A 283,740-nucleotide genomic window follows, 5' to 3' on the forward strand; every position below is an offset into this window, starting at 1 on the left:
AAATAATAGTATTTCACATATAATCAAAATTTCAGGCTTAAGTCTTGGCTTCATGAAGCACAGATGTGCTTTAAAACACATTCCTGATGTTTTATTAGGAAAAGGTTACATTTTAATACACTGAGTGTAACTGCAGAGGACCAAGAGTGCCCACTTTAATATAAATCACTCTGTTATTGCAACATGGAGAGGATCCTGAATGAGAAAATCCTTATGGAACCTTTTATACATTGAATTAGTGCTCCGGTTATAATCCACCATGCTTAACCTTCAGTTGTTTCTTTTGATTGATTCAGCCCAGTTTGTGTATCTTGCAAATATATAGGATCAAGAAAAAGGTAAGATAAAGCACATCAACCAGACTAAGAGCAGAATGTGAGACAGGAGGAGGGAGCATCAAGGAGGCAGGGTGGGTATAGTGGTGGCTGCTGGCGCTCTCTGCAGTACAGATCTGCTGAGAGCACCAGAGCAGAGCTCCTCCACAGATCACAGCCGCAGGGTTCCCACTGCAGTTTAGAGGGAAACCTTACACCGAAATATTATACGAGAGGACAACAGTCAGAACAACTAAGAGGACAGAAGGTAAAGGAAAGTGGAGGACAAGAAAAGAAGTGATGAAACAAACTGACAGAGGAGGTAAGAAGCACTGCACGAGGTTTTCTGCTCTTTCTTGGACCGACAGAACTTCCAGGGGAGCGAAGCGCTCCGTGTTCTACTTTTAGAGTCCATTTAATTATTTATCTTCTCACTTATTTTCGTCTGTGAAAAGCAACTTTGCTTTTTAAAAAGTTTAACGTAAAGGTCTGAAGCCAGAGAAAAAGGAAATGTTGAACATTTTCTTGTTGTTTGGCTACTGCTTGTGTATATTTGTGTGTTTTTCTTTTGAGTGTTTCTGCATGCCTTTCTGAATGAGAGAGTGGAACACGCCTGAGTGCTTTAGGTACTAATGTGTGACAGCACATTGTAAGTAAAATTCAATGTCCTGCACATAAGCTGTGGAACAAAGGCTTAATCGTATCCCTTTTCTTCACAAGGAGCCGCTTGAAGGACCTCATGATGTCACATGAAGCAGATTCGTTTTTGTGATAAGGATCACGGGCAACATTAAAGAAGTTCAAACATTCCTTGAGATATATTGAAGAAAGTCTACCCATCTGCCACTGCATCTACCTCAGGATGGCTGGCTGTACCAGCCGCTGCAGACAGGGGGTGCTCAAATTAATCCAGTCCCTGCAGAGATTGGTCTCAGGAACCCTCACAAAAGGTACTTTGTACTGATGCACTCACATATTCTGAGCCTCTTGAGTGTTAGCTAACTTAGATACAGTGAGCTTATGGGTACTCCTGTGTATGCATGTGAATTCAGTTCAATTCCTTTTTCTTTATGTGGCAGCACATCACAAGATAGTTTATTATTGTCTTTGAACAGTTAGGCCAAACTTTACTTGATATAGAAAAATAATTATTCCCTATCACCAAGCACTTGGCAAAAAGTGGATGGATGTTGGACATTTTCCACCGCCACTCTCTCTCGCCCCCTACAAAACAATGCTTTGATCAACTTAATGTTGTCTTCCTGCAGTTGATCTAAAATAATTTGTCTATTTTCTAATATCCTGTTTGTTGTACTTTATATCAGTGATAGATTTCAGCTGCATTCTAATAGCACTCAGTTTTGCTTTAATTAAAGAAGCTCAAAGACTCTTTGAGATACATTGAAGAAAACCCACCCATCTGCCCCTGCCTCTACCTTTCTCAAGTATAATTTATACTTCTGTGTTAAACGTAATGTAGAGCCTATAACATAGCTTATAAAAGCGACAGATGCTGTTGCCGCGGTGTGCCCCATTTGCAATTTCACCACCAAAACATCAGTTGGCGATGGTGTTGATCCATTCTCTCCAGTCAATTTAAGAAATGGTGGCAGAAGAAGAATTATCCAGAAATGAGCGGGACAAGATAACCTTTATTAGTCCCACACGTGGGAAATTTGTTAGTGACAAAGTGACAGTGCAGATCACATTGCAGGTGTAATCGATGCAATATGTAGTGACATTCCTGAGGAGGGGCACATCAGCTTACAGAGTAGGTTACGGTGTAGGTTATGGTGCAGGGTTTCAGAAAGGATTGTGGTTATAGCGTACCTACGAAACATAATTCAGTAGCCACATGTAAAACACAACAGGAAATAGCTTGCTTCAGACTTATTTGTACTACTGGAAATACTTCATGTGGGTTGTGAAGAAGCCGCCTGAATAGACTGCTCAGGAGACAGCACAACTTGGATGCCGCTGTGTGTAGCCCACAGATCAGTTGTTTGTGACACTGTCCCCTGGTGACAGGAAACAGCTACAGCATGTAGCTGACAGTCTGCAATTCTTTCCCGTAGAATCTGCAAAACCCTAAGACCAACACAAACCCATGTTTGAGCCATTTGGCTAAGCCTGGTGGGGTTTGGTTTTGTTTTGTTGCATACAACCACAGGTTTCCTAAATCTTTCACACTGCATAGCCAAATACCTACCTAAATGTGGTGCCATAGTCCTAACAAGGCTCAGGCCTGCAGTGCGTATGTGAAAGTGGTTGTAGGCTCAAGTGTTGGAATAAGAAGGCCTATAGGAGAAAAGAAGAGCAGTGAGAAACAGCAAGCAATCAATACTGGGCAGGTTGGTGAGGCCAGTAGCTGCAGATCCAAAACTTGCAGCCAAGAAGCCAGAGATACTTGCAGAAAGGTGCAAAAAGAAAATGCAGTAAAGAGAAAACACAGAATTGAAATGCAATGATGGCATAAATGAGTGCCTGAAAGTTCATATTAAGACTGTAATAGGATTGTTTTTGTGACATAGATTTAATTTGAATTCCACCATTGAGCCATTGTGTGGTCTATTTAGCAAGAGGCACATGTTCTGTCACTGTGTCTTTTGCTTTGCTACAGTTGCAGGAAAGAGTTTACGAATCCCTTGTACTTTTTTTTTGTTTAAATTTCTGCGTCAATATGACCTAAGCATAAAAGCTGTAAAAGCTGATAAACCAAACCAAGTTAAGGAAATAAAGCAAACATTTTGAATGTTGCTATTTATTCACACAGCTTTATGTAACTGTCTGGAACATGGGAACTGATACACTAGAAATGTAACTTACACATTTAGCCCTACATGTCATATATTTCTTCATTCTTTTTAAATCATTCTTCAATCTTTGATCTATGTATGACGTGTTGCTAAATTACATTTTTGTAAAGTGTCTTGCAAAAAAAACTAAATGATACTAATTTAGTGTTACTTATAGGTTGCATGAAAATGCTGTGTTTTTTACTGTGTTAGCTTACTGTGCTGAAGCATAAACGTCACCACAGTACTGCATGTGTTTACAGTTGGTATTGGCTTAGGTAAATCAAAATTTTGAATTTGAGGAAGTCAACATTTTGAGATTGCAAACCCAAAATTTTGGGATAATAACAAAAAAAAAATGTATTTATTTTTTTTTTGGACCTCAAATTAATTGAGGACCACCTACAAAAAAAAATTGACCTTCCATGAATTATGTGACTTATCTTTAGCTAATATGATCACCGGGTGCCCTAGGGTTTCCCCCACCTGCCAAATTCCATTTTAATCCCTGAACTAATTCCTGAGCAGTTGTTGATGCTCAGCAGGCTAGAAAAGGTTACAGAGCCAGTTCTAAAGTGACTCCATTAATCCACAATAAGAGACTGTGTACAAGTGGAGGAAAATTAAGACCATTATAACCCACCACAGGAGAGGTTAATTAACATATACCAATTCAAGAAAATGATTTAATTTCACCACTGATGGAATCATGTTAATAAGAATTGTACAATTTCACACTTTCAACTGTGGAAAACTGTCAGTATTTCATTTGGACATATCTGCATACTTTTAATTTTTATCTACATCTAGTAAGCTTTGCTATAGAGACTCACATGTGCAGAAAAACACAAGTAAAAAAAAAAACCCAGGAAATTCTCCTTCTTGTATGACATGCATACTTTGGGTGGCTTTGAGTTGAATGAATAGGTCATTTAACTCTCATCTGCACATAACTCACAGGCAGAGGCTGTGGTGTACTCTAAACTTCTTGTATTCATCATGCTTTAGTGCTTGTTTGCTTTTTCTGTCCCTCTCTCATCTCATAGTTAAAAAGTTACTTTTCACCTAAGCTGCAAAAATCAAATGCTGAGTCACGAAGTCAGAGTGCAGCTGCGAGTCTGTCACGACTAAAAAAACACACACAGTACTGCTCTCACTTTCAGAAGAACCTGTGGTCTGATATAAATTTAAAATTCACCCTACGCACATGTATGGAGCATAAAATATTTGTGCAGGTGCAGGCAGCGCTTCATTTTAACACTTGCTGTGGGCCACAAATTCCAAATTTATGTATTTTTACCACTTTTTGACTTTTCCATCTAGAAGTATTTGGATACTCTTACTATGTACCTCTAAATTATTTGCAGCCATAAGCACTCTGAGAAATTGATTTTTCACAGGGCAAAGAAAGGAACTTGCAAACTGAGAAACACATCAGAAACTGTCAACAAACTGACAATGACAGCATGATGCCTGAACTGTACGTTTTTACACATAAACAGCTACTATCTTGCATAATGAAGGATGAGTCTGTTGACACATTTCCCACAGCTTGTGTTACCAATGTAAATATGCATTTACAGGAGCAACAAGTTCAATGTTTTGCATATTAAGCAGGAATCCAGCCAGGCTTATCTTACAAAGTACTTACTCTGTTACATGTGCAGTGTTTGTCCAGTGTTTTTTCATCTGTGATGTTTAAAAAAAGAAGAAAAAATAGTATGTAAATCCTTTGTAACCTATGTGATATTAACTGGTGTTTTAGTCAGCCGCTGAGCTATTCTAGAAATAATCCAACCTACTCATGGCAGTGAGTAGGCTGACTATCTAGGTCATGCAACACAATTGCATACCGTAGCTATTTGACTGAAACAATCCCAAACCTACTTTTTTATGGTTAGGAACTAATCCTTTACCAAAGGAATGAAGGATTACAGTTTATAGCAGACTAAATGGGGAAACGGTTATCAAGATGATATCTGGTTCTCTCATTATTTGTAGATGTTAGTTATATTTTTCTTTGTATTCTTAAAGATGCGTAATTGATCAAATGTAATGTAAATTATGTTGAGCATCCACTTGCTTGATACTGTGCATCTGGACATTTGTTGTGTCTGCCGAAAATGTTCTATTGTGCTTCGCTGACCTTTACTGACTTAAAGTTAAGATGCGTGTGCATTGGGCAGCACAAGGGCCGAGTCTTCATTTAGCTTCATAATTAAATGTCACAGAGTTAATTAAGAGCCACTAGTCAAAATACATTCAAGTGGTCTAAACTGGGATTTAATAAATCTATGATTTTACGCCACAGTGGGATTTTTAAACCATTGGAATTTTTACATTTATACAATGTTAGTTTCTCATTTCCATAGCTCAAGATGAGCAGGCACAACTATCCATACATACATGCATACAGCCATCCATACATACATTTTTTTCCATCTATCCAATTCAAGGTCAAAGGAGGAATGATAACAAAACCTCATTTAAAGCATCATTGGAATTAATTTGATTTTAATGCTTACATGGAGAGGGTTGATCTTGCAATGTGCGGTTACAGCATGAAGAAACAAAGCCTTGTCTAGCTTTGAGCCCTTCCTCTGCACAGTTTGATTATAATCAGATTTCACAACGGCGCTTGCTTCCAGATTGTGGCAGAGGAAGACCACATTCTAAAGTATGCATGGATGAAGACATGGAAACATGCGCACATGTTCACATAAACATTCACACACAAGCAAGCTATTTAGGCTTTTTTAAAACAGTTATATGCTTTGTTGTTTTTTGCATTTTTCCTTGCATACAATATAGACTAAAATAAACTGTCTTATCTTTACTCTTATGCCTTAAGTCTTATTAAGTTCAGCAGCATGCATATTCATCCTCAGACCTTTAAACATTGCAAACCGAGTGAGGATACAGTAGTTATGATATGCCTCAGGGCCGTAGCTGACTTACTGTTATTCCTGTCCCTAACATTACATTACAAATTCCTTTATGCTCTTTACATAGTGCTTCCCTTGTAAAAATAGTTTCCATGTGAAGATACAGAGGAGTAGCGCTATAACTTATTACAGCAAGCTTCAGTGTTTTGACAGTTGCTCTGACCTTGCATTCACGTTAGTGCACGTTTGAAAATGGCTGTCCTCCCTGTTGTTATAAAAAGAGACAGCGACCTCTCACAGCACATTTTAAAAGCAAGATGGCAGAGTGCAGCCTCAAACATTCAGCTAGAGGCAACTTTTTCGAGTTTTACACCACGTGAGACATCAGCTAAAAGGCCTCAGACAAAGGGAGGGACTTGTGAGGTATATTTTGAGTGAGGTATATATATTTTGCTCTGACGTACTGATGTTGTAGTGCAACATCCAGGGAATCTGAATGTCAAACCTAATGGGAAATCTGATGCTGTGCATTACCTGCTAAAGTAAAGAAAAACCTCTTTTTAAACTGACGGGACTTTGACAGAATGACTGGACGACAAGGAAACTGGAAACTGGAACACACAGATTTAATTTTATTAAGGACAACTTTTAACAAATACTACTTCAATGTTTTTTGTGATGTGTTGTTTAACCACAACAGCAGACATACAGTGTAGCTTTAGGCAAAAATGTCTGTGTTTTTAACCTTGAATGTATTTAAAAGAATTTCACAATTAAAACAATATCATTTCTAAAATACCACAAGACCACTCCCAAATCTGAATGGTAAAAACAATAGATTCAACACTACCCTATCAATCTGCATGAAAATATATATCCTCTATTTCAAGATAAAAATTGTGGCATTGTTGCTTAAAGCAGGTGTCTGAAATGTTCCTGCTGTTTTTGTAAACAAGCAAAGTTTTGTACCTACACAACAAAACCTACGACACAATCTCTTTTAGATCGCTTGGAAGAATTAAAACTTCCATCCTTTGCGCATGATCCATCTCTATCAAGTTTCCTGAAATTCAGTTAGTGTGTAGATGTAGGCTGTAGGTGGGTTTGTGGTTGCTCATCTTTTTTTTAAGACGGAATAGACTCCACCCATTCCACAGCCTTAGGTAGGAAGCTGAAATGGATGGATAGATGGAAGCATGGATGGATCATTTGCAACCAGCTTCTTCCCTGTAAGCATGTTTTCAATGAGGTCTGTTGTTGTAATTGTTCGCCAACACTCACACAGTAAACTACAGAGTTTATAGTTTACTATAGCCACAGCTTACTATGGATCTAGCAGACTATACCCATAAAATTAAATTTCCCATTATATTCAAAATCATGCAGTAAAGATTATCTTTATCCCAACTTCAACATCTACTTTTAAAATTTAGTTCACATCATGCAATCGTGCAAATTGACAATCATCTTTGTTTAGATATGGGAAACTACACAGCTGGGGAAACACATAAAAGATGCATGGTTCAACAAACAAAATAGCTTTATACTATCTTTTGTGTGGACCAAGGTCTTGAAAACAGGAAGAGTGCAGGTAAAGACAGAAACCTTCCTACCCGACCTCAGGCTGCACCTGTCTCTCACTATTACATGTGTCCTCTAAGAGCATAACCTTGCAGCAGTGGTTCTGTCACCACACACTGCAGAGATAGATTCAAATCTATGGCTCAAGCTCTTCTAACATAGCATCTATTTTGTTCAAAACTGCATAAGAATTATCTGGCATTAAGCTCCAGTTTTATAACCGTTTTCCTTAACAAAATCTTTCTCCTCTGATTCTCTTTCCCTTTTTTTGTGGCTGTAGAATCAGTGGATTGGAGCTGACAGTGTGTGTCTCTGCTTTTAATTTTTTACATCACCTCACTACATACTTTTATGTAACCGTCTTCTTCTAGATTTATTTTTATCTCTTGCTCTTTCCTCCTCTGTGGGTGTGTACGTCGTTCGCCCCCCCCCCGCCATTACTCCTGTCCAGCCACGTTGTTTTACTACTTGGTATTTATATACAGAATCTCCTATGGTTAGATGGCTATTCGATCCAGCGAACAGTAGGTTATGTTTGCTCAGCGACACTTCTGTGGAATTCATCTTTCATGTTCATATTTAGTAGTTCCCTGAGGATTTTTCCACATGGTGCATTCGATCAGGAGCAAAACTTGTTTTGAAAGGCGAAATGAGCTGCCGCTTGCATCAGGAACTATTACGCTCTGCTGCCATCTGTCGTTTAACAAGTAACACCACAGCATTAGAAACTTGAGCTCATGTGTTAGATTTCTCTGCTGAGAAAACTTAACCCTCTAATGCACTTTGTATCATATCTGATACATGAGTTTCTGAGACCTCTGTCTCATCAACATGATCAATACTGCCATGATTTCAAAATGTTATGGACAAAATTCTTGTTTTGTCTAAAATTAACATTGTTGTTAACAAAAAGTTGCCAAAAATCTCCAATGTATCAAATGCAATATAAAAAAATATATAATAAATATATAATAAAAATATTTCACACAACATGATATAGCAAAATGATTTTTGTGAATTTTGTTATAAGGGTTATTAAATATCTCAGTTCCAAAAAATCAGAATTTTCTGGCTATTTTTCCATGGGTTTTGTGTTGCAGGGTTAAAAACACTTTGTAAGAACATTCACACTAAATTTGTGACTGTCTGTTTTTAAGATGCTTGGTGCATTTTCGTTTTTTTTATTATTATTATCTAGCCTCTTGAAATAAAGCATCATTTTGCACTCACAGATAACTTAATACACATTTCAAAGTGGCAAAAAGGAGAGCTGTGGGTACTTTGTTTCATCATTCTCAATTGCTCGCCTAAAGATTCAAAAGCTAACAAATACAGGTAAATTAAAAAGATGTGATGGAAGCCAAAGCAGCTTCATTAATGGTGAATGCATAATATTAAACACGATTAATAAAAATGCATTCAAATTTAGTACATATGATAAATAGTCTTCATCAATAATTGTATCATGCATTTTAGTTTATTAGTTACAATCTGATCTTTGTTATCACATCTGATAACAAACAATAACAATTACATCTAGATGACACTGGCATACTTAACATTTCATTCACTATATTATGAATTTGTTAACAATTTTCAAATGTTACTGAGATTTGTTATATAGCATTCATTACCGATAAGTGACTCCAGTCTCAGGGTTTGGATTACAATTAGCATTATTTTGTCAGAGATACACATAAAGTGTCCTTTAGCAGCGAGGCTGAGCCACAGCTTTCTAATAAGACACGGTCTTCAAGCTTGGTTTTTCTTAAAACTTTAAAAGTTAAAGCTTAAATGTGTATTCTTATATTAATAAATAGTTATTATAATAAAAACAAGCTTTAATCATCAGTCAGACCTTCAAAATGATACCATCCAATTAATCTTTACATGATGCATTAAACCAGTGATTTCCATGGTGTAGGCTGATGGCATCTGGTGGGCCATGAAGGTACTGCAGGTGTACAGGTCCGTCCATCCATCCATCCATTTCATTTTACTTTACAACAAATGCATTTCTAATTCTTAAGTTTTATAAGAGTCCTACATTTAGAAGATTTTATATGTAATTTTTAAAGTATCTCCTTTTAAACATTTGTATTATTCTATATAAAAAATAAACATACTTACTTTGAAATCGTATGAGACGGCTTCCTGAGATTATTCTATTAAAACGCTCCTTATGGAATCCTAAAGAATCATTGTAATTCAGTCTATTATATTAATAATGGTATTAATAATAAGTAGTATGTAGTTGTTTTAACAGTAAAATATATATTACACATTTATGTTTAGTTTATTTGGTTTTGTGTTTCATAAGAAACAAAAGTAATTAATATACACAAATTTACATTTAGGGAAAGTGAAAAGCACCACAAACTGGAATGTCCCCCTTTTTTACGGAAAGCTGTTGTACTAGTTTCAAAAGCTGTTGTGTAATAATTCCCATCTCAGTAGTAGCTCTAAAAAGGACACAACTGAATGTCAGGTTAAAGAAAGAAGCTGAGACGAAATAATTCAAAGATGCAAGTTCTTGCATAGTCAGACTAGAAAGCCACACGAGGTCTGAAACTGCTGTCTCAGCCCACTGGAGGGAAAGTGATTCCCATCCAAACATCATTTGGTTCACTTGATTTACATGGCAATTGCAGGACTTTTTAAGGTTGAAATAACTGTTAGAGGAAGTAGTAAGAGGAGTTTAATGATGACGATGAGCTGCTTTTTGTACATGGATTTGGGGCATGCATTCATACAGAATACCAAAAGCAGAGGGAGCAATGAAACACTTTGGGAAATAAAAGGACACATGGCAGTGGAAAGAACAGGCTTTCATGTGCACTATCATTATTTGCATTCAAATTACAGGATTTTTTGTGAATGTGTTATTTTAACTAGCCACCCAACACACAATCCACCAAATCCCTACAGCACGTCTGATAGTTGATGAATCCTCAAGAGGACTGGCCCATGTTGGGCTGCAATGTGTATGTGTGTGGCAGTCAAGGGCAGAGCCCCTGGCAGGTCAGACCCCAGCTGCTGAAAGTGGTTGTTGGGACATGGAACATCACCTCACCGTAGGGTAAGGAGCTTGAGCTCTTGCAGTTCAGAGGCACTGGCGAGATATAGTGGAATGCAACTCAATGCCCAGGTTAGTTCTGGATGTCAGGCTGGACTCTATTCCAATCTTAGAGACCAGAGGCAGGGGTGTGTATACTTATCTCTTGGGTTTGCTGTATGTATGCTGGGTTTTTCATAAGGGAACCGTGTAATTTTCAAAAAGCATAAAGGGATTTTTGACTGGGACCAGGAGCAACTAAATCTAAACACACAGTATAGGCAGTTATAGTGCACAAATGTGCCTCGTGCTTTGCTCAGGGCATACTGGCATATGACCAAAAGAGCAAACAGTTGTTTCAGCTGTGTTTCAGAACCAAAGATAACACCTTTCTCATCTCGCATTTTTATTAAAAAAACAAAAAAAAACAAAACACTAACCAAAGTAGAAACAGAAAACAAAATTACTGATAAAATCATAAATAATGGCTGATTAGTGTACAAGGTCCAAGTGTGTCCTTCCCATTGGTTGTAGAAGAGGTTGTATGTAAATTAGAGAAAAGATTCTGAAGAGATTATGAAGCCAGACTGCAATGCAGTGTCCTTGAATGTCTGTCATAGTGCAGGGTGATATGGTGCACTAAGACTGTTCCAGATGGCAAACATCTGTCACAGGGATTACACCGGGTTACTTAGTAATCAGAATACTTAATTTCCCATCGCAAGTGTGTGAGTGTGACTGTCTGTATGTCAGGCAGGTTATTTTTGGTGAAGATTATAAACGAGTTTGAAACATCTGTGACACAGTTTACAAATTCTTTATGCTTCCTGATTAATCCAAGAAGGAAAAATAATGACTACTGCATTGAAGAAGGCAGAGAAATCATTACATGAAAGTCACTATACAAAGTGACTATATTTGAATGGATGAAAAATGTAGGACAGATTCTTTATATAAAACATGGCATTAGCCACCATGATGGTACTTAATGTTTTGCAGAATGCCTCTCGTTCAGCTCTCACCATCTTGGCTTTCTTGATTTCAGACATCAAGTAAGCAGTAGATCTTGTTAACCCCCAGCCCCATTCATTGTACAGTCGCTTATCTTATTGACTATATAGTGATGATCATCTATTTTCCTCGAAATTAGATCATAGTTTACAAAACACACATCACTGTGTATTCTCTAAAAGCTGGGGCTACTAATCTGGTTACTGGGGTTGTAAAGTAAGCAGTAGGGTCGTTTTCTCATTGACCGGCATGCAATCAGACTTATTTTTGGAACCAAAGTAGTTGCCCCTTTCTAACCTTAAGAAAAATGTACCTTAAATTTGCTTCACTTTTCAGATCCAAAGGCTACATCCATCTAACTTCAGAGATCACCTAAGTTGAGAGAAGTTTAAATTATTTTAGATGCATGACTTCATCTTTAATTATTTAGTCCATGTTAAGTTCTTTTTCTCAGCACTACCCAGGGAATCACAGGTCAGCATAGGCCATACATGCTCTCACACGCACAGAAACTCAACTGCACAGCTGATCTAGTGTCAGGCTCCAGAGTTTTGGTGTGTAGGTTGTAAATAATAATCTATACTCCCATGCAGTGTGGATTTGGTCATCATCATTATTATTATCATTTTTGCTCATGGATCTTGTTTTTACTACTCAGCACAGAACATATAGATGTCAACTTTCAAGAAACAAGAAAGCTGAAACAGCGCTGAAAAAATGTCTCTCCATGAATTTTTTAAAGTGTGAGAGGGTTTTCTGAACCTCGCGTGCACAAACACACACACACACACACACAAAGAAGGAGCGAGACAAAGGCAATAAATTTTTGGGTCTGCCGCCAGTAGAATATTTGATTGGATGGAATATCATTCACATTCTTTCTGTGTTCTTTTCAATGTTTTTACAAGCAGCTTACAAAGACTGAGCTAACTGCCCCTCAAGTAGCTTCCATAAACTTAGACCATTTGAATTCTCCTGCATAAATCCACAGTGAAATCTAAATTTTATGTTTTACGCATTAGCTATTTTTTGTTGCTTGTGTTGTTTGTGCTGCAATCCAGCAACCCTGTCTTATTTTCTGACTTTGGAGGAAAACAAGCATCACTCACCCCCACAGCTTTCCATCCCACGTTACACACAGTCCACTCTGCAAAGATTCATTGGCACCATTGAATACAAATGTTCTTGTTTGTAGCACATTTGATTTGTTGTTTTTTTTTAATATTTCTTCAAAATCTCACAATTAACTTTAATTCTTTCTAGATAGAGAAAAAGATGTGCTCCTTTATCCTGTGGTGAGTTAACATAGGCATGCACAAATGCCATCCCAAGTGGGCAGTCTTACATATAGCTACATCCTCATTATGGTACACACTTCAGGGAGCAAATTGCTCATTTGGAGTAGTAACCACTGGGTTGAGAAAATACACGTGTCTGCTTTAAATGAATGTTCTTCACCTGCCCCCCCGTTCACATGTCAGTAAGCGTTATTAGTGACTACACCACTCTACAATAACACAAGGGCATGAGGAGGCAGGGAGCTCGAAAGAGTGGGGGGGGTAAAGGCTGACAGATGAGTAGAGTGAGGCACAGAACAGAGGGAGTGGCGCAAAGAGGCAGGAGCAGCTTGTGCATGTGAGTGTGTGTGTGTGTGTGTGTTTGGAGACAGGGATCAGAAATTCAAGAGAGTCAGCTCAAAGAGGAGAAGCGTCCCCCGGTGCCAGATCTGGACCCAGTGAAAGGACTTGACGGGGGCAAAAAAAAAAAAATCCTGTAAGGTACAGAGCCGTGGAGGGAGACAGCGACAGGACGACAGGCTGACAAAATCGTGAAGTAAATAGAGGGACTATTACTCTCTGGGTTGTTTTGGCCGGCCTGGTTTCCACGGTGACAACATGGGTGCAGTGGTGGGCACTTTGACCATGCAAACCAAACAGAACAGGAGACCATCTAGAGGTACGTCGATGTTAGTCACAAAGAGAAGAGATGGAGATGAGACAAAAAGAGCAACAGAAAGCTAGACCAAACTGACAGTAACACTAAGATCGTAATGTTTGTACACCAGCTGCCAATCATGATATGTGTTTGTTTTAGCTATTTTCTTTGCTTATCCAATGCAAAGAGACTTTATGTTTTCACCCTGCTTTTGCCAAGTGATTTAATTAATTGAACTATGAAGTTAAAGGGAAAAAATAAGTGGATAATGAATCTTGAAAATGTTACATAGGTTTAATGAAGAGCCAGTAGTGCTGATTCTGTTTTCTCAAACAGAAATGTATAATATTTACTTCTAGAAGTGGCAGCAGTATTGTGGAGGGTGAAGCATCTCTCACTCACGTTCAGTGACGAGGTATAGTACTTGTACGGAGATAATGATTTAGAGACAACAGGAGGGCATGTAGTAAGATGTCCTTGAAAATAACAACAGCGCAAAATCACTGCTCTGTCTCTGCAATTATGCCTGTGTGTGTTTGGTGCATGCCCATCGAACGCGCCAGTGAGTGAGCGAAACAGAAACACGGAGGGAGCGGGGTTTTGGGCATTTGAATTAACACGCAGCTCACATATCATACCTCTCCCTGGCCTTATGCTTGAAAAGCCTGTTGTCATGGAGACTGGGTTGTAGGGGCATAAAGGGAGAGTGTGAGCGCACACTCCACCAGGGTGAATGATGAATTTATGGCAGCGCGAGATCGAGATTAGAACCATGAAAAGGCAGCAAAATAACGACTTTTTAAAAAGACATTGATGAAATGCCCCACAGTACGAGGGTAATGCTTTAAATGCAGATAAGATGAAACCGTTTGTCTGTTTTTTGATAAGAGCCTTTAAATAACCTTTCAGCAAAGCAGGTCATCTAGGGATTTTTTGTTAGCTCTAAGTAAGTGGTCTGTTAAAAAACATGTTGTGGTGCCAGCTGTGAGGAGGTATGTAAGATAGAACAGATAAAGTCTGATCCTGTAGGGGATAAACAGGTACCACAGCCACACAAGAAATGAGACTCAGAGGTAAGCTACAAGTAGGATACAAAATATAGCTATATCTAGCAATACTGCTCATCGCTGAGCATGCGTAAATGCTATATATACAAAATCATGTAACTTCTTTTGAGAGGAAGAGGGCTTGTTATTTTCATCTCTCTAATGCCCTAATATAACTGGTCTATATTTAACCAGTATGGCCAGTTTGTGCTATACCTGGTTTGTCTTGAAAAAGGTCCTGTATAAATTTTCAACAAAACTTTGAGGGGGGGGGCTGTCCACACAACACGGTAGGGGAAACAGTTCACCTCACTCTTCCTGCAGCATTCAGCACTTCCAAAGCCCAGTTTGTTTGGTTTTGCTTTGCTTGTACAAAGCAAAACCAAACAGCCTGCTGTGGATTTTGTGAGGAATCACGTAGGGGACTGTGATTTTGACCCGGCACAGTGACTTCTTCAACTTTTGTCCTCATGGTTACAGACACCAGAAGGCTGCTGGATTAAAGAAACCAGATATAATCTGATAAGTAGAAGGCTTTAAATAAACTGGTAGGATGATTATATTTGGAACAAGGCTAGCCGTTTCCACCTGTTTGGGCGGTCGGCTGCTTGCGTGAATTAAAGAGGATGAATGAAGAACAAAGGGAAGAAGAAAGCAAGATCACGCCAAAGTCAAAGCATGCAGAACTGTATATATAAAGTGGCTGCCTTGATCTTGGTGTTTCCAAATCGGATGTGATGAGAAGGCAGATCTGAGGCACACTGCACACTCATATGGTAGCAACTTCCTAATCACAATATAACATCAACCTAAAGGACACACTTTACAAGATGATGTGATAGATCATGTTAGATTCAACTATGACTTGAAACTAGTGATTGAGACCATAAAGTTATCAGGAAAACCAAGAGCCATTTTCCCATAGACTTCTACACGACCTTCATTTTCATTACTGCCGCAGTGTTTGCCACTGACTGTGTAACAAAGCTGGTACACGCACTTTCAATTATCAGCACCGTTTCAGCGTCTCACACCTTCTTCCATTACATGCTAATGAGTAATCACATGCACAGTAGTCGTTGCACCATTTATAACAAGACTCACTGCAAAAGTCTGCAGCATTTCTTTGCCTGAGTCTTACTCTGGCAATCAGATCATTCTGTTATATGATATGATATATTCAACAGGTTTTTGAAACCCTCAGGCAACATATTCTTTTGCTGACTGTGCTTCTGAGCCCAGTTCAGCTCTCGTTTCTTCTCGACGTCCACCATTATTCTGTGCTTTCCTATTTTGCCCTTTGCTGTTCTCCTTCTTGTCTCTTGTTTTTCTTCACGCTCTGCCACCTCTTCCTTCCTCTCCTCCCAGTCCTCATTGTCTCAGCTTTCTCTAATCAACACCTCTGCCTTTTCATCACCCTCATTCCATTTCATCTGTTTCTAATCACACTGTCACATTAACAGGAAATAGAAATCAGCCCACAGGAAAAATTAGTCCACATAGGTGGAGTCTTAACAGCACCTTTGTCTTTCTGTTTTCATGTAACTGAGAGACTTTTAGTCACAGGAAAAATATATGTACAAATTGTGTTTGACACCTTTAAAAAAAAAAATCAGTTCATCCAGTATACCCACCACTCCTCACATTTATTATGGCTATCTATCTCCATGACAACATGAGTCAGTGGGTTGGAACTGGAGCTCAGAGGAAGATGGAAGGGAGATTGAGAGAAAGTAACGCATTATATGTTTGCATGGTAATGGACAGCATGCTATCTCGCCATTGGCAAATAGGCCATGTAAAAGTGACAGATTGGGGTAAGAGGCAACATGTGTGTCTCTAGTGAACATTTTATTGCTATAGTTTCCCAAGCATGTGGAAAATATCATTGAAATGACTACTCCCTTCAGTTTTTATAGCTGTGTCAACCATCCTGTCCAGATGTAAGCAGTATTTAAACCTTTAGTGCATGGTTTTAATAAATGAAACACAGGAGAAAATACAAGAGAATAAAGTTAGCGTCACGATATTAAACAGAAAGCTGACAAGTGCAACTAGCTGGCTAAAATGTTAGATTTAGCTTTAACAAGGGACTCTTTTAGTACCTTGTATCTACAAAGCTATTAGAAAACTAATGTTAGCTATCTATTAGAAATAGTAAACATTGCAACAGATGGGTGAACCTTCAGGGACATCCATTTTTAAGTCTTGAGATGAGCATTTTTGGTCTCACCATCTTGTTGTTTGAAACTGGAAGTGACAAGCAAGGGATGGATCTCACTGTGAAAGTGCACACTGATTGGCCAACAGCTTTTCAATCTTCCTCTACCAATGAACATACCATGAATAATTCTCCTTTCTGACACTAGAGAATAAAGAAGATAAAAACTACATAAAAGACTTTTAGCTAACAACAGTAGCAAGCCACTGTTGTTAGCTAAAGCACTTACATGCATAGTGATGTTACAGCTTTCTGAAAGTTTGTTACCTCATTTTACAGAAATGTAGTGGACTAAAACTGACATCCATCCATCGTCTTCATTTATTTAATTCAGGGTTGTGAGGGAGCTTGGAGCCTATCCTAGCCGTCCAAGGACAAAAGGCAGGGTACACCATGGTCAGGTTCTCAGTCTGTCACCGAACTAACACAGACAGAAAGACAATCGTTCTCACTAACACCTATGGGAAATTTAGAAGCACCAATTAACCTGACCCCACTAACTGGATGTCTTTGGATTATGGGAGAAGCCAGAGAGTACTCAGAGGGAAGCCACACAAACAAAGGGATAAAATGCAATCAGCACACAGAAAGGCCCTGGCTAAATGGTTGATTGGAACCAGAACCTTTTTGCTATCAGGGAACAGCACTAACTAACACATTGCATATCCAACTACTAACCAGGCCTGACGCTGCTTAGCTTATGGTATGGACATAAGCTGGAAATTTGGCATTATCGACTTATTTGACATATTCATTCAGTATATGACTGTTAGGATCCCACAGTTTCACTACATTTCCTAGTCACAGGAGTTTCCTAGGAGTTTATTTCTCCTTAAAGTCACAGTTTTTCAGTTTAGAAATTCATAAAAACCTATTCTGGGTTCTATAATCAGTCTGTAGTCCATTTCACACAGAAACTTTAAGTAAGTTATTTTTCACTAGCAGACAGAATTGACAAGGATCGTCTCTCCCACTCAAAAGTCAGTGAAGAGCCGGTAATTGCTTCCCCCCCGGTGTAGGTGGGACTTAAATGAAGACTGCACCTGTTACAATTTACTGTTAGAGAATGTGGCTGCAGGCAGTTCTATAGCTGTGCCTCTTCTCCTGTTTCATGTATAAAATTTAAATTACAATGGCCTCTGGCATAATGATGTATGTTACTTGATACAGTTTCATTGTTGAGGATTAATCCTGACACCACTCATGAATGGGCTGAAATGAATGAGTCATCACTACCATCCAAAAAAAAAGAAGAAGAACAATGTAGTCATATTAATCTCCTTTTCTTGGTGTCTAATCGTCTGAACTGAGTCTGAATCCATTAGGAAGCTTATTTGTTCTCACATGTGTCATTTTCAAGTTAATAACATAGGTGATTGAGAAATTCTGGGAACTGATAGTGTGCTTTCTCCACACTTTTGTGTCAAAACAATTCATTCAAGAACATATCATCTAATAATAACTGCAGTCTCAACAATGCATTTCAAGCCGCAGACCACCCTTTGTAAATAGGCCATCCCTATACCTCACACCAGGCTTCACACTTCAGATTTAATTCCTTCACCGGGGCCCACAAAAGCCACTGGGTGTTTTCTTCTGGATATTTGTTCATGTTTGTAAAGTCGCTGCTGGATGTTGGGATGTCAACGTTGCCCTGTAGCGTGAGATAGTCACAGTGACAAACACTTGCCCACAGCAGCATCTCTTCAGATCATTAACCACCATCCATCTCCACAGGACTGGGCACTGAGCACCATGTTGCCATTAATAAAATGCTTCAGCTCCCAAGGGGAAACCTAATTTGTCAAGTAGATGAAGTTCTCCTCAAATCCTTCCTTTGTTGTCTCTTTTTCCCTCATCCTCCCTTATTTTTCTTCTGCTTCACTCTCAAAAGCACTTTTTTATTCTCTTTGATCCCACAACATTCGTTGCCGACTTACCATTTTCAAGCTTCGCTGAGTCATCTCTTTCCTGTATTTAATAGCCATCCTATTTCTAAATCCTGAGTGGAATATACTGTTAAACACACAGTGTGTACATTTTGAGGCTCACATACATCTTCTTTTTTAAAACAAAATTCCTCTCCCTTACTCTTCCCCATAGATAAAACAGATGATGAGCTTGAGATGACAATGGTGTGCCACAGACCAGAAGGACTTGAGCAACTCGAAGCCCAAACAAACTTCACCAAACAGGAACTGCAGATCCTCTATCGTGGTTTTAAAAATGTAAGCACACACCAAGATATTGTTATTTTTAAAAATGCAGTCATACTAAAATACACTTTATTGCCAAAACTCTGTTCTATTCTATTCTAAGTATTCACACACCTGTCCAAAACACTGAGGCATTGAAGTGTTCCAATCACTTCCATGGCCACAGGTGTATAGCATCAAGCACATAAGCATGCAGATGGCTTCTAAAAATATTTGTGAAAGAATGAGCCGCACTCAGGAGGTCTGTTACTGTGCAAAAAGTCCAATTGTGAAATTTCCTTGCTACTAAATATTCCACTGTTAACTGCTAGTGGTACTATGACAAAATGGAAGAGATTGGGAATGACAGCAACTCATCAAGTGGTAATCCTCATAAAATTAGAGAGTGGGGTCAGCAAGGCTGAGGTGCATATGAGCAGAGGTCGCCAACTTTCTGTGGAATCAACTGCTCATGTGCTTCATGTGGCCTTTGCTCAAGAATAGTGCACAAAGCGCTTCATGTTCTTTGGACTGAGAAATCATGCTTCTCCAATCCAATGGACAATACTGGGTTTGGCAGCTGCCAGGAGCGCAGTACTTGTCTGACTGCATTGTGCCAAGTGTAAAGTTTGATGGAGGGGGGATTATGGTGTGGGGTTGTTTTTCAGGAGTGGGGCTCGGCCTTTTAGTTCCAGTGAAAGAAACTCAGTGTTGTGGGAACAGTTTGGGGATGACCTTTTCTGTTTCAACATAACTGCGCACCAGTGTGCAAAGCAAGGTCCATAAAGACATGATTGAGCGGGTTTGTTGTGGAAGAAGACTGGCCTGCATCTCAACCTAATCTCAACCTGCCAGAACAACTTTGGGATGAATTAGAGCAAAGAATACAAGCCAGGCCTCCTCATCCAACATCAGTGTCTGTCCTCACAATTGCACTTCTGGAAGAATGGTCAAACATTCCCATAAACACACTCCTAAGTCTTGTTGAAAACCCTTCCCGAAGAGTTTAAGTTGCTATTGCTACATAATATTAAATGCCATGGATTAAAAATGAGATGTCAATTATGTTCATATGCATGTGAAGGCAGACCAGTGAACACTTTTGGCAATATGGTGCATGTGTGCATCACAGAATCAGACAACAAAATTTTCATTGAGTACAATAACTGTAGTCTCATTTCTCCCACAGGAATGTCCAAGTGGAGTTGTGAATGAGGAGACATTTAAACACATTTATGCACAGTTCTTTCCTCATGGAGGTAAAGTACACAGTTTTTAATCTTTTTTTGTTGCACTATGAAGCTTTTCTTTTTTTACAGTTTTCTTCTGTGTGTGTTACAGATGCAAGCATGTATGCGCATTATCTGTTCAGTGCCTTTGACACTGCAAACAATGGTTCCATAAAGTTTAAGGTACAAAAAATGGACAAAATGTTAGTTATTTCTTTAATTTTCTGCTCATTTTTTTAGTTTATGCTTTCCCTCTTCCCTGATGTATTTTGGACAGGATTTTGTAATGGGACTATCTATTCTGCTGAGGGGAACGCTAAGGGAAAAGCTGGAGTGGACGTTTCACCTGTATGACATCAACAGAGATGGATACATAAACAGAGAGGTGACACTGTGTTACCAAAGTTTTAACTGGGTTTTATTTGTTATCTCAAATCTATATCTAAGCATGACATGAATCTCCTGTTCTTGCAGGAAATGACTGAGATTGTGAGGGCCATATATGACATGATGGGCAAGTACACCTACCCTGCACTGAAGGGAGACGTTCCACAGCAGCATGTGGATGCCTTTTTTCAGGTTCATTTCAAATTCTAATTCAAATTTTATTTGTCACACACACAACCATACACAGTACGACCTGTGGTGAAATGCTTATTGCTCTGCAATGCCCGACCATTAAATGACAGTAAGAACTGACAGTAAGATTTACAGATTTACAGATTACTACAAAATTTACAGATTTTAATATAGAAATTTACAATAAAAGAATGTAAATAATGATTTAGGGAAAAGAAATATGAATAAAAAGAAATTCTAAATTATAAGAAGTGTGCATATAAACAGAGTGTGTGCGGTGATGCGACATGTGTGAGAGAGTCCAGTCCTACACCTGGTTCAGGGCCCGAATAGCCTGGGGAAGAAGCTCCTCCTCATTCTCTCTCATTTGGTCTTAAGGGAGCGGAAGCGCTTCCCAGACCTCAACAGTGAAAAGAGTCCAATGTTGGGATGGGAGAGGTCCATCATAATCTTCCTGGCTTTAGTCTTGCACCGCTTGGTGTAGATGGACAGCAGGTCAGGAAGCTCTGATCGAATGACGTGTTTGGCTGAGCGCACCACTCTTTGCAGATCTTGTCTGTCAGATATTTCCCGTCAGGACGCTCTGGTTGGTGCAGAAGTAGAAGTTCTTAAGCACCCTCATTTCAAATACAGCGCAGTATTAGCACAGTGACATCACTCGTGGAACATTTTACAGCCTCCATTTTAGATCTATGGTTATTGGCACCATCACTTCTTTAAATCCAGAAGTCACCATACGTGCAAAGTTAACATGAGCAGGCATAGTCAGAAAGGTGCATCCATGAACTGTACAGGTACAGCGAAGTTCATTAAAGGAACACTTTTTAATCAAAGTTAATAATAACTTATATGAGACAGCCACAAAATGTAAGTATTTTACAGGTAGAGACCACTGACATTATTACTAGTTTTGCATTTGGCTAGGGTCAGTGTCACTGGTACCATGAGTTTTTAGATGGTAACAGGTATGAATCTGACAGAGGTTGCACAGGTAGTCCTTCTACTTCATGATAGCACATCAATACATGCCATTTCCAGAAGGTTTTCTGTCTCATCAAAGTCTCAAGAGGATGCACAAGATTCCAAGAGATCTGATGTATTTTCAGTTTTTCTTTTCTTTTTCTTTCTTTTTCAGTTTTTCTTTTTCTTTTTTTGAGCATGGTAGACTCATCAAAACTAGATTACAGACATCTTGGGCAGGCTTTACCACACAACAAGCCATACTATTTGTTTAAATTGAACTCGACTGGGATCAACTCCCTTTATGTAGTTTTTTCACACTTTCAACTTAACTACATTTATAAACTAGGTTTTATAAACCTTATGAGGTTTATAAACCCTAGTGTTTACGCATTATGAAGGAAAGCAGGCTTTTAATGTCTCTTGTCATAACCCTGTAACTTCCCAAGAAACCTTTGTTGGTTTATAGCAGCTTTGTAGTCATTATTAGGTTGTTTCATTAGCGTTAGGATGCAAGGCAATGCCATCAGAACAGAATGAACAAAATAAAAATAACTGTTTCTCTACAGAAAATGGATAAGAACAAAGATGGCGTGGTGACTTTGGAGGAGTTCATTGTAGCCTGCCAAGAGGTCAGTATTCTTCTTCATGTGTTTTTGTCAAATGAATAGTTAAAGAATTAAAATATAATACTCACTCATACACACTCATTAAACCTGACCCAACAAGAAAAAAAGCAACTAGTTTCTTACTTCAGCTTGTTATTCTAGTCGTGAAACCACCACTACACTTGACTCAAACAGCCTCTCCTCCTCATTCATAAAGTGGTCTACGAACCCTAACATTACGGCTAACAGGTGGATTTTCCCGTTTCAGTGCAGCTAGCTAACAATGAAAAGCCACTTACTGTTTGAAAGACAGAGAGTGAATGTGAACAGTATATCCTGTGTTATTTAAGCATAAAACTAAAGTGACCCTTTTAGATTGCGTTTTAGTTTTTGTTTCTTTGTTTTCCATTGAGTTATTGGTTATTTTACTAGTCAGCTAAAATAATTATTGTAAGTCTATCAGCAGCAACCAACTAACGCAGTGACATTATGTTATGTACGGGTGCAAGATGGCACTATACATGTTCTAAAAACTTTAAACACTTATTTTTTTAAATCCAGCTTCACAGACATTGTTAAATCTGGCCCTTTTTTAGAGAAGGACTCAGTAGTGTATATTAGCCTGAATACATGCAGTGTTAAAAGTGTAAATAGGCCCACATAATTTCACCATTACTTAATTTTTTTATGTCAAAAGTCGCACACAAGAAAAACCACAATCCATCAGATGATTTCATTTCACAGACGGAGGTATTCAAAATAATTCCATACACTCTTTGTCTCAACAGGATGAAACTATGATGAGATCCATGCAGCTGTTTGAAAACGTCATGTAGAACAAGCGGAGAGGGTGGAGACAACCACATGGAAAAATGAGAGGGCTGAATGTGAGTGTGTGTGGATGCATATGTGCAGTACATCCAGTCTCTCCTCCTCCTCCTCCTGTTTTATCCAGCTGTGGTCAGGATATAGGCTGAATCCCCCACAATGACTTGTATGAAGGGACTGGACTGGGATGCTCTTTAGTGCTCCTGACGAGTTTCGTCACACAACACAAAGTGACTGATGTGACAGACATGGATTTTAACACATTCGTCTCTGTTCTGTCATGAAGACGAAGATTGGCCTGTTAAAGATAAAGCTGCTCATCCATTATGAGGCTGCTCCTGACCAGTGAAGGGCGATGTGCTCAAGAAGCTGAACATTTTATTTTATTTTTTGCCAAGAAGCAGTTGGGGTTTGTTTATTTATTTGCTTTTTTTTGGTTGTTTTTTTGCCAAAGTATGATTGCATGCTTGTTTTATTTCCAAATTTTTTGACAGATTTGACCATAAGTAAATCTATACTTGTGTCTCATGCATCTTGTGGTTGACAGATATGAGATATTGCAAATGTTGTACGTTGGTTTCACTGATGCGGTGACCCTTGTAAATTTGTGATGACCTGGATGTCGCTTGTGTGCTGAGTCTGTGTTATGCTCGTCTGTCCAAAACTTACAGTACAAGTCAAATAATTTTAAAGCAGCACATTTCCTGGGTCTTACATGGTGTGTGTGTGTGTTTATCTTTTCTTTTCTTTTTTAGTGAAAAAGAAACCGATTCATTCTTTTTTCATATTTTCATCTGCTGCTTTCCTGCTTGTGGTCAAATTGGTGTATTGTCAAAAATGTTTTTTAAAAAAAAAGATTGAAAAAAAAAACATGAATACGTTTTAGACATAATTATGAAATACCCGCAAATCAAAGATGTTGAAGAAGAGGCTTATTAGATGTTTATTTGCACAGATGACAGGTAATCGAGGTGTGAGTCTCAGATGGAAACAGCGATGCTACAGAAGAAGTTTTGTCCAAAAGACATCACTGTGTCAGAAAAGGCGAGACGTTTGCTGCTGGTCCATTCCAGCAAAGAACTGAGAAAGCTTCTGATAATCTTGCAGGGAAAACCCGCTGAATGTCAGCTTTGGAATGTGATATGACACTGAGGACAGCTCCACTTGTAATAATGAACATTTGGCACTGTGTCCTCCATCCAAACGAGGACAGTGATGTCACACTGACGTACATGGTACACAGAAAATAGGTTTTTTCTGCAGCAGTAGCCCGCTGAAGGTTTCCTGTGAGTCGTGGTGTGTTTAAATGCGCCACCATAATAGAAAACTCGCAAGACTATTGTAGTTTAGGCACTAAAATATTCATTGCTGGTTTTTTTCGCAGTCATTAGAGAGGCTCTTTTGCTGCACCGTGCGACCGTGTGACATCGCAGCCTCAGGTCTCGGAGATCTTATTTTGGAATCAGATTATTAAATCTCACCAACAGGTTCATTCTAAGCCATATGAATAAATGTGTCAATTCTTAAATTTGACTGGTGTGCCTTTTTGTATGCTTTTAAAAAAAAATGTAATGATCATTAGAGCAGAAACCTACATAAATGAGTGAAGAACACAAAAACACAGTGCAGGCTCTAAGGAGTCACTGAAAAATTTAATGAGTATGAAAACTGTGTGAATCATATGCCATGACATTTGCAAGTCCTCAGACTTGAACCTGTTTTGGTCATGTTAAGTTAATTAGATTTTTCTCTCTTCTTACCCGTCTGTATTGATTTAGCTCAACTATTCAAACTGGGGTAAAAATCTGAAAAAAAAAAACATTTTTGGTGAAGAAATTGCCCATCTATCAACTATTTGCTGCTAACTTCTTGGCATTTATATTATAAGTACAGTTCTGTGCAAAATTTTAGATCTTAATCTTTCTTCATGGTGATCAAATTCTTACAGTACTTTTCTGCATTCCTAATTTCATCAGTTATGACAAGATCCCAATATCTAGCAACATCGAGCCCAAAACATGACAAAGCTGCCTCCATGTTTTACATATGGCTGTAGAGAGTCACTGTTGGGTCTCCTGACGTCTTCCACAAATGAAATTTCAGGTTTGTATCAATCACTCCATAAGACCTGTTGCCACAGATTTTCAGTCAAGCTCTTCTGTAACTTGGCACACCTCAGACTCTTATCCCTGTTTCACTTCCCTGAGAGTGGCTTTTCAACAGCAACCCTTCTACTGAGATCATTTCTGATGAAGCATCAGCAAACAGCAAGTAGATCAACTGATCAACTGGTTAAATGCATCTCTCAGGTCCTGTGTCAGGTCTTTGTTGGATTTCTTTTTCTACTTTCAAATAGTGTCCATGTGCAGTAGATAGTTTTTTGCTACTTCTTTGGTCCTTCACTTTATGTCTTGAAGGACACACTGCACACTATATGGCAGGTTTTTTTTGGCTAATAGCTGTTTAGAAATTACCTTGTGATGAAAAAAAAATTATGCCTATCAAACTGTGTTACCTTTGGCATTTCTCATAGACTGACCCAACAGGCTACTATGACAGGCAACTAGTAACAAGGTGCCTAAAGAGACAATTTAAAATTGGTTCTTTAAATTGGTTCAAGCTTCATCCCTAGAGTTAGGTGTCCTAACTCAGTCATTCTTGAATGACTGATAGATCAGTGTTGAGTGGCTTAAAAAATAACTTTGAAATTAATTTGTTATTGTAGGGTCTTTACATTACATTACACCTTGTTGCTGTGATTTGGCGTTATATAAATAAAATTGGAAAAAAAAAAAGTCAATGTCCAGAATGAAACTTCTTCAGAAGAAGATACCCAGAAAAAAAATACAAGAAGGTCTGTCAAAAGGTCTGGCTACCTGGAAGTGAACTATAAAGAAATAAGGAAAGGCTCAAGACGTTTTCACTCTGCTGACACCTAGAGGCAGATTTTCAGCTACAGAACAACATAATAGGTTTGATGCGATCGTAAAATTAAAGGTTTATGTAAAGAAAACATCTTAAATGACTGTAGTATGCATGGGAAAAGAAATGAAGGACTATAATGTTGAGCCATATCTCAAAATGACCGTAATTCCTAACAGTCAATGCGCTTTTGCGCTTTTCCAACACAAACGATGGAGCTAGCTGCATGATGCCCTGTGCATCCTGTAGGTGGCAATGTGGGCTGATTTTCTTTACTCCGTGCCTCATTGAGAATAGAAGAAGAGCGGGAGCGCTGTAGCACGTTAGTTAGTGGCTGCTGGTACCATTTGGTTAATCTTCTACAGCATATAAAGAGTTTGTCAGCGTCCTCATCTCCAACATGAACGGGCTGGATGAACCAATGGCACCACAAAACTTTCTTTACGGTGAGAGCACCACTTTGTTTTATGTGTGGCTTGAGGTTGTTTTATATTCTGTGTTCTCGTGTTTTTTGGCGTTAGCAGCAGATACATTACATGTAGCATGCTTAGCTGCACGTGCCTTCTTCCAGACGAAGACAGTGGACCTGTTTGTATTTAAAACATTTAAAATGTCTTGTGTTGTTAGTTGTTATGAGTCGTGGCAGGAGGTTGAATGAGTCCTGCTGAGCTGCTGTGCTTCAGACCACTTTGCCACACACGTGCTTGATTATCAACATGGCGGCCCCCGTGATTTATTAACTGAGTTGATATCCGATCAGTTTCTTTAAAGAGTTAGCGCTGCTGTTCTATTGAAACACCTGCTTTTTTAGATGAACTGTCCCCCTGACGCTCTTCTTCGAGCTGAAAGTTTTCTGCTGGCCGGGGAAATTGGTCTCAACGTGGCTTCAAACACACGCGGACCGCGTTGACCTCCTCCTCCTGCGACTGCATTTTAAGCCACCTCAGATCTCAAAGAGTGTTTCTATTCTTCATCTGTCCTTCTGCCCTCTTTACTCACTAAAATTTAACCTCTTCTTTTAGGATGGATACTTCAGACACCGTTTAAACAGCAGATACGTTCACAGTGTACTGGTTTAATGAATTGAAAATAGAGAAGTTGCAAATTCTGAGGTGATTTAAAAGAGCAAGAGCTAAACATTTTTTTCACACACAGAAACCAAGCCAAATCCTTCCAAATCGTCTTAATCTGATAATAGATTGTTCCAGATTGGTGATGATTATCCAAAGCTCTGCAATTGGCTTTTAACCCAGGTTAATTGAAATGCCATAGCTGTAGAGGATGCATATTGGAATATTAACATGGCACGTGTCTTTGCTAGGTGTTTCAGAACTTTAGCATAAGTTTTGAAGTGATTTTCAGTTCTCCCCCTTTCTTCATTTGAGGGGAATTCCTGCTGTTGCCATGTGACAACGTTCACCCCTTGTTCTGTAGGGCTCCCTCTTGTGTGCATCTTGAATGTAGCGCTTTACACCTAAGTGGTTCTACTCATTTTCTACATTTGTATTCTTTTAAAATAAATCATTTTATTGAAATCTCTTAATCAGGGTGTGTGCTGGAAGCTGGAAAGGAAGTGGTCTTCAATCCTGACGACGATGACTTGGAGCATCAGCTGGATCTGAGGATGGTAGGTGTCTTTGATGCAGTTTGTTCATCCCTGTATACTTGAAGCTCTTACCATCGGGCACACAGAATGTAGAAAATGTAGTGCAAAGCGTACAGAAAATTCTCATATTTCATTGTGTCCCACACACTGAGCACATTACTTGTGTTTTGTGAAGAGAATGATGCAGCCAAGTGGTACTGTGAATACCAAATCGTTGGTTAACAATTTCAGTTTGAAATTTCTCACCACCAAAACGTCAAATGTTCTGTTGTGTCTTTAGGTGTGTGTGGACCCCAGCACAAAAGATGAACTTCATATGGTGGAGGTAGAAGGGCAGGACGCAGAGGGTCAGAAGGTCAAGGCAGTTCTGGTTTCACTTAAGCCCTCTACTTTGCCAAGTGTAAGTAAACTTTCTGCTTGAAAACACACCTGGGCGAGCAAATGATTTCATGCTTTAGTCTTCCTTAGCCTCACATGTAGGGGCTTCTGTGCTGCTACCTCAGGAAAAACTGCTCTGTATAGTTTTGCAGCAGCTGTCTTATATGTGTGTTTTGTTGCAGGCGTGTCTTGGTGGTTACACAATCACACCCCCAGCAGTTTTCCGCCTGAAGGCAGGTTCTGGTCCGATCCATATCAGTGGACAGCACCTTGTCAGTGAGTATTCAGAATTCTGAGACTGTGGTGATAACCCTCAAACAATCAAGACCCCTCGTATGAGTAATTTTTGATTATAAATTCCTTGTAAATTGTCCCCGCAGTGATGGATGCAGATCAGTCTTTTGATGAAGATGATGAGGATGACGATGAAGAGGAGGAAGATGTCAAAACATCAAAGAAAAGGCCTGCTGCTTCCCCTGCTGCAAAGTCTCAGGTTTGTTTGGTTTTTTAAATCGGTGTTAGTATAAAGTGTAAACTTGTCGCTGTAAATCACATGACTGACTTTTAATCTCCTTCACAGAAAAAGATGAAAATGGAGGTGGAGGAAGATGATGATGACGACGATGATGATGATGAAGACGATGATGATGATGATGAAGACGACGATGATGAGTGAGTGTCTGACCACACAAATGCAGTGAAGTCCTTAAGTTGACGTCCTCATGCGAACAGATGGTAGCTTTGCATCTTTCCTCCTCCTGCCTTTTAAAGAGCTGATGACTGTCGGGAGATCAGTTGTTAAAGATGGCCAGCTCTGGGCAAAGTGTTATTTTATATTTGGGTCACTGCACTGCTGGGAAAAGAACGTACTTCTGCTCATCTTGCCGCCAGCATGTGTAGCTGGCTTTAGTTGAAAATGGCCCTTGTTTGTTTTTTTTTTCCCCGACCAACTGAAATAGTGAAAATGAAATTCATGGCGAAGGTCAGATGGCTTTTGAACACCTGTCCTATCATGTTTTATAAGAGCTTATTTAATAATTAATTAATAATAATTATTTATTAAATAATGCTTAATGGAGCTTTCTTCATAACATGATAAAAGCAAAACTTGTAGGAAACATCTAAAAACTGGTTATATTATTTGTAGCCACAAGTGTGCAGTTAATAGTTACTGTCATTATGAAACTAGGGAAAAGGTTTTCTGGTCCATGTCAGACTTTGCATAACCCATGTCCATGCTACAGAGGTAGCCCCTCGTTTAGAAATAAGGTCCTCGATTTGTTTTGACTCGTCTTTCTGTTTGCCATCATTTCAGTTTATTTTGAAAAATCTCAACAGGATCTTTAGCTTTATTGTGAAAGGTTTATTAAAATAAACAACCAGATGGCGGGGCCACACGCTGGGTTTACTGTCTTTGTTGCTACTGACAACGCGAAAAACAGTCGCTTGTTCATCTGTAGTGTGATTATTTTAAATATAAAAGAAAGAACTTTAAGAAATTAATATAGCCACTACAGTGACCATCAAAACAATGAGAAAAATATTGCCGTAAACAGTTTATTTTACGACACCACGAAATAAACGATAGCATAATATGAAACGATAGATGTTTTCATCATGTTGTCATCTAATATATATCGTTATATCGAACAGCCCTACTCCTCCCTCAAGTAAATGGGAACAGTGCCCTTTGACTTCTGTGCATCTTTAAGTTGAATTTCTGTACTAGAATGGTGAGGACAGTTTGGAGCGCTGTTGCTTTTGGTCAGACTTTGGCATTGCTGCAGGCAAGAGGTCAATTTTATATTTAAAAAAAAAAAAGCCATTCATAAAAGCTGAAGCAGTAGTGGTACTGCTGACACAGAGGGCTGTAGTAGTTAAAAGGGACTTAATGGGTTTAATGCATCACATAAAAAAATTAAGTTGTACTTGAACTACTGTTGCTTTAATCTTTCTCATTTCTTCAGGGATGATGATGAGGATGATGAGGACGACGAGGAGAGCACGGAAGAAGAAACGCCCGTCAAGGCAAGCGGATATCTTTATCACAGGGCTTTAAATTGAAGCTTGATTTGCACACGCACACTCTGAAACTGACAGCTGCCCATTTGTTACAGGCCAAGGCAGCTCCGGCCAAACCTGCAGCATCCAAGCAGACGCCATCCAAATCCAAAGCACCTGCACAGAATGGCAAGAGTTCAAAACCAAACACTCCAGCCAAAAACCAGGTAACAATGGTTTACATGAGCAAGATTTCTTAATGAATGACGAGCAAAGGCAAATATAATATTTAAAGATTAAATTCAACACTTCTAATGTCTAGGCTTTTTATTCATTTTCATTTGTTTATTGCCCTATTTAGGAAAAGACACCTAAAGGAAAAGGTGACAAGTCTCCCAAAACCCCACCAACTCCCAAAGGACCTTTAAGTATGCCAGAGATCAAAGCCAAGATGATGGAGGCAGTGAAAAAGGTTGGTTCTTGGATTTCCTTTGAAGCGGTTTTATTACCATTATTCTGTTTGGCATGATTAAAGCTGTAAATTGATTATATTTGGGTTTTGTCATTACAGGGAGTAACATTACCTAAAGCCCAGCCCAAGTTTGAGAACTTTGTGAAGCATGGTCACAAGGTGACAGATCCCAAGGTATACAACAAATCTCTATTGCCTGCTATTATAACATTCCTGCTTTCTTAGATTATTGTGGAAATGTAGCTACTGACTGTAAATTTGATTTAAATGGAGGCGCCATTTATTTGTCATACCACTAGGGGGCATCAATGTCCAAATATTCCAATCATAACTAAGGAGGAAGTAGTGTCGCAGTAAATGTGCTACACAAGAGGCCATGTTGCTTTTTGGCACATTTTAAATGCCTATGAACCTGCTCTGGTTTTGACAACATTTTAAGTCAGCTGTTTATTTTTATTTTTTATTCTCAGGTCATTGCAGAGCTGTGGAAGTGGAGGCAGGCATTGACGGAATAACAGACGTTGCAGTTTTATCTATTTTTATAACTTGTTTATGCCCTTAGCACCTCTTAAACCCTCTGAAGCCAAACTGAGTGCCTCACACTTGTCCTTAAATCGCTCTTTACGTATAGTCCACTTCAATTTGCCCTCCTGGATGAAGAGATTGGAGAGGTAGTGATGGCCGGTGGCTGTGCAGTGCTGGTGCATGGTCTAGCCACCTCCATCACCCTCTTGTAAGAGCACAGGGTTTGGTTTGTTTTTGTTTAATAAATAAATCCTTGCATTGTTATAAACTTATGATTCTTGGCACCAGAGAGTGGAGGATGTTATGTTTTTTTTCTTTTTCTATCCCCCCAACTTTGGTAAATTTGATATACTCTTATTAAGAAACAGTTGAAATAACCCATCATTACACAATTAAAAGTGCATACAAGCTCCAACTTTACTTAATCCATTTTCAATGGGGAACTAATACTGACAATGCTCAGTGAAGTTCATGTTTGGTTTAGTGTAATTAAGAACAGGTAAATTTGTCACCTTTTTCTAGAACATTGTCGTTTGTTTATTATAATGTGAGATTTGTTGCATCATAATCCTGTGACAGCGATTTCTTTCCCTTCAAAATGTGTTGGAGATGTATTTTTACCGTCCAAGGGGAAAACGATTCAGCCAATCGGTTTGGGCAATGAACCTAGAAGTGGAGTAACAACACATTTCAGCTCTGTGAAACTGTTTGCTCTGTGTTGCCATGCCAACTGACAGCCCAGAGGCCAAAGGTTACATGCTCAGTAACTGTATGTGTGAGTTAATTTGCAAATGAGTTGTGTAATGTTTCATAGAAATTTCTACTAGTATCAAGTTTGAAGAAGATGCAGTTTGACCAGCTGAGGGTATTCTGTTCTCGGTGCATGAGGCCTGTTAAAACACAAGACCATTCCATGCTGTCAAGTTTTTATGACTTTTCAACAGACTGTCCCTCAATTGATAAAATAATAAATGTGTATCTTTCTGTTATTATTCTTTATTTAAAATTAGGTTGTGCTAACACCTTTTCTGAGTTATTACAACATTCCTCTTGGTGTTTTATGGACAGAAGGGATGAGACTGCATGTGACCTTTGAACAAATAACTTTTTATAAGCGTTTTGTCATCTGACAAAGGAACCATTTTACAGAAATGCAGATGGGCTATAAAGTTCTCTTGGTAATGCTGTTAAATGCCAAGGCCACTTTAGTGTACACTGGCCACGTTTCTAAGCAAGATCCTTCTGATTGTGTTTTATCAAGCCACTCCGGTGTCAGCACATTTTACTCAAATATTTAGATGTGCTGCAGCAACCTGCGAATGGCTTACCATGTGAATGATTGTGCAGCTTGAAAAGGAACATTCAACCCCACATTAAGTTTACATATTTTACTGGTTATCTAGATTCTTCATATGAGCTGCCTGTTATGGGAGATGTTAAGCATCTGCCTTCCTTTGATTATAATGGAAATGGTACAGGATGTGTTTTTAAAGGGAAAAAAAAAATGCAGTTTCATGCAGTAAGTACCTCTTTGCTGAACCACACCTGCCAACTCACACTGCAGAGGGAAGTGTGACAATGGGCTCGTGGTCATGCTTTAAACACTGATGGCTTCCCTCTCTTCTGGTGTGTGGATGTAGTTCAGTAGAAGTACGGTTAATATATAAAACTTTATAACAAGGTTTATGGGGGGTTTATTTTTTTCTACATTTTGAGTCCCACAAGGTTGATCCTGATGTATTAAAGGGTACACATCGCTATGCCTAAACAATGCAGGTGGATAAATAGCTCTGTGAGGTGAACTGTTCCTATAACACAAGAAGCCTTGTGCAAGAGACCCTGTTTATTTAATAAGTATTATGTATCAGTGTGGCTTTCTATTACGTGTATAGTAAAAGTTCCTTCAATTCGGCAAGGTACGTTTCTGATTATCAGTGTTATCTGGCTGATTAGAATAGGGGATGTATTTTGTTCAGAATTTAGACAAATGTTTTCCAACTTTGAAAACAAAATGGATTCCACATGAACACCACTATTATATATAACAATAAACCAAAAGCAATTGAAACATCTTATGGGACAATACAACAGATGTTTCTTTTTTTGAAGTTGTGGGACACTGGCAGAGAGGCGTTAGAAGGTTTGACCCTTCTAAGCAAAACCAGTATCATAAGTAGTTTTATGATCTGGGCCAGAGGGAGGAAAGAGTAATGATTAGAGAATGGCAGGCAGAATGAGAAAAGGAGATCTAGAGCAAGACACTACAGCCTCATAGACGGCGAGGATCTCAACCTCTGACGGCATAATGACAAAGTGAGGGATGGGGAGAGTAAAAATACAAGGAACAGGGAATTCTCTGCTGTAGTTATAAGGGTATCGGGGTGGGGGACATAGTGTTACAGTTTAAAATCTATCATTAAGCAGTCAGGCACACACAAACTAAGTATTTAAATTGACAGAATGCTGTATTCATCTATAGCCTACACATCAACATGTGCAGCTTCTTTCCAACTACAGGCAGCTTTATATATACAGATACACACACATATATATATATATATATATATATACACACACACACACATACACCACTAGGTGGCAATAAAGGCAAAGCAAAGCAGCCAGCAAAACTCATCCAGCTGAAGGAAGATGGCTTCCCTTTAGAGGGAGAACTGTGTGGCCTTCATGGTTTCAGACTCCTCAATAGGAAATTTATCTGCAACTGGAGTCTGATGTGTCTGCACTGCAATACTGCTAAATGCTAGAACCATGCATGTGTAACGCAAAGGGGTTCCGATATCTTACAGCACAAGCTGGCTTCTGCGCACCATTACATGAAGTACAACACATGTGCATTCTAATCAAATATAAACCTGTCCACACTAACACAGCTCTTTTCTCTCCCCCCTGTACTTTCATTGTCTTCATTTTGAGATGGCACAAATCTAAAAGCCAGAAATTCTTTCCATTTTTAATGTACAACACAAATTTACAATAAAAAAAAAAAAAAAAATCTTTTTAAAAACTGAAAATTTATTGTATGCAACAGATATTGTGACAAAACACAAAACAACAGTAATCAAGACAGAAAAAGTCAAAAACAAGGTCACAACATTTCTCAGCAAAACACTAGAAATTTTGAAAAATCTGTATTTGTAGTTCCAAATTCACTCCTGCAAATGATTAAAAAACAAAACAAACAAACAAACAAACAAAAACAAAAACAAAACTACAGCTATAATAGTTTGTGGTTGTATGATTTGTCGTGTTTACACAGGGGAAACAAAATGTGTAATATTGGTAGCACAGAGCTTCTCATCTTGGATGGCAGACTAAATATTATGCATTCAGTCCTTACAAATGTTTTTTTTTTTTTTTTTTTTTTTTTGAAAACAGGAGTGGGGGGGGGGGGTTTGTTGTCCAATTGTTGACATTGTTGGCAACTTGACCCACTATGCTCCCTCATGTGTTATGGCACTCTCTGATGGCAGCAGCAAGATAACACAGCTGCCACATGCCAATGAGAAGAATTTAGTTTGGAGGGGGAAAGAAAAAAAAAAAAGAAAGAAAAAGATTTGCTTACAACTGGCGCGCCCCAAAGCTCTTCAGACACCAAAGCACATTGCAGAGGTTCACTGAACCAAACCCGTAACTGATCTAAAGGGTCTACTGCCAGTGTCACAGTACCGCATTTTGGCAGAATGAGGGAGGACTGACATAGTACGTGGGTGGTGGTGTGGTGTACATTATATAAGCACGCAAGCAGTAGGTACAGATCCAGACAAAACAAAGCCAATAATCTTGGTCTCAGGAGTAAACAGCCATCATTTAAAATATTTTACTGGATTTAATAAAATAGAGTAACATCACAGGTTAGTACTGGTGAAACTAAAATACAAAATAAAAAGTGAGGTCTCCACCTCCTGCGATACATCTTTGCAATGCTTCAATCTCTGAGTTGGACAAGTGTAAATGTTAAAGTGTTCCTTCAGCCTCAAACCAGGAACGTTCCTGTTCATACGTAATCCTTGTTGCTACCAGTGGATCTGGGGTTGGAGATGGGATACTTTGGTCCACTTGGACGCCCTTTGCTTTTTGGACAGCTTGCTGCCAGAATGCCACCTCCCACAACGGTCAGGAACGCACCAGCCCAGGCAATGAAGATGGCAGAACCGAACTCATACCTAGAAAAAAAAAGTTAGTCAGTCAAACAGATGAACTATGCCAAGATGACTCGATATTCAGAGTACACAAAGGTCAGTTTGAGATCGTAATGTACATACTTAGTGTTGACAGGGGTGAAGGGATTGTAGAAGGCCCGGATGATGTCATTCGCATACCAAGAGCAGGCAACAATGGCACACAAAGCTGTGGCAGAATAAACAACATTATTCAAACTGTTAACCTTTTAAAAAAAAAAAAAAAAAAAAAAAAAATTAAAGACAACCAAGTCGGATCGCTCTTTACCTCCAATCAAGATAATAATTCCACCACCCATTGCAGTGCGGGACTTGCGCACTTTGTCATCTCCGCCACAGTTGGTACACTTCATTCCCATGCAAGCGACACCCAGACCAGCCAGCGTTACAATAATGCTCACAATCATGAGGGCGCGGGTTGCCTGAAGGGCACCTGGTTTAAAAAAAACAAACAAAAAAAAAAACACAAGGGCCAGGGTTAAACCATCAGTTAATGTGACAAACATGAAGCACTCTGTAATATGTTACATGGAATACAAGGGTGTGGTGACAGGGTGTAGGATTTACTACCGTGAATCTAAGCGGTAAAAAGAAAGCAAAACAGCAGCATTTTCCTGCAGCAATTTTTTGGTAACTATACTAAGCTGTCACTTATATTTGCAGACTTATGTGTTTAGATTTTCTATGTGGAAGAAGATGGTGGAAACACAGACACAAACACACAGAGAGACCGGTCTCTTGTGTCTCACTGCCACTCCCTATAACAACGACACACAGAAACTGGCTCTACCCGGAAGTCTAACAAAGCTCGAGGGGGAGGGGTTGGGGGGTTGGGGGGTTGGGAGCCTGGCAGTACATGCGTGAAAGTCTGAAACAGGTCTAACCAGGTTTCAGGTTTCATTCTCAGGAAGACGCTCCCAACCTCAGGCACTAACAGATCGCTTTTTAAGCAGGTGCACACTTTGTTTAAAAAACAAAACAGAACAAAAAAAAAACAAACAAACAAAAAACCACCATCTGACAGAATCTGGGTTTCACTAAAAATCAGACAACGAGCTCGGAAACGACTTGTTCGCACTTGTTCTGAATTCGTGTTTCTCCTTCCCCAGTTTTGGTATCCATTGTTGGTAAAGAAATTTTAAGCACCCATTTCTGAACGACAGGCCATTGTTTACTCACTTGCTCCATATCTAACCACCAGGTTTAATCACACAGTGTTTATCAGAGTTGGATTGGATTCATGTTTGAAGAGGTGATACGGCACTGCCGCAGATATTTTAATCAAATGTTTTGACAAATAACACAAAAAAATAAACTGATACAGATGGGTTTGTGTTTGTTCATCGAAAGAAACGGTCTATGAACCATCAAGTGAATTAGCTATTCACAACTACAAGTTATGTGATCTGTCCCACAGTGACTTTCAGGCAGTTTGACCCCAGGGCACAGCTTCGATCAGCTGAATTTGAAGCACGGGAAATAAAGCTGCCATGCTACTATTAACCTATTTTTGCCACTGATTTATAATAGGAGATAAGAGCCATAAAGATGGTTGGAATACAACAGGAAGAACACTTTGGTCAACAAGAATGACCTAGACTTTACAGCTCCATGACCCAACTACATTTTTTTTGTTTTCCCCCTGGAATATAGTCGAAAAGGAGCTGCCATTTGGTGTTTGTTAGAAACATTTGTTGCTCTGCTCTATAGAGAAGGGTTTTGCATATGGCCTTCAGACATAGATGAGTAAATGGTGTCAAATAAACTCCCACACGGAAAGGTGAGCTCCACATGTGGGTGGGTGGGGGTGCTCTATCATACAATGGCTTATAGGTAATCATTGCCAAGGTGTGCACAGACATTCCCGTGTGTAAAATAGAAGATGAGTTTAAACATTTGGCCCGTTAAAAGCCTTTATGAACCCGAGCTGCTCTGCGCAGGTGTTGCCTTCCTCGGTGGTTTAAACAGGAAAATTAAAGAACGAGTGATTAAACCGGTTAGACCAGTTCTAGGAAACCAAGAACCAACCTACAGACTGCGCCAAAAAGTTGACAGAAAGATTTAAAGTAGGCACAATCTGCAAGTCACTTCCTACCAGACATTAAAATTTCCTCTTCTATCTTAAGAACAATGACAGTACAACAAGTTACCGTAGTATTCACAGTAAGCCGGAGCCTGCCGTTAAACTTTTAAACTATTTGGCCCATTACAGAGAGAAATTATGTGGACGCTCGTACTTATTTAAAAGCCATCAACTGTGTTACTTACTGTTGAGCTGCAGGATGGAGTCGTACACTTTACACTGCATTTGACCTGTGCTCTGGAACGCACAGGACATCCACAGTCCTTCGTACATGGAGATCGCAGTGATGATGTTGTCCCCGACGTAGGCAGACATCTTCCACTGGGGCATAATTGTACCAACTACTAGTCCAATCATGCCCAGAAGAGCCAGGGCGAATCCCAGAATCTGAAGACCCGAGTTAGCCATTTCTACTTCTTCTCCGACTTGACTTTGAAAACACAAAGGACGCTGTTCACCTGTTCAGGTACTCCTCAAGACACAGACTTCTCTCTTCTTTAAAAAACAAGTCTGCTTCCTTGCGAGAAAAAAACTGGCTCCTCTTTTGCTATCTAGGCACGTTTTCCTTAGCTTTAAAAAAAAATAAAGTTAGCAAACAACAGCTATATGATTTCTCGACGATTCCTCGCGCACCTGCTTGGCTGCCGCACCTTGAATGGAGAGGGAATAGCGGGAGCGAGCTTTTTTAGGCGGTTTCACAGGTGGGCGGGGACGCGCACGTAGTTTCGTCTGCCGTAGCACCGGACACCTGAAGTTTCATGATGTAAGTGTTTCCTGAACCGGACCACTGCGATGCCACGCATATGCCCATAAATAGTTTATAACAAACTGTACACATTACATATATGTATATTACAACTTCCTGTCCCGCTTACAGGGAATTGTTTTACTGCTGTAAAATAGTGAGGTCTTTTAAATTGAACTGTTTCGACAGTCAAAATGAAGATTCTGGATAAATAGTTTTGTATTATTTATAATAAATTAACAATCATAAATTAACAAATAATAAAAACATAATTTTATGTTCAGCTATATATATATTAAGATATTTTTAAGAAAGCTTGACATGGTGAGAATGTGATAAACAACACAGTTCCGCAATTCTTACCACAGAAAGACGCTGAGTAAATAAAACCAATCAACAGTAACAAACACAACATTTTGCAGCACTTTCACCACTTTGTGAACCAGTATTAAAATATTGCTATCCACTGAGCTGTACAGACAGCATCTGGTGGAGACAGATTTTTCTGACCAGGAAGAGTCTGCAGCTTCGGCCTTCTATAACGGGGCCATTCTGTTAAGCATTCATATTACTCTTTGCTGTATAAATAGTATTATAAGAATACAAACTGTCTTTCTTTTTTTATTAGCCAAAATAAATTTCCAAAGTGGGAAGTGACAGTAACATGCCTGGAAGTAATGTGGGAAATGAAGTTTCATACAAATACCACAGTAACAATAATAAAAAGTTTATAAGTTTTGTGTGTGAGTGTTTTTGTTTGTTTATTTGTTTTTGAGACACATGGGTAAAACAGTATGATCACAAGCCATGTTAAAATTTACCTTCAAGACTATGAACTTACCTCAGTACTGTAATATTTAGCGTGAGTCTAAAAAAAATCATACTTGTACCTTGGAATGTTATTTTTTAGTCTCAATATTCGCATATTTAATGGAAATGCCAACCTGTGAGTTTATACAATAGTCAGACCTTGTTATAGCAATATACTTTATATTACTGTTTGGGTTGTTAAAGGGTTTTAAATCTTTTTATCCAGTACATGTGACTGCTTAGTTGGGCATAATATGCTCGAGTTACAGCAAATGTGAAATTGCTTACTATACATTACATGTGGCTTATTTATTGTAGGTCAGCAGAGAAATCTAGTAGTGGTTAAATGTGTGCCCATGTGATTAGACTACAACAACAGCTATATGAGTGATGTGCACTGATGGATAGTTTTATGACAAAACATTGCATTAGCATGTAAGTATGATCAGATTCCCCCTGATCAATAGATCATTTGGAACATCTCACTTCTTACTGTTTATTACCTGTAAACGTTCATTTTCAGTTTTTCCTGTAAATAATTATTTAATTTTTTACATTCTGTCTTTGTGTATTTATATTCACTACATATGAATATTGCCAAAACCATTGCCACCATCTGTGTTACATAAGTATTTTCCTAGATTCCTTTAACAAGCACGTGTCTTACTGCTGGAATTATAGATAGAAAAAAAGTGAAGATCTGGGGAGTAATTCAGGAAGCTTAGACTGAGAGTGTTACTCACCCTGAGGGTGAGTAACACCAACCGTGTGCCTTTACCAATTCACAACAACAACATGAGTGTAGATGAGGAAATGCTGGAGGTTTTAATGCGAGTTATCAGTCAGAAAGTCTATAGACATCCAGTACTTTGATTTGTGTCATCTTCTTTTTTTTCAATAACTGGATTTTCATATTATTTAAATATGTACCTTACTGAGAAATCTGAATTTTGATTACACATAGAAAGAATGAAAAATAGGGCTCTCTTTCTCTTTTGACTTTTTTCTGTTTGCCAACAGTGTGGTAACAGTGGGCGCCAACTCACTCAGCAGTCAAACAGGTTTTGTTAAGGATCTGCTAGAGTTGATGGAAAGCATAAAATTGTACATTCAAATGCAATTTCCACATACAAGTAAATCTGACAAGCCCAGGCACTTGGACTTCTTATTCCTGCTTTTACGCCGGTGTGTAACATCTTAACAAAAAAGTAAATTGTAGGGCAGATGTGTTATACTATGAAACCGAGACTTTTCACTTTAAATCTGATGTCACCACTGTGAGTCATCATACAGAAAGTAAACGATAAATATTTTTGACTTTGTCTCTTGAGTTTTGGTCAGTCACATGACTCATTCGACACGGATGGCAGCAAACGGAACAACTAAAATGTTTTTATTTTGCTTCACAGGGCGTGTCCTTTCATCGGAAGTTTCGGGAGGATTGCCGGTAGATCTCTTATCTGTTGTTGGACAGGTATGTTAAACTTTCAATTTATCCATTACATTTTAGTTAACCCGCTCTAAACGTAGCCACGTGCCCCACATTCTGTGACTGTGAACTACGTTATCGGGGGGGGGGGGCGTACATGATTAAAGCCATCACCTGACAAGCTCCCCTCCCCCACAACTCCATCTCTAACAACAGGCCATTTCCTCCTGTCGTTGGAAGATTTGAAAAGGAGAAGCTGGATGGAAGCCAGGGGTTTGAATAGGTTAGCTAATAAAAGAAAAACAAGCAAAGGGAGGGTGTGTTGCTTAAAAACATTTAAATAGGTACTATTTTTTTAAAGCGGAAAAGTGAGTACATAACAACAGCTGAGGGACTATATATAAGGAGTTTGGTAATTATTGGCAAATTGCACCAACCAGACAAGCAATCTGTCAAGTCAGTGGAAGCAGCTAGTTTTTATATATCCCAGTATGACACATCATTTGCCTACGATGCTCTTACAAGATTTAAAAAACAAAAACCACACATACTCAAAAACGAAAGCAAAACTGTGCAAGGGAACTTCATCTGATTCAAACTGATTTTATTTCTGTGGAACATTTCACAAAAGCTCAGTGTCGAGCATGTTAAAAACACAATATTGAACGGATGATAGAAATAATAGGTTCATGTCTTTTAATCTGTATTTGCTCTACACGCTGAATTCTATGAATTACAGTGTCGATGGCCTTCAGACCTTTGGCTATACTTTAAAAAAAAATTAATCTCCAATACCAAAAAGCAAGCAAGCAAACAAACAAAATGCTAATTGGCTGAATGACCATAAAACTGACTAAAATCGATCTTGGCACTGCAGTCAAGCTTTTACCAACGTAGTGCTTACCACTCTTCTTCAGCTGCTTGTTTTCACAGCTCACTCCAAACAGTTTAACACGGTTAACTGAAGTTAAAGCAGTAGGTGTAGATTTCAGACACCGGACACCGTGTTATACACCCCGATTCGACTGCTCCCTTCAGCTGAACGTCTTTTTTATTCATTTGTGTTCATGAGAACATGAAATTAGCAAAAGGCTTAATTAGAAAAAAAACTACTATAACATGTATTCAGCTGTTGCAATGCTTCTATCTCTAGGGTATGTGACTGGGCTGAAACACAATCCTAGCCTATGGGGAGCATTGTGTCAGGAGTTGCATCTTGTTTAAAAATTCAAATATACAGAACCATCTACTGCAACAGACAGCAGTCCACTTTTTTGAGAAACAAAGGAGCAACCCAAAAAATGTTTTTAATGCATTTGTCGCCGTCATAACATGAAATCAAAGAAGCCCTATATAGAAAAAAAATGCTATAACATTGCAGTCAGCAGTTGAACAGACTCTCATCTGCTGTGCACTCAAATGAAAAAAGAGGACAATATTTTCAAAAAGAGAATATTGTGCACTTCCACCCCTCAACTCCTCAATAGCACAGCTGAAATGTGCTTCAGTCCTAAAAATCATCAGAAACACTGCTGAATAAAAACCCTGAACATGTAAAATCTTGTGGTTTATACATCAATTCATTAACAGGTGACTCAATGTGCATTTAAGCAGATTACTTCCTCAAGCCAAGGACACAGAAGTACCATGATATCACACAATAGTCATTATCTCTCACTCTGAAACAGGAAAGAGGACCACAGACTATTGATAGACGTGGCAGGATCAACAGGGCTATATACTCTCTACTCACAATGAGCCAAATGTTGCAAAACTGATCGGACAGCGCAAATAGATATTGACCGAAACCGCACCACCAAAGCAGCTCAAGAGATGGTAAAGTGTGGGATGTGATATTCTTTAATGGTCAAGTCAGTCACCTGATCTCAATCCAACAGATGATTTTGAGTTATTAAATACTAAAGTGAGATCTGCAGCACCCACAATGAAGCAGTAATTCAAGGCAGCTGCAGTAAAGTGAAGAAGTCTCAAGTGAATATTTGGTTATGATTTAAAAGAAATTCACATCTGTAAAATTATGTTAGGTTGTGGGGACTATGTATAAAAATAGCTGTACTTCCTAAACAGTTGATCCAATTTTTTTTTTTTTATCAATCACACCTTTATTGTTTGGTTTATAATCCACATTACTGACTTCAGAATACACACAAACTAACCAAACAAGTTTTTGTAGTTTAGTTCGTTTTATAGAGCAACGTAAGGAAATAACTCACTGGAACTCTTTAAAATGAAACAAATACCTTGGAAATTTTAACATAGTTTCAAAAATACTCTAATCACAGATTTTATAGTTTGCATGAAACCTCAGCATATCACGTAGGACTTTTCCTCATACAGTAATGACTCACCTGAGGTCTTTTTCCCAGAATTGTTCTTTATGATTCTTGGAAGCAGGATAAAGGACATAAGGTTACACAGGGGTGAAACAAACAGACATGTGAAGTGAAATGCTGCCATCTAATGGTTAAAGCAAATAGAACACAAAGCAGTTCTATACACAGCCATTTTAGCTCACTCTTTTACTAAAGCACCCATGAGTATATGATGCTGTTCATACATTTAGAGGAGCTTGAATATTTAAGCACACAGTGTATGTTAGGACTTCTTATATTCATCATTTAAAGTCATGGGGTCACATATATACAGGTAAAACAAATGGATGCTGTTTGGCCAATTTTAATCTTGATGATCACAAACTGCGTTTTGTAAGCCTACTTCTTATTTGCTATTTTCTAGCAAACATTATGGAAAAAAATGAAAGAGCCAGCAGTCATTCCTGTTCCATAAAGCGATGGAGAAATCAGCTATGATCTTAAACAAATGGAATGGCCCCTGCTTTTGCCTTCAGAACTGCCTAAATTTTTCATGGCATAGATTCAACAAGGTGCTGGAAACATTCCTGAGAGATATACAGCTTCGACAGTGAGTATCCTATTCCACCACATCTCAAAAGTGCGCAATTGGTGGCTGTGGAGGCCATTTGAGTACAGTGAAATCACTGTCCTGCTCAAGAAGCAGTTTGAGATGATTTGAGCTTTGTGACATACTTGAAGCAGCCATCAGAAGATTGGTGCGTTGTGGTCATAATAGTACACAGGTAGGCTGTGGAGTTCAAATGATGCTCAAGCCGTAGTAAGGGGCCCAAAGAGAGGAAAGAAAATATCACCCACTCCATTACCCCACTGCCCCCACAATGGATCCATGCTTTTATGTTGTTTATGTCAAATTCTGACCATACAATTACAGTGTCACAACAGAAATACAGACTCAACGCAACGTTTTTAAAAAATCTTCTATTGTCCAGTTTTGCATTGCAGACTCAGTTTCCTGCTCTAAGCTGACCGGAGTAGTCTTCTGCTGCTATAACCAATCTGCTTCTTCACAGATGGTCTTCTGAATAGCTTGGCTGTAATGAATGGGTGTGGTGGGCGTGGTCTGCGGTGCCGTGCGGACGCACCTGCATGGCAGCCGCAAACACGCCCGCCTGTTAAAACACTGGGACCTCTGTCACCTCGCGCAGCTCCTCCGTAAATGCCGCCGCTCCCGGCTGGAGCAGCCCCTCGCGCGGCTCCTCTTCCTCCGGCTGGCGCAGACCTTCGCGCGCCTCGTCCGCCGCCTCAAATTCGAGCGGCTCCTCCACCACTCCCGGCAGGAGCAGCCCTCCACCCGGCTGTTCCTCCTCCTCCGGCAGGCGCGGACCCCCCGCGCCCCTCGTCCACCACCTCCGGCTGCCGAGGTGCCCCACGATGGTTAACTGAGTTACTGTTACCTACTTTTCAGCTTGAAGCAGTCTTGCCATGTCCTCTGACCTCTAGCAACAACAAGACATTTTCACCCAGAGAACTGCTGCTTACTGGATAGTTTCTGACCATTCTCTATAAACCATAAAGATGGTTGTGTTGGACAATCTCAGTAGATCAGCAATTTCTGAAATGCTCAGACCAATCCATACTATGTTCAAAATCACTGAAATCACCCTTTTGTCCCTTCTGATGATCAGCTTTAACTTCTGCAGTTCATCTTGACCACATCTCAACGCCTAAATTTACACAGTATATTAAATGTTAGCCAACTATCTAAATTTGGCTGTATTTCGACAGCAGCTGTAAAAGGCTTTACTCGTACCTTTAGAAAATGTTTTTCATCGCCCTCTTACATCTCGGGCATTGGACAACACTTGAGAAGAATGAAGCAGGAACACAGGCACTGTGTCTCACTGACATAACTCAACATCTCTGAATATTACTTACTGATATGATTTATATTTAGTTTCTTTCCTCTAAGCAAACTTTTACTAAAATGTTAAATGTTAATTTTCTTTAGAATCTGTTTTTATGACATCTTTTGCTTCATACTTAGAAGTGATGCTAAATAGTAAAGCATGATTTTCATATGCATTCCCATAACATACATGCAATTCTTGCAAATTTTTCTGTCATTCCTCTGCAACCGTTTGATGCTGTGCTATTGACAGTAAAATCAACGACAGACCATGCAAATTGCATGCAGTCGGGAGAACATTGGCACTCACTGGGAAAACATAATTAAACGCGGTGTAAGGTTGTGATTTTCCCACGTTTGTTCAAATTTAGCATGTAGATTCCTATAATAGAAACATACACATGCTGAGGGTAATTGGTTCCTCCAGCTATCGTGAGAACTATATTTGGTTTAATGCCTTAATCCTTATTTGTTGCATTAAGAAATATAAAGCTCCATTCAGTCTGAGCACAGACTGCTCCACTCTGTGTGGGTTTACTGAGAATAATCTTATATAAATGCGCGAGTCATGCTTCCATGAGATTTAAGATGCTCCCATAAAGCACAAGGAGGATCAGAGGAAGAAAGCGAGCTGTCTGACCCTGACTGAGGTCACATCTCAAAGGGGAACTTGTTGTGACAGACCAGAGTGCACAATAATCTCCTCGATCAGATGCTGCTCAACTTCGGCTTGCTCCAGAATATAACTTGTAGTCTAATTATCAAAGTCTGCGAGGCATTAATTTACCACAGTTATCGCTGACAGATTGTAATATGTAATTGACTGCTGGGTCGTGAACGAGAGACGTAATTGCAGCTATTCATCCGTCTGATATGTTTTGGTTAAATAATCTTGGTTCTTTGAAAAGACAGATTGCTTCTTAGTAGATCAGACAGATGTTAGTTTGTTAATTCCCCATCAGAAAAAAAAATATGTATGATATGTATGTTTGTTTTTCTTGTTTGCTCAGTTCTTTGGATTTATACTGACAGATTTGACAGCAGGGATGCTGAGGCAAAGAGGAGAAAATCAAGGGGGGGTAAAAAAAAAAAACCAGACATTTTTTTCTTAATATATATCAGGCTGCAGAAACGACAGACATGCCAAAGAGCTGCAAATAACTGACAGACTTTGTTTTGATTTTTTTGTGCTTATTGTCTGAGACATTTGGAGAGTCCAATGCTGAGCAAGGAAGAGCCACACAAGAAGACTGGCAGCTGCTGTCTTGAGCTTTCAGATCTAAAACATCAGATTCTTTCACTTCGATATCCTCCATGAAAACTCCTTGAATTTAAATGTAGATTATGGCTGTGGAACCCACGTACAACAAGACTGTCAATTGGGCAAAGGGGCAATTTGAAGGGAAATTGAAGAAACAGTGAAATCTGAGTTGTTCTTCCAGCAAATGCTTTTGCTTCCGACCTCAGACGTTGAGCTGGAGATATGAGGCACATTCTTTAAGGGGTCTGGCAACCTATGCTGTGTTCAGTATGAACAACTGGTCTCCACATATACACACAAAGAAGGAAGAGGGCACAACAATGCTTTTTTGAACTTGTAAGGCTGGAAAGGTGCAATGCCAAGAGGCAGCTCTACAATCCATACCAGTACAGTGTTTTGTCTTCGGGACGCACCTCTGATCACAGACCAGGACCAGAGTTTCTGTCTGGCTTCACACTGTCAACTATCAGTAAAGGTAAAGGTGAACCTGGATTTATAACCTTTACAGAAAAAGACACATTTGTCAGCACAGTATTCTCATGGGTGATCCACATACAGGCGGACTGCACTGACCCTGTCAGAACATCAATAATACGGAACGGCAAAGCACTCTAAGAAATATAATTTGCGCTCAAGAAGTTCAAAGGGACGGTGAGGGCCTCGAGAGCAAACGCCACATCTGAAGAGGTTCAAATCAAGATAAGTAAGTGTCCATGCTCCATTTCGTGATATAACAAACCACTATGCTGCTCCTTTTTTTCTATTAAAACTCACATGAAAGCTGGAATAGCTGCTAAGTGCACTTTAGCTGTATAACATTTCATATTTGGCATTAATAGGAGGCTGGAAAGGAATTTGTTTCGCAGCACACTATTCTTCAAACACTCTACTTAGTTGTAAAGCCAATCTGGTTGCTGGCCTTTTTCAACTGGTCACCATGAAGGAGCTGGCTCCATTCCACCAGCCAGTGTAAGGGTGATCTGTAAAGAGCAATTACAGGGTTGGATTATTTTCCTTCTGGCTCACCAGAATGCCTTTTCGGCTTGTGGAGTGAAATGAGAAGACATTTGCTCCTTCTGAATGACAGCTGCAATGGCTGCCAGCAACCAAATACTGGGCTAACTGAATAACGCCTTCTGTTGATTGTTATACTAAAGTAATTTAGGCCTTACCTAAAAGTGAAAGTGTTTCAGTGGAGGGGCACTTCTAGGTTAATTCATATTAATGGAATAAGCTGTTTCCAAATGTCATCAACCCTTTTCACATTTGCAAACCTCAATTCAGTGGGATAAACATGTTACCTTCTAAAGCAATCAAATTAGTTGGATGACCTATTGTAGGGTCTAAGAATACACTCAAAAAAGTGAAATTGGGTGGTTTTTACATTTACAAGAGTCTGACATGTAATTTGAACAAAAGGATTTTATGTTTCTACGGTAATTAAATCACGTATGATCTGCATGAAATTCAACAACTTAAAACTAGTTCAATTTATTCTTGTTGAACTGAATAAAAAACTGTTTAATATCTTAAACAATGACATCTAAGGTAAAGTTTAAGGCCACAGATTGCAAGGACTGGAAGTGCATCGTTGACCAAGCTGGAATCCCTACGGAACCCACAGTGGCGTATTGGCTTCATGGACAGCCTACCTTGCTGACCGCTAACTAGGGACAAAAAAAAGAAAGATTCTTGTTGCGATGACGTGATACAGTAAGAGTAGTAAGAGTGGTTTGTTGCCTGGATATCACAAAATCATGGACAGGAAAATCACAGGGGTTATATAAGGCAGAAAAGCATACATACACCGCGTGTATGCTATTGCTATTTATTGTGGTTTAACTTGTCAAGGACAAAAACATAAAGAAAATTCTGTATCAAATTCATAGCTTTCCAACTTTTTTTTAAAATATGGAGTGGCAGCTTGGTGGCATGGTGATTAGCACTGTTATATCAGTGCAAGAAGGTTCTGAGTTCAAATCCACCAACTGGCCAGGACCTTTCTGTGTGGAGTCTGCATGTTCTCCCTGTTGCATCTCTCTGGGTACATGCAGTTACCCTCCAAGACAAGCAGAAAAAGATAGACAGAGTGATGGCATTTCCTAAATCTATTAAATTGGAGGGGAAAAGAAGATGCGTATGACAAGCTTTATGTTAACCAAACTCTGATTTGTTGGACACTCCAAAAAATAACTCTTTAAATGAACTTAAAATACTCATGGGAAGGATTTTCATGTTAATAAATGCCCCTCTAGTAGCATTATGTACTTTTGTTGGACTATAATTTGCATGTGTCAGATCAGCTCAATTGAATTAAGTTGGATTCAACTGCAGTAAATATGTTGATTCATCATTAATTAATTAAGTTGGTCCCACTCAAGTACATTAAGTTGGAATAACAGAACTGCATGATGCTAAAATAAAGCAATTTAATCACATGGAAATCCTTTCCATTATTTTTTAATGTTCACTCAAATAGTTCTTTTTTGAGTGTAATTCAGAGTGAATAATCAGAGATTTCAATCTAATCCACCCGTTTTAGCATGGAGCCTTTAGTTATCAAACACAAGGCAAAGGCTAAGTCTTTAAAGAAGTTAAAAAAACATTTTTGGCAAAGCAGATAAGTCCAACAAATCATCAAGCTTAAAGTGGCATTATTCAGTACAGACACTGGAAAATCACACTGCCACTCCTTAGACCTGTACACAAAGCAAACTGGTAGTAGAGTTCTTTTATATTAAAGTTTTTCAATTCATACAGTACAAACCCTCCCTTTATTAAGCAGACTCAGCACAGAGCATCATGTACCCCAATTTCACGTGTGGAGAATACATTTATAGTCCACGTCAATGTAATGGCATCCATCCTGTTCAAGTCATGTTTAGAGTGACATGAATCCTGTAATTTCCTGTCATTCATATCAATAGGCTCTGTTTACAATGTCCACTGGCTTTTTGTAAGTGTGCTACTGGAAAACACACTGAGCACCACTGAAAAACATGAAAAACTACTTTGTGAAAAATAACTTTTGTTTTTCCAGTTAAATTCACTATTTGGTCCCGCGTTCTTCCTCTTCTTGTGCAACCTCTGTCCTCTCCCTCCCTCTCTCTCCACCCTCCTCATTCAACTAGAAACTAGAAAATGACAAAAATATAACCTTACAATAATTATTATAAGAGCAAGTGGGGCGTCCACAATCGACAACAGGACAGCACGCTGCTTAGTTATGTGAAATCATCATCGATGAATGTGAGTAAAACAGAAGCTACAGCTTTATCATTTTTGGTAAATTTACATGTTACAGTGAATAAAAGACATAAACTGATCCATTTCAGTTCATAGCAACATTCAAACTGAATACAGGCCGCTGCTGGACATGGACAGGTAACATCATTTTGACTTGCTGTCACCAGGATCTGGAGCTGTATTGTAAACAAACACTGACGCTCAATTCGATCAGAATAGGAATAGAAATGTTTTAACAGACAGAAATAATAACACATTAGCTCCTTGGCTGGCAACTCATGAGATACCAGCAGACTAGTGGATCAGAAGGTTACTATTAGCTAATAATCTCTAGTGATATAAGTAGCTTAAATCACTAGAGATTATTAGCTGACTAGCTAGTTAGCTAGCTAACATAGCTAATGTCCCCACATTATCAAAACAGTTTACACTTTTGCTGTATTTCAGTTAAAGTGTGTTTTAAATCTACATCACTGATGTGTGTCATGAAATTACATCTTCATCTTCTTTCTCCTGCAGCAACCATTAATGGCAAGCCATTCTTCTGTGTGAGTGCACTGCAACATCATGACATCAACAACACTGGACACAAAACCTGTTATCATTCTATCCTGTATTGTCCTCAATAGACAAGTTAGGAAAATATAACATTTGAAAATAATTCCAGAAAATGATACTAAAATATGTTATTATTAATATAATTAATTTGAGCCAGGACACTTACTTATATGCTTAAGAGAAGAAGAGTAGTTAGCAGGTGGGTTTGACAAGATCTTGCAGTTTTGTCAGTTGATTCTGGGTGTCAGTAAACTTTGATAAAGTAAGGTGGCATATAAAAATCTGCACATGCCTGTTGATACTGCACGATTCAAATAACAATCACCCTCTTACGCAGCGACTGCTGCTAATATTTAGCTAGCAGTACACTACAGATGGAAAGTGTAGCCAGTGTCAGTTTCTGACTTTGTCTGCAGTTTAAGGGCTCTCAGGTGTTAATTCAGATTTGACACAGGTCATTAATTTGCACTGTAAACACAGCATCTTATTAGGAACTAACCAAAACTGTTGTTCTGTTATCATTGTTCTTAGCATAAGTTGCTCTGCCTGTTGTGATGTTCTCGTGCTACTGCTATTTTTTTCTCCTTTGACTGATTGTATCCTAATTGATTTATGTAAATTATGAAATTATCTAAATGATATTGTTTTTTGCAGACTGGTGAACCTCTGCCCATCTTTTAGCTGTCACTTGAAATACCCATGCTGTCTTATACTACTGTAGTCAACATATTCTGACCCAGCGCTGTCAACATTACTATTTAAAATTTCTCATGGAGGAGCAGTTTATTTGACTAGGAAATGAGGGACAAAGTACAATCTCACATGCTCTTTAGAGAAACAAAGGGAAGAATAGGGGCAGGTCAGCTGACTCATCCTGAGCTGCCACCCTCTGTTATTTGTCTCTCGTAGCTCAACTCTGACCTACATTTTTTTTTTTAAAAACAATGACATACTTCTTTATTTCTAACATAATTGTAACTTGGCTCAAAAACATTTTTTTCTTTATGTATTTTTTTGACGTTACATAGACCACACTATGGAATAATAAAAGTAATGGAGTACACTGTAATCCCAAAAGTTATTTGCATTCAAATGGTTTAGCTATAATCACTGATGGTAATTAATTTTCTTTGTAAAACTAAAATCATATAACTGTGTCAGACAGAACTCATTGGTGGAAGCTTTTTGCACTTAACCTATATTGTTTTGCATGTGATGCACTAAAATGAATACATTTAACATGGTCCTTTCTATTTTAAGTTTATTCTAATAAATAGTTTAAGTTCAATTTTTTATAAGAGAATAAGTTTTAAACTCAACACTCAAATAATAAAAGTAAATTTGATGTTTACTGATTATGTTTAGTTGAAAGCACTTTCACTATTTTTAAGTTTTTGTTGCCCTCCCATATTTTTCCCGGCACTGGAACCGAAGAGACGTCTGGACTTGTTTGTCAGAAAAATTAAGACAAGTCGTTTTTGGTGGTTTTGCCTGGGATTGGACATGTTTGTTTCAGTCTACAGTCGATAGGGAGTACTTTTCCTCAAACCTCCACGCAAACTGGTGAGTTAAATCTTTGTATTTCAACTTTAAGCAAAAATAGTTGCATGTTACATTACGCAAATGTGCACGCTAATTCAATCTACAGTGAACCCTCGTTTACCGCGGGGGTTACGTCCCAAAAACAACCCGCAATAAGTGAAATCCGCAAAGTAGTGAAAAGTATTTATTATAGAAATGTTTTAAGGCTGTAACCCTCACAGCCTTAACCCCTGCTCATGCGTAATGGTTCTAGCATCTTCCTCGTCCATCCAAACCGCGCGGTTCCATTGTGTGATGTGAGCACATCCAAACCGTGTTCAGGGTTAGCCCGGGTCCGGACTCCGGCCCCGGTCAGAGGAGGAGGACCAGAGCACGGCCGGGCACCTCCAGCCGTTCACACGGACAAATAAACCTGTCATTATTCTCTGCACAGCCGCGCTCTGACGCTCAGCCCTCGCTGAGGCTCGAGGGGCTGAACACCGCTCCTCTGCACCTGTACGGCCTCTCGTAAAGTTTACTTTATTAACATGTGCGCCGCTGCAGCGCCATACAGAGCTGAGCAGCGTCTCGTCCTCGGCCCTCGCTGCTCCGTGCGGTACATCGTACTGAACTCTGCAAACGGGACTCGTGTTTCAGAAAAACTCGTGTTTTTTCCTCTCTCTGGACTTAACACTTTACTGAGGTTTGGATGTGACAAATAGCACTTCATTTGACAAACTGAAAGCATTCTGTGCCGTACAGGAGTCACGGTCCTCTCCACCAACAGGTTAACTCACAGTTTTTTCCCCCCCTCTGTAGAATGCTGCTGATGGTGACCTTGAAATCCCAATAGGAATCATCTTCAATGGTGAAAACGGAAGTCCAGAGCAAGAACTGAACCCCTCCCAGCTGGGGATCCTTCTAGAGGGCAATGTGGTAATGGATTCCATCTGCAGTCTTCCTTTGGCAATGTGTCTCCTGTTTGGACTGACTTATGCACTCCACTTGGAGTACCCAAAGTGCATGAAGAATACATTCCTGTTTATCCAGCAGATTATGCTGAATCTGGGACGAAACGATCCTCCTCCAAAACTCCAAAGGCTAAAAAATGAGCTTTCAATGTGTGCATAGATACATTGAATGTTCACTCTTCATTGAGCAGCTTTTTCTCAAGTTCAGGAAGTCATTATTGTGTTTGTAATTGTCTTTTTTTGTTTTTAGTGGATGGCAAAACCAGGGCTTAAAGGAGTAGTTCACTGATTTTACATACTGAGATATGTTCTTACCTTAGCTTTGAAGAGTTGATGCATACCTGTCTTGTCTTTGTGCGAGAGAAAGCCTCTCCCATATATTCCAACTACCTCCACTTTTTGCTCCTTTTAGAAGCTACCGAGCTCCTCCACGTTTTCCCTATTTATGTAAAATTACATGAAAAGTTACACTAAGTTTAGTTTCACTAAATTTAACGTATAGATTTTTTAAGCCGATAAAAAGGGGCACTATATTACAAGCGCGCAGTAACCCTAGTGCACTCTGGAGCATAGACTGAGTTACTGGGGGGATGAAGAAGTGCTCCTACAGTGTTATTACACCTTGTAATATAGTACCCCTTCTTATCGGCTTAGAAAATCCACACGTTAAATTTAGTTAAACTAAACTTGGAGAGTGTCACTTTTCATGTAATTTTACATAAATAGGGAAAACGTGGGGGAGCTCTGTAGCTTCTAAAAGGAGCAAAAAGTGGAGGTATTTGGAATATATGGGAGAGGCTTTGCTCCATTTGCATGACTGAGGGCACGCACAAAGACAAGACTGGTACACATCAACTCGTCAAAGCTAAGGTAAGAACATATCTTATTATGTAAAATCAGTGAACTATTCCTTTAATTTCATTGTCTCGCTGGGGCCATTCCTTATTCCATAGTTTTTATTTTTCCAAGTTAAAATATTTGTGAAAATAAGTTTTACTGTTACAACTTGTTACCCAGAGTGTCGCACCAAAGTTCTTTACTTGTGATACACAGTTTTATTTGTTTAAAAGGATTGTTTTAAAGAAAATGTTTTATTGGAAGTCCAATTGTGCAAACAAAAAACTTACTGTTCAAAAAAAACTACCTCAGAGACCACAAATAAATTCTTGTCAAAAAGTGGCTAGGAACAACTGAAATATTGTGTTTGTTTCTGAAAGAAATGTCTTCTTAGAAGCGCCATGTGTAAAAATTGAATACTGTTCAAAGGAAAACAAAAGTCTTGTTTTGTTATAAATAAAGTAAAAAAAAAAAAAAAAACTTTTAGTGGTCTTTGGTTTTGAGTGTGTTTGCCTTGACATATTAAGTTTTAGTAATAATAATACATTTAATTAAAAGACGCTTTTAATTAAACACTACGCAAAAAAGTGAGTTTTGTAATATTAGCACCACTTAAACAATTTAGTTTTTTCTGTTAGTATTAAGTTAACTGTACTTAAACAAATTATTTTTGAAATATTGAATACTTAAACACTTTAGGTAGCGATGACTCAATATAGTAAATTGTGACAATTTTACTTTTAAGTTTACTTGACTAAATCAGTTAATTTTTTGTTTTGGTTTGATTACTCAAATCATTTGAAGGGAATCGGTTTCCTCAAACGATTTAAGTGTATTGAACCTATCCGGGTTTACAGTGTATGTGACTGCAAAGACAAATAAAGGAAAGGAAAAATGTTAATGTCCTACAGCGCATTAAAGGCGATACTCATTTTGTTACTAGCTAATGCCTTTTAGAAAGATTTAGAAGGAAGCTGAGACAAAAAGAAATCACACACAAAGGTCAGAGAACATTGCTTATAATCATACAAATATATGTTATTTTATTGAATATTATTTCAGAATAAGACACCTCCTTTCATTTCATGTAGGAGTTATTGTAGAAATGTACACAGGTCTGATGGCAATCATGGAGAGAGGGTGAATTGAGGGCACGTGTCTGTCGATACTGAGAGGGAGTCATCCGTAAGGAGCCAAAGAACATTAAAGTATGCATGCTTTGCAAAAACCACAAAATTAAGAAAAAATAAACATGTCAGTCTGGACAATTAGGAATTCTTATTGCAGACTGTCATTATAGCCTGCAAGTTGTGAGTGCAGTTAGCGTGTTAAATTTGTTTCCCCTCCTTGAGTGCAGGCTGGTAGTTCTGGTTGCGTATTGCTGGTCTTTACTCCTGCTTTGCTGCTTCTTGGCATATCCAGAAAAGCTAGAACGTCCCTGCTTCTGCTGCTTCTTTGGGCTCTTAGTGCAAGGAGTCCGTGTTTAAATCCCTGGTGACACTCGGGAGGTGCCTGAGGAGTCAGGCCTGCCCTCTGTGGATAATCGGTGCCAAGGCCCAGTGTTATTTATGGCTTCTTGATCTTTTTAATTTTTTAAAGTGTTTGTTTGTTTTTTGGAAGACAACGAGATCAGTTTGAGAGAGAGAAGTTAAGAGTCTGTAAGAACAAGAGTGGGAAATCGTCTGGAAGACTTGTGTGACCGTAAGTCTGATGCCACCAAGGTCATTGCTGAACATGTCGGGACACGTATTGGCTTTAGAAACTGTTCTGCTGTTTTTATTTTATCTTTCTGACTCGGTCACACAGTGAGATTCTGATTGGGGGAAGTTTCCCCATCAGTGTAAGTTCAACAGTGCTGAGCAAATACAACAAATAAAACCGAGCAAGTCCAACCAAATAAGAACAATTCTTCATAAAAACAACATCAATGAAAAACATGAAAAGGTATAACAACAGAAAGGCAGTAAAAAAAAAAAAAAAGTACAACACTAACACAGTTAGTACAGTTTTAAGAAAATGAAAATATGTGTTAGTAGATCAGATATACAATATTTGTTAGTATTAACATATATGTAAACTGACAGCATCCTGCACATATAAACCATCCAGACAAGCAGTCTACTACCCTGTGTAGATTCCTCACATGTTCTCGCATTCCTGAAAGATGCCATTCAGTCACTGAAACAGCAGAAATATCAGCATACTCGACAGGTTCAGCATATTTGGCTTTGTGCATTCTGCACATTAAACAAATCCTTATTCAAAAAGAACTATTCAAAAACAGTGTTGCAGCCAAGTCTCAATTTCTGTTAGTGTCCTGTTTTGAATATTTAAAACGCTTGGAACAGTGAGCGTGGCACACATCCATTTTGTACTGCTGTAATTCCAGGACTGATTTATAATTTATTTAGGATGGTTTTTGAGGTATTTAGTTGGCGCAACTGCCTTCAAAAATGAGGTCCATCAGTTTGAACCCCACTTAGGTTATGCAAGAGGGAAAGGATTTTTAGGAAAACTGTATTTTATAATGGTGTGCATATTGTGTTATCCAATTTATATTGTTAAATCTCTTGTGTATGGAACACTGTCATGTACCATTAGTGATTGTTTGTGAGTTGTAATAGATAAAATAATTCATTGGGATAGCATTAATCAAATTCAGTGAGATGCTGCATTTTGACTATTTAAACTTACAGCATAGCAAGGCGGTGGCATCAAAACCACATTAGGAACCCACGACGAGCACATTATAATCACATTAGGGTATGATGCAAACAGCCAAATGTCATGATAAATTGCCGTGTTATTAAAATTCTGTGGAAGAAAAAAAAAAATTCTTGAAGTTATGCCTTCAGCACTGCGGCTTTCTGCCCCTGATTAAAAATTCTGCCTCTTAGCAACCAACTACATCCATTAGAGGGTGCTAGTTAAACATAATTTTTCCCTTTAATTTGACAAACTCCATGGTGCACATTTCTGTACTGTGAATGCAGGTTGAGTTGGTTCACGGTTTTGTGTATTTTTGAGGATCATTAGTGTTCATTAGAAAGCAATAAGGAAATCCTGCATGCAGGCTTTGTAAAATGTAAAACTCAAAAAGGTGCATGGCTCAGAATGAACTCGTGTAGCGCATGGATAAATGCTTTGCATGAAAAGGCCGCTTTGTTTTTGCCCATGTCAAATGAAATGTTACCCGGGTTTGCTGCAAAGAATTCCCTGGATGTTGGTTAGTTATTGTACAGTGCAGTAAAACTGCTGCTTCTAAGGTTCAGTTGACCTTTGGTTTAACTGGTTTACCTTTCGCAGATGTGTGTCTCAAAGCAGACTACAGCTACTGATGCTCACATTGTTCCAAAATGAGAGAAAACTATTTATTCATCTTCCAGTGTAAAAGCCTCCTCCACCGGGGGCTGTCCATGTGGCTCCTTTGTTGAGTTTACAGGTTGAAATCAAACAACAGCCCTCTGAGTTCATCATGATCAAATGGATTTCCCTGTCTTTGGCAGACCTTGGGGAGATTTTTGCACCTATTGCAGGGTTGCTGTTTTTCTCGTTTGCGTTTTATTGAGTCTATCGATCATTGTTTCATTCTCATGCCCTTTCTCTCTCTCTGTCTTGTCTTACCATACTGTTAGTCATAGATACACACACTCACACACAGAGACCTTATGAAGACACTAAAAGTGTGCACACCTACACAGGCAATGTGATGTTGAGAAGAAACTTAATGGGCTGTAGGTACTGCGGTTAAGGGGATCTGTGTGGGATAGGGATTACGACTTTAAACCTCTCGTGTGTGGGCACGCAGACTATAACATTTTTTTTTTATTTTAATTTTCCGTGTCACCACCTTACTGTTAGCTTTGCGAGACCTGTATTCATAAATGTATTCTCACTTGCAAAGCAGAACAATTCAGACTTTAAACTACAATAACAAAGATCCTCTTAACAGCTTTTCTACTTTTAGGACCACCATGTCTTTTTCCTCTCCTAACTTTTCTATTTAAGAGCATGGCTAGTTTCACTTAACAGCTGCATTGCTTAACTTCTCTACATTGCAGAACATTGCTTCATGGCCATAAAGCCATACTTTTCCATTTAGCCCCTCTGGTAAAGAATTCAACTTTGTTCTTCATTTCACGTCAGACCTGACATTCTCTGTTCTAGACTGTCTACTTGCAGTATCACCATCAGACAACTTACTGTGGCATTCGTCATTACTACAGAAGTGAGGACTGATTGGCTTTTGGGCCTAAGGAATCTACGGAGGAATTTGGATCAAGCGACAAAGGGTGCTGAGCGTTATTTCTTAAAATCTTCTTTAAAAAAATGAACTGGAGCTTCAGAAATATACATTTTTTATACTCTTTTGTGTTTTTAAAGTTCCTATTAGTTGCAAGTCTGGTAAAAGAAAAAAAAAATGCTATTACATCTCATTCCTTTCCTGTCACTCAGTCACTGCGTTGTGCTTCAAGTACTTCCCTTTTATAGAGTGAACTTGTGATCAACTTCAGAATTCAAAATCGTGTGCTGCCTGCTGTGCAGACACATTTATATCATGCAGTAGTTAGTAATGCATGGTTAGAACCCATACAAGGCTGTACCAGACTCCTCCGAGAGGCAGAACATTGGGTTTCCAAAATAGATATTTGTAGGTCTGCAATGCAAGGACAAAATATCCAAATTTAAACTGAGTGAAGCTCCCTCTGGAAAAGCCCAGAAAAATGAAAGACTTGATAAAAAAATGAAAAGCCCTCCAACTAATTTCCTCCATAGACCCTCTGTCCTAAATAGCACACAGTGCCTCTTTGTCTCACATTCATTATCATACCCACATGCCGCGCGCAATCCTGCCAAAATTCTTGCTTACTTTACTGCGCACATTCCTTATCAACATTCCTCAAGAATACACCTCCTAATCCGTCACTCTTCCTAAATAACCGCCACCGTGTGATGACTTCTTTACAATTCCGCACACAATTTCCGACTTACTTTTCACTCTCAATACGGCACATTCGTAAATCCTCTATTTCACTTTCTGTAGCATGTCTGCATATTATGTGACCATTCAAATTAAACGCTATTGCCAATGCACAGAAATTCCTAGAATTATTGGGGAATTTTTAGCAGCCATCAAATGGGCACCTTTTCTTTTTCTTCCCGTTTGCCTTCTCCATCTCCTAACATTGCTCTTTCCTGTCATAGCGAGGGACTTAACGCTGTCTGTGTTTGTTGGTACTATCCATGCACCATTCGCTTTGACTGAACATTGTGGTGACATTTGTTTTTCCCCTCAGTGACTTACCAGAGCAGACAGCGCCCAACAGCAGCCATCACTGAAATATCCCTGACATCTCCCATTTAGACACCTCATCTTCTATCAGGTCAGTTGCATACAATTCTAAAATTGCATGCAGTTCGGTCTTGATGCAATCAAAATACCGGTTAATTGAAACTAAAAAAACTGTTAAATTTAATGGAGATTCCTTTGAAGTCACTCATTCATTTAAAATATATACACATCACACAAAAGTCAGGGAGCATGGTACAAAGTATCACCTATTCCACGACACAGACATGTCAAAGACGCAACATTGTGCTGTGTCTGAAGGACACAGTAGAGGTTACCCACAGTTCCTCTTTCTATCCTCTGTGCATGCACTCATTCACACAGAATCTTACCTAACATTTATACTCTAAAAGACAGCCACATAAGGGGGTTAAAACACAATCACAGCAAGACGTTCACTCAGACAACTACATTTTTGAGGGCAATTCTTCCAAGGTGATTTGATAAAGCTAGTGAGTGGATAAGCTGCCAGACATCCTCAGAATAACAAGTGCTCCAGCTCAGCGGCTCCTTCGGCTTTGATGTTGGGCTTCAAACCTGGCTTTACGCTGACAGCAGATGCCGAGCAAAGTGTACACTAGCGCGCTTTTTCAGGTGACTGATCCACCCTGGGTTTAAAATATGAGCCAGTTGTTTCATTTGTAGCTTTTAATGAGCGAGCGCCATAATTAGCGATCACCTGTTAGAGATTACTGCAGTAGAAAGAGGGTGTCATGCACTGTCTCATTTACTTACGCCTCACCTGTTTTTGTTTTTGCTGGTATAAATATTGCTCAAGCCTTTTGACCCTTTCCATTAGAGTCTGGAAAAACAAAACCAAAAATACATGAAAGTAAATGATATTTTATGGCTCATCTTCCCAAGAAGAGTAGCTGCTTTAGGTTATTAATTTATTTTACTGGGAACCACTGCTTACACTTATGCGAGCAGTTCCTTGCTCCTGAACTTCATAGCATTTGTTGTGAAATTCAAACATTCTGCTTTCTTATCTCCGACAGGACTGAAGCAACCATCCCCACCTCTCTGCTTAATCGATATAATGTTTTTGGCATCATCCAGTTATTATCACAGATAGCAAAGAAAGCAAACAAAAGAGGAAAAGGATTCGTTTTTAGTTGCTGCTGACCTGACCCGACCCAAGCTTCCTGCAGATTTCTTTCGTCTCTAAGCCATATCATCTCACTTTGAGCTTTAGTTGACCTTAGTGATTAGCTGGTAGGCAGATGGTGGGTGGAAAGCTGGCTGAGCCACACTGTCACCAACTTTAGGGCTCAAGAGGGAGCCCATGGGTGAGGATTATCCTGCGGAGTCAGTGCTGGATGTGTGTGTGTGTGTGTGTGTGTGTGTGGTGACTATACAGTACAATAGAGCTGATGGTGGGGAAGGCATATGAGAAAAGATGAAACTGTCAGCAGACAAAGAAGCTTGATCCTGACAGAGAAATAAATGGGGCTGCACGTAAGCAAATCACAACAGGTACAGAAAGAGGTGACACTGGGAGAAAGGGTGGGGTGTGGGGGGGGCGGTGGTAGGAGTTCTGGCTCAGACCCTGGGCTTTCCTTCTGTGGTTTCAGGTGAGGGGGGACTCCTCTCTCAGGTCTTCTTGGCTGCTGATGGACTGCTGACTCTTTATCTCTCAGCATCTTGGAGTGCACTTCTGGAATGAGGTGGCCGCTGAGGACCATTCCCCCAGCCACCCTCAGTGCATAGTGGGCAACTTTGTTCCAAGTGTCACTGCTACCCTTTGTCCCACCCTCATTCTCCTGTGCTATGAGGCCTCAGCCTTGGGAGCTTCTTTCTGTCCATTCTTTAGGGACGGCGAATCTGATGTCTTCACCGTCTTCCGAGGTGGGCTCACTGGCTCACTGACTAGCTCGTGTAGCGATGGCTCCTTATACATTGCAACTGTGTAACAAAGATAGGAGTTGTCATTTAGCAATTTAGTTTAATGATTAATAACTGAGAAATAAACTATTTCAATATAGTTTTTTTTACATACCCTCTATAACTTTAGGCAGGAAGTGTGCAGCTCCCTTGGTCTTCTTTACCCGGTTGCCCTTCATGACCTGACCGTCACGGTTGATACCGATATACCAGGAGCGGCCAGACTGGGTCTGGCGATAGAGCATGGAGGAGTACGTAACGTAGTAGTTCTCAAACACGCTCTCTTTGAACCTGCACTCAGGAGTGAAGTGCTCCTGAAACGAGATATGGAAAAGGAGAGGAATTGCATTCATACTGTCAAACCGAACACAACAAGAAAAAGTAATCTGCAAATGTGATGAGAATATTTCAAAATTATCGCAAGTCTTTGAACTTGGACTACACTGCATGTCAGCCCAGACTAAAAAGGAAACAGAAAAAAACAAAAAGAAAAATATGGGATGCATACTGTGAAACACATTAATGAGGTGGCTGTTTCCGGAGGGAAAGGAAGGATAGAATTACATCTGAACTTGTGTTTCTTTGAGAGTGTGGATGTTGTGGTCTTTTGAGAACAGCAAGAAAAGGTGCAGACTATAACATAGATGTGAGAAAAAGCATTAACATCTCTGCTAAACATAACAACTACCCAAAGGGAAAATGCATAGACTGAAAAAGAAGATGAAAGACACCTAAACAATGTCACCAACACCCTGCAATGTGCACACATACATTGCAGTGTGTACATATAAATGACATCAAAGTGCAGGAACTGCTTCAGAGGCATCACAATATGCTGAGGCTGGGATGATTATAGGGGTGAGGGTAATACTGGTGAAGTTTACCAGCGTTTGGAATCACTGTTTCTGCAATATGTATGCCATAATTGGTTATGACATGCATATCACATTTAATTTGTGTTAAGCTTATAATTATGACATCCTGCATAAGACTTTGTTATTAATGTCTTGACTGGTTAAATACAAGTTACATAGACAGAGACCAGACAGTAACATATGTGCTTGAAAAATGATGCCCATTGCAGAACCAAACACCGCCATTTTCAAAAAGTAGACGCCTATGTGGAAATTACCCAACTGCAGTTGGTTAAAATTATTATTCTTATTTTATCAATGCACAGTGGCAGTTACTAGTTAAAAGATGTTATGAAGCCACAGTCCGCTACCCAAAATTTCAGCCCTGACAAACGGCTGCACCACCGCCTCTCTTTAAACCCTGTTTTGCTCTCTTTGTAATTAGACATTGTACCATGATGGAAAGTAAATGGTTGAATTTGATTTAAAAAAGAAAAAAAAAAAATCAGTGAAGTCAAGTGTAACTATATTCTCTACTGGGATGTGGATGCTATTGCAGCTGTAAAGTTAGCTAAGGCCAAATTAATCTGACACTGTGTATGTTTGCAACGTTATGCATGTTTTAAAGTTCTGCACATTTTAGCGACACTTCTAGCAACGGTAACATTATATTAGCTTTTGGGTCTGCTTTGGGGACGGGGACACCCTTTTTAACCATTATGTTGCGCTCCTGTACAGCTAGACTGGGACGAAACATGTTTAACAGTTTCAGCTCTTAAAATGCAGACTGAAAACTCATTTGGGCAATATTTAACTTTGTATATTTAAAGCGTGCTCAACGTTAAATATTTTCTCAGAATTTTCCATCTTTCCGACTCATCAACTACAGTGGAACCCCGACTTACGAAATTAATTTGTTCCCGACGGTCTTTCGTAAGTCGAAAATTTTCGTAAGTCGAAGCACCCATCATGTCTTTTGAGTGAATGATAGGCTATAGGCTAATTGCTAACTGCAACAACAATACGTCGTTCAAGTGGAACAGTGAAGCGCAAGTACAAAAGCCAAGGGGTTGTCACATGATTCGGAAGGCATCGTGGGCATTGTAGGCATTCTGGGCTCAGCCAATCAGAGCCAGCGGATTTCGTTACGCGGGCATTTTGCCTTAACGCGGGCAGAAATATCGCCATTAAGTGCCTTCGTAACTTGAATTTTTCGTTAAATGGGGTATTCGTAAGTCGGGGTTCCACTGTATTCTATTTTTTTTTTTTTTTGGTCTTTTTTAAACAATTAGAAGACTAGTTGCCAGGGACATCCTTAGTTAAAATGTTAACAGCCTGGTGGTAGTTTTTGTTTCTGTAGTTAAAGTTACCCTGTTATGACCAAAATATTGCGTTTTCTTTTTGACATAAAGTTAGTGCCATTTCTTCTTGATCCTCATTGAACCTCTAGGGAATCACACTTTTATAGTAAATATATTTCATTGTAAATGTATTTGTTGTAAGCTAAAATTTGCCTCTTATTTAATATGGCAGTAGATAATGGATTCAACACGCTAGCTAGCCATCGCTAGCATTAGCTGATTAACCCACAGCAGAAACACACAAACAAACGGCACAGCCAAAATACCAAAGTTGAGCTTTTAAACCAAGCGGTGGTTTCTCAGTGGCTTCTGTCATTATATGAGGAAAGCAGAACAGCAAATGTTGATAACTTTCAATACTAGTTAATTAGCAAGAGTAATCGGTAATTGATTCATCCATCAACTACTTATTTTAAATCAAGAAAACTAAAAAAATGCTGTCTCTTTGGCATTTTTATTTATATAAGTTAGTCTGATTATTTGATTATCAAGGTTGTTGCTGATTTATTCCATAAAATTAATTAATCAATGCATTCCTAGACTATAATGTCTCGCTAATCTACTCTGGCCTATGTTGTATCTCCATTAGGTTGCTTTGGATAAGACCCAAATTAATGAATTGACTTAAAACCAAACATTTCAACACTGAGGTGTGATAAAGTTCACATCTATAGGACCTCTAAATCTCAGAATAACAGGTTGGAAACAAACTATGTTTTAAGGGTCACAAACTAGCATTACATTTATATTTACGATACATGTTTTTGTTTTTTTGTTGTTGTTGTTTTTTCCTGACTCAAATTAAACAACAGAAAGATCTATCACCCTGCAATCCCCTAAATGAGATTATTAATATAGGCCACTCTCTTGTAATGCCAATTGTCCGTGACTGGCCAAATGTGTATAGACAACGGAAAATCAAATTAGAAGAACTTGGATCATGTCCAGCAGTTAAACCATTCTTTGTAAGTGATCATGTCCCTGCAGCACTTTCCCTCTCTCTGTACTCAGTGTAAGGGCTACTGAACACTGCATAATGTTGGCTGGTGAGATTAACCAATTGTGACAGATATACATCACTCTTAGTCTCCATCAGGGTCTGGACAGAGTCTGTCCCCTGTCAGAGAGCAAAGCCAATCTGCTGGATTGATTAAGTGAGAGCAGCAGGTCAGAAATGGCTGAGTGGAGAATTTCTGAGACTCGGGACAAACAGTAGCATCAAACTTGGCGTAGACAAGTTTTAATAAAGACATATAAGAGACCTTCAGTTTCAAACTTATCACAGATCATCACCTTTCTGCTTTATAGGGGAGTTTTATCCTTTAGCAAGGTATTTCAGGACAGTGTGCCCTCCCTCCATTTATTTCTGACCCACTACTCCACCAACGTTCATGTCCCTTTCACTGCCACCTTCCTACCATATGAAAATAAGCTTCTACCCTTAACTCAACAAACACTCCTGCTACCACCACCACCACCACATTGCAGAGCTATTTTAAGATCCACTGACAGGTTTGATATCTTCTGCTGTGCTAACACAGAGGATGGGATCGATAGATGATCTGCTTCATTCATTATTAATCAGACCAGAGAGCAAGAGGGTGGGAAGTGCGGGAGACAGAAGGGGAAAGGTAGGGGAGACAGGAAAGAAAGCAGAAGATCACTCAGAGAGGACAGAGGGGTTGGTGGGTAATAAAGGAGAATTGAGAGAAAGGGAGATCCCTATTATCCCCCAGGACCAAAAGGAGCGCACGCTGAGCTGACAAGGGCTTTAGTCGTCAGCACCCCACAATCTAACACTCACATTCCTCTGGAAACAGAACCCATTACTACAGCACAATGCCCCTTAGTTCAACCTCTGAAATGACATCAGTGATAACCCTTCTCCCAAGTCATCCTATAATTACCCTTCATAATCACGCCCCTGAAATTAGTCTAATGATAGAACTCACGTTTTCTGTACTTCATTGAAGTAGTCTCAGAAGATCTAAAGAAAAACCATTCTGCAAGAGCAGACAGGACAGTAAAAAAATGTCCTTATAATACAAGGATTTTTCATGATGACCTACCGCAGTGGCTTCTATTGCTCTCCCTAACGGATACAAATATGTTGCTGTAATTATCGCCATCTGTCAAGCTCACCTTGAGGTAACCTTTAGACCCTAGCAAAACAATAGTTTCCACTCCCACTGACAACATCACTCAAGCCACCAATGTCTTCAGATGAATTATTGCTAATGACGTGTGGCGCGTTGCACATTTTAAAGAGCGATGAGAGAATATTTCCATCTAAGTGGTGGGTGCTTGGACTGAAAACGAAATAAAAATCTCCTTCTTTAACCGTGACTTATTCGGAGACTTGGCTAGCTAGCTTCCCACTTCATGTGTCACAAGCCAAAAAATTAATTCGAATGAAAGCAGATGAGAAAGATAATATGTAGGGTCCGTGTGGAGAATTCCTAAGATGGGTAGAACCTTTTTATGATGCAGAGTATCATCCAGACCTTCCCCGCCCACACACGCAACCTCCTTCCTCATCCCTTGTGTCTGATTACATCTGTTCTACCTGCTTCAGTAAGCTTTGCTCTCCATGCGACCATACTCTGGAAGTGCATCAAGCCGCACTCACACACTCACAGGGCAGAGTTCCCTAATCTTACCCTGTAGATAATTAGGATATAGGGGACAGGAGTGAGGTTGTGACTAATGAGAGAGTAATTCCATGCATAATATGTAATATCTTGTTCACTTTAATTTCATCATGCATGTACAAGCATGAAATCAGAACTGATGCCCCTGAAAATATAGCTCTATTTCTGTAAGCCAAAACATCATTTGCATTTATCATGTTAAAACATTTGCAGTTCCCCATTTAGACAGCAGGGGTCATAGTGTCATGCAGGCTTCCTGCATCTATTAACCGGCCCATCAACTCCTTGTGTAATCTATGGGAAGCTGTGAAATGTGCCCAGCTCCAGTAATCCCACCACATTCCCATAGTTCTGCATCACTGCTGCAGCAGCCCACTCACATGACAACATGAAATGTAAAGCTCATCCATGCAACATTCCCCTAGTACACACATATACATGCTCTCTGCGTTCAGGAAGCCCTCCGCCTCCCCCTCCCCAGCAGGGCATGTTGCTGATGTTGTTTGTCAAGCCAGATGTGGATGCACTATGACACGACGAGTTACATAAGTCAGTAGACTACAGAAGCTTATTAAGAGGGATTCAGAGAGGATGAGAATACTGTCTAGCACCACACATGTATGATCTGTCCCTAATGCAGTCCGGGGAGAAATGAAGCTCACATGACAAGAATAGAGTGGATGATAATGTGCCGAGACTCGTGGCTCTGCAGTGCTGATTGATAGCTGGAAGGCCCTTGTCAATATAATGCTGCTGAGAGTGGAGCTGTCGCTGACATTCCCTTCTTCCACTGTCAGCGACAGCGGTGACTGCTCCGCACTGCCCGCTGCCTTTATCAGAAAACCCTCTGCTTTAAATATTCTGGGACGCAGCACTGTGGTTAATAGCTATTCCATACAGTAACAAATCGGATAATGTATCCTGAGACTTTTTTGGTAGGAGAGCCCCGATACAGGCCGGCTCATGAATCCATCACAAAGAATAGGATTTTTGCCTTTCCTAAGTGCTCCTAATTGGCTGCCTTGGAAAAATGTCCTTCTTTATTGTTACATTTCTGCACTCCGCCTCTTTTCTTTGGCTCCGGCCAATTATTCTCCCTGCTGCTTTTTCTAATGTCCACATTTTCCCCTGTCCTGTGATAAAAGCGATGCTATCTAGCGGTGGTGCTGTCCTGCATCTCAATGTAATCCTTTCATGAAAAAGAATAAGAAGGACACAGGTTTTCATCAATACCTTCTCCACTTTTCTTCTCCCTCTCCTGTGTCTGTCTATGTTTTGTCTCTTTTGGTGCCGGTCTGTTCTAAACATACCCATCAATACTTTAGTATCTTTTAATGAATTAAAAGGCTTGTACACCACATTATTTAATTGCACAATGTCCCACATGAGAGTTTATATATATATATGTCTAAGTATTGACTGGTTTTGACCAGCACATCTTTGGCCAGAACTTGCTTGTCGATGGTCATGTTAGCCTTCACTAACACAAGCTCTTTTCTCCCTCCCTCTCATTCTCTCTCTCTCTCTCTCTCTCTCTCTCTCTCTCTCTCTCTCTCTCTCACCCTAGCACATACACACACACTCTTTCTCTCTCTCTTTCTCAGTGTCCATGAGGAGTTTTTCCAGAACACATAGATTATAAAATGGGGCAGGAACAAGCCAAGCTCTATTTTTGTATCGGGACCAGCCTTTTCCTGTTGTCACCCACAGGTAGTGAGGTTGAGATTTATGTCTGAGACAACGCTACTGTTGACTTCCTTCCTCTGTTTTTTCAGAGCCTGCCACACACTACTGTATATGCATGAGGCAGGGGCATGAGAAAATTTTCCCTTGAGCATGCAGAAGCAAAACATTCTAATAACTAACATAAGTGGCAGAACAAGCAGTGAGAAAACACTCTGTTAGCCACCTCAGCTCTGTTGTGATAGCCAAAAGCATACTTATCACATAGAACACTGTCTGAGTAAAATCTTTTTTTGGCATCTTTTAAATGAAAAAGATAATTTACATTTAAACACAGCACAAAGTTATGTAGACATTTGCCAAATACACTCCCTCAAAGAACTAAGACTAAATAAAATGAGACTACTAATATATCAGAAATTAGAACATGCTTTATGGCCAAAATAAAATCATGTTCTGTTGTACTGCACCTATATGAGCCCATAACTGTGTGTAAAAGAGAGGAATCTCTCCGAAAGAGGTCAGTTTGGGATGTAGTACAGCTATCGACTGCTGCTGAGGAAATCCCTTCTCTCCTCTGTGCACAGAGGAAAGGCACCAAAGTCTAATGCATGCTAATCAGGGGCTGAGAAGATAATAAGAGATAGTGCAGTCCATATGCCAATATTCAAGATTTGACTCATGCACAGATGGTCCTCTCGCATTTATATGCATCGATGCACACTTGCATTCACTGATTTTGCATGTAATTTTCCGTTCTTGAAAGCAGCACGTATAACCAGTAGAGAGAAAAGATCCTAGTTATACAACATATATGAATAAATAAATGTGTTTTTACAAGTGGGTGCACGAGTGATTCAGTATTTGTACTTTTTCATAGCTAGGATATTGACACAAGGTGAAAAATGATCAGCTGTGCACAGTCTAGCTTTCTTGTAACTTTAAGATAACCTGGTCTTTGTTATTTATAGCAACAAATGTAACTTTATCACCTTAGTATTTTTATCTCATGCAGGATTTCATAGAAAACAAAGTTGTCACAGTAAGGTGTAAAGAGTCAACACTTCCTGTAGTAGTCATAAATTTTTAAGCATGTAGCCATGGTTAAGCGATTTGACACTAATCGCATGTAAGCAGTATTACAAGCACTGTCCAGAGTGCTGATCAGACTTTATCCTCTTGAAGTGACACCAAAGCTGTCCAAGGTGCTGACTGAAAGAGTCTAGTGTTCTGAGACAGACGACATTGGAACTATCCATCTGCCCTTTTTGCCCATTCCTTCACTTCTTAAAGTATAAACTATTTAGTTAAAACTGTCAGATGAGTTGGTGCTGTATATGCTTGGTCTCAAAGCCTGAACATTGTATGTTCTTAAACAGTGAAAGGTGGACTTTTAAGGATATAAATTACTTCAAATGAGCTTAAATATCTAGAGTGGTAAAATGTAATATATACATAAAACAGAGACCTGGGACACATTTCTGCAAAATAAATTGTTGTATTTTGCTACTAAGCTTTGCCTCACATATTTTAAGTTGACAGGATATTTATTTTGTTGCGGAGTATTGCCACAGTGTGGTATTGCTACTTTTACTTCAGTTAAGGATCTGATGACTTATTTCACTACTATGGAGCAAAAACTACAGAACTGTACAAGTGTTGAGCTATCCCTTATTATAACTTGGAAAATTGGAAAAGGGTGTAGCAATGTATTGAAATTTGTAAATAGAGCATCCATCCATTCTTTCATTCTTTCATCCTTCTGCTGTGGCATATCTGGCTTTGGGTTGCGGGGTGCAGCAGTCTAAGCAGAGTAACCCAAACCTCCCTCTCTGGCTATTGTTTTACATGTACAGCAATTGTTTTTAAATATGTTATAGAAATAAACATGACTTGACCTCTTCCAGCTCTACCAGGGGATATTGAGGCATTTCTAAACCAATCGAGAGATAACTCTCAGTGTGCCCTCCTCTCAGTAGGACATGCCCATAACACCTTACCTAAGTGGTTTGGAAATCCAAATCAGATCTCCAAACCACCTCAACTGGCTCTTTTCAATGTGAAGGAATGGCGCAGGGCTGTCCAACTCCAGTCCTCAAGAGCTACTGTCCTGCAGCTTTTAGATGCATCCTTGTTCCGACTCACCTGAATCAAATGAATGGTTTGTTACCAGGCCTTTGCCAAACTTCATGGCATGCTAAAGAGGTAATCCAATTTGATTCAGCTGTTTTGGAGTAGGGACTGGAGTTGGACACCCCTCGAATGGTAGGTGTACTCCAAGCCCTTGCAAATGAATGAGCTCCTGATGCTATCTCACCATCCAATTGACATCATTGAATGCCTTCTGTAAGTCCACAAGGCACATAGACTCGTGGGGCTAACTCTGATATACGCTTAAATATCCTCTCCAGTATCCTGGCATGAAGCTTCCCGGGCAGCCTCAGGAGTATGATCCCCCAATAGTTGGGGCACACTCTCTGGTTCCCTTTCTTGAATAAAGGAACCACTAGTTTTTGAGATGTGGTGGTCCTTGAAGGGTTCCACCAACCAGTGTGGTGCCTCTTGAGGTCTGGTAGAGACTTCCACACAGCATTACAGAGATCTGTCAACATCAGTGACACTCCCTATTGTTCCCAGACTTTCCTTCCATTACAGAAGGCATATCAGTGGGGCCACTTTTGTCCTGCAAAGGAAGCAGCTGGCCATCAGATACTTTCCAGATGGTTTTACATGGTGGATCACAATCTGAAGGAACTTTTCTGCTTTCATATTTCCATTAGTTTTGACAAGATCCCCAGCACCACTGGCTGAAATTCATCCCCAAAACACGACAAAGCCTCCACCATGTTTTACTGTACATACTCACTGTTGTACCACTCTCTTGACCTCCACTGTATATACTGACAACAATTTGAACCAAAAATTTCTAATTTGGATTCATCACTCCTTAAGACCCATTACCTCTGACTTTCAGTCCAGTTCTTGTGTAATTTGACATACCTCAGCCTTTTATCCGTTTCAAGTCCGCAACTCATTACATTCCATTGGTTGCAATAAAAAAAGTAAAACTTCAACAGTTAGAAGGTTCTAAAGATGTTTCTGAATTATAAACTATCTCAGTAAAATATGTGTAGCGTATCATGTTTAGCATAACTCACTTGACCAGAGCTGTTTATTTACTAGCTGTACTAGGACAAGAAGATGGTTACATCAAAGTCACCAAATTAATGTTTTTTTTTTAAATACTGCAACATAAAGATAGGTTAAATTGTTTTGGTACAAATGATCTGTAAGGTGTCTAGTGTCAATGTCTATAATTGCAATTATTTAGCTTTGTTCAGTATAGCCATAGACTGACTCAACATTTTAATGGCAACAAAAGTGACCAGAATAATGCTGTATACCTGGGCATGCTCAAAAAGGATCGTTCTTGTGCTTACTATCACAATCATTGTCCTCAATGAATGATAGTTGACAGCAAAACCCTACTTTGAGGCACTATTTCTCATCCCAGTCACTTCACACTTAGGTGCACATCACCTCAGTGCAAATACAAGGTCATTACTCGGTGAAGCCAGCAAAACCACATCTTCTGCGAAAAGCAGAGATGAGAACCTGAAACCACTGAGCCCGACACCTTCCACCCCTTGGCTGCACCTAGAAATAAAAAAACCAAAAACAGACTTTTTATAGAATTTTCCCCTTCCCTTTTTGAATCGGTGACAAACAGAAGGCCTCGTGGAATTTGACGCCACTTAGAATCAAGCTAACTTATTGCTGGCAATGCAAGTCAAGCTCTTACTATGGTTTTACAGGGACCAGGTAACTGGACCAGATAAAAAAAAGTCCTGATATCCATTACCACTCCAAGCATCCCCGGCAGGATACCCCAGTCCACATAACACATGTAGACTGGTTGAGCAATCTCCCATACACCCTCAAATATCACGACCAGGATGAAAACCACATTATTTATCCAGAATCCAAGATTCGTCTAATGGATGAACTCTCCTCTCCGGTACGCTGGCATAGACCTTCCTGGTCAAGCTGAGAAGTGTGATCCCCTTATAGCTGCAATGCAGAAGAAACTCAGGGTGAAGCTCATCCACCCCCAGTGCCCTGCCACCAAAAAGTTGTTTAACTACTTCCTGACCTCTCTCTTCACTGTCTCTCTTTCCACTACAAAAGGTGTGTCAGTGAGACTGAAGAGATTCTCAAAGTAGTCCACTGTCTGACTATATCCTCTGTTGAAGTTAGCAGCTCTCCATCCCCACTGAATAAAGTGTGTGTTGGAAGCTGCTTTTCTCCTTGTGTCACCTGACAGTTTGCTAGAATTACTTCAAGGCTGACTGAAAGTCATGCTCTATGGCTTCAGTTTTTGCTTCTGCTACTGTTAGAACCACACTTTGTTTAGCATTCCAGTACTTGTCAGTTGCCTCCTAAACTATCCACGCTTGACAGGACTCATCTCCTGTGTCCAATTTCTGGTTCTGGGCTCACTGCAGTCACAACAGACATCGACCACCTTATGATTGTACTCTGTACACCAATGGCAGTATGGAAAATGATCCATTCATACTTGTGAGGTCCTTTCTGAAGTGCTTGAACTTATAGCTAAATAATATTTTATCTACATAGCTGTGATTAAGACGTTGAATATTACTTTAGCATACAAGATCACAATCTAGTTGACCAACCCCATGCAACCCAAAGGGAGAAAATTAAACTTGTGTGGAAGGCCAGCTCTAAAGCTGTCCACAAGTTTATCCAGTCACCACTTCTCAGTATCAGAAAAGAATACAGTGAGCTTTGTCATTTTCTTATAGGAGAATTCTGTTGATTAGATCACTCGAAGGCCAAAATTATAAAATCTGCCAACATTAAACTGAGGACTATAGTTTGTTTTGCCATCCCATCTAATAAGGGAACCTACTTACACCCTTTATCATTTTGCTTTATCATTATTTGTGCTGCTGCCTTAAAATACCACCCTAACAACTTGACATGACTAACATTCCTCTTCTTTCTAATACTGCTAAATAACTGAGCAACATTAGTCAGGTCATTTGCACTGTGAAACTGTCATTATTTATTGACATCCTATGTAGTAGCGTGTTCTCAAATAGCTTTACAAACTGTAATACATCAACTTATATTAATACCCATACTAATATATGGTTCTTTTCACTCTTATGTTACTTTATTTCTGTTTTACACCTTTCTAAGTTCGTAGATTAAAAAAATGACTTAAAGTTGAATTTGTGTTTTCAATGCAATAAATAAGCGAGGCAAGAATCAAAAAATACGCAAGCTTTTGTGGTAAGTGAGCTTATATCTTGAATTTACCCTCGTTTTTACAGTTCTGTATATACATGCATTGCGAGGTTTGTGATGCATGTATGTATACATCATCAGACCCATGTTATGCAAATTATCCTGAAATAGAAGAGACAGTAAACTGAAGTCTAAGTGACAGACAACTGAACCTCTAAATCCAAAATGACAGTTGATGATAACGCCCTGATTGGTTTTCTCCTTTTTGATTTCCTTGTCAGTGATGTGAGTAGGCATTAGCTTTTCTGTATGAAAGATATCAGGACCCCGCAGCTGTTATCCAAACCTGAATGGATGCATTCTAATCCAAAAGCAGAACAATCATCTTGGATTTAGTGTCACAGCAACATATCTCAGATATGTCATGAAATGAGAGTATTTTGTTTGTATAAGCCTAATGGGTATACTTACTGATGTATAGAGGTATCCTTCACTATTCATGGCGAGGTACAACCCTGTCTTTGCCCCCTGAATTGCCACAATCCGCAGCCCCACTGGAATTAAGTTGAACTGTGCTAAATTGGGAAATAAAGTCAGAGATAGAGAGCATGACAAAGACAGAGGGGAAAAAGGAAAAAGTCAGAAAATCAAAGTGCAATACTATATCACAACACATTCTGCTATTCTGTGTTCATATTTGCAGGGTGAATGGCTCCAGTGTCAGTGCTGCCTGTGGTTTCTCTCTTAAGCCCAAATGCAGTGACCTCTTACTTTATGTTTATGGAAACATAACACTCTGTCACCTTCACTGAGCTTTGTGCTGCCACTAAAACTGAACAATAACGGACATGTTCTGCCATGCCAACTGCAGCTTAGAGTAAAGACAGCAATGCAGTGTTGGTAAAATACACTAGTAAGCTAGTTAACAGTTCACCAAGAAGTAATTTTACATGGAGAGTAAATAAAATGCCACATTTAGACTTCGGTCTGAAAAAAGGCCCATGTCTGACTCTTGAAGGTCAAAAACAAAGAAATGATAAGAGAGCACTGCATAGTTTCCGCTCTGACGGCCAGATTTAGTTTGTGAAAGGTCAGGATGAACATTCACATCGTCTCAACAGTTGCAATATGTCACTGCTCTCTCTGGTTTATAAAGTGCATATAGTGACCTGCAGATCCAATCAGAATCTGTGATCCAAGCATTTCTGCACGAGAGCCGAACACACTAAAGTGCCAAAGTTTGACAGGCAGTGCGACATGATGTGCTTCCTATTAAGAGACAAAAATAACAGTCCTAATTGAACCAATTTTGACAGGTGAGCTGACAAAATCCTAACTTTTTCCTCCACTCTTCAGCCATGTGTCCTTATAGCACAGCGCGACACCTGCTGTTCTTCGGTTTAGTTCTTTACAGCATTAAGTTTGGCAAAAAAATTACGAGCCCTTCCATTTTCCAGTTATATATATAAGTGGGTAGAAGCAATGCTGGAGGCTAGATTTGTAATAATTGTTAAAAAATGACAACATAAGCATTTTATCTGTACACAGATACTAACAAAATGAGCTGCTTTCATCCCTTGTGCTGTCGACAGTGCCATCAGGCTGCATCTGCAGGTAGTATCCATGTTGGCTGTACAGCCGGGTAACGATGCCTTTCAGCTGTGGCTCTGCAAGGGAGGACCAGAAAGCAGCGTGGCATTAGACAGATGTGACATTTACTAATTTAACGGCCCTGAAAAAAAGAATGGTTAGTCAAATATGTCATTTTAAACAAAGGCACCAATGAGAAAAATTAAGAAGTGCATTATATGAAGCTAGAATGTGGTTTATGTGCGACGTAACCTTAATGATTTTCTAGTATTAACTCATTTAAAATGATCATGTGTGCTGAAGGGCAACTGGGCATCAGTGTCACACATTTATCAATTTTTATTGGTGGTGGAAGATCTTTAATATTATAATAGAGGAATATTTGTACAACCTTAAAGCAATTTGCAATAACATGTAAGAATATTATACGGCTATTTATTTTTTGTACAAGACATCGATTTCTCTGTAGGCAAACCAGAGTGTGATGTCATGCTGGCAACATCCATCCTTTTTATATACAGTGCATAGTTTCTTTTACTGTTCTTTTTTAGCCATACGCCATGAGTAAATAAAGTAAAGTGAGATACTTCACAGTCTCATTCTTGCTAAATAAACAATATAATCAAGGGGACTGGGTGCTGAATGTGACTGACTAGAGGAGCTGAATGTTTCATGAGCGGAGTCCCCACAGCCTACTCTGTGTCCATTTAAGAAACTGAATCTCTGCAGCACCAAGCTCTTTGTTGTGATTTCTCTTCTGAGCTCAGCACCTTAATGTCGTGCTACTCCAACAACAAGGATAACCCTGCATTTCCCCTGATTTCACTCATAACAGAGTGCTTTATTCAGTCAGGACCAGTGACCTGATCAGCCCCCTTCATTCCAGCTTTGATAAGACAGATGAAAGATGGTTAAAGGAGCAGTTTATGATGGAGCCTCTGGAGGGCCATCTGGGAGTTCCCCTTCCACTAAACTCCTGCCCTCGCACACACTCCTCTGGGAATGACCTGGGGCACTGCGCAATCTGCCTGTCTTCTTCACACTACAGCGCGAGGAGGCTGAGCGAGGCAGAGGATGCAGGGATGAGATCTGTAGGACTACTTCCCAGAGGAAGTGTGCCAGGGCTGAAACATCAGTGAAACTGTGACCTACTCCCATTGTTACACGCATGCATCTGCGGCGCTGCACGTCCTTTTGTTTTCAAAGCCTCCTGTCAAAACATTTCTCTGTCTCCACTCTCTCACTTTCCTCTCCTTTTCTATTCCATACCCTCTGAGTTATATTCGCTTTCATCCCACCTAATAACATCATGCATCATCCAATCAGAGCAGGGAAGCCGTTCATTACTTGTCCCCACAGATTCAAAAGAGAGAGATGAGAGACAGAGAGAAAGAAAGGGAAATGGGAGGATAGGGGAGGACAGAAGCGAGCAGAGGGACAGCAGGGGAACAGAGTGAATGAGATGACACTGACATTTCATGAAGAGTGACGGCTGTATGTGCAGGAGAGAAAAAAAAAGCACATTTAGGCAGAAATTCAATAGACAGCTTGTGCAATATAGCTGCAATCAAAACTCCCATGCTTGGTGTCAGGCGCACTAAAACTAATGTTTCACTTAGCAGAGCTGGCTCTGACTCCACAGTCCTCACCGCAGCACCAGCGCACATTAGATTCTGATCCAGCATAATGAGAGCAGGCTCCCAGGAAAGAACATGACAGCTGTATTTTACCACAGCTGCACTGAGGGTTCATTGTGGTCAGTGCATTGGTCATGTCGTGTGAAAACACTGATGTCACCACAGTCCCATCACCATTTATACTGGCAATCAGGGCACCAGATTGCTGAAGTAGTCTCCTAAATGATGTGTGTCACAACTCGGGGGGGGGGGAGGCCTCCTGGATCACTGCTGGTGTAAGGGTAAAAGTTTTTTCAAGGAAGTCTCCTATTTTGCAACACCTTTCTATCATAATATAGGCATCTCAGAGCTTTTGCAATGGTGTGTCATTGAAACCAGCTCAATCGTACTCTTGTATCTTCAAAGCGCAGTTTGAACCAAATGCCCCATCATTTCTGGCACACGTCACCATTTGTGAGGATGTGAGACGCTGACATAATGTGCCCTGCAGATATGTAAGGATCATTAGGTAAAAATGAGTTTGATCTTCAAAAATATTTCTGCTCTAGAATAAAAGACTCTGTAAAAAAAGACAGATAAAGTCTCAGTGAAGCTAATATAGAAGTGACTTAAACGTAGTAGCATATTAGCTTATAACTTCCAGTTCTTTCCAAAGGCCAGCGTTTTTGCAGTTGCAAAAACAAAGTCAGAAAGACCATAATTCTTAGAACATTTATATCCATAAATCCATCAAGTCAATTTCTTGATTACCATCTATTAAACTATTCTCTTTTGATTATTCAATTCAAGGTCGCAAGAGGGCTGGAGCTTATCCCAACTAGCATAGGGTGACAGGTGACAAATATTTGCACTCACATTTAAATCTTATTGAATACAATAGTGCATAATACTGCTTCTTGCATCTTTAATGTATAGTGTATGTCTAAAAGTCAGGCAGATAGACACTCACTCACTAACTTTTGGCCCAGAATAATTCTTCTTGTCATATTTTTGAAAGAATGAATTAATAAAGTAATCCATTGATTAATAATTAATTAGTCAAATTAGCTGCAGCCTTGAACTGATAAGTTGTTTTTTGGTTGGCTATTTTAAAGCTGAGGTAGTGCAGTTTCTGAACCTTTTCAGTTCTTTTTACCAAAAAAGGATTAGTGGAGCAACTGAGGCCAAATCCGCACAACAAATGTCCACAGTGATGAGATATAGTCCTGCCTTTCGTGTCTGAATTCTGGTAATAAGAAGTCTCTGATTATGTGGGCTCGGAATATTAAGATTGATGAAATAGGGCTTTATGAAGAATTACACTGGGCAGCTAATTCTTTATAGGGCACCAATGGCTTATGTAAAAAGGAATAAAAGGAATAAATATGTTTTCTATTGCCATATTGTAGTTACTTCTTGTATTAATGGATTGGAGAGACAAATAAATAAGCTGGAAAAAAAGAGGATGGTTGTGCCAGGGATTGAAAAAAAAGCAGACTTCATAAGGATAATGAGGAGAAGGAGTTGGGCCAAACAATTAGATTTTAAGGCCAACATGGGTTGTTGTGTTTACCGTCCAAAAAGAGGGGATAGTGTAATATATCACTGGGATTTAAAGCAAATTGGAATCTGAAGTCTTTTTAAACACCAAACTGAATGAAATTCACACAATCATGAGGAGAAGAAATCTGAGCAAAGGGTAAAAGTAAGAACTTATTGTTTATTCAAGAAAGATTACATTAAAGATATGGAATATTGTCATTACATATTAAAAGTGGAAGATACAAGAAAATTCCCTTCATTTTATTTTGATATTATTTATATTTTATTTATTTAAGTCCATATTCCTGATTTAGATAGGCTTTGATATTGAAGATTCATTTAGATTTCTTTTTATTAATGTTTTTTTTTTCATTTTCTAAATATATGTTTCTAAATCATGTAAAGAGGACAACAGTAACATGTTAGACAAATTCTTCATATTACTTTATGTGGGTTATAGACTTTTATATATATGGATTGTATCAAATATGCACATGCAGCATTTACATCTTTGGTTAGAAAACCATAGTAAAATATCTCCTGGAACATTATTAGGAGGTCTCTGTTTATGTTTACGTTATTATACAACTCTGATATGCTGATGTTAGATCACAGTGGGAAACATGCTGTCATGTTTGGTCTGTTGTTGTTGGGTAATATGTCTGCATGATTCTGGGAAGTACAGGTTATGTAAAAGACAAAAGTAAACACTTGTTCATTCATTCAGCTAAGAGTGAGCTTCTCTTTAGCCATTTTAAAAAAAAGTAATAGCCATGTGTACCTGTTTAAATATGCTAGCTGTGTTGTAAATGTAAAGAACATTTGACACTTTGTTAAAGAGTCAACTGGAAACACCTGAAAATATTATTTTCTGCCCATTGTCCAGCATCACTACTGAGAGATTTTTGTTTCATTTTAAATAGAACAATTTAGATTAAAGGTTTAAATTAAATAAATATCTTACTATAATGATTGTATCATATGCACTTGTTAATCAATGGGAATGAAGAAGAATAAAAAAATATATGTATTTATTATTAATTTATCTGGTGTGTATAAACAGCCATTTTTGCCATCTGACTATATATTGCAATATAATGAAGAACAATAACATGAATAAACAGACAGAATCTGTATCTGCAGAAAACTGAGTGACTAAACTAAACTGATTTCATTTTTTTTTAAGTTACAAATGATGCTTTACCCCCTAAACTAGTTTGTGAACATGCCACAGTATAGCAAGCGCACATTATTAGGCAACCCAACTTCTCCTGCTTTTATAAGCCCTGGAGGAGCATTCTGATAGATAGTGACACAGTCTGACAGCAGTCTACCTCTGGATTAGCAAAGCACACAGAGTTGTTTACATGAGCAAAAAGCCTGTGTTTGTATCATGAGCATGCTTAGTGTGCACACTGAGTATCTCCTGCTGCTCCACAGGGGTAAACAGAGAAGATGATAACTTGGAGAGCTACTGGCTCAAAGGTCATGTGTACTGATTTTGGCATAACAGGGCATACTTGCACTCAAACAGTAAAAGCATATTTTGTCTAATGCAAGGGACAAAACAGTGACCATTTTATGATCTTCTAAGTCAAAGTACTGCATGCTTAATGGAGTGGTGGAAAGCACACAGGTACAAAAGTACAATTTAGGGGTTGCCATTTTCTGCTGTTTCTTAGTTCTGTTTAACTGTATTCAAAAATAATAATAATTCTCGACTTGTATTTTCATAAGTTTTGCAGCTTCTCCTACTGATAAAGAGCTCCACTATGGCCATTCATACAACAACAAAGTAAATAAGTAATACATAAACAAAAAGTTTCTATTTTTTAACTGTCTATTATGGAAATGTATGCTTTTTAAAGGGGCGATCGTGGCTCAGGAGTTTGGAGTCCGCCTTGTAATCGGAAGGTTGCCGGTTCGAGCCCCAGCTCGGACAGTCTCGGTCGTTATGTCCTTGGGCAAGACACTTCACCTACCGCCTGCTGGTGTTGGCCAGAAGGGCCGATGGCGCGATATGGCAGCCTCGCTTCTTTCAGTCTGCCCCAGGGCAGCTGTGGCTACAACTGTAGCTTGCCTCCACCAGTGTGTGAATGGGTGGATGACTGGGTATGTAAAGCGCTTTGGGGTCCTTAGGCGGGGCTAGTAAAAGCGCTATACAAATACAGGCCATTTACCATTTTTACAAATGGATTTACAGTAAGAAAAAAAACAAAAATAATAACATTCAATCGAATCGTTTATGTAATTTTCCACATTTATTTCTTAACTAAGCCTAAAGAGTCGTGCTGACAGAGTTTTCGTTATCATGTTGAAAAACTGAGAAGTGTTAGTGAAGTAAATTTTTTTAAACATATCAGGCATTAAATGTTTAGTTAAAGTTTTTTACACTGACATAAAGAGTAGTTTCACTGGTTTCTGCCCTCTTAAGGGGTCTGAATGTGGCCCACCGTGCACAGCTATAGTCCCAGCTTTAGTTGCTCATTAATTGTTACTTTTATGTCCTGTTAACGATTCAGTGTGGTTTTGGCTTGTACTGCTTTTTTAGTTAGGGCCTTCTGTTGTTCCAGCAGAGTAAATTTGCAAACTGTATCTAAAGTAGTTAAAACTAGCTCCGCTTCAGCCAGACGCTACTGTAAGAGGGCATTTACACATTGTTGCGTAAGCATTACGATGATATAACGCCTTACTCAGTATTATAAAGTGACAGGGGACTTTCTGTAGATGCCTTTTTAATATTTAAATTACTTTTATCTGTCAGCTTTTTGGAATTTTACTTAAGTAAGCAGGACTTTTACTAAGAGTGCTTTAAGATCAGTTTACTGTTTTGGGGGGATGTATCTGACAATTCTTTGCGGTTACAGTCCCATTAACTGTAATGAAGGGCTGCAGCGTGTGATATACACTGTGAGAAATTATTGAAACATATTTGCAAATCCAGTTTGCTTACTTTAATTGGATTCAGAAACTGAACTTTTTATCAAAGTGGTTGCAGGCTCTCTGCAATTCTTTAAATTCTCTAGTTGGCCAATTGTTTCAACTTTATATATTTATGCACACATTATCTAACACAATAACGTGAGACGGTTAATCCTCTGGGGGGGGTTGAAACTGAGGCCATTAATCAAACCAGCCTTGTTTTTGTAGAAAAGAAGAACAATGTATTTTTCATTGGGTCATGACCAGACGCATGACATTGAAAGTGTGCTGGAAAATGGAACCTGCTTTCATTATGGTGAATAGATAACACAAGCCTTTGGTAATCAGTGTTTCTGCAATCAAACATGACCACATCTTTAAAGAAAAAAAAAAAAACTTCTTTCCTGAGCTCATAATCATCATTAATCCAACCATGTTTATCTGCTGTGATTCATCCAGAGTCAGTTGCAACCCTGTTCTGTAGTTACACGAGCAGCAGGCAGTGCACACATTCTTTCAGGGTGAACACACCTACATCTGCCTTGCAGAATTTTCTCTAAATATGCCAGCAGCACAACGTGCAGCTTCCACCGTCCAGGGTATTTCCCGTGGAGAGGAGGCACGTGTGTGTGTGTGTGTGTGTGTGTGTGTGTGTGTGTGTGTGTGTGTGTGTGTGGGACTACATTCATCACTCCTGGGACATGTGTGGGCTTGAGTGACGGGAAACATTCGCTGATCCAGGTCAGTGGAGTGTGGGTCAAAGAGAGCTCCTTGTCTGTTTATGTACATCAACACAGGTATTGTCAGCTCACCCGACAACATGTTGACTCATCAGCCGGCCCATTTTCAAGTGACCTCTCCACACATGAGAGGAAATATGACAAGCAGAAAGGAAAGTGTGTAGCGAGTCTCCCCTTAAGAGATGTGGATTTAAAAGACGCTGCATAAATATGACACAACACAAGTCCCACGTTTGCTGCACAAAGTATAACACAGTTGTCAAACGGCGAGACGGAGATATTATTAAGTTAGGTAAGTTGTTGAGAGCAGTTTGTTTATTAAATTGACTTTTCCTCTAATCCCAGCAGAAGCCGCTGCTAGGTTTACACCGGGATGCCCCTCATCAATTTGCATTCCGCATCGATAATCATTTTGAGAATCGCACGCACGGGGGAGAATGGAGCCTAGCCCTCCAGTTCAACCATACACACAGCAATTATGTGGGTCTCTGTATAAATGAGGTCAATGCACATAAGAACCCAAGGTAATCACTTCATACATCCCGGCTGCCATCAAGGACACTTAAACCCTTCGCTGCTATGTAATTGCTCTGAAAAATAAGCAGCGGTTGAGATTTATCTCTAATCAGCGTAGTGTATGGCTCAGTGTTAGTTATCATTACACTAATGTATTTATCTGGCTTGATTTGAGCTCAGTATGTTGCTGGCTGATCTCCCCAAAGGCGAGCTCCTCTCGATAAGGTTGGAGGTAATTACTGGGGGCCTGCATGACTGAGCAGCCAAGGGCATTTTCTTCTGCTTTGACCCAATCGAACAACAGGGGTTTTCCTTGGCTTATATTTGCAGGAGTCCCCGATTCGCTCTCACCCTTTTGCGTGAAAATACTCCACTCTGTGTTTTTGCATGCATGTGCTCTACTGTATTTTACACAAAAAAAGAAAGAGACGACCTCCCGCATGTGTGTTTGATTCTGCATGTAATAAAAGGAGAATACAGTTTCTCGTTTTCTAAACTGGGCCAGGTCTACAGTACAGTGCTGCTAGTAATTATCAACCTTGTGGAAAGAGAGGAGGGAGAGGGAAGGGAAGGAGAGGAGCATGGGAGGCCTGAAGTCATGGTACCCAGCTAACAACTTTAACAAGAGTGAGGAATGCTCTGTGTATGTCCAGAAATAAAAGAGATAAGGACAGCAAGTGCGACACAAAAAAGGGCAATGATGGAGTGATGGAGCTGCAAAAAGATGTGACAAGAACAACGGGGAGGGAGAGGAGACATGGGAAGACGCACCGAAAGGGATGTTGTAGAAGAGGGATAGGAGGACGGGGCGAGGTTAAAGAAAGAATAGGAACGAATGAGGTGTATCTCATCACCAGCGAGTTCAAGAGTGGCCTCTTAATTTGAATTCAAGGCTTCATAAATCATTTCCTGTGACAATGGCAGCGGTTCACATAAGTGAGGCACAGTTATTGCTTGTTATTAATGGCACTGACAAGAGCATGTCACACACGAGCACGAGCAAATAGGACTCACACCGCTTCCCTGACACACATTCAATATTCACATATGTGCTTCATTAGCATTATGACAGAAATGTATCAGTGACAGTTAACAACATGCTCAGCTCAGGGGATTCAGAGTAATGTGGGGCAGACCCCATGCTGCAAGTTTCTTCAGGTTGAAACGTACTTAGAAAAACACACACAGACACAAGTGGAGGAGTGCTCAAGCTCACACCTCACCTATCCTTTTTTCTCCTATGGACCCGCCAGCAAGGACACAAATAGGCACTTTGATATATGCAGAACAAACAAAGACAAACATCCTCTGAACTCCCACAGGGGTCCAGACCTCTGTCAGAATGTGTGATGATCACGCCAGTGAACATGCGACTGCGCTAAACAGTGTGATTGGGGCCAGAAAAGGATTTACACTTTAAAGTTGTGGTTCGCAGTGTTTTTCTTCACTGAACCACTTATATGATGAGGTCCCCGCACAGCAGAGGAAAGTCATGCATAGAGATGCTTAAAGGCAGCTTCTCACCCATTGTAGATTTTCTGCCAAGCTTTGGCTGAGATTAACTTTAGCAGACGCTGCCACACATATAGCATTTAAATAGAAATGTAAAGACCCAGGCGGGATATACAAACAAGGAAACAGCCACAAACATTTCCAGTGCAATAATGTGCATATATTCAAATTTTTAAGTATTGATGCTTAATCAACACGTAAGGCATCAGAAATGGGAGACTTGTGACATTTCAGTACTATATTTATATTGCACATTATCATGGGTAAAATGCTGGGAGAGCATGTTGTATATATTACATTGCGAGTAATTCTGTTATATATGAAATAACACTTATTTTAGGTTAAAGACCTCATTATCATTTCATTGGTCCCATCATTAGGTCTATATTTCTAAACTTGGATTCTACATGAATATCTTTTGTTGATTCACAGTCAAAATAATACTTATATAGCTTATACTGGAAAGACGCACAAGCTAGCAACTACCGGGGCGATCGTGGCTCAAGAGTTGGGAGTTCGCCTTGTAATTGGAAGGTTGCCGGTTCGAGCCCCGGCTTGTACAGTCTCGGTCGTTGTGTCCTTGGGCAAGACACTTCACCCGTTGCCTACTGGTGGTGGTCAGAGGGCCCGGTGGCGCCAGTGTCCGGCAGCCTCGCCTCTGTCAGTGCGCCCCAGGGTGGCTGTGGCTACAATGTAGCTTGCCATCACCAGTGTGTGAATGGGTGGATGACTGGATATGTAAAGTGCTTTGGGGTCCTTAGGGACTGTTAAAGCGCTATATAAATACAGGCCATTTACCATTTACCGGCCTCTAAGTGGAGGAGTTTAAGTATCTTAGGGTCTTCTTCACAAGTGAGGGGATAGTGTAGCAAGAGATTGACAGGCAGATTGGGCCGAACTGAGATGTTGTAGTCAAGAGAGAGCTAGGCATAAAAGCAAGCCTTTAGACTTACCAGTCAATCTACATTCCTACCCTCATCTATGGTTACGAGTTGTGGCCCCTTTCAACACAATGCTCCACATTGAAAGGAGCCAGTGGAGGTAATTTAAGCATCTTGCTAGGATGCTTCATAGGCAAGGTGTTTCAGGTACGTCATACTGGGAGGAGGCCCTGTATGACATAGGACTCGCTGGAGTGATTATATCTCTTAGCTGGCTTGGGAACGACTTGGTGTACCTCAGGATGAGCTGGAACAAGGTGAGAGAAGTCTGGGCTTCTCTGCTTGGACTGCTGCCCTTATGACCCAAACCCGGATAAGTAATAGTAAATCGATGGATGGATATCTTACATTGGGCCTTGGTGCAATCCCTCTGTTCATCATCTGTCTGAAACAAGTCCTTTTAGCTATGTCCCTCTCTCTTTAATGCTACAATCACACTAGGTAAAACAATGTTTGGAGATTGTGGCACAACCAAAAAGATGGCAATTTAATTGCAAAATGATATACGTGCTGGACAACGTTGGTTTTCTATGGGAACAAATCCAGAATACAGGCAACCAGTTGAGTCTAGCCTCCTATTGTAAAGACGAGTTGAATATATCAGCACAGACTGACTCAGATTGATTGCAATGTGTTGGTAATCTGTCTGTGCTTATAAATTAGACTGCAGCTATTTGCAGACTTTCACCAACCTGTGTGAGAGTGATGGTAGTCAGCCTAAGATGGACCACCATTATTTGGAGACAGGTTGCCTCCCACCAGGTGACCATAACAATTGCCTTGTGATCGAAAGTTGTTGTCCAGATTCTGAGGGTGTTGCAAGCTCAACCACTGGGCAACCATTTGGTCACTGTAACTACTAACAATCAGTCAGTGAGCCATAAGCCAACTTTCTTCTGATTTGCTGTCTCTTATAAACTCAAGGGTTTGACACCGTGGGACTGAGGGCTTCTTCACTCACAGCCCATGCCGTGTGCCTGAGACGACCAGGGATATCTGCTGTCCGTGACATTGTAGAGCCAATAATAGAAAAAAAGCAGTCCGAAGCGACTGGTATATACTAGTTTAACAATATATATGAGGCAAAGTATGTAACTGCATAATAGGTCTCTTTTATGTCCCTAAAATATATCTTTTTTGGTTTCCCATCACAGTATCCCATGGTTGTCTTCCATTTATGATCTCCTTCCTCTTACACTCTCCAAATTTCCCTCCACTTGTCTTCTCATCATTACCTCTTTACAGTAGGTGTCCTCTATTCTCAGTTTTTCTCTTGTTAGAGGTAAATTCAATCTACCCTTGTCAGCTTTAATCAAAGCACCCACAGATTCAATTTAGCAGGCATGTGTGGGAGGTTAAGGTGGCATCTTCAGGAGGACAGGAAGAAAAAGAGGCATTTTTGTACACACATCCCTCCTCCTGCCTCACTTTGAATAAGATTTAAAGCCATTGTCAACAAGCTCTCTAAGACAGCATCTTTTTCCACAAGCCAACTCCTAAACTCTAGCTGTAGTAATACTTTAAAGTAAAAGAGATCTGTCATGTCCACTCGCTTTATTTGTTAGACATAGGCAACTTAAAGATAAAGATAAAGTTAGATAAACAATCACAATTAAAATAACTAAATCTCTTAATCTCTGGTGGTTTTTACTTTACATAAGAAACTGCAAAAGATTAAAGCTTAATACTTTTTCTTTCAAGACGCACCATTTGGTGCCAGATAGTTTAGATGGCTGTGGAAGTCCGCGGGCTCTTTCATGCTGAAAATCTCCTGACGTTGGTGGGATGACCTCATCAGCAATCAACCACTAATCTTCTGTTTGTCTCATCTAGATGTTGTTCAAAAATATGCCAAATTGTGATGAATGCTAATCTTATTACAACTTTCCTGCAATGATACGAGACAAACAATCTTCTACTGCAAAATTTTAATTTAGTCTCTAAAATTTAAATCAATAGCTGTCTAATAAAATAGATAGGATTAGAAGTCCAACCAGGCATTTGACGTCAGTCTTAAGTAAGTCTTGAGTTTTCTGTTCTTGCCCAGACTTAATGGGCAACAGGACACTTATATTGTATCTGGTAAGAGCTGGGCAGTTAGAAATGAGTACTGTTATTGATCCTGCTTGTCAGTAGCGAGTCTTGTTGAACCTCATTAACTTAATGAAACCTATTAATGTTATTCTATAAGTTTTGTACAAAATAAGCTATGACCCTAGGTAAGTTAAGACACTCACCAGTGATGTTTCATTGGTGTTAATAACTATAGAAAATAAGGCATTTGTTACCTCTTGATGTCAGGACAGCCCTTAGTAAATTCTAGTTTAAACTAACTATGAGTATTTTTTAAAATCTATCTTGCAGTTTGCACACATGCATACGACTGAAATGGTAACACTGTTGAATCTGAAATAAACTTGCCAACACGCCCCGTTTTCCCTCAACTAGCAATTAAGATGGGATTTGATTTGAGTGTGTGACTGCTCTCCACTGATGAAGCTATTGCTGCTGCTTGTCCAAAAACTAATGAGGAACATTTAAAGAAGTGCTAAAGCCCCAGTGCGAGTTAATAACTAAAGTTTAATTTGATGACGATGGCTAATGTTTCCGTGACTTGAGGTTGGGACACTTGCATTTTTTCTTTTTTTAAAAAAAAAACTTTAGCAAATCCCATCAATATCAGAGCTGGGAGCCGGGTGGGTGCACTGAAGGAGCCGGTATAGCAGCTGCACTCAAACCTGCTGCACAGCTTCAGATAAAGTTGCTGGGTTTTTTTCTACTGAGCTTGCTGTTTTTATTCCATTTACACTTTGCCTTTACCTGCAATTTCAACACATGTAGTAAAGTGAGCCTACTGGAAGCAAATCTTGAGCATGATTACTTGAGACCAGCATCTTCACTATGAGGAGGCAGTTTCTAACTTCTGCATGTCAGAATGAATTACTGTAGCAACAGCATTTGTCTTGACACTTATTAAAAGTTTGGTACTGACCAGTCTGGCACAAGACCAAGTTATATCAGTCCTTGTTTCCCATCCCTGGCCACAAAAGACATTATATCCAAGTGACAGCATTCTTATTCAACAGCAGCGGGCAGCTGGAGCTCAGCTGGTGGAACAGGTTGTCCTCTAATTGCCAGGTTGAGGGTTTGTTTGACAGCCTGGGCATGTTGCTAAAGTCAAAGTTGCTCTCAATGGCAGGTGAGCACCTTTCACGGATGGTCTGACACCAATAGTGTGAATGAGAGAGAAAATAATGTATAAAATAAATTGCTGTGGTTACCACTAAGATCAACCATTTAACCCTTACCACACTCAAAACCACCTTTAACCCACTACAACGCCCGCAAGCCTTCATTCCAATTCAGGAAAAATGCTCAACTTTCAAATCATGACTGACTACTCTCTAAACAGATTAAGAGGATAACTGAAGAAGTGTTTTGCAGTGGCACTTAATATCCAACCCCATGATTTCCCATCTCATCTTCTTCTCCACATGCTGCCGCTATGACAGCCTGATTCACAGCTCTCTGCTGTCCCACCCGCCTCCCCTTTAATCTCTCCACCGATATCTCTCCTTACTCTTCTTCTGCATTTTTGATCTTTCGATTTGAGTCCACCCCCGTCATCACCATCCACCTCCACCTCTTAAAAACAATTTTCTGTGGCATTAGTAATATCTTCTACTCTTTTCTTTAAGCTTGTGTTTACCTCTGCAGACTTGCCCTGCCTCACTGTCTCTTTCTCTCTGTCTCTCTCTCTCTCTGACCCCTGTCACAGTCAGTAAAGTTCTGATGAGAAGCTACCTAACACTGCATTGTCTGATCAGGTGTTGTTGAGTAAGCGAGTTTGCAGCCTCGATCTCTTGGGGTCAGCTTAATGCTATCCTCTGCTGGATCTCTCCTTGTAACCCGGTCTGCTGCCTGCCAGCCAGGCCCTACATTTCTGCTCCAACTGTTGACTGGCTTCTTCAGTGCTTACACCTACAACATACTACTGCACCTCCATGCCAAACAGCTCTCTCAATGCTACAAGATGTCCAGGTCTGCACTATATTTGCATGCATTAGTGTCTAATGACTCAGCTAATAGTGTTGCTATTTTTAATGCCTATTAATATGTTTATGGTAAAACTTCTCTGAAGCCTACTAACATTTTTCATCCACCAAAATCAAGATATATGGTTTATCTGAATTTTTTTCTGTATCTCATTTTATACCTACCTGCTTGTGCTTGTTTTTTCCAGATCTGTTGTCTGTGTGCTTGTTTGATTTAACTTAGAAAAAAGGTACCAAAGTTAATCCGCAGGGCCAGGGAGTTCGATATCCTTTCACTTTTCAAGGCAGATTCAACCTTGAACAAACTAAGAGGGAGATTATTGATTAATTGCTATACATTAATGAGCCAAATTGATCTGAAAGGAGGGCAGGAGTATAGATCACTGACAGGGCAACCACTTGAAAGGGTCTTCTGTACAGTAAGGGACTGTGCAGGACACCTAGAGGAAGGTGATTACAAGGTACAATCAGGTAGATGATCATCCTTTCTGTGATTTGTGCCAGCCACATTTGCAAGTGGTGGGCAGTAGCAGTAATAAATTTAGCTTGTGTCTGCTGGCGTGATTCTAAAATGACAACTGAAACTCTTTGCGGCTCAAAAAACACTACAGGAAGAGAATTTACACAGCCTTTTGATGGCTGTTGTGGAGAGAGAAAATGTATAATTATATTTTCTGGCATCAGAGTATTAACTTGTTCAAATGGCTTTTATATGTACATGTTTTTAAAAGATATGCACTTGTGTTATATAATGGAAGTTTAATCTCCAATCTCTAAGCCTTTTTTTAAATCCGTAGAACTTATATAAGATATTTACATTGTATATCCTTCCAATGTCCCCATGTTCCACACAATGCTATATAAAGGCCAGATTCCTCCCCTCCCCCCGGTCCATTTGCATACACTGCTGCAGATATTACTTTCTTTGCCTATGAGTGGGAATGTTACCAATAAAGCAATCTAAAGTTTAAGTATCTTTGCTTCCCTACTGGCAGGGTGCACACTTTGTTGTTGTGGCCCTGAAATTATTCAGCTAACTCTCCAGTGACTTTCATGCAGTCATACTGTGAGTCTGGCTTCACCTTTCGGATTGTGGCTGTTAACTGTAGTCCTTATTCTGCTCTGCGAGCTCGATGGCCAGCCTAAAAAGGTGGACAACTGGTTGTATTTAAGGCTTTTCCTGGGTGATCAGGCAATAGAGTACTTAGATGTATGTGATGGAGCATTGTCCCGCATTATAGTTCTCCCTGCTTTAAATGCTACATACTCTCCAATGTTTCATTGCTTGAATTGTAGACAGTCCAAATAGCTCATCCTTAAAGAAAGCAACCAATACCGATACCCTCCTCCACTGTGCTTTCATCTGGTCCATTAAGAGTTACTCTCATTTTATCTGTTCATCAAATCTTTGAAATATCTTGCTTTGTGAAATCTTGATGCTTCCACCATGTGGCCATTTTATGGCCTTATTTCTGAGGACTCCGGTCATTCGTATTCATTTTAATTGTTTAAATTTAAATGCACAAAAAAGACAAAAAGACCAGAGATCAGATGATGTTAAATAGACTGGCGCTCATATGGGATTTTTCTACTCTTTTTGATCACTCAAAGCACTTCTTTATTACAAGCCCTGTTCACGCATTTTAAGTACTATTTTTTAACTTATCAGTCACACTACAATGCATGCATCAGGGGAACTCAGGGTTCAGTATCTTGCCCAAGGATAAGAATCACGTGCAGATTATAGTAGCCAGGGATCGAACAGCTGACCTTCTGATTGGGGAGATGAGCTGCTTTACTTCCTGAGAATTTGGGTAGAATTCAGTTATTGTGGATACTTAAGAATATAAAGAGTTTTAATTTTTTGTGTCAAAAAACACTCAAACCACCAAAAGTGGTGGTGGATTGTAACGCTTTCCATCACATTACATTTTTCTATTACATCTTTAATATTACCTCATTACAGTACTAACTGTATTAACATCGCTACTGTTCAAGCAACTGTTATTACTTGGGTTATATAAGTTCTTTAATTATCTTTTTTTTTCCTGTTTCCCTTACGGTGCTGACTTTAGAATCAGCTGACTTCTGACAGATGACAGGTCATGTGGAGAGAGGAGACAAATACATTTTAACAGTCTAACTTTTGAGGAGTGAAGATTTGGAAATAACTTTCATTTTTATTGCAAAAAAATACCAGAATGTGAGTGTGCAGGCCAGAAACAGCTATCCATTGCAGCTTACACACAGACAGCATGCTAACACAAAGTTAGCTTGATTGTCAACAGGTAACAAAAGCAATAATAAGCATTGTTGCTATGTAGCATCCATTTTTACCCATACCTGTCACTGTAGAAGTTTTCTTTGGGCTGTTTTTCACCAACTTTGCTGCTGGTTCTGTGTTTATACTTAAACACTAAAAGAAAATGTGTGTGCCTTCATTAGCATAAGGATTTGTGTCAGCGTATGGCTCTGTAGTCTCAGGTTTACATTTTTAACTCGTAATTATGTGTATTATTTTTGTATGACGACCCCAACACTGAATGTCACACAAAGCTTAAAGCTCAAACAGCAGATGGGATATCTGGTGATTTTCCCTGAAAACACGATTAACTGTACTATATGTGGTCATAGCCGGTTTATTCATGTCCACATCAAATCACAAGCCACTGCAGCTCAGACAACTCATTATGTAAACAATTTACAACCCATTTCATAGAAAACAGGAATCATTTAGGCTACACTGAACAGATGCAAAATGAGGGGAATTTAGGGATGCAAGGAAATACGTCTGCAATTTTTTTTCATTGTTATGTCACATCTGTTAAATCTGAATATTTTAGCAATGTCTTATCAAAACAGACGTGGTTTCTGAATAGTGCATTGGATGTGACTGACAGGAAGTTATTCCTGTTTTAATGATCTGGTGGCTTAAATCGGCTTAAAAAAATATTAAGCCAGTACAATCTTTTCATCAAACAATACCACCAATACAATTAAAGAAACTCCAAGAGTAAAAACACTCAGATGCTCAGACCAAATGTAGTAAATAGTGTGAACTAAGATAAATACAGCAATGCAATATTTTGGCAATGAGGATCAGGTTGAAGCAATGTAGACATATGTGAACAAAGGGATGCAGAATGAAATGAAAGTCCTCGTCAAGCATGAAGCACTGCTCTTCGCTTTTGATTCTCATGTGGGGGAAACACTCTGAATTCACGGTTTCTTCTCCAATCAGCCGTGAAGGTATGTTTCCTCTTTATGAATGATGTTTGTTCAGCAACATATTCTTTATGTTGCTGAACAAACATAAAGAATATGTTTCTAATTGTGCACCAATAAGCCTAAACATTTTGAAGACATCAACTCATTGCAGCAGTCAAACCGAAGAATTAAAACACACAAAGCACACAAGGGTATACATATAAGGAAAAGCAAAGAAGCTTACTTTGTACGAAATGTTAAAAAAAAATAGCAAGCCATCATATAATGAGTACTATATTATGAGTACTAATACTACAAAGCTTTTGTTTTGCATCCTTAAAATGGTAAGAAAGAAAGGAATCTTAGCATCACATCACAGGAATCTCTGTTCAGAGACTCAGAGCTGAAGTTCTGCTTTCAAAGACCAAGCATATCAGACAACCTGACAGAATTAAGCCTGCACTGGGAACTGCAGTGGTTTTTAGCTATTTTGACAATTTATTGTTTGTGCAGGTCTGCATAATTATGTCTGGAGATGCAAAAGCTCTGTTGTGTGCATGGAAACTCATGTCAGAGTTTTGTCTGACTAAAAACTTGTTTTATTTTTACTATGCAGATTTGAGAGACGTGGCGACCATTGGGAGAGGTGAGGATGCAGGCGGTGGCTGAGCTGAGAATGACTGCTAATGGGAAACTCAGATATGACAATGACAAGTGTGAATGGTTAGGTGTGATCTTCACTGTTCATTAGAAATAAATGAGGACTGAAAAAAGAACTCTCAAACTAGTAAACAAACCTGTGGGTCTGAGAAATACAAACGCATTAAAACTGCTTACTTTGGCATTGATTTTGCACTAAAATGTGTGTGTGACTAGCAGGAAGCTATTCCTTTTGAATGATATGGGGGCTTAAATGTATTGAGCCAGCACAATTAATTCTTATTATCAAACAATACCAGCAGCAAAATTTAAGAAGCTCTGAGACTTAAAACACTTAAAACAACCAAATGTAATAAATAGTGTGAACTATGATAAATATAATAAATAAACCTTTTGACAATGAGGATCACGTTGAAGCAATATAGACATATGTGAACAAAGGCGTTCAGAACGAAATGAAAGTCCACATCAAGCATTAAGCTCTGCTCATCACTTTTTACTTTTCATCACTTTTCTCACTCTGAATTCACAGTTTCTTCTCCAATCAGCCATGAAGGTATGTGGCCTCTTTATGAATGATGTTTGTTCAGCAAAATTTCCTTAAGCTGTGGCTACCATTGGGAGAGGCGAGATGCAGGAGGCGGCTGCACTGAGAATAACTGCTAATGTAAAACTCAAATATTACAGTGACAAGCGTGAATGATCAAGTGCGAACGGAGCTACAAGGTATTTTGTTCAAGTGCTGATCGTCATTGTTTGCACAGGGAATAAAAGAGGACCAAACAATGTGAAAAAGGACTAATAACAAAACCCTGTGAGTGTCTTTCAGATTGAAAGTTGAGAAAGTTGAATTGGAAAACTTTGTATAAAAGTGACTTATCTCATTTTAGTGCATAAGTACATTTTCCATTTACGTGAAGTGTGAAAAGTAATTTTGGCCCAGTTTTAAGATAACAGGTGTAGCTCTCACCTCTGCTACAATATCCCAAAATATGAGTGAACAGAGAAACAAGATGGAAATGATATTAGTGACTCACCTGGTCTTTTGTCATTTCGCCCTTTTCGACCTCCGCATAGCCGTACTTTGGAGATCAGGACGAGGATCTGTTTCTGGCACAGGGACTTGTTGCTCTTAGGACAGGGCTTGCGCTTGCTGGCTACCGGTCGGTTGGCTTGGTCGTCCTTGACCGCCCGTTTCTGTCTAATGAGAGAGCTGGCGAGAGCTGCCATCTTCCCCCCCTCTCACTTTTGGGAGGGGGGTGACTTCCTTCCCGGTACCCCCTTTGCTGGTTTGGCTTTTGCTTTCCTCAGTACACTAGAATAGGACGAATGTTATAAAGAAAACCCCACAGGGGAGATCGGGAGTCTAAGTGGGTTAACAGGGAAGAGTTTAGTTTGAGGGTTCCCTTGGAGAGGGATGAACTGGATAGGATGCAAGTTCACATGCAGTCCAATGTAACGAACCAAAAAAAAAAAAAAATCAAAATCTGACAGTAACAGATCCCAGGAAAAAAATTTTTTTTGAAGTGATACAGTCACATTTTCAATGTAAAACTTTGAGACCAGCTTTAAAAAGACAGACTTTTCCAAAAGGTTACGCTCGAGACATGATTCTATCCCGCTTCCCCACTCATCTTTCACATCAAAATGTGCCCTGGCAGCCAAGTACAAAATGTTATATTGCAAAATAACTAACCTACTTTAAACAGGCGACACAGAAGAGAAAGATCTCAAATTAATTTACGTATAAAAACACTTTTAATGAAGAAAAGTGGGCTCATTTTGAATGCTAGGAAGCTCTTAAAAGCGCAAGAAAAACCAAACTGTTTTTCACCATTCGTGCATTCCATGGCGGTCCAACTTTGCCTCCCATTTAAATGTGGCAGCGTGGAATAATGAGCCGAGAGTCCAAGCAGTAATCCAGCTGACTTAAATCCAGAGGTAGCACAGCAGGCGGGACACTGACGGTCTTTGTCGGAATGAAGCCGGGAACGGAGCAGAGACATGGACACAGACAGGCAGAGACTCCTCTTCTGCCTCCAATGGCATGCCTCTTTCCCACAGACCTCACCGAAACCCCCCTCTTTCCTCCTCCCCTCCCCCCTCCTCCTCCCATCCAAAGTCAGCGAGTGGTTGTGAGAGTATGTGTGTGTGAATTCCAGCAGCCACCATCAGTAGAGGTGACATTCATGACAGAGAGAGAAAGGAAGAGGGGGGGGGTGAGCAAGAGAGAGCAAAAGAGACTGAGGGAGGGGAGGGGAAGGGGGGTTGGGGGGGGGGCTGTGATGTGTAAGAATGAGCTTGGCGGGGAAGACGGAGGAAAATGTGGGAGAAAGACGTCTTAACAGCCACTTCACCGAGGCTACAATTTTGTTATTTCACAGAAAACATCCCCCTAAAAAAAACAAACCAGAGCCCCACTGAAACAGAGACACAGCGCCAGAGTAGGAGAAAGACACCAGAGAGTGCTGGAGGTGCAGATTGTGACAGTTCTCTGTCTCCTCCAGAGGAGCAGCATCACCACGTGCTACCTTCCTGTCACATGCACCCACTCACACACACACCCAACACACACACACACGGAGCATATCAGCATATTTTGTAATGGAGTCTTCCCTGCTGTATAATTGCTCGTCTCTAGTCTGTGTTTTTCTTCATCTCCCTCTTTGAAACTCACTTACATGATAGTAATCTCCATATTCTTCTTTGCTTCCTTCAGCTTTACATATACAATTGAGTGGGGGACTGACATTTAGTGTCTGACATAGCCGACTGCTGGCTTACACTAACCCTGACAGAAACATGAGCTAGGACAGATTGAGTAAGACAGCTAGCCCTGCCAACACACACATACTCTCCTGCTCTTCCAAAGGCAGACTTTATGTTTGAAATTTTAGAAAAAGAGCAGGTCTGATTAAAGTTTTTCCTTTATTTCACTAAATGGAATGAAAACAATCCATGCATTTGACTGCATTTCTACACGAAATGTCATGTCTTTGCTTGTAAAAGTACATATATAAATTATCTTAAAAGATTTCGACCATAATGTGAAAAAGTCATCACTGAATCTGTAGCAAAACTGGATATAAAAACACTAGACATCTCTGGCCCAACCCCTCAGACTCAGAGCCAATAAATTAACTTATCTGATTGGCAATCAATCCAGTTTTATTTGGCATGGCACCTTTTTACAAGCCAGTCGCTGGGGAAACCAGCAGTAGAGGCAACTTCAAAATGCAAGTTCAATTCAGATCGTTTCTAACAATGCCAAGCAAGGTCACTGTCTCTCAGGGCTTGATTGACAAGTGACAGCAGATGTTTAGTCTCAGCGACGGACGAGGGCATGGCTGGGGCAGAGGAGAGAGAACCACGCATGAGATAATGCAGTTTGTATTGATGTGAAAACAATTTTTTTTTTTTTCTAATGATCCTTCCCTCCCCTCCCTTCCAACAATCCCCACCATTTCCAACCATCCCCAGCCACTCCCTAGTCTTCTTACTCTGGGTTAAGAATCAATCTCCTAATGGACATTGCATTACACACATTGCCAAAGGTTGTTCTTCTTTTTGCTTTTCCCAGTCACAAGTACATGCCAAGTTACACCAAAAGAAAGCTAAGTGGGGATTCTTGGGACATTATACTGTCTCAAGGTTAAGAAATGTGTCCAATATTATAATGAAATTTCACGCTATAAACTTAGAGGACTCATTAAGACCCAACATTTTTTAATTTCTTTGTAAGACCAACTGTATCAGCACAAAACCAAAAAAAAAAAAAAATAAACACTCATTATGCCAGAACACTTTAATATCCTGGTTATAGTCAATTAATTACCATATCACTTTTGTCTCAAACACCTAGCTAGGTTCTTATACCCACAAATGATCTCACAGGATTGGCTGTGCAGACTCTGCCAGCCTTAGGATGTTTTATTCAGGAAGGAAAGAAACAGTAAATCTAAATGAAAGTAAGAATGATAAAAATAGCAAATGAGCTTTCTGTCAAATGTACATGTATAAATTCTCATCATCTGAATAATATAGAAAAGGGGATTAAATGATGTTTTGCTAAAAACAATCCATCACACAATCCCTGCATGCATATCAAATTACATGGAAACGGAGGGTATTAACAGCATATCCTCTTTTAAAGGGCTTTATACAGAAATGTTTTTCCAAGGATAATGATTCTCAGGTTTTGGTACATTCCATGTTACTTAACAGTCTTTTATAATCTTCCCTAGATAAACCAGATGGATGAAAGATAGGTGGAAATGAGGGATTGTTTATCCATCTTCATCCTGAAAAGTAATTACAGTTGTGAAAAGTACGTAGCTTGGAAAGCTATTAGTTGGCTAATAAAAGTGCACCAGGTTGCAAAAAAACCCATAAGACTCTTGAAACTACCAGACTGATAGCTTGGCTGCCAGAAAAGATACATCAGAACAAGCAAAAGCCAAGAGTATAAATGGTCTGTAAATGCTGTCCAAGGAGTCATGAAGAGCCTACTCCCAGCTCCAAGGGAACAGCAGCACAAAGACTAAACCATCTATAAATGACACTAAGCAGTGATGCAAGGATATCTGGGAGAAAGAGACATTACACAATACCATTGGCTTTGGTGGATGGAGCTAAGATATACAGTAGCTACCAAGAATAAGAAGATCACAAAGGTGGTCCACTGCCTGGACCAAGCACAATCCAACTCCTTTTGGCCGAAACACCTAACAGATATCTGTGATCACCTGGCAGCACAATTGTATGAGCTACAAAGAACAGGCACACAGGATTCACACAAGGGTAACTTCCAGCTACTGGCCAGTAACTTGCCTTTCCGTAGGATGGAGTCTCCTGTAAGTTGAGTAGGCACATAAGCTGACACATGCGTGAAGTTCAGAATGGCACTGGAAGCAACGCCAGGAGATCAAAGCACCAGCTAATAGTGGAATTAACCTAATCACTGCCTTGATTGACTACAAATAACCCTATCACTGAGGCCCCATACATGTCATCCACCTTATTGCAGAAGTGAAGTGACCATCGGCCATCTACATGGATGACATCAAGCCATATGGTAGGAGTCAATGAGACATTTGACACACTAATCCATCCAATATCTATATGATAGCAAAGAAAGGGCAAATGAAAAGTCCTATCAGTTATTAATTAAGCTGGCCATATAAAAGGTAATAGATTGATGTCAAGACGTGAAAACTTCTCACTGTTCCATGCGAAGAGGGTCTATGTGCAATCAAAAGAGGGAGGATGTGGATTAGTGTGTGTCACAATCACGGCTGAGAACGAAACAAGAAAAATACATCAATATGTCCCTCTGTGAAGAACTGCTATATGACTGCCTCAGGCAGCAGAAGACAGATGACCTGGAGGAGGAAGATAAAATATAATAGAAGACCCAGCCCCTCCATGAATGCATCATCTGCAGATACTGGCAGACATCAAGATATTCTTCCAGAGGATAGAAAAGGCCACCCTGAAATATAGCACAGAGTCTCAAATCACGACAGCACAAGAACAAGTCCTAAGCACCAGATCCGCAGAAGCAGGCGTTGAGCACAGCAGACAGAACCCAATGTGGTGATCCAAATGAGATAGTTCAGCACACTGTAACAGAGTGTCACACAAAACAAACCCCGAAAGCCTTAGCCAGCTGGATGGCATATAGCCACATTTGTGTAGGAGTCCCAAAGTCCTGATGGAACATATATCTAAAAGTGGTTGAAAATAACCAACAACTTCAAATTCCAGATGGACAACCAGATGCTGGCTAACCAACCAGACACTGTGGTGGCTGACAAGGAGCAGAAGACTGTGACAGAAGTTCCATCCCAGCTGAAGATTTTGGATTTCTTATCAGTCTAGATTATAAAAGTTATTTGCAAATAAGACGTATGATTGCTCATCGGACACTTTGTCTTGCAAGGTCTTTTTCAGACCCGAGTAAAAGCAGTGAGCTTGATAACGCCAAAGCAATTATTTAATTGATGATCAGTTATTTATTAAAGAACTGCAAGAAATGTTGACAGGGATTTATACACTGATGGAAATACAGACAGTAAAGCTGCTGCAAGGTGCTCCCTGACAACGCTGCTTCATTGAACTGTGATGGAGTATAGCTACCCTGAACTTCAGACATGCGCCCATGTTTATGTTAACACATAGATACACACAAGTGCACACACACACAGCCAGAAAGAATTAAGCACATCAAAACAATTGGCCCAGTTCTGTCTCTTTCTCCCTCCTCTCTTCATCACTCTCTCTCCTTCAATCCTCTCTCAGCTCATCATACTGTCCACAGATGACAGGAGGTATTCTTCGTTAATCCCCCTCCATTATGCGACCATGTGGAATCCGAGGCCCGCTTCTTGCATACAGAAATAATATTTCCCGTGTCCATGACCCACGGGTGAGCTGCCCATTAGCTTTGAGCTGCACATATCATTCTCAGTTTAATTCCTTTTTTTTAAGTGTTCAGACCAGTCTGGTAATTAGGTTTTAATACTGATTATTCTGACAGATGCGGAATCTCTTTCTTTAGTACGCAACACCTCCTGTTTCATTTGCAGACGCCTGGTTTCTGATTAAAGCTAATTATGCTGATTTTTTTTTAAATAATTCAAGTAGTTATGTTATTGATAATTTTCTTTCCAATATATTCCCAGTGTACAGAAAGTTTATTTAGGAAACAGTCGTCTGTTATCAGATAGAGTACCATCTTTATGCAGTTTCCCACAAGAACAATCATCAACACAACAATGTAAGTATGACTACCACAACTTTACTATTTTTATAATTTATAAATTATGGGTATTGTGTATTTATTGAGAATTGTACTATGCTTATGGTTTGGGCATAGTGTAAGTATGTTTTATAGTGTGACTGTGTTAATGAAAATTTAATTTCTACATACATCGTGTGCTTAGATTTATCTATTTATTATGGTTTTTTTAACCATGCTAATGCCATGGCTCTAGATATGTCTAGTTGGCCTGTCTGTCATTCAGTTGTCCTGGTCCAGACAGAAATATCTCTGTGTGGTGTTAATGGAAACATTTCATGACTTTGTGGGCAGAACACTCTGCAGTATTATTGAGTTTAATGATCCCCTTTTAGTGAGGACATGTGCAGAATACTGGAGCTACCTAGCAAAAGCTTGATCCATAAATTATAGTATCAAAATGATAACACTCACCTACCCCAATTTCTTAATTGAGAACACGGTGAAAGCAACTTTGGTGCTTCTTTTTTGTTTGTTTGACACTCTATGGTGGCCCTGAGAGGTCAAATGGACTGCAGCTAAAGATACACCAGCAAATTAAAAAAATCTGCAAAAGCACACAAAACACAACAGAAATAGAAAAAACACAAAAAAAGAGTTTCTGGGGATACAACAATGTGACGGACCAGCTACGAAAGCAACAGAAACCAAAACATATAAACTAGCACTGAAACAGGCTTAAAAGAAACAGAGGATTCATCAGTGTTGTAACAAAGAAAACAATGTAATTTAATGTGTGTTTTTATCACATGTTGAGAGGCATTTTTGCCATTAGCCATTTACTCTTAACTTGTCACTTGCTGTTCCATCACATATTGTCTCCCAAAAAAAACCCTCAGTTTTGTTACATGATTTTTAATTTGTAATAGTTTTTTAAACCTTGCAGCATTTTTTCTATTTCTGTTTTCTTTTATTCAACTCTCATTGTGTTTTGTGTGTTTTTGCAGTGTTTTCCTAGTTGCTGGTTGGCAATGGGCAAAATGTTCAAAGTATTGTGTTGGCTACATCCATGTTTCTCTACAGTATGGTGTTCACTCAATAACTGTGCCTCTTTTATTCATCCATCCATTCGCTTCCGCTTATCCTTTCCAGGGTCGCGGGGGGCGCTGGAGCCTATCCCAGCTGTCATAGGGCGAGAGGCGGGGTACACCCTGGACAGGTCGCCAGTCTGTCGCAGGGCCAACACACAGGGACAGACAACCATTCACGCTCACATTCACACCTAGTGACAATTTGGATTATCCAATTAACCTATCCCCTTAAACTGCATGTCTTTGGACGGTGGGAGGAAGCCGGAGTACCCGGAGGGAACCCACGCAAACACGGGGAGAACATGCAAACTCCACACAGAAAGACCCCGGCCTGATGGTGGAATTGAACTCAGGACCTTCTTGCTGTGCGGCAACAGTGCTAACCACCGTGCCACCGTGCTGCATGCTAATTCAGCATTGGCATGGGTCTCAGGTAGCTAGCTAAACTGGACAGCTACTTGAAAACATATTCAGAATTTATATTGTCCATCTATAAAACTGCTAAAGTTACAAGAGCCATGCAGACAGAGAATGTTGCCATCTTTAGGCTCTATTTAAACCTGTTTTATATTGTGTGCACCCCTCATGAACACTCTCACTGTGTTTCCAAGCAGACTACAAAATATTATTTGAAACACGGATCTTATTGATCTTACTACTATCGTCACTTCTTTACAGGAATTGCAAATCTTGAAACATTCTTTTGAAACATTCAACTTTTCTAAAGTTTTTGTGTCAGTAAACCACAAGAATTAACAAAAAGGAAAACACACCCATCTTCTCTACATAGTCTTTGTACTTGTACGTGATGTTTTTCTCATTGTCTTTGTCTACACTGTTGCCTGAGGTGAAGTCTTAGCAGGTAGATCTATAAGATTAAGCTTGACTTTTTTAGAGTAAGTAAAGATTTCATGATGAATATAGATTTTTGGAAAGCCTCTGTGTTTAAAGTTTGCTCTAACCCCAGCTGGTTCAGCCATCACCACACTAAAGCCCTTCCCTTTGTCCTGTACTTCCGTACTGAGTCTGACAGTGCTGCAAATTTCCATTTATGTACCCACTTTTGAGGGACTCAAGAAACTTTGGGCATATAGAGAGAGAGGCAGAAGATATAGCCCTAGAACAAAAAATGCGGCAATGTGGTCTTTTGAAAGTGACAGTAGGTCCATGCAGGGGGAGAATTCTAAGGGATGGTAGGCACCACTCAGTTGTCCAAGGACTTCAGACACTGGGATGGAGTGCAGGGGAGGACGAGGTCAGATAGGTACTTAACAGCAAGGTTGTAAAGCTTTTGCAGAGGGAACATTGTGTTTGCAATATTGAGATATATAAAAAGTGTTACAGTTTTAATTCTGGATACTTTTAAAGAAAACTAAGCAAAAAGGAGATTCTCTGTGTCTGATTTCAATCCTCCATTCATCTGAATGTCAGGGCACTCAGAACAAAGTGAGATGTTGTTTAATTCCAAACTAAATTTTCTGTCAGTGAGCATTAGACCTGTGAAATGCAGTCTATAAATAATCATTTTTTTTTAAAACCAGTTAACTGTGACACATCTCTAATGCTTTTGTTTGTTTTGTTTACAGTCAGTGTAATGTGTTGGTAGAATATGAATTTAACTGAACGCTCGCATGCAACAGCAATGTTTTAGTGTCATTAATACAAGCTGGGGATCATTATTACTTTCATTGCTCATTTCATTGCTTCATACTTTCATCTCTTTTTTTCCCTGCTTCCCAATATTTATCCTCCAGTTTCTATAAAACAGAAATAGACCAGATTAGGGTGACCTTTCATTTCATGGATCAGAATTGGAAATGAAACGTTTGGGTTTAAATAAAGACTCCTGATTTATGAACCAATCTTGCTACAGCCGATTGTCATCATCCCCAAAGGATTGGGGTTTTTTTTAGTGAACACAAACGGCTCAGAAATGCAATCATGGTGTGTTTACATGTTTGTGTTGAGTGCGCACAGACCCGAGGTGATACAGCAGATATTTATTTATTTATTTTTATTGCGTGTTCTCGCATGTATGAAGAGCATTCACAGAGAATCAGTTCAAAGTTGGAATACAGAAATGGCAGCAAAATGAGGTCGAATAAGTGGGTTTTGAGATTGGCTGTGTGTTCAGTATAAATATTGATTTTATGTTTCTGGAGATCTCTCAAGTGCCCCATCAGTCTTTTTTGGCATTTCACTACACAACACTTACTGCAAATTCTGAGAATAACTCACTGTGATTGACTCACCAAAACTAGAATTACTGTATATATGTGACGCTGGTGTAGATTTACACACAGTGCCGTGTAACCAGCATTATTCATTTAGCTGTAACAATGTGATTCAAACATCCAGTTAAGGTGGTTGAGGAGAGAAGTGATAGGCGAAAACTGGCATGTCAGATGGGCACCTCCCATCACAGATGTTGTAATGAATTAGGATCGTAACGTCTCTAGAAGGCTTTAAACTAACCAGGACCACCCCACCTGCTCTCAACACAGTTTCAGTAGATTGTTCTGTTTATTATTACAAATAGTCTTCAAATCTAAATTCAGACAGCAGCACGTAAGACTCTTCTCTACTCTTTATTCTCATTTAAAAGGCATATATGTGAAAATATAATCATACTACTATTGTACAAAATAGCAGTGCCGATTATCTCATGTTTTTTGTTGTTGATGTTGTTTTCTTTCTAATCATGCTCATGGTATTAACAAGCAAGTTATCAAGAGGAATAATGTCCAAACCACACTGCTTAGTGAAGCCATGAAGCACCAAGCAGGCAGACGTGGGGTGTATGAAAATCACAGAGTACATATTAATTAATGTATTTATGTCTCATAGGAAGAGGCATATTTTGATCATCTTAGACACGCCATCCAATGGTTTACACTGACTTGTGCTATGTTCATGAAGTTGAAGCATATTTCCACCCTCCTTATCTACTTCCTTCTGTTACACTGATAACTTCAATGATTTGTGTTGGGCTCTGAAGGCTGCCAAGATGTGGGTGACCTACAACTTAATATGGTTCTTGAACATTTTGTCCAAACACACATGGAGCCAGAGCTATATCAGCTGCTTACAGACACAGTGTGAGCAGCACGAACCCCGCCTCCTTAATCAACTGAAAAGAAGTTTTCTTTATAACTGTATTTCTAAGAATGCAAAAAATAACAATAAAGAAATATGGCAAAAAAATGCTAAGTGCATTCTCCTATTAGTAACTCCGGGGATGGCAATATCGTTCCAACACTTTGGTTAAGAATGAAATATCTTAAGAATTTTTTATGGGTTGCCTTTTTTGCAATATTCAAGAACCCCGCCTGATGAATCTTACTAAAATGTTAAAATGCGCCGACTTGATGAAGGACAAAGTGGTGTACTTATCAAAATAACAGTGTAAGTGCAGGTTTTAAGCACTAAACAGCAAGACAGTCCAGCTCAATGAGAGGCACCTGAAGGAGAATTGCTATGTTCTGATATGAGGGTGAGCGCTTCCATTAGAAACTGATGGAAACTGTTTGAGTCTGATGAATCATCCCAGAATGTCAGAGTTACCCATAGAAGGGCTGCTTTATTAGAAACAAGTTTTCTGTATAAACCTGAAATCTGTGTATAAGTGTAAACTTGTGGAATGAAAAACTGTTTTTACCATCAGAGTCTGATCAGCTTGTAAGTTAATGAAGTTACTGTTATGATGACACATGTGTACATGTGCAAATTTTTATTATTTTCTTTTTCTCTATGTCATGTGAATCTACAGCTATTAATTGCTGTCTAATCTAACTATCAACTAAACTACTCAATTACTTAACTACTACTTAAACTACCAACTTCTAAAAGTGAGTTTAGCCTTGCGCCCTCAGAGTGCTTCTTGTTTTGACTGACATTCAGCAGATGACATATTTTGAGATAAAATTCAAAATAATGTGTATTTGAAAATATTTTATGCAACAGATCTGACAATAGACAAATTCAAAAAACATGAAGATGATTTTTGATGTTGCAGAGCTCTGTATGTGCTTGCTGCTAAGTAAAGACACACAATTCTGTGCCATTTTCATTATTGAGTAATCTCTTCTCACTATAAAAAGAACATGTAATACATCAAAGTTGAATGAGTATGCGGCTTATATTTTCCCTTTGGTACTTGTTAAGTTCTACTTTGTTACAAAAAAATACCACTAGATTGAGGACTACAAATACCTGAGGTTTTTGTAAGACAAAGCCACTGATCAAGCACTGCATTCAGACCTTTGAGCAATCTTCTTGTTCCCCTTATGAGCTGTTCTGATAACGTCTTGCATTGACATTCCACATAAGTTAACACTCCGAATGGCAACGAAAACTACTTAAAGCGAAAAAGTCACACATTTTTAGGGGCTTTAATTAATAGTTAAATTTGAAGTACACAGTAAACTTAAGTAAATCAGTTTTTATGTTTCATTTAAAAACACCCCTCCCTAAATTTTGTGTATTTATTCCTACAAATACAAATGCACTGGTTTCAGGCTTAACGTTAGTTCCACACATCTTAGTAAACCTGAAAGTATTTTTATTAATGTCAGTGTGAGATTTTTTGCACTTGCGCAAATGGCCCTAAAGAGGAGGTATTAATATGCTCAAACATAGTGAAAAACATTACACATGCATTATTGCACCAGTATCACTCATTGCTGAAGCTTAGCTTTTTCCGCTTTCTGATTTTTTTTGCTCTATGAGGTTTGGGATGTCTGAATCAATTGTGACAGTAACATGATGAAATGTGATGCCATATGCAAAAGAAGGTAAGTATTTTAACCTCCGAGAAGCTAAAATAACAGAAAGGAAAAGCTTTACAAAATCCCAGACACCAACTAAGCTAGATTTCCCTTCAACAAGAGCTATTTCAGCTAACCTATTTTAAAGCATTATCTTAACCATGCCACAGTCTCTTTCAGTGTAATCTTGCTCTGAGTTTCCTTTTCCAACCCTGATCTCTGTCCAAGGTGTATAGCTTTCTGTTTAGAGTCACGATACAATTTATTTCCAGCCTCTGTGTGCCTCATCTGTCACACTTATCCAGTGGTCACAGCAGTCATCAAACAAATCCACTTAAAGCCTTCCATTCTGATGTAATTATTTCTTGTGCTACTTTTGATATTCCTTGGGTGGAGTGGAGAAAAGCGATGCAAGGTGGAGGCATATAGTAGATGTGTTATTAAGTTTTTAATCTTTTATATACCTGCATATCTCTTAGAGCAACAACGCTCACACTCATGCAGTTGCACACTTTTACACCTGGAGGCTGTCCAGCACAGCTAGACTTATCTGCTCACCAGTGAGTAACTTTATTGCAGCAGATGAGAACAGCTAAAAGCTACCTCAGCGTGGTAATGTAGGTGGGGGAGGTAAGCAGTGTTTCTCACTTTCCCCACTTATCTGTACCCTATCTCTCAATAAGTTAGTACTTTATTTAGTTTTATCAAGAGTCATCTATCTTCAAAGTTAAAGCAATTTATTTTCCATATTTAGCAAACACAGTACAAAAAGTTGATCATATATATATATATATATATATATATATATATATACACACACACACACACACACACACACACACACACACACATATATATATATATATACACACACATATATATATATATATATATATATATATATATATATATATATATATATATATATATATATATATATATATATATATATACATATATATATATATATACACGCCTATATACACGCCTTTGGAGCAGAGGATCGCAAGTTCGATTCCTGCCTGGGCGCCTGTATCCAGTAAGGGTCCTAAGGCTAGACCCCTATGCTAAGCGAGCCTACCGCAGACATGAGCGAGACAGATAAATATGAAGGCATGCCGGCTCGGACGTCGCCCGGATCAACAAGGTCCGCGTCAGGTGTTGAGGAACCAGGGCACCCTGACGACAAGTGGGCTACTGGAACAAGAAGGCATCGGTGGGCAAGAGATGAAAACAGGGCGTTGTTGGAATGCTACTACGCAAGTAACCCTGGCGGAAGGGGTTACATGAATAGGATGAGGGCCTATGGATTCTTCGATACCCAACATCCACAATGACGGCGAAACAACTAGTAGCTCAGTGTTCCAACATTCGAAAGAAGGACTGCTATCACAGCTAGAGATTGACGAGGTACAACATAAATGCTACGGCAAGGAGGAGTCAGGACGCCAGGTCAGGGGGGAGATATCATCACCCCCACCTGAGATTGGGTACATAGCCCCAAGTGCGATAGGAGAAGGATCGTTGAGTGCGAGAGGAACTGACCTGAAAGATAGGATCATGGCCAAGCTTGAAACCTGGATCCCCGTGGCGGTTACCAAGATTACGTGAAGTACCCTCAGAAGGTCTGCTAGATGATGTTAATGCAGCACTACGGATGATACCTACAACCACGATTACCGACACTAACAAGCTGATCTACACTACGGCAGCAGTGATCACTGAGATGCTTGGCTACAAGTTGAACAGCCACAAGGGCAGTACCCTCCATGGAGAAGGAGGCTAGAGGGCAAGATCAAAGTAGCACGGAGGGAGGTTAGCCAACTAACGGAGTTACAGAAAGGCGTGACAAAGAAGGTGCATAAGAAATACAGCAAGCTGTCCATACCTGAGGCTTTGGAAACTGCCAAGCAAAGACTCACAGCCTTGGCCAGCCGCTTGAGGAGGTACACCAGAGAGATAGAAGGCAGGAGAATAAACCAGCTGTTCTCCACAGAACCAGCAAAGGTGTACTCTCAGTGGCAAGGAACAATAACAGAACAGCACCACCAAGGCTGGAGACGGAGCAATACTGGAAGAGCATATGGGAGAAGGACGCAACCCATAACGGCAATGCTCAGTGGCTAGTGGATCTGAGGGCAGACCACAGAAACCTCCCTGAACAGGGTCCAGTAACCATCACAGTGGCAGATATCCAAGAAAGGGTCTCCAGTATGAAGAGTTGGACAGCACCAGGGCCCGACATGGTTCACGCCTACTGGCTGAAGAAGCTGACTGCACTCCACGGCGCCTGGCAGCACAAATGAACCAGCTGCTAGTTAACGAGAGACACCCGGAATGGCTAACTGAAGGTCGGACGGTCCTGATCCCCAAGGACCCCAAGAAGGGACCGGTCCCATCCAACTACTGACCAATAACCTGCCTCAGTACTACATGGAAGCTCCTGTCAGGCATCATATCGGCTAAGATGAACGGGCACATGGGTCAATACATGAGCGGGGCACAGAAAGGGATTGGCAAGAATACCAGAGGCGCAAAACACCAGCTACTGGTAGACAGAACAGTCAGCCGAGACTGCAAGACCAGACTGACCAACCTGTGCACAGCCTGGATTGATTACAAGAAGGCCTATGACTCAATGCCCCACAGCTGGATACTGGAATGCCTAGAATTGTACAAGATCAACAGGACCCTAAGAGCCTTCATCAGGAACTCAATGGGGATGTGGCGTACAACACTAGAGGCCAACTCCAAGCCCATAGCACAAGTCACCATCAAGTGCGGGATCTACCAAGGAGATGCTCTGTCCCCACTGCTGTTCTGCATAGGCCTGAACCCCCTCAGTGAGATCATTAACAAGACTGGCTACGGATACCGACTACGAAACGGAGCGGTTGTCAGCCACCTCCTGTACATGGATGACATCAAGCTGTATGCCAAGAGTGAACGAGACATCGATTCACTGATCCACACTACCAGGCTATACAGCAATGACATCGGGATGTCATTCGGGCTGGAGAAGTGTAGTCGGATGGTAACAAAGAGAGGAAAGGTAGTCAGAACTGAGGGGATCGAGTGTCAGCACCACAGTCCAGGATGAGACAACGAACATCCAAGAATACATTGGGAAGATGGCCCCAACTGACCGAGTGCTCAGTGAATACCTCAGGCAGCAGAAACCCAAGAAAGAGGAGGGAGACGAGGAACCATCATGGAAGGACAGGCCCCTGCACGGTATGTACCACCGGCAGATAGAGGAGGTGGCTGATATCCAGAAATCCTACCAGTGGCTGGACAAAGCTGGACTGAAAGACAGCACAGAGGCACTAATCATGGCAGCACAAGAACAAGCTCTGAGTACAAGATCCATAGAGGCTGGGGTCTATCACACCAGGCAAGACCCCAGGTGCAGGCTGTGTAAAGATGCCCCTGAGACAATCCAGCACATAACAGCAGGGTGCAAGATGCTAGCAGGCAAGGCATACATGGAACGCCATAACCAAGTGGCCGGCATAGTGTACAGGAACATCTGTGCCGAGTATAACCTGGAAGTCCCGAGGTCAAAATGGGAGATGCCCCCAAGGGTGGTGGAGAATGACCGAGCTAAGATCCTGTGGGACTTCCAGATGCAGACGGACAAAATGGTGGTGGCTAACCAACCGGACATAGTGGTGGTAGACAAACAGGAGAAGACGGCCGTAGTGATCGATGTAGCGGTTCAATGACAGCAATATCAGGAAGAAGGAACACGAGAAGCTGGAGAAATACCAAGGGCTCAGAGAAGAGCTCGAGAGGATGTGGAGGGTGAAGGTAACGGTGGTCCCGTGGTAATCGGAGCACTAGGTGCGGTGACTCCCAAGCTAGGCGAGTGGCTCCAGCAGATCCCGGGAACAACATCGGAGATCTCTGTCCAGAAGAGCGCAGTCCTGGGAACAGCTAAGATACTGCAAGAGGACCCTCAAGCTCCCAGGCCTCTGGTAGAGGACCCGAGCTTGAAGGATAAAAACCGCCCGTGAGGGGCGTGCTGGGTGTTTTTTTATATATATATATATATATATATATATATATATATATATATACATATACATATACATCCATGAAACAAGCATGACCTTTACAGATGTACAGATAATGGTTTAAGGACATTGCAATGATAGAAAGACATAAAACTAAGAGGAAAATGATTGTGTCTGATCTTTAAAGAGACAAGAATGATCTAAAAAATGGATAGTATGAACTGTACTAAATTAGACTGACAGCACCACATTTATAAGGTGTCAGTATAAACAGCATATTTTTTTAGGTTAATGATTCGAGATAGAGATTAGATAAATGTAGAGAATAAGACAAATCATTGTTGAATCGTGATGTTTGTTCAGTTTCAAGTTTGAGACATCAATTAATTTCTGCTCAATTGCCAAATAGGCATTAAACTAAGACAGCAACATATACTCCACATAATGTGTTGTAAGATATGTAAGCTATTTAAAGTAAACACTGCAGATAGATTTCTCTTAAGGTATATGAGTATGGATCATCGGGGAGAACACTGATGTGGAAAGAGACTGCATGACTCACAGGTGGAGAACATTTATGGCTTAAATGCACACAATTCCAGCTGTGTTGAGTCATTAGAACGAATTATAAACTGCTCTCTGTTAAAAAGAGCATAGCATTTTCACAGTGTCCTATCACCAAGCTTAAGCTCACACAAACACCAACTAAAGGATGATTCTCAATGTGCTGAGTGTGAGGGATGTCAGACAGGCCAGCTGAAATAGTTAATGTTTTTCTTACAGAAAAGTGTCTGCAGATGGTCTCGCTATTTTATAACAATCATATTGTTAAAGATAACAGCTGTGCTTTAAATTTGATTAGTATTATCGGCCAATATTGACTATTTGCCGATTTATCAGTGTGAGCTTTTATAATGAGAGATCAATGAAATAACTAAAGTAAAGGAAAAACACCCTTCAAACATGAATACTCACACTGCATAGCTTGTCCACCAGAGGGCACACTGCAAGTTCACAGCTGATGACCTTGGTACACAACCCAACAACCAGATAATCTACAGTAAGCAGTGTTGGGGAGTATCGGAATACATGTACTGACGTTACGCATTTAAAATACAAAATATGAGTAACTGTATTCCGTTACAGTTACCGTTTAAAAGGGTGGTATTCAGAATACAGTTACTTTGTTGAAATAAATGGATTACACGGCGGTCTTTTCCTGTTTCATATGTTAGGCTATGCTCTCTCTATTTTTGGTAATTCCACGCCGGTGGAAACCCAAACAAAACACGCATAAAGAGGCTCTAGTCCCTGGGTCTGAATCTCGCGGCCCATGTCACCCCTACTTGCAGCGTGTGTGTTTATTTCAGAGGAAATTCACTGTGTTCGTGTTTTCCTGTGAAACAATAAGTTCCACTGGAGCAGCCTTTCAACGCCTCTCTCTGTCTCTCGCTAGCAAAGTTGACCCAGACAACAAAGTAAAGCTAGTTTTCGACTATGAGCCCGACACGGAACCCGATGGATTAGCCAGAGGTCTGTTTATGGTTTTACACCTTTAAGGTTCGGAGCCGCGGACCTGTTTTATATATGTGCGGAATAGTTTTCTATACGAGATCGCTGCAAAAAGTGCAGCCTTACCCAATGTCCACACTACTGTTATTCATTTTATATTAAGATTGAAATAAATCTAGTTGGTATTGGTATGGCGAGTAGCCTTCAGTAATAGTAACAAATCACACAGCAATAGTACATTCATGTAGTTGTAAAAAGCATGATAATACATTAAGTAATCCAAAGTATAAGTCCAAAGTATAAGTATAAGTATAAGTAACAGAATACGTTACAAAATACATTTTGGGGCATGTATTCTGTAATCTGTAGTGGAATACATTTTAAAAGTAATCTTCCCAACACTGACAGTAAGTAAGTTGATAAATGACTTCACTTAACAAATGTTAGGGAAAGCTGTTTATGCTACATGTATCTCAAAAAAAAAAAAAAAAAAAAAATCAACTGAAATCACCAAACATGAGTTGTTTAAAAAAAACACAATATAAGTGGAATTTTAATTTTGGCTAGGTATTTAAAAAAAATAAATTCTAAAGTCGTATGACAAGTCAGGGATTCTAGATCTTCTACTAAAGATCAATGCGGCATGTCATACACCCAAGCTGAAACTGAAGATATTAATGTTGGAATTTTAAAAAAAATTGTAATTTGAATCGTATAGAAATTATATTTTTAACCGCTATCTGAATAGTTGACTGTTTAGGTAGAATACAATTTTTTTTTTTTTAAAAGGACCTTTAAACATATTTATATATTTTTTTCTTTATCATTAATATTAAACTACGTACAGAGTACAATGTGGATGACCTAATCACCAACCTTATGTCATATTTAATGAGAGGCAGTTGTACCGTTAAATTAATGCTTAAATTACTGCTGACATCATTAGAGGGCTATGAGCAGAACGAAAGCATCTTCACCCTTTGCATGCAGAGGTCATTTCAATCAAAACCAGCTGTAATTGCGTCTCTTGGTGGATTCCAAAGAATCTTCTGCAGCTTGGTAGATAGCTGAGTTTCACATTTTACTGCTACCCTTCATAAGAGAGCACTCTTTGATGTTGTAGAGCTCCGCTGCAAGACAGCCTTTGAACCAGTGGGAAACTGCAGTGGATTAATGGATATTGCAGTCAAGTCTCTTGCTGGGGGCTTGCTTGCGCTATTGTGAGCAGACCATGCAGATCTTTGTTGTTATCAACTTAGCACAAGTCATGCCCCGCATATGCCCCAGCCAGAGGCAACGCCATGGGATCTTATATTTGTTTAAAAAAAAGGCTGATGCAGGACATGGTCATGCCAAGAGTGACCATAAATAATGAGGTGTAGATTTCTGTATTTCACTTTCTATGGGCTTTTACAACTTTTGTAAGTTAACGGCAAATTACTTATTTGATAGTAGCTGTTCTAGATAGGATCTATCCCTTCTTTACCATCATCCGTGCCCATGAATTTTGCCACTGGGCTTTGAAAAACTGAAAATCTAACATCTAACACCAAAAAGCATGACAGTTCTAATGGAAATCCTCCGGCATATGATAATTAATCACCTGCTGTGATATGAAGACAAGCACACATGCACTGTCACACACACATAGAGATTGGGGGGAAAAGTTTTTTATATTTGCTGCACCAGGCAAGCCAGTGAACAAGCACTGCCCCACCTGTGTAGCACAATTAACTAACACACAAGAGGGCACTTAAAAATAAAAAAAAAGACATCTATTGTTTTTTATGGATATTTCTTTTTAAATGCCCAGTAACAAATTTGAGGAAGGGCATATATTCATCATATAAGGTAAGGGGTTTTTTTATGTGTCGCTTAATTTTGCTGGGTTTGATAAGTATTTTTGATCATACATGCCAACTTTATTTAGTTTAAAATGTACTCTCAGCAGCCTGACTTCATGTGCTCTACTCTATGTGCTGTGTTCAGAGATGAGCACTGCACAGGAGTAGTCTGAATAAGTTTAATTTAAGGGGTCAGAGCCTGCTGTTTATCTCACGTGAACCAAATTTAAATCTGGCTTTAGAAGCAGTGAGGTACACGCCAGGGCATGATTTGAACTCAACTGTACATGTATAAATTCATAGGAGGCTTGTGCCACTTCCACTTGTGCAATTCTAGTCCATTTTTTTTTTTAAATTGGATAAATCAGTTATAGTGCTGTGTCGTAAAAACTGGTCAATAGCCAGCCCTACCTTACCTTTACCTCACAGAGGGCAACAGCTTATCCTAGCATGCCCTGGGCTGGATGTCTGTCCATCACAAGGCTAAAACAGATTAACACCATCACAGTCACATTCTCACCTCTGAGGAAACAGCTTGCTGCGAGGCAACAGAGCAAGTCAGTGACCCACTGTTGTGTTCCAAACGGTTTCAAATGCAGACTAATTAACACCTGTGCTTTAACCTGCCGATGGAAAACGTGCTTTTGTGGCAACAACTGAATTTTCCCTCCAATCTTGTGGGATTAATCAGACATTATACATGCATTTCTGAGCTAAAATGTGAAATTTCATAGCTGAGATTGCACAGTGAACCAGCATATTGTGCCTGATGCACATGCCTTCGGTAATCAGCTCATGGATTTGCATACATGCCGCCACAGGCAAGATGCTTCTCGGCCAAAACTGAGGTTTAATCCACCAACTCTGTCCTCTCAATTCCCATGGAGGACAGCCAAAGCCTTGTTTACCCCTAACCCCTCATCTGTCACCACATTAAGCTTGTCTCTCAGCAGCGCTGACACTGCCTGTGTTTAAAATATTAACATGATACCTTTCACTCTCACTATTAGACACACAGCAGTATTCTCCAAACATGCTACTCTCTCACACTGGCACCAGTGGGTGATGAGTGTACTGGATATTTATGTCAGCTTATCAGATGAGACTGATGTGTGGATGTAAATCTCCTGACTGACTCTCGCTGACACTTAAATCCACCATGTTTATTTGTCCCTGTGTCAACCAGCTGAGCAATGTCCACACTAAAGAAATTTAAGACTGGCTGTATTAAGAAAATTTACTTGACAACCCTGTGAAGTGGGAGGAATCTGGAAAGTCTGAATTTTTTTGTGATACCACAAAACCAATGTAAGTAGTAAGAAACCTATTAGTGACGTTATCATAAAAAATGACCTGAGTTTACGAGTTTATATTGCAAGTGAAAAATCAACTCTTTACACTAACTGTGGGTTTACCTAGACTAAAATGCAAATGTCAGACATGCACTAAACATAGCTGAAATGCTGTGTGGATATGCTGTTAGCCACATGAACAATGAATTTAGTGAAAAATAACTCGACAGGAACAGATTCAGCTGTACATCTGCAAGGATAAAGGTCACTCTTTTGAGGATGCCAAACTCTGTCACATTTGGACAGAGAAGACAGATTGAGGCCATCTATGTGCACTGTGAACAACCGTGATTGAACAGAGAGGCTGGCTTATGACACCGACTGTGTTCCACCTACAATGAAGGTTTAAGATCCCTTCCCAGCCGCCTCAGCCCCCACTCACATCTTGGGTCAGATGATCTCAGTGGTTCACTTGATAGGGTGAGGCAAGGTGTCACGATGGTGTCACCTGAAACCTCTGCTGATAATGAGTCACGCCTTTTTTCACACCTTGGGCACATGATCAATAGTGGGTCAATGACCCTCTTAAGGGACAACTCCCACTAAGGATTAAATACCTGGGACTCTCCACCACCATGTTTTAGAACTGAAGAAGCTTATTGGATGAGAATTGAAACGTCTTCAAGAAACTTAAGGAAGTCCAGTTGCTTTCTTTCTAAGCTCCTTGGACCACCATGACCCTGATGACTGAGAATGTCACAAAGACAATCAAACTCCAGTATCTCCTCCAGGCGGATTGCTCTGGAAAGGGTGGACAGCAGTTGAAGCCAGTTGAGAGTCGCAACCTTCCAGCGTGTCCTGGGTCTGGCCTGTCATGTTATCCCCATTGCATTTGCCTGAAATGCTTGCCCTAGCAAGCATCTTACTCAGACGCCCAAACAACTCGACTGACTCGTTTTAATACACAGGAGTAGCTTCTCTACTATAAGCCCCTCCCATATGACTAAGCGAGTGACCCTGACTCTGAGAGTGAGTCCAGCATCCTCAGGAGGAAAGCTGATTTCTGCTGCTTACATCTGCAAAATTCTTCTTTTGGTCACTACCCACACAAGTGTGGATGAGGCTCTCCATGATTGCCACGTTACAGTCATAGAACGGTTTGCATGCCCGAGTGATCGCAGGAGCTATGTTGTTTTGTATTTACTTTCTGGAGTCTCAGAAGAGCATGTGTTAGATTTATGTCTGCCACCACCCAAGACACAGGAAGAGGAAACATTCTTACTGTATGTTGCTTTAAGGCTAAAAACAGCTACCATGAAACTTTTTAGTCCTGCAAACTCCACATGCCATCTCGCTACTTGATTGTGATTGATAACGCTAATACTGACTCTGAAAAATCGACTGACATATCTGTTCATATGATAATGAGTAATAGCTTTCATTTTCCTCGGAGATTTCTGCTCACTGATTATTATTCTAACTTGAGGTGCTGCGGCACACGAGGAGCTTGGCACAATAAGCCTTGGAAAGCCAAGACGAATATGTTAAAATGTTGTCGCTTCCATGTGCCGAACAGATGCTGTTATTTCAGGACAGCACATGTTGTAGCTCTTGCTTTAAAAATTGAGTAGTAAAAGTTTACATCCTGGTAATGTGGGGGTTTAATAGGCCACTGTATCTGCCTTTAAAGCAGGCAGCCTAAGCTTTTGGCAATAAGGATTTTAAACGGTGATGAATTTTAAGACACAAATTTACTGGAGAGAGGACCCATAAAATGCATCACACTGAAGACCGTACAGTGGACTTTACAGACCTAAAGACAGCAAGTTCAGCGTTGGTTAAAACTGGCAGTGGATTCAAACCATAAACATACAGTGCTATTGTTCTTATACTGGCGGAGGCAATGGCAATGCTCATTAAATTTCTCCTCCCATATGTGCCTTCAGTTACTTCTTCTGAGCATCGCTGACTAAATTCACATTTAGAAGTATGCTACTCTTACCGGATAGCGAGTGGAAAGAGGGAGAGGCCTTTTTCTCTGATTGTTTTTCGGACTGCAGCCCATCTAGTGCGTCATGGCTTAAGGCATCATTTGTCACACTCCGCTAGCAGTCTGCTTTTTTTCTTTTTCCATCTCGTCAAAGTGTTTCTTTGCGTCATCATCTGTGTGCGTGTCATTTTTCTGCGTCTGTGGGTTGTAGTAATCTTTCAGACAGCAATTCTACTAATTAGGAGCTAATGAACGTTTGAGACTCACCTCTTCGTTTATCATCGTGCCATAGCAGCTGTCACAGTGCAGATCCTTATATGAACTAAAAGTGACGCAGAGCTCACCAAGTTTATCTGAAATAATCTGTTTCTGGTCGTGCACTTCAGTTCAGAAAGTAATGAGAAAAAATGTTGCACTACAGACTGCTATATCTCTTGCTGGAGCTGAGCAAATAGTAGGACAGAGTAAAAGACATGACGCAAGCAGGGAGAAGGAGAGTGGATGTCTGAGAAGAGCAGGAGACCAGAAGTTGTTGAAGAATGAAAAACTGATTACTTATTACCCCCTTGACTCTTAATCCAGTTTACAATAGTCGACTTCACCCAGGCAGTTTTACTTCAAAGGTTTTGAGCCACAGCCAATTTTGTTGCATCCAAGTGTTCCTTTTCGAAACTGAAAAAAAAAAATGTCAAAGGGAATACTAATTAATCAAGTAAAGTCAGTGCCAAAAAAATGTTTCAGCTAGTTACTAAATCCGAACAAGTGCTGTTGAACATAAGCCCTGCAAAGAATGGAGAGCTCCAGCATATTTCCAAAATGCCCTGCAAAGAGTTACCATTTTTACTCATTTTTATCATATCATTTTTAATTTAAGTGTTGCCTAATTTGCACGAATTTTGCTTATGGTTACTAAGGTAACAACTGCCATTATATTAGACTACACACATTAAATTTATTTATACAGCGCCAAATCAAAACAACAGTTGCCCCGAGGTGCTTAATATTGTCAGGTAGACCCTACAATAATACAACAGAGAAAACCCCAGCAATCATATGACCTTCTGTGAGCAAGCACTTTGGCAACAGCGGGAAGGAAAAACTCAGTTTTTACAGGAAGAAACCTCTAGCAGAGAGGCGCAGCCATCTGCCCTGACCAGTTTTGCTACGTTGCAACTACTTCGAAAATATTTCAACACTGTATAACAATTAGTTGCCCATCCTTTTTAGACCTTAAGTCACGATTGAAAAATAGCTTCACAATGAAAGTTGTGCTGACATAGACAACACTTGTAACCTGAATTTCTCTTGTATGTCCTTGTTGGACTCTCTACAGGGCAACTTTGTGGGTTTTGCCACCACAATGGGAGATGACTTTGATGGGCAACAAAGCATTTAAAACTTTGATAGAGTTGATTATTAAAAAGACTATAACCGATATCTTGATTAGCTAGAGGAAAGAAGAAAAATTGTCAAACACATAAGTCACTGGTGCAAAACATTTGCATCAATACAGTATACTAATGGTATTGGCATTAACAAATTCTAATAACAAGCATGAAGATAAGGATGAAACAGGAATGAGGACAGTCATGAATGCATACAAAGTAAGAAAGTGCTCAAACTGTAAATCAGTCATTTAATGACCAATGTAATTTGTCCCAAAAGTCCCAATAGCTTCCCATTTTCCTTCCTCTCCCTGAAACTATTAATACTCTTACTGTGTTAATGGAGATTAATGGGTACGAGCAACAAACAGACATAGAGGAGCAAAAGAGAAAAAGCATCATGAGTGGTGGTGAAGACAGAGCAGCACGCTGGAAGTGGGTGCGATCAAGGACAGACTGAAAGATGGATAGATTTCATTAGTCTGGGGAAAGGATACACTAAGTTCTGAGGTGAAAAACACCTTTGTACGCAAGCTGTTCCCCAGATAATTACAGTTTACTGTCCATTCTCAGTGTTGCGGAGTGATCATTGCATGGTGAAGTGTAGCACAACATACAGTACAAAGGGGGTAAAAAAAGCTTTGTTCTGTAAAACTAGAGAAAGAAACACAATTAGCTGAAGGGAAAAACATTCCTGCAGAATTGCATTGTTCATAGTTAACAAAAGCAGGTTTTTCGGCATCTAAGACAGTGTCAAATGGCTGAGATGCTATATGAAGCTAATTGACTGCAAACAGGCTCTCCTGCAGGCTGAGCAGTGTCAGAGCAGTGGAATCAGTGTTTGAGTGATGGGATCATGTGTTCACTGGACAGCTTTGGGGACACAAGAGAGGATGGGGGCATGCTTATGTAAGCAGTGGAAGACTGGGGCATCCTTGCTTGAGTCTAGACCCCAGACCAGTGCAGAAAGATGGAGAGAGGCAGTATTTTGTGTGGGTGGGGGATGGGAGGTGGTTGTTTCGGGGGCTGCAGAAGAGAACAATCCAGGAAACTCAGCGGTATAATCTCCTCAAGTGTGGCAGATTGCTTCAGTGTGTGATGTTCACATCCATGTGTGAAGATACGTTTGTGCATTAAATGTTTTGCTTTTCCTTCGTCACTGCTTCTTCTTTGTCTTTAATTTCCCTCCACTTTCCTCCATGCGTTTGAGTCTAACCTTCATTCGCTCCACCTCAGCACACACACACTGGACCAAGATCCGCTCATTAGTGCCTCTTTTCCTTTGTGTCGGTTTGTGCTTTCCCCACGATCAGAAGATGAAAGTGACCCCAGAACGAAGTGAGGTTTCTCACAGAGTCTGCTGGTGTTCCTCTGCCCCTGGCCATGGTGGGGATTGTGAGAAGGGGGTGGTTGTATGGCGGAAGGGCAGAAGAGGCGGGGAGGGGGTGGGGTGCCGTGGACCAGATTCTGCTGATTGTAGGAAATTATACCCTCTAATTTCACCTGCAACTCCAAGAGACAAAGGGCCTCAGGGAGAGAATCCGATAAGGAAGTATTTCACAGAGCGATAAGAAGAAAACAGAGAACAAGAGGGAGGGATGAAAAAGGGAGAGAAGGTGGACGTAGGGGGCATGGGAGAGGCTGTAACACTAGAAGAAGCGTTGGTCTGAAGCCAGTCAGGGAAGACAGAGAAAGAGGACAGGGAGAGGAGAGGCAGCCACCGAGAAGAGAAGTGGTTCTGCTAAACCAAACCGTGTCCTTAAGGATCACCCATCCAGCTTTAGCACACGTGCACTGCGCACACACTCCAAATACACATCTGTGGATGTACTCACAACACTTTTTTTCCCCCCACACCACCTATACCCTCACTTTTCATCTTAACACCTTACTAAAGCACCATTTGCCTTGCCGGTCCCTGTGTATCCTCCCATCTTCCTTTTTTCGATCCCGGTTTCCCTCTCCTCCTTGATGCTCTTACTCGCAGACCGTGACTATCTCCCCCTGACAGAGCCGGTACGGGATTAGAGACCGATGAGGAAAGCCAAGCGCAGTCAGCCAGCACCTCCTGCTGTTCACAAAACGCAACTGAATCGCAGGTCTGCTGCATCCTTGAAAAACACAGCAAGGGCATGTCTTCGCTCATTCCCCTGGCTGCTTTGTTCATTCTCCAACACTTTTTTTTTTTTTTTACAATAAGCTCAGTGCACATTTCAGCATGCCTGTGCTCATGTGCAAAAGACATTAAAAAAGAGGGGTATATTTAATCAGTATAATTATGGTGATTTTATGTCAAGGTATTCACTGCGAATAACAAATGATGTCCCATCTGAACATCTGTGTGACTATAATCCTAGCCGTCGTGTTTAGTCTTACGAAACATCCTCATCTGACTGGTGAACACTGGAAGTGACACAAGCTGACTTACCTTTAACAGATTTGATTATGTTGGACCATTTTTAGTGTGAGTAAGGTTACTTATGAAGAATTTAAGACCTCACAGCTGCTGACCAAAAGTGCATAAGGAGTTGTAGAATTTTTTGTTATAAAAAGGCAAGTCGAGGGTTTACTTTAGCACCATGTAATGAAAGAAGGCAAAACATTTTAATCAAATCTCTCATCTACTTTGCTAAACAGGATGTGGGATGTTGGATGACCCACATGTCCTGTGTCCCATCAGTGTTGTGTTAAAACAGCCATTAACTATAACACATAGCACTTCCAGCAGCTATATATTGTAATGTGATTTCCCTATTTAATCCACTCCGAATGGGTTTCAACTCATTTAAAAGATCCTTGGCAAATTTGGATACAATGATGGGAAAACTGGGACAGGCTGTACCCTCTGTGTTTCACATTTCTGATTCCAACAGCAGCCTCAAGTCGTGCTCCTCGATACCAGACACTTTTTCGCCCCTTTCCAAACATTCATACTGAAACATTTTCTCGCCAGTATTTAATACTCTTTTAGATCCTGCAAAAGAAGCTTGCACCAGAGCTCTTGTTGAAATATTGAACTTTTAATGTGGCGTGCACTGTGCATAAAAGTGTGAAAAACACGGTGGCACAAGTAGTCAACCACTTACTATTGCTCTCTTTTTTTTTATTGCTGCGTCCTTGCTGGCCCTCTCTCATTAGTCTGGAGTCTGTGGGAGTGAACGGTGTGAGCCAGTGCTAAGTAATTCTGAGCGAGGAGAGTGTTTGAGGGGAGACAAAATGAGGAGCTGAACGACAGAGAGTGAGCTTGGCAACGCTACAGCGTTTCACTGCAGAGGTTTTAAATCCTTTAACATGATTTTGCTCATCCTATTAAAGACATAGCTGTGGCTATGGAGACTGTAAAGTGTTACGTACAGACGGGAGGGGGACTGAGTGAGAAGGAATGAAAGGGAAGTAAGAGGGAGAGAGATTAAATGGGTGTTAAATATAGGGAACAAATCATCATTCCAGCCCTGTCTCTATCTGCAATCCGGCTCCTAATGTTCTCAGCATCATGTCTTGTAGATTGGACTGGATGACCTTTAATTATTTGCCCTCCTCAAATATAATTTCTTTTTCTTCACATAGTGATTTAAATATAGCCTTTCCCCCTTACAGTTAGGGTTTGTCAGAATGTGACTTTTATTTTTTTTTTTTTTTTTCTGTACAGCAAACTTTAAAGAACTATTTTAAACCCCTTTTTAGGGGGTTACAATGACATCTATGTAGGAGCGCAAGGACAGCATGTTAATACTTGTGTTGCACACTAATGGAAAAACATAATTACACAATTAAGCTCCTTTTTAGTATGTTTAAACTACTAAATGAAAAATAACAATAATAATAATAATTAAATGTCAGAAACTGTTATACAGAAAAACAGAAAGCCTGAGTCAATATGATATTTGTGTGATGAAGGTTTGGGGCAGTGCTGAGGTTATTACTCAAAAAAGAGAGAAAAAAAGTAATGTATTAATAACGACATGTTACTTGCAGTATGTTACTTAATTACACACAGGAGAAAGTAATTCATTAAACTTTACTTTCACATTACTGCGTAAAATGACCTGAAACGCATTGTCACATAATTACAAGTTAGCAATGTAAATATTAGCCTACAGTGCCACACACCAACATAAGCCCCCCTCCCAATGAGCACAAAGAAACTTTAAAGTGATCGCCAGTTATTATACTGTAAAAAAGTATAAAGGCAGAAATGGAGGCTACAATGCTGAAAGTCTAAATGCTCATCACTGCCTTCATTACCTCTTGAAGTTCAGGTTCTGGCTACTGGGCCGCTCAGCTGTTAACTCTTGTTTTTTTTTGCTAGCTTTGTGTTAGCATGCTATCTGTGCAGATGTTAGCAAAGACCATTAATGCCGTTGTTTCTCTCCTAGAAGTAGTTTGTGCTTCATCTTCGTGCTTTTATTCTTTTATACAGTAAAACATATAAGTGATGTTTAATTCCACGCCACTTTACGTTAATAAACAATGTAATGTGATTGCAGTAGCATATTACACCCAACACTGGTTTGGTCTGGTTTGTGTTTTGGCCTTCTGATATTGTTTTAATATCGTGTTTATTTTTGTCATTTTTCCTTCCATGTTTCCATGCGCATGTCTGTTTTTAGTCATTTTATGTTTGGGGGTTTTTGTTTGGTTTTACTTCCTGTATTTATCTGCGCTGCTGTCATTGGTCTCATTTTAGATTTAAAGTCCTCAGTTCTTGATATTAGTCATCCATCTGTCTTGTTCTTGTCCACGTGTTTCCTACACTTTGCTTCTTGCCGGTGTTCCTTGTGCAGTGTCAGTCTGCAGTACTGGTTTGTACGCAGTATGTTTATTAATTCCCATCATCCAGCCTCAATCTTTGCCGTGTACTTTTGTTCTCAAGACTTTTTGTAAGCCTCAGACTGCTGCAGGGCTTGTTTTAAGGGCTTGTAGAGGTGAGGACCTAGATGCAGGAGGCAGAATATTTCAGCAAAAAGTGAGGTTTGATGGCTGCTATGAAAAAAAAATCCAATAACAACAAAGTCTAAAAAGTAAAGGAATAGAAACCTAAGAGAAAAAAGGGTGAGGTCTGGAAACCAGGGACTAAATCCAAGAACAGGATGGCACAAGAAGTGATACAAACAGATAGTTGTCTCATTAAACAACAGGAAAGTAACTGGTACAGGTGAAGATAGGTAGGATGGGGTTGACGTTCTCACAGAAGGAAAAAACAACAGAAAGTAAAAACATTGAGGTACAGCAGAAAACTAACCTTCAAAGTACTGGATGTGTAAAATGCGTGGTACTCTTTGATGCGTTAAAATCTTTTGTGGATTCACTTATTCTTAACAGAGCTGTTCACACCGTCCTCATAATTTTGCTGGATGAGTCTGAAGCGTTTATTTTTTTAAATCAACCAAGCTCGATTTTTCCAAGTTTTCGGCGAATAAACAGATCTGACCAATCAGACCAATACATTTGGCAGCAAGTGCACTCATATTCTGCAAATGCATGCTAAGTGCCTTGAGGCAACTGATGTTTTGATGTGGCATTATAGAATTAAAATGGAATTGAATTGAATTTTTGCTCAAAACTTGCACTGGTACTGAATATGCAATGACATGGTAATAGTAAAATAATGCCATTTTTCCTCGGACACACAGCTAGACATGCTCCGGGTCAGTCGGCTGTCTGAAATTACTTCTCTGCCTCCTCAGATGAGCTCAAACTGCCCCACTGACATTCTGAAATATGTACGAAAGCAGCCGTGATAGAGCTTCAACTCCTGGATCAAACCATGAAATTCTCCCTGCTGCTGCCTTACTGTGAGAACTGGATGAACCCAGAATCTCTGTTTTGTTCTTTTCTTGTTCAGAAACATCAGGACCACATCATCATCAACACGCGTTTTTTGAGGATTAATTTTTCACAAAAAGGTGATGCTTTTGGTGTGCATACACGTTACTTAAAAAGTTCAGAATTTTGTGCTGTTGTTTTTTTTCACAATGCACTCAGTGTGTCATGGCCTTAAAACAGGAAATAACCAAAACACAAAAGCAGAAAGTTGAGGAGGAACAGGCCAAGACACACCAAAGGGAACTGAAATTATCATTACTAAAAATCAAGACATAAAACAGTAAAGACAAAAATAAAAAAACAAAATAATATAACAAAAACTTCCATTTTGCTAATTTAACCTCCTAAGACCCGAACTCTTCCACGACATGCATTTTTAATTTCTCTTTGATATTTGGGCATATTGGGGCCCGATGAATGTAAAAACAAAGAATTACCAGATTTATTTATTTTTTTACCTTATTTTTGTTTTTAAGAAAAATAAGAGCCACATATGAGGATATTTGTTTAAAATGTTGATAGAACAGTAGCAGTATAATGTCCTCGTAAGTGGATATCAGACCCATGTACAGCAAAATTGAGTATTTTGGTCTAAATAACCCAAAATGTGATGTCCACATATGTGGACGCCTGGTCCTATAGGAGGATAATAAGGACATTAAAGCAGATATCCCCCAAAATTCAGCAAACTCAAAAATCTAAACTTCAAACACTTGAACATTAAGCAAAATCAGAATAATTTCTTTTTCTGTTCAATATTTGTTCATTGTTCCTGCCTCTTGAGTTCTGAATCGGGGTCTTCTCTTTTTTATAACTATGGCAGATAGACTAATATCCACTGATAAGAGTCTTAGGTTCCTGGAGGGTTATTTCCCCAATGTCTTGATTTTCCTGGATCATAGTCTTCCAGACCCTGGGGATCCCAGGGTCATGGGTATAAAATTGCTATTCAGGTAAAAACTGATCAATTTAGAGTTGAAATACCTAATAATCTTCCCCTTTTATTACAACAAAGCTTCAACAAGCTTCCTGATAACATAGAAGTGCATTCAAGCACAGTTGTTAAAGTTAGCCTAAACTCATTTAGCATCAAGGACTGGAAACACTACACAGCAGGTGTGCTAAACTCCTTGTTACATAAACTGAAGCTTTTTGCTGCTTAATAATTTTACGCTGGATTATTACTGTAGGAAGCGAGCTGGTTAGCCAGACATGCTAATGATCAGACTTTCTATCACCCTTATGCTTTGCTTCTTCGCTTTTCAGGATGTTATTAATTGTCTAATGTTCATGCAAAGTTTTATTCAGATTGTCCCAACCATTAAGGAGGAGATAAGGCACATACAGATCATATACATACATATGCTACGATCATCATAGTAAGATTATTTTTACATTATCATTATTTTAGTATTAGCCTAATTACCTTCACAGTACTATACATGATTCATGGTTACCTTTATGATATGACAGGGTCATCTGGATATTTCACTCTGAATAATGGATTGATAAAAGAGAAGACATCCATCCTGGATATTTAACACTTACTGTGTTTAGATCCTTGATGACATGCTAAATGGACATGGACATGGAAATGGTAAGAACTATAGTCAGCATCCTTCAGCCTTCTCTCTGTCATGAGTATTTTTCTCTCCCATTTATAACCTAAAGCTCCAAAGTTTCTGTCCGACTGCTCTGACTCTGACCTCAGTCGCTGGTCACATGTTCCTCCTGTTTCTTAAACAGCTAGCAGGACAAGGACCTCAGCTCCACAGCAGTGCATTTATAGCAGCAGTACAGCCGTTAACTTAATGAGAGTGGGCTCTACATTTTAACAATGCAGTTTTATGCCCTTCCTCTTTTCACAGCGCATCCAGAGTTTTATAAAGCATATCTTGCTAGCCAAAGGACACGACTTGCTTTCCTTTACTGATTACTCTCTGCAGACACTGTAAAAACTAATTGAATGGAGGGGTTTTGTAATAAGTGAATGAGATTAAGACCGTTTGACTCATTTTGAAATGTAAGTATTCACAAAATGTTTCCACTGATGATGGTGTGCTGTCCTACAACACTGGCGCTTTTTAAGTCTGTTATGAGTGTATGTACTTACTTAAGATCATTAGTACTTTTTTTAAAGTACAAAACGGGGGTGCCGAGTTGAATTGTGTACCCTCGAAGTACTTTAAGCACTTCAAATAGACCTTTGGCTGTCTAGAAATGCAACAACAGCATCTATCCAGCAGAGGGAGGTGTTCTACAACATCTGAATACAGGAAATGCGCTGTCTCCTCATAAACTGGATCCCGTGGCTTGTCTAATTCTCTTGTGTGCTTGTTTGATGCTGCTCAGTCAGTTAGCATGGGAGGCTCAGAGTCTATTTAATGACCACGACAGCATTTTAATACAGGATTACAGGTTGTAAATGGGATTTTATCTGACTAGACAGAACGTGTACTTTGCGGCAGTCCTGACCGCTGGATACAAAGTTATCTTTTCTTGTACCTTTTTGAATCAACATCAGGGCAATATACAAATTATTCCAGTCATATACCGCCTTTTGCAACCCATGGATGGGAGATCAGCATGCATAGCCTTGATTTACAATAGGCTTATACCCCAGCTAAATGCAATCCAAGCCAGTCGACAGTTTAATTCAGCAGCGCAGAGTTTCACTATTCTCCCTTGAAAATCTCGCTTGTGATGCAATCCAGGAAAAAAAAAGCTCTCTCCCACTCACAGTTTCTGACAGCAAAGGCTCCAGCTCCCAGTCTGGTCACATACCGCTTTGTTGTTGCAGTTAATAATATTTGGTCAGCAGATGATACTCTTGCGGCTGTTGACTCCCTTTAATCTCCTCCCTGACCTATGATGAGAGGCCAGAGCCTCAGGGACCTTTGTACCTACAGTATCTCCCCTCTCGTTTTAACAAGACACCTGAGATCTGCCCTCTGCACAAGGAATGGTGAAAAAAAAAGATTTCCCTCTGCACCGGCCCAGAAGAAATAGTGCTTATCAGTGCTTATCAGCTACCTTTTCTAGGTTCTCTGTCCAGGTTGACAACAAGACTTTGCTAACGGTGTGTGATTACTCTTCCTTGGTGCATTCTATGTCTTTATAAGACACATTTAACATACTGAAATCTTGACCTTGGAAATTGTGCCCTTTTAATATCAGCCCCCTTTATTTCATATGGCAGAATACCTCAGAACACTTCTAAGTGACACTATTGTTTCACAGGGGTTAGAAATGGATGATTAAACACTGTACACACATTTAAGAAATGAATGAATGCAGAAAAAAAGGGATTTTAAAAACGCAGGGTCAGTTTAAGCTAACAGTAATGAAGTCACAGTTTTGCATCCTAAATCAGGTGAAACTAGCTATCAGACCTCTTCACTTCACAATTAAACTACTCAAAGAGTCCAGTTCTCTTTGTATTTCACTACACTGAGCAGTCATCATTGTTGAACATAGCAAAGAGATATTGCTAAGATCATCTAACATTTGCTTAAGTGATTTACAGGGTCACGGTGCAGTTCCTCTGCACTAATGGCTATCATAATTGAAGGCTAATCTAGTGTGCATTTATCTATCTGTCCACCCATCTATCCATTTCCTGCCACCTATCTGCATTTAGTAAGTGGCCCAGACATACTTCCAGCCACATCTTTCTTTCCATGAGGCATCAAGCTGCCTTCTGAAGGCAAAATGGGTTACTTCATCCCCCTAGTGTGTTCTGATTGTACGTCCAGTCACCCCGAAGACCTTGCACGAGTCATCCCGGGCTCCAAACTATATCGAATGACTGAACTCCTCACCTGACTCACTGACCGTAAAGACGTATCAACCTCTGTCTGCATGTCTAAACTCAGACAGTCATCCAGCGAAAGAGGCTTGTTTGGGTAAATTACAGAACGTCTTGGTTCATTGTTTCCTGTGACTAGAAAGATTCCATCATGAGGGCTGTAACGTTGAACTGTGGATTCAAAGCGAGCATACTGAGTGTCATCTTCACACTCTGCTTCTCCTGACCACAGCTTGGTAACACGCAAAATTTGCTGTGCGATGATACACCTCACAGATTGTATGGGAAGACTCACTAATGAGTCATGAATCGACCAACAATCATCACTTGACTTGCTTGACCTCGTCTCTTTGGCCCCCGTCTTCATTGTTTCACTTTTAGGGCCCACTGTGTCCTTGGGCAAAACTTCAGCAAGTTTCCTCCTGTCGTCTTGGTGTCTACGTGGTTAAAATGAGAGACAAAAATGCTGAAGCTCTTTGTAAAGAGCTAGGGTAAAGAGGTGCTATATGTAAGTGCAGTCCATTTACCCTCCTCATCGCTCCTATCGGCATTGCTTCCAGATGCAGCCGCAGTTACTTTGATCAAAAACAGCTTTAAAAGCCCCCCTGCTTCATGCTACCTGTCGAGGACCAAATGACAAACAGAGAAAGCATCTAGCAGCCGAAGGGCCACATATTTCCCTCGAGAGTGAGCCAAGAACAAAACAGAACTTAATAGAAAGTCATTATCGGGGCTAGATTCATCAAACAATTGACTGCCAACACGACTGATTCAGCTCAGTTGTATTTATATGGCGCCAATTCACAGCACAGAGGCGAACCCCAGCGATTTAATTTGAATACGCTATTAGGGACACTAACTGATCACTTTTGGCTGGCATGTTGTGCTTGTGCTGCCACCTAGTGGTCACATCAATGCAGGTAGTCTTTACTGTGTACCAGCTGAGCTCTGCATCCATGCTCATTTTCCTTAAATAATATACTGAACCAGGAAGCAGAAATTATAGGTAAGCATTTACTGTTGCTGTTATTTGTATTATTATTGCTCTATATGTAACCCGTGCATTCGTATATTACGATGTTTCATATTTCACCCACCAAAAAAGTAACAAAAAATACATTAAAAAAATTAAAAAGAAGAAAACAAAAATCTGACGTCAGCCTGGCACAGATCATCACCTATAAACGCTGGAAGCAAACGCGTTTTGCTTTTCCACACGAGTATTTCAGCAGATCGAGCGCCCTTTTCCGCCGAATTATGCGTCTCGCCTCCTCGTCATGACAACTAGCAGTGAGACTGAAATATTGCGCGAGAGTCGATGAGACTGCGCTCAGAGAGAGAGCGAGAGAGGGAGATTGAAAAGCAGTGGGATCTCCTTCAGTGCGGGCTTCAAAAATAAATGCCACTGCATCATCCTGATATTCACAGCCTTTCAGGTGTTGTTCCAAAAGCACCAGGGCTGATCGGAAGGTGCGGGCTCTGTTTTCTCATTCCGAGCTTTCTCTCCTCAGCATCAGAGACCAAGTGAAGAGAGAGAGGGAGAGAGAGAGAGCACCACGCAAGCGCGCAAAGAAGAGATTGGACACCTGATTTCGGTGGGGTGTCTTCGCTGGAGCGCTGTTTCGTGTTTTAAGTCAGTCAACCTGTAATCTTTTTTTTTCTTTAAAGGGGGCCGTTCGGCACAGCGGGGGCGCACACCGCGGATTATTATCAGCGCGGGCAAATGGGGGGAGAGAAAGAGGACAGATCGCTGCGTTGACTTTTGAAGCGACGCGCGAGTCCTGACGCTATAGCGTTACGCATTTATTTTCCTGTGAGTTCATTTTCCCCCCTCTCTCGTTCTCCCTCTCTCCTTCCCGCGTTTGAGTCGCACTCGCTGCTGCGTCTCCACCTGATTTAAAAAAAGAAGAAGAAAAGAAAAAGTCAAATATTCCGTGGAGAAGGAAACATAGCAGGGGTGTTGTCAGAGAGGGATGAGAGGAGGAGGAGGAGGGGGCCAGTATGAGGTGTGCTTTTTTTGGAAAAGCCGGAGAAAGACGGACACCGAGAAGGTGTGCTGATGTGCGGAAGCCTGCGACTGCGTTGCTCTCCTGAGAAATAACTGCGAGCCGGAGAGAAATGGCCTAGTTAGGAGATCATCGACACGCCGACGGGGGATAGAAAAGAAGAATCGTGCTTAGATGGACGGGCCATCATCATCATCCTCTTCTTCATCTTAATTCCGGTGCTTGCATCGCGTCTTTTAGGTAAGCCATATGTTCACCACCAGCACCCAAACGTGACTGGAGATTTGCTGTCTACCGCGGGCTTCATGTGTGCGCAATATGTTTGGTGACTTCGCACATTGCGCACGTTGCCCGTCCTGACGCACTGTCAATACTGAGGAATGAGACTCCCATGTAAAATCCTCGGGCCACTTTGTTGCTATAGCACACATTTTCTTCCTTTCAGCGGGAGCCTTCTATTGGCCTTGCCTGTTGATAAGCTGTGGCATCTTAACGTGATCGGTCCACTTTGCGTATCCAAGTGGTTTTAACAGCGGGGAGATATCGCTGCGATTTAATTGGAGATCAGCTCAACATGCACGGGGACCGTCAATCAGACCGGCTTGCTATTCTCAGCCGGGGCTGCCGATCCCTCTCGATTGTGGAGGTATTGATTATTTTCTGATGATCCCTTTTTTTTATCATTACATTTATTGATGACAGCTTAATTATTCGTCTGTGCTGCAACGTAACTCATCTCAAGCACAGTGTGTGACAGGCCTTGAACTCAGAAGACGTCTTCTCTAATCAACAAATTCACAACAGCTCTGACACACACACACGCACACACAGGCAGTCAAAAAAAGCCTGTGCCCTAGAAGATGCAGATAGGATTGTGAATTAAATGCACATGCTGATGATCCAGGGAAGGCTCCATTAATATTCAGCGGTGGTTGGGCAGTGCTCAGTTAATGGCAGACAACAGGACCTCTGTTCTGACAGGTCATGGATGAGAAATGGTATATTTTCATTTTTAAAGGAGTGAATGTGTGTTGGTCTTTCCCTCTCTCTCTCTCTCTCACACACACACACACACACAGATATGGGGCCTGTAGCTACGGAGAAGTGACATTTAAAATCCATCAGAAAACCAATAAAGTGGTTTTGTAGACTTTTGAAGAATTTCGTATTACTCTTGTTGGCGTGCTGTTCAAATAGCTGTGATTGCTTTTCTTAGGCCAGCGTAACGTCAGCCTCGGCACTGGCATTTTAGGTGGCTTACTCAAAGACAGCAGAATGGAGCTGAAGACCGGGAAGCCTTGCCTGGGTTTCATCTTTTAGTGGGAATTTGTTTCACTACATATCAGACAAAATAAAAAATAAAAAAATAGCACGCTACAGTGTGGCAGAATTGTAGCATGACCATTCTTCTTCATATACACCGCAGGTAATACGTGTGCTTCATCTAATGTTTTTTTTTAATCTTCAAGAACATACAGAGATTGCCACCATTCCCAGAGCACTACGTCCAATAAACTACAGTTAAGGGCCAATAAAGTTAATACTGTGGCGAGCTCGGTGTCAGTCGGTTTCTAGAGAGAAAATGGCCTAGAAGTGAAGATAAAAGGGACGAAAAGGAAAGAACGGCTGCTTAATGGATTGAATGAGAACACAAGGTGGGGGACTTACAATCTGGAACAAAACGTGTTAAGTCTTAATGTTTAATGAAGTATGTTTGGGTGAGGAAGGTGAAGTGCTCAGAAGTGTTCACTTTAATATTCTCTCTCCTCTCGTAAAGTCAGAGCTTCCTTGCAGCAGCACAGCTGTTGGGTTGTTTGTATAGATGTATTTGTTTGGATGATGCAGCCTTGTCACATATCAGTGCTTGATTCCATCATCATAGCCCAGAATTTTAAAACAATATGATTTTTATTATTATTTTTCTTACCTCTCTTACTTTAGGGATATTGTCTTTTTATTTTGCTTTTTTTTTGCTTTGATTTCATTTAATTTTGAGCTGAATTTCCTCATCAGTGCTTTGCTGTTTGACTGCTGCTAAGTGATGTCACTGCATGTCTTGAAATAACAGGTAGCATGTAGAACATGGCAGCTGGTGAACAGGCTCATGCACGTTAGCATTCCGACCTTGCAAGCTGTTCTATGGTTTATGGGTTCATAACTGTAAGATTGAGGTGTAATAAGCGATGGTAAAATGAAATGTCATTTGTTACTTCATGTTTGAGGTTGGCACACACACACACACACGATTGCTTTCATCTGGCTGCACAAGGCCAAAAGCCAACTGCATTTATGTTTCTTTTTTTTTTCAGTTAGAACCTACATGTTACTCCATGTGTTATTGCACTGCGAGAGACAAGGCAGGAGTTTGTGATCACTGTCATTTGATTGTCTTTCATGAAAGAGAAAACGCACAAAAAAAAGGAAAATTCTATCAGGGACTTGGCCTTGGATGAGACAGTTTTCTTCAAATACCTTCTGGGTTTACTTTTGTATTATTTGCTTGGAATGCTCAATGCTAAAATTCTCACTTTAGAGCCACTTTAGATTATTTTTGGTGTCATAATTGTATTTTAGATTAACAATAGAAAAACAAAAACATAAACTAGAGAACTAAAGACATTACACACTGGGGGGAAAAGCCTTAATAAGGGGATACTTTGAAATAAGATACTTTGAATTGTGCAAAAATATTATATTTTCTAATGTATTTATATGTTTTCATATAATCCAGTTCAAAGTGCTCCAAGCAGACCTTGAAGAAGAGGCGGAAGATTTACACTTCCAAAACAAACAGTATGTTTTCAGGTTATGGCAAAGTCAGCGTCGTGTTTAAATCCAGAGAAGGTTTGATCACTAGTGTGAACGCTAGAGTTCGTTTCTGTTAAAAATACCCAACACAAAATAGCCTTCATTAGGATAACGCACACCCAGTGCACTTAAACTGATTTTATTTGTGCAGAGTTAACATGCTCTTATATTAATGTTCAATATTTCCATGGATACTTCTTGGGTTTGACTCTCAGTCCTTTTTTTTTTGAGTTGTGAGTGAGTTCCACAACGAGAGTCTTCAGGGTTGTGCACTTAGAGAAAGTGTTTATCAAGAGTCCAAAAATTCCACAAAAGAACCCTCATGCCGTTTACAATTGTACTGTGTGGGACTGACCTGAGCCCTTAGAGATTTATCAAGAACATTCTTCACAAGTCTGTGATTCTTGTTGTTCTGAACTTTGGGATTAGATGTAACCCATAGTCACTGCAGCAGTACACTTAATACCACTGACTAGCTGTCCATAAAGCTGCACACTGGACATCACTTCTTACATTTGGAGTCTTTAACACTCTAATGGTGGGGTTTTTAAAAAAATTGAACAATAAAAATCAGGACAAAACTGCACTAAAACCCATCTGCAGCTTGTTTATATTTGAATTGTGGGAGCTGTTACTATCCCCTCATCGCATCCCGTACCTTAGCCAAGTGTCTTTAACCCTTTTTGATATAAAACATTTACTGTATGCTGGGTTTAAACCTGTAGCTGCTGTAATGGAGGCTCGGAGATTTTATTTTCTGCCCGAAGATGTCGAGTCAGAGGAAAGGGAGGTTAAAATGACCCAGCTCTCAGTCATATCACGACCACAGAGAGGAGAAGCTGTAGAATAGCTTGACCTGACCCATTATCTGTGAGCAAAGTAAAGCTGGAGAAAACGCCTGTGCAAATGCCATGGTAACCATCTTGTGCAACCTCCTTTGAAGCAACATCACATAACAGTGAACCATAAGATAAGCCAGGATAAGGGCCGTCCTGTCTCGCGCGCTCCGAGAAGAATATCACGGCAAAACCCATTAAAATGTGCGCTAAGTTAATGCGTCTTTTTATTAGTGACACAGGCAAAAGCCCATTAAAAAGGGACACGTGACCTTTCCTGAAACACAAAGATCCACCTTTTAAATTCATTGCACGTGATCCATTAAGCAGCTGTAATATTTGATTAATTTTATTTTATTTATTTATTTTTGCAGTGGTGTACAAACTCCAGCTGGCATTCAAATATGACATGTATTCTTAAAAAAATTATATTATAATAAATATTCCTTTCAAGCAGTCTGTCAGTGATGGTTATTATGGAGCTGTGGGCTGTGTTGACATGAATGAGACACATTTGACATGATACTTTTTATTAGGGCGGCAGCCCATTTTGCTGTTATTTAAATGTCACCTTCTACATTTTTAGATGGGGATTTGATAGCTGCTTTACGACACCGGCGTAGTCTCATCGGCTTGGAATACAGTGAAGGACACTGACGACAAGTGTGAAATACAGCAGAACTGCAGGAACTGTAGATAACCACTTGCTTTCTGCCACTGCTGCAGGATTGAACTGTTGCTCGGTGTAAAGTACACAAGAGTGTGTGATTCATGTCAGCTGGTGCTTGGGCAGTTCAATCACTGCTTTACAGGAGCCCAACAAATAAAGGTGAAGTCATAATTTGGGAAGTCAGTGAAAACTGATGCGGTGATTAAGAAGTCATTGTGTCTCCACTGTCCTTTTTGTCTCTATCACCAAATCAATATTTAAAGCTGTGAGAACGTGGCCAATAGAAAGATGCTAGGTAATGCAATGCGCTCTCAATTTAAAAACACAGAACAGCAATGATCAAACTCTGACCAGCGCTGAACGGCATACCGAATATTACTGATGTTTAAAAATGTTTTTCAAAATTCGGACAAAAGCAGCAGACGTTTTGCATTCGTTGCTGAAAAATATGAACCCCTGGGTGTGGATTTGATGAAAAGAGCAAGCTTTGAAACATCACTTTAAGTGGCGAGCTTTAATGGGAAAATTGGAACTTTTTCAAATTTTGTCTTCTTTTGAATCTTGGTCTCTCACCTAAAACATGCACTGTACACAACATTTAAATAACTTCACATTAAACTTGCTGCCCTGTGTAAAAATTATCCTCCCACAAGGATGATTTGTTGTATTTTATTTATTATACATTAAGTCACTAGATGCTGTATCCTGCTCAACTTGGTGTAAAAACCCATGTTAGATGTGCAAAATACAGCCAAAAGTCTATGTATGTTCTTTGTTATACTTTGAGTGTATTTTTACTGAATATCTAGATTTGATTACATCAGATGAAACTTTATTAATCCCTGGGTTCCTCCGGGAAATTCAGTAAGAGGTGTTCCTGACCGGGAATCGAACCCAGGCCCCAGCGGTAAGCACGCCTATTGCTAACCACTAGACTACCAGGGATCGACAGCAGGTGTATGTGAAATTTCAGTTTCCTAAATACAGTTCCTCAGTGTGCCACATGTAGGAGAAGCTGCTCTGCTGATGTGCTACATATGCTAGGATTTCTACTGTACATAGTGATTCATGGGTAATTCAGCTTCATGTAAACACCTAAATCATTATATTACACCATCCATATTTTCACCTGATCATCTGTATCTCCAGAGCATGCTACTGCTTTCTACAAGCCAGCCTCTATGCTGCTTGCATTGTGACCATTGTTTTACCAGAAGAACAATGGCTGACCTTGACGATCATTTTCAGTTGAACGGAATATTCTGCTTGCATTACTAATCTTAGGACTTCCTCAACAACTGAAAATAAATTCAGCAAAAATACAGAATAACAAGACACAGCTCAGGTCGCTTGAAATGATTGAACATCGAGGACCACTGTGGTAGCATAGGGAGTTCAGATGCACCCTTACAGTATGTCAGGTAGTTCAGTCAAACACATTCAGGGCAGTTTATTGGAAGGAGCAGTCCACGTGAACTGTGTGAACACTGCTCTGTGTTATTCTGCTAATGATGATGAAGCCAAGTGGCATGGCGGAGCTGCTCTGGTGTACAAACTATGACAGGAGAGAACTGAAAAGTCTCAAGAGCAGAAGTGTAAGCTTCACATTTAGTAAACAACAACCTTCATCCAGTTAACTACTCGTATTCTCCTCATTTTTTATTTTTTTATTTTTATTTTTAAAGTCTGTACCGGCATTGAAACCCAGATTGCGCCTACCCCCATCTTTTATTCAGCTGACCTCACAGCAGTACCTTTGGAGTACAGGAAACCTCTCAACACTTTTGGGCATACAAATCATTCCAGCAGAATACATCACATACAGCAAGTCTTAGTGCTTTATGTAAGCTAACCCAGAAGATCATGACTGCAGCCATCCCATCTGTTAAGAGTACACCTTCCAGTGAACGTGACAGTCAGTGTTTAACTTTCTGTAGCTGTTTTGTGTTGTGTCACCTTAAATAGCACAGAGCGTATTTACTCATATGAATGATGCCCCCATTGTAAGATGATGAAGCAGGCCCGCTTTCCATGTTGCTGAACTCCGTGGGACCGGCTGCACGACTTATAGACGATTGTCCTGCCCATTATCACGCTCATTGATGAGCAAACATAATGCACCTGCTCTCCCACGCATATAACGTGTGATGTTTTTGTTGTTGTTTTTTTGTTTTCTATTCTAAATTTATTTTAAAATCTGCCACATTTCCAATATGATGCACATCAACATTACCAAATAATAGCTGCTCTTTAATGGATGAGTTTAAAATGGCTGTAGACAAGTTATTATAATATTGATGCGCTCTGGGTATCCATCGATTTATGCCAGAGTGTAATAACACTTGTTCTACAGTGTTGCATCTCAGACAGTATTACAGATTCCCCTGGCAGCAGGTTTTCATGAAATATAGATGTAAAACATATGATAATGGCTTCCTGAAGATCAAAAGAAAAGCATATTTCTTGCAGCCGTCACCGATTGGTCTTGTGCATTACTGATAATGATTCCTCAATATGTTGAAGTCCAGATTGCACAGTCTGGATTTATCTTTCAGTGTCTGGTCATTGTTACGGTGCTATTTTGAGGGCAGCGAAAGATTTGCAGGCAATTTGCAAAACACAGTGTGACTTTTATTGCAGCAAAGCCACAGGAGTAATATATTTACTAATGAATTTAGCTTTGACAGCAGTCTTTCACCAAAAAGCTCTCCGCTAAACAAGATAATGGTAATTAATGGGAGATCTTTCCCTTCAGATCAGTTTTAATTTCGGCTCAGAAGCATGGCTCTATATTTAGTTTTTTGAGGAGGAGCCGCTAAGGACCGGTGTACATTTTCAACTCCTCGGCAAGGTGACCTCCTGCTGTTGTGTGAAAAAACCTACTTCAGATCGTGATTGTGCCTGATCGTAAAAAGCTGATTTTTCTTTGGATCCTTACTAAAACGATGTGAGGTTTTTTGCTTGGTCTTTTAGACCACAACATTTTCCCTTTCAGTAACTTAAGTTAGATTAAGCCTTATGTAGTGAAAGCACTTGGTTAAAGGTAGATCCAGCTTTTGTAGTAGTGATTGTTATTTCACTTTTTATTTAAGTCTAAGGGTGGATAAATGGAGGTTAAAAAAGTAAAGAACGGGAAAAGAATCTTTCGACTATGAGTGTCAGTGTTGCATAGCTTGTCCACCAGAGGGCACTGTGCAAATTCACTGTTCGCAACAAGTGTTTGTAATCCTACAAACACAACAAGCTGATCTGAGCAGTCGGGCAGAGCAAAGCGTAAATGAGTAATTAAATAACTACACGTAACAAGTGTTAGATTTGTTGTGTTTATGTTTTATGTGTCTGAAAAAAGAATTATCAGGTTTAAATCAAGAAATATCGGTACTGGTGTTCGTCCTAAAAGTCCTAAATAAGTCAAACAATCAGAATATACAAGAACCTTATTTAGCAGATACACGGTCCACCTAATATCAGTTTCCATGCCATGTCATCCAATCAGATGAGTGTATTTTTAATTCCTTTGAGGCAAATGTATTTTATTGTATGTATTTCAATTATTCAGACTTTTCTGAAGAGAATGAAAATGCTACGTATTACTGCGTGAGCTGATATTTATGGTTTTCAATGCCGTTTTCCCTTTTCGGTGTAAAAAAGGGTAAGAAAAAAACAACCCGAAAGACTCAATTTGTTATTCTTGGGATCCCCTGCTGATATTGCAGGAGTAACTGCATTCACACTTATAGAGCTCGCCTGGTTTAATTTTCAGAGGAAAAAGGCTGCCGCGTTGCCAAAGAGGAGAAAACGCTACGCAGGTTATCCAATCCAGCCTTGTTTTAAAAAACATTTTAATTATTCATTTGTTTGGATGTGCAGAACACAACTGGCCTACAGTGCATTACCACAGCAGTTAGGGAGATGGGTTTCAGCAGCGCTGAAAGACTCCAACTAAACAAACAAGAACATGCGAACAGAATGGATGCCATGTACTTAAAAACACAAGACAGTCATTGAATTCCAAACAGGGAGACAGTAACACGCTGGTGTAATCGCATCAAATGTTTCAAAGCATCTGAGCAACTAAACAAACACCTTTGCTGGTGTAAAGACTTATTCAGTATTGAATGAAAAGGTTTATTGATACTCATGGTTTTGGATTTGAATTGGTTACAAAATTACCGTGTATTATCCATTTCACAATACATGTTTTTGCTCCTATAGTATTATAAATGGTTTTGTGTCATTCTAAGTAAAATCTTGCTCACGCTGGACTCTTTACCATTACTTTATTAAGAAGTTATCCGCCCAGTTTCAATGCTGTTACCAGCTGTTAGCCCAACATACATATTACAAGTAAGCAGGCTCCCACTATTACCTATAAATAAGCCCAGACGTTATCTGCTAAGAAAAAGATAATGAAGGAGACACAGTGGTTGTATGATGTCTGTGGGAATGCTATTGTAAGCTAGCGAAAAGAGCTTTTTAACCTGTACGTTACAATGTCAAAAAAATCCCTAAAGCCAAGCAAGTACTTTTGGTACCTGAACCTAAACAAGCATTGTGTGGAAACCAAAGCAAATCAGGTAAAAAATGATTTGAAACAAAAAATATTCTAAAAGATTTTGCTAAACCAAAGTTTAAATTTGACATGGTAACATTTCTTCATAAAACTATGTGTAGATGCTGTTGCGGTCTTTTCTTTTCATTCTCACTTCAACAGGAGCTTCTGTGCACAGCATTACATCTACTTACCACCCAGTCTTAGTATTACAGCTCCATTTTCCTGCTTTTCCTGTTGCACTTCGTGTTATGTCTTTTCAAATCTTTCAAAACATCCGTGGTTCTCTCCAAATACACACTCCATTGTCAGCATGTGATCTCTGTAGCATAGCCTTTTTTTAACGGACATGGTTTTACACCAGAAAGAACCACACAATCTCCTAATGCTCCTTATGTGTATTATTTCCCCTTGAGAGTGTAACTAAAATTCAAATTGTAACACCCATTAAAACATATCATTTTAAATCCATAATAAAGAAAAACCTAATCACATTTTTGTTGTAATGTTCAAAACACAAGTGGCTAGACTTTGATTATATGATAGTAAAAAGGCAAGGCCATGCTTGTTACTGTGACAACACAGATTGCAGTAATAGTTCAATTAAGCATACGCTCAGTTCACATTAAAGTGATTTCACCCAGCAGGGGTATGTTTAGTTAGACCGGGGGCAGTTTACATAGACAAGGAATTACCGAGAAATGTCAGGCCATTTTCTCTGACTTCTTGTTGTTGTTTCTTTGAGTGAGGTCTCATTATTCGCAAGGTTACCTGAAAGCATTCAGTCAAAAAAGACGAGGGCTTTTGGTACTACAGCTCCATTTTGTCGGCCTTGCAAACACACCACCAGGGAATTCTTGTCAAATCCTTCCTAACCCATTTGACAAAAAGAACACGTTTAAGCAAAAACATAAATGACTAGCGCCTGGAGTGTTGGTGTTACTACCAGGTTATCCCCATATCCCGCTGTCACACATACAGTAGACCACTGTTGATGTGACATGTTTAACATCTTAATACAGGGCTGTGTTTAATTGACTGAAAACAATTATGATCGGTGAAAACTATTTTCTTTCATTCTTTTCAACATGGGCTTCACTGTAGTTTGATATTAATTTTTTTAAATAATATTCAAAACTCGTTAAAACTTTACAGACTAGTCTATCTCAGAGTCAAACAGAACTGTGGCTACTTGGTGAATTTGAATATTAATGCTTAGTCCTTACAAGCAAAATTTACATTTACTTGCATATGAAACTGACCAATGCTCTAAAGTAAATAAGAAGATTTTAAAAATGTGCGATAACATACTGTTCTGGTTCTGATAAGTCAAGATTGTTGCCTCCTAGAAAGAGATTCTTCTCTCTTTTCGTCCGTGGCTTATGAAATCACGGTTAACAGCCATGCTACTTCTCCTTTGACACTACTGAAATTGAATTGGTTTGAAATGAGCTGCGAGGGAAACTTTATGGCAGAATGGCCATTTGAAAATATGAACAGCGCAGGCAGAAAAGTACTGACAAGTGACGTGTTATGAAGGTAGACCGCCATGTGGAAAGTGAAATGAAGCAATGACTGTGATGTAAAAGTGCTGGCCTTTGGCTTTAGGGACATTTGAGGTCCACAGTAGGTTTGTACAGCACTAGGGTTTGTATCACTGTTTTAGATGTGTAAATCCTTGGTTAGATACAATAGAGGAAACCAGACCAGACGGGAAGTATTCAACCTATGCTAAGAGTATAATTCTTTCCTAGTTATGGTTTGACATGCTGTCTTAAAAAACTATCAGTGTGATTTAAGACCAGGAGGAAGAGCTCTAACATGACAGCCAGCAAACCACTCTACCCTAACTACCAGCACCTGCCTGTATTGTGGCCATGGCTGATTTTACCTTTCCACCATTCTCCTCACATTATTTCCCAAGCCTTCCCCTTTGTGCTAACCTTGGCTTCATATCTTGTTCTTTCCATCTTTATTCCTTGGGATATTTTTCTTGTGCTATTATTATTATTTTCCTTTCTCAGTTTTGTTGGCAGAAAAACTATCACGTCATCTGGAATCCTTTTAAGAAAGAACAGATTGTTTTTTATTATTTTATTTAAGTTGATGCTCTTAATCCAGTGAACAGTGTTTTTAAGATAAAAACAGCTAATAACTATAAGACCTTTAATATTTTAATTAAGATTAGTTTTGTAATTGATATTTTTTTTTTAATTTTTATTTAAAAAAACAACTGGGAGGCCTGCAAAGTTAGTATTTAGTACCACCCCTTTGGCAAGCACTACGCTTGTCAGTAGAGAGACTTGCAGTTCACCCTTTTATACCTAGTTACGCTAATATTCCCGAGACTTTGTGCATATTTCTAATCACAGTTGTCATAGGCATGGAAAACCTTCAACTTATTTGGTATTTTTTAGGTAGTCCGTTGTGGATTTTGAGTGAGGATTTTGAGTTGTTGTGTATTCAGCCTTTTGACAGACACTGAATTGCTTGGTATTTAACTGAGCCCGTGCTTCCGTCTACCAGTGAAATGTTCCTTGTTTCACTGGCTGCAACACAAGCCCAAAGCATGATCGATCCATTCCCGTGTGGAACATTTGGTGAGCTCTTGTTTTCATGAAATTTTGCACCCTTCCTTCTCCTGCAGGAATGGTTTTCTACTGATGAATGTTCCATAAAGGTCATGCTTGTGCAGGTGTTGCTGCACAGTAGAACAGTGCACCACCACTCCAGAGCCCGCTAAACGTCCCTAAAGGTCTTCTTTGAGTCAAATAGGGGTTTTGATTTGCCTTTCTAGCAATCCTATGAGCAGCCAACTTGACCTCCTATTTCAGTTAACTTCTATTTCTTAATAAATCTTCAATAGAAAGAGCTTCCTAAAAATGCACTGCTATTTTGATTTCACATTCCCATCTCAAGTATGAGAGGGAACTGCTTAGAGGTGCACAGCTGCTGATTGTTGGGACAAGATTTGAGGAGTATTTCTAAAGCTTTGAAAATTGGATCATCTGGCCTTTCTTACTAATGACTAGTGATATATCATAAACTGAACAAGCTAAGTGAGGTCTTATGTTTCTCTTACTTTGCCCTCCTTTGCCTTTTTTCAAGCAGAAATTGTATAAAATTGTACGAAACGAAAGTGTTGTTTGACGGTAGGGCTGTCCAAAAACAGACACTCAGATACTAACTGAAATAATGATTGAAACAAAAAATTAATATTGGACCATTGATGCCACCAACAAGGCACATAGCCCCTCCCCTCACTAGCTGCCAAATAATCGACCTTCATAACAAGAGGCCAGTAAAACTTCCATTTCAGTAACACTGTACAAGTACTAAACATTTATCACAACATTTTTTAGAGTACACATGTAAGCGTTAGCTGTTTAACTGTTAGCAGTTTACTCGATAGCCACATTATCCATCTATTAAGTTACCATTGAGCAGTAGCGGTTTTAGATACGGGCGACACGGGCGGTTGCCCGGGGCGGCATCGTGGTGGGGGGCGGCATCACGGGCATCGGCAAAAAAAAAAATTGCTCGTACTCATGCTGCCCCGACATCATGCCAGCGCATATTGGGAATGTCATAGGCACCGATCGGTTTTCTATCGCCCATTTGCTGGGAGTAAGGGCGCCCCGCCGTTTGCGGTGCGCCTGCTGCTTGCGGCACAGGGAGGAGAGGGGCGGGCGGCGGGGATTCTCTGGCTGGCTGGAGCAGCAAAATTACCAACTCGCAAAATAAAACAAAATAAAAACAAACCAACAAATACGAAAACACCAGACATTATGATACAAACTTACAATTTGCACCGATGTTTTTTCAAAATTCTATACGCCGAAAAGTGAGCGCGAGAGCCTCGAAAGCGCCTGCGCGCTGCTGAAGTCAAAGTAAACTTTATTGTCATCTCCGCTACATACAGTCCAGTATATAGAGAGATGAGACGACGAGGCTCCAGTTACAGCAGTGCAAGTAAACAAACAATAAATATTTAAGAGTAAAAAAAATAAATATACACTTTAGGACTTGGGGTAAAGGGATCAATAACAATTTAAAATGTATATTTTATATTTTGTTGATTTAAAGTCTCACACACAACCCGTTTTTAAAGTTTAAAAAAAAGAGAAAAAGAAGAGGAGGAGTGTAGCGACTTCCACAGTCGCTAGAGGCCGGGATTGAGCCTGCCTATTTGACTGACGCGCTGTCAACTTTACGCAATAATGCGAGAGGTGGAATTGCTTCCTTGTTTATTAAAGTGCTTGAAAAGTTTACAGAGCAATGTGATCGGCTCATGATTCAAACTCTTAAAACATCACAGGCTCTAATGCAACAAGGGGAAACTCGTTGTGCTGCGGTCAACAAAAACTACGGCTACCCAGCCCTGCTCTGTCAAAATCAAACCAGTGAATGACAGACTGACAACGCCCTCTTAATGTCACCGCTACCACCCACGTGACTCCGTTACACATCACCATAGCAACCAAACAAATGAAAACCCAGTGAGCATTAAAATTCAATACATTTAGTTATGGCTCCTACAAGGAGAAATGAGCAAAAGATACAGGTAAGCAGATGTGTCATTGGATAATGGCAGGTCATGTATCCTAAAACATTAAGAATCAGAATACTTTCTTAATCCCTAAGGAAATTATGTGGGTTACAGTTCCTCCAAGAAGAAATGGTAAAAATAGTAACAGTAACAGACTAAACTCCAAACAACATGTATATATATATATATATATATATATATATATATATATATATATATATATATATATATATATACAATAATATAATATTAATTAGTCAGTGTCAATTGTTGATTTGTCCTGTTCTCATTGTATGACCTAATTATGATGTCTGTTTAGTAGCCGTTTGCATACAATGCATACTCTCTCTCTTCATGTGTGTGTGCGTGCGTGTGTGTGTGTGTGTGTGTGTGTGTGGGGGGGGGGCAGAGGGGTGTTCACCCAGGGCGCCAAACAGGCTAGGACCGCCACTGCCATTGAGGCACCGTTGAGGCAGTGGCTTTGTAAAAAACAATAATGTCAATGCAGGCAGCCAACGTTGTCAGCCAACTGTACCCACCTGTAACCTTTTTTTGTTTTGTTTTATTTTTTGTTGCTCTCAGATAACTTGGAAAATGGTGTTGCTATTGATGGTGTTGTTTAATCTTCTATTTCGTTTAAATCCTCTTCATTTTTGTAATTTTTTGCCTGTGCTATTGAAAACACTGAAGTGTCCAAGTATCTGTATCAGGTTTGAAATGCTAACTTTGCTTCACTGAGTCATCATACTATTCTACAAAGATGCTTTTTTTGGCCATTATTAAACACCAAGTAAGGAGCAGATAGTAGAGAACCTGGAAGTGTGGAGGTACATCAGTGCATACCTCCACACTCCCAGGTTCCCTTCATGAGAGATTGCATGTATGTGAATGAGAGGGCGACAGGTGGAAAGGTCAAGAGTGAGATGTTAGTGACATACTATGATGTATCAGGTTGAATGCAGCTTGAGATGGTTTGGACATGTCCAGGAGGGATAATGAATATTTTAGACAAAGGATGTTGAATATATGAATATGAAAGCAGATTAAACACAAAAACATAGGAACAAAAGAAATGTTTCATGAGATAGTGAATTAGTGCTACTAATCTTTGGTGGCCACCTGGTGAATGCCTTCTAATTCTTTCATTGTTTGCTAAATATAACTATTGTAAATTCAAACAAAACTGAGGTTATTGTAGGGCTGCTCGATTATGGCAAAAATGATAATCACGATTATTTTCACTGAAATTGAGATCTCGATTATTTGACGATATTTATTTAACAATAACAATGTATTGAATAATGGCTTTAAAGATTGTCAAAAAATAATATAAAATAGTGTGCAAATACTGATTACAGTGCAAATGTTTGCAATATAAAAAATAAATGAAAAATGTAAACATCTATGTTTAGTGAACTTCAAAATACTGCACAATATTTGATCCACGTCTGACTCCGCGAACCCATAATGTTTCCACCAATGTTCCCTCTAATTTTTCATGTGTCTGAGCGAACACACAAACTCCCTGAACGATCCCTTGGACCACTGTGAGCGACATCAGACGTGTGCACTGTGGTCACGCCAGCATCTAATCCATCCAAGTTACATGGTTTATTAAAATAATCAAATTACAGCATTTACATTTATGTTAGACTACTTTTAATTAACTGCTTTAGCCCACTTACAATGAAAATTTAAAAAATCCTGTTCATGACCTGTGTAGTGTGTTAACACTATTGGAAGTAAAAATAACTTGAACTCCAATTTTGAAAACACAACTTTCTTTCTCTTTTTTTTTCATAAAGCTCTGACTTGTATTATGAGTATGAGTCTGTGGTCTGGGAGAGTCCTATAACTCTCTGTCTGCAAAATACAGTATATAATGACCAATGCTGGGCAATTAATTATATAGTTACTACTTCAAAAAAGTAACTGAGTTTGGCAAACAAAGTTTTTTGCAGCTATTTTTTTTTTTTAATGCAGCCAAGGCGTTTTTTTAAATAAACATTTCAAACTATTTACAGAACAATCAGCTGTTCTGCATCAAATCTGATGCCACACAAATTATTTGTGCCACTCCAAAAAATAATTTCTGTCCACTATGAGATAAAGGAGAACACCAGCCTGATACCTGCAGGCCTGACAACAGGAGATGTATCACTCCTGTAACACCTGTAACATTCAGCAGTCGCCTCATTGTTCTGACACACACAACAAAACTATTGACTACACTACACACTAACTACACACTAACTACACAAGATTTGCGCTAAACGTCTCAAATCTCTCACATCTCAGAACACCTCCGTCACTCCTAAAACTTCCCCCCGTTTCTTAACAACTAGACGCCACGTTGCCATATCATTTTTTTGATTGGTCGACACGGTACTTTTTTCGACCAATAGGAAAGGGTGGGGATTTTTGGTTTTGTTTTTGCTCACAGGCGGAGAGTGCTTTCGAGCGTTTTCCTTATAAAACGCCGTTTTTACCGTTTCTTCCCGCAGTAAATATAAACAACGATAGTATTCAGGAAGAAAACCAAACATTGCAGATATTTTTATCATAACTCTGGTTTTACGTGGCCTATCAACACAATTTAAAAACTGGCATAAAGTCCACACTTTTTCCGTCAGTTGTTCCGTCTGTCCTGCTCACATCTCCAGTGGTTGTACACGTTGTCATTAATGTGGCTTCTCTGCACATCAGGCACGCCGCTTTGCCAGCTAAAACACCGGTGTCGGCACATAAGGACGCTGTCATAGCCTGTCAACAACGTTGATTGGCTGCGTATATACGAATGTGAATCGCATTATTGACTAGACTATGGGATAAGGTGGCATCGTTCTAATCCCATACAGGAGCAGCCAGTCACTTACTGACTAACACTGCAAAACAGAATTGTTAAAGTTTTAATTTTCAATTCAATTCAGGTTAGATTTTTTTTGTGCGCAACGCAGATTTTCTGTGCAGAGACCGTGCCAGCAGTGCGCAATTGGGCACGTGCGCAGCTTAGAGGGAACATTGGTTTCCACACCACTGAAGTCGTTTTACCTCTCTTTTCAACCAACGGCATTCTTTCTTCAGCAGCCATTATCCTCTTCTCTCCAAATAACTTCTGCTTAGCTTTCCGAGCTTTCCGAGCTTCCCTCGGGTCCTCTTAATTGTTTGCCACACGGAGCAGCGCGAGAGTAAAGCACGAGGGAGGTGCTAATAATCGGCTCAGTCATTTTTAATGATCGTTGAAAACCCAGATCGTAATCGAGATTAAAATTCGATTAATTGAGCAGCCCTAGGTTATTGTACTAAATAGAAATCCTAGAGACGCAGTTTATAACCAGATACCTGCTCTGGATGGTATTACCTAGACTATTTATTTCATATTAGCTTCTCTTCACTGGCTGGGTCCTGAAAACCTCACACTACTATATGATCCAGACTGTGGACCTGCTTGTGGTTCCATCTCTACTTTTAGATTTAGATTTAGAGCGTTTCTTTTTAGCAAAGCTTATAGTTAAGGCTCAATCAGGTGAAACTGAATCCTTCCTGGTTTTACATGATGCACTGAGGATTTTTCTTCACTCATTTGTTTTCTTTTCCTGTGTGTTTATGTAACACTACTACATTTAATCATTACCAATAATTTTAAAACATTTATTTTTTATAGTTTGTCTCTTGTCCTGCCCACACTGCCTCCCCCCCAACTGGTCATAGTCAGAAGCCTGCTCCTTCCTCAGTGTGGTTCTGCTGGAGGTTTCTTCCTGTTAAAAGGGAGTTTTTCCTTTCCTCTGTCACCAAGTGCTTGCTCAAAGTGGTTGTCTGATTGCTGGGTTTTTCTCTCCAACATTGTAGGGTCTTTACCTTACAATATAAAGCGCCTTAAGGTGACAGTTGTTGTGATTTGGTGCTATACAAAGGAAAGTGAATTAAATAAAATCAAGTGCAATTGATACAATATGTAATATGTATTTGGATACAATACAAATACATATTCAAAATATTAAACAGTGAGTTTGGAATATTATTCTCATGTAATGTTATTTTTATAATTGTTATATTATTAGTGATTTGTATAGGCTTTGACGGCAGTTTGTTTTACCAACTTGCTACGCATTCCATCCAGACATTCACCAAATAAAAGGAAAGGGATTTGCCTGTCAGTTGGATGTGGATGTCACAGAGGGTGATGAATTAGTCAGACGTGCACGTTGCCAGTAAAATGTTCTTAACACACCCACATCAAGAGCATGAGACAACCATTTGCAGCATTTTCATTGGGAGTCAGATACTTTGGGAAATAATAAAATGGGTTGTAGCTTGTCGGTTTACAAACTAGAGGCTGACACATTACATGAACATTCAATGATCACATTTTAATTTGGCCAAAGTAATTGCAGGCCCATTCAGAGATTGATAAAGTTTGAGTTTCTTGTTTTGCTACTCTCAAGCTGTTTTTTTACTTTCCTTCAGTAGAATCAAGACGAAAGCTGATTGTAGATTTGTTTGGGGGGGGTGTAGCGTTGAACGTGCATGCCCAGAGGAATGCAGGATAGTTAATTCAATTTCATTCTGAACATCTTGTAAATTTGACCCCTCTAGACACATTTTCTTTTGCACTGTTTTCAAACTTGCGACTGTATTTTTTTTTTTTTCTGAGCTTGAAAACGATCGTCTTTCTCATCTCCAGGCACCATGTGTCAGCAAGATCGGACAGTCATTTTTAACATGGTTAAGCGGCCTTCTCTGTTTAACTTAGTTCGCCATTCTTTTCTTGAATGAGCTTTAAGCCTGAGGCAAAGCAGCTGTCAGACTGCTCCTTCAAAGTGTGTGTATCGCCCACAGACACTTATACACATGCTAACACAGCTAGCATTTCACCTAGATCATCGCTAATTAGTGTGTCACCAGATTGTGCTCACTGCTTGGCCTCAATTTGGCAAATTCTCCCCCAAACACACTTAAAAAAAGCAGATAAATAAAAAGTAACAGCCCCTAGAGGCAATAGCGTTCTACTATAACACATTTCTAAAGTTCCGCTGCCAGTTGATGTCAAGATATCATTCTCTGTTTGATTGTTTATTGTGTTGTATTTGTAGATGGGTAAGATAAATGGATTTCCATGTGATCCACATGTGTTAAGCGGATAGAGAAACTGTTGTTAGCAACAGGAACATATTGATTTTTTGGTCCAGCGGTGACAGAGGGCCTGTTGTCTACCATCTCCTATCTGCTCCGACTGCCTGCTGCTTGATGATCCTCACCGCAGCTTTAATAACCCGCATCAATTCTTCATTAAGGCCCCTTTAATTGACTTCTCCTTGATCATTTGTCAACATTTTTTTTCATCTTAACCTGTGCTTTCGTATTATTTATCAGGATTAGTCCATGAAAAAAAATAAAGGTGTTTAATTTGCTGTGATTTGAGCACTGTATTGAGCTTGGCCTTTCTTTCCCTGTCAGGATTTGTCCAGAAAGCCTTATTGCCTTTTGAATTGGATGTTTGCAGTTATATCTTGGTTTGATTTCAATTACAATAAGTGTAAAGTGATATTTCCTTGAGGATATCCCTCTGACTTTTCTGGCTGCAGTGAGATGATGATGGGAGTGCAGTGGCAGATGGAGCGGCCATGGTATCTGATTGAGCTGCTGTTGGAGTCTGGAGAGCTTATGGTAAATGGAATAAATTGTAGGATGAAGTTCAAAGCCTCCATCAGCACTAACAATGCAGCAGTTCTCCGCAATTATGTGGTCGCTATAAAAATTAACACAGTGACAAGAACTTACAACCTAAAACATTTCTCTGACAGATTAACCTTTGTCTGGATCTTGCTTTCTAGACGAGATTTGTTACAGAGTGATTTAGTTAGAAATCATGGCAGACTTTCTATGAAAACATGTGCACAAAAACTTAGAGGAAATTACTTTACATGGCATTTATTTCCCATTTATGTGTATATGTTTCAGTCAATGACAGTGATGCTAAGGCATTATAGCAATTGACTGTAAACATTTTGTGCCTGCTGTAATGAACGCAAAAACAAAATGCTTTTTCAGAATTTGCTACAATGTCATTTTCTCTTAGGGTTCTGCTAGAGGAAATGCCATCTGATTATTAAAAATGAAGGGTTGATCCCCTTGGCAGCATGAGAATACTCAGGATTGGCATGGTTGCAAAGTTGTCATTTGGTGTGATCTGCTCCTTAATCATTGCCAAGTGCTTGCTCATGGGATGCCACCGTTGGGGTTTTTACCTTGCATCATTAAGAGAGATGGCTTTTTTTCTGTGAACCAATGCTATATAAATAGAAGTTGTAAAGTACAGCTGAATTGTCTTGGCCCAAATATTCATTTTAGCCAATAAGGCTCCCACTCCATCCAGAAGAGGGACACGTGTTTGCTGAAGTTTAGATTTTGATTTTAGAGTCAGTAAAGCAACCTTTGTTGTTTTGTTGCTAGCAAGCTAGCTATCCACAGCTGATTCAGAGCAACGGTCATCCTACAGGAAATACTTCCCAAAAGTGTTGCAACTATTGGTTGCCCAAATTCTTTTTGAAAGTGAATGTCTGTGGCTACAAGTGTCTTTTATGTGAAAATTTTCCTTACTGAGATGGCATTAAATATTGGGCCTGCTAGCTACATTAAGAACTTCCTAGCTTCGAAGCTTCTCAGATTGAGGCTTGTTTTTCCTTTTTTGCAGGCTTTATAATGATTTCAAGTTAGTTGTGTTAGACAGGGGTGGACACATGATTCATCTTACAACAGCTGCTAAGACCAACTTCATAGATGGTTTTATAGAACAAATCTGAAGAGATCTGTGGCTCATTCTTTCTTTCTGTCACTAACCGGAGTTGGAACATAGGCTAACTGGTAAATTGAAAGTATACCGATACTATTTTGGTATTTGACACATCTAAAAATATTATTCTGGTTATTGTTTATTACCATTGTAAATATTAATAAGTTTAAGAAGATGAAGAGAAAAAGAAGATTTTAGTGAATACATTAAATTAAAGTATTTCACCGTCAGTTGTTTTAAATAAAATAAAAACAGCCTAGGCATGACCCTTCTGTGTAGAGTTTGCATGTGAGTGTGTGGTTGACTGCCTCTCTGGGGTAACCCTGTGATGTAATGTCAACCTGTCCTGCCGCTCAGTTCAGCTGGGATAGACTGCGGCACCCAGAGGGCTCTAAACTGGATAAGCGGTTAAGAAAATGGATTGATAGTTGTGTCTCTAAGCAGATGAATCACATGTAATTGTAGATGACAAGAACTGCATAAAACTCACCTGTAAGGACCTTTAAAAATGGACTAACATCTTCAGTAATGGATTGTCAAATCAAATGAACATTTCTAATGGTGGCTTTTGAGAGAATTCCCAAAAGCCACCATTAGAAAAGAGAGAGCTGCAACTTCCAGGAAGAGCGAGAGCTGCAACTTCCAGGAAGTTGCAACTCTTTTTTTCCCTCATACCCTGAATTACCCTGTGCACCCTGGCAGGCTGTACACAGAGGAACTGGAGTGGATTTTGGGTAGCTTCAGCACTTCGTGTGAAAAAGGGATAGGGCTCTTTGGCCGAACCTACATATGCAGCCTGACAAGTCTAATCTTCTAGCCTCTCAATTCATCAACAAGACAACTTATTCTTCCCCGGTCAATTTAAGGTTAAAGTGAACATTAAGCAATCTAATCGTCTGGTTTAATCAGAAAAGAACAAGAAACATGGCGAGGCAGACAGCATGTATGAGTCACCTGCTTTCTTACATTACATCATGCCAATGCGTTCCCACTTAAACCCAGTTCCCAAGATATAAAGATATATCTTATATAAGAAATACTTTGTAATTACTTAAACAGTTTTGTGTATATCTTTTTCCCAGCTCAGTGAAAGTTTTCTTGGGTTACATGTGCAGGATCTTTAAGTGCACAGGCTTTAGCATTGTAGCTCGGGTTTAGTCGAGTTCTACTTCCTTTAACCCTTTAAAGCCAAACACAGAGCCAAGTCTGCTAGAGCTTATCTTTACATTATTACATGCTGTATTGCCATTTTTGGAGCATTTCAAGTTGCTATCCATCAATACAACCATTATATCCCAAATTTTAATAATATGTATGCATTAATAATAGAGATGGACCGATCCGATATTACGTATTGGTATCGGTCCGATACTGACGTAAATTACTGGATCGGATATCGGTGAGAAATTAAAAATGTAATCCGATACATTAAATATAAAAAAAAACACCTCACAAAACTTGCGACACGGCGTAACTCGGCTCATAACCGTAGCACCTTGGAGCTGTGTGCTCACGTGATAGAGCGGCTGTGTGTATTTGTAGCCTTGCTACCAAACCAGCATTTCATCTCCGAGGAAGTTATCCCAGAGAGAAGTAAAGGAAGTGTGTAAGTTCATCTCTGAATGTTTGTAAAGCGTTCCCATGTTAAGCTTAACAACCGATATATGGAGCGACTGCCTCTCTCTCTCTCTCCCCTCACCTTCCTGCAGCTACTTCAATCGTGAAACTGCTTAATGATCAGCTGATCGGCTTTTCTGTCGAGTCCATCTCTCTTCTTTGTTTTTGGCCCACTTTGCACCAGAAAGAGGAAACCAGCGGCGAACAACAGCAGCACCTTTAACCTTGATAAGCTGTTGTTAGAATTTATTTAATATTACTTTCTACACCAGGATCCTTTTCTACGTAGCTGACTGCTGGTAACTGTGCAGGGGCGGATCTAGCAAAGTTTAGCCAGGGGGCCGATAGGGCATTAACAGGAAAAGGGGCACAAAGACATACTTTTCTTTCTTATTCTCATTTAAAATGTCTAGCTTTTAATAAATAATTATCTGAATCTTACACCCAAAGTTTTAATCTGATGTAAAATGTATAGAAGTCCATTACTGTATATAGTAACTGTTAAGTCTAATATACCCTAGTAAGCTATAGTACTTTTTCCTTTGGGAAGATACCATCTGTGCAGTCTGCAATTCTGTTGAAGAAAGATGTTGAATCTATTTAATTATTCTTGAAAAATAATTTAATTCTGTGCATTTTTTTTCACCCTGCATCAAATTAAAGTTGATTACATCGATTAAGCATCATGAGGTGGAGGGTGGGGGTGGTTCCTATTTTTTTTTGTTGGGAGTTTGCAACCCTATTAGTTAGGTTGCTTAATATTTCTGCTAAGTACTCTTTAAAATACCAGAATAGGGAGGATGGAGTAGGTTTAAGTTTATTAGATTGATCAGTGTTGCTGAACTATAAAATATTTTGGGTGCAGTGTATTTTTTACATACAGGTATAACAGAATAGCTTTAGTGTTATTGTTTATTTAAACTTGAGTATGAACTTATACAAAATGCAGCAAGATATTAAAAAAACAGTTTTATTGATTAAAAAACACACTATATCGGATTCATATCCGTATCGGCAGATATCCAAATTTATGATATCGGTATCGGTATCGGACATAAAAAAGTGGTATCGTGCCATCTCTAATTAATAACACAACTTTGTGTAAGCTATCTAATATTGGTAGAACCAATATTAGATAGCTTATATTGGTAGAACCAAGTAAGTAATTAAATACTACAAATGTAGATTATTCAAGCCTAGATTACCACTTCAGTTCCCACAGCAGTTTCCCAAAATCTCCAAGAAAAGAGCTGGTATATGTAGCATGCTGCTACCTCGCAAAGATGCTGTTGAAGGGAATAAACAAAAGCCACACTTCTGCGAAAAAGGACTTCTCTTTCTCATCAAATAATGGTGCGTTTAAAAAAAAAAGACAACAGATTGCTGTATCTACATTTTGCTGGATGCAAGTGAAGACAACACAGAGCCACCAGAGGTTCATTTTCTCAGCACAGAGACAGTAGATGAGAGATAAGAAAGTTTAGTCAAAAACTCAGCACTCTGTTTCTGGCTTGCTAAGCTGCTTGTCATCCACAGATGTTGACTAGCAGAGCAGAGCAGCTTGACAGCTGAAGTAGTGCATGTAGTTTTAACAGTCAAAGTGGAAACAAAGCAATAAAAAATCCCAAGGCAAGCATTTTCCTCAAACACCACCATTCAGCGAAAGTTTTCACAAACCACTCGGACCATTTCGTTAAAACATACCCATAAAAGTGTCCCACTGGCAGGGAGGCATTACCTTCTCAAATAGCTTCAGCTGACAGGACTACCTATTATATAAAACAGAAGAGAAAACAGCTTACATCAGCCTGGTGATTTGTGTGTCAGTTTATCTCATTTTATGCGTGGAGATGCGCGCTCGATGCCGTTCCAGCTCACGGATGGTTGACACGAACAGATGTTAGATGTTAGGGTACTACCATTTCCAAGCCACATGTGAGACCAATTTGTACTTACTGTAGTCTCTTCTTGCATGCAACATCTGATGCCTCATTGGATTTTACACGTCTGTGTGCATATGTGTGCATATCATTGCTAGCACGTGCAGAGAGGCAAGATAGTATATAAAGAACAATCTGGCGGGCTGCTAACATTTGACCCACCTATGCAATCCTTCCCAGAAAGGACATACCTCTGTGTGCATCCTTGCTGGGCATACTAAGAGGTGCTCTGACCTTGGGCTTGTGCTATATGTTAAGTTACATTTACCGACAGAATACAAACACAGATGGCTGTTCAAAAATCAAGATGTGTACACAAATATAGAAAATGTAAGCAATGAGCAGTGACAGCATCTGTTGTGTAATCAGACCCTATTTAAAGTTGCAACCTTTACAAAGGCGTTCTTTATAGTGTGCATATATATTCATTTTTGTGTGAGCCTGTGTGTGTGTGTAGTACTTCAGTTTCTGTCTGCATTTTGTTTTATTCTCTTGGTCTCACTAACTTCAAATATTACTGATCATTTGTAGTTTGAGACCAGTTGTCAGGATTTCCTTTTTGTTTCTGTGTTTTCTGAAGCTTGTTGTGGTTGTTTGAAGCCATCTTTTTGCATCTGGAAAATCCATCTCCCTGCAGTTTTAAAGCAAATTAAATGGAAAACTCAACTGGGTTTGTACATCAAAGTCTGTTTTGAGGTCTTGGTGACTAGAACTACATATGTGCAAAAAAGCTTCTAAACCATTTGTAGTTTCACAGAAGTCTGACAGCTTGCCTCAACCGAGTCACTGTTAGTTGGAAATAAGACTACATATATGAAAATTTACATTGTGGCCTTTTGGAATTAGAAAGAGGTGAACTCATTGAACCTCAGAAGGCAGTTCCTCACCCCTGCTTCAGCATTGAGTTTACTTCACTTACTGCCAGCATTGCTCATCTAAGACCTCAGCCACACTGGACTAGAGACCAGTTGGCAACCTCCTGGCAACTTCTGGTTGCTAGGGAAAAATAAGTATTCCACAACCAGTTGGCGAGTAAAATAATTCACAAAAAGGGCTCTGCACCTAAGATCTCTTTGTCATTGTTCAGTCTCTGGCATATTTCTGCCTTCGCCTTTAATTTGCATGGAAATTGTTTGCAAGAACTTGCTAACTAACCACTGAGCTAGCTCCTAGCAAAATAAGAAAAGCAGTTATGACCACTGCAGTTATTAGCCAATAGTAATCTCTCTATCTAAAAAGAAAGGACAGATGTTTGCGAATATTTAAAAAGTTTTTTATCCATTATGAAGCTAGCTTTAGAAGTGGCGGACACGTCTCTAAGAGACAGGTAGAAGTGCGGTGTCAATCCTTTTCTTCTAAATAAGAAAAAAAAGGCTAAATAAAATGATACACTGTTCCTTTAAGTGTGCTTTGCTTAGTCAAAAATGCTAATACCAAAATGAGATGAGCAATTTGGGGAATGAACACGTCTCATCCATTTCTCAGAGTTATTCCACAACTTTAGTGGCTTCTCCAACCACGCAGTCTTACCCCCTCACAATGAGTCTTTGCAGCACAATTTAGAGTCATGTACTGTGTATAATTCACATTAATCTTTTTCTAAGTTGGATTTTCAGCTTGACTATGTCTGCACACCAACTTTTCCGATGAGGATTCAGGGTGTCCTTACAAATCGTACCTCCTCCATGAAATGCCGTAATAAGGCTTTAATCAAGTGGATATTTTTTCCACACAGCTTCTCCTTATTTTGTCATTATGTACATCACTAACTTTAAACATCCTATGATATTGCACCCTGTCTCCGTGCTATATTTAACTATCAATCCCTGTGCCTGCTGACTGGCAGTGGAGTGTGGATACTGTCGGGTTGTGGGCGGAGGGATGAGGTGGCGTTCAACCAACAGTTAGCACCACATAAAGCCTTTATCACACCTAAACGGCTCCGTCTCCCAAAGCCACAGTGAGATAAGCGCTGCCCATTCATCTGTAATGATCTGGAAGCACGAAGGAACTGAACTTGTGAGAAAAAGGCTAACTCTGACACATGGCTGAAAAGGGTGGAGGGCCGGTGGGGTTTGTTCATGCTTTAAAATCATGCATGAGCCTGTGCTTACTTTTTTACTATTTATTAGCTTATCATACAATTATTTGTTTCATATAGGTTTCAAAGTCCTGTGATTACTGGGAAGATGAAAACATAAAGTGCAGCAGCAATACACATTAGTCATTGAAAACGTTCCCTTTGGTATGAAATTTAAATGTTTTTGAAGCCACGTTGAATATTCTCAGATAAAACCCTGGCTTCACATGCTCATTATAAACTTCTGTTTTCAAAAACCCAAGGTTTGGACTTTCATAGCTTGTTAGAGTTCAAGTTTAAAATATCTCAAGTATTTCTGAAAGCATGTGAGGGCAGCAAAGGGCTGTAACTCTTGTGCAAAAATCCTAAAAATGATGTTACTTTCTCCCTTTGCGTTTGATTCTGTCTAACGGTCTCGTAGCTTAACGTTTACCAAACGAGTCAACGAGTCACCACCAAATACAGAATGAAGAATCTGAAAAGGCAACGCTAATTTATGTAACACAAATTCACAATGGTGAATGTCATTGCACTTTGTACTGTTATCAAAAGACTTTAGAATATGACAGACAAAAACCTAGCAGTTCCCAATGAGCAAGCACTTGGAAAAAGTGAGGAGAAAACTTCCTTTTAACATGATGAAAACCCTGAGAGAATTCTAAATACAGCCTAAATCCATTAGGGAGCCATCGCACAACATGTAGCAACTGCCAAGATAATTTTGAGACTATTCAGTGTCTATTCAGATGACACTCATGAGGTGCAGTCTACACACAGTATTCTTCCATCTTATTAGCAGAGCGATGAAAATGCAGCCTTAAAATATAAGGAAATGGTTTAAATAGATGTTAGCCAAATGTTTATTACATTTAAATAGGTGACTAACATGACAGTTTTGTTCAGTGCTTAATGATTTTCACCCTGACTAGAACTATTAAATGTTGAGCTAGCATGACAACATGTTATTTAAACACTTATTCTGAAAGAGAACATGAAGTGTATAGCCATGCTAGCTGCTAGCAGTGTGTTGAGCTAAGTTATGCTAATGTGTGGAAAATACATCCAAATATGATTACTGTGATGGTATAAACTGGCTAAATAACTGTGACTTAAATACAGATGACACACTGTATAATATCTGGTTTAAGTTCTGTGAGATAGTTAGCACAAGAGTGCATCCTTCTGTTCTGCTGTGTCTCTTGTGGCTTTATAAAACAGCCTGACCTGACAGAGCTTTTATTCACATGCCTTTACTCAAACCTGCAACCTGTCTGTGTCTTCCAGGTTTAATTGGTATCCCAGCTGCAGCTCTGGACCCTTCAGGAGCTCCAAAGAGGAAGACAGATGAGACCACAGAGTCTACTGGAGAATGCTGTCTGGCCCTCAACCTCACCATGGCGCTCTAGGAACACCGTTAACTTGCCCCCTTCCACCAATCCTCTTTTTGCCTTTGTCATCCCCCATATCCCACTGAGTTTGTGATCCCTCTCTGCTCCCAGCTGAAGTCCCTTTGATATGAGTACAAGAGCTTTTATTTTGGACATGTTGTTTTTTCCATTCAGCGCTGCCAGCCACCAGGGCTATGGCGGGAAGCGTCACTATTCTACTCAGCAGGTCGCCAATCACTGTCTGGTGTGGCTCTTGGGACTAGTGCTGCACCTGACGCTTTCCTCGTGTCAACGAGTTGACCTGAAACACCCCATAGTATCCACGAGTTACGGAAAGGTCCGTGGTATCAGGAAAGAGCTCAACAATGAAATCTTGGGCCCAGTGGAACAGTATTTAGGTGTGCCATATGCCACCGCACCTATTGGCGAGAGGCGCTTCCAGCCTCCTGAAGCCCCAGGTTCCTGGCAAGAGATTCGCAATGCCACTCATTTTGCGCCTGTGTGTCCCCAGAATGTGCACGGGGTGCTTCCTGAGATCATGTTACCAGTATGGTTCACAGACAACCTGGATGCTGCAGCCACCTATGTTCAGAACCAGAGTGAGGACTGCCTTTACCTCAACATTTATGTCCCCACTGAAGATGGTGAGTCCGTAATGTGAGGCATAGCTTGTATTACATGCAACTGGAAATTCTTGCATTGACTGTCTCTGTCGGCGAATTCTCGTTGATAATTTGCACCAGTTTGTGTCACAACTGTATCGCAGAGAAAGAACAGATTGTACTTTTCTTGTCATTTTCACATTTTATACTCAGTGTAAGTACTCCATGGAATAGTGTCAGTTTGATAAATTTATCTGGATCGTATTCAGAGGAAGATAAGCCAAAAGACATCAGGAGATTTCCAAAGAAGGTCTGTTTAAATTACTATTGATTGGGCCTAATTGTTTAGAAATGTTAATGCTGCAACAAAGTTATATGTTTTACTTTTATTGCTCATATGCACCATGGATGGATGTCATCAGATTTTTAAAAATGACAGCGAAAACATTTTAGCTGCTTATTATACTATTTTTAGCAGCACTGTGTTATGATATCCTTTAGCTTGACTGATGCTCATTTGTTTCCAGCCATTTTCTTAACATAGGGTCACAGCTGTCATGGGGTGAGAGGAGGGTATCACCCTGGAGTGTTCGCCAGTCCATCACATGGCTAACGCAGGGAGACAGATTCATATCTTCACCACTTAAACTAAATGCATGTGTTTGGAGTGTGGGAGGAAACCCATTATGCACAGGGAGACCACACAGACTCTGCAGTCTAAAAACTTTTATGAAAACTTCATGTTTGGTTTTTTTTTCCTGAGTTTTTGTTGACGTGTAATCACGCTATTTTTAAAACTGAAATTACTGTCGTCTCAAAGGCCAAATCACTTAAAGGTAAGAAAGAAAAGAAGTAACATAATCACACCGCTTTAGTTGACTATTTCATGGTCAGTAAATATATTGATCGAGTTGGTCAATAAGTAAGGAGAACAACCAGACAGATTTTCTTAGTTGCCCTCCTTCCGGTTTGTATTTGGCCTTCCTTGTTCTTTCACCTCCATTTAGTTTTGAACAAATTTGTAAGTGTAAAGCAATGTTGCTAAGAGAATTAAACCAAAGAAACCCCTGTAGCCACAGAACTGTCCTTCACACTATGACTTTATACCATTCAGGTGTTTTCAGAGGAAGGTAACTCTCTCCCCCACCAACTCTTCACCAGCAATTATGACTAGGACAGTACTGTCAATACTGTTAGCACTGCTTTTTCAATAATGAATTCCTACTTAATGTCTTAAAAAAAAACATCGACACTATCAAAGTCACACCCAGTGTGGTTGCAACATAACATAACGTGACATCACATCAAATGACACTGTTGCAACCATTTCCACAGTGGTTGATACCGTGTGGAGTGAACTTGCAGTCTTGTTAGCTTTCAAATGGTTATTTCAAAGACAAGGACCAGGTCCACCACATCTCAACCTGTGTTAAGATGGTGATAAAACATCAGTAAGACAGAGTCAGTCTGCTCTTACTTTGCGAATCAGTCAGTTAGCATGCCAGAACTTAATGAATTTGAATCAAAACTTCAGAAATACACGAATAGTGACATAATTGCTGCAGGATAGCGATTTAACGGCAAAATGACCTTGCATTTTATAGATTTACACAACACAGATCGAGCCGCGTGCGCTGTTGCAAAGAGACACGTCACGAATGAGTTGCGCTCATCGGCGCAGAGTATCTCAGAATGACTGCAACGTGTTCTCAACCTGTCTGCGTTTATATATTAGATGGCAGTTATTTGCAAACCTTTAACAACATGCCTGAGAGCGACTGCAGACAGTCTCAGTCTAACCACAAATATCGAAAGTGGTCACCCAGAGGTTGAGGGTTTTGCATACTCAACATTTGAGTCACTGTGACTGTTTGGATCTTATTGCCGAATGCGAAAAAATTTAACACAATCATTGATTTTTGCTAGTTCCATATTTTTACTCTAGCATGACTGAGCTTTTAGCTCATCTCCCATTTGCTGTCTATCACTTTATAGGTTGCTCCAGTTAAGAGTTTACATATAAAGACAATATGATTGACTTATAATTGTCAAAAATATGCCTGTATAGTACTGAGCTCTGAGACTGACATTCACACTGTCTCATGCAGTAATAGGAACTCTCTCCTCAAAGTTGCGCTGCCAATATGGTGATTTTTTTATTAGGTTATTAAAATATATAACAAATGCAATACATTGCCAAGCATAACCTTGTTTACTCCTCATGGGCTACCTGGGTGTAGTTCTTGCGTTAATGATCCAGCGTAGAGCGTTTGTGAAAGCAGATGGGCAGGTAAGAGAACACAGGATCAAAGTCTGACTTCGGAGGCAAAGCATATGCTGCTGATGATAGTGAGCAAGGCTAATGATAAAATGTTAAAAAGCCTATGATTAATGGGTTCACCTGAGAGTTACCTGAGAGTATTCAAGCAAAACACATGTTTATGCATTACAGCTGCTGCAAATATATGAAGTCTAGCCCTAGGATTAGTCTAGAGTGATGTAAAACATTCTTCTGTTTCAACAATGAAGCTGGAATTAAAACTTATATATTATTGATGAGTGCTCCATGCCCCCCCAGAAAAGATGGTAATGTTAATTTCAAGTGGAAAACATGAGCATTAGCGTAGTAGAAAGCGATGACAGAGATTGTCAAGTGATTTAAATTCCTCTTAACACGACGGAAAGTGTGCATATCAGGACAGAATTAGTGCTCATAGCTGTGGAATATGTGAGCTATATACATGTATTTACAGAAATGATTTAGACTTTTCGGTGTTATTCCCATGGGGAAAGGTGTGCAAATGAGTGAGACAGATTTTACATGTAGCCCTGTCTGCTTGTCAGAATCTGTCACTTATTGTCACGGGTCACCACTTACACAAGGCCAATGCCTTCCCCAAGGATATGTTTTGCCTTGTGTGTGTGAGAGAGAGAAATAGAGACGGGAGGAGAGTGATATGCCCCAGGAATCAGATACATTTTTCACATATTACCGCTGTCACAATCTCTCAAATTGCTTACATGATGTTAAACTGGTGTTTTTATCAGATGGAGCAGAGTTTTTAAGTGCTTCACTATGACATTTAAAGTTTTATTATAATCTGAGATCAAATTTTTGGGATCACTCAATCAAAAACTTTAAAACAAAAAGATCAAACACAGAAACGTTTTCCTTTAGACATTTAAAATTGGTCAACCTCGGTAAAATTAATTGTTGTCATGTTTCCAAGACAGTGCATGTCCATTTCATTAGTGATCCCATGGGGCCTCCACTGGATTTACATTTATAGTTTAGAATAGGATTTCTGGAACAATAGGATTCATTGCCATTAGATTTGGATGAAGATGAATTGCACTTTTGATTTTTTTGCTATTATTTGGCCCCGTTTTTTGGTTCCCGTGATAAAATTATAGACATTAACACCATCAGCTGTCATTTTTATACTACTTGTAAATACAACAGAGGGACATCGCGCTCAAAGAACTGAAAGTCTTTTCACAAAAGACTAAAATAATTCCATTCCATTGTTTAAAAAAAGCCTAACAAAAGGTTATTTGTGGTCAAAATTAGCAAAGAAATGTCAGAATTATCAGATGTGACTAGTGATTATATACATGCAATATTATATCCTGGTAACCACAGAAATTAAAGTTAAATTTGATTGTGTTTTTTCCCTAAATAACTGCCCAAATAAGAGCCCAGAGGTGTTTTAAAGTGGCTGCTAAGTTTTAAGATTTACTGGTGGAAGCACATTGGCCTCACTGATCATCTGTGCCTGTAGACTCTTAGTGATGTTTCCAGCCAGACTGAGCTTTTTATCTACAGGAGTAGGTTTGTTTTCTAAAGTGATGGTCAAGCATGTATAAAGGTTGGCTGCTGGGGCTGTATTGTGCTGTGTTTGGCAACGAGGAGTTGCATTCCCACGCACAGCGGATGTAGGTGGGCCAAAATGAATTGGCAGCACAAATTCATAAAGAGCTTTTAGAGTTCAATGTTATGTAGTATCCTCTAGTCATGCACCTTCTGACTGGGATTTTTATTTCATACCCAGAAATACTCTTTCTGACCATGTTCTTCATGTGATTGGTTGGACACGAAGAAGCTTTCTTTTCTCTCTGCATCCGTTCACCCGTCCTGCTCTCTCTCCTCCCTAAAACCATCCCCTACCCCTTCTCCTCTCTGCTCTCCTCACTCCTCCATCTTTATGCAGATGGCGGTAGAAGGGGTCACTGTTCTGAATGCAAATGAGCTCAGTGCCCTTCCCCAACAGGCCACTATGTAGCCTGCTACTTCTTCAACTTTGTAGTACCATGTAAATAGCACAAATGTTTTCCCCGATTGAACAGTGAGATTTGTACTCTCACTTTATCTCTCTTTTGCTCTCTACCACCTTCTCTAGTGTTCCACCCTAACTCTTAGCATTTGGTCAGGCTGTCAGGCAAGAGCACTGTCTCATCGCATTTCCTATTTCCCCAAGACACTCCCCAGCCAAAAGCCTGAGATTCTTCATTTTTATTACCGCTAGAGCAGGCATTTACCGTGCTCTTTATTAAAAACCATATTTCAGGAGGCAGGACAGTGGAGGCAAGAATGGAGCTGGAGGCTGGGGCCACAGTAGAAGAGATAGAGCGCAAAAGGATAGGACTGCATGTGCTAGAAGCTGCAGGAAGTGGGGGTGTTGAGCTGAAGCTGTGTCTGACACCTTGTCAAGCAGACAGGCCACCACAGACATGACATACTGCAGCTTCATCCCGATTACTGCACTGAGGAAATGGAGAGGGACGGGAGACAGCTTGCGTACTGGCCACTAGCTCACTGAACCGAACAGAAACGCTGTCGACTGAGAGATGGAGCTGCATTAGGTCAAACAGTACTGGGACAACCCAAGCTAAATGTTCCTGCATAGGCCGTAGCATTTCACTGACCAGTGGCCCATTACATCATGTGGCACTCAGCCTACCGGCAGGCTTCTCTACTGATGGGAAGCAGATGGGATGGATGTTTTTGACCCAAAAAGCGTATGTTTTTCCCTTTGGCTAGGTCCTACTTTTTGTCTTGTGTAATCCATTGTAGTATTTCTTCAAACCCTAGTCAAGTCGGGCAAGACCTAGATACTGCCATGAGCATTTATTTTAATGCAAATTCAGTATATTAAACACACAAGCGCAGCCACTGTAGCATTTAGCGGTGATGGAAAATAGCCATAAAAAAAACCACTACCAATACTAAATTGATTTATCCAGTGACTTAGATAGTTCATTGATGTTTCTCATAGAGCCACTGTTAGATTTGTAGTGTATAACAAATGTCTCGACATCTCTTTGATGGATTGTTGTGAAGTTAGGTTCAGACTTGAGTCATTTTGGTGACTCGTTTTTTTATTCAAGTAATTTGGTTTATGAATAAACACCTGCAAAACCAGTGGCATTCCCATCAACCTCATCTGCACTGTGCTTTGTGGTTAGGCTTGTCAGTGCTAGCATGTTGACATGTAGCTTAAACCAATTTATCCAACTAGGATGATTTTGGGCTGGTGCAGATGAAAGATCTCTGGATGATTTTCCGTTTTGGCTCCACAACAGTAGTCCATCATCCAGCTGTTATCCAGCTGTCCTTTGCAAGTAGCAAAGGATTTATAGATGCACATCATACCCCGGGATTCAGGAGTTATTATCAGTCATACAGTCTCCTGGCATCAAACTTGATATCTTACACAGAACCATCAGAGTGTGGCTCTCAATGAACTCTCACTGACATTTCAGACATCTCGGGATGTCTGAAATGTCAGTCTTTGGGGGCCGTTACAGAACTGCTAGCATGGCTGTAGCCTTCACACTGAGCTTTGGCTAGCTGTGCTAGGATTTTAAACAGATTATTTGATAGTGAAAATAATACTAAAGAAGAAAAGATTCTTCAGTGTTTTTTTGTTTTTTAACAAACTTACTGTGGATATCTTTGGACAATATCTGCTTCATGGCAAAGTGTGGCTGTGCTGCTCATCTTCACATAAAGTTTAAGTCTTATTAGGCATGAGGACTTTGAACTGAAATCCGAGTAGTCCATCCATTAAGCGGCAAGGTGTGGTTTTAGAGTGGTGATAAGTAGTGAGGAAGTACCGACAAGACAGGGTAGTAATGTGCCCTTCTATCCATTACTGGTCTGCTTACCTGCCTGCTCTGTAGTCCAGGACCTATGACTATACCATCTCCCGCTATGGCACTAAGTGCTCTCTGGATCAGACGCCTGATGATGGTGTTCACAGGATGCAGCAAATCCATTCAGCATTGATCCTGTCCCATTTAAATGGAAGATAAACATTTTATACCAGGAAACCATATTCATACAGATAGAGATGTGAAAATGCTGCATTATAATGGTGGAGTGCTGGGTGTTTCCTTTGTCAATAGACGAGAAGTACTGTGAAAGGTATATATGCCATAACTTTACAAGAAGGTTTTCAGCAAAAGGGTAGAAACAGGCATGTCAGCAGCACAGAAGCAGAGTGATAACCCTCTTGGCAATCCAGTATAGAGCAAATTTTAAAGACTGCAACAATATTTCATTGGAAAGAGGGAAATTTGCTGCTGGGTGTGTACAAGGACGACAGCACGAGTTGATAAGGAAACTGTTAACATTCCTTGCGTGCCGTGTGATTTAAATGTGTGTGGGACTGCAGGTGTTTTAGTGTATTTTGTGACTTTCTTGCAAACGGGCAGGCGGCAGCTGTAGACGACACAAAATGCAGCATTAAGTGTTTGCTGATGAAAAAGCTCCACTGACAGAAGCCAAGAAAAAAAAAAACAAATTAATGGGATCCTTATCAGTTAAGACTTACAGAGGTTGACACGCCAGGGCGTTGGCTGGTCACGGTGATAAATGCTCGTTATTGGCTCTCCCCTATAGTGCATTTAACCGGTGTCACCATTAAAGCTTAATGCAGAGCTCCTCTTTGACCTTGATGAGGCCAATCCTGTCACAAACCCATGCAGGTGGCATAACCGTCAAAAAAACCCCAACTTCCTCTTGGCAAATTAGGTAGGCAAGACTTTGAAGTCATGTTTTAGGTTTAGGCTGGTGTTTCTAATATATATTCAGTCACATTTATACAGGAGTGAAGGTGTGCACCTTATGTTTCGAGTCCTGAGCTGGAGCAGGACACGCAGTATCTTGGCATTCCTTTGCTTTTTCTGACCCAAAAGAGTGATGGCTTGATTCTGTTTATTGATTTTTCTTTACAAAGCAGCAGTGTGTCAAGACTGATTGGGAGAAGGGTTGAGGAGAAGTGGCCTCTGGGGTCATTTACGAGGCAGTCCGTGACTAGATCCTAAGCAGATGAAACAGATGAGTTTGGGGGTTATCTTTTTAAAGGAAACAGTGTGTAATCCTTGTACGCAGCCACTGAAATGAAACCGAGAAACAGCATATTTTTTTTCCTCTCTTTTAATCCTTTTCTTGGTTTTTTTTCTGTTTTGTTTTTTTGTGGCAGTGCAACCTTTTTGAATTTTGTCTTTTGTCTTTTTTCTGAAACCTCAGGTCCGCTCACAAAAAAACACGATGAGTCTTCAATGAACAGACCCAGGGATGAAGGTATTTTAATTGCATGTTTTTTTCCCCTCATGCTCTATTTTTCAAACTCCATGGGGGGTTGTGGTGTTTTCATCTGTGTTAATAACCATCTGAGCGTCATCACCCTATGTGCACATTACATTGTCCTGTGTTAACTGCTTTTATTAGCACACAAATCTGTCACTCCTTCTCACAGGCACGCATTTTGGTCGTATAAAAGCCACATACAAAGTAGTTGTTTTTTATTCCGCCCTTGTCACAAATGCTGCGTTTTGCGTGCTTGCACGGGGAGCTAATTAACTTTCCTTGCTTGGTTGCTGTGTGGTTGATTAACCACACTCTGATGTTCTGGCTATCCAGCGTGACGCATCACTGAAAATCGATATTCAGTCCTTCTTCACCTGCGCTTTTATTCTTGGACTAAAGTTCTCGTGAATTGCTCGGCTAAATTATCGTCCTTCATAATGTTATTGGGCTCTACCCAATCCTTCATTTTTAAAATGGGAAAAAGTGAAGGACTTCTGCATATTTCTGCCACTGTAGTATATTTTCAAGATCACTGCAGACAAGGGGAGATGCTCGCACTACACTTTACTGGTGCACCAAAATCTGTGCAGACAATTAGCGCGTGTGTTTCTGTACACGTGCCCAGGCTTACTGTATATTGCATAGTATTATGCACACATACAGTGCTCCACATTTCCATTTGTGCATGTGTGTGTGCGTGCGTGTCTACTTGAGCACAGCGCATGTGCAACTCAACACACGAGCGCATGTGCTCCAGTTTGCGCCTCAGTGTGTGTTTGTTTTGTATTTCAGGCTCTGTGCTATTTCGGTATTGAATTCTCCCTTCCTTGCATTTCTAATTGCTGTGGTTTAAAAAGAGACAGATGTAGCTAATCCAATTGTGTGGTTTCTTAACGGTGAAAACAGAAGGAAGGATCCATGCAGGATTGTAAAGGAGAGGAGCAGAATGATTGAATAGAGATGAAAGAAAAGAAAAAAGCTGAACACCGCGAGAGCACTGGCGAGGGCAACGGTGGGGGAGAGGAGGGGGAAAAAACAGTCATAATGAAGACAAGTGCATTATGAAATGACATTTATAGAGCTTTGAAAGTGAGAGAGATGTGGAGAAGGAGAGAGTGAGAGGGTGGATGAGTAGGAGACTGGTAGAGCTTGACATTTATGCCGACACCTGATGGATCCTGACAGGATCAGGAGTTCTAGGGCACGGCTGAATTCCTCGCTTAATTGTTTAGGTATGGATTGGACACAGTTTCTTAAACATTGTTGTAAAACAGTAGTATTAGCGTTTTGTTGCTGGAAAGTTTTTTCTGTGAAAGTGTAGAGTCCTGGCTGTGGGTCCGGGTGCGAAAATTGTCCAAGTGCTGAGGCAGGCTGAAAACTTTTACACCCAAATCAATGAAGATTTCCATAAGGGAATGAATGAGAGCAGACCGGAGGAATGGAAAAGTGGAAAGTGGGCAGTATCTGTTGGAAACAGTAAGACATTAATGTGAGAATAGCTGTGCAGGACAAAGGTGGATATTGAGTAGGACAGTATCGGGTTAGGTGGAAATAAGAGGAGCGAATAATGTGCCAGTGTTATGGGGGGATGAAGGGAAGACAGCCAGCTCCTTATTGGCCTTATAGGCTCAAATTTGGACTGAGTGGATCACCCTCCATCATCTCATCATTTTTGCATTTGTGTTGAGCTCCTTTCAATTGTTCCGACATGTCCTTCTCTTAAACACATTCAAATATTCCAGCTTTTTAAAACTGAAATATTATGTGACAAAATAACTAGAGAATGCATAGCTTATGCAAATGCACACTTTTAATTGTGACTATGCATGCACGTATGATCATTTATTCAAAATTAATGATTTTTTTTTCATTTTTATTTTTATTTTTTAAATATTAGCTTTATTAGGATAGTGAATATTTTCTCGCCTTTGTTGTTATTAGAAAAACAAGATAAGATCGGCAAAAATGGTTATACAGTCATGTGAAAAATAAGATTTTCACAGGACTTCCACCTTTGGCAGCAACAACTTGACCTAATCATTTTCTGTATGACTTTATCAGTTTGTGACATCATTGTGGAGGAATTTTGGGCCCTTCTTCTATACATAGTTGCTTCACTTTATTGAGACCTTAAGGTTGTCACAGCATTTCAGCTGGGTTGAGGTCTTAGCCATTGATTCTTTTCTTTTTTCAGCCCTTCTGTTGTAGATTTGCTGCTGTGCTTGGAATCATTGTCCTGTTGCTTGACACAATTGTGTTCAAGCTTTAGCTCTCAAACAGGTGGCCTCAAATTTGACTAGAATACTATTCTGCAATACTAGCATGCAGAGGAGTTCATTGTTTAACACAATGTCTGCAAGGTGCCCAGGTCCTGAGGCTGCAGAACAAGCCCAAATCATTATCCCTCCCCCACCATGCTTGACAGTTGGTATGAGCTGTTATGTGGTGCATTATGGTCACTCGCTACTTTGGTCTCATCTATCTAAAGGAAAGTTGTTCCAGAAGTCTTGTAGTTTGTTTAGATGCAACTTCACAAACCTAAGCCACGCTGTCATCTTCTTTTTACAGTTCCTTTTAGAGTGGAGGTTTTCTCCTGGCAACCCAACAAGATATATTTGAGTCTATTTCTAATTATACTCTCATAAACGTTAACATTTAACATGTTAACTGAGGCCTATAGAGTCTGAGATGTAGCTCTTGTTTTTTTTTGGTTTTTTTTGTTGTTGTTGTTGCTGTTTTAGTCCTCACACTGTGCTCACTCAATTAATCAAGTGCATTTGATTAGCAGTACCAGCTATAGTACTTTGCCTTTTAATTCCTATGAAAGCAGTAAGGGTACATACTTGCGCATTAGTGTGTATTGTTATGAATTTTGTAGCTCCAGTTATCATGCTAGCAATATTCATTTATTATGGTTTAATATTGCAACCTGCCCACATATATCTATTTTGTGGTTTAAATACCGCTGCAGTATTTTGAGTTACCAAGCCCCATAACTATCCCTAAGCCTTTTTTCTATTAAAAAAAGATGTAATATTAAAGATGTAATCTGTGACACAAGTAGAAAGAAAAGAATCTGTCCTTACACAACCCCAAAAATGTAATTTGATGTTATCTTATCTTATCTTAGTTGCTATATCTAAAGAGATATGTCAACATGCTTTATGTACAGGGAGAAAAGTAAAACTTTAATAGGGGTTAATGATAGATGTTGAATAGCAGTTTAACACAGAGACACAATTTAGTGTCTGTTGAGGCTAAAAACTGCATTGTGTGTAGTAAAAAAAGAGCTGAGCTTACTGGACCTCAGCAATTTTCACCTCTGCTCGAGGCTACATTAGGCTACATTAGCTGGTGCCACGATTACATTGGCTGACACCACTGACAGAAGTTACCGTGTGTGCACAAGATGCACAGGCACATGTCTGCTAATCAGAATCAGCGATAATGTAAGAGACAACTAAAATAGTAGAATTTCAATCGTCAAAACTAAAGCACAGATTTCTTAGATGGGTTGTATCCCGTTGCATATTTGCCATAAAAATTACAAAAAAAGGCACCAATATCAAAATATATCAACAAAAGATACAGTTTAGTGACTTATTGACAGAGGTGAGGCTTAAGACACACAACAGTCAACTACAGGTCCCTATGTTAGCACACCTGTCAATCCATGGACTCTAACCTAAAGCCTTACTAGTGAAACTAGAGTGAGTTATGAAAATGTACACTCACCTTAGAGCTATGAATTCACCTCCATTCAGGCAAAATATATTTTTCCTACAAGGCTATAAATCTAATTCTTTGTGCTGTTCATTTTACTGTGACAGTCTAAGGGGACTAAATCACTTTTGGAGCTTGCCTCAAGTGGCCATGTGAAAAACTGCAGTTTTTGGCATTTCTGGGTTGGTTTAATTTTTCAGAACCCAGGTGGTTGATCCCACTGTGGGTCTGAAAGTCATATATGAGAGCTGTAAAAACTTAACACTGCTAAATGGGACTTTAAAAATGTAGATAAATCCCATTGCATGTATTCTCTGCTTGAGATACGGAGTGTGGCTGTGAGCGCTGCTCATGACGCCGGCTGAAACGTCACTCCTTTCTACTGTCCTGGTGATGCCAAGATAATTGAACTTGTTTACGTATCTTCTGGGAAATCAGCCAAGGTTCTGAATACACCGGAGAAGAGAGGGGAAAAGGAGCAGCACATCAGAGTGTGCGACTCAAAGTTTTTTTTTAAATTTTAAACCAGCCTGCCTGTGTCGTACGTGCTATCTGTAAAACATGCCTGCATGTTTGAAGCCATACGTGCCGCTTTACCACATCCACATGTCTGCATGTATGTATGTGTGTGTGCATGCACGACTGTGAGTGACGCACCCAAGTGCATGTGTAACCTGAGATTCAGGTGGTGATGCAGGCGGGTGTGCAAATACGTGAGTGGAATTTGTTACCACGGCAACAGGCATTCAGTGAGTCGGTGCGATGGAATGGCTGGTGCAGTTCTATTAGCGAGAAGCAGTTTCCATAGCGACTCAACATCGCAGCTGCCTATGCAAGAGTTTGTGTGTGTATGTGTGCTTGTGTGTGTCTGTATGAATACGGTGTGAATCCTGTGTGAATGTTCATTAACGCACCTCACTGTGTATGACTTGCTTTGTAACGTTTCATATTTTTTTCCATCTATGCTATCATATCTTATTTATTTATTTATTCTTCTTGGTGTGAAGCTCTCATGCATTTCTCTACCCCCGTCAGTTCTCTCATGCTGCCCTATTTTCATCTCCTTCCTCTGTCTCTTTCCTGCCCCCCCCCCCTCCCTCCTTTATCTCTCTTTCTCTCCTCTTATCTCCCCGTCTCCTCCATCTCTGAGTGCTGAAGCTCATCAGGGTAAACAGATGCTGTGGCTGTTATTTATGTTTCCACTTGGTCTGGCTTTCATACAAATTATCTACAGGCCCTGCACAGTGCAGACGCTCAGCCTAACTGGGCTGCGCTGGCAGCTCCCTCAGCCTCATCCACACTCAGACACTCAGGCCGTACCACAGACGAGGAAGGGGGTGGTGGCGAGGCACAGAGGCTGACAGAGTGAACCATAGCAACACACTGATGGACACAAAGACACCAATAACAGTGAGGGCATCAGAACTGCCTGCACCATTTGCTCCAAACATGGAGGGGAATAACAGTTTGGGAAAGTACCATCAGGGCTCAGGACAGGGGAAACAAACATCACAGAATAAAACATAGAAGATGAACCCAGACACAAGTGTTTTGTGCTTTGTATTTTCACCTTCTTTTTTCATCAATCACAGGATGCCTGAGGTTAAAACAGTTTGCATGTGGATGTTTGTTTGTTTTTACTTAAATACCTAGTACTACAACAACCACAACAGATAAATCCTTTGTTATCAGTGGATTTGTACTTTACTTTTACAAGGCAGAGGTAAAAGAAGTGTTCTTTGTTCACTCTGAACTAATAACAAGGACAAGGACACCTCTTCCTCCCCTTACCCCCAACCAGTCATGGCAGATGGCTGCCCCTCCCTCAGCTTGGTTCTGCTGAAGGTCTCTTCCTGTTAAAAGGGAGTTTTTCCTTCCCACTGTCACCAACTGCTTGTTAATAAGTGGTTTTATGATTGCTGCGGTTTACGCTCCATTATTGTAAGATCTTTACTTTACAATATAAAGAGCCTTGAGGTGACTAAATTAAATAGTCATCGATAAATAAAATTTAATTGAACTTAATTATCCTTGTTACTTGTTTTTAGGTTAGATTTGTTTCTTATGTACAGACAATTTGATTCTTCCGTTTAGTGACTGATTTTGGAGATGCTATTTCAGGAGAAATTTTCAAACCATAGCCAGGGATTAATGGAGCTTAATTTCAAGTCTTTAACATTTGTTAGTGGATCAACTCTAAACTAACAAACACCTGCATTGATCTGTGCTATGCAGATATTCGGGATCGCCGTAAGAAGCCTGTGATGCTCTTCATCCATGGAGGCTCCTACATGGAGGGCTCAGGGAACATGTTTGATGGTAGTGTCCTTGCTGCCTATGGAAATGTCATCGTGGTCACTATGAACTATCGGCTTGGCGTGCTCGGTAAGTTTGATGCATCAGATATTTGATGTAACCCTTTATACATTTACAACCTTTGTTTTGATCTGCCTCATTTCAGCTAGACCAGGCCTTGTGTGCCATGTTAAACTGTATTTAAAAATGGCAGCATTCACATGCATGAAAGATAACATTCTGAAATTCTTCATACTTTACTGTGTAAATGTCTTGAGTTACACCCCATTTTTTTTTAAATATTTTGCTTCCTATGAGCCAAAATTTACTGTAATCTGTGAAAGTAGTCATAACAAGTAGTTCTCCAGGCTTTCTGACAGTCTTTTCTTTACTTTTTCACTCATTTTTAGTTCAGCTATTGTATTTGACCATTTTCAGAGGGGTTTTCTTTGTTAAGCAACTCAACACTGACCTATGAATGAAAATCAGAACTCTTTCTATTGTAGCCTTGTGTGTGCTAAAGAAGTTATTTCATTGTCTCCTTTACCTGCAGACACTTAGTTTCCATTTTTTTAAGATAAGATAAGATGACCTTTATTAGTCCCACAGGCAAAAGTGCAAAGTTATGTAGCAGAAATTAGAAAACACTGGAATGCAATAAAATACAATACAATAAAATAAAATACTATATACAATAGAATAAAATAGAAATATAAATACTATATACAACTGAGTAGGAAAATACAAAAAAAAAATCAGAACTCCTGTTACTGTACTCCTGTGTGCTCTAAAGAAGTCCTCACATGGTCTGAGTTAATATCACAAGGTGTGTGAATTTCTATTAATGCCAGTAATGTCATACGCTGTAAAGATGCCATTTGAGTTTTCTTTCTTTTAGCAGTGTTGACATGCCACAGTAGAAAAGACATGTCAGGGAAAATGATGGCAGCATGTGTGAAAAAGAGGGAGGTATAAATATAAATACTATCTCAAAGGAGCTACAGTGTCCCATAAAAAGTAAAATAGCACACTTCTTCCTCTGTCTTTATAATTTATTCTGTTTTTTTCCATATTTTCTTCTAAAGACACACAAATATAAAAAATATGAAAAACATAAAAAGAGAAAAAACAGACATGTGGCTAAAATCCAAACACGAGAACACATAATTACAAAAAGTATAATTAAAAGTGTAAGTATGTTTTATTCTTAATTAACTGATGAAGAAAACCTATTTTGAGCACAAATTAAAAAACAAAAACAAAGCTGTTATTGTCCCTTTAACTTTTTTTCCCGCTTAATAGAAACCATTAGCCTTACCTTATTAAAAAAGTGCAGGCAAATAAGTACACAGGGCAAAAAACTTCAGTCATACAAGTCATGTTTGAGTAAGTTCTGCAGCTTTTAAGATTCTCTGAGCCATCTGCTCTTGTGTAGGAGGTACTCATTAATCTACGGCCATTTTTAAGAGCACCTCTTAAGATTAGGAAGGTTCATAAGATTAAAGTGATGTTTTGACTTGAATAGCAACTTAATGCTCTGTTTATGCGCGACTATGCCCTCACCACAAATTGAAACGTGTATTCAAATTTTAGACCACGGAACTAATTCATAAAACTGCAGTTTACAAATTAATACATTTATTAGTTGAATTGAGTTGTGGTGTAGTGTGGTGTAGAGGGCTTTCCCATGTTTGGGGTTGTAGAGGAAAGGGGATTCTGGAGGGTTTTTTATCCAGAAGGAACCAGGCTCAGGAAACAATCTAATAAAGTTTAATAGCATGTCCTAACTCAGAGACGTGACTTAAGTGTTCTGCGTTACTACTTCAAATGCCAGTGTCTTTAAGGTTTAACCTGGATCATCCTGACAGGTACATGAGCAGCAGTATTTTTGTGTGTCCTCCCTCTTGTGCCTCACTGGTACTGCTAAATCTAGGAACTTTAACCAACTCAAGCTTTAAAGCCTAATTTCATCTATTGTGGATGATGGAATTAGCAATGCAGTGCCTACACTATGGAAACTGTGTCTGAAAAAATGTCGGAGATATTTTTCGACAGATTACAGCTTAAAAGAACTGCATGCAAACATATCCACAGTTTCTGATGAAGTATCAGCTCATGTAGCAGAACAATAAGATATCTAATCTAATCTTATAGACTATCCTAAGCAAAGTGTATCACTGATCTTTCATCCCTAAACGGTCGTATTGTGTTTCCACAAGTCTTGAAACGTTCTGGCTAATCTTGTTATCATTTTGGCTACTGTTGCTCACGTTTCACCAGCGACTCTATGTCTTCCTGCAGCAGGCACTTTGTATTAAAACACAAACAGGTGTATTTTCTCACATCCTGGCTTTTCCTTTTTAGAGTAATTCATTAATTTTTATATTAACATGCCTTTCTGTAAAGACGACAGCCAGGATCACACTCTCTGTACTTCAAAAGACACAAACAACAACTTAGCGCCTTTGGTGTAACATTCAGCAACAGAAAACAGAACTGCGTCTGTTGCTGTCATTGTATTTTTGTATCAAGGGGTATTCTGTTTGTTCATTTTTATAGAGCTCATGAGCCAGTGAGTGTGGGCTGAGCTGTGTGCATGTGTACGCCTAGCCCTTTTTGCTGCTGGATATCAGCGGAGTCAAGTATTTACATTTGGCGTCATCTTTTGGAGGTGTTTGCACACAGGCTCCCTGTGTCATTCATTGCGGCTGCCAGGTTGGGTAATCAGATCTTGTTTATTGCATCACGCCTGTTTCAACATATCAGGATAATGATAAACAGAGAAATGGGAGTAGTTTAGGATGGAGTCCAAGAGTTTCTGCAAGTATTAGCAGAGGGTAACGTGAGCCACACTGTTATTGACAATGCCAGCGGAGAGGCAGAGGGACAAGGACAAACTGAGAGTTAGCGAAATGAGGGCCCGGACCTGCTGCTTTATCCGGCTCAGTTTCACCTTTCCGCGTGTTCTTCCTCGCAGCTGCCCGACAAATCACGATCATTAAAAAGCCGAGCCAAAAGACTGAGTTCACAATTTGGAACTGATATTGTTGCATAAAATTACAAGCTATTCCAAATGCTCTTCATTGGCATCCTCGTTTCCTTTCCTTACACTCACTTCGACCTTGGCTCCGGACCGTGAAGGTAGTTGATTTACATTGACATTGTTGCTGTGATCAACATTAGAGATGTGTGAAGTGCACTCATGCGTTGTACAGAACCTCCACACATAATCATTAAAGTACATGCAAGATGCACATAGAGAGAGGTGGAGATAGATCCTGCTGAGTGATTATGACGCAGTGTCCTCGATTCCTTTAACGTTGTTGAAAATTTTGGTATGTGGGCGAATGTGTGCTCTCTCACTCTGACTCTCAGATATGCTTTAAATGGGTTACTGTACTAAGGCGATAATCCTTGTGTGTATGTGTGTGTGTGTCTTTTTGCATGTTTTGTGTGGCACAAGCATGTATGCATTTTTGTCTGTGTGCACACCAAGTCCTTCTTTTGCATGTGATAGAGTGTGTGTAGGCAATTGGTTGCGTGCCATGCGTAAAATATATATATGAATAATGCACCATCCATCTGCAATTTTAATAGCACTCCTCACTGACACGGTGCATTTGAGTCACAGTGAGAAACACAGGCATTTGGTATTTTAATAGTTTTACATTCTTATCTTAAGTATTATCCCGTACTTACACTCACAGGAGCTTACACATGCCAACCTCATTTCATACAATGTCTGCGCCTTTAAAAGAGTGATAGGGAGTCAGGAATAGGGGAAGCAGAGAGTGCAGGAAACAGAGACAGATGAGCGAGGGAGAATCATGGAGAGACAGTGAGGGAAAAGGAAACAGAAGGGGGGAGATGGGAGCAGTCTAAAAATAAACCTTCAGAAATGCTTTTTTAAATCTGCAGTGATGCAAAGTATTCATTCGAACAAACCCTCCTGCATTGTGACCGCAGCAGCCTTGCACATGACTTAATGGTTTCATTATAGTACAGCACGTGCATCTGTCAATTTCCAGCAAATGATATACTTTATGGATTTGTAATATTAATTTATCATATGCCTCGTTGTGGTGGAATAAAATGGGTGAGCCAGAAGAAAATGTCTGCAGCGCACAGCCCGGTTCAGAGGTTCAGTGACAGTTGTAATTTGAGATCGCGGCTCAGCTCACCTTCTCCTACCTTCCTCCTGCTCCAGGCCCAGAGAGCCTTCTGATTTGTGTTGCATAGCCATCTGTTTAGACTAATTAACTAATTAACTAATTAATGAACTCTGGGGAAAGGCCCACCATCGTGGGCTCTGAGAGTGAGAACATTTTTCACCGCAGGAAGAGAGATGAAACGCTTCTTCTGGAAACATTTCTCTGCACTTTCTTCCCAATTTCAGCTCTTTACTTGCAAGTAAGCGAGTAACCTATTTAGGAGTAAATGCCACCATGTTTAATATCATCTTGTTCACAGCATAAAAATGTTGTATGCTGTATGATTTAAGGTTGCTTGAAAACATGGTAAATTTGATGTAAATTCCCTGAAAATTGTGTTTTATGTGTGCTGCCACAAAAAAACATTCCAGTTTTTCATATACTCATCATATATCATATACTTGTGTCAATTTGAGATAAGTTTAACATATTGCTGGGGCTGTCACAGTAGCAGAAATGTAGGAGTCTCTAGTAGTACTTGTAGAATTACACGGATTCTGAATATGCTATTTTGATACCACAGTAAAAAAAAAATCCTATGTACTTAAACATAAGCTTCTTTATAACAAAATTGTTTTAAATCCCTGACACAGTGGTGTCAGACCATTTTTTAAATGTTAGCAATATATTTTGTTGGCAGAAGACAGACTGAAATGTTAGAACAGGTGCTGAGTAGCTTGCTAACATTAGTACGAGGTATACATTAGCTTAAACTACGCTAGTTTATTATACAAGCTAGTTACATTAGCTTGTATAATGTTTGCTATTTTAAAGTTACAGTTCATTAGCTTATTGATGTTTTGTATCAGAAAAGGTTGCTTGTTAAAGATTTAACTGGTAACACATGTACAAATGGATACTGAACTGAACACTAATGCTCAAAGAGAGATATCTGAAACCACTAACAGTACCAGCATCAAATCAGTCATTTTACAATTTAAGCTAGCAGTCTTTAATAATGTTTTTATCTCTTGCATTTTTGAATTGCATGTGTATTAAATACAAAAAAAAATTATAATTAACTCCCAAATGGTTGATTCTGTTCATCCGGACGTAGCATTTTCAGTGGGAGAAACACTTCGTCACTTATCCGACTCACTTCTTCGGTCTCAGCTGACTCCAGGTTTCCCCAAATTTATAAATAGTACATTTGCACAATGACTGAAGCTAGCCCACTGAATGAATAAAACAGGCTGTGAGGTCAGTTCCTTGATCATTAATAAGCAAATTGTCATGACCATTGATCACAGTATAATTAACTCTTTAAAATGCTCTACTAATCTTACCCAGAAATAAAAAGAATTTCCTTACTTTGTGTTTATAATTACAAAATGCAGAGAAAAGCCTTCATAATGTCTTCAACTGTATTATGCTTAGTTGGGTTATTCATTAATTAGAGACTGCTAGGTAAAAATGATGTATCCAAAAATGATGTGCTCATATACTCTGTTTGTGACACTCCTGTAAGCATCATTTTATCTTTTATTTAATATGCTTAATTTTACAATCTTGTGCATTGAAAACATTTTTAGTAAAAGTCAAGTCAAACAGTGTCAGTGCATCCATAAATAGTGCTTAGCTCAGTCAGCCTTCGGAATCACTTTACATTGTGTTGCCTGTTGTTCTCAAACACATCCTTTTAAATATGACATAAACAGTATTTTTAGCCAGTGCTGTCAATTAACTTCAGCCTGCTGCCTTCTCACAACTCAGCTCCTCTCTAAATACAAATAAAACACACCTCCCACTCTTTGCATCTAGACAAAGTCTTCTCACAACCCTCATTTTCTTTTTTTCTTTCTTTTTCTTTTTTTTTACCCTGCTGATGGTGCATTCACTGTAATAACAGAATCAAAAACTAACATTATCTGTTTGTGAGTAGATTCCGCTATAAAATCCTCTATCTACACAAATTACATATTTTTAAATATTTCACATTTCATGTTATTTTTGTTCCCTTTACAGAAATTGCAACAGTGTGTTTAATGCTTTGCTTGCCATGTGGACATCATTTATAATGCGTATTATAACGTGCATGAGGCTCTTGACACATGGATCAGTAGCCAGAGACAGTTTTCAGTGAACCCTAAGGACTTATAGGCATATTGACTGAAACTGACACCAATCTGTGTCGCAGGCTGGTAGCCAAATACACAGCTGCACCAGTCAAATAACAGAAGGATCATTTATGCAGCTCCCCTTACTCGATGCTCTACAACAGGGGTCTCCAACTCCAGGCCTCGAGGGCCGGCGTCCTGCAGGTTTTAGATATCACCCTGGGTCAACACACCTGAATCAAATGATTAGTTCATTACCAGCTTCTGGAGAACTACAAGACATGTTGAGGCCGTAATTTAGCCATTTGAATGAGCCGTGTTGGATCAAGGACACATCTAAAACCTGCAGGACACCGGCCCTCGAGGCCTGGAGTTGGAGACCCCTGCTCTACAACCTACATGCCACACATAAGGTGACCTTAAATTGTTCAGGCCTCAAGTGTACCAAAATTTCAATCGATTATGACTGATTATGATGTGGTAACCATCCAAAGTAGACTAACTATGAGCTACAACACTGTAAAACAATGGCATGTTGTCCTGTAAAAACCACAGGTCTGTATGATATCAAGCTTGTTTTTGTTTTTTGTTTTTTGTTTTTACAGAACTAATCTACCCAGAAGCCAGCTACAAACTTTAGAAGCCACAAGAGCAGTGTACCCTACACATATTACCAAATATATTCAAGCATATTATTTTACAGGAGTACAATAATGAGAAACGATTAAATTCCAGAAGCTCAAATGTGGTTTTCTGTGTAATGTGGGATTTCAAAGCATCTGCAGTGCATTTTGGGATGGGTATTTCTTTCACACGTATTACAATCACACAGTAATGATGTGTCTTTGCCCTTTTCTTGTTTTCCTTTTTTTTTTTTACATTTTATTTTACAATCAAATCAAATCTTATTATGGTTATAATTCTCTTGGTAGCTGATTGGCTTGGTTCAAGACATTTATACATGTTTTTTTTTAAACGAGGAATAAATTCACTTACAGAACTGGAGCGCTTAAAAAAGTGGGCAGTCACTGTTGTGCTCCACTTTCCAGTGTATGCAGCAGAAATCTATTCCTCTGTTTGTATCCCGTAGATGTTTTTGATATAACATCAGAGATATTCAAGCTGTGTCTTTCTCACAGTTTTTCTGAATTTAAATCTGAGATTTTAAGACTGTGCGTCTCTCCTCCCTTGGAGGAATTCAACAAGTAAGAATGGAGGAACATTTTCTGGCAGTGAAAGATATTATTCACACATTTTTTTCTTTTCAGGGTGATTTACACATTCCAGATAAAACTTTGCTCCAGTGTCTATTATCAGTATTAACTTGTGATTTCAGGATAGAATTAACTGTAAAGCTAATTGGCATACTTTTAATACTGGCAAAATGTAAAAAAGGTTAATTTATTTAAATAATTTAAATACCCCTTTACATGACAGATAGATCTCAGTTGATGGCAAGATTTTTCATTCAGCTTGATGAATCTGTCCCCGTTTTGTGCCATAATTGGTGTTAGCATTCATTTGCGTCATCTACTCAGTGCTAAAGCCTTAATCTGACTGTTAACTAATAGTGGAGGCAGTGATTAAAGTGAAATATCCACATTTAAATACCATTACGCATAAGTAAATGTAAAATTACATAAATGTTTGCCAATCACTTGGGCACCTGAACTGCCATATTAAGAGGCTGAGTGGATACATGTAACAAGTATGATTAATGACTCTATATCATTAATTAAAATAGCTTCATGTCTGCAATATTAGCCCTGTGATTAAAATTGCGTCCCCTCTGCAGACGAGGCTCTGTTTCGAGACTCTTAATTCATTTAATTTGACTTGATTTTTTATTCCGGCAGGCTGCAGATTTCATGAGCAATCAGGCGTTTCTGAAACAGAACTTTGAAAAGCTTTGAAAAGTCTTGGGAGTCAGCGTGATGTTTGAACCGCTGCTTTTCAAATTTGCATGGCAGCCTGGTGTTATTGCACGGCACGGTGCCATTTGAGTGGACAGTTGTGAGGAAAAAAATTGAACGAGATAAGTAAGGTAATAAATACAATGACATCAGAGGCCTATGGGCGGTGTACTGAAATAACATTAGTTCAGTGGGAGTGGAGCCCAATTGCGTTATAATTTCATTTCTGGGTATACTTGACATACAGAATGATGCATAATTGAAACAGACCTGCCAGCTAGTCTTCAAATCAAACCCTTGGTGCCGACAAGGAGACTTAACAGATTTGTGTAACCAAAAAAAAAGAAAAACAAGATAATCCAGCAAGAATGTGCAAGAGGTGAACTAGCATCTCTCTGAGTTAAAGAATTTTCTATTGTGATTTTCTCCTGTCATATTAATCTACTGTTACATACACACATAGCAGATAATCCCCGACTCCGGTGCACAGTATTGAGTGATCCAATCCACTCTATTCCGCTCATCTAAACAGAGTCTTCAGTGTGCAAGAGACATTCACCATCTGCTAAGGTTTTTTTTCCCCCGCTCCTTTTTTTGTGTAATAATGCCTCTACCTGTGCTTGATTAATTTCGTGACTCACATATACAGAGACAAGAATGCTTTGTTTCCTCTTTTCAATCACCTTTCCTGTGTGTATAAAAAAAATCAACATCCTTCCTCTGAATGTAGACATCTCTGATCATCTCCTGTGTGACGTCACAGTGAAATTATATAATTCGTCCTTCACTATATTCCCCTCTACTGTCTGTCAGTTAAGATCTGACAGTAGCTTTGGGCAATATTTGGTTTAATACCTGTTTCATGTCTTTCTTTCTTTTTTTCCCCCTTTTTTAATCCTTCACCCTCAACTCCATCCCCCTCCCTCTCCTATTGTTCTTTCTTCTCTGTTCACAGAAATATGTTCAGTGACCTACTACAGTTATTCCTTTCAGTCCTATAAATTACTCTGCAGATGTTCCTGTCTCTGTAAAGCAATAACATGGCTGAGCATAGTTTAAGGCCTAAAATGTGTTAATGGCTTTTACAAATATGGGTGACAACAGAGGATATTCTGAATGGTGCAGTTCATTAAGAGAGAATTAGGGTGAAGACACAACATACCAATAACAATTTCTTTGTGTTGGTCTTCTTTTTTTGTATCTTGTCCCAAAATGAATAAAACTCCAGCTAATCCAAATATTTCATCCTGTTGTAGACGCAATATGATATCTATTGGGAATAATAGCTTTTCTAATGACTCTCCTCATTGGCATACATTAGAGAAAGAGTAGGTGCATTATGGAAAGAACTTTTGGTAACAATCCCAGAGGTATTGAACGTCAGCAGAAGCTCCAGTTATTATCATACAGTTTGTTTTTAAATTTCCCTCCATGGTTTTCTCACTCCTCCTCTGTTTCTCTTTCATCCATTCACTTCATTGTCTTCAGCCTGTATCTTTAGAGGTTGATGACTCTCCTCACAGTTCCTTGGCCGCTACCTAAAGCAAGTGTTGAATATGCATGAGTTCAGCCTCATAAACTGCTGTTCTCAGCGCTAAAGTCAGTAGGAAACCCAACTCAGCAGATGGGAGGGGTGTGGGTGGTGGATCAGAAAGAAAACTTACTGAAAGAGAAAGAAAGGAGAGGAGGGAACTTGTTTGACTTATCTTCAATGGTGGAAGATAAACCGAATCCCCTCCCTTCATGTTGGCCTTTCAAAGAGAGCGGTACTAGAGCTAGCATGCTAGCGCATACTGTGAAGTTGCCTGCACGTGCATGCACTGACTTTGGAGTTCACGTGCATTTGCATGCTGCTGTTTGCGTACTTGAATATGGAAGTGCTTGAATGTGGGTATCCGAGTGCCTTCGTGAGTGCCTGTCCATATCATTTTGCCTGAAGTCCTAGACAGTTGCCAGGCAACTGTGGCAGGCAGCTCAGCACTTGGCTGGGCAGCAGACACTTCCACATGCCCATGGTTTTGATAAGCGGCACAGGTCAGTGGTAATATGTTATCAGGTCAGAGCCACATCAGGCTAAGAACCAGTCAATTGCTGGGATGATGCAAGGATAATACAATTACATAGTAACATGTGAACTATATCTTGATTAGTGGGGTTAATCCTTTCAAAGTAATACTTCTGCTACAGCACTGAGACATGATTTCTGTTTTTTAATAATCCATCCAACACTAAACACTGCACTATAGAGACAGGCAGCAGCTGTGGTTTCTTATAAATTTGGTAATCCAATTATCTCTAGATTACAGTTTAATCATACTTTTTTTCTTTTGAAAATCGTTGTCACATTACAGTCATTTCATAACAAACATTATTGCCTGCTCAAGACGAGGTCACTCTTTGAGGTTGCATATTCTTTGCTTACTTTGCTGATTGCAGTGGCTTCTACGTGTTTTCTTTGAATGTGAGATATCCTGTCAAAGCATTTGAGGATTAAATTCAAAACTAAAAATGAATGAAAAAACTTTTTAATTAATGCTCATTACAAGTCAAATGTTGACTTTAAGTTAACGTAGATTTTTACTTTTTTTAAGCTACGATAAAGTGACACATCAGCTGTCATCATGGCTGGAATTTACACTTTTTGCCCAAGGCAAAAAGTCACATTGAAAGAAAAACACCAAAAGTCAGCAAAATAACTGTGCACTCTGTAATGTGAATCACAATTAAGCCGGGTTAACCCAACACAACACTCCAGGCTTCAAGTGCTTGTTGACTGTAGTGTAAGTACAGTGAAGAGTGTGGAATGAAAGTTGTGTTGTGTCACACTGACTGCAGTAGAAAGGTCAATTTGGCAGGTTATCATCACCACCGTCATCATGGCTGCTGTTACCTTCATCAGCATCGCCATCACTTTCATTAATAATCATCAACAAAAAAACGTAATTTGCTATTTAACACACTTGAAAATGTGCTTTGTCTGTTCCTACCATCTGTCCCTTTGTACTGAGCTATACAGCTGTACCACTTTTTTTTTTTACAAACTGCCCTTTAATTCAGTTTCTTATACGGTGTGTTTCTTTTGTCCGCACGAGAAAACATCTAGAACGGGAATTTAGTTCACTACCAATACTGCTTCAGGAGAAAGTATTATAACACAGTTTATGTAGACACACTGAGGCTGTGACCTTGTATATAGTTGCATACACAAGGTTATGCTGTGCATGCCCTGCGACAGTAAACATTTATTCAGCCACTATGCTCGTTTAGGTGACATACTGTACAAACAATCTAGGATCCATGTGCAGCAGGGAGGTGGAAAACATGCCAATGCAATGTCATGAAACCAAAAATGGTTATTTTCAGTGTTCAGTTGCTGGAAACCAGAAAAATAATTGTTATTTTGGGTGTGACAGTCACCAGTGGCTTATCCAAGGCAATTCACGGTTTACTACACTTCACCTTTGACAGTCGTCTGTCGGTTTTTGGCAAGATAATTTGAAACTTGATGCTGGGAGCATCGCATTACAGACCAAACAATGTTTGTCCTGGAATTAGTAATAAATCTGGAGCTCTGTCCTAAATCAGAGCAAAAGCCAATAAGCAACAATATGTAATAACAGCTTTTTCTGCACAAGTTACGGTGCGCAGATGCCCAGATTCTGGTTACATATTTGTACCATTAGTTGTTTTTAACATCTGTGTTAAAAACAAACATTTTTTTCTCAAAAATAGGCCAGATAGACTGTTGTCTTCTATTAAAGATGACTGGAGTGACATTGCACATCAGACTGCTTACTGAAATACTGATCACAGAGAACGATGTTTGTACTGTTCCCCTGAAAGAAAAAAACATAGCAACAAGGTTCATTGTCTTAATTTGAAAGGTGCATATATTCCTCTAATTTTAGTGCAAAGTCCAGGATTGTGGCCAGTAGTTTGCTCTGGTCACTTTGTGCAGTTTAAAACAGCTAAAAAGGGTTTTACATGTGGCCCAGAAGTTCCCAGTCATCTTGATTTGTGTTCAGCCTCCTGGTACATTTTGATGACGTTGCTCAGAAACCCATTTGAGACTTGGCTGCATTATGTAAAGTAGCATGTGATCAAAAACTAGTCATCTTTATTGAACTATATATGGACTGTCTCAGAGTGTAAATCAAGCGCCAATCTGGAAAGCCAACCAGCGGATGGGGTTATTTAGGTCTGATGGCTGCTTTCGTATAATCCAGCAGGTGAAGTCACAAATTATTGTCAGATATAAGCAGAGAGCTCCATTTTCCTTAAAGATTTCCTGTGGATGTGTGAATACTTAAGATAGGCACATTCAATGACTAGCTGTATGTGTAAGCAAAGTCATACCATTTTAAAACGTAAATCAAATGTCATACTTTCGTTTGGATGAAGCCAAGTGACCCAAAAACTCTGGGAACACGTTTTAGTTCATTTAGACTACCCTTTAGTATTATGCTAGCCTTCATTTTTCTCTCAGTCAAATTTAGGGATGACAAACTCATTTTACATTGTGGGCAACATAGAGCCCACTTTAATCTTAAGCAGGCCAGACCAGTAAAGCCGCCCTTTCTGTCAGTGGAAAGAACTTTAATCTTTAGATATCCTAATATAAGAAAAATAAGTGAATTTTTACAGTTTTTCTACAGAAATGAAGAGAAATGCTGCTCTGTTTAGTGAAAGAAATCCAGTCCAGGGAGCTGGATTGGAGTCTTTGCTGGGTGGATTTTGGCCCCTGGGCCTTATGTTTCGAACCCCTGGTCCAACTAGAACAAAGCACCCTGGAGCTTTTGAAAGCTTTTCCTTGACCTCTTCCTGACCTCTGATACTTTTGTCCCTTTACCCAGGCCTTCCCAAGTGCTTGTGCCCCAACTGCCCTTGGCCCCATACCTTAAAGCTCTATTATTATTGTTATAACTGTTATAATAACTATTTGAATAGTGAATCTGGAAGGGATACACTTTGTTGTAGAAAAGGCTGTGTTGAGCTGGCTATGACCTAACAGAGGTACATACATTCTTAATGACAGAGAACGTCTGACATATTAGAGGGTTATGTTGCCAAATTAGAAAGATAACTCTAAAAGTCTTTTTTAAAGCCTCCTCAGTCTTCATGTTCACATTTTAAGTTGCAAGTTTTGACAATTTGAGCCTTGCAATTGGAAATCGTAAAAGCCTAGAGCCATGAGAGCTTTACTGCCCCATTCATGCACCGAGTCCAGCAAGTCCCTCTGAGTTCTTTCCTTGACAATTGATATTAAAGTGGTGGACACTAAAGATCCCGCCTCCAGATGATCAACCTGCTCCTTTTGATTAGTTTAGCCAGGCAGGGCTTTGCTTTGATGTCGCAGGCCTGGTTTTCAAAGACTGATGTTTTAATTCTTGAATGAACAGTCCTGGCTTAAAAATGGGTTATTATCATTCTAATATATCAAAGCCAACACATTTGCCACAGTGCAAGTATTGTAAAACTTGTTACCGGTTAAACATTACATCTTATTGGCTGGTTTTACCTTGTCTTATGTTAGAAAGGCAGCACAGGGTTCAGAACACCTCTGCAAGAGATACATCTCAGTGGTCCAGGGATCTCATTTAAAAAAGGTGTATGTGCTGAAATGCCAAAAATTATATCTGCAAAAGAGGCATAATGTATATTAGAATAAAATAACAGTATTCCCTTGATATATTTGATGTATTACAATTCACTTCAAAATGTACGCACTCTGATCCACTTCATATTTTGCCCAGTAAATGTCCCACATTCAGATATAAACCATCAATGCAAAGCATCTCACACATCTTTATGCATCATATTGTGATTTTGTAGTGATGGTGGCATTCTCCTGTGGTAGGACTCAGGTCAAGCAGTGGAACAATTATCTTATTCTTGTTTTATATTACTGCTGTTACGTCTGCTTGCGTAGGTGCTTGCCTTCAGAGTGAGGGGTTTTCAGCCTTTGCAAACATGGTCTCGTGTAAGCCTCCAAAAGCTCAACACCTCATAGATCAGCTATACGTAGACGAGATCCTGAGTGGTTGACAAGTGGACTGAAGCAGGGAAGGGAGTTCACCAGTTATCGGACAAGCTTAAAGCAAAACATCAAAAGTTAAACAGCAGAGCACAGACGATGGCTGCAGTGGACACTTTTCATTGTTTTTAACACTCAGTTTCACTTCAGCTCTTCATATGTTATGACTTTGCTCTTCTCCTGACATGTTTGAACAGAACAAGTAAGAGTAGCCCACAGGCTGGTTTTACCACAAACTTTGGACACTGTGTCCATATGGCAGCAGATGCTCACTGCAGGTAGACGGGCTGTCCATAGCTCCCTACGGTCTACTAAGGCACTGCCAACAGGGAACCATGTTCAGCCCATTAAGCTGTCATTGGCTTTGTTTACAGACTCTAAGTTAACACAGTGCATATGGGCAGGTGGTGACGCCATACCAGGCTCAGTGTGGATAGGTCAGTGTATTCACACTGAGTATATAATACAGTAGGTATCACAACAGTGCAGTCTGCATGCATCGTGAAGTCTTAGCCAAGTGGCTTTTAAGTGTTATTAAAAAAGTTATAACATTGCACTAACAGGATTTCTTTTTAACACTAATAAGTTAGCAAGCTGGCTTCCAGACTCAGCCTGAACTGAGATCCATGTTTCAGTGATAACAGTCACTGACACAGAGTGACCAGTGGCACCAAATAACTACATTATCCTACAGGGTAATTTACTGTTTGCTAACAGTGTTGTGGAGAAAACAGTCAGAACAGAGAGCGACCACATTAGCATGACGAGATAGCTGAGCATCTTTGTTTGCCGCAGGTTACCGACTTGCACAGTCAGCCATTTTTTGTCCTTTTTTTCCCTAGAATTCACTCCAAATTAGCCCCACTTTACATAATTGAGATCAAAACAGTCTTATGCCTTATGTGACCCTTAGATCTAAGCCTTAATAAAACTCTCTCTCCATAAAGCTTGGCTCCCGGTATTAGTTATAGGCAACAATGGGAAATTGTATTTATTCACAGGAAGCGCCTGAGTAAATACTGCTAAGCAGAGCTGGCCAAATCAAAGTCGGGTGAACATGCTTGAACACGATTTTCTTTTTCAGTACATCTTCCACCTCTACAGCCACAGCTCTGAGAAGTGTGCAGTTAACTGAAATCATTTTTAGTTGTTTCACGGGTATTGAAGTCATCCAAACAGTGGAAAAATTGAAATGCTACATTTGTTACGGAGTGAAGCTGCTTGAAACACATGTAAAGTACTTTAATTCACTCTCATAAGAACAGAGCTGTGTGTGTGTGTGTGTGTGTGTGTGTGTGTGTGTGTGTGTGTGTGTGTGTGTGTGTGTGTGTGTGTGTGTGTGTGTGTGTGTGTGTGTGTGTGTGGCATTTTGTTCAGTTTATTTTATCTTGTTGTGGGTGTGCACCAACTGTGTAAATGTGTGTCCTGGAAGTAGGTGAAACATGCCTTCTGTTGCTCTCCTCCTCTCTCTGCTGACAAGTTCTCTTAACTGTGTTGTATTTTCAGCGTGGGTATTAAAAATGAGTAATTTGGCAAGCTTTCTGTGTGAAATCTCCACAGACTTGAAGTGAGTTGGAGGCTTAGAAGTTCCTGACAATGACAGGATGCCGTGTTCTGTTTGTGTGGGACACGGAAAAAACATATACACATATCCCGTCTCTTTAAATCGGGCCCTGATCCTTCATTTGGGAAAATCTATGTTTTTTCATTCTTATCCTGTCTGTATTTGTTCTAATTTGCACTGCAGGGTTTCTGTGCACCGGGGATCAGTCTGCTAAGGGGAACTATGGCTTGTTGGACCAGATCCAGGCCTTGCGTTGGCTCAATGAAAACATCGGCCACTTTGGAGGAGACCCAGAGAGAATCACAATCTTTGGCTCTGGAGCTGGTGCCGCCTGTGTGAACCTTCTCATCCTCTCCCACCACTCCGAGGGTAAGGTTCTTTCCCTGTCCTTGACCGATTAGTAGTCACATACTCCACTTAAAGGGGATTAATATTTCAGGACAGTGTGTGGGTAATGTATTTCTTTACAGAGCATGTTGGTGCTTTTCAGTGAAAAGCCTAAAGCAGATAAAAATGCACTGCAGTATTATTCCCACAAGGAAAGGGATTCAGAGATGAGTCACTTACAGTTTGGGACATTATGGTATTATTTCAATAAGCAGGACAAAACTCCAAAGATCAAGTAATTTGAAAGAAAACGAGGTTGTGAATCCAGACAGTTCTGGAGTTGACAGATGGTTTTAGACAGTAGGTTTTTGCTCTAAAACTATTACTCCCCTTGGGACAAAAACCCTTTAGTAATTCCAAATAACATCATTCCACATGAAACTACAGTCACTGAAAAAGCACTGAGATGAATGAGTGTGTCTTCTTATAACTTTTCTGTCAAATTGGGCTTTTAAATGTTAAATTACAGAGTCACATATAGTGTTGTGAATCTAAACTTTTCCTATGTGTTATAGGTGCATAAACTAGCCCAAACATAGCCCATTGATAGGTGTTTGCTAGGAAGCATGGTCATAAGCATGGCATAAGATGCACCTGTGTGCAAGCTTTGTGTAATAAATGTGTACTTTATTATTTAATGCAATTTTAATGTTATATAAGGCTTAAGACATCCAACATTTTTTTTTTATATGTTGCTGTAATTTCTTTAAGTCATCTTCAGGAATAGTTCTCCAGGCTTCTTGAAGGACATTTAAAGCTCTTCTTTGGCTCTTGGCTGCCTTTTCCCCCCCATTCTCTGTCAAGATCGTCCAACACTGCTTTAATAATGTTGAGGTCCAGGATCTGGGGAGGCCAATCCATGACTGATAGTGTTCCACGTGGTGTTTTTCTATCCAGGGTTAGTTGTTCGGGATCATTTTCATATTGAAAATTAAAGCCAGTACCATGCAGTACACACTTTCTGAAGGATGGTGGATCAAAATCTGATTCTATCAGTTTTGACAAGCCCCCCAACACAAGTGTCTAGATGCAGCCCCAAACCATGAAAATGATTTGAGCCTGGAACTTGAAATTTGGATTCATCATTCCGTAGGACCTGTAACCATCCACATAACAGGTTCTGGATTAGACACTAGCATCTGCACCTCATCAGTAGAAAAGGACCATTTAGTTCTTGAATGGCGGATCTTTAAATTCTCGCCAGATGTTCTGTCATTAATACTCTCTATGCTTTTGGTCTGTGGAGCTGAGAAGCCAAATAGCGTTTCATTCCTTACCAAGAATTCAGATTATGTTATTACTAAACTGTTAACCTTCACACAGAGAGACTAATCTTGGACGGATTAAACAAATAAAAATATTGCATGTACTGTAGGAAGCAGAGTCTCGGTTGATGCAAGGGATTGAGTCAGGAAAAAAGTCAGGAGGTCATTTGCTAAGTTGTTAAGGTTCCTATAATACCAGCTCATATTGCATGGATACTTTGATAGTCCAGGTTTCCTGGTTGAACACTGAGGCTCACAGAGTTTATATAGTTTTGCACTGAAAACACATATATTACATCAACACTGATCACACTTTCCTTTGTGTGGTTTGTGCATTGCTGAGAATTTCTTCTGTAGAACGTGACTCTTATTGGTCAGTGTTATGGCAGGTTTAATAGTGGGTGCAATATCAGAAAAACACAACTGGTTGTTTTGCATACATTAGCCCAACTCCATTTTGAAAGCAGGCTGAAGCAACACAAAGTCAAGAAAAAGTTGGAGGCTGAACAGTTTTTAAAGGTACAGTGTGTGTGTCTGTATGTGTGTGTGTATGCCGAGGAGAGATGAGATGAGGCGCTGGAGTTGCAGCTGAGAGGCTTCTTAATTGATTTCACAGGGAGAGGAGCGGGGGCGGGGCACATGCAGAATATGGGGGGGCTTAATTATTAATGACAGAATCTGCAGATAAAACAGAGGGACAGCAAGCCACTTTACATAACAGTGCAGCGGTGCAACAGTGCGAGCAGTTTTCTTTCTCTTTCTGCCCTTCTCGCTTTATCCAACAAGCCGTGTGCAGATTTGCCGCCATTTTTCTTGCTGCTGTCTCTTGTTGCATGTAAATGAAACACTTCATGTTTTTTACTCTGGTGTTCATAAAGATTTTCTCCAGCTAAGAAAAGCAGCAGGATATCTACTTCATCTTGCCCCTGTAATACTCTACAATTGCTCCTCCTCTAACATATGCATTATTTAACGTGCCTACACTGTAAGGCCTTGAAGGCACCATCAGCTGCTAGCAAAAGTGTGTCAGAGGGGGGAAAAAAACAGCTAAGCTGATGGAGAATAAGTGTTTGTATGTTTTAATACATCTGGTGTATATGACTGTGTTTTTGTATAGGGCTGTTCCAGAGGGCCATCGCTCAGAGTGGCTCAGCCATCTCCAGTTGGTCGGTGAACTACAGACCGCAGATTTACACCAAGATCCTGGCCAAGAAGGTTGGCTGCACCACAGGGGACAATGCAGAGTTGGTGGACTGTCTGCGTAGGAAGAATTTCAGGGAGCTGGTGGACCAAGACATCCAGCCTGCCCGATACCACATCGCCTTTGGTCCTGTGGTAGATGGGGACGTGGTACCTGATGACCCTGAGATCCTCATGCAGCAGGTCGGCTTTGAATTCTTCAATTACCGTACACTGTGTGACACTGTGAGAGACAGAATATCAAAAAGTATTTGATCCCCTGCGCCAGACAGAATTCTGGCTCCCACAGTTTGACTGTGTGCCCATGTGACACACAGATTACAGTCAATCAGTATATCAATTACAAATACTCCTAATCTTAAATCCGTATGTGTATGAAGCAGATCTGTCCACAAAATCAGTTTCTTTGCTTTGGGGCTGTTTTTCTACTAAAGGTACGACACTGTGAATGGGGCCATGCAATGAAAAATCTGAAAAAAAGCCAGAATACTGAAGGTGGGTCTTCCAGCATGACAGTGATGCAAACATACCACCAAAACAACAAAGGAGTGGCCTAGCAAGTTGCCAAACTCCAGACTAAATTCGATAGAAAGTCTGTGGAGGGAGCAAAAATTTAGAGCAGCAGCTACGAAACTTACAGGATTTAGAGAGTTTCTGTAAAGAGGAGTGGGCCAAAATCCTCCCTGAGATGTGTGCAAACCTGGTGACCAACTACACGAAACGTTTCTTGTAATTGGTTTCTCTACCAAGTAATAGCTTATGTTTTGCTTGGGGATCAAATATTTATTTCATACAATGACATGCAAATCAATTTATAATTTTTACATAATGTGGTGTTTTTTTTCAATTTCATTTTTTTCCATTATAATGAAAATCCCATAAAATTAGAAATTCATACCTACAAATTCAGCAGGGGATGAAATAATTATTTCCTCTATACTATATGAATAAATTCCTAACAAGCATTACTGCTCCGTTCTGTTTTGTATGTCATGCTTTGTGTGTGTTTGTCGTGACACCAGGGCGAGTTCCTCAACTACGACATACTGCTGGGTGTCAACCAGGGAGAGGGCCTGAAGTTTGTGGATGACAGTGAAGGAGAAGATGGAATATCAGCTGCCTCATTTGACTATACTATCTCCAACTTTGTGGACAATCTGTATGGATACCCTGATGGTCAGATCCTATTCCTATTTTTCTAGACTATTACGATGTGTTTCTTTCTAAATGTTTTTGGCCTCAACAGCACTAAGCATTTATAAAAATGGCATAGATTTGCTTGTGAATAGAGACTACAGTCCTTTGTAAGCCAGGCTGGTTAACAGTATTCACAGTAAATTATGTTTCGGAATCTTCCTGTGGCAAAAAACATGTTTTGACCAAAAAATCTAAAAGATTTCAGCCTTACATGCTTCCACATAATGTCGCAGACAAACATAGACTCTATCACAGCACAAATGCTCACATTAACTTCTGTTTTTTCCAAGGTAAAGATATCCTCAGGGAAACCATAAAGTTCATGTACACAGACTGGGCTGACAGAGACAACAGCGACATGCGCAGGAAGACCCTCCTGGCTCTGTTCACAGACCACCAGTGGGTGGCCCCAGCTGTCGCCACTGCCAAACTCCACGCTGAGTTCCAGTCACCCGTCTACTTCTATACCTTCCACCACCACTGTCAGACCGAGGCGAGACCAGACTGGGCAGATGCTGCCCATGGAGATGAGATCCCCTATGTGTTTGGGATTCCCATGGTGGGGGCCACTGACTTGTTTCCTTGTAACTTCTCCAAGAATGACGTAATGCTCAGTGCTGTTGTGATGACATATTGGACCAACTTTGCCAAGTCAGGGTCAGTATAACACTTCATTTCAAGTGAATTATGAATTGTGTATAAAGTATTGATTATATTTGTCACATATAACACAATGACTAACTCAGTCAGATTTTTAAAAGACAAGCCCAGTGATATTTCTGGGGATTTTACAGATGACTGAAAAATGAAACATTTTTGTATGTAAAGCTTTATGGATCAGTCCTCTGTGTTGAGATTCTGAAAGACACACAGCATAGAAGAGTTTCAGTAAACGCTAACATAGAACATGACATTTCTAAAACTGCTGCCGTCCTGGAATTTTCACACACAGCCATCTCTAGAAACTCACAGAAATTCACCTTAAAAGAGTTTCGAGGAGAATGGTCAGGACCATTGGTGTTGTCACAAAACCTATAGTGACACAGAGGAATCCCCCACAGTGGAAGAGACTGGGTTTCCATTTCTGTGAGCCATGAACAGAAATCTAAAGCAACAGAGGGCACAAGATCATCAAAACCCGAAAATTGGAAACTGATCGTTGCTTTCTCTAAATGATAGGGTCAGAAGTTGAGGACAGCTGAGGACAGCATTAATCCATAGACCCTGCCTTGTGTCAACAGTCCAGCCTGCTGGTGGTTCAGTGGTGCAGGGAATGTTTTTTGGCACACCATAAGAATTAATTATGAATTAATTATGGTTTGAATGCCACATCCTGCCTGAGTATTGTTGCAGACCATGTGAAACACTATGTCATAATTACACCCATTGGAGGGGAAAACACTTGGCCCCACATTGCCTTGCTGAGCTCTGAAATGCTGCAAATGCTCTTAATTGGTTAAAAGACTCATATTTTGCTATATGTGGGGAGGGCACTGGTTAGTACCGTTGTCACATAACAAGAAGGACAAGGAGTTACTGTCACAATAAAAAATCAATAGAGAGCCCATGTAGCCACAATTTACCATCTTTTAATTGCTATTTCCAGCATTATGGTAAGACTGTTTCACACGCAAATGTTAGCTAAGGCAAATCAGACTCATTGTTATAAACATGGCAGTGACTTCAGGGGACTTCACTGCAAGAAACTGATTATGCAGTCAGAATGTGAGAGGGACTAAAATCTCAAAGAAATGTTTTCAAAAATCATGGAAGTCATAATACCAGGGTTGTGAGGTGCTGAGGGTAGTTTTGGGGGGCTTGTACTACTGTTTTCGTAAAGCTGCCATTATAATCAATGCTCTGATCTGCTCAGGTGGTAGAGCAGATCAGTTACTGATCGGAAGGTTGGTGGTTCGATCCTAGGCTTCCCCAGTCTGCATGTCAAGTGTCCTTGGGCAAGATACTAACCCCAAATTGCCCTCCGATGCATTCATCGGAGTGTGAATGTGTGTGAATGTAGTTATAGTTTGCACTTGCGTTTAGAAGTGCTTGCATGAGTGGGTGTGAATGGGTGAATGAGGCATGTTGTATGCAGCGCTTTGAGTACTCCGGGAGAGTAGAAAAGCGCTATATAAGAATCAGTCCATTTACCATTTACCATTGCTCTTGCAAACTGTGGAAGCCCAGTGGTTAGCATTGTTGGCTCACAGCAAAAAAGGTTCTAGTATGTAGTCTCTTGGTCCTGTATGTGCTACAGCTTCCTCCCACTCTCCAAAGACATGCAAGATAGGTTTTGTGGTGATTCTAAGCTGGCCATGAATGTGAGGTAGATAGAATGCTTGAAGTATTAAACAAAACAGCACCATAAAGTGCTCAGAGCGATCACTAGGTTACCATATAAATGCCAGTCTGCTGCTGTTACCACAGGCACCACCACCCAAAAACATTATGCATTAATGCCCCAAAAGGATACCATCTACAATCACAACTTCACCTCTCCAAATGGAAGAAGTCAAAACAAGTTTTCTGCAGAATATCATGTTATCCAACTTTTTCTGCCTGTGTGCCTATTTTGGAATCCCTAAGCCCCTGCCTGTAGAGGCCAAGTTCTTCGCTGACTTGTGCCTCCATCCCAGCTAAAATGGCAGGTTATAAACTTTAGGAGGTACATGACAACACAAAAGCACAAGGATGACAACAACAAGCATAAACCACCTGCAGTAAAGCACTTGAAGGTTTTAGAGCGCCTAGTAATTTGCTATTCTTTCCTCTTTTACCCTCAAATGTCATATCAGTTCCTTTGTTTTGGTTGACTGAATTAATCAAAGCAAAGATAAGGTTAGGTTTATAGCCTAATAATTGTCTCTTGTGTCTTACAGAGACCCTAACCTACCAGTTCCTCAGGACACCACGTTCATCCACACTAAGCCTAACCGATTTGAGGAGGTCATCTGGACCAAGTTCAGCTCCAAGGACAAGCAGTACTTGCATATTGGCCTGAAGCCCCGTGTCAGAGATAACTACCGCGCTAACAAGGTGGCTTTTTGGCTGGAGCTGGTACCGCACCTCCACAGCCTTCACGAGGAAATCATTAACTCCATCACCACCCGTCTGCCACCTGGAGGCACCAGCCGCTGGAAGGTCCCTCATTCTGGCACTCGCTCAACACGGCACCCTGTGGTCTCTACCTACCCACCGGATCCTGACCCTGACAGTTCAGAGAGGCCCCGCTATCCTCCCTTCCCCAGCGAGACGAGGGACTACTCCACCGAGCTGAGCGTAACGGTAGCTGTCGGCGCCTCGCTTCTTTTCTTGAACGTGCTGGCCTTTGCCGCACTTTACTATAAGCGGGACAAGCGCCATGAACTCATGCAAAGACGCCACCGCCGACTCTCCCCGCAACGCGGCACGACAATGGGCATGGGTGTTGGCATGGGAGTCGTAGGGGCCCCACCGCACAACGACCTAGCGCTGAGTCAGGAGGAGGAGCTAATGTCACTGCAGATGAAACAGCAGAGGGTGGAGCTAGAGCACGGGACCCCCTTACCGTCCCGCGGTGTCCACGGCGACCTGGAACCGCTGCGGCCTCCCGTGTGCCCACCTGACTACACGCTGGCCCTGCGGCGAGCGCCCGAAGATGTGCCACTGATGACAGCTAACACCATTACCATGATCCCCAGCACCATTAGCAGCATGCAGCCCCTTCACCCCTTCAACACTTATCCCCCTGTCCCAGCCCCGTCTACTACACCCGTCCCCAGCCACAGCAACAATGCCCTGCCACACCAACACTCCACCACCCGTGTATAGGACCAGGCACAAGCTCTGCTACCCCACTCTGGGCTTACAGAGATGCACCACACAAACTGCTCCATCCAAACTCCACCTTCTCTTCTTCTTTACTCTACTTTTCTCTTTTCTCATTAAGCCCTCAACTAAAGCTGCAGTTTGTAAGATACGAAGCAGTGAAATACCTCTAAACTGTAACCGTAACTCAAGGTGGGGGGGACTTGATTAAGAAAGGTCCTTTGCCAAAACACCGTCATACTAGATGCATACCGCTTTTCCCCGTCAATGCGCTTTCAACATCTGGTGCTTTGGAGAGCCACCAAACACGCAGCTTTAAGCTTGTAGCTCTCGCAGAGGGTTCTCAGGCTCATCAACAATCAGTCAGACATGTATTGTGGTAGCTCGGTTGTTTTGCGCATGTGTTGTTGTGTCAGTGTAAAAACTATGTTTAACGCCCAATGCAAATATTCATTTTCACTCATTTAGCGAAAAAGACAAAACAGTAGCGAGCAGCTTTGTTTGAGGCAACATATGTCCCGACAAGCTGCCTGTCATGAAGCGCTGATTCCCTGAAACTTACAAATTGCAGCTTTAAAGGCCCAATCTGGAAGTGAAATTTGGCACCCTGTGTTTAGCACTCTGTCCCAACAGCTGTCCCTCCATTGTGATTTTTGGGGATTATTGTTTAGCGTGAAATGTATTTGACGGGCCTAGAGGGAAATGGGGTGGAATCCACTGGATAGAGAATCATGACTTTTTAATTTTAAAATGCGATTTTATTAATTAGACATATATTTACTGGTTTGTTTGTTTGGGTTTTTTCTTTTTTTCTTTGGTTGTGATGCTAACTGAATAACATTAAGCATCCCATGGAGATTAAGTTGCTCACGCTTAAAAAGAAAACCCAACCAAAAACAAAAGTGCATACTCACCACTGCTGCTTTCAAAACATTTCCAGATTGAGGCCTCAACTGTGGGGCGGTACAGGAAATTACTGAATCCCACTCACTTTGTGGGATGCAACCTGGAATCCAGGCTGCCCATTAGAAGTCGCTGCATTTCAGCCACACACGCTCTAATCACATCCATTACATTATTTATCTTCATACCCACAATCTCTTTTGTCTGTGTTTCCACTTCAGCTCATTTAACCGCTTCTCTTGTTCTCGCTCTGCATCTGCCCTTGTAGCTCTTTTTATTAAAACCATCGACATAATCCATCTCCATTCCTTTCCTCTTTCTCGCAATCACTCCTAGACTCTCTTTTTCCTTTTGGAGTCTTTTATACAAAAACACAAGTGTAAATGATGTATTATTAATAAATTGTAAGGATATGAATGAAAAAAAAAAAGATATTCTGATATCTCGTTTTTACCAGCATTCTTGGTGCCAAGTACTGTGATAAAGTTCCTCTTTTACTGGCGTCCAGTGGACCGCCTGGAGAGGTCCACCCTGACTGTATCTTACAAAAGGAATTACCATAAAAAAAAGTGCCAACCCCTTCATCTTTAGTTTTGAACCACACACTTTTTTTTTTTTTTACTTTTTTTTTTTTTATTATTCCACTCAATGTTGCACTGTGGCTGGTCTCTTCTTTAAAGGGAAATCAGATTCAATATATCCTCTTTTTCTTTTCTTTTTCTTTTTTTAAAGGAGTTTTATTAACAACTTTAATGTGTGGGATATTTGTTGCATGTTTGGATTTTTTTCTGGGTTTTTTTCTAGAAGTTAGCTTGCCATTTTGATGATTTGCCATTCATTTTATTTTGAAAATCTTTTCTTTTTTCTTTTTAATATCCCGTTTCAATATCAGCTGCACTTTGTGGTACTTCAGAAAGTATTAAAGTATTAAGAGATGAATATTGTGTAAAACTATGATTATAACAAAGAGAGTAAATATTTCCTCTTTATTTTTTTCATTCCCTAACACACCGAGGCTGTGCTGCAAAAACTACAGGAAAGACTGATGAAAGCCTTTTTAACCCCCCCCCCCCCCTTTTTTTTCCTTTTTTGTTTTTTTGCTTTTTGCTGTTTCTCTTTATCTTTTGCAATGTCGAGCTTGCACAGTCACTGTCTCTCAATCAACCTGAAGATAGCACTTTTTTTTAAAGTTAGGGAAAAAAAGAAATGACTACTTTACACAAAGGGTCTAAATAAGGTTTTTGTCTGTGACTGGACATTAACCTCCTGCTTCAAAGTGTTTGAGGACTGCCCGACAGTTATCTTTTTTCCGTCTGCTCTTTTGTTGTCCCATGTTTCTGGCTTTTGCAAAAGGCAGGAGAAAGGATGAGATGTATTTATGGTCAAAAAAAAAAGGTGAGAGAGCCTTGTATGCGCGTTTCACATCTTTCGCACAATCCAACACGGACACGGGTCACACTCTGGACAATGAGGAGGAGGGGGAAAAAAACAAAACAAAAAAAACAAAGCAAACTAAACAGAAACGGTGACATTAGGACAAACGCTGGACAAACACGGTGCCGATGACAAAAATAGCGACAGTACGATCCGTCAGTGCGCAGAGGATATATTCTGAAAACCCAGTTTAACAGACATTACTCACACAACATAAACCGTGATCGCAAGGTGAGCGGGATCCCCCGTCCTCTTCCTCTCTTGTCCCCCTCCTTCCTTGTGATGTCCCGTCTGCTTAGGATAACCACACTCTGGAGCCAGACTGCCATCCCTCACGCTGGACTGGAGCAAGCTGCGAGGACAAAAGAACAACAACAACAACAACAAAAGAACCAAAAAAAAAAAAAAAAAAAAGGAAAAAAAAGAACCCAACAACACATAAAAACAAACTGTACATTTTTTTTAAGTGTAAGCGAACAAAACTGGAATTTGTAAATATTATGTTTGTCGTTTGGTTTGACTGACTGGCCGGATCTTTTCTTTGTGACAGCAGGTGCAAGTTTCGGTGACTTACATGGTTTTCAAATATGTTCGATTCTCCTTTGTTTCCTTGAACTCAAGGTCAGGTTCCAGTAGGTTGTGTGGGCACAGCGTGGTTGAGGGCAGCGTGAACATGAAAAAGGAATGTCTACGGCTCAGGTTCGCATAGATTGTGATAAAAATAGTCTTGCCTAAAATGTGACGTACAGGCCTGACACTATTCCATCAATCATGAAGGCAGCTTTTGAGTGAAATGAATCCCTTCATTGGTTAAAAAAAAAGAAAAGAAAAGCCAAAGAACAGTTGTGGAGAACACACGAAAAAAGAGGAAATTGAGAAGATTTGTGAAATGAGGCTTGGAAAAAACAACATGTTAGTTCTTTAAATATGCTCAAAAATAGAAAAAAAAAGATTTTTTTTTTTTTTTCTTTGTGATACTGTTGAATTTACTTGTTAGTGTCTCACATTGTCTTGGGCATTGTCATACAGTATAACCTGTAATTGGGAAGTTGTGAAATCCTTTGTATTCTTTTAGTCTAATTTCAGACTCTAGTAACCACGGTGGTTGTTTTGCTACCTTTTTGCAATCTTGTCTGCACATTGAGTTTTGGGGATTATTGATCCAGCTGTTTGTTAGTGAGTTTAAGTTAGCCACAGCATAACAAAATGTGTGTTTTTCTTTCCTTCTTTCTTTTTTCCTTCTTTTTTGGAAACAAGGGATTTGGACGAGCCAACAGATAACGGAAGCACACTCACCAAGTTTACATGTTTACACTACAGTTTTGATGTTGGCTTAAGGTAAAGGGAGAAAGTATTACACTGATCCAAATATCTTCTTCTTCTTATATAAGATTTAATGCCGGAAAGGTAAAGTGAAGGCTTGCACCTGTTTGTCTGTTTCATTTGATTCAGTAAAACCTGCTTGAGGCTCAAGAGACTGTGAGAGAGCATAATGACCAGAAGGGGTTGAAAGAATTAAAGTTAATATTTCTATTTCAAATAGAGGCTATTACACACTGTATGTTGTGTATCTGAACTGGAAAACATTAAAAGACATTCTTAAACAAATGCTGTGCCATCACTTTTATGACATGGCTGGGTTTGTACTGCTAAAACGGTGTTTGTGGTTTGGCCAGTAGGTGGCAGAGGAATTCTGCAGCATGTGAACACAACTTGGCTTCCTAGTATTTAAGTATGGCGTTAGCAGGAAAATTTTAATTTACAGAAAGACAAAAGATGGCGTCATTTTAGCCTTAGTGTATAAAAGATGGTAGTTACTGATGTGAAGTTTCCGAAGTCCATTTTGAAGCCTGGAGAGAAGCATTTCTGCTATTGTTTCCACTGTTATAAAAATAATTGGATGTGGCAAGGACAGGCAGGTGTAACTGTAAATCTGCATTCTCATTGGCTTCCAGTTTATGATTTACAAATTAGTAGACCATGAGCAATTGTGTTTGTTTGTTTTTAATTCGGTATGACCCAAAATGAATGAAGGAGCCAATAAACTTGCCCAGAAAGTTTTTATAGTAGTCAAGAAAGAAAGGACCAGAAGCTTTTTTTTGCAACCACAGCCACCTGCTGACCTTCAGATAAAATGCGGATTTAAAGCACTTCCACTTTGCCTTCATATTTTGAAATTCAACTTCAAAGTTTCGTCCATGTTTTAGATCATCTATGGTTAGAGTGAGTAAAAATGAATTCCTGGATTTCAGATTTGGTCACTGCCAAGAACCTCTGGTCTGGTAAAAAAAAAAAAAAAAAAAAATGCTATTTAGCTAGTAGTTATTTAGTAAGCTATCTTAGTTTCATGCTAGCTAGCTCAGTTTCTAGCTTAGAGTACTTAATGTTTGCTAACATGCAGAACTCCTGCTAAAAGAATTTGACAATGGAAAGAATCTGACTAATGTAAAACTTCAAAAAGGGGTTAAGAAGGCAAGAAAAACAAATAAAGAAAAAAATTACAGAGTTAGTTGCAGGTGTTTTTGAAGGTAGGTATAGTCCCACTAGAACAATAAAATGGAACAGGTCAAACATGCCCTATAGAACTTCACCTGGGTCCTGCAGTCATTTGTAGGTTTTAAGAACTGCCTACAGGACCAAGGTGGATAAATATAATTTTATCTTTAATGGACTCAATCAGGAGAAAACAGATGTATGTTTGGTAAGAAAGCTACATCTAAGATGAATGTGAATGTAAGGAATGTGCTTTAAAAACATTATCTTTTGCCTTCTCACTTTTTCCAGTCCAACATTTTGATTATATTCTTTAAACTTATCAAAGTGGCTATGCAAAGCTTTATTTTCTTATTCTATTTGTATTATGATATATCTATATTGGACATATACATTACCATTTGTGACCCTGTATCAGGTTTAGCGTACGGCTAGTTTTTCATCTGTTATCACCTAGCATTTTACGTCTTCTTTTAGCTATATTTTTCAGAGTGTTTCATTGTTTCCTTTCTGTTTCTGGTACCAAGAAACTACTACTTATTTTCTTTAGGGTGTTTCAAGGTTACATAAGTATTTTATTTAAAGAGTTCAGACACAAGTCTGTTGCCCTGTCTCGTGTTTTTGTACTTGCAGGGTGGCCAGTTCTGTGGTGTGACTGTCCTCGGTGTCATTCAGCTGCCTCTCCAGTGAGTCATTTGTGACACATACTGATGACAGTCCTGTTTTCCACTGCACCTGATGATGCTGATGTCCTCTTTCTACACTGTAGTGTTAGTGATCTTGGCCAGGGGTATTGCAGGAGAGAGATGTTGCACTCATAGAATTCTGAATTGAAATCTGCAGAAGAATTGAAATGGTAGTAGCACTTTACATTTAAATTGTGCTTCAAAATAACTGCCCCAATAAGTGCCTAGAGGCACTTCAATATGCCTTGATTCAAACTTCACCTCAGAGGGTAATGTGCTTTTCCCCCTCCCTTGGGGACATAGAATGGAGTGTCTCCAACTTTATGGACTCTTTATTCTTCATATACCTTAAAATCAACCTTCAGTTCCTCCCTCCCTGCTCTGCTCATTTCTCATTCCCCAACTACATCACACAGCCTCTACCTGATGTCATTTACCCTGATTTCTGCCCATATTACTCCCTTGTCACGGTGCACATACAGAATGGAGTGTTCTTGTGTCTGAGCTCCAACTTTGCAAAATACAATAACGTGGACTCTTTATTCATTCATATACTAAATATGTTTAAAATCAACCTTCAGTTATGTGCCAGTCCAGTCCCAGTGTGAGGGTGAGGTGTCTGCTCTGATTTCTCATTGCTGGTTCCCGGATGCTGCAGAACCTATGGAAGTAGTCAACAGTCTGGGGTGACTGGACATGCCTCCCGCTTTCCTCACCTGATGTCATTCAATATCCCTGATTTCTGGAGAGCTTTATTCAAACATATCCAGTGATGATGAGAATATCAGGATATGCCATCTTTTCATCTCCTGATTACTGTCTTGTTTATGTTGCAAAGATCCTCAGCCAGATTTCATTATGATAGATTGATGGTGATGGGGTGTGTGGCACCTCCGCACTATCAACTCCTTTGTCTTTGCGACGTTGAGGGTGAGATGGTTGTCTTGACACCAGTGGGTCAGGGCGCTGACCTCCTCCCTGTCATCAAAATAAGACCCACCACTGTAGTTTTCACAATGATGTTGGAGTTGTCATGTTTTAGTAGATTACTGATAGATAGATTAGATAGATTACAGTGTGTGGCAGCATAGTACCCGAGTCAAAAAATAAAACACAATTCTTTGACATGTTTTAGCTCTGCCACAACACTCCTTAGCCGTGCCACACATGCAACAAAATTAGAGCTCCAGTTAATTCTGTGCATTCTGGTAGATAAACCAATGCTTATCCAGCACACATGGTGTAAAAACCATTGCCTTTCACTGGCTTGGTTTTGCAGAATGCTCATCAAGCAGAGATATGGCTCTGTGTAATATTCGGATCCTCGTGGAAATGTCATACTGGTAGTCCGCCATTTGAGAAAAAAAAAAAAAAAACTCTGGTTCATTTTTGCAGTAATGCTTCCAGTTTCACCACACCATCAATAGCTGATGAAACCTTCTTCTTAAAAGTATAATCATTATGTTAAATAAACAGGAATGAACACAAACTGAGCTCTGATTGTGGTTCCGTTCATTCACATCCAAATAATTCTAATTTCAAAGCCTGGCATAACTTGGCAGTGAGGGTTTCATGCTAGGAACTGCCCTCTCATCTGTTTATTCAGCTGTTAGTACACAATAAATTGTTATTACAGCAAATATACTAGACTAATGCACTGCTTTTGTTGGATAAAGCTAGCAGAACGCTTTCCATTCATTCAAGTCCTTACGTGACAATAAAACCTCCTTTGCCAAAGGTATATTATTTTGGTATCAGCGGTCAGTAAATGCTTTAAGAACTTGTTGCTTCTATTTTTACATCTCCCCTGTCAGATTTATACTCCAATCAACTGATCATCTGTTTTCGAGTTCCGCATTTGGCACTGTAGGTGACATACGTAGAAATCTTTACAGTGGACAAACAAAAAGGACAGATCATCGTTGCGCATAATGCTTCCTGTAGCTGTGTACAGGCTTCTGTGTTCAACGGTTTTGGATCAATACATAGGAATTCCATAAGGAAAAGCCTGAGAACTCAGATTGGTATACAATATATTTACCTGGTTTACTAACATGAATATACTCTCTTGGATCCAGTTTTCTGATCACAGACAAGTTTTTTTTCTCTACACTAGATGGCAGCATTGAGCTAGAAATTATAGAGAACACATCCAAACTTTTTTTTAAAGAGCATGTTGTACAAGGATATCTTTACCAACACAAAGACAGAGCATTGCCTTGTTTTTTGAATGTTGTCAGAATGGTCAAATTTAGATTGTTATAGTTCTGGTTTTCAATTTGAGAACTTTACAACAAATGTGGGTTTTTAAAAAACATATATTCAAAAGTCTTTTATTTTTTGTAGGTTAACTAACTGATTAAAGACACTAAAACCCAACAGACAGCCATAAAAGTCAAATCCAGTTTTTATATCTGGACAGACAATGAAACTTGCTCCAGAACATACCACGGGGAGGCTATTTCTGATCTACAACACCCTTACTTTGGCATTTTACAAGAATTTCAAATAAATGACTCCAGTGGACAGCTGCTGTATTGTAAGAGGAGCCTTTATGTCTAAAAGTACATTTCTGATTCTTTTTGTTGTCACTTTTCAAACAAGAGCAATCTGATAATGAATGCCTCTGCAAAAGCTGAAAAATTCCCTCTACACCATGAATGAGTGCTGCGATCTACGAGGCTGTCCAGGACCAGATATTGTTGTTATATTTCTCGAGAACATCAAAATCATGTATTCCAGTTGTTTTTATTGCAGTTGGATATGACATGCAGTGTTCAGTGTTCGGATTTGGGTAAAGAATCCTTTTTGAAAAGTTCATGTATCTGCATCTGGATTAATGCCAAAATTAATGACAGCCTTATTGAAAACCTTTTACGTAAATGTGTCCATATACTTTTAAAAGTGGGGTTCAAAGATTAGTATTTTGCACAAAAGCAACACAAACTCAGTTTGGGGTATTAGATTAGGACAATTTATTAAATGAGCCAATTCCCATAGCCTTCCACACAAGATTACATAACAGTATTGCAATCCTTTTCTAAATAGAGTAGTCCTCCTCTAAAGCCTGAAACCATCACCCAGAACATTTTTATTGAATGAAGAACATTTAATTTCATTTTTTTCTGATATGGACTCCTTTCCTAGATAATATCTTGCAGGACAAAATTTGAATTACCTTACTTCTGCTATCATTGTTTTTATTATTGTTAATGGCTACTGTTAGGCTACATAAACCCATATGCACACAGAGGATGTAGCTGAGATAGCATTCAGATGGTGTGCTGCAGATAAAGAGGAAGGGGTGAGGGAGAGACACAGTTGTCGTAGAAGATCTGAAGGTTGGTGTCGACTTCGATGTTATTTCTCAGAAACATTTCGAGCTCCAGGACTGTCATCTCGTGGACGCTGTTGCCCTCTTTGGCGTTTTTGGCTAGGGCTCCATGGGACGGGAAGAGAACGCGAACGTCGTGGGGTGCGTTGTGGTCATACTCGGTGCAACAGTAAGCAGACCACACGTCTTCGGGGATGGCCACGCGGTTCTGATTGTTGCGACGGATCATGTTGCCCCTGGTGGTCACTCCGGTGACAATGTAGGCAGTGCCACGGCAGAAGTTGTTAAGGCGCACCCGGATCCGCTCCTCGTACTCTCGCCAAGGCCCGATGTTAAACTCTCGTATCTCTGGGACCACGTTGGTCAGTGTATAAGTGGCAGCGCGGTCGTGTGGACTGGACTGATGCTGGTCCGGGTTCAGGTGACCTCTTTCATAAAGAACCACATCAGAGTAGTCATCCAGCACTGCCTGGCTGTCCTCAAACTTCATGTGCAGGTAGCCAGTTGGGAAGGGCAACATGTTCCCATTGCCATCGAGCTCTGCCAGCTGGGGACATGAAATAAAACTTAAAGCAGTCTTTAACATGCCAAGAAATAGCACAAGATACCCAACAAAAGTTCTTCGTGCAAGGCTTTTTCTTTCCAATTTTGGCTTCCTTGAAAGCCTCTTTTTTTAACAAGTGTGGAATATCTCATTAGGCAATGGTTAAAATTCAAGGCTTAATGAATGAAAAAAAAAGTCTTTTTGAAAGACTAACCTGTGGCTCGTACATCCAAGGGTAGTCCACACGTCTGTCTCCCTCAGTTTTCTTGAAGGTATAAGCTGAGTAAACTGGGATCCTCTTAGAAGGATCGTACAAGGTCACGTACCGGGGTTTGTCAGCATATCGCTGGCAGATCTTCTTCAGTTTGGTGTCGACAAAACCCCGCGGCGGAGTCCCCATATAGAGGGAGTCCTTGCATCTCTCCACATGATTAAAATCTTGAACAACTGTTGCTGATGTGAGACTACTGATTATAAGAGCACAAACTAAAGGCAGCTGCAGGATCTCCATGGTCAACGTGTCTCTTCAATGTCTCGCACCGTGCCCTCTGCAACTATGACAGCGTAGGGTGTACGGTTAGGATTTAAATGTCACACAGCAGATAGGCAAAGCAGGAAGTGTGTGCGCCAAAGACAGGCCTCCCAAATGGACGGTGGCATTGATATGCAGGTTTGCTGCAGTATAGCTCAAACATACAGTGTTTAAAGCTTATGGACCTGTTGTGGTTGGGTTAAGTGCATCAGCTACATTGACTTTTAAGCTAACTATCAAAACTTTTTTAATGTTCCTAATGAGGTCGTGGCTTGATTTTTGAGACAGAGGCCAATATTATACTGATGGCATAATCAAATAAATTCAAAGAGCATAGCTAGGATGTCACAATGACTTTTTTTTTTTTTTACAAAAAAACTGTAATTGGTATTCACTCTCGCATAAGCCCGAGGTCTGCTGAATGATAATGAAACACAGGACACTGGAATGTATTCAGGAAGATGCTACTGGAGGAATCCTAAAATGCAAATCCATCTAATCTGTGCTGGTGATGAACAAAAGGCTCACAGTACAGAAAAAGGCACTACGTATACACGTTTCGCAGTAAAGTACTACTTAACGTGAAGCATGGATAAGCCAGAGGCATGATAAAGGATGGAAATTTAGCTACATAGTGACACTTGGTAACTATGTCATCCTCCTGTATAGCTGAACACAATAGTTAAACTAGAGCATAATGATTTAGACATGGATAATCGAGTGTTTATAACTTTGGTAGCAATGATGCAGTTGTCCAATTGAAATTCAATTGTTTTTAATACATATAGCCAAGAATAAAAAATTCTAAATGTAAGTTTTGTGAGGACACTGAAGCAAAAGTACTTCATAGCAACTCAAGAAACTTCCCTTGCAGTACAGTGCAAGTATTTCTTAGCAAATGGCTCAGTGTTCTGCCAAAATGGCTTCGGCACTTATTTTGGCAGCTCACTGTGTACAGAGCGAGTAATCCATCTGAAGACGACGTCCTCTTTCCAAACTTTTTTTTTTCTCTTTGTCCTCTCACTTATAATAACAGCTTTTGAACCTATATTGAATATTCTTTATTTTTTACTGTATATTTCTCTTCATCCAACTCGTTGTCAGCCAGTATTTGATGACAGGCTCTCCTTCTTGTCAATCTCACTTGAGCCTGTTTTCCACCTCATAAACATATCAAGCCACCGTCCACGTGTCCTGTCAGAGGTTGTTTGCTTTAATTAACCATGCTAGGATGAAGATTAACATTTGATTCAGGGTTACCTGTACCCACCTTTTGCAGATGGAAAGAATTGGAAAGTGTGTGAAAAGCAAGTTATGGATGTGCAGCTGAGGCGTCTAAAAGCTTTGACATTTACTGTAAGCTGCCTTTTTTATGACAGTTTGAATCATCTCAAAATACCACTCCAAGGAGCTAGATGGTGATGGATTCTGTTATAGCTATACAAAAGCATACAAAAAGAGCAATTCATGGAAAATGTTCATTCATATTCATATTTTAAATATAGACAAGTGTATTGAATCTTTTTTTTCTCATTAAAATCTGTTCAAATGAACACACTTAGGCTTTTGGGGTATGTCCAATATGAAGTGATGGGAACCACACATAAAGCAAATAAAGCAAATAAAATGAGCTACATATCAGCGACGGGAGTTTGTGGAGCTGTCCATACTGCCCTCTGCCAAAGTCGGTGTTATGCAAATGGAAACTGTCAGATTAGCCGGAGCAACAATCCTTCACTGCCCTAATAAGTCAATTTGAGTGACTGAGTGTTGTTATTCATCGAGGGACCAGCTTGCCTCTCTGATCTAATCTTGAGTTATGACAATCATAACTTATGTAGCTGGGGCTGATGATGCAGTTATGTGAACGGACATTTTTCAGCTGTCAGCATTTTTACCAATTAAAATTATAAATCCAGACCAAGTGCGTAGTCCCGGCTCCGCTGCCCTCTGCTGCTCCTCGAGGGAAACAGACACTCCAAAGTACCGGTCTGGTTCCCTTCATAGAAAAATGGTCGGTGTGATGAAACTGTGTGTTATCAGATTGTGAATTTTGAACAAGGCTCTAGCTCAGCAGAGAAACCCATTTAACAGCGAATCTTATCAGTCAAAAATGATACTGTTAAAAAAAGAAAAAGAAAAAAGCTTTTGAAACAGTGCTAGAACTCAGCCAGCAGGCATCCTTCCGCCTGCCTGACTGCATGTCTGTGTGTCTCTTGGGGTGGATCAAAGAGGGCAAGAGTACTTTTCATACAAAGTTCTTTACAAACATAAAGCATCACTCTGTTTCAATGATGCTCAGACTGGCAATAAACATGTGGTCAGAATACAGGAAGAATGTGCATGGCTTAATTACAAATTAAGTGTTTGTTGATGGCTTATTATTGATGAATAAATATATAATGCAGTAAATTAAAGCAATTCAATGTGTGACACACTTTTAAATACATATTTATTTAACCTTTATTATACAGGTAATCCCACTGAGACTCAATGTCTCATTTACAAGAGAGACCTGTTTTAAACAAACATAAAAAATTACAAGAATAAAAATGTTTGCACAATCATATTAAAAACAAGAGTGATTCCATAAAACATAGACACACATATATCTACTAGTGATAATGCATTTATAGCATCAATCTGCTCTAACGCATGGCAGTTGTGTCATTGTGCAATACTACATATTAGCCACATGGAGGCACTACAGACTCGTCTCTTTCGTTTCCTCGTGCCCTCTCTCATGATAACTGCATGAAATCACGTTTATATATATGGTCATATGATGACAAACTGTTTTTAATTTCCAATCTTTGCTTTTGTTTCTCCACTTTGTGCATCAGTGTATTATTGCTCCGTTATAGTCACGGTAAACTAATGCATCACAAAGTTTAAATTGCATCCACATTTACACGAACTACTTTGAAGATGACAGACAAGACTGCAAAGAAGAAAAAAAGTTAAAGGACTGAGAGTTTATGCTCCCAACCACTTGAGAACAGATTGTAGACCTTCATTGAACCACCAGGGGGCACAATTTAGCAGCCATTGCTACCCTGTGAGACTTTCCCCACTTAGTTCTGCAGCAAAGCCCGCTCATTGGTCCAAACACCCACATGGGGTTGAGCCCTGACCAATAGACTTTGAGCTGATCAGGGGCTGTTGCTAAGGCACTTCAGGGAAAAAAAAACAAGAAAAAAAATCTGCCAGCAGTCTGCTTCCACCTTTTCACTCTTTACACTCGTCTGGCTGCTCGTCCTCTTCATCTCTGCCTCTCACTTTCACTCGCAGCTGAGAGGTCTGCCTGCTCGTTATTGGTCGCCGACGGGTGAAACGAGCTTAGAGGAGTGAGCGGTGGCTTTGCATTGTTAAAGCCACAAAGACAAGACCCTCCCTTCATGAACCAAAAGCTGTAGCTCCACCTCCCCTCAGTTATCCTGTCACTTGACATTTGAGCTCAGCCAACACTGGCTAGCCTCTCTGTCACCATTTCACTCTGCTTCACTTCCCAGCGCACCCAGAAAGACAACACCGCGGTATTGAGCCCTTACACGGTACACACTGAAACTGTGCTTCTGTGAGCCTTTGCGGGGGGTTTTCAGTGTTTTTTGGGAGGAAAAATGTTGTAACAAGAACACATAAGATATGTCATACTGGTGTAATATCTCTCCCTCTCCCTCTCTCTCCCTATATATATATATATATGAAAGGGGGACATGATAAGGTAAACGAGTCGCCAGTCTATTTATGCATAAATACGCATGTATAACCAATTTCTCTGCTTCCGAAGATTAGTTTACAGCTGTGGAGAGATTTAAATACCTCCTCTACTGTACTGGCTGTGTTCCAGCTTATACACACACACATACACACAGCGGAGGAGAAATAAAGAGGGGCTCTTTATTTCTCTCTCTGTCTGCCGTTCTCCCCTCCCCTCCCCTCTCGCATACCCTGCAAAGTGTGTTTGATAAGAAGCTCGCGCGCCTCATTGGCTCGCACCGCGTGATTGGCAGTCGGCCGGCCCGCCCCCGTCGTTTCTGTGCACATGGATGGGTCTGCTGCGAGAGCGAGAACCAGCATCGGATAGTGGAGTGGAAACAGGAAGAGGAGGAGAAGAGGGAAGAAAGGAGAGGATCGTGCGAGAGACGAGGTGGCCAGGAGTTGAAAGGGAGGAAAAAAGGGGAACAGAGGGGCGTGCGGACGAGAGAGAACCAAAACAAAAACAACAAAAAATAGAAGGTAAAAGAGAGGACCGCGGGCGGGTGGACAGGAGGGGGGCGGAGGGGGGGACTGGATGTGCATTTATGTCTGAGTGGTAATGTGTCGCTTTGTGTACAGCACTGTGGAAGGAAGTGTAACTGTTTTCTGTCCCCGCGCATTGTTGCTGTTATTTGTGTCACTGTGCCTGAGCGATCTGCCTTGGATGAGCATACTGCAGTGTGTGTGTGTGTGTGTGTGTGTGTGTGTGTGTGTGTGTGTGTGTGTGTGTGTGTGTGTGGTGTCTGCAGACTGCTGCACGTTCATCCATGAAGCTCCCTCTCTCTCTCTCACAGACACACACACACAGACATGCATACACACATACATACATGCACACATACATGCTCACGTGCAGACACACAGCATGCGCAAGAACAGAAATGTAATGGGAGGGGGAGGTTGAAGATAGGGGAACTGTTGCAGTTACACTCTTGTTATGGCTACATTGGTGCTTTCTGGCACATTTAAACTGTTGAATATCGTCTTGTGTGAGCATGGAGGGAGGGAGAGAGGCGTACAGTAGTAAGGCTCTTCAGTGCAACCAAGTGCTGTAATTATGGCTTCAGTTCAGGTCTGAACTGTGTCACTTGCTGGGTTGCTCTCAAAGTTCACATCCCTCAACATGTTTCACACAGAGGTTCTTTGGCTGTGCGTTGACTACATCCAAATATATGGTTCACGTTGTGGACAACAGAAGCGATTGCTTTTTGTGAGTTTTGAAAGGAAAAGCAGCAGTCTGACGTTACTGTCAGTAATGTGAACCCAGCTTTCAGCTGAAAGGATCAAGCAACCACCTGCACGTGCATTTCTAGGTTACCATTCTCCCACAAACCCAGCTGTTTGTCACGCGCATTCATGCATGCATCCAGCGTCTTCTTCACTCCTGCTTCATAGTCTTTTGTTAAAGAGGGAGAAAAAAAGCTGTACAAAAAAAGCTTCTTTTTTTTTTTTGCATTGTTTGCAAAAGGCACCCCTCTTTCTTGTTCTTGACCTTGCCTTGGTACATTCCAGCACCCCCTCGGAGGGCTGTGCTTTATGGAGCATACACTGGGAAGAAGCTGCTGTTACAGAAAGGGAGAAGGGGGATAGAGCAAGAAGGGGTGTGTGTGTGTGTGTGTGTGTGTATGCGTGTGTGTGTTGGGGGTTATTTTTAGAAATGTGATTGATATTCGCCTCATACTGTACGTTCTTTCTCTGCGATGGTGACACTATTTAAGGCCGGCGTCCGATAAAATCACGCATGTGCACGAGTGCCTGCCCGGTCTCTTGTTTCTCGTCTGTACATTGTTGCTCGTCCGTTCTCCTCCATCTGTTCTCCTCACGTCTCTGCTCTGTGTTAGCTTAGCAATAGGAGACCACCAGAGGCAGCCCATCGTTCCTTTTATGGTATAGGAGCTGTGCTACATGTATACACACACACGCACACACATGCACATGATGGAGCCTCGGTGGAAAAAAAGATCTGCACATCTGCAGCGGGGTCACTGCAGTCGGCGTGGTGGAAGATTTGCGTGAATTTGACAGCTTGTTTCTGAAGCTCTGGAGATCTCAGGAGCTGACAGAGCTGCTGTGTAAACAACACCCAAGCCTGAAGAGAGCGAACAGAGAAATGTGGCAGGATCCATTAAATCCTATAGCCCCCCCCCCTTTCCATGTCAAAATTCACACACAAATGTAAAAACTCCCCTCCTTGCTCGAGGCCTTCCTCCCAGCTCTGGACTAAATGATATCATTGGTTGCCAGGGATACAAGGACACAGCGTGCAGAGAAAAGGAAGGGTGAGGCATGGGCAGAGCCGTACAGATTGCCTGGAAGAGAAAGGGTGGGATATTAGATATCAAGAGGGAGGGAAAAGGAAAAAAAAGAGCCTTGTTGAAACAAGTAAGGAAGAGAGCAAAGGCAAAAGGGCAGACCAGCAAGGAGGGGAAGGCAGGAGAAAAGAATGCCTGCCGGCTTGTCAAACCATGCTTCCTCTCCCTTCTTCCTCACAGCTCATTTAATTCTCTATCTCTTTGTCTTAGAGGGGGTCAGGTTTGCAGCGATGTAGATTTTTGCAAAAAACAAGAATAGAAAGAAAGAGAATGGGCAGGTGTACCCAGGGGACAGATGAAATGGAAGTGCCCTTTTTCTTAAAAAACCCCAAACAAAACCTTCCTTATCTTGTACATCTGTGCACCAACTGGCGATGGTATTTCCTCAGTCCTTTTTTACAGTGTGTGTCTGTCTGTGTGTTTACCAGCTAGCCAAGGATGAGGATGTCTATTTAGAGGGATCCAAGACTCCGCGGGTCTGCTGTCTTTCTATTCCTGCCTGACAGCATCATCTAATTTGGACCAGAAAGTCCCCACTCCCACTCACCCCCAACTCCACCAACAACGCAGTTCTCTCTGCATTTACTTTGAAGGTAAGACTGGTGTAAGAGATGCACAAACACACACATGGGTTCTACGTTTGGTTTCAAATAGCCAGATGTGGGTTTACATGGCTGTCCTTCTTTGGTGACAAAGGAGAAAGGAGATGGTGGATTTAAGTGAATAGTAGGCGTCAACAAATGAAGGCTTTTTACCTGTCTGCGCACAAATGTTACACTCTGCCAAACCAAAGAGGGGACTGTAGTGGCCAAAGGTACAGTGGTAATTGAATGCACCTGGCATTTCATACAGTCAGCTCTTACATGCTACACTTTTTTTGTGCGTGCTTTCTTTTGGGCTGTCTTGCTGTGAAGGGAGTTTAACCTGCAGCAACTTAACCCATTCTACATATGACATCATGTGGCCTCGCAGCTACAGCCCAGATGTCTTGAATTAACTCCTGCACACATGGGTTTAATATTGGAGCCACAGAGCCGTTGTTGTGTGGAGTCAAATGCAAGCTGGTGCTGACTGACGGCTCCCCCTACAACACTGTAAGCAGGGAAGGTCTATACCAGATGGGTCTGCATACCGTTGCCCCATCACTTGCAAGCACAGCAACCGCAGCACTTTGTCTGCAAATGTTGTGAAAGCAGGAAAAAAGTGGAAACCGCTGCATGCAAGTAATTGCTTGGGATCAGTCACAAACACTCAAAATACATTAACGGAACCAAGCGATATCTCAGCTAAGGAGACTTTTACTGATAAAGAGGCAGATTGGAATTGCAGACGTTTGAAACAGCAGATTTTTAACAGGACTGGGGTGGATGTCGCCAGATGTGTTGCGTCTGCTGCACAGCATAACCCAGCGATGACTGATGTCACCCGGCTCTATATGTGAAAGTGAAAGCATGCAGTGTTGTTGTAATGCATGCTAGCAGTGCAACGTTGTGTGCACGCTTAAAGACCTGTTGTGTTCTCAGTGTGCGCTAAAAATACATTTAAATGCAGTTGGGTCTGAAAAGCCTAGAGCTACAGCATTAGGAACTGTCTGGCCTCAGTTGCTCTAGCAACTGGTTGGAAATGGTCCCTTGAAGAGGCTGCTTACTTCACTCATTCAGCACTCACAGAAAGGTTAATATAACACAGCTGCAGCAGTCTCACCACGCACAGAACCATGAAAAAAACAAAAAAAAAACCCTACTTATAGTAGAATTAATGCACAGTGAGGGAAGTGGTGAAACGTTGCATGCCAGTTCATCATTCATTGTGAGAAATGAAGCCAATGTCTCACCGTAACAGCAAAGCTTTCTTCAGCAAGAAAAATGTGTCATTAGAGGCAGTAAGTCATCTTTTCTGTCCATGCTAATTAAAGACGTACGTGTGACTTTCCTGTTTTAAGCAATGAAAGCAATCACAAAAGTGGAAATAAGAATTGAGGCTTATGATCAGACACTGTAAAAGACAGATACAGTGGAGCAAGCTCCTGACTTGATATAGATTGTGGCTTAGGAGGAATATAGGGAAACGCAGAGCTCCTGGACTAGCGGCTGATAAAGCTGGCTAGAATGAACTCCTACTGTGGATGTCTGCTGCTGATTTGAGCCACATCTACCACCAGCTCTGTCAGTAAATTAGGGACTTATGGCTTGAAGGGAATGGTGATAAAATAAGTACAGCAGGCCACCATGTTTTTTTTTTTTCTTTCTTTGTCTTCAAAGTGAGGTTGCCATGGCCCATGGTCTCACTGCATTGGGCTTTTTTTTCCCATCACTGGGTGACCACTGGCTGTGGTGGCTGTGATTAGAGAGAAGCTGAGTGCACAGTGCAGCTCTGGCTGAGTGATGGTATTACCACTGAGCAGATACAGTGCAGCAGCAGAAAATTCGGCGAGCAGAATTAAATCTACCGGGAGCACACAGAGTGACAGTGTGGCATCAGTTCAGTCACAAACCCACATGATTTAAAAAAAAAAAGCTTCTTATAACGCCAGAAGAAATGCAAGTGTTGTGGAAAAATGCCTTGAACGGAACGTTTCACTTAACCACGTGTTTTGTCCACAGACTGCTTTTTTTGCTCTCAGGTGTGAAGTGGAGGGCCTCCAAAACACAGACCAAGACTGGTAACCACATAAATATTTTTGTCTGTCTCTGTGCTCTCTGTGTGTGGGTGTATTTGTGCGTGACTATTTAAAAGCAGACATACTTCACAATTTGGCGCTACCGTACAGAGTTTGTTATCACCCAAAGTCCTTACTGCACTACAACCCAGAGCTGCATCAACCTGAGGTATAAGTATCATGGAACTAAAGCTCCCTTTTTTTATATACGTGGTATGAATGTAGGAATTAACTACAAATGAAAATTACTGCACAATGCATTGCAGTGGACACTGAATACCGTATACAGCATGTATGCAGTATATGCATTTCATATACCTGGGATGTGCATGCTGAAATTCGTGTTAAAAGTTTAAAGGAGTATCATTTTGAAATTGCATTTCATATAGTCAGGGTATTTAAATATTTATAGGTTGATTTGTGTATTCAGCATTTTCACAACTTACACATTAAACTCTGTGCGTGTGTTTGTGTGTGTGTGTGTTCCAGGCTGCATGTATCACCCAGCAGAGCTCTACTCTGGCCGTAACACATGGGACTCCTACTCAGTTGGAGGACCTAACAAAGGACAATGGGCTCCTGTAAATGCTCGCCCCTGGAGCCACACACAGAGGTCAGCAGCACCGTCCCCAAACCCACACACAAACGCAACACTTGCAGGACAGTATTTCATTTAAGGGGTACACATGTGATTCACCTGCAGCAGATAACATGTGCTATGCATATGCCTCACCATACTATGTTCGTTTTTGTCTATTTTCACGTCTCTGATCATATTGATATGAAAAAAAATTAACCACTAAGGCTGCATCAGTTAAGAAAGCCAATGTGACTTTAAAAAAAAAGATTCTGGGTTTAAGCTCACTGCAGCCGTTGGTAGTGGAACAACTCGATGCTCGAACTTCCTCAAACAAGGGTCACTTGAACACGTGAGACCTCAGCCTTTTGTAGTCTGGGCTGACTCAAGATAAGAGCCACTTTATGTGGCTGACTGATCAACTGAAACTCTGATGAGCATATTCATGAAAAGCTCTCACTTCATGTGCAGCTGTGGGAATAAACCCGTGTGCGGTTTCAACAGACAGGCTTGTGGTGAATGAAACTACAGCATCTTCAGCTGCAGTTGGCACAAGACTCAAGTCTAGCTATTCAGCTGCAACAGTTGAGGGTACGCGCTGATGAATGCGACTGTAGCTCATGCAGCTATGTGCAGTTGCAGCTTTTGGAGAGAAATAGATAATAAAAGTGAAAGGAAAGCGCTCGTTTTCAGCTCCATAGTTTTCTTCTCAGTTCTACGGTAAAGTAGCTTTGTATGATTCGCAGATCAAAATAATCTTTATGCATTTTATACGGAGCCTTGGTGCGGCCAAATTCATCTAATGTCTGAAACAAGTTATTTTAGTTGTCTTTCCACTACCTTCAAGCAAACTTAGCTTCTGATTGGCTGCTTCTCATAACAGCAGGTAGGTAGAGAGTGTGTTCTTGCAGACAAAGCGCTGTGCATGAGATGACCATATAAGGGATATCAGCTGTTATTCACATCATACAGAGCCAAGAGTTTAAAAGCATACTGCCTGGATATAGTGTTTTAGAGCAGTTTGAACTAACTGATAACAGTAATCTAAATAAGTAATGTACAAATGATCCTGATCCTCTTATTGCACTACTTATTTGATGTGTTTATTATGCGCATCCACCACTTAAAGTTTAAACAGTTTGGTTGAGTCATAGTGGTTACCATGTGCGGTTAAACTAGTGGTTCTTAATCAGGCCCCTCTGGTGGAGCATAGAGCCACTGCAGGGCTGTAGGTAAAAACATAAAGCTAAATATAGTATTCTTTATTTAAAGTAAGTAAACAAAATTCTGCTAATGCTGTGGTGATAGCATTTATTTCGCAGAGAAAAAAAACACCTTGAAAACATTTTCTTGTGGGGTGTGGGCCGTAAACTATTTTCATTTTCTGAAGAGAAGGCATGCCAGGAGAAATTTTAGAAGCAGTGGGATTAAATTATTCTTGCAGAGACCTTTGATGAACAAGCTGTGGAAGTTTAGCATGAGGGAAAAAACTGGATTAGAGTCCCTGTGAAGGAAAACCTCATTTCTGAGTATGTCCAAAGTTGTGAGCAACTTTGAGCAACAGTGAGCTACATTGACCATTTATTTACAGAAAACATTTGAGAAATTAGCTTTAATCTGACTTCAGGCTACGAGTGAAAGCGTCACATATTTTGAACTGAATTAAGACAACACAAATATTTTTTCCCCCCCACTATAGGCTGCAAGAAGGGCGCAAACAGCCATATCATTCTCTGTCAAGTCGTATTTATAGCAGGTAAGTATTTATCATTTATACTACACTTAAAAGGCTTTCGTGTTGACCAGCTTTCAGAGTTATGTGCTGTGATTTATTTGTTACTGAAACTGCTTTTGTCAGTGTCATCTTCTCTAAGCTGGCTTCACTCGTATTGAGAAACCGAACAGTACAACTCTTGATGCCCTCGTGGATATGAGTATTGACCGGAAAAGTTTCTGTTGTACTGTGGTGTAATTACCATGAATGCCTGTCCACAGTGTGGTCCTGAGTTTAGTTGTTTTCACAACAGGGGTGACAGAACAATCAACCATGTCCCGGACAAAGGTATCTCAAAGGGGCATAGCCAGCTGCTGCGAATTTGGGATGGTAAAGAGCTGCAGTTTGAGGTCCAGAACTGGCATCACAACTCCATTCGTTCGTTCCACATCCGAGATGGCACCAACAATGGTTATCTGCCAGGACCAGAGGAACGCTACGCAAACTGGCAAAACAATGTCAGCAACTTTGTGGTGAGGTGTTGCCGATAAGTCATTAGTTAATGAATCTTGACTGTATTGTTTTTCTTTTCCCAATAGAACGGGGGCCCTCGCCTGCATCGCAACAACAGGGAGCTTCAGGGAACCGCGCCAGAGAGATGGGCCCACTCAGACCCCCGCAGGAGTTTCCCGGACAGGATGGTGAACAACAGAACAGGACCATGGAAACGGCCAGCCCTCCACCAGCGACGGGAGCAAGCGCATCACCACAGTCCACCCCCGGAGCACCCATTAACCCCCCGGGATGAGTGTCCAGCTAAGAGGAGAAGAGACTCGGGACCTGATCAGGTAAATGTGTTTGATTTGGAAACACAACCTGTATTTCATTTTTTTAACGCAAAATGCGTAAAATGTCACTGCTAGATGTCAGGAGATTGCGGCAGCCAAGAGAGATCAACAGCATTCAATCCAAACAGTAACCCATAACTGCTATGGTCAATTTTTTTTTTCTACTATCTGTTTAAAAGCATTTTTGTACACACTATGTTTTAACATATTTGAATAACACGGAAAGAAATCCGGAATTAAAAATGGATATTAAATATTTTCAAGTGTTTTACGTTTTTTCCCCTTTAAGTCACCTAAAAACCTCTGGCCACCATTCATCTATGGTGAGTGCAATATGTATCCACATCTATAAAACTGTGTAAAACTTCTGTTCAATGGCAGTTATGCTGAGATAAGTTGTTGAGGATATCCGAAGGCTTTCTGTCACAATGCGCTGTTGTTTTGGCTGCTGTTAGCGGCGGTTTTTACCGCGTTGGCTACTGTTAGCTGGCTCTAGTGAAACTTTCTTTGAAGTGGCTCAAACACTGGAAGTAAAGTTTATGTACATCTTCGTGTGTTAGAGCCCTGATTTCGGTTCAGGAGCAGAGGCTTGAGGTGAGGAAGAAGAGGATGGTATTTTATACAGATGCTGTGTTATCCCTTTCCCTTGTGTTTTAGCTTGTTGAAGGGGAAGCCTTCTCAGACCATAAAACATAGGACTTTGGCATATTACATATGTGGCTAGTCTCTAGCCACATACAGGAAACTCAATTTGCGAGATCGGTGATGTCCATCTCGGGCACTCAAACACTGTTTGAGTTTAATGGATTCTTTTTAAGTTCACGTGAATGCATCAGTTTGTTGAACGACATAATTACCCACTAATTAATGTTTATTTATGAATACGACATTGTTTTTTTCTATTAACCTCAAAAACCAACTGACTTAAACACTACCTGTACATCCTGGTGACTACAAGTCTTGTTTTTCTGGAAACACTGGAAACACTAAAGATAATGGTCTGTCTTCTCTGTCTACTTGGACGTAGGACATCAGAATAATATTTACTCTTGGTGGTTGAAGCCGATGCCTGGAAATGCTTGATAACCAAATGCACTGGACTGTTGAAGGCTTTTTATTTCTAATATTTTTGCATTAAACACATTGCAGCAGTGTTCTTAAACTCAGTCAGATAATTTCATTTGACCTTACTGTGCCAATTTTAACTGCTGTCACTATGTTTACATGTACACATTTATGTGCTACATGGCATTTCATTTCTGTGTAATAGCCCCACCTATTGGTGTAATGCAGTTTTAAAAGAAAGGATATTTATCTGTTTAGGCTTGTCATACTGGATCCAGGCACTTACCTTTACTTGCCCATGCCCCATCATCACCTCACCAACAGCGCTCCAACCAGGATGATTGGAAGCCTCCAAGTGACAGGGCGGGTCCATGCCACCACTCTGAACACAGGACCTCAACAACACAGCAACAGGTGAGCATGTACAATTTGTATTATTCCTCAGATTTGGCACAACCATTGATTTCCAAATCTGGTTTTTCACTTTTGCAGGAAACCTCTAAACTGCGAGCTGGGAGACACGGCTTCAGTGACCCAGTGCCGTCCAACCAGAGCTGCGGCAGGAGGCCACCGCATTATGGAAGCAGAGGGAAGGTCGAACGGAAAATCTCATCTTCACCAGCAGACCACACCCGTGTGCCTTACAGCCACCAACACCATCACTATAACCATCAACGGCACACAGGCCAGCCTAGAGCACCTCAGCACAACGCCCCACTCCACCCTCTGGAGGATAAGGACTCTTGGAACCATCATCACAAACAAAGCACAGTAAGAGATAAACTACTATCACACTTTTATTTCAGTATGCTATTTTACAGCCATATACTCATAAAGTGTGGGTAGATATTTAAATAGCTATTTTTGTTATTATGTTGCTCTTTATCACCTTCAGAATTGACAGGAGACAGTATGTTTTTAAAGGGGTCATGCTCTGGTGACCTTAGATGCTACAGTGCCCTATAGTTAAATCGATTGATATTGATTCTCATCAGTGTCAGTATAATTGTGTTTTCCTCCACATCGCCAGTTTTATTGTGAACCTAAAGACTATTACACACCAAGCACTTTGCGGAAAAGTGACATGAAATTCCAAATTTTTTCAGATGCAAACTTGTTGACCGCTTGTCGAAGCGCAAAATTTTTGCGGAAAATTAATTCTCAAAAAACACAATGTGAAAAAAGTTGACATGAAGTGATGAAGAGCTGATCCTGATGTTTCTAAACAAGAAAAGGAAGAAAAGGAGATTCCGGGTTCATCCAATTCTCACGTAAAGGCAGCAGCAGGGAGAATTTCTTGGTTTGGTCCAGGAGTTGAAGCTGTATCACGGACACTTTCGTACACATTTCAGGATGTCAGTGGGGTAGTTGGAATTCTTGTGGGCAGAGTTTGGACCAAATCTGAGGAGTCAGAGAAGTAATTTCCTAGAGCAGATTGAGCAGTGTTTATCTGTGTGTAAACAGGCAAAACAGTATCATTTTACTATATACATATCATTGCATATTCGGTACCATTGCGAGCTTTGAGCTACAAGCACACTTTTTGCCAAATTCAGTGATCTGATTGGTCAGAACTGTTTATTTGCATCTGAAAACTTAGAAAAATTGAGCTTGGTCCCAAAAATTACATGACAAATTTGTCCAGTAAAATTACACGGTCACTTGCACAGTCACGTGCACCAAGAATAAGTGAGTCTGAAAAATATTTTTAACACTTAACCAATGTTACATGTCTGGTGTGTAAAGGCCTTAAGTGTACACAAGCAGTGTAAGTACAATACAGCTTAAAGTTACTGATGTAAAATGAATTCTGCAGGAGAATCAGCGCATTCATCAACGAACAAATTCAAGGGACCCCTCCCTCTCCAAATCTGGTGTAGACTCTCCTCAGTACTCATCTGTCCTCTGTGGTCCGAACAATGGAGGTTCTACTTCCAGCAGTACAGGTGCTCCTTCCAGTCCTTCTTCAGACAAAATGCTCAATGGCAGAAAAGATTCACCAGTCATTCAGCAGCGTTGTCCCAGCCTCAGTGGGCAGCTAAAGCTCCAAGAAAGTCCCAGTGTCATTCCGAGACCCAGTCGGGCATCAAGTGCATCTCCGACACCCCGTGCTGGTTCAAAATCTAGGCTTTCAGACCTCAAGTACAGGAAGACCTCACAGCTCCTCTGCTCACGGCAGTCTCCCCACGATAGATCAAGAGTGGACAAGCCTGAGAGGGAGTTAGAAGATAAAAAGTCTGAATCCAAACAAAAGTATAAGCTGCTGAAAAAGGAGAAGAAGGGTGACGTTCTGAAGATGGGCAGAAAGGGTGAGGACAGAAAAAGGCGGAAGAAAAAAGAGGAGAAAAGGTTGGCCGAGAAGAAAAAGAAACGCGATAAAGCATCTAAGAAGGAACGAAAATTAGCCCTCAAAATGAAAGTTACAGAACAGGAAATGTTTTCTTCCGTCTCTGCTTCCACCTTTCTAAGTGAGGCCAAGATAAGTAAAATGGAGACTTTGAACGGAGAGAATCAGGCCCAGTCACCACCCAAACACAAGCACAGGGACAGGAGTGAAAAAGGAGAGAAGACTACGCATAGGTCATCCACAAATACCCTTCATCCCAGGCCCACTTTACAGCAGTCATCCTCAAAGTCTGAAAATCACAAAATGCTCAAAAAGAGCAGCAGTGCCCCAGAAACCCCTCTTCCTAAGAAAACCAGCCACCACCAGGCCAGCAAGCGTTCCACCATCGTCTCAACCCAACTGGAAGGTGAGCCAAAAGCAAAGCCAGATGACACACTCCCTTCCCTCTTATTTAAAGCCTTAGCGCCTCTCAGTACAGTGTGCTCGGCTGGCTTAGAGCAGCAAGGCGGGCAGGGAGGAGTTCTCAACGCTCCAGACCTTCAGCCCGTGGCTGTGATGGGAAATTTAAGGGAAACGGGAGACAACCTTGCCAACACACCTCCTGTGCTTAGCTGGCAGGGATCTCCAGTATCAGATCTTGGAGATGATGAGGAGGAGCTAGAGAAAGGTGTACTAAGCAGACCTGTCCTCCAGCTCAGCCCCACTCAGTGTCTTTCACCCCCTCCTGTAGAGAGTGAAAGCATTGATAATATGAATGCAGAAGATTATTCCCACAGCAGCATGTCTGAATTCTCCGATCTACCTTGTTCAATTGAACAAGTTTCGGAGGAAGAAAAGGAAGTGATGATGGACAGCAGAGGGAAGCTGTCTGGCTCTCCCTTTCATGAGTTTCATAACGACGACACAGGTTTTGATGATGTCTTTGAGAGCCTGGCCACCTTGCTTGCCAGCCAGAGGGTCGCGTGCCGAGGTGGTCCATTCGGCGGTCCTCCTGCTAGTGATGCAAATGGAGTAAAGTACTCTTCCTCTCTTGAACTGGGCCCAGATATCCACTGCCCCGAGAATCAGGACTTCTTCCCTACATCATATCCCACAGAATCCTCCGAACCCAGTAATCAATCACCAGTTCACATTACCACAGACACACTTGAAGAATTCCACAGTCTGGCAGATGTGAGTAAGCCAGCCACCAGCTCAATGGTGCAGGAAAAAGAGGAGGAAAATGAGAGTGATGTACAAGGTGCGATGAAACAAGACGGCAAGGATGCAGCAATCACGATGGAGAGGAAGGAGACTCTTTTGGATGGGTCATTGAGTGCAGAGCTGACTCTGACCACAACACATACAGTAATGAAGATGGTAAAGAAAGCTCCCTCTACCAAGGAAAAAAGTGGAAACGGCACAAAGACAGAACGTGCAGGCAAAGAGAAAAAGAGAAAACAAAAGGTAAAGGATGGGAAAGGAGAGGGAGCGATCAAGATTAAGATAAAGAGAGAAGAAAATAAGGTCATCAGCTGTAAAATTAAAACAAGTAGAGTACCTGATGTTAAAGACACCGACGCTTCATCTTCAGTGCCAGTTATTTCATACTCAGCCAGACCGGTCAAAGACAGCATGAAGGGCCAGACTCCTCAGGAAAATCAAACCCCAAATGGCAAAAATATCGAAAGACAGAAAATGGACACTGGGAATTCAAATGCAACAACAGATGAGAAGAAAGGGTTAAATAATGAGACTGCCTGTGTAGTCGGAATTACAGACATCACCACCTCAAATTCAGCATCAGCTGTATCAACAAGTCCATCCAAATTAGATCGTCCTACACCAGCAAGTAAAGTGGACCCACTGAAACTGAAAGCGCTGTCCATGGGCTTGTCTAAGGAGCTGAAGATCCTCTTGGTTAAAGTGGAGAGTGGCGGAAGGCAGACATTCAACATATCAGAGGTGCAGGAGCAACGAATCCCAATCCCACTTTCCAAGATCAGCATCACAAATACAGCCGCTGATGTGATCGGAGCATGCAGGTGAGTATAAAGCTGACAAATGTGCTACCAGCTCACTGAGTGTTATTCACTTCTCTTAATGAGTATTAATGCTCTGGTATCATTTTTCTTCCTAGGGGGGCAAGTGTGAAAGGGAAATTCAAGGAGTCGTACTTGCCTCCCGCATTTTCGGTTAAACCCAACATTGCAGCTGAGACCCCCATTCCTCGCGATAAGCTGAATCCTCCTACACCAAGCATCTATGTGAGTATGTGCTAATTAATGGAGCTCAAGTAACCAGACTTCACAAGTAATCTTATTTTTAGCCACGCTAACAGGTGGGTTCTACGGATCATGTTCTCAGTTGGCTGACCAGCTTAGCCTAAAGTCAAAAACCCGCTGACCTCCTTAGCCTTGCTTAGCTATTCTTAAATTTTGAAAGGTTAGGAATGAAATCTCTTGGAAATTTTAAAAAACTGGACGGATTGTAGTTAAATGAATTTTTATGGATATACAACAAATCCCCATGCTAACATGTAGCTCAGTTCTATTTCTTGGCTCGTTTAGTTGTTAGCAAGCGAGAGCTATCCTAACAGACCTTGTTTGAGAAATCTGCAAATTTCAAACCTACTGTGAGGACTTTTCCCCTGGTTTCCAGAAAATATTCTCCAACACTGCATTCAGATCTCATCATAGTTTACCCCGTGCTGTTTTCACAGTTGGAGAGCAAGAGGGATGCCTTTTCTCCGGTTCTGCTTCAGTTCTGCACTGATCCCAAAAACGCTGTTACGGTCATCAGAGGCCTCGCTGGCTCCCTCCGCCTTAGTAAGTTTAAAGTTCCATTACTGTTAAAAAAGGCCTTTAGTTTATTGTTTTATTCAAATCATCACACAAGAAGCAGGAAAGGTAAAATTAGGCACAGATTGTTCAAATAAAAATGCAACATGCTATGAAACTGGTTTGTCATAGAAGTAGTGGATATTTTAATAATGCTGTATCTTGCTATATAACCCATTTTAATTTTGACAGCCACATAACACTTCCTGCTTCATCTTTCACATTTGAATGCAAAACATGTATTCTCAACTGCGATGTGATGGCTTGGCAACCACTCTTCGATGATTGCCGCTTTGAATGCATTTGCATATTTCAGCGTACATTTTACAATCAGCAAAGTAGATACAGCTACACCAGTCTCAGCAATTGAACAGGAAAAAAGAAGTTTTGTTTGTGTAATTATCTGGTAATTATCTTTCTCTGTTTCTTTCCCTATCCCAGATCTTGGTCTGTTCTCAACCAAATCTCTGGTGGAGGCCAATTCGGACCATGCAGTGGAAGTGAGGACTCAGGTTCAGCAGCCTGCTGATGAGAACTGGGATCCAAGTGGTGCGACTCAGACGTGGCCCTGCGAGAGCAGCCGCTCACACACCACCATTGCCAAATATGCCCAGTACCAGGCCTCCACCTTTCAGGAGAGCCTGGAGGTAGGCATCCTCTCATGTTACTTGTATGGCAATTAATGTTGGGTAATTAAATAAGTGACCGAATAATTGACTTGCACCAGCTTTTATTTCAGCTCATGGCTAAATAGATTTTAAAGAAAATGCAGAAATGCTCACTTTACAGACAGTGAGGCTCATGCAAAAGCCCATACATGCAGATTTGCTTGGAAATAATAGAAATGACAGATTGAAGTTTTATAGCAGCACTTGTTCTATTTGCTTAAGTATGAAAACACAGGTGTGGACATTAATTTATCATGTTATTCTTTTTATGTTCATTATATCACTGTTTATAGGGAGATGGGGAAAAATGACTGTTAATAAACACGCAACATAAACAAAATTTCAACAATGTGCACGTACACATAACACACACTTAATGCAACCACAAACATGTACGTACATGTAAAAATGACAACGTATATGTAATGTAACATACATGGATTGGCACCAACATGACGTAACAGCATCAGTGTCCATGTAACGTAAACGTACTTCCTTACTTTAAAAGCTGCTTTTGTAGCTACAGAAATTGTATGCAAATTTGAACAGCATAGAAGAAGCAGCTTTTGGATAGTTTAATAGTGTACTGTTATCACTGTCCTTAGCAAAAACACTTACAGCACCTAGCTACATGCCACCTTTTATGTCTTAGATGACAGATATAGACATTGTTGGCAGATATAGACATTTACTAGTAATCTTTAAAAATTGTATCACATGTTCTAATGTGATTGCTGACATTGCTAAATTTGTTGTTTGCCTGCTGGTGTCTTTTTACCCCTGAATATCATTTTTTAAAGGACACTTCAGGTCGCAAGTTCAGCAACATTTGCTAGACCAGGGTATTATAATAAAGCAAACCAAAAAAGTTCAAACTAGGGTGTATGGCCAGGTGGCTTCAGGTCATTTATTCTGCCTGTTAAAGAGGAAAAGGCATTGACCAGTAGAGGACATGGGCAACAGTATGTGACCCAGTTCCAAAAAGCTCCTATATCATTACAGTCTGTCTGCACATTTGCACAGTCGGCAGCATTAAGCTCCATTTTAAACCAACTGGCTTTTAGTCAGAGTGCATTATAAATCCCTCCCAACAAGAAGTGTGCATCGATGCAGGCTTTCTAACCACACCTGTTTTGTGACCAATATGGAGGAAGCTACAGATGCAAAACAAATAAGCACTATCTTTGGTGTCTAAAATACAAAACAGATTACAGCTGTGATTTGAATACGAAGGCAGTGTTTTGGATCGTCTTGCATATATTACCAGGGGCAGAAATCTGAGCCGTCCTTTTCCTACTGCTATGCTACTTGAAGGTTGAGGTCATGAATGAATGTAATCATAGGTCTGAATATAACCTTAAAAAAAGACAAGTGGAAACATTTTGGAAATGTTGTTTTTAAATGTCTAAATGAAACGGAAGGTTGTGGGCACGTTATTAATGTGTTCATCTGATAACAGTATAAAACAAAGCATCCAGGGATTGCAAAGTTCATGTTTCTGTCTGAGAAAGGGAAAGCTATCTCAAAGCTAAAAGTCCTGTCCCGTAGTTAAGAGAACCTTAAGAAACAGCAAAGTCTACAGAGCAGGAAGTGTAGGGGCCAGATTGGAATTATCATGAAACAATATGGTGATCTTTTGTGTGTTAGACAAATGTGTTAACCGCTATGCTATAGACTGGAATTAGGTTGAAATGTGGTCCATGAACTAGAACTTAAATGTTGGTTTACTTGAATAAACAACAGTGATTTACAGTGTGTTAAAAACATTTTTAAAGTTGTATGGAAACTAATGTTTTGTAAATTGGAGATGAGCTTTTTTGTCATCTCAGATGTGTGAGATGTATATTTTTCAAGTTGGCTTTCATTCTGCTAGAAGAACGAATCCATGCTTCTGTAAATAAGTATACATGTGTGATGTGTGCCACTGTGAATGATAATTCAGAATTGTTTTATATTCTTAGACTTGTATTTACTTTTGATGCAGGTCTGTCCATCGTTTAAAGCATTAGGGGGAAACTAACTGTATTTTAAGGTATTTTGTTCAAAGGTTATTTGAATAAAATACATTAAATGAAGATGGTAGGTTAGTAAGCAGATGTGTAGTAGTTTGTGTTTAACAATTTAAGTGTCTGAAGTGAGGAAATCAACACATGCAGGCAAAAACGTGATTGACTTCACAGATGTTTCTGCCCAAAACTTACCTTGAATTTATGTAACCATGCATTTGTTATCAGTTATAAGCTAAGCTCATGCAGATGTGTTGTAGGAGGAGAAGGAGAGTGAGAATGAGGAAGACGAGGAACAGACTCCAAACCAATCGGCGTCCACAAAAGCCGCTCTGACATTATCCAACAGTAAAGGCAATCATACCTCAAAAGCCAGTTCTGCGTCCATCTTGAGCAAAGCTCAGCCTCCTAATGCCAACAGCTCTCTGAGGTTAGTGAAAAACTGTGATCTGTTCGTGTAAAAGGTCACCGTATTACAGCGAAGCATATTCATGTTAGGCTTGTGTCTCTTCCCAGCTCAGAGCAAAAACCTGTTGGAAAGATCATTAAATTCGGGACCAACATAGATCTGTCTGATCCTAAAAGGTAAGATCATGTTAAACTTACCTAATCGAGGATCCACAGTGTCTCACATTACCTTCTATTTTTTTATTTTTTTTATTTGACTTTTTATTTTTTTCAAGGTGGAAGCCCCAGCTGCAGGAGCTGCTGAAGCTGCCAGCTTTCATGCGAGTGGAATCCAGCAACAACATGCTGAGTCACGTCGGTCACACCATCCTGGGCATGAACACTGTCCAGCTTTACATGAAGGTGCCAGGCAGCCGTACGCCAGGTGAGTGTGTGTCTTGACTCAGGAGGGTGTTTTTTAATGTTTCAAATGAGAGAAGCTTTTCAAATTAAAAGGACTGCTTGTGTTTCTCATCAGGTCATCAAGAGAACAACAATTTCTGCTCAGTTAACATCAACATTGGGCCCGGTGACTGTGAGTGGTTCGCAGTCCATGAACACTACTGGGAACTTATTAATAATTTATGTGAAAAGTGAGTTAAGAACTTATTCAGTTGAAACAAAAATGATACAAGAGATGTTACTGTAGCCTGAATTGCTTTGGTCTTTCCTTCAGGCATGGAGTAGACTACCTTACAGGGTCCTGGTGGCCAGTTCTAGAGGATCTCTACAGTTCCAACATCCCTGTGTACCGCTTCATCCAGAGGCCAGGCGACCTGGTGTGGATTAATGCAGGAACTGTGCACTGGGTCCAAGCTGTGGGCTGGTGCAACAACATTGCCTGGAATGTGGGACCGCTCAACTGTGAGTTACAAGGACGAAAATAAAATAAGCCAAAAGCAGCAGCTTCAAACCTCTTTGTCTAAAGTTACTACTTAAATATGCTGTTGCCTTTTTTCAGCCACTGTTTTGTGTTTGTTTTTTTTCACTCCTCCAGCATACCAATATCAACTCGCCCTGGAGCGCTTTGAGTGGAACGAGGTGAAGAAGGTTAAGTCAATCGTTCCCATGATCCACGTTTCCTGGAATGTGGCTCGCACCATTAAAATCACAGATCAGGATACCTTCAAGATGATCAAGTAAGATGTGTGTCTGCATCTACAGAATACATGTGTGTATGTGAGGGGGTGTTAGTTTACATCTTTCACTGTCTTCCCCTCCCTCTCTGTCTCTCTCTCTCACAAACTCAGACACTGCCTGTTGCAGTCCATCAAGCACATCCAGATTCTGAGAGACCAGCTGGTGGCTGCAGGGAAGAAAATCTGTTACCAGAGCCGCGTGAAAGACGAGCCAGCCTACTACTGCAACGAGTGTGATGTGAGTGACTCTTCTGTTGTGTGAAAGCATGATACGAGTCCCACTTTCAAAAGTCGAGCGCGGCATTAGTTTATTCAGGCTATGAGGTCGCTCAGCTGACACCCTTTTACACATCCAATTGGCAAATCCATCCTAGAAGATGCTGTTTGTGCTGCTTTAGCTTTCCCTCAGTGCTGCATACCTGCAAGTCGCTTTGCAACCCTCCTCTGCTGTAGCTGCTCCTTTTCATGCTGTTTCCGGCAGAAGCAATGTTATATCTGCAGTCACTGATACCTGCTCTGTCCCGTGTTGGGGTTTTGCTTTGGCTCTCCCTATGTCTGTATATAGAATGGTCTGGAAGGTTCCCCAACAGAGTCATGCCACTAAATATGAACTAATGCTTGACTAAAGTGGTGCTGACTACACTGTTTTTGTGCAGGTGGAGGTGTTTAACTTGCTGTTTGTGACAAGTGAGAACAGTAGTAAGAAGACCTACGTGGTGCACTGTGAGGACTGTGCCAGAGCTAAGAACCCGTCGCTGACAGGAGTAGTGGTGCTGGAACAGTATCGGATAGAGGAGCTGATGAAAATCTATGACAGTTTTGTGCTGGTTAGTATGATTTTATAATCTCTATTGTCACTTTTTAATCTGGCATCTGGAATGAATTACATTTCTCTATTCAGACTGTTTTTTGTTTTTGATGGCATCTCTATCATGCATTTGGAGCTACAGTGCTGTGAACAAGTATTTCCCCCATTCTTGATTTTTTTTTCACATATTTGTCATAATTACATGTTTCAAATCATAAAAATATGTATTTGACAAAAATAACCCAAGTAAATACAAACTGTAGTTTTTAAATAGGTTCAACTGCATGGACTGTGCGCAGGCCTGCCAGACATGTCTAATCAAGAAACCACTTTAAAAAAGCTGTCTGACAAAGTGGAGTAGGCTAAAAGATCTGAAAAAGCAACACATCATTATCATGAAACAACTGAGAAACAAAGTCGCTGACATCTGTAAGTCTAGAAAGCGTTATAAAGCGTTGGGACTCCAGCAAACCACAGTGAAAGCTATTATCCACAAATGGAGAAAACTTTAATGGCCGGCCTACCAAAATTACTCCATAAAGCTTTTAACAACTCATCCAGTAGGTTGTAAAAGAACCCAGAACAACATCTAAGGAACTGCAGGCCTCACGTCCCCCATTCATGATTCAACAGTAAGAAAGAGACGAAGGCTCATCTCGTGTTTGCCAAAAAACATCTTGATGATCCGCAAGAAAATATTCTGTGGACTAACTGGACAAAAGTTGATTTATAATTATTCATTTATTTTTTTTACATCATGTAACGGTAACAGATTATTCATAAAAAGAACATCACACCAGCAGTCAAACATGGTGGTGGATCTGTGATGGTCTGGGGCTATTTTGCTGCTTCAGGATCTGAACGACTTGCCATAATTGGTGCAACCATCAGATCTGTTCTCTACCAGAAAATCCTGAATGAGGATCTCCTGCCATTAGTTCGTGCCCTGAAATTTAAGCACACGTTGTTTATGCAGCAGGTCAATTCAAAACACATCAGCAAGTCCTCTGAATGGTTCAAAATAACAGAATTAAGGTTTTTGGGGTGCCCAAAGTCCAGATTTAAATCCCCCACAACCCTCCAATGTGGCTCACTTAAAACAAATTCTCTAAAGACGAGTGAGCCATAATTCCTCCACAGCGATGTGAAAGACTCACTACCAGTTATCACAAATGCTTAATTGCAGTTCTTGCTGCCAAGGGTGACACAACAAGTTACCAGGTTTACTTTTCCACATTTTCGCTTGGTAGGTTTAGATAAAATTTTGTATTTACTCAGATTATCTTTGTCAAGTATTACAATTTGTTTGATGATCTGAATCATGTAAGTGTGACAAATATGCAAAATTACCTTTTTACGTTTTCTTTTTAACAGACTCAATCAGCTAGCAAATTTGTGAAATTCACAGCCAAAAAAGAAAATCAGAATTTCCCTGTAACTTTTATTTTTTTCCAAACAGCTACATTCCTTCACTTTGCAAGGCGATACCACCTTGCTTCCAAATTATGTATTTGTCATTTAAACAGAGAATAGTCATCATTCTCAAAAAGCACACTAGGTTGGATGAAGTGCTGTTTACTGGTGGCTTATGTGGCGCTATTATGTTAATCCAGCCTTTAGAGTTTCTCCCTTTAGAAATGTGCGAGTGTAGTCATAGAGAGAGTTTATTTCTCTTGATTTCTCTTTTTTTTGTTTTTTATTGGGTTTGGTTAACCTTCCCTAGAACTGCTCTCATCTACCATTATGCATATCAAATAAGTCATGTGTTATTTGGCTAAAATTGATATTACTTTTGGCCATTTTGTAAAATTGGGGTTCACATTATGATTTCTTGCTGCAGTAATGGAGTCTACTAGGTTCCCTGTCCTGGTGCCTTTAAATAAACAACATCCTTATTGGCGCATACTTGCAGATACTACTTGTCTGCTTTGAAAAATGGTCCGCAGTAATGTAACGAGTATTTGATAACAGCTCTTTCCAAACCCCCAGCTGAACTGTCTCTCTTCCTCTTTTTTTTCTCCCCTCCTCCTTCAGACTCCAACTCCCTTCTCAAAGTGAGGACTCCTCCACAGTGTCTTTCAGCCATAACCAAAACTCTAATGGCAGCACAAATGTTGCCTTCAAGGCAATCTGTTCCTGCAAACACTGTCTCAATCAGCCAATCACGTTTACTCAGTATTGTTTACATCACACAGTAAGGTATGGATACTCAGCCAATCCAACTATATAGCTCACCGTCTTCCCCATACCAGCTGCTGATTGGACATGTGTTTTGAAATAGAATGACTAGACTGGTACTTTTCACGAGAAGCATTTTAGATAAGGACAGGAGACAAAAAACACAATGTGAGCACTGCTAGCACTGAAAATCAGGTGATGTATTTTCAACGGACACTGCTGTGATTCAAAAGCGTCAAGTAGCCAGTTCTGTGTATTGATTCAGGTACTTTTATGCAAATTCAGTAGAACTTTTTTACACCAATCTAGTTATTCTATATGTCCATGAATTTGCTGTGATTCTAATGTACCAGCAGGGGAAACGCTTCATAAGAGAAGTAGCTGATTGTCACATTTGGCATCGTACTGGTTTCTGTTTCTGTTTATTTGTTGTTGGGTTTTTTTGTTTTTTTCGTATTCAGGTAAAAGCTCTGACATTTGTAACTCCTGTCTGTAAACTCTCTGAGGTGCTATTCCAATCTTATTTATGCTCGTTAGATGCTTAAAAAAAGTTTTACCAGCCTAGAAGTACACCACATTGGCCTTGTGAACTTTAGAGGAGAGATAATTAGAAGATTAAACACACACAAAGGTTTTATGTAAGCATTAAAAAGACAAAAACACAAATTTTTATCAGTGTCTCTAAAATACGGGTTTAGCAGAGGACTAAAACGGTTTCGTTCTTATTTGAAAATTAAGTGTGTAGAAAGAAAATCAAACTTTTTTTTTTATTTGTTTTTGGCTTCTTCACAGGTCTAAATGGTGTTAGGTGTGGTTCTATGACACATGGAGGAAAAAAGGCATTGTGATGTCTTTTTCTTTTCTCTTTTTTTTATTATTGGAATGGGCAGACAGTCCCAGTTTTATACCTCTTTTGTTTCAATGTTCTTGTTTCTAGATGACAGAGAAGATAAATAATTGTAAATTGTGAATAAATTTATGGGATACGCAGTGGTGTGCATAGACGGGGTGCGAGAGAGCAGGGGTCGCCGTTCGGGTTTATGTCAGTGAAGTGCTTGTGAAGTGAAACGTCTGGAGGGACACACAATCATGTTATAATGCAAAAACCAGTGAGGTCAGACTGCAGGCCACGTCAGTATCGTCGGTCCTGAAGGGTCCAGCTCAGTGCGCTTCTGCTCAGAAGTTTGGGTTTGTTTCGGAACGTCTTTTGTTTCTGAAATAAAAGCATATTTGGTTTTTATCTAATGCGGCATAATGCTGATCAGACATGTCACATGCTACAAAACAATTTCTGATTAATGGACAAAGTCGCCATTGCTTCTAAGAGAACCATCACTGTTCTGTGGTGTTACCTGTTACAGCTTTATCGTGCTAAAAGGCTATGTGGTTGTCAGAAGAGTGTTTTTGTAAATTAAATGAGTACATGTGAAAATGGTTTTTGAAATAACGGTAGCAGTAAATTTGGCTAGTTCAGTTGTAGCCAAAAAGATATTGACAAACTAGTTCTAATCAGAATGGAAAGAGATGTTGGAGAGGCTGGTGCACAGCTGAGAAAGAGGAAAAGTCCATCACTGACTAAAGACTGGTTTGAGAAACAGGTACCTCACAGGTCCTCACCTGGCATCTTCAGTGAATAGCAGCTACATAACCAGGGCTGCACATAAGTGGTCCGCAGGTGCGCATTCGCTGTCAAAATAAAAGACGCGCACCAGATAAGAAGTTGCAACGTGCGTTTGCGTACATATAAAAGGCACTGTTTTTGTCCGCTAGATTGGGATTTTCACGGCATATCCTGCACCACATCTCTGTGCGTTCATCATTTGTTTGAAGCCAGCTCACCTCCTGCAACCACTTTTCCGAGAATACGCGCTTCTTTTGCGGTTCGGACTCCTTCTGACATTTCTTTGGAGGTGGAGGAACACCAAAGTAATTGCTTAAAGGAGCTTGCTTCTTCAACATCTTTAAGAGTTCTAAACAAATGTCTGTCCTCCTCCAGAAAATCTTATGTACGCAGACGCGCGTTGCAACTTCTTATCTGGTGCGCGTCTTTTATTTTGACAGCGAATGCGCACCTGCGGACCACTTATGTGCACCCCTGTACATAACGTCCGTCTCAGTGTCGGCAGTGAAGAGGTGACTCCAGGATTCTGGCCTTCATTAATAGCTTCATTATTTAGAACATAAACCTTCTGATGAAGCAGCTGCAATCAGTCAAACAAAGGCCAATGCTCCAGCTTCCGAGCATGATCACTTAGCCTTTTAACTTAATAAACTTGTATTAGGTAACACAGTGTACCGCTGGAACACACGATGCTTCTTGAAAACAGCCCTCCATTAAAATAGTCACTAATGATGTATAGTTAACGATTCCAGTGGTCACTGATCATCATTTACAATGTGTCAAATTGAAACTAATAATTATTAAGTAATTTCAATTTTTTTCTAAAAACAAATTACTTTAAAAAAAAGAAAAAGTGACCCAAAACTTTTGAACAGTATTGCATGTTCAAGAGCGGCTGAATGTAAATATGACAGGAAAGACCCAGATTTCTTTGTTAACAGTACATCAAATGATTTTCATTGTCATTAATTAATTTTATTGCTTATATTAGTAATGGCACATTTATTGTTCATATAACCTTCTTGTATTTTGCGTTCACTTTTACTTGGCTACAAAATGTGCCAAAGTTTATGTAGCTTCACATGTTGAGATTTTACGTCACATATTAATGCAATCTATAGTGATGTTGTTTTTTGTTTATAAATACAAGTAATTTTGTCACAGACACTTTTTTAAAATTCTAAGCTACAAGCTAAAAATCTCACGCGTGCTCTGTAATGTAGTGTGACGCTGGAAGGCTGGTTACCATGCTCTATGGACCTAGCGCTGCTTCAAAGTATATTCAGCAGCTTTTCTTCCTGCCGTTGTCTTTAGTGCTCAGTCCAGAGGCTCGGGTCTGTTTTTGAATTTGGATGGCGGTTCAACCTCACTGTCGTATAACCATTATAATAGAATGCCCACGAATGACATCTTCCACATCATACCTCTGCCCCTCATTAGTCTGTGCACACCATTCAATGTACATAATGTATCTGTTTTCAGGTTTGCTAGAAGACTGTAGATTTGTTCTCAATCAGAAATTTTAACTCGTCTTTGGTCGGACTCGTCCACCTCAGTCATTTGTTTTTGTTGTTGCTATATTAAAATACACCCTAAAAATATCTTGTTTCACTGTAGTTTAAATAACTGCAATGGGAAATCTTTCCCACTTTTATACCTCTTTTTTTGTTGTCAGTTTCAGTTTTTTTGGATCACAGAGAAAATGGAAAATTGTAAATTGTGACATTATTTATACTGTACATTGTCGTTTTCTTATATATTTATTGCATATCAAAGGATACGTCACTTGACAAGGGGCTACAAGGTATTTTAAAAATGTAGTATGGTCATAATGTGTTGATAGGGGAAGTGCAATCAGGGGGGTGGTTTAATTTTCATGGTGCTAGACCCCTCCTTGCCTCAGTGCCCCCTCATTAAACAGCATATAATGATATATGAACATAAGTCAGTGATACAACTCAAACCAACCATTTGGTGCTCAGAACCATTTCAACACAGTTCACTGGTAACAGAAATGGAATGATGTCTTTGTACTGTATCTAACAGATAAATACGAGATCTTTTTTAACATTTTTTTTTCCATTGTATGAAATTCATAATCTTGTGAGGCATTAGTGATTTTATGATGAGCATTAGCAGTAGTTGTAACTCTTGACACTTTTGCAGAGACTTTTAGGGATGTGACTTTTAATGGCGTCGAGGTTTTTCGTGTCTTGTCTTCATTATTAGGATTATTTGGAGGGTGTAATAATGCTTTTTTTCCCCCCCTCTTGACTTGTTTGATTTATGCTGCACTTACTGTTTAAAAAAGAACTCACATAGAAGAAAAAACCTGAGCCAGACCTGTCTTAAATCCCTCTGTGATTTTTCTGTGACATATTGTATGGTTGTTCAAGAAAATAAAATGTTTTGATAAATTATCCCACAATGATTTTTTTCGACGTTTCATTTCTTTTTTGGAGTCCCATCGATGACCTAACCCTCTCTGATCTCTTTGAGATTAGCTCAATATGAGTGTACTCCTGTTACCTGATGGGTAAGCTACGGCCTCTATTCGCGTTCTATGAGAAAATCTTAAAAGTAGCTTTGCCTGCCCACAGTCGTGGATGGCTCTGCAAGCTGCTTTGCAACCCAACTCTATTCCAGTGTGGAGGTGCAGAAGTTTATAAGCAACTGCATAACCGTTTAAAAACACGACTTATTTTATATGGTATCTTTTTCCATAGACTTGCTTCTGTCTGAATCTTTTATTAATTTGAATAGTTTCAAAGTAAAATTAGTTTTACAGGAGAATAAAACCTCATGTTATTGGTGATGCAGTTGCCTCTTTTTCTAGAACCAGTACATCAAAATTTTAATTTTCTAAAAATTAAAATAATCTCACTATGCACTTGATGGAGCACTTTGTCACCATCAAATTTGCATTATCCATTAATTACTAAATACAATCTCTTTGATTTTTAACAAAGATTCCACTATCGTTCCTGTCAAACTCAGTATTAATTTAAAAAAGTGTTAGCTATAAAGCCAAACTAACAAATACTGAAACGAAGGATAACATTTTTATTTTTATTTTAGTTTGCCAAGTTCACAATTTTTTTTTCACTTTTGAAGGCAAATCTGTGCAACAATGAGGTCTTGTGATCCTGAAGGATCTGATCCAGCATTTAAATGTGCCAGCTGCACTTCTGTCAGTCTGCTTATGGCCACTGAGTGGCTCCACTGGACACTGTGCTTCCCTCAGAGTTGATGTTGAGGGAGGCGAGCACACAGCTCGTTTATTTTTCCCTCCAACACTTTCCTGATAGCACCTTGTCAAAGCTACAAGCTGCAGCTGCTCTCGAGTTCAGCAGGAAAGTAATTCAAATATAGCAATAAGTCATCTGAGTCATACAGTAAAACAATGAAGTCACTGCAAAGTGACCAAAAGAAGTAACACTACATATTACTTATACAATGATAATGAACCAAAATAATATAACAGATGTAGACTTACATGAAACTGTTTGAAGACAGGCGCCACATGCAATGAGAGTGTCATTCTTTCTGTCTCACGGGTATGAGATTGCCAGACCTGTGCTCATCACAGTGTAGAGCGTGGACACAGCAGCGGATATCCCGGATCCAAGGACAGGAAGACTGGTCTTCCTCTACCAGCCCTCTCATACACTCACATGCACATGCAAACAACTCACGCTGTGGCACTGCTAATGGCAAAAACACTGGTTGACCCCCGTCACCTTCTCTGTTCCCCATCCCCTCTTTCTTTTTTAAACCCACAGATTAAACGCCAAGAGCTCTTTGATCAGTCCTCTTTGTAGCGGCCATTAAAATACTCTCATTCTCTTTGGGGACTTTATAGATCTACCCCTTGTTAAAAAATAAATAAACAAAGGTGTATACAGTGACCTTTTTAAAAAAAATAAATAAAATAAAATTAGACTTCATAGCAAAATACTAATTTCACCCTTTGATCTGAGCCCCTGTGGCTTCTTATCAGTCCCATGATAGCCTCTTTCCCCACGTCTAAGTTAGCAAGTGTTCCCCCGCTTCCTCATTTCCTTATGTTTTCTGAAAGAGCAGATCTGTTTTTCATCACAGGGTCAAGGGCCAAACCCCTGTCACTCCCGCACTGGGAAGAAACCTTATGTAAGTCTGTCTGTGCCTTTAACATCTTACATCAGGCTATATTGCCAAGTGGTTGAAATGTAAATATAGCAAGTCTGCATCTTCTGTCAGACTCTCAGTATGACTTCTCCCAGAATGGGTTTATAATTTTTTTCTTCTCTTTTGGCATGAAAAGCGATATAAAATGAGCTGTTTTGGATTTTGAACAGGACCTTATCGGGACTTGACAGTGAAGAAAAAGCTCAGCAAAGGTGTAAAGTGTTGCAGACTGGGCTGCATATAACTCCTCTAATCCATCCAAATAAACACTCTTCCTCCCTCCCCCTTCCTCTCAGGGGTTATCATATATAAACCCCTCCACTGCACCTCTGCCCAACAAACCTAACATCAGCCTTTAACACAGCCCAGCCTTCTTTCTGTCCATTGGAGGCAACACAGGATACAGGCTCACACACTGGCTTGGATCTCAAAACTCGAGTCAGAGTGAAAATCTTAAAAAGGGAAGGAAAAGCATGTCAGGGAAGGAAGCGCTGAAGCCCGTAGGAAAGCACAATTTGCCACCAGCCTGTAGAGCTTTTTTCTGACAGCTCTAAAGTCCAAACTGCTGACAGATTCCTGATTCTTCTTCTTCTTCTTATTCTTCTTCTTATTCTTATTATTATTATTATTAGTTTGTACAATTAGCCCTGAGCACAGAAGAAGATTTAGCCGAGGGGTAGAAACTCCACCTCTACTTGGATATACGTTCGAAATCTGGATTTTTAGTCGGAGAAGACGCACATCAGGAGGAAATTCTTGAAATTCTCTTCATCTGCTGCTGCCACTACTGAGCTACACCGGGGAAGGTCATCAGGTTTATAACGCAAGTAAGCATGACAGGATCCATCCTTTATTTTTCCTTTCCTTTCTTCTTTCTTTTTAAAAAAAAATAAAAACATGCTGGAACAAAACAGCTCATTTTATTTGAATGTGTACACACTAAATCAATGCCATTCAGTAGGGTTCATTTTGATCTGGAAGCAAACATTTTCTACAATGTCTCCAAAAGGCCATCCCAGATCGAAGGAAAGATTTACCTGTTAAAATCTTGTGTAAGCCTTTTATACATTTTTTTTTTAATACTCAAAAAGCCACTTCAACTTTTCATTGACTTTAACCCATGTGATAGTTGTTATTCATGTTGTACTCTTTGACTTCCATATAATGCACAATAATCTAGTTTTAGAAGAGATTTTTTTTATAATCTTAACACCTAACTGGACAGTCGATTGAAGGGTGAGGTTGAAATGCCAAAGTGAAAGATTTCACACTGGTGAATAACAGCAGCTGTCAGTGCAGCACAGATCAGAGGGAAGTAGTGTTATTGATCCTCTTTACTGTGTGGAAACACTTGAATGAACTGAAATGTAGGAGTTAAAAGCTCACACCCAACATTTCATGAATAAAATTGTGACATTGTTGTGACACTTCGGTGAGTAGTGGAATTTTTTCAAACTTTTCCAGATGCTCCTGGCTCATTGTTTTGGGAGGGGGTCGGAGGTGGAGTCAGGGAAGTTAATTTCCTTGCACTTAGAGCTGTGCGGTTATTTCGTGTTGACTTTCCATATCTTTTGCCACAATATTTCAGGGACCTATTGCATAATATGGTTTAATATTCTGTAACTTTCCATCTTTGTAGCGGGCGGACTGAATCAGAATCAGAGCATGCAGGGAGAGGGAAGGTTTTTAACAGACAATCAGAGACAAGTAGAGACCCAAGATGAGATCGATAACGTCGGGATTAAAATAAAGTCATGCTGATCCAGGTTGTTTTGTGGATTGTCTAGCTGCATGAATGAGTTGTGTGTTTTTCTATGCAGAACAGACCACAAAGAAGATGAGCCTCTCACGGAACGGGACGCTGGAGAAAACGATGTCTGAGCAGGCCCGCTCCGAAGCACGGTTCTCCTCCAGATCGGGGTCAGGGGTCGTGGTGCCGCCGCCTTACTATCACAGAGGGAGCGAAGCCGCTGACCCCCCTGTGGAGTTGAGGGGCTCTCTGGACTGCTGGGCGTGCTCCGTGCTGGTCACTGCACAGAATATGATCATCGCTCTGATCAATTTCAGTCTGGCGAGCATCTTGTTCGGCATCATCCTCACCCCTGCGCTGACCATGATCATATTCGGCTTTCTCTGCCACTCCACAGTAAATATAAATATATATTTATATAATTATCTTTGATTTAGTGAAAGAAAATGCTGTTTTAAAAGGTAGAAAGAAATTGTGTTAAAAACTAAATTCTGCTGGTAATCACAGTTTATAAAGCCAAACATTGGACTTGCACCTCTTGATGTCGATTGTTAATCAAACTCTTATGTTGGAATGCCAAAAAAAAGAAAGGAATTCCTTTATTTCCAGAGATTTGACGCTGTTTTCTCAGCTGTTTCTGGAGCCTCCCAGAGCTTATTTACTAAGCTGCTCTAGGTCGCTGTGAGATTTAGGCCCTCACAAACAGCACACTGCATGCCAACAGTGTTGTTCATCACTAGTGTGAGCCCTTTACATATACAAACACTTCTTAGAGTTAGTGCTGATGATGGTTTGGTGTGAATGGCCTCTGTGACCCTTCATCCCTTCTCCTTCAGGTGCAGCCCCATGGAACATCCCTGTACTGTTCAGAGCTGCTGGACGACACAGCCTGCATAGCCCTGCTGGTGGTGGGCTTTCTGCTGCTCACCCCTCTGCTGGTCTTGGCGCTGGCGGCCTACTGCCGTCTGGCCCGACACCTCCAGCTGGGCCTGTGCTTCATCCCCTACAGCCGGGCTGTGTACAAGAACCTGCCCACCCAACGCAATCAGAAGCAAGGTCCGGGGAGCTGCTTTAGTCAACAGGATGCAATGGAGAGACAGGGGAAGGGTAGCATCTGGGTGTAGATGAGAGGAGTGGAGAGGAGGATTGTATATGGTTATATTATCAAGTTGCCTGCTTTATAACGAAATCTACTTTTATATGTCCTTTTTCTGTAGCCATTGTAAAAATCCATCACATTTAATCATTCATATTCATTGTTTAAGAGTCACAATTGCTTTTTGATTACAGTTTCAATGTATTTAATTTTTTTACATTTTCTTTTCTTTTCTTTTATACAGTAAAGTTTTTTTTTTTTTACAATAAAGTGTCACTCAGCTTTTTTTTTGTTTTACACAGAAAAAAAACCTGCCCCTGATAGCTCAGTTAACTCAGTGACATATACTTTTGGCCAGATGCAGGAAAAACTCATGACATGAGCTACATAAAATTTAGTGTGGGCCAGATGTGGCTCAAAGGGTATGACCTGAGACTGACTTAGGATACGGCAAGTGTCTGGGGTCATAAGTTAGACCTGTGGCTTAGTTGAGGCAGCTAGACTGCAACTCAGCCTCATTAGTCAAAGCCAAAGGTAGCCCAAAGAAAATTACAAATGTGGGCCAAATGCTGAATATGGTGAAGGAGGACATGCAGAGTGTTGGTGTGGCAGAAGAGGATGCTAGGGATGAAACTGAAGATAGAATTTAAGAATGAGGAGAAGACTGGGTAGTGGACAAACTGCCACCAACAACCCACATAACAAGCTGCTAGAGAGCAAAGAGGGTATATGGGGATGTCAGCTTTTTCACAGGTGATTGTCTGTTACACTGGACTTATCACTTGGACATAAAAAGCCACATCCCTGCTGTGTCACTGATGGTAGGAGTACTCTGTTATTTTTCTTTCTGTTATTTCTACAACTTGTGATGCTCTGGTATAGCCGTGTGAAACACATTTATACTAATAAACTTCAGTAATAATTAAAAAAAGCAAAAGTACAGAACATTTTTTGGTTGCACTCTAGTTATATGAGGTCAGAACAGGAATTTGTAGACATCTTGATTGTACCTCAGTTCGAAACCTTTTTGAAAAACTTGACATCTTGGTTTAGACTTTACGACCAAAGACTTTATCACCTCTTGAGATTTTTAATAGGAACCACGGGTCTCAAATATAAGGTCAGTCTGCCAGACCCTGGCCCTCAAAGTATTCAGTGGTTCAAACGGTTTTGCAAGCTATAAAAACTGCAAAGAAGAAATGAGCAATTCCATTTCCTTTGTTAATAAAATTGAGGAATTTCTTGATATATCTTTTGAAAATTGACTTTGTCATTCCTGGCTTCAGAATCTTCCAATAAAAAAAAAGTTTCTTCCCTGTAAAACATTGTTTTTATGCAGAGAGGTCCAAAGAGGTGTGGATCTCCTGAAGGTAAACTGGTCTCTATGTTTATGAATGACAATACATTTTCTTCATCTAAAGCCATGATTATCCGATTCATAATGTGCAGGTTGCTCTTACTCTTTAAATCCACAAGGTGGAGTCAGAGACATCATTCTAACTGTAAGTGTCACAGTTGATATATACACACACACACAAAGTGGCCAGTCAGATAAACGAGATGAAAGAGATATAAAACCTTTATTCAGTTATAAATTAGAAACATAAGGTTTGGCAGAGTTTTGAATAAGACATTACAATTGCCGTCCTTTAATTAATTTGCGGTACAACAGCGAAGTTATGTATTCCTGTAATATAGTGCTTTGAAAGAGCTGCATTTCACATTAAAATGTCTGGATCTGTGTTTCCATTTTCTGGTCTGGACAGGTATCTGAGGTTAACAGGGTTGTTTGCTGATATTCACTAACAATTTGTGGTGTGGGGGTTTGTAGAGAGCTGTGAATGCACCAGGTTCCAGGGTACCCTGTCCCTGTTCATTCACCTGACCCATGATGATGTAGTTGACACCTGTGAGAATGTAAAAAAAACAAAAAACCCACAAACATTAAGATTAAATGAGGTTATGTTTGTTGAGTTAAAGACAATACTGCTGATCTCCAGTGCCTGGATAATACGAATTAAAAAATAAGCAACAACCTACCTTTGCGGAGCAACGGGCACTTCTTGCACTGTGACATCAGCTTAACTGACATGGTCTCTCCAACTTGTGTTATGGTTAGCCGGCCTGCTTTGTAGGCCTTGATGAGGGACACAGTAATCTGAAGAGCACCTCGGGGCCTCGGGGCCACAGAGGTCACCTTCCCGGTTAATACTGGAAAAAAGGTGGGGTCAGTCAGAACGTAACATCTGATTGATAATGCATGTGTGTGTGTATATGTCAACAGCAGGAAACTTACCAAATTCACTGGCACAGAAACTAGTCTTGATTGTTCCATTTCTTTTGCAGGCTTTGGCACAGAGTGGATTTTGAGGCACTAATAAGAAAATAGTGAAAAAGAAATAATATATTTTTAGTGATACCAGTTGTTAACTTTTTTATTTTTATTTTGTACATTTACCTACCAGGCCTCTTTCCATTTGACTTTGCATTAGGATCTCTAGCAGTCTTTACTGGTTTGGGGCTTGGAGTGGACCTAGGGACAGGAGCTGGCACATATTTGGTGGTTGCTTCTATGGGGGTAGAAGGATGTGCAGGTTTGACAGGAGGTACTGGGGGACTGTATCTTGTAGTCTGTCCTGAGTTGACTGTTGGTATGTGAGAACCACGTGGGATGCTGGTAAAGCGGGCGAGGAACCCATCAGACGTCACACTGAGGTCTGAGACAAACTGGACCAGTAGCACATTTCCGCTGGTAACAATAGGTCTAGGAACGAGACAGGAAAAAGGATGAGGTGTAAAATTAGAAATGGCTATTTTAAAACGACTTTAAAGGCTTCAGAAATTTCTATCACTCACTCTGGGACCTGATCGCCACAGTATTTTCCAATCAGACGTGAGTCATCCCTCTCTCCGCCATTAAAGAATGCCACATAGTCAAAGCGACAATAAGCGTCATCCTCCAAGGCAAACTTATCAAAATTCACGTGGATCACCTGGTATCCAAAGAGACACAAGTATAAAAATTCAGTTAATCAAAGTAAGGGATTTTGGCCTATACAGTGTCTGCACACTGGGAGTGAGCTTGCCACCGACCATATTAGGGTCCACAGTGATCAGCCAGGAGCAGCTGGTTCCTGGGTCGTATTTTTTGTCGGGCCAGTTGGGTGTCTTGATCTCTCCCTGGGCTTTTGTTATCCTCCCCCCACAGAACTGTTGGTCTGAAACAAGTCGTAAACACGTCATTAGGATGCTAAATGAAGACACTTGTAAATTATTCTTAAAGCTGTCTGCACCATTAATATCAAATAAGACATTTCACATTTATAACAAAGATATACATTTCAACATTTCGAGCTGATATTCCTAATCTAGCCTGTTGGCTGGAACACTTTTTAAAATACATTGTGCAAGCTCAGGGGTGTAGCATCATACTTTGGCCTCTATGCTGGCCCCGCCTTTTACTATTATTACACAATATCTGATGAGCCCCCAGGGTACTGCTGGAGGTCGCTGGAGCAGCATGACTCAGGGTCACATTTGAAGCCTATTATTGAAACTTAATTATAAGCTCTTCCAAACAAAAAAAAGAAAAGTCTGAAGACTAATCTTAGTCTTGATACTCAACATCTATCTGCTGAATCCAGACTGTCGATGGTTCTGCCTCCTGTTACTTTTAATGATATGTTTCAGATCATTTGCCAGAGGTTACTTTAATTACCAGTAATAATTTGCTAATGAAGGTTTTAATGCAAAGAAATTCACTACTTATTATTCTGCTCCCTTACAACAGTACTGTGAAAGCTGAGTGAGGTGGGAGACTTCCTGTTTTCTTTAACACTGTAAAAACTTCATTCCTAAACTATGAAAGCTGCACTTGCCAATAGTTTCAAAGAATATAGTCATTTTTATAGTTTAAATCCAAAACAGACATAAACTGGGATTTATAAAAATTATAGGAGTTATAAATGTTGTTAAACTAATGTATATTGAGAACCTCTGCAGTGCTTTCAAATGTTTTATTATTATTGTTATTATTATTACTGTGGTTTTAGGTTTGCCACCACTTAAAGCTGAGGATGCAAGAGGCCAAGAAGAAGAGGAGATTAACTATTTAATTAAGCTTAACTTTGATTTAAGGCAAAATTACCTCATTAGAAATTGTGGTCATGGTAACGAAGATCAAAAATATATGCTACATTCAGGCACTGGTTTATAATGAATGGTTGGGATTATTTGGGAATGCATACATGGCATTATAATGAAAAACAAAAAAACAAAACAGCTTCATCATGTGACCACATACCAGATACGTAGGGTTTGACTGCAGTGAAATAGGCCAAAAATCCTCGACTCTGCGTCTCGTCATCAGTCACCATCTCCAGCATCATCATGTTTGTGGTTGAAATGAGGGCCCCGGGTCGGAAAGTTCCACAGAAGCGACCCAGTTTTTGCACCAAGTTGGAATGTCCATTGTAAACATCCAGATAGTCGTAGCGGCATTGTGAGTCAGCCTCGAGGTCAAAAATGCGAAAGGAGAGCGTTACCACGTTTCCCTCTGGGACCTGGAAAGCATCGAGATCACATGAGTCAGACACAGAAAGCTTGGCAAAACTGGAGAACTCAGGCTTGGGGAAGGGAGAGTGACTCACGGTGATGCGCCAGGTACATTTGGTGTTTGGTTTGTAGAAGCTTGGGAACCCTTCACTTCCGACTAAGCCTGATTCTGCAACCATGTCTCCTCCGCAGTAGAACACAGGCCTGTGGTAAAGGAGACAGTGAGAAATGGAAATCTCAAGCAGAGTCCTAAAGAGACTGACATCCTCTAGTTGGCTGACTAAATGAACTCTTGGCTGTTGTGGTTGTTGTTGTAGGAATTTACTGGAAGAAATTAGTGTAAGCAAATGGAAATTTTCATTATATGATGATTTAATCACAGGGTGTAGATGTTGCTACGTGTATTCTTGCAGTGTTTTTTCTCAATTAAAGTCTGTTGTTTAATTGACACTAAAACAGGGAAAGAATGAAAAAAACAACAATAATCACACTTCAATCAAGTTGGAGTCAGCACTCGAGCTCTGTAACAGGATCATAATTAAATTAAGATGACTTCTTCTGACAGAGCCTTGTTTACTCTATATCAGTCATTTATAAAGCCTATAAATCGATTTATAGTCTTAGCTTGGCTGTACCTCAGGAAATAGAGCCAGAGACTGTATATAAAAGATGTCTGTGGCTTTCTGCTTTAAAGACAGAAGCCAGCGCAGAAGTACTTTGCATTCTTTTTCAAGTCCAGCAAGAGGAAAATCTTGTGATTGCAAAAAGACTTTTGATTATATGGTTATACGTGTGGCTCTACATAGCGATTTTCTTTTGTCAATTATCGTCTAAATAGGAATCTGAACTTTTGATTAATTGAAGTCATTAGCCTTTTTTTTTTTTATTTCTATGACGATTCGCCATTAGCATGTAGTATCTCTCAGTTTTGAAAATCTAAGGTGGTAGTGGCAAAAATGCTAACGTTGAAGTTTCACAGCTGGACTTCCATTACCAATGGGAGACGTTAAGGTCCACTAATCTGTAGGTTGGTGGTTTCATTCACAGATCTTCTGGTCTAATGTTGAATAGCATTCTGGTAAGATAAATTGCTCCCATTATTATTTGTGTGTTTTAAAGAGAATTGCACCTATAGGCTGCTTTTGTATTCAATTTGAGAACTCAGAGGGCTTTTCTATACAAGCCTCATCCAGCCAGTCACACAACTGCCTTTTTCTTAGTCCATTTATACAGTAAAAAGATTTTCAAACTTAACAGAGTTTGAACTAACCAGGCATGGTTTGAGTTTGGGCTAGCATAACTAATGTAAACTGGTTATCATGGTTGTGTCTTTTGATCCCCAATGTGTTCCTTGGACAAAACATAACTTTACATGAACAAGAAAGAGGTGGGTGTTTCCTGCTTCTTGCTAGCTAACATTATCTCTTATCTTTGGTGTTAGAAGCTATCTAACTTGTCGTAACTAGTACACCCACAAGGTAAGATTGTAATGCTTGATAAATAGAGATGTTCCTGCATTTGTGCAATATGCGTATTTACATCAAATAACTGTTTGACTCAGACTGACTTTGATATTGTGTGCCGCTAACAGAGGCTAACTAGCTAAATTTGGTAAGGGTTAGAGACAACACCATCACAGTTGTTGCACATATTAATTTTTAATTTTTATTTATTTAAACTCGAGTGCTTTGGTAGTCCATAACTATGAAGTGACTAGTCAGTAGCTTGAAGTAAAGAGTTGAATAATTGTAGGCCAGGGAAATGTACTGGGGATAATCCAAAGGCAACGATGAGTCAAAGGGTAAAAGTGCAGATGGGGCCAGGGCAGCTAGTTGCAGTTGTTATTTGTTATGTCAGTTCAAACCCAATCAGAGTCTAAATACTGAATATAAAAGGAATGCCACTGAATTCCATAAACTGATATGATGGATATGTTGGACATACTCTACTACTTGCTGGATGTTAAAATGTTTCTTAGCTGCTTTTTTTACTGCTTTCTGAGACGTAAAACTTAACTGTCTTAGCCTAAATAAGAAGGAAATTGCTGACTAGCATATTTTACAGCTGACGCTCAGGTTTTGGACGCTTTGCTGGAATGCTGAATGTCAAAATGTACTTTCCAGGAAGAAAAATGTCCTATTTTGGCAAGGATACATTTGTAAAACTAGGAGCCACTGACAAAATGTCAGTTATTATGAAGTCATTTCTGTTAAGGGATATTTTACAGTTAGTGGTGTAGAGAGTTTTGGAGAGTTAAAGTTTTTAAGAAATATAAAACATCTTTCAATCATGCCTCATTCAGAGGAAGTAAACAAATTGTAAGGAGGCAAAAACAGCAACGTGGACAACCAAAATTAGAAAACTAAAATTAGATTGAAACATAACATTGTTGTTTTCCCAGACTACAGCTCAGACAGCAGAACCCCAGCAAACTCAGACAGCTGCTGATTACAGCCTAAATGCACAGAGCCAGAGCCAAGTTTCTCTGATTCAACCCCACAGGCAGAGCTGAAAGCATTAACATCTGTGGCACCTCAGCCTCTGCAGACTCAGTGCGCCACACATCATGAGCCCAAAACCAACAGGACAGCTCTGTGCCCAATTAAACAGTCAGCTGGAAAGAATGTACAGAAGCAGGACTGAATTAAAATGTCATAGTAAAGATCATTTCAATTCCAAAGCAGCAGAGTCTTTTTATCTCAGCTGATATTTGTTAAAACGAACAAAAGTATCTTCACCTCACATATCTGCATTTGAGAAATAGAGTGAATTTCAAGAAGCTTTCTTCTGCAGGTTCTCGATTACAATTGATTTAAAATACAACCTCACCTGGTGAAATTGGCCTGTTGGGCCTTTGTCCATCCCAAACTCAGAGACAGGAGCAAGGAGAGACCCCAGATATGGCTCATATGCTTCATGATGCTGCGTAGAAAAAGCAAACCAGACTATTTGCAGAAAAGGAAGATGGTAACAGGAGGCAAGAGGTGAAAGACAGAGGAGGAGGAGGAGGTGGAGGAGAAGGAGGAGGAGGCTCGGAATGGGCGGAGAGAATGAATGAGTAGGGGGGCAAGAATGGACGAAGAGATGGACAATAAGGATGAAAGGGCTAAAGCTGCAAAAAATAACCATGAGGGGGGGATGACGTGAGTGGGGAGGGACGGAGGAGAAGGCTTTAATTTGAGCCAGATGTTTCTTCCAGAATAAGTCTGGTCTCAGTCTCAGTGAGAGCATCTAGGAAGGAGGAGCAAAGGGCTCCAGTATCAGAAGTCTGGAAAGTTTTGTGTCTGGATGTTTCTGGATCTTCAAATGCTTAAAAGTTCAGGAAAAATGAACTCCAGCCTGTGTTTGACTCCTGATTACAGAGGGGGCACAGGTAGAGGCAAAGCCTGAGGCTGTATGGGCTGTACGTGCACAGGAAATCTTTACATTCCACAGCATGATGTGAGACCTTTAATTTGCAAAAAAGAATGTTTTTCTTAACCAAAAAAAGCCTTAGTTGAATCAAAAATACATGTGGGAGTCAAAACAAGCTCTAACAGGATAATAAACCTGACGCTCTTATTTCCCCAAGCCCCAGGAGCTCCTTTGGCTCCATTGAGTCAAGGACTGTTTATTTGCCACCAAGGCAAGAATAACACTTGAGAGAAGGGAGTATCCTTTCTCTGTTGAGATTCAGTAATGAGCCAACTCTTTTGCCTACGTTACTGAGGCCTGTGAAGGGTAAGCTGATGTAAAATTATCCACTTTTATGGACTACAAAGGTGGACATCTTGATCAAACTCTGAGGGAAAAGGTGCACACAGTCTGTAAAATCGCAAAGCTGTTTCCACAAAGAAGTTTTTTTCTTTTCTTTTTTTTGATGTTCAGTAAGATTTTATAGTTCAGATTTCATTGTGGTGTTCCAGATTACTTGAAAGCGGTTTTGTGCCACATGGTTTCCAAACTTTTGACAGATTTGGTGCTTGTCTGTTTTGCAGTTTGAGAAATGAGCATTCCCCAGTTGTGCTGTGTTATGTTTGTGTTTAACCCCAAAGACTTTGATAAGAGTCAGCGGGGGAAGGAATGCAAAGGCGCACAGGAGTCTGCTGGTGGTGGTGGGGGGGGTGTACTGCGTCTGCATAACCGTGCAGCCGCTGCCAATATGTGTGGGAGTAACAGTGACCTTTAAGCCGTAATCCGATGCAAGAGTGTAGGTTTCTGCTGTAACTCCTGAAAGAGTCCTCCAAGCTGGCCCCACATTCCTGCTGGGGAGTCAAGAGGGAACAGCAGCGGGGGAGGAGATGACTTGTAGTGAATGGACGGCTGAGGCAAAAGAGGAGGGGTGCGCTGACTGAGAAAAATGGAAAACAAACTTAAAACAGTTTGACAGCGAGACAGTCCCAGAAAAGTGAAAAGTTGTTTTTGGTGTGCACCCTGGAGCTAGGTCACGTCCATGCCTCCCTGAGCCAGCACATTACTGTTATTACATCCACACATTTCCTTTTGCAAGCTGTTAATCTCTCTCCCTCTCTTTTTAAACTCTGAAACACAATTTAACGTGACACTGTGCTTCAGAGGTGAGAAAAAAAACAAAACCAGAATGCGTGCAGTTGTGTGAATCCATCTGTAAAGGTGATGGATCCAAACTGATGATTTTAAAGCAACTGTAGAGCCATCTGTTCTGTTTAAATATGGTTCCTCACAAAGAAAAAACATTCCTCAAGTCATGTGGTGCGTTGCAGTAAGGACCAAGTCTCGTAGGAGCTCAGTGATAACTAGATGGAAGCACATGCAGAGGTGACTTGGAATGACTGTGTCCTGCTTTGTCTGAGTTTGTCACTTTTCAGGAGGGAAGTCGTTGAGGCATAATAGCCTTTTTCCTGGATGCACTTCATTGTGTGTCTTATGGGGAAACTAGGATATTCCAGTGAATGAGCCAAAAAGCTCACAGCAATAACAGGATGTCTCACTGAAGTCAGATCTAACAGCAGCTCAAATGAAGCAAACCCTGTCACACCTAATACTTGCAGACTTCCCTCAAATTTTATGGTAGCTGCTCAGGAGACATCATTATTTGCCAGTAAGTCCGAGACATGTTTATGACAATATCCTAGCTAGAAAAAGTTAATTCCTTTCACATGCATGCTTTTCCCCTCATGCTGCAGTGGCAGACATGGTTTTCAGAAATAAAAAGCACAAGTTAGATTCAGATGTAACTGGTTGCATGCAGAGGTGATATAAACGAGGTGTTGCATGCCAGCATCTATGCTTTTGCATGCTGGCAGGTAGTTTAGTGTGAGTAATTTCAGTCTGTACTGTACGTGAAGTAATCTTGTAGCAGACAGGGCGACACCCAGCGGTGAAAACGTGAATCTTGGGAGCAGTGTTATTTCTTATCGCCGCCCTCACAAATAGATGGTGAAGTCGTGTAACAACAACGGTCTATCCCCCCTCTCTCTGTGTCATCATCTTCGGAGTAATAGCAGCTCATTTTCTGTTTCTTCGTCCAAGTTGTTCCATTTGAAGCGTGTGCAGTCGTTCATTTAGCCACTCTGTCAGAAAGGCTGTTTTGCGCTAACGAAGCAAATGAAGAGTCAGCTCGAGAGCGCCATGATAATAATGTGCAAAATGAAGCTTTGCTTTTATGTGCTTAATTTAGAGCTAGCGCAGCTGTGCGGGAGAGCTTTTTTCTTCTTCTTTTATCACATATGTCGGCTAGGAAATTCATATTTAGTGAACCGATAGCAGGAAATATGACTGCTTTAGCTACTCTTCAAAATAAAAGCCACCGGAAACGACAATGATAACGTTTTAACTTACGCTTTTTTGTTTTTTTAATTGAGCATTTATTAGAATTACGTAGAAAATTCGAGAATAAAGGTAAAATACTGCTTGACCTTGGAATAAAATTGTCGACAATAAGATAAAATTGTTAATTTTCGATACTTACCAGAAAATGTATATGTGCTAAAAGAGAAATTATCTGTGTGTTACCTGAAACAAATTGTAGTACATTCTCACAAATTGTTAAATTTGTTAAAATTTCTATGTTCTCAAAATTTCAACTTTAATTATTGTATTTTTAAAAATATGATCCTAATACTCCTTCATAGGTTTCCCTGGTTCCAAAACCCGAAGTAGATATTGGCAGGTTGTTAGAAATTTTTAGAGAGCACCCCCCAATATCCCATTCTGTGATGTACATGTGTGTCTCTGTCACACCTGACAGTTTGTATTTTTGCTCTCTGGTTTCAAGAGACTTAGTTTTCTGATACAGAATTTAGTGTGCGTGATTAATATGGAGGTGTAAGTTTTGTGCCTACTTTATTAGACTAACTACAGTGAATGAGCTACATTATAGCTTAGCTCATTTATATGCTCATGCAATTGGTTGTGCATGCTGTTTAGTTTTCAGTGATTTGAGAGTCTTAATGTGAGTTTAAGGAGTTAAAAAGAGACTATAAACAAGACTGAATGGATGCAGAGAGGCACATTTTTCTGACTTTAGGTCTCACATAGTCTTTTTTGGCACTCTTGCATATAATAAGGATCAATTAAGGATATCATTTGCATTGGTAATAACTGTATGCTTATTCACACAGGTCCCAGATTTGCAGTCATATTTGCATTTCCCCATTGTTGCACACGGACAAAGCGCAGGAAGCACAAACGAAAGCACAAGCTGTCATAGACACAGTTTTTCCAATATACATATATTTCATGATGTTCATCAATATAATAAGACATTGATAGATTTACACTACAATTATTTTATGTACTTTAGTTTCTCATTCAGTCTCCTCTCCTTTGCGTTGAGTCAACCTTGTTAAGTTTCTAATCCCATACCAAATGACAGCACAATAAATCTATCAATAAATAAAAGCAAACAGAAAAAAAACATACAGCCCAGCACATTGCCCATGATCCTCCAGTCCTGTCCCTCCTGTAAGGCCAGATGACCAGGGGCAATATGGACCATCATCCCAGAAAGTCCACTCCCAAAAAGACAAAGAAAAAAAAGCAAAGTCTTTCCTCAAAAATAAACTGATTTAAACAAAAAATATATCTCGTAGATACAAACGGCAATCTGATGTAAACTGTAGAGTCATTCTAAGCACTCTGGACTATTGGAAGGTAAAAATACTTTCCCCCACCCTTCTAACTTCCCATTTTCTTTACCTTTACCCATCAGTGCTGACACACAAACAACTCAGTGACATCTGGAGTTATTACTAAACTGAAATAAAATAAAAACACAATATTTGGTTTCAAAAAAAAGAACAAAAGAAACATGTTAACATATGTTAAGTAGAATATTGTGAATTGATAGCCATTCAAAGAACATTCAGAGACTCAAAAGGTTCCCTCCTATTGCTGCATTCACCCCCTTTAGGGCTTAATGGCGAACATTTCAATAAGGTTGCGGATGTTGCGTTGGTCTCCTTCTTTCTTGCTCGTTTTCTTTCAAAATTTGAATTACAAATCCAAGAGCCCTGTAAAAAAAAGGGCTCCAAACACTTATTCCCCCTAAATGACCTGAACACAGCGCTGAGATCACTGAACGGTTCTTGAGGCTGACGTAAGACAATATTCACCAGTGAATCATATTCCCATCCCGCTTGAAAATGAATGAATCACAACATTTAAAAAAAGAAGAAGAAGAAGAAGAAAGTGCCACGGTGTTCAAATTTATGCACACTTCTTTTCATACAGACAGTAAAGCAACAGAAAAAGAGAGCAATCACTTCGTTTTCACTATTGTGACCAATAGGGTTGAGCTCTCACGGGACAACAGCTGGATTTATGGAGAACACACAAATCCTACCCCAATCAGTAGTGTTATACCACTTCAGTCCACTGTATGGTTAACTCCTTTAAGATGGCTAAAAGGACCACATCTGTAACCCAATGACGATTTGATATTGCCAAAAAAATCCAATTTTACTTTTTCTCATGCAGTTTTTGTCCTTGTACATATTATGGTAAATTTGCTAACGTCTTAAACCTGAGGATATGGACCCCTTATCCCCAAAACACCCCCATATTACAACACCAAACAGATGCAGATTTCACTGTTTTTCTCGGGTTTGTCTAATAGCTGTAGTTTGTATCTTGTTTTTTTTTTTGTCCTCTGAAAAATTGGCAGCACTGTGGAGACACACAAAAAAGAAGACTTGTGCTATAATTAGTTATAGGATCATGTGTCTACAAACTAGTTACAGATTAAAGAAGCTCCTCAAACCTGGATACACATGATTAGGGGAAGGCTAATGTAGTTTTGAGATTTGAAGCATGCGGTCCTCAAGTTTTGGTTTAACTTGCATACGTTTAGTAGGATGGCACACTCACAAGCCGTAACTGACACACCACATAAACAGTGTGTACGAGTTCAAAGTTCCTATAGGTAGAGTAAGGGTGTAAGCTATCTGAAACAGACTGGGATAGCTTGGATAACATCTTCCTATCTGCTTGTTTTTGATGGCAATTGGCAGCATAAGCATGGAATTCTGGTCTTTGGTAATCTTCTGTGGTTTGCTTTTGCTTTGTTTGGGGATAAACATATGTGTATGTGGGGGGTGTGTTAAGGTTGGAACGGGCCAACAGTTCTGGTAACCTCTCTGCTCATCGTACTTCAGTGATCAAGGAAACAACGTGCCTTCACTCTGAGAGTTAAGCAGCCTAATCTGTCAGGATAAACTGGGGATATTCCCAAGACTGAGCTATTCTAACACTCACACACACACACACACACACACACACACACACACACACACACACACATTAAAGCGCCTGTGCACACATACACTCACACGCGCAGACAAGGAATTTCAAAAAGTGAGTTGAGCAAAGAGGGGAAGGTTGGTTTACTCAGGTGGTGGGGAAGATAAAAAGACACAAGGCTGCTAAGGCTTTATACACATTTGCTCTGAAATGCTGTATTTCCTTCAAAACTAAATTTCAGGACTGTGGCATCAGTGGCAGTAAAGCATGAACTGAGCAGTTTCCTGTTGAGCATTTATCAATGCTTGGCCAGTACATCATTTCTCTAAACACGATATAAACTTTGATTCGCCATAACAAAGAGGAGAAGTCTAAATCGCCCCGTGGCCGAGAGCGAAACCTTTTCAGCAATTTTGAGAAATCAAATGTGTAAAAGGCCTTAGTGTCCCACCGCGTCTGAAAATTCCAAAAAAAAGAAAAAGAAATCAAGTGCATCTATATTGCCCTGCTCTCCTGCTCCTAGAGTAGCCGAAATGGTCGCACGCTCAGGAGTTAGATGCCGAAATCAAGTTACGTAAGAGTTCAAGACCAAACCAGTGAGGGCACCAATGAAAGAAAGAACTGCAATAACAACAGAAGCCTCTCCCTTTGATGCTTGGCAGTGTGTAACGCACAGAGCTGAATTACAAAAAACACAGCAGACAGAGGTAAAGAGGAGCTCGCTGCCGGTTAGCAGCAAATGGTACTGATTGCACACTTCCTCTTTACCTGTCTGTTTCACACAAAAATATACTATAATTAAAAAATAGAATCTATATATTTAAAAAAGAAAAAGGCCTTGACTATAGGGAGACACACCGAGACAAACCACTGCTCTAGCAAAACGCTCGTCTTAGGAATGCTACTTTTTGTTGTTTGTTTTTTTAATTGTGACTTACTTGTCTTGTCGCTAGCTAACCTTTGAAGGTTAGCAAACTGCTCAAGTAAATCTAAAACTGTGAATTTGACTAATTAGCCCCTGTCCCTGTTGCTAAATCTACAAGGCTGAATTGTCTTGTTTTATAATGTGCTCTTCATGTAGAGAGGTTTTTTTTTGTTTGTTTGATTTTTACTGCACCAGGACCTGCTTTGGCCAGGCTATGAAAGAGCCAGACAGCGCCATCAAAAACAAGGTAGCTTGTGCATTTGAAGCAGACACCTCTTCTGCAGTCCCTCCACACCTACTAAAAGTGTGAGGGGGATGGGGGGAGATTGTGTGACTGGAAATAATTGACACTTACTGATAAAAGTGACTGAAGACTAAGACTAAGGCCTTTTAGTGTCCACACTGGGGAAACGTTGCTGTGTGGGAATTCAACAATTTATACAACGGTACCCTCACAGAATACATCTCCAGAATATAAGTGTGAGTGTGTAAGTGTAATGTTAAGATAATACCTCTAAAAAAAATAATCTGGACAGTTTCAAAGTCTAATCCTGCCTATTGAAAATGTACCCTTACAGCTATTTAACTTTTTTCTCCGGTGGTTTGCGCGACTGACGTTTTCGACACTAGGTTCACCGCATTTTTTGTTACTTTTTTTGTCAAGATACTTACACTTACATGTGCTACAGTAAGAGCATTTGCACTAGACTGCAATGAAGGAATGTTTTCGAAATAAGACACTACGTAATATTTAAATAAAAAAAGAAACATCTACAGACATTGGTCCAACTGTACTATGGCAGTTTTGAAATTATCAGAAGAAATTGAGGTGTCCAAGCATGCCGAGAGACAGAAGGCGGGGGGGGGGGGCATAAAAGACGCAACAGATGAAAGTTATTCAAGAGGGAAATTTCAAAAGAGAAATGGAGGCTGATGGGAGGATTACATGGAAAGGGGTCCGGAGTGGTGATGATTACTAGAGCAGTTTCACAATTCATGCATTATTTGTACGCTTGATCGATTATCAGTGAGCGTTAAATCGCTCAAAAAGCCATAAAAGAAGCTAAGACTTGATTTTTGTTTTTCACGGCATCAAGTTATCAAAATCCTGAGCCGAACAAGGAGTAACCTGGAGATTTTCTAAGGGCAGTTCTTTCTGCGGATTAGCTCCAATTTCTGTAACTTGATGTCACTTTTTTTTTTTTTAAAATTCAAGTTTTAGTTCTCTGGCTTGTTTTGCTGGATGCGAGTAACCCAGACAAGATGAAAATTTGTATCCCAGTTGAATGGAGGCGAACTCCACTGTGCAAAAATACACCGAAAAGAGAGAAGAAGCAAGGGGACGGAAAGATGATGAAAAACATGCAAAAAGTACACACTTCGATTAATAGGCAGTAGTTACCGCTGAAGCATACGTAAAATTAATACAAAAAATAAAAAGTACAAAATGCACACGCACCGCACGCACACCTACAAAACGGTATATATCAGAATAAAACTCTACAAAGAACTATATATATATCAGTTATGTAACAATTATCGCCAATCGTTGTTTCCTTTTCTGTTGATGCATCGTCACAAGTGTTTGGTTCTCAGTATGGCAGGTTAGAAAAGCCAAGAGTACCCAGAAAGGAGACAGGGCCACACACTCACAGGACAAATATTGACAGGGGTCCAGAGGCGAGGTGGTGGAAGTGGGGGAGCCGTGGGGGCCCTGATGGGTTTAGGGGTGTTATATCAAGGCTAATTGGGGAGATGTAATTATATATAGAGAGAGTAAATTAATCATCTGCGGTAAATTTTGTCATCAATTCGAGGGTTTTTTTTCTGTAGCAAGGAAGTTAGGATCAGACTGGGGTAGGAGCAATTCTTCTTAGGTGCTGAAGTACACTGTAGAGACAAAGAAGAGAGGAGAGGTGAAGGAGGGTAAATCACTGCACGGGTTAGGAGATTAAAAAAGGCAATTACAACGAAATGTATGTGTATTACAAATGAATAACACCATTGAAATAACTGTTATATCTGTTATAGAAAATATCAGTGTGGTTCTTACCAATAATGACAATGAGGACAATCACACATATCACGCCCAGGATAATCATCATCTGTAATCAGCAGATTTCCAGAAAAAAACAGAGATTTTTAATTAAAAAAAATCTTCAAAGCACTAAAAATATCAAACAAAGGCAATCTTCAATTATCATCAAAATTTCACGTGCCACTGATTGAATTATTATCTTTTCTGTTTCTGCTTTTTTTTTTTTTTTGTCATCATAGCTGCACTGCACACAGCCCTAAGGCCACATGCCACTGTAATGTCATGATGTAGATGCATACAGCACAAGTATAATTTCTACCACACAAAATTAGGCTCAGGAGCAAAGTCTATAGCAGAAACTGATGGTTGTAGTTGGCTCCATGTTTGCAGAGGCTTTCTGTTTCACTTTGATTTTTTCTTTTTTTTTTTTCATTTTGTCTGTAAACAGACAGACATTTGCTATTCAAGTAAGGATGTCTGCATGACCTCACCTTGGCATTTTTCCACCAGTATTTATTCTTCAGTTTTGCAGCACTGGTCTCAAACTGAGAGGCTCCAGCCTGCAGGGCATCGGCCCTGTCGTCCAGTTCTGACAGCTTCTGATCACGCTCCAGAACCTTGTCCACATTTACACGCATGATATCCACTACCTGGGGGAAAAACACACAGAGCAGTGTGGTGTAATCGGCCATCAAGACAACATGACTGCATGTAAGGGTTACTAGATATAGGATATTGTTTATATATTTTTATAGCAAAAACTGTTTGAAGACTTGGAGAAATGATAGAGGAGTCAAACCCACTACTTATTATTAAAGGTTCATTTTTTTCAGTTCTTTTTTTAGTATGTGAGGAAAGCAGAAAGGATTGAGTCACAATTACCTGATGAATGAAGGAGGCTCAAAGCATGAATGCCTGGCTGCGTGTTTGCACTGTACTCACCTCATCCACCTGTGCCTGTGTCTGCTGCAGACGGCGGTTGCTGGTGAGGTTAGGGGGCTGATTCCCTCCCTCTGGTGCAGGGGCTCCGGCGGCTGGGGCAGACCTGATGATAAAAAATGCAAATATTCAAATGTATGTAAAGCATGTTCATCATGTTAAATTCCCACGTTACTCTACAACAGATGGAAAAAAAGCCACAAGTGTTTTTTGTGATGCGGTGAAAATTAGTCTACAAAAGAATGAGTCATGCTCCCCAAAATCTTCACAAAATCTAAAGAGGCCATCAAGTCTGATGTAACAGATGTGAAGGTTTCACAATGTCTCAGTTCTATATGCTAATATATATGAATCTACTGAACTTGTCCTCTTGGGCTAGATGAACCTGTTCTTTGACATTATGTACAGACGGTGACCACAGTGAGAGAGTGTCATTTCACAGAGTGGGAGTGTCATTTACCGCTAAAAAGTCAACATGTACTGGAGCCCTGTGCTTTTTGAATCAAGAGAGGCATATATGTTTATATATAGAGAGAGTTATAGTTATGGTCCACAACATTAAGTCAAAATGAACCAAATAGTGAAACAGCTTGGGTAAAATGACCCTACATCGCAACCCGGGTGTCTCTTCATCATTGCCATTTCTAAACCTCCTGAAGCAGTTCCACCACATGGCAGTTTCAGAATAGTTTCTCTGCTTCTTTTTGTCTTGGTGAAAAATACTTAAATTTGTCACCGCTGATGCAAATGTCATTTATATCTATTTGAAACTTTAGCTTTTTCTGTGCTGCTACACTACTTGTGATTTAGGTATAGCCATAGTTTTTGTAGTATATCAATAGAAATAAAAAAAATATCCACTTTGAATACAGTGGCTCCTCTATGACACGCATCTCATCACTGAGATGGAGAATGAATGGGGGGCAGGCACAAATTACAACCACAAATATACTTTTTAATATTTTTTTCAGGAATAGTTTGTGGCTATTTTAAACATAACCTTTAAACATTATACAGCTTGATGTATAATGTATAACGCGGTCGCTACAACTCCTGAAATGCAAGTGAGAAAGTGTTAAAAATACTTAGATGGAGTGTGATCTAACGCTTCCCGTTTGCTTCTATAAATCCAAACTAAATCAATAACCACAAAGTAAGATCGTGAACAAGCACTCTATGATAAAGCTAAGCTTGTAGCATCTTATGAGAAATATACCTTAGCTGTAACTGAGCTACTTCACTAGTGCGAGGGAAAACTCTGTATAAAGGTCACCTCTGCACACTCACAAATGACTAATCCTTTAACAACAACAAATCCTTTCAAATAGTTTACATGGTGCTGCTGGTGGTCCCTATGAGCTGCCAAGGAAAAATTATAACAGCTAAATGTCATATTAATAATATTATTTGCCTTAAAATACAAACACGTGCAAAATACTGATATTATTTTATTTTATCAGACTAGTATTACTAATATTCTATAACTGTATATTTACAGGCATGAATGTACAATGAAGTTGCACAGATATTTGCATGTATATAATTACTATGAGCTCCCCCCCAACTCTCCAATGAGTCCCACCACAAAGGTGTAATGTGTACAGAGGTTCACGCTGTCATCACCTCTAAACTAGCACCAGGAAGAGCTGCCAGTGCTGTGACGAGGTTTCTCACCAGCTTTCACATCCTGCGAAAACTGCGTGCTGCTGATTTGATCGAGCCAGGTGGATCAACCGTTTCTCATCTGTGTGCCACTTCAGAACATAATCTTTAAAGCTTTAAAGTTAAGAAAACAAACTGAAAATAAACTAAATAAAGTGTTTTCATGCTCTCTGTATTTTAAATAAGGGATATATTGTTTTCATTTTAAATACATTAAAAAAGGAGACAGTTATTTTATAAACGACCCTATCAGCAATCTGTGTGCCAGTATTCCAGTTCAATCACACTTTGAGATCATAATCAGTGAAAACAACAAAAACAAAAAACAAAAATGCAAACGCAACTCTTATTTAATAAAAGCCCCTAACATAAGATGCAGTTTGGTCTACAGTCCACTGCTAATGTCAGATTTCCTATGAAAGCTAAATATATTCAACCTTCTTTCAAGATAGTGCTTTTAAAAATAGTCTTGCCCTATGGAGAGCTGCTGCAACACTGATGGGACTTATTAAGGTTTTCAGGGGGGCCCTGATGAAATGAGGAAGCATTTCAACATTTATGCTTGGTTTCCTTAAGCCAGAGTAAGGTTGGCAGATAGACAGACATTTAACTCTACAATTGATTTCTGTTTGTCACTGTCACGGAAAAGCATGCCGCCTGATTTTCAGCACTGGAGAGCGACATTTCAGCACTGGACAGCGGCACAGCAGTCCACACGAAACTGTCTCATCCCAGCATGTCTGTCCCATTCTGTTTGATGCTGGGCACTGGATCCTAACCCACACGACGTTCATGTGTGACCGTGTACCCACACAGACCAGGAAACATGAAACATCCCTGTCCACCGCGAGCAGGACGGGCCTGTAAAAACACCTACAGCCTGCCAACGTCGAGGGCGGGGAGGTTCCTTATTAGGGAGGGTGTATTTTAGGCTCTTAAATGCACAATTGCAACCAAATATGACGACAAATGTAACTCAAAGCCCAAAGAGAAAACGCTAACAGGCACGACGACACTGGTAAATGACAGGTCGTGTGTCGGAACCAGGCTGCTTCACCCTTAAAACTGCCTGCTATGCGAATGCTGACAGAGAAGGCTGTGGCGGCTACTTTTCCTCAGCCCACCCTTTTTCACCGTGCGGTCAAAAACAACAAAAAATGGACAATAAAGGTGCGTGAAGAAAGACATTTACATGCTTCATTTACCCACGAAGACCCAACAACAATGAAATGTGGTGAGATATACAGCTGTCCGCCCTCGCACTACAATCGACGACATACAGTAGGAGGCTAGGCTATCCCCACCCCCCGCTGTAGGTTGCAAATATCACGTAAACTAGGCCTAAGCCTAATTCAGAGCTAATAATAACAGCGTCTTTGACAAGTTTTATGGTGTATTCGTCGAAAATCGTCGAGGGTGTGTTCAACAGGCTATCCAAATAGTCTGGCGCTGGTCAAACAGCTAGTATGGCTCGTTCAGCGTTATGTCCTTGCTGTTTCTAGAATCAGCCAAATCGTCACCTGTGACTGAGCAAGGGAAGAATAATGCACTGGAAATGTTCAACAAGGGGACACAGCTTTAGAGAACACGACGTTTTTTCCCTTCTTAATATTATTATTAATAATAAGAAATAAATAAATGTATTTAATTAGCCTGTGGGTATAATCACACAGACGGTGTCCTTTTCAAATCAAACCAGTCCAAACTGGAAAAAAGATGCGTACGTGCTGGCTCAAGTCAAATCTAGCTCACGGCAAAAAAACAAACTAATAATTACAACAAGGAAAAAGACGTCGACAAACACGTTCACTGTACACACACTGAAAATAAGGCTAATAACGCGTTTAATAACAGTTAAACCCGACGGCACCGTCTGCTCTAAGGTTAGGCCGACGCGTTAGCCTCTTCACTTTTGGGTCATATTATCAGAGGGAGACAGCTGTGAAATGAGCTCAAACTGCGATATTTCTCCATGATCAACACAACAGCAGAGATTAATGACCATGTCAGTTTATGACGGCTGAGGAACACTGTTCACACACCACAAATCCCCACCAAGCCTCCCAAACACCAGTCGTGAGGACCAAATCGCAATTAAATAAATTCGGATTTCACAAAAAATAAATAAAAAAAAATCAGCGAGCCTGTACTTACATTTTCCTGGTAGCAGGGAGACAGCTGTGCTCTAATCCGGACTGGAAATGTTAGCGCGTGCTAAGTGGCTGGCAGATGGATGTGGATGTGCCTTCTGCGCTCCTCTCTACCCTCTGGCAGCCTTTGGTTGGTTATTGTGGCGTTTGCCTGCCTATATATCCTAGGAGGAGCACTGAGTTTGAATCTGCCACTGAGAGGTGTCTCCTCGCTATATTTCTTCCTCTTTTTTTTCTTTTAAAAAAAAATATCCCTATGTCTACAGATTTGCGGCACCTGACAGGCTATTTACTAGAGCCCGGTGCTGTCGGAGACAGTGCTGTAATGAAGGTGTAATAACCCTCCGCCTGGATTAGGTGGACAAAGATGGCTCGGTGACGTCAATCGCGGCGAGTTTCATGTTGAAATGGGTGGCCGGAGACTTCAAACACGCCATTTTAGCGCTCACAAAGCATCGTTTTCAACCGTGGGGGCTATTATTGGGGATCTGCTCGTATTTCATTTAAATAAACTGCATGTTGCGGTCACACTTGGGGTTCTAGCTCCTCAGAAAGGAGCTTTTTCTCATGGCGAGTCTGTCTGTCAACAAAATGGCGTTCCTCGAAAGGGGGTGTGGCGAGATAAGCAGTAGCCTAGGTTATCATTTATAGTAAATATGAATGTGGCTGTTAAAAAAAAAAACTACACAAGGCTAAACCAATATTTCAAACTGGCATAAATCTGCATTGTAATAGCTTTGATACCGTAACTTGTATATGTACAGTTCATGTCTGACAGGCTGGTACAAGCTTGACCCATGTGGACAGTTCCTACATCCCAAGGATGATTATAACAAAAACGAAAGGTCAAGCAACAAAAAATGGATTTGAAACATTATTTTTCTGCAGCCTTTCTTTTTATTTGATCATGTTTTGTAATGACTTCATAATGACGTTGTTTCTGATCATGGTGATGGTTGGTCCAATTAGATCTTGATGACTTAGAATTACACCTTGAGGAAGTTTAAAGGTCAGCCTTTAAAAATAGTTATTGTTTGTAGGTCTCGAGAGCTCTTGACAGCTGCAATGTATTACCTTCAAAGATGTTCCAAGCTGAAGATGATAATGAGGCAGAGTTCAATTAATGTACCATAAACCCTAAGAGAGTGGAAGTTGCTCCTGCTGCTGCAGGATCAACAGTGCATGGAAATCAATGTGCCTTAATGATGTTTTATCTTTGGCTAAAAAAATATATCTTTAGTGTTTCCATTACAATCTGTGTAATGAACATCTGTGCTGCTGCGCAAGTTATTAAGACTGGGGGAATCCTTGGTAAAATAAATAACACAAAGTACAGTTAAATTTAATATGATCCTATGTGACACACCAGTGGGCTTGTTCTGCTGCATTAATAAACCACACAAACTGAAATACCTTGCCAGACTAAACAAATGTAAATTTGAAATGGTGAAAAACAACCCCTGTTTTCTTTAATTCTCTGCGTTTGCGTCCTTTGATAAAGTTCAATCATGGTAAAAATGTCACGCTAGAAGAAAATTTAACAAGACCATGTAAATGTGCACTAGATTGCTGGTCTAAAATTTGTCAAATACAACTTATTTTGGTGTTTGGGGTTATTGTTACAGAGCTGAAGAATCCTCTTGTTAGCCTGCAGCATATTCTCAGAGGAGCTGTAGCTGCTCAGACTCAACCACTTGGTGGCATCAAAAGACAGCGTTACTTCACTGCCCACCCCCTCACAGGCTAACGATACACTGGTAACTATCCCCTTCACAATGATGACCTCAGTCATGATGTGGAAGATGTTGTACAGCTGGCACTTCATAAAAATTTGAGAAAACCCAGCTTGTTATTATGATGTTTTGTTTTGTCATTTCATATGTATAGAAAGCATTGAGACCTGAACATAGCACCTGATGATGAAATAACACTTTTTTTTTTTTTAAACTGTGCAGCTTAAGTTGTATTTGTAGACTTAAAAATATGTTTGTTCCTTTTTGTTAACTCTTGAAGAGACACAATTTAAATGGATGGATGGATTTTCTATGTGTTTGCTTCCAGTACACCATACACCATTTCACTGTCAAGCCTTACCCTTAGACTTAATTTTGATATATTTGATTCAAATGAACTAAACTGTGTTATTTATTTGCACACTCATAAATATATCCATCCATAGAGTGACATATTTTAATTTCAGTCTGTACGCATTTGCTGCCAGGAATTCTGTGCAAAACTGAATTGGAATGAAATTCATTGTCATGTACAGCCTGTAAGTGTTTATCCCACAGTGTGGATGAGGGAAGAATTGCAATGTGGTTGATACAGGTGCATTGCTTGTATCCTACCGTTCAGACATGCACGCCTTGATCTATTATTGATGACAGCCTTGAGCTATGATGCGCTCTGAAATATTCAGGCAGACATGAACCTTTTGCACCCCCACCCCGCCACCCCTGCACTACATCTAAGACCAAAATGTTAAGAGAGATTTGAAGTATGTGTTACGTCTGCCCCGTTATGATGAACCACTTTAGGCAGAAAAAGTCTAGATGACACCGAAACAATAAAGACTAAACCTCGACTTTTATATTTCGGTTCAAAGACACCCTTTCATGTTTGTGATCCAATGAAAGGAGATGACCTAACGACAAGCAAACTGTCAAAATAATTCCACGAAAGGTCTGAGAAACATTTTTAACGTAAAACACATTCGAAGACTCACTTGCAACAGCGATGGGAGATTTATTTTTTTGTTTCAAAGTGCCTTTTCTAGTAACATATGAGGTATACAATTTTGTCTGGCTCTAATGATTCAGTGAAGGGTTTTCTGTGACAAACAATGATATATGGCACTACACTCACAGCATGAACAATTTCAGGATGACGCAGTCTAACGAGAACAGAAACAAAACAGATGACGAACAGAGAATCCTGATTGTGCCTGTTAAAACTCAGTTACGTCAGAGTGAGGATTTCATTCACAGTTATTGCCCCGTTTTGCTTTTTTTTACTTTATAATCCCAAAGATGTGCGGCACCAAAACTTCACCAGTTAGCCCCTGAAGCACAAAGTGTCTAAACAGCCAAATAAACACATCCCTGGTGAGGCTCTCGACTCTCTGAGATAACCCTGTCTACATATTGCTTCTTTTTTAAAACGCAATAGTGCAAAAAAATCTCTGTGACAATTAACATTTACCTAAAAGTAAGCCCACAGACATGTGGGGCATTGCGTAAAGGAGTGATATTGCACTGCTATTCGACAAAAAGAAGGTATCATAGTGGTGCCAAACATCTTTCAGTACACCCATGACACAGGCACCCACTGAGGGGTGGACGTGGCCCGCTCCATGGCCTCCTCAACACCCTTAACACTTTCATCCACGTCGTTGTTGATGAGAAGCACATCAAAGAAGTGTCCATATGTGCTCAGGATGGCGTCTGACTCTTTCTGGATCATCTGCAGGTTTTCCGTCTAGGAGAGGAGATGTAGATGATTAGCAGTTTGTGGTTGGGAAATTTGGGGATTTTAAAACACTTATATAAGATGTAGTACCTGGGGAGCGGTGTTGGTCGGTGCAATGAAAACCACCAGAGGTGCAAAATCAGCTGTCCGCAAGAGTTTCAAGGTCTGCAAGAAGGATTTAGTGGTAGTTTAGAAGTACGTACATCAGTGGGACAGCTCAGGTTGAGCAGTTTGAAGACAAATTTGGCGAGGCAAGGTGGAGACGGTTTAGACATGTGCAGATGAGGGAATATGGCTATTCTGTACAAAAAAGTGTTGAATATGGAGCGATGTATCTACTGTCTCTGTGTTGGTGTTGTTCCTGTATCATCACAACAATGTTAGTTTAGAATCAGCGTCGCAACTGAGCAGTTACATTGTTGTGATGTCATTACACTGCATTGTGGAGTTTCAAGTTTGGTTTGCTGTTAGCCAAATTTAGGTTACTCATGTTGCTTCACCAGTGATAGTTTTTAAAAGCATAAGCTAGCTTCTTGTTTAATGCTAACTGAATACTCAGAGAACGTCATTTGTCAGTTGCGATGTTCATCCCGAACTAATGTTTTGATGATGTAGGAACAATGACAGATCATGGATATCAGATCATGTAATATGAAGTTGCCAGGCAGAAGGAAAAGAGGAAAACTACAGAGGAGATTCATGGATGCAGTGCAGGAGGACATGCAGAGGGGTTGGTGTGACAGTGGAGGATGCTAGGGATGGGGTGAAATGGATTCAGATGATCTGATGATCTGCTGACCACTAAAGGGAGCAGCCGGAAGAAGAAAAAAAACTGATGAAGAACAGTGCCTTTATCTTGTCCTCTAAACAAGACAAGATAAAGGCAAATATGAATTGTTTTTGCAGTGCAAGAGACTGACTCAAAGCACAGAAGGAGCAGCTTTTCCTTCACTTGTTAGCCCAGTTTTATTTGAAAACCAATTTGAAAAATGAAATCATTATAAAAATCATACGTTTACCTGTAAGGAGTGTGAATTTCATTCAAAAAGATGCCTTTTGAGTCATTATTTAACAAAAGGGGATTTTAGGGGATTTTTAATAACTACTTCAGTCTAGACTATCATACAATATACCACATTGTCATTTCTATGCACACTGTGCTGCATGACTATGAGTACAAAAGCAACTCACTGCAGGAGAATATAAAATTATCATCTTTGGTTTGTCAAAGGTGGATAGTAGGCACAGCAAGCACAGCTATAGCTACTGAAACAATAGCTAATAATATGACTGCTGAATCTGCACCATATTCCTTTAACAATGTGGTTAGGTTAAAGGGCAAAAAGATTGGATATGCATTTTCTTTCCCTTTGAGTGAAGTTAATTCATGTAGGTGAATATCTCAATTCTAAAGAACTTTAAGAAAACAAAAAAGCTCTCAAATTAAGCATAAAAACATTTAGTGAGTTTATGCAACTCTGAGAAATGGTAAAATAGCACTCCAGGGCAGACTTAGTATTCTTTAGTCAGATCAACTGCTTTGATGCTACATGACAAGAAGTTTGGCGCTAACCTGTGGTTCTATATCCAGCAGAGCGATTTTGCCCTGCGTGTGGATCTTCTGGATAGTCTCAATTTTGGTGCCAAACATGAAACCCTGGAAGCTGCCATACTCCAGCAGCTCATTTCCAGAGATGCTCTTAGTCATGGCTTCATTGGAGATGAAGTAATATTCCTTTCCATTTTCCTCATCCTTACGTTGGGGTCTGGTGGTGTCTGTGCAAGAATGAGAGTTAAGAATTAGTGAGAATTAGTCCATGGATGGTAACAACCTGTGCCACGTTAGAGGAATAAAAAGGCCATCAGTCTACTTACGTGGTGAAGGGTATGAAAACTTCTCGGGGTATCGTGTCAACAGTGCATTCTTAATATGACTCCTTCCAACACCAGGTGCCCCTGAGGAAAAAAACCCAGAATTTACAAAACAGGACTAATTGTTTAAGGGCATTTTGACGACACAATCTATGTTATTTTAACTGCTTGCCAAAGCACATTAAAGTTACTGTTACTTAACAAATGTGGGCTAAAAGTGTAGGCTCTCAGATATTACAGTCCACTATTTTACAGGGAATCAGAGCTAATTGGACTCAAGTGACTCAAAACGGTTTGATAGACACATCTTAGCTATTCCCGTGTTATATCTCATTCAGTTAAGCAGGCAAACAGCCTACAGCTGATTCCAAGTATGGCATCTGTTTTTGGGATTTACTGTTGTGAATCTACAGCATATAAAGGGGCTCTTGATGCAAGTAAAGCAAGCCATCCTTACACATCAAAATAAAGCAACTCAAGAGCAGTAACATTAAGCGTAGCCTAACAGCTCTCACAAAAAAAAACCAAACAAAAAGAAAAAAAAAAGACCACGCTGGCAACCCATTAAAGCAAACAGTGGTGGATAATCACAGGCTTTTTTTGATGCTAAAGGAAAAAAAAGCTGCACAGTTGCACACAGCTGCAGTACAAGCCTGACAAAGAATAGCAAACAAAGAAAATTTATTCTTTAGTTATGATCATTGTTCCCAGACTTCAGGCCTTCATTGCCCACAGAGGATTCTGGACAATGTTTTAATAATGAACATCTTATTATGTCTGAAACCCAGGAACAAAGTGACTGATCTGAGGATTGTGCACATTTTCTGCATCTTGCTTGTTTCATTTCCTATTGCGGTGGTGTGAAAAGGAAAAGGCAAAGGTTACAAACTTATAATGGAACTGAGCTAGGAAGCTTACCAATAAGGACCAGTGTTTTCCTTTGAAAAGCTGGGAGCCGAACAACCTCCTCATAAGAAATCACATCCAGCTGGTCAAAAACTGCAGAACAAGATTATTTTAGATCACACTAAAGAAGAAATGAATGAAACTGCGGGACTGAGAGTTACAGTGTTCTACTTACTAGAGCTGTGTTTAGCTAGGTACTTGTCCTTGCACTTCTTTTTCTTTCCAAATGGGCTGCAGGACTGAGTGCCCTCTTTGGCCTTGCTTTTACTGGCCACCCTCCTGCAGGGAAAACAGGTATTTAGGTTAGCCTGAGAATATCTGGTACAGTTCACTCTGTGTTATAAATCAGCCACCACATTAAAACCAACAAATCTGGATTGTGTACATCCCTAACATGATGTCAAAAAAGCTTTGACCACGTGGGGCAGGGGCACTACCATTTTTGAGAGTATCTTGTGGTTTTTAGCAATAGATCCTTTGGGGCCAATAAGTTGAGGGTTTGGGTTTTGATGGATTGAGTTTAGCCTGGCAGAACCCGTGAATAATTGTTTGGATTGAGTTTTGGGCAGCTTGAAACCCAGTCAATCTGGACCAGTTTTGTCCTTGTGGTGGGGTTCAGCCAGGCAGGACACTTTCCAAACAGAACACTGCAGTAATGGCAGGTGTATGCCCCTCCCTCAGGCTGGTTCTGCAGGAGGTTTCTTCCTGTTAAAAGGGAGTTTTTCCTTCCCGCTGTTGCCAAGTGCTTGCCCATAGGATGTCGTCTAATTGTTGGGGATTTCTCTCTATTATTGTACCTTACCTTACAGTTACGTTAAAATATAAAGTTCTTTAAAGGAACTTTTGTTGTGATTTTGGCGCTATATAAATAAAATAAAATTGAACTGATTTGTGATGTGATTGGTATATTAAAGAGTTTACCATTCTTGGAGCTCTGGAGAAGGTATGAGTCCAGCGAAGTCAGTAGTACTGCTCTCCACTCTGCCCTGCCACCAGTTTGGATCCTGCTTGTTGATGATCTGAATGATGTCCCCAGTCTGAAACTTCAGACCTGCCTCTTTGCATGGGATGAGGTCATCTGTGGCAGGGTCATAATCGAACTGAGCCCTCATGTACATCTGGAGATTATGAAGAAATCTTGTTAGTTCCCCTGGCAGTAAAATAACTAAACATTTACAGTGGGTATTATGTAAGGTATTACTGATAACCTGCTGACCTTACCAGAGTGTTCAGTTATCACCCAACACTTATTTAAGGTCAGCCGGGAGTAAAGTTTCTAATATCGACATACTAATCTGTAGAACTTTATAGTTTATCTGAAGTCTACGATTCTATGATTGTACTGATAACTGTGAATTCACCCTGAAATAGAAAACTAGTAAACAATGTCATGATATGATCTTGGACAGCTCCTTTCAAACTGTGGACATGGCTACATTTCTAACCAAGACACAAGGTCTACTTGTGCGAATAAATAACTGTTGACCTACTAGCATCAAGGATTTGTTACTTTTTATATCTCAGGTTAAAATCCAAAGGGTGCAAACCTTGAGGAAACTGTCAAAGATCATAGCAGGAACACATGTAGGTTCCCCCTTAGCATAAATGATTACTAATGTTAGTAGAGTCCATGAACATGTATTTGTGGTTTCCCCAAGAGACTCCAGTGGAAGTTTAAACCCCAAAATGTGCACAAACGTGGACGCACTGGAGTGATCTGGGTCACCAAAAATGCTGTTCTTTGTATGGAAAGCATTTTAACAATGCCTACATATTAATGCAGTACAATCTTTAAAGTAAACTGCCATCACTGACCACAGCAGGGACAAACTTTAATGCTGAAAAAGAAATATATGTCAATTCTTTTAAAGCTATTTTAAGTTGATGTCGTCTGTACTTAAAAGTATGTTACACGGCAGCCATTTTTATGCCACAAGAAAGATGTAAATGGAGAGACATGCTGTGGTCACTAGATGGCAGAATGAAACACGCTACCAATGTGTTTCATGTCAAACTAGCAACGATGAGTGATGTTCTTAACATTTAAGCTAGGTTTATAGTCACCTGGTTTGTTCACTGACTAACAGCAGATTCACCTAAACAAAATCATTGTAAGCAAGTAAGATGCAGAAGAAAAAGACTGCGAGAAAAGTGACCAAACTAATACTTGACTGTACTCTAACATGACCAGAAAAGCTTGCTTTCCTGGATTCACTCATGCAAATTTAGAAAGTATCTTGGAGAGAATAAATATGAATCACATAATTCAATATAAGCATCACAACACTAAAGCTGTGCATAGTCTGACGGTCGTATCGTTACCTCGCAGATTCGGGATCGACTCTTCATGTTGGGTATGATTTTCATCGTGACGACTCCATTGGTTTCTCTCTGTATGTAAAATATAAATGAATTTACGTTTTTATAACCATGCCGAGTTAACATGAAGTGCAAAAACTGTGATTCAGTATAGCTCCAAACATAAATGGAAGAACTTAAGAGCTGGTGGCTTACCAGGATCTTTTGTAGCTGATCTACAGTTTGGTTTGTCACAGTTTTTCCATTGATTTCTGCTATTTCGTCTCCTTCGTGTATAGACCCTGGAAAGACAAAGAATGCAAACTAGATGTCTTACTGCTCCTCCAGTACTGTAACAACTACTCAGGACATCATATAGACCTCCCTTGTGACACACTATATTAATATCTTTTCTTGCACAATTCCTGAAAACTGTAAAAAAAAACAAAAAACCCAAAATGTGCTGAATCACCTTGTCTGTGAATCATCCCTCCATGCAATATCCTGGCCACCGTGCATCGCTGTTTCTCGTTCAGTTTCAGAGTGACCCCCTACAGACATAGACCACAGTGAATGAGGAGGAATCATTTCTTCACAATTTAAAGCACGAGCAATGAGTGAACAGTCGAGGCTGATTACATACCATTGGCTCTGAAGGACTCTTTTCAAACGCCACTTCTTTCATCCTGGGAACCTCTGTGCAATTTCTGTGTCCAGCACTGCCGTTGGTGTAAAAGTCAGCCCCCTGATTCTCATAGTTTTGCATAGCTGCCTGTTAAAATGAAGAAAGAAAACAAATGAGTCACATGACATCACAGGAAATGAAATTAACTAAAAAACAAGAAGCCTCCCATTATACAGGGAACCGAATTCACTATTCTGTCAGATCAGATCATTAGCTTACTGCTCTTTCTAATAATGGCGGTGAACACTTTCTGCTCTCGTGAGCACAATAGCTACGTTTCCTTTGCACTTTCAACATATGTTCAAAGTTGAAAATTAACCAGGCATTAAAACACACTTCATTAACCATGTCCACTCATCTGGTCCACCAGGTTCGTGTGGTCATGGATACCAACAGTGTGATGAACGAAGCACTGATGTAGCAAAACGAATTCACTACGACGCATGCTGCTTGAATGTTTGCTACAGAAATCAAATGTATAGATTTGTGCTATTCTTTTACACCAAAAGCATAGCAGGACAACCTCGTCCAAGTTATTTCCAGAGTGTAAGCATCGCCGTAAGAGAAGAAATCCACGTAGCTCCCCTGACAAATCAAGACACTACGGAATTACATTAAATCTACTGAGTACAAGATAAGATACCACGTAATGACTCTGTGAGAGTAAAGTGCCCTCCAGGATCGGGCAATGAGTGCACCATATCAAAGCTTTTATAATTCGTTCACTTAACTGACATCAGAGAGATGATTGCCTGCATCAGCAAACTTTCTTGCGTGAATATGACACATCAGCACTGCTTCAGCAAAAAAAAAAAAAAAATTTATCTACCTTCCAGCATCAGCATTACAATAATCCAATCGTTATCACTGTCCACCTCACCAATAACTTTAGCTGCTCTAAAGCCACCTCTGGGTTTAGAAACTACTGCTGCACTGATGAGCCTCATGGCCAGATGCAGGAGCCATGACAGCCAGTTAGGTCTCTCTGAGGTGTGATAGTAATTCATGAGCAGTGTGTGCTGTTAGCCATCAGGAGTGATCAGCATCAGGAAGGAGTGAAAAGCTGATTTTGTAAAACGTGCAGCCATTTATTAAAAAACAAAAAATCGCGATATTCCGATACACGATATGTATCTTACTTCTCATTTCACATTCTTATACTTAGAGTGATTCATTTCACACACAAAAAAGAATCCGCAATAATGTCTGGAGTAATCCGCTTACTTACAAATCAGCTGAACGTGTCTGAAGAAAGTAGCAGAAATGTCTCTGATCTCTTGAGGGATTAGATTTAGACTAGCACTAAAGGGTCCTTTTAATAAAACCCACCTCATCAATATGTTGACAGTGAGCTCTGTCAGCTCCACCACTTGGAGTGTAACAAGATCAAGATTTAATTAAAGGTTTGAGCCATGCTTCAGTAACTGGTAACAAGCTATCCTTCGACAAGTATGGTCAGGAAGTCATGGCCATAGTTTTAATGCTGGTTTCAAGTTTGGAGGAGCATCAGGGTAAAGAAAGAGCGTTCAAAACAGCGGCTTGTCTCTTCAGGGTGAAAAATAGAAGGTGACAGGCGTGTAGAGGAAGACCATCAGTGCCAAGATAAATGAATTCACCATAAAAATCTATAGCAGTTGTTCCATTCGCTTTTCTGCACACAGTTGGGTTACTGGTCTAATATAACACAGAATAGTTGATTATACTTTATCTTTCTTACATGATCTGCTGTTTTTAACTAAAGGAATATTTATCATCAGCCCTCCCCAATGTAGGGTTTACGGCTTTTTGTTTTCCTTCTATTGATCTCTTGGAAAAATACAGCAGGAGATTAATAGTTGACATTTGAACACTGTGTGGTTAATGAGCTTTCCACAAAAAAGGAGAAAAAAAAGAAGAAAGAACTGCCAAAAGTTCTGTGTGTCCCGCTTATCAACTTGCCCCAACTTGTCTTAAGACCTTAAATGCATGATTGTCTAAGTAGGGCAGTACACAGTTATTAAGCCTGAAGTATTAGAAGCATAACTCAGTGCAAAGGAGCAAAAAATGAAAGAAAAGAATAGAAAGTAAGAAAGACACAATATATGATTAATCATCCTTAAACAAACCATTTAAGATAATGCCCATGTGACCTCAGTTAGAGACATGCTGATTAACACAGAGCAGAAGGATATGTAGGCAAGATTGCAACTCAAGGCTACTGAACTGCAAACTGCTGATGTCAGGAATAAAGTTTCCTCTCTTTCACATTTCCCTCAGTGGCTCAGTGCTGACTTTTCAAATTCTGAGAAGGCACCGGTCTCCTGCTGGAAATCAAATCCAGGTCTAAAGTGTGCCAGAGATTTAACTCTAGCTTTGTCCCTTCCGACATATTCTACATGTTTTCTGGAACATCTTTTCAGTCATACTTGTTAGCTTAGTCTTTGTTAGAGGTAAAGACAGTATTTTCATGACATAGTCCAGGATCTTTAAGGGGAGGAAAACGCAAACAAGTTTAACAGTGTGCTTGGCAGTGTGGTGTAAACAACTTTCACTTGACTGATTCCTGAGCAGGGGCTCAGGGTAAGCTGTAAGCAAAATTACACAATATGTTTCAAAACTGTACGAAGGCACAGTCCCAGAAAAGACTTCACAGCTGACAAGTTACTTCTTTATGATTTTATTGCCGCTCTTAAATGTGTTCATATCACTATAAGCCCAGCTGGTTAATGAGACAGTTCATACTACTGTGTGAAATACAGGAACATAGTCTTATGATGGATAAAAAAAAAAAACCCCTTCCCTAATGTTTTCCCCAAGTTGTCAAAATACTTGCGTGAATTTGTGAGAAATGGAGAACTGAAACTGCCACAGCAATGTCTGCTGATTTCAAGCTGAGGCTGACCGATAGTGCTGAGTAATGCAGAAGCTGCTAACACAGTAAAGATCTAAATGTTCTTTGTTTAAGAGATCAACACATTCAGCTGCTGCAGTATGAAAACATAAACGGGTCTATTCTTAGAGATCTTGTTCGGAAATAAACAACGATCACATGTCCCCGTATCTGCTTCCCGGAAGCAAATAAGAACAGCGAAATCAGAGGGGTCTAAATAAATTAATAAGGTATATATATATACAAAAAAAGATCATCTTACCTTGTCAGACTTTGGTTTGTTTTGAAGGAGCTGCTCCAGGTAGAGATCGGAAAGGGCTGTCCGGACGCTGTTCACGGACTCCAGTGTGACAGTGGGATCGTTTTTATTGGATTTTAACGTCATCTTTCCCGTTAAATAAAAAAAAACACAGTGAACCCGATTTGCCCCCTCGATCAAAGTCCTCAAGACACTGGCCACAAACTGCTGATAAGGACTGACTATGAGATAAGTCACTGTCGGAGATAAAAGTCCAAAGATTTGATCAGCAGTAGGTGAGGTTCATGCGATAACTACTGCAGGGACACCGCTGACAAAGCAAGTAAACATGCATCTGACTGCTGCTGTGCTCTGAGGGGCTGGCTGCTGATGCGTTCAAGGTCCCCGTGTGAGCTCAGGAATCTCACAATTAAAGTTCTTATCCCAAAATGAGCTGAAATCAGGGAATTACGAACGATAATGTAGCGCTTCTTATTGTTATTTCCTTTGGATATTTCTACGTTGGCATCGTATATCCCTATTGATCTATAGGCTTTCTCTAAACTGCGGTGTTTATTCAAACATCATCTACCTATGCGTCATAGAAACCTATTTAAAGATTCTTTGTTTCTTTTTCGTTTATACAGTTCAATTAGTACAAAACTAATTCAAAACCGGTGCTAAATAAGCCTTTGGAATCTGATGGGCCAACACGGAAATCAATTTCCATTTTGAGCCCAACAAAATGCTAAATATCCCACAGGCTGGGAATGCAACATTACCGCAGCATTTTCAGCAGGGCTACCCTCTCAAGCTACAGGGGAAGCAAAAAATAACGTAGTCCCGGTGATTCCAACAGCTAGCTTGCAAGAACTTCAGTTTGGAACACAGTGTACCCAGCTGCAGTGTGATAGTCTCTCTGTGCTAATTTAACAAACAAACAAACAAACACTAAAAAAAATAATCAGTGGGAAAGTAGAGTGATCCTATTACTGATACATTACTGAGTGATTACAGATGACATCAGTGTTGCAACATGGACACTGCATGTGATTAGGTTTAATACAGTGCAGCTGTAGGAGACTGTGAGCAGGAAACCCCGTCCTTAAAGTGGCCTGTCTATTTCCACTGTGTACACATACAACATATACAAGCATGTATGCAGTCTTTTTTTGACAGGTGAACTGAGGGCTGGTTTACAAAAACACATGGATTTCATCTCCTTTACTGTTTTAATGTACTTTAAATAGATTTATATTATACCGCTTTCAATTCAATTCAGTTTCACTATATCTCAAAGAGCTTTATATTGCAAGTAGACCACAATAATAAATAGAAAACTCGAATAATCAGACAACCCCCTAGCAGAGAGCACTGGGTGACAGTGGGAAGGAAAAACTCCCTTGATAAAAAGAAACCTCCAGTAGAACCAGGGAGGGGTAGGGGTAGCCATCTGCCGTGAAGAGAGCATAGGACAAAAGACACATATGGGAGACAGCCAGAGTTTAAAATTAATGATGAAATACAGCATGGAGAGTGAAACAGAAGTGAGTGAAGAAGAAACAATCAGTGCATCATGAGAAGCCCCCAGCAGTCCAGAGCTATTGCAGATTAACTAAGAGAGGGTTCAGGATCACCTAAACCAGCCCCAATTTGTTGAAATAGGAACATTTTAAGCCTAATCTCCGAAGAAGAGAATGTGTCTGTCTCTGAAATGCAAACTGGGAACTGGTTCCACAGAAGAGGAGGCTGAAAGTTGGCTGAATCTTCCTCCCCTTACCGCCAACCAGTCATAGCAGATGGCTGTCCATCTCTGAGCTCAGTTCTACTCCCTGTTTAAATGGAGTTTTTCCTTCCCACTATCACCAAATGCTTGTTCACAGGGGTCATCTAATTGTTGGGGTCTTCTCTCTATTATATAGGGTCTTACCTTACAATATTGGTACATAATGGTGCTATATCAATACAGCAGAATTGAATTGCATTGAACAGAGAGAATAGCCCTGTACACTCAGAATTCATCCTACTGCTTCTATCAGCCGTCACATCATCAATTCCATTGCATTCCATTATACATGCCTTCCTAAGGTTATACTATTAGAAAACACTGCATAAATTTTCATTGCTATGCTGATGATTCCCAGCTTTATTCATTCGTGAAGCCAGAAGATACAAATCAACTAGCTAAACTATAGACATCTCTTAAAGATATAAAGGTCTGGATGACATACTTTTCTCTTCTGATCATTCTGATACAATTTGTAAATGGAAAATTGTACTTAGTAGTCAGTTTAAGCTTTTAATGATATAAGTTTAATTATGATAGAATACTGCATGATGACCTTTTGATGACTTAGCCTGTTGCCCACTACAAGACCTGTTTCTGTTTTATAAATTCTTTCTCACTGCAATAATAGCTGAACAAGCAGGAAAGAGGAGAGCTGGACACTTTTATCTGCGCTCCCTAACAAGAAGAGGGGCCGCGTCCTTCTGAATCTCACAACACACACACATACACCTGAACCACTCTTATCTTCATGCACTAACATTCCTCTGCCTATAAATAGACGTATTCACTGTTGTATTGCTTTGTATATAAATAAAGACCAGAGCGGTAACAGAGCACTGATCACAGGACCCCACTCTGATGTGAGCATTCTGTGACCGCCCTTGCAAGTAAAGATCTGCAGTGTGTGTCTTCACTCTTAGACTCTCAGCTGAAGAAGTGTCATTTAGAATGAATCTCTTGACACAATTAATCCTGGTTTTATCCATAAAATTTTTTTTATTCATTTATTTTTCAAAAATATATATTTCAGATGTTTCCTGGCAAAGAAGATGAGAAATTGTCTTTAAAAGGTATGTACTTCTCCACAATGGAAATCTTATAAACTGGAAATCCATCCATCCATTTTCTTCCGCTTATCCGGGGCCAGGTCGCGGGGGCAGCAGCCCAAGCAGAGAAGCCCAGACCTCCCTCTCCCCAGCCACCTCCTCCAGCTTGTCCGGAGGCGTTCCCAGGCCAGCCGAGAGATATAATCTCTCCAGCGTGTCATGGGTCTGCCCCAGCGCCTCCTCCCGGGACCCGACAAAGAGTGATTCAGAAGACCCCTATGAAAATACCATCGAGGGAACAGTTCACCCTGTCCGGGATAGAGTTACCGGGGCCCCGCCCTGGAACCAGGCCCGGGGAGGGTGCCCGAGGGCGAGTGTCTGGTGGCCTGGTCCATGGGGCCTGGCCGGGCACAGCCCGAAAAAGGGGCATGGGCCCATCTTCCTGCAGGCCCACCACCCACAGGAGGCACCGTAGGGGTCGGGTGCAATGTGAGCTGGGTGGCGGCCAGGAGCAGAGGTCCTGGCGGACCGATCCCCGGCTACCAAGACTGGAAATTAAAAGATTAAATTAAACCATATTAGACTTTCCAATCATTTGAACCATATAGAAGTTACCAGGCTATTTCATAATGTGGAATGTCATGATAATAATTTCATGATATTCAAAAGTTTAGATGGATAGTGAAGGCTGATGGGTTTGTAGTGTTATGGTGGATGGACTGTGGTAGGTTAGGTCGTGGGTAACTACAGAGATATTATAAAATAGAGAGAGCAGTGAAAGAACTGTGAATTGTATTGGAGACTTTTGTGACAGCAAAGATCGTGGTAAAAGTTTTAAAAGTTTATTTGAGGACAACATCAGAAAACTTTTTAGCATTTAATTTGATCAAATTTGACTTGACATTGTATGCATGGAGTTTTTATTTCCCGCTGAGCATTAAAATAAAAGTTAAATAAAAGTGCCCAGATGTTGCAGCATGGCTGCTGACTAACGGGACTTGCTTCCAGAAGGAGTCATCAATCCGAATATAAGAATTCCAAGTTTGACCTTTATACCAGCTGTTTAGAGTCATGTCCCATCTGGTGTTTCTGTGTTGGGCTAAATAGGTGTTTCTGGTGTTTCTGTGTGTTTTTTTTTTATGTGTGACATCTTTGCTTATATTATTAAATATACTGTAATCAACAGGATTTATGAAGGGTTATTATATATTTAAAAAAGACCTGTTTTTAAGGGTTTTTTTTTTTATGTCTCTGCAGTGTTGTACCCCATTATTATCAACCCAGTCCCTTTTGACCACTCAAAATATTTTTATAAAACTATTTTTTTTTTTTTTACATTTATTTATTTATGCAATTCCTGCCCTCTTGGGCTGATCTCTCTTAAAAAGCCATTTTTAATGTCAGTGATTTCTACTGGAATAAATAAAAGATATATAAAAGTATCTTTTAAAAAAACAACAACAACAACAAAACAGATTGCGGCTTCTATATTGTGGCAAGGATATTGTTTCTGGCTCAAAGTGACTTGATATCATTCATGAAATATATATTTGACATATGTTTCACAGATTATAGGCCCACAAGTTATTTACAAAAGTTTAAATACGGACAAAAATTCTTTGGCAAATACCGGAAATCACTTTTTGGAACTTAAAGTTCCCCCACCTGCCAAAACCCTCTTGTATATGCAAAGTATAAACAAACCACGTGCTGCCAACTCTTCATTGCGTGGCACAAAAAACAGTGTGGTAAACAGGAGGTAAGAAAATAGGTATTAAGCCAGCTAATGAGTTTAAGCTCCCCGATGGAGTGCCAGTTTCAACTCCAGAGGGAGCCAGCAAGCAGGTTTTTATCAGCTGTCCACTCACTAACATGACCCGGACTCTTACTGTCTTATAAAGGGTCAGCAAGCTACATTTGGGCTTCATTTCTGTTTCTCCTGCAGATATCCATCAGGTTCATAAAAAGGCTTCCTATCGCCGAACTTACTGGAAAATAATCTTTAAACGGCGCATTTACTGAAGGTGGTAAACTGTGCCATCAAACGCTCTGCCATTTAACATAGATGCCCATCCATCCATTCTTTTCCGTTTATTCAGTTCAGGGCCACCGGGGTCCTGAAGCCTATCCCAGCCGCCACAGGACTGTGGGATGTGATAAGTAAAAAGAACTTCGTGTGTTTAATTCAAATTAAAGTGTGTAAAGACGGCGGTGTCGTACCGCTCCTCTCTGAGCAGAGAGGGGGAAGCAGATCCGGGTTCTCTGATGTGGTTGAAATCCAGAAGATGGCAGTAATGCAACTTCACTGATGGCTGCTGCCCCACGCAAAACAAACGAGAAAAGCTCAAAGAAGAAGAACAGCCAACTGATGGAGGGGTGCAGCAACTCTGCCGGAGGAGTCGCTTAATAATTAATTTGGACTTTTACGTCATGTTAAGAAATATTTACACGTTTTAAGACTTTCTTGTGTGCAAGTGAAGGGTTGAAGGGAGAAACACACGCACACACCTGCATGCACAAAGCACGCCGCTGTGGCTTTAGTTGGTTGGATTACTGCTGGGAGGCTTAACGGGAAACCATTTTAAATTTTGGATTTAAGTTAATTCAGTTTTTTTTACTGCATCTCTGTGTGTTTGCACCTGAAATGTTTTGGAAGTTGCACAAGAGTGCGCTGAGACAGGCTCAGCTTCTGCGTGGTGTCAGCAGGAGCACGGCGTTGCCACGGAGGGCTTGTGCTACTTTCCGCGCACACGAGGAGTGTCTTGGTGGGTTTAATTGTAACCCGATTTGCGCATGCCTGGTTTGTTTGTTTATTTGTTTTTATGTTATCACAAATTTTGCTGTTAACCCCTGACCACATATTTCTGAAATCACCAGAACTGCACTATGGAGGGACGCAGATGCGTTTTAACTATGTGTGGCTGAGAGATCACTGCCTCTCTGCTGCTTCGTACAACTCCAAAACTAACCAGAGGAACCTGGACACTGGGAGCATAGATCTGACTATACGTCCCGAAAGCACACGAGTGGAAGGAGACCACCTTGTTATCACCTGTAAGTGGGGAACTATAAGTGCAACAGTGGGTTGCACAGGTGGGTGGGAGAGAACGTGATGAAAATTGACTTTAAATTGTGTGAAGACCTGACTGCAAAAGTTGCCAGAATCATAAAGAAGAAAAACACTCCCTTTTGTCTGCTACCGAAACACTCATGTTTTTATGTAATATGTAATGACAGGGCAAATGAGTGTGGAAAAGCTAAGACACATTGTTGAAGTGCCACTTAGTATTATTATTATTATTTTTAAGGATGGCCATCATCTGTTTTCTAAATGGAGTCTTCATTCAACGTGGCCATTACTGTAAAGCAAAATATTTTGGAAATAACACATTTTCTTTAGTTAAATTGCATTAAAATGGCACATTCAAAACGCAGGAGCAAAGTTATTAAAACTAAACTAGAAACTGAAGCTATATGTGTAAAAACATTTTAGTTAACTAAAACATAAAAATATTGAAAAATCAAAAATTAAATGAAACGATTTGGTGAACTTGGAAAATAAACTAAACTACGATAAAAATATAGAAGAATCGAGCTTCGTTTTAGTGTTAGTTTGGTAAAAATTGTATTACAGCTTGTCTGATGAGACAGCTGATAGACATTGATAGGTTTGTAGCAAACCTATTCGCTGGAACGTTCAGGACAATTTGCTACACAGCAAGAACAATACACAAGTAGGCAACGTTCTTTGTGTTACTCATGCATGAGGGAGGCCTGCCTGGAGCCAAGTGTCGTTCCACCTACTTGACCTCCATCAGACTCTCAGTCAGGTTCCCCATAGCACTCCTTTTATTGTGGTTACTTGAATATGCATAGGGTCATTAACATATAACGGCTTACATAGGTATACATTTGAACAAGGAATACCCTGCCTGTGGTTTTGTAAGTGCGTGTGTGTGTGTGTGTGTGTGTGTGTGTGTGTGTGTGTGTGTGTGTGTGTAAGAATTCCTTTCAACACACAGTTAAAGTACAAATGGTAAGAATAAAAATGACAAACATTTAACAATTCACTCTAACAGACATGTTTATTGAAACTTTAGATGTCTACAAGGCTGTGAGTCTTCTGTTTTCAAAAAGTTCCGTTTTTTTTACCTGTACTGATTTTCCTAAAAAAAACAACCCAAAATAAACCTTTTCATGCAATAAACACTAAACTAAAACAAGAAGATCCATCTCTGGAAACTTATTGAAACTAAACTGAATTTAGAACAAAACTTCAAAATAAAATAAAAAAGTCTAATTAGAAAAAGCAAAGCTATAATAACTCTGCCCAGGGCCGGCTCGTCTGAAGTTCTCTGCACATTCAAATATACTGTAGTGGTCTTTGCCCCCTGGCACAATGTATTTGCGTAAAGATTTACTTCATGTGCAGGTACGATAAGGCTTAGGGTGTAGTTATCCAAAGGAGAAAAACATAGACAATTTCAGTTATATACCATAAAATCGCTTTACACGTACAGGGAATGTTGCCTAAGCTGGATTTAGATAGCAGCCTTTATCAGCAGTCACTGTAAAATAAAAAGATGAGACCGAGACATATCTGTGCTCCTCCTTTAGTGTTTTCTGCTGACTCCTAAAAGCTAGTTGAAGTTTGACACAAGGAAAAAACCCCTAAATGATGTAATTTATGCCTGCATTCCAGTCTGCTCTGGAACACAACTGAGAAAAAGTGCAGGTTTATATTTTTTTGTGATCTGCTGCCCACAACTCAGGGGGAGGATCGTGGATTCCTCTTCCTGCCCACCAGTGAAGAAACTCTTTCCACACTCTGTAACACCTCATCTTTTGTAAGTGCGTGTGTGTGTGTGTGTGTGTAAGCTGCTGACCAAAAGGGTCATAAAGCAGGAACAACATCCTAGGTCATAAAGAGGGTAACCTCCCCACACCCAATCTATGGTTCACCCTAGTTCTTTGGTCTCGTTCTTTATGTGAGCGGTTGTGTTCACAACCTGCCACCAGTAGTTGGTTGAAAACCCATGCGGGTACTGGGTGTGATTTGCTCTGTCCCAGTGCGCTCCTGTCATCCCACTCTGGGTCCACAGGCACAAGAAGGCAAACAGCACATTCCCAGCCATTCTGATGAGTACCTGTGGCTCAGTTGGTTTCTTCACCAGATTGAGACGAGGGGCCCTGGAGGCTTTCCCCCCCCTTTGTACCCGGTCTTCCTGCCAGTTACTCCGAGCTGGCCTGGATGTGTGTCACCTTTTTGCAGTGGCTTTGGTGTATCCAGGTGGGTCGTTCTGCGATTTTCACAGCTGTTGGTGTTGTCAGCAGAGCCTGGTACGGTCCGTCCCACCGTGGCTTCGACCAGCACTTCCTCTTTATGACCTTTATCAGCACCCAGTCTCCTGGCTTCAAACGTTCGTCCTGTACAGAAACAGAATCATCTGGCAGATTATTTGCACTCGTGACTTCTTTGCTTTTCAGCATTTTAATCATCCAGTCTGCTAGTGTGTTTTCTTCTTCTGCTTTATCATTATCAGTACAAAAAACTGGAACTCTAAATGGCCTGCCATATATTATTTCAAAGGGAGTTAGGCCATTATCAGTTGGCGTGATTCTCATATACATTTTCACTAGCTCAATGCAGTCTACCCATGTTCTGCCTGTTTCCTCCATTGTTTTCCTGAGCCTCAGCTTTACTGTGCCATTAGTCCTTTCAACCAGCCTTGCACTTTGTGGGTGGTATGAGCAGTGGTTTTTCAGTGTTATTCCCAGATGTTGTGACATTTTCTCAATTACTTCATTCACAAAATGAGGACCATTGTCACTGTATATAGTCTGGGGGATCCCATGCTCTGGGATCACATTTTTGCATATCGCCTTAGCCACTGAAATAGCATCTGCTTTCTTAGTGGGGACAATTTCAACCCACTTTGAGAACGGGCACACAATTACCAGGCAGTACTTGTAGGTGTTACCGTTAGACAACTCAATGAAATCCATATGGATTACTTCAAATGGGTAGCTGGGTCTGGGAAACCTTCCTCTTCTAGGTCTGAGGTTCCCCTGAGCATTATGTTTACAACATATTAAACATGCTTTACAGAAATGTTTTGAATAAGCATTGAATCCCAGTGTGAAAAACTGCTGTTCGATTCCTGCCACCATCCCGGCTGTGGAGACATGGCAGAGCCCATGGCTCAAAATTGCAGCAGTCCTATATAAGTTCTTAGGCAATATAGGCTTATCACAAAGATAATAGACATCACCTCTCAGGCTCGCTCCTTTAGTGAGCCATAGCTGCTTCTCAGCTGAAGGTGAGTGTGACTGCATGTCTGCTAACACATCATGTGTAATGGGCATAGTTTGCTCCTGAGACGCCAGAATATGAACCCCATGTGTTCCAAGGGCCGCTTCCTTTGCGATTTTATCTGCAAAGGCATTGCCTAGTACAATGGGGTCAGTGCCACGTGTGTGTGCTGTACATTTACAAATTGCAACTTTACTGGGCAGTAAGACTGCTTTCAACAGGTCCTGTAAAAGTGTTGCATGCTCCACAGGTTTCCCTGTTGATGTTGTCATGCCTCGTCTTGACCACTGAGCGGCAAAGAAATGAAGTGCAGCATAGGCATATTGACTGTCTGTATATATAGTCACTACCTGCCCCTCAGCTGCTTTGCAGGCTTCCGTAAGAGCCACTATCTCAGCTGCTTGGGCAGACATGGAATGCGATAACTGCCCAGCACGGATGACCTGTACATCATCCACAACAGCAAAGCCTGTTTTAGTCTTTCCCTCTGCCGTTTTAAAACTTGAACCATCAACAAACCAAACCTTGCCCTCAGTGAGTGGTATGTCCGTTAAATCACCTCTAGGTTTACACTGTGTTTCCACATGCTCATGACACACATGTGGTGTACCCTCTTTCTCTGTGGGCAACAGTGTAGAGGGATTCAAAGTTGTACACCGCTTAATAGTTATGTGTGGCTGGGAGAGCAACAGTGACATTAAAGATAAGTGTCTTGCAGGTTTTCGTCCTGGTCGCGGAACACTGGACCAGCTCTTTATCCTCTCAGGGATACTTGAGGGTGCATGGGAGTTTGCCCAACCAGTCTACATGTGTTTTGTGGACTTGGAGAAGGCATTCGACCGTGTCCCTCGGGGTGTCCTGTGGGAGGTGTTGCGGGAGTATGGGGTGTCTGGCCCATTGCTACGGGCCATTCGATCCCTATACAACCGTTGCAAGAGTTTGGTTTGCATTGCCGGCAATAAGTCGGACTCGTTCCCGGTGGGTGATGGGCTCCGCCAGGGCTGCCCTTTGTCACCGTTCTGTTCATAATTTTTATGGACAGGATTTCTAAAGCGCAGCCAAGTGGCGGAGGGCTTTCGCCCGTTGGCCTCAGAATCTCATCTCTGCTTTTTGCGGATGATGTGGTTCTGTTGGCTTCATCAGGTGAAGGCCTCCAGCTCGCACTGGAACGGTTCGCAGCCGAGTGTGAAGCAGCGGGAATGAGGATCAGCACCTCCAAATCTGAGGCCATGGTTCTCAGCCGGAAAAGGGTGGAGTGCCCACTCCGGTTCGGGGATGAGTTCCTGCCCCAAGTGGAGGAGTTCAAGTATCTCGGGGTCTTGTTCGCAAGTGATGGGAGAAGGGAGCCGGAGATCGACAGACGGATTGGTGCTGCAGCTGCAGTGATGCGGACGCTGCACCGGTCCGTCGTGGTGAAGAGGGAGCTGAGTGTAAAAGCGAAGCTCTCAATTTACCGGTCGATCTACATCCCTACCCTCACCTATGGCCACGAGCTGTGGGTAGTGACCGAAAGAACGAGATCGCGGATACAAGCGGCAGAAATGAGCTTCCTCCGAAGGGTGGCTGGCCTCTCCCTTAGAGATAGGGTGAGAAGTTCGGCCATCCGGGAGGGGCTCAGAGTAGAGCCGCTGCTCCTCCACATCAAAAGGAGCCAGTTGAGGTGGTTCGGGCATCTGACAAGGATGCCTCCTGGGCGCGGATGTTCGGGCATGTCCCACCGGAGGGAGGCCCAGGGCAGACCCAGGACACGCTGGAGAGATTATATCTCTCGGCTGGCCTGGGAACGCATGTGGTGTTCCCCGGATAAGCTGGAGGAGGTGGCTGGGGAGAGGGAGGTCTGGGCTTCTCTGCTTAGGCTGCTGCCCCCGCGACCCAGCTTCGGATAAAGCGGATGAAGATGGATGGATGGATGGATGTCTTGCAGGTAGGGCTGCCACGATTAGTCGACTAGTCACGATTACGTCGACTATTAAAATCGTCGACGACTAATTTAATAGTCGACGCGTCGTTTGAAGCTTTGTAAGATCCCAAAAGACGCAGGAGCAAGTAGTAGTATTTAAGAGTGTAATGACGGACTGAAACAGAAGATGGCAGCACTGCATGTGTAAGGATGCCAGCTGCCGTTAAACCCCGAAGAAGAAGAAGCTGTGTCCCAGAATTCATAGCGCGGCCCTGCTCAGTTGTCAACAATGGCGGCAGCTAGTTAGTTTTAATATTACTCTTATTATTTTTGGGGGGTCACAAAATAAAGTTTAACATATTTTCAGGCGAGAATGTAGCTGTGTAACCTCAAATATCTGCTCAGTTTATCAAGACATCACATATTTTCAAAAGCACTCCGATGTTTTCGGAGACGTCTGTTACCCACCAGCTCGATAGCTAGCCGGGGTTCAAGGCTCACTAGAGCCTCCCGGCAAATCGTTTTCAAACCCACCGCTGTCTTTCGCTACTCAGGTTAAACATGTAATATAAGTCACTTAGATAACTTAAAAATGTTATTGTTTGGCTTTTTTTAGTATTTTATTTGTTCCTGGGTAAATCGGTTTGGCTGAGAAAAGTTATAGTTGAATAAACGTCAAGCAGACAACTGATTATCAGAAGTGTGAGATGCTCGAGAGTATACTCTGGTGTCCTGTTAAATTTTAGATAGCAAGGAGCAGACGGCTGAGTTTATTAAACTCCACCGAAACAATCTGCAAATGACATTAAAATTTAATAAACTATCATCTTGTCTTTATTTTTAGTTAGCACATACCTTAAACACTTCAAGCTTTAAGCTAATGATAGTTATATAAGAGGAGATGCATGCTGGTGCAATAAACTGTACGTTTTACATCCAATGGATGCATGATCTGATTAGTCGACTAATCGCAGAAATAATCGGTGACTAGTCGACTATCAAAATAATCGTTTGTGGCAGCCCTACTTGCAGGTGACAAAAATGTCATTTTAGTCTGCAGCAATAAAACATCCACCTCATGTGGAACTAGCAGGGTCAAAGGGTGAAACAAAACAATTTCACCAGAACACTTTACGGCTTCAGCAGCTGCACACACAGATCGCACACTGTCAGAGGAAAAAACCTTAGAGAAGCAAGAAACACAAACTCAAGTTAAGGCATGTACATGGGCGAGGCTTACTGCGTGGCAAGACACAGGCAAGTCGCGCAGAGCCTCAGTCCGTTCTTTATTTTATAGCAGAGAATAGATTACACAGCATCTCTAGGTGGAGCATACGTAATAGAAAAACATCTCTAGATATGGTTATCGCATGAGTGGCTGTTATCCATAAGACAAGAGGAACTAGTATCTTTTGTCATATCAGCTTCAGGTTGGAACTGTCTCTGCCTGAGAGTGTGTTACTTTGTAACTTCCTCACGCATGCTTCTGTTCCTTAATCTGTAGGTTGCAGGCACATCATGTTCTCACAAGAAATTATACTTAAGCAAAATAAAAGTTATCAAAGTAAGTAAATGTAAAAATCTCTTAACACACACAATGAGGTAAGGCACAAGCCACTGAATCCAGCCTCTTAGAATAATAAGCTACTGGCTTCATCCTACCGCCACACTTTTGTGCTAACATGGACGTCATAAAATGCCCTTTACAGTCAACAGTTTGAACAAAAGGCTTGTTATAATCTGGAAGCCCTAGAACTGATGCTCCTATCAGCATCTGTTTCAGCATGCACAGAGCTTGCTCCCCCTCAGGGGTCCAACTCAAACTTTCTGACATAGCTAAAGGTTTACTGTACATCATATCTAATAATGGCTGCGCAACTTCAGCGTAATGGGGCATCCACGATCGACAGAAATTTAACAAACCTAGGAATTGCATCATGTGTTTCTTTGTCACTGGCCTAGGTGCTGCCAAAATAGCTGTTTTCCTCTCTGGATGTATGCTCTTCCCTACAGCACTAAGCAGATGTCCTAAAAATTTCACTTCTGTCTTTACCCACTGTAGCTTTGAAAGTGAGGCCTTGTTACCTGTTTCAGCTAAGTGAGTTAGCAATGCCAATGAGACGTCTCTACAATTCTTCTCTGAATTGGATGCAATTAAAATGTCATCGACATATACCAACATCTGTGAATGTGATGGAACTACAAAATCAGACAGATAATTTGTAATATTCTGTGTGAAAATTGTAGGACGATCACAAAAACCTTGCGGCAATCTGGTGTATGTGTATTTTTTGCCTTGATACGTAAAACCAAACCAACCCTGTGAATTCTCATGCACTGGTATGGAAAAGAAAGCATTACTTAAATCTACCACAGTGAAGTGTGTCTTGTCTGGCTTAAGCTGATTTAACAAGGTGTGGGGATCGGGGACGCATGGAGCTATACTCTCCACTGCCTGATTTACAGCCCTTAAGTCTTGAATCATGCGCCACGACTGTGAATCAGCCTTTCTAACTGGGAAGATGGGTGTGTTACATGCTGCCTGTGGAGCTTCAACTAGTATCCCTGCTTTAATCATATCCTCTATTACTGGTTTAATGCCTTCCACTGCATCAGGCTTCAAGGGATATTGTTTCACTCTTGGCCTAAAAGACGTTTTGGGCTTTATTACTACTGGACTCGCTGTGGTCATTAACCCCACATCAGTCTTCCCAGTAGA

At 40.3% G+C, this 283,740-nt stretch overlaps 11 protein-coding genes across 20 annotated transcripts; 5 read left to right on the top strand and 6 right to left on the bottom strand.

Moving 5' to 3' along the window:
* Positions 1–468: 468 nt before the first annotated feature.
* On the top strand, positions 469–24,775 carry kcnip1b (Kv channel interacting protein 1 b). Of its 2 annotated transcripts, XM_039618006.1 has the most exons (9): positions 469–636; positions 1,035–1,264; positions 18,947–19,071; positions 20,228–20,297; positions 20,380–20,450; positions 20,545–20,652; positions 20,742–20,846; positions 22,376–22,438; positions 23,203–24,775. In XM_039618006.1, exons 2-9 carry the CDS (start codon positions 1,177–1,179, stop codon positions 23,248–23,250), a joined length of 678 nt encoding a protein of 225 aa, XP_039473940.1. In that variant the 5' UTR covers positions 469–636; positions 1,035–1,176; the 3' UTR covers positions 23,251–24,775. The 2 variants fall into 2 exon arrangements, with proteins under 2 accessions (XP_039473940.1, XP_031586557.1); XM_031730697.2 differs by lacking the exons at positions 469–636; positions 1,035–1,264 and adding an exon at positions 13,231–13,597.
* A 1,676-nt stretch (positions 24,776–26,451) lies between these two features.
* On the top strand, positions 26,452–32,135 carry npm1a (nucleophosmin 1a). The gene is made up of 11 exons (XM_031751106.2): positions 26,452–26,610; positions 27,712–27,791; positions 28,051–28,170; positions 28,331–28,424; positions 28,529–28,641; positions 28,729–28,820; positions 30,116–30,176; positions 30,266–30,376; positions 30,511–30,621; positions 30,721–30,795; positions 31,092–32,135. The coding sequence occupies exons 1-11, from the start codon at positions 26,565–26,567 to the stop codon at positions 31,134–31,136; spliced, it is 948 nt and encodes a 315-aa protein (XP_031606966.1). The 5' UTR covers positions 26,452–26,564; the 3' UTR covers positions 31,137–32,135.
* Positions 32,136–34,106: 1,971 nt separating this feature from the next.
* Positions 34,107–38,100, bottom strand: LOC116329144 (claudin-7-A-like). Its single transcript, XM_031751114.2, has 4 exons — positions 37,614–38,100; positions 35,614–35,778; positions 35,430–35,514; positions 34,107–35,330 (listed from the first exon to the last, which is right to left on the bottom strand). Exons 1-4 carry the CDS (start codon positions 37,834–37,836, stop codon positions 35,162–35,164), a joined length of 642 nt encoding a protein of 213 aa, XP_031606974.1. The 5' UTR covers positions 37,837–38,100; the 3' UTR covers positions 34,107–35,161.
* Positions 38,101–49,228: 11,128 nt separating this feature from the next.
* LOC116329136 (neuroligin-2-like) lies at positions 49,229–195,535 on the top strand. Of its 7 annotated transcripts, XM_039618582.1 has the most exons (11): positions 49,235–49,299; positions 49,681–49,709; positions 58,346–58,432; positions 154,811–155,558; positions 163,051–163,104; positions 169,069–169,218; positions 185,091–185,276; positions 187,677–187,942; positions 188,782–188,935; positions 189,247–189,613; positions 191,836–195,535. In XM_039618582.1, the coding sequence occupies exons 4-11, from the start codon at positions 155,042–155,044 to the stop codon at positions 192,764–192,766; spliced, it is 2,625 nt and encodes an 874-aa protein (XP_039474516.1). In that variant the 5' UTR covers positions 49,235–49,299; positions 49,681–49,709; positions 58,346–58,432; positions 154,811–155,041; the 3' UTR covers positions 192,767–195,535. The 7 variants fall into 7 exon arrangements, with proteins under 7 accessions (XP_039474517.1, XP_039474516.1, XP_039474518.1 ...); XM_039618583.1 differs by having other exon boundaries at positions 49,229–49,709; XM_039618584.1 differs by lacking the exons at positions 49,235–49,299; positions 49,681–49,709 and having other exon boundaries at positions 57,298–58,432.
* Positions 58,459–93,432, bottom strand: fgf11b (fibroblast growth factor 11b). The gene is made up of 5 exons (XM_031751122.2): positions 92,444–93,432; positions 73,662–73,772; positions 72,577–72,680; positions 60,398–60,596; positions 58,459–60,303 (listed from the first exon to the last, which is right to left on the bottom strand). The coding sequence occupies exons 1-5, from the start codon at positions 92,634–92,636 to the stop codon at positions 60,167–60,169; spliced, it is 744 nt and encodes a 247-aa protein (XP_031606982.1). The 5' UTR covers positions 92,637–93,432; the 3' UTR covers positions 58,459–60,166.
* Positions 195,536–201,230: 5,695 nt separating the features above from the next.
* Positions 201,231–202,727, bottom strand: LOC116329138 (endonuclease domain-containing 1 protein). The gene is made up of 2 exons (XM_031751107.2): positions 202,372–202,727; positions 201,231–202,160 (listed from the first exon to the last, which is right to left on the bottom strand). The coding sequence occupies exons 1-2, from the start codon at positions 202,666–202,668 to the stop codon at positions 201,552–201,554; spliced, it is 906 nt and encodes a 301-aa protein (XP_031606967.1). The 5' UTR covers positions 202,669–202,727; the 3' UTR covers positions 201,231–201,551.
* A 4,003-nt stretch (positions 202,728–206,730) lies between these two features.
* Positions 206,731–229,695, top strand: kdm6bb (lysine (K)-specific demethylase 6B, b). Of its 3 annotated transcripts, none has more exons than XM_039617999.1 (21): positions 206,734–206,928; positions 209,189–209,353; positions 211,364–211,422; positions 211,909–212,032; positions 213,696–214,228; positions 214,310–214,558; positions 215,948–216,037; positions 216,116–216,394; positions 217,440–219,994; positions 220,090–220,216; positions 220,672–220,777; positions 221,231–221,436; positions 223,724–223,893; positions 223,980–224,048; positions 224,147–224,295; positions 224,389–224,503; positions 224,587–224,774; positions 224,908–225,049; positions 225,161–225,287; positions 225,706–225,876; positions 227,892–229,695. In XM_039617999.1, exons 5-21 carry the CDS (start codon positions 213,974–213,976, stop codon positions 227,913–227,915), a joined length of 5,022 nt encoding a protein of 1,673 aa, XP_039473933.1. In that variant the 5' UTR covers positions 206,734–206,928; positions 209,189–209,353; positions 211,364–211,422; positions 211,909–212,032; positions 213,696–213,973; the 3' UTR covers positions 227,916–229,695. The 3 variants fall into 3 exon arrangements, 2 of the variants coding, with proteins under 2 accessions (XP_039473933.1, XP_039473932.1); XM_039617998.1 differs by having other exon boundaries at positions 206,735–206,928; positions 215,882–216,037; XR_005614533.1 differs by lacking the exons at positions 224,147–224,295; positions 224,389–224,503; positions 224,587–224,774; ... (2 more) ...; positions 225,706–225,876; positions 227,892–229,695 and having other exon boundaries at positions 206,731–206,928; positions 215,882–216,037; positions 223,713–223,893; positions 223,980–224,047.
* A 4,481-nt stretch (positions 229,696–234,176) lies between these two features.
* On the top strand, positions 234,177–237,600 carry tmem88a (transmembrane protein 88 a). The gene is made up of 3 exons (XM_031751088.2): positions 234,177–234,650; positions 235,644–235,969; positions 236,410–237,600. The coding sequence occupies exons 2-3, from the start codon at positions 235,661–235,663 to the stop codon at positions 236,695–236,697; spliced, it is 597 nt and encodes a 198-aa protein (XP_031606948.1). The 5' UTR covers positions 234,177–234,650; positions 235,644–235,660; the 3' UTR covers positions 236,698–237,600.
* A 630-nt stretch (positions 237,601–238,230) lies between these two features.
* pcolcea (procollagen C-endopeptidase enhancer a) lies at positions 238,231–244,221 on the bottom strand. Its single transcript, XM_031751123.2, has 9 exons — positions 244,053–244,221; positions 241,319–241,427; positions 240,973–241,231; positions 239,763–239,887; positions 239,526–239,662; positions 239,132–239,433; positions 238,966–239,043; positions 238,710–238,880; positions 238,231–238,576 (listed from the first exon to the last, which is right to left on the bottom strand). Exons 1-9 carry the CDS (start codon positions 244,139–244,141, stop codon positions 238,446–238,448), a joined length of 1,401 nt encoding a protein of 466 aa, XP_031606983.1. The 5' UTR covers positions 244,142–244,221; the 3' UTR covers positions 238,231–238,445.
* A 3,653-nt stretch (positions 244,222–247,874) lies between these two features.
* vamp2 (vesicle-associated membrane protein 2) lies at positions 247,875–257,964 on the bottom strand. The gene is made up of 5 exons (XM_031751126.2): positions 257,642–257,964; positions 253,829–253,931; positions 253,378–253,536; positions 252,902–252,953; positions 247,875–252,738 (listed from the first exon to the last, which is right to left on the bottom strand). Coding segments are annotated over exons 1-5 (333 nt in total). The 5' UTR covers positions 257,644–257,964; the 3' UTR covers positions 247,875–252,721.
* Positions 257,965–260,362: 2,398 nt separating this feature from the next.
* On the bottom strand, positions 260,363–270,334 carry mpp1 (membrane protein, palmitoylated 1). The gene is made up of 12 exons (XM_031751108.2): positions 269,998–270,334; positions 266,825–266,953; positions 266,654–266,732; positions 266,398–266,483; positions 266,206–266,274; positions 264,805–265,001; positions 264,059–264,162; positions 263,896–263,976; positions 262,981–263,061; positions 262,679–262,881; positions 261,196–261,270; positions 260,363–261,114 (listed from the first exon to the last, which is right to left on the bottom strand). Exons 1-12 carry the CDS (start codon positions 270,118–270,120, stop codon positions 260,938–260,940), a joined length of 1,404 nt encoding a protein of 467 aa, XP_031606968.1. The 5' UTR covers positions 270,121–270,334; the 3' UTR covers positions 260,363–260,937.
* Between the last annotated feature and the right edge of the window lie 13,406 nt (positions 270,335–283,740).

This window comes from Oreochromis aureus, linkage group 10 (genome assembly GCF_013358895.1).
Source record: "Oreochromis aureus strain Israel breed Guangdong linkage group 10, ZZ_aureus, whole genome shotgun sequence".
Classification (NCBI taxonomy): Eukaryota; Metazoa; Chordata; class Actinopteri; order Cichliformes; family Cichlidae; genus Oreochromis; species Oreochromis aureus.

Coding starts and splice junctions, on each gene's coding strand:
- kcnip1b (XM_039618006.1), top strand. CDS start 1,177: ATGGCTGGCTGTACCAGCCGCTGCAGACAGGGGGTGCTCAAATTAATC. Junction 20,298..20,379: donor ACAGTTCTTTCCTCATGGAG/GTAAAGTACACA, acceptor TGTGTGTTACAG/ATGCAAGCATGTATGCGCAT. Junction 20,847..22,375: donor ATGTGGATGCCTTTTTTCAG/GTTCATTTCAAA, acceptor GTTTCTCTACAG/AAAATGGATAAGAACAAAGA.
- npm1a (XM_031751106.2), top strand. CDS start 26,565: ATGAACGGGCTGGATGAACCAATGGCACCACAAAACTTTCTTTACG. Junction 28,425..28,528: donor CAGTGGACAGCACCTTGTCA/GTGAGTATTCAG, acceptor TTGTCCCCGCAG/TGATGGATGCAGATCAGTCT. Junction 28,642..28,728: donor CCCCTGCTGCAAAGTCTCAG/GTTTGTTTGGTT, acceptor TCTCCTTCACAG/AAAAAGATGAAAATGGAGGT.
- LOC116329144 (XM_031751114.2), bottom strand. CDS start 37,836: ATGGCTAACTCGGGTCTTCAGATTCTGGGATTCGCCCTGGCTCTTCTG. Junction 35,779..37,613: donor CTCCATCCTGCAGCTCAACA/GTAAGTAACACA, acceptor TTTTTAAACCAG/GTGCCCTTCAGGCAACCCGC. Junction 35,331..35,429: donor TTCACCCCTGTCAACACTAA/GTATGTACATTA, acceptor TTTTTTTTCTAG/GTATGAGTTCGGTTCTGCCA.
- fgf11b (XM_031751122.2), bottom strand. CDS start 92,636: ATGGCAGCTCTCGCCAGCTCTCTCATTAGACAGAAACGGGCGGTCAAG. Junction 73,773..92,443: donor GCGAAATGACAAAAGACCAG/GTGAGTCACTAA, acceptor CCTCCCTTGCAG/AGCCACAGCTGAAAGGCATC. Junction 72,681..73,661: donor GGATGAAAGCAGCTCATTTT/GTTAGTATCTGT, acceptor TTCCCAATTTAG/CACAGTTCAACTTAATTCCA.
- LOC116329136 (XM_039618583.1), top strand. CDS start 155,042: ATGAGTACAAGAGCTTTTATTTTGGACATGTTGTTTTTTCCATTCAGC. Junction 187,943..188,781: donor CTGAGATCCTCATGCAGCAG/GTCGGCTTTGAA, acceptor TCGTGACACCAG/GGCGAGTTCCTCAACTACGA. Junction 189,614..191,835: donor ACCAACTTTGCCAAGTCAGG/GTCAGTATAACA, acceptor TGTGTCTTACAG/AGACCCTAACCTACCAGTTC.
- LOC116329138 (XM_031751107.2), bottom strand. CDS start 202,668: ATGGAGATCCTGCAGCTGCCTTTAGTTTGTGCTCTTATAATCAGTAGT. Junction 202,161..202,371: donor CTTGGATGTACGAGCCACAG/GTTAGTCTTTCA, acceptor TCATGTCCCCAG/CTGGCAGAGCTCGATGGCAA.
- kdm6bb (XM_039617998.1), top strand. CDS start 213,974: ATGAATGCCTGTCCACAGTGTGGTCCTGAGTTTAGTTGTTTTCACAAC. Junction 220,217..220,671: donor CTCCTACACCAAGCATCTAT/GTGAGTATGTGC, acceptor CTGTTTTCACAG/TTGGAGAGCAAGAGGGATGC. Junction 224,296..224,388: donor GCCAGGCAGCCGTACGCCAG/GTGAGTGTGTGT, acceptor GTTTCTCATCAG/GTCATCAAGAGAACAACAAT.
- tmem88a (XM_031751088.2), top strand. CDS start 235,661: ATGAGCCTCTCACGGAACGGGACGCTGGAGAAAACGATGTCTGAGCAG. Junction 235,970..236,409: donor GCTTTCTCTGCCACTCCACA/GTAAATATAAAT, acceptor CTTCTCCTTCAG/GTGCAGCCCCATGGAACATC.
- pcolcea (XM_031751123.2), bottom strand. CDS start 244,141: ATGAAGCATATGAGCCATATCTGGGGTCTCTCCTTGCTCCTGTCTCTG. Junction 239,663..239,762: donor TCACTGTGGACCCTAATATG/GTCGGTGGCAAG, acceptor TTTGGATACCAG/GTGATCCACGTGAATTTTGA. Junction 239,044..239,131: donor GTCAAATGGAAAGAGGCCTG/GTAGGTAAATGT, acceptor TTTTCTTATTAG/TGCCTCAAAATCCACTCTGT.
- vamp2 (XM_031751126.2), bottom strand. Junction 253,537..253,828: donor CACAGGCACAGGTGGATGAG/GTGAGTACAGTG, acceptor TTTTTCCCCCAG/GTAGTGGATATCATGCGTGT. Junction 252,954..253,377: donor ACTGGTGGAAAAATGCCAAG/GTGAGGTCATGC, acceptor TGCTGATTACAG/ATGATGATTATCCTGGGCGT.
- mpp1 (XM_031751108.2), bottom strand. CDS start 270,120: ATGACGTTAAAATCCAATAAAAACGATCCCACTGTCACACTGGAGTCC. Junction 264,163..264,804: donor TCTCCAGAGCTCCAAGAATG/GTAAACTCTTTA, acceptor TTTTCCCTGCAG/GAGGGTGGCCAGTAAAAGCA. Junction 263,062..263,895: donor GAAAACACTGGTCCTTATTG/GTAAGCTTCCTA, acceptor TTTTTTCCTCAG/GGGCACCTGGTGTTGGAAGG.